Source organism: Bos mutus, chromosome X, assembly GCF_027580195.1.
Source record: "Bos mutus isolate GX-2022 chromosome X, NWIPB_WYAK_1.1, whole genome shotgun sequence".
In the NCBI taxonomy this organism is placed as follows: Eukaryota; Metazoa; Chordata; class Mammalia; order Artiodactyla; family Bovidae; genus Bos; species Bos mutus.
Window position 1 is genome coordinate 17,479,851 of NC_091646.1, and position 288,358 is coordinate 17,768,208.

General features: G+C 40.3%; 1 protein-coding gene and 2 pseudogenes across 6 annotated transcripts; all 3 read right to left on the reverse strand.

Annotated features, from left to right (window-relative positions):
- Window positions 1-11,100: 11,100 nt before the first annotated feature.
- On the reverse strand, window positions 11,101-180,178 carry ATP11C (ATPase phospholipid transporting 11C). 6 transcript variants are annotated; one of them, XM_070365486.1, is made up of 31 exons: window positions 180,043-180,178; window positions 179,555-179,653; window positions 105,403-105,522; window positions 99,097-99,186; window positions 96,831-96,911; window positions 94,565-94,672; window positions 81,543-81,671; window positions 79,646-79,749; window positions 77,252-77,302; window positions 76,271-76,335; window positions 75,841-75,922; window positions 74,801-74,951; window positions 74,011-74,208; window positions 69,101-69,262; window positions 68,282-68,433; window positions 67,206-67,277; window positions 65,032-65,105; window positions 63,052-63,155; window positions 62,407-62,588; window positions 60,773-61,036; window positions 56,710-56,884; window positions 52,082-52,184; window positions 50,165-50,310; window positions 46,042-46,101; window positions 37,064-37,191; window positions 31,405-31,540; window positions 28,905-28,970; window positions 26,592-26,695; window positions 23,021-23,174; window positions 16,567-16,671; window positions 11,101-13,650 (listed from the first exon to the last, which is right to left on the reverse strand). In XM_070365486.1, the coding sequence occupies exons 2-30, from the start codon at window positions 179,579-179,581 to the stop codon at window positions 16,570-16,572; spliced, it is 3,390 nt and encodes a 1,129-aa protein (XP_070221587.1). In that variant the 5' UTR covers window positions 179,582-179,653; window positions 180,043-180,178; the 3' UTR covers window positions 11,101-13,650; window positions 16,567-16,569. The 6 variants fall into 6 exon arrangements, with proteins under 6 accessions (XP_070221587.1, XP_070221586.1, XP_070221590.1 ...); XM_070365485.1 differs by lacking the exon at window positions 180,043-180,178 and having other exon boundaries at window positions 179,555-179,740; XM_070365489.1 differs by lacking the exons at window positions 16,567-16,671; window positions 180,043-180,178 and adding an exon at window positions 22,836-22,902 and having other exon boundaries at window positions 179,555-179,740.
- Window positions 144,495-153,964, reverse strand: LOC138986426 (craniofacial development protein 2 pseudogene; annotated as a pseudogene).
- A 16,191-nt stretch (window positions 180,179-196,369) lies between the features above and the next one.
- Window positions 196,370-197,126, reverse strand: LOC138986468 (small ubiquitin-related modifier 2 pseudogene; annotated as a pseudogene).
- Window positions 197,127-288,358: the final 91,232 nt, after the last annotated feature.

Here is a 288,358-nt window from a genome sequence, read left to right on the forward strand (position 1 = left end):
AATGACATGATAGCAATCCTAAAAGATGTGAAAGGCTTTGTCAAAGACAGAGTCACCTGATTTTGTGTTGCTCCAGGAGGCAAAATTGGGTCCAGCAGGTGGAACATAAAAGCAAGAGAAAAGTTATCTAATGACTGTTGATTGTTGTTCATTGTTTTTGTTCAGTCGCTGAGTCATGTCCAACTCTCTGGATCCCACAGACTGCAGCACGCCAGGCCTCCCTGTCCATCACCAACTCCCAGACTTGACTCAGACTCATGTCCATTGAGTTGGTTATGCCATCCAACCATCTCATCTTCTGTTGTCCCCTTCTCCTCCTGCCTTCAATCTTTCCCAGCATCAGGGTCTTTTCAAATGAGTCAGCTCTTCGCATCAGGCCAAAGTATTGGAGTTGCAGCTTCAGCATCAGTCCTTCCAATGAACATTCAGGACTGATTTCCTTTAGGATGGACTGGTTGGATCTCCTTGCAGTCCAAGGGACTCTCAAGAGTCTTCTCCAACACCACAGTTCAAAAGTATCAATTCTTCAGTGCTCAGCTTTCTTTATAGTCCACTGTCACATCCATACATGACCACTGGAAAAACCATAGCCTTGACTAGACAGACCTTTGTTGGCAAAGTAATGTCTCTGCTTTTTAATATGCTGTCTAGGTTGGTCATAACGTTCCTTCCAAGGAGTAAGCGTCTTTTAACTTCATGGCTGCAGTCACCATCTGCAGTGATTTTGGAGCCCCCCAAAATAAAGTCTGACACTGTTTCCCCATCTATTTCCCATGAAGTGATGGGACCAGATGCCATTATCTTAGATTTCTGAATGTTGAGCTTTAAGCCAACTTTTTCACTCTCCTCTTTCACTTTCATCAAGAGGCTCTTTAGTTCTTCTTCACTTTCTGCCATAAGGGTGGTGTCATCTGCATATCTGAGGTTATTGATATTTCTCCCGGCAATCTTGATTCCAGCTTGTGCTTCATCCAACCCAGCGTTTTTCATGATGTACTCTGCATATAAGTTAAATAAGCAGGGTGACAATATACAGCCTTGACATACTCCTTTTCCTATTTGGAACCAGTCTGTTGTTCCACATCCAGTTCTAACTGTGGCTTCCTGACCTGCATACAGATTTCTCAAGGGGGTCAGGTGGTGTGGTATTCCCATCTTTTTCAGAATTTTCCACAGTTTCTTGTGATTCACACAGTCAAAGGCTTTGGCATAGTCAATAAAGCAGAAATAGATGTTTTTCTGGAACTCTCTTGCTTTTTTGATGATCCAGTGGATGTTGGCAATTTGATCTCTGGTTCCTCTGCTTTTTCTAAAACCAGCTTGAACATCTGGAAGTTCACAGTTCACGTACTGTTGAAGCCTGACTTGGAGAATTTTGAGCATTACTTTACTAGCGTGTGAGATGCGTGCAGTTGTGTGGTAGTTTGAGCATTCTTTGGCATTGCCTTTCTTTGGGATTGCAAGGAAAACTGACCTTTTCCAGTCCTGTGGCCACTGCTGAGTTTTCCAAAGTTTTCCATGCCACTGCTGGCATGCTGAGTGCAGCACTTTCACAGCATCAACTTCCAGGATTTAAAATAGCTCAACTAGAATTCCATCACCTCCACTAGCTTTGCTCATAGTGATGCTTCCTCAGGCCCACTTGACTTCACATTCCAGGATGTCTGGCTCTAGGTGAGTGATCACACCATCATTATTATCTGGGTCATGAAGATCTTTTTTGTACAGTTCTTCTGTGTATTCTTGCCACCTCCTCTTAATATCTTCTGTTATGTCCATACCATTTCTGTCCTTTATTGAGCCCATCTTTGCATGAAATGTTCCCTTGGTATCTCTAATTTTCTTGAAGAAAAATTCTTACTGGAGAAGGGAATGGCAGACCACTTCAGTATTCTTGCCTTGAGAACCCCATGAACAGTATGAAAAGGCAGGACACTAAAAGAGGAACTCCCCAGGTCGATAGGTGCCCAATATGCTACTGGAGATCAGTGGAGAAATAACTCCAGAAAGAATGACGGGATGGAGCCAAAGCAAAAACAACACCCAGTTGTAGAAGTGACTGGTGATGGAAGCAAGGTCCAATGCTGTAAAGAGCAATATTGCATATTAACCTGGAATGTTATATCCATGAATCAAGGCAAATTGGAAGTGGTCAAACAGGAGATGGCAAGAGTGAACATCGACATTTTAGGAATCAGTGAACTAAAATGGACTGGAATGGGTGAATTTAACTCAGATGACCATTTTATCTACTACTGTGGGCAAGAATCCCTTAGAAGAAATGAAGTAGCCATCATAGTCAACAAAAGAGTCCAGAATGAAGTACTTGGATGCAGTCTCAAAAACAACATAATGATCTTTGTTCGTTTCCAAGGCAAACCTTTCAATATCACAGTAATCCAAGTCTATGCCCCAACCAGTAATGCTGAAGATGAAGTTGAATGGTTCTATGAAGACCTACAAGACCTTTAAGAACTAATACCCCCAAAAGATGTCCTTTTCATTAAAGGGGACTGGAATGCAAAAGTAGGAAGCCAAGAAACACCTGGAGTAACAGGCAAATTTGGCCTTGGAGTACAGAATGAAGCAGGGCAAAGGCTAATAGAGTTTTGCCAAGAGAACGCACTGGTCATAGCAAACACCCTCTTCCAACAACACAAGAGAAGACTCTACACATGGACATCACCAGATGGTCAACACCGAAATCAGATTGATTATATTCTTTGCAGCCAAAGATGGAGAAGCTCTATACAAGCAGCAAAAACAAGACCGGGAGCTGACTGTGGCTCAGATCATGAACTCCTTATTGCCAAATTCAGACTTAAACTGAAGAAAGTTGGGAAAACCACTAGACCATTCAGGTATGACCTAAATCAAATCCCTTACGATTATACAGTGGAAGTGAGAAATAGATTTAAGGGACTATATCTGATAGACAGAGTGCTTGATGAACTATGGACGAAGGTTCGTGACATTGTACAGGAGACGGGGATCAAGACCATCCCCATGGAAAATAAATGCAAAAAGCAAACTGGCTGTCTGAGGAGGCCTTACAAGCAGCTGTGAAAAGAAGAGAAACAAAAAGCAAAGGAGAAAAGTAAAGATATACCCATTTGAATCATTTTTCATGCAATATTAATTATCTCAAACACACCAAAAATCAGAATGCTTCTGAGACATGCAAATAGTTATGCCAAAGTCTATGCATTTAAAACATCTATAAACATAATTCAGAAAAAAAAAGGGCCTTTTTCTCATCATTGCATCTGCAATGCCTGGTCTTCCTCTATGAAGAGAAGGGCCAGCGAGAGGGCTGATTGGTGGCCCCCTGGGAACCTGGGACAGCTGGGGTGGCTGGACTTGGAAGCATGGAAGTGAAAGCAGGAAAGAGTAGCAGCCTCCTGTGGAGCTTGTACAAAAAGGGAACACAAATGGGACAGCAAGTTCCAGCTCCTTAGAATTCCACAGAAGAGGGGCACCACTCAGAAACAGGTTGGAGAGGCCTGGAGGAAGGTCTTGAACCAAGGAGATTTTACATGATTCTGGAGGCCTTGGGATGGTGAGTGGGCCCTTGTCTGGAAAGCTCAGTAGAGTTTGAGATCCAGGCATGTCAAGTTCTGACCCACTTATTCATCTGCATTTCTAGTCAGTTACATGTTGTTGTCACTTAAAAAGGAATTGGTGGGAGACTTCTCTGTTGGTTCAGTGATTAAGAATCTGCCCGCCAAATAGGAGAAACGGGTTCCAGGCCTGCTCCAGGAAGATCCCACCTGCAGGAGGACAACTAAGCCCATGTGCCACAACTACTGAGCCTGTGCTCTAGAGCCTGGGAGCCACAACTGCTGAAGCCTGCATGCCTAGAGCCTGTGCTCTGCAACAAGAGAAGCCACTGCAAAGGAGAAGCCCACGCACTGCAATGAAGATAGCCCCTGCTCACTGCACCTAGAGAAAAGCCCACGCAGCAATGAAGACCCAGCTCAGCCAAAAATAAATAAGTAAATAAAATCTTAAAAATCGGTGGGGAAAGTTAAGAGGAAGAGAGCAGTTTTAGATCTATACACGTCACAAACTCCAATACTTTGGCCACCTGATGGAAAGAACTGACTCACTGGAAAAGACCCTGATGATGGGAAAGATTTAAGGAAAGAGGAGAAGGGGACAACAGAGGATGAGATGGTTGGATGGCATCACCGACTCAATGGACAGGAGCTTGAGCAAGCTCCAGGAGTTGGTGATGGACAGGGGAGCCTGGAGTGTTGCAGTCCATGGGGTAGCAAAGAGTCGGACATGACTGAGTGACTGAACTGACTGACACATTACAAAAATAGCTGTAGCTGACAGCATGGCACAAATACAGGAACCATCGTGCTTCCAGTACGGCACTGTGCTGGATCTCCATAACGATGACCCAGTGCCATCAATGGAAAGTAACGTGGTAGCTGGTGCCTTCTGTATATGGATGCAGAGAACAGTGCAGCACACTGGAAAGACTTCCACTAAAGAAAGTTTTGGTGCTTAAATAAGTAAACTGCAGCTATTTAGAAAATCTAACTATGTAGAAATTTGACAGTGCAGGATGAAGGAGAAAATGCTTAAAAATAATGTGAAAGGTAGTTGTTAAGGAAATATAGCAAACTCAAGGGGAAGTGCTCAGTAAATATATTTTAAAAGTCAATTCAATTAAATCTGTAACCCTGCCTAGTTCCCATCTTGCCAGGCTGCATAAATCAATGTGAGTGAATGAATGAAAACTGTCCTTCAGTGGGTCCCCCTCCTCAGGGCTGTTCTATGTTCTTGGAGCTAATGCTAAGGTTTTGGAGACAGACAAGGGTACCTATGTGGTTCTCACTCATCATCCACACTTACACTGCAGAGATCCATCATCTGATCTACATGATGTCTCCTACAGCCAGCAACTCACCTGGCTCTTGCCATGTGGAGGCTTGGAATTGTCTGCCAAGACTGGCTGGCTGGGATCCTGTCTGCCTAGAGGCACTTGGCTGTTGCTGCTTTGCAGGAAAGCATAGGTCTTGCCTGCCCTTTGCACTCCAAGACTCCTTTCCCACGTCTCCTCCTCAAGACACTCTATGGCCAAGACTCCCCTTTGTCCTCTCCTCTGCAAACCTTCTATATTCTTCTTAAAGATCTGCCTTTGGAACACAAAAGCCAAAACCTGTGCAGCTTTTGGTACTATATACTTCTTAAAGTTGTAAACTGGGGTTGGCTATCAGTTTGAATATGGATAAGGCAAAGGGGAAGATGCAAAGAACACTCCTACCCCATCTTGTCATCTCTCTCCCTTGGGAGTTCCAGCCGGTTGAGCAATAGGCTCAGGCATCAGTCAGTCAGGGATAAAACACACTGGTTCATTTGTTATGTATTTGTTAACCAGGATCTCTGGTCCCAGAATTGCTCTGGGCATTAAGAACACAGAAGTGCCTAAAGCAGACAAAATAGCCATCTATTATTTGCAAAGCTGCATTTTAAAACTTGGTTCAGCTTGCGGTGGAAATGACATCCCTGAATTGAATTGATCCATGTAGTCAAGAGACTTCACTGGCTGGAAAACTGAAGTCACCCTTCCAATATGGCTTCCTGTCCCCAGTGAGCTTATTGCACAGAAGATCCAGGAATGGAGAAAAGAACAGAGCAGACTCCAGGCTGGCAGCTATAAAAGAGAAAGGGCCAGAGCAGACTGAAATACACACACGTGTACACATGTGCACCACAAAATAACCCCTTCTGCAGGCTCACCAGTTAGCACTTAAGTGAGTGGAGAGGGGCAGAAACCTTGTTCTACATGCTTCAGAGAGTGAGTTCATATTTTATTTAGGCAGACACATAGAGGGAAAATTATTCCCTTTGTTGATTGCAGCTTTTTATTGAGACCCCTTGTGAATTTTTCTTGAATTTGGAATGTGATATAGGTGAATTTATCTAGATATGCTTACTCCTTCATTTAGCTTTAGTATTTATGCTACAGTGTCTTTATTATTACTAATTGAGAAGGCTGTATTATACAAAGGCCTTCTACTCCATTAATTATGTATCCATAAAATCATATGACTCACACAAAATGCTTTACAGAAGTGAGTTCAGATTAGAGGCATTTCTCCAACTTTCTGCTCTGCTGTTCTGTGATAATGGGGAGTGACCCCATCAAGCCGCTTCTCAAGGAACCTATGGCAGGCACCAGCTGGAGGCTGTGGGGCAGGCGGGAGAAGCCAAGGCATTTGTACCTCAGGCTGTGTCTCCAACGGTGGTTGATGCTTGTGTGGGCCCAGTTAGGGCCCACTGCTCCAGGTAGGTCTACCATCATTCCTGTTTCTGCCAAGTGGACCAGACCCCAGGATCCAGGATCTCCACCTTCTCCTTGTCCCCTCAGCCTGAGTGCTTCTGGCCTCCTGTTGTTGTTCAGTCACCAAGTTGTGTCCAACTCTTCACGACCCCATGGACTGTAGCACACCAGGCCTACTCTTTCTAATCTCTGGGCGGCTGCTTTACAAAGAGTCCCAATTGAGGACTTCCCTGATGGCCTAGTGGTTAAGACTTTGCCTTCCAAGTCAGGGGGTGCAGGTTTGATCCCTGGTCAGGGAGCTAAGATCCCACATGTCTCACGGTCAAAGCCATAAAAAAATCCAAAGAGCCCCAGTTGGATTTGCCCCTCTGCCATCACTTGTGTAATCAATTCCCTTTTTACGTTCCCTCCATTTTAAATACATGGAATGGTCTGATTTCTACTTTGAAGCTTGACTGAGGATTTTGGCTTGAAAACTATCTTCATTTACATCTTTCTCAGATCCTGAAAATGAACTCCATCAACTGAGTGGGAACAAAAGAGTGTTCCATGGAAAACTGATGTCTGATGATGAATTCCACGTTAGATGGTCTATGCAAAAAGGTTTCCTTGGTCTAGTGTTTGGAGTGGGTTGTCAAATGGGTTTAATATTAGAGTTCTTACAGAGTTGTAACTTAGGGCAGTCATACACAGAACTTCCCAAAGTTATTTAACCAGAGAGTGCTCTCTTTTAAGGATTTTCTAATAACATTACCCAGGACTCTAATGCTTCATACAACCCAGTTTGGGAAATAACAATTATTTTAGCCAGACTTTTTGCTAGGAGTGGGGTAGAATCATTTGAGATGGACAGTGCCTTCAATATTCCCACATTCTTTAAGTGATGTACATATTTTAGATACCAGGTGGCTAGCTTGATGTCTCATTATTAAATTGAAAGGGGTTACTTGCATTCTCTAATGGCAGAAAGCGAAGCGGAACTGAAGAGCCTTTTGATGAGGGTGAAAACAGGAAAGTGAAAAAGCTGGCTTAAAACTCAACATCCAAAAAACTAAGATCATGGCATCTGGCCCCTTCACTTCATGGCAAATAGATGAGGAAAAAGCAGAAACAGTGACACTTTATTTTCTTGGGCTCCAAAATCACTGTGGATGGTGACTGCAGCCATGAAATTAAAAAAGACGCTTGCTCCTTGGAAGAAAAGCTGTGACAAACCTAGACAGCATATTAAAAAGCAGAGGCATCACTTTGCTGACAAAGGTCCCTATAGTCAAAGCTATGGTTTTTTCAGTAATCATGTATAGATGTGAAAGTTGGACTGTAAGGAAGTTTGAGTGCTGAAGAATTGATGCTTTTGAACTGCGGTGCTGAAGCGAAGGCAATGGCACCCCACTCCAGTACTCTCGCCTGGAAAATCTCATGGACGGAGGAGCCTGGCAGGCTGCAGTCCATGGAGTTGTGAAGAGTCAGACACAGCTGAGCGACTTTACTTTCACTTTTCACTTTCATGCACTGGAGAAGGAAATGGCAACCCACTCCAGTGTTCTTGCCTGAAGAATCCCAGGGACGGCAGAGCCTGGTGGGCTGCCGTCTATGGGGTCACAGAGTCAGACACGACTGACGCGACTTAGCAGCAGCAGCTGAAGAAGACTCTTGAGAGTCCCTTGGATTGTAAGGATATCAAACCAGTTAATCCTAAAGGAAATCAGCCCTGAATATTCATTGGAAGGACTGATGTTGAAGCTCTAATACTCTGGCCACCTGAAGTGAAGAGCTGACTCACTGGAAAAGACCCTGATGCTGGGAAAGATTGAGGTCAGAAAGAGAAGGGGGCAACACAGGATGAGATGGTTGGATGGTATCACCTGACTCAATGGACCTGAGTTTGAGCACACTCTGGGAGATAGTGAAGGATACAAAGCCTGGCGTGCTGCTGTCCATGGGGTTGCAGAGAGTCAGACATGACTGAGGGACTTAACAACAATTTGTGTTCTCACTCAGATGAGGCGGGGGAAGCTGGGTTAGAAAGATCAAACTTGCCTCAAGAACCACCTGAAAAAGCAGTACTTGAGGGAAACCCAGTACAAAATCAATTTAGATGAAAGAGAAATCCTAGCCTGGGGTATTCTGAGGGCACTTGCCTCAACATTAAGGGCATTGGCATGACTCTTGTTCATGGTCTGATTTGGGTTAGACCATTGCATGCAGATGGGCCCACAGGAAAACTGACTTCAGGAATTTCCTCTTTAATTTTTGTAGACGCCAGCAGATATGCTTGAGAAGTGCTAGACAGACTGCAGGGTAGAGTAGCAGAAAACACATGGATCAGACCTAGGTTCAGTCCTGAGGGCCCAGGGACAAGATAATTAACTTATCTGAGCCTCAGTTTCTTTATCTGTAAGAATACAGAGTCTCATGATTAATCTCTACACAGAGCTGCTGTGAAGATTAAATGAAGTATGTTAAAAACATTCTGTAAAGTGCGATGCAGATATTTGTTAATAAATTATAGTCTTCTAGAGTCAGCTCAATGCCTTCTCCCATTAATATCTGTATGCTTCGTTATGTTCTAGCTTTATTTTTCAAATTATGATTTCGAAATAATCTGCAAAAACAGTGCAAAGAATTCTCATATACATACTCTCCACTCAGATCCCCCCAAATATATACAATCACAGCAAAATTTTAAAAATCAGGAAATTAACATTGATATAACCTATATATCACAAACTTCACCAATTACCCCACCAATGTCCCAATTTCTGGTCCAGGATCTGAGGATCACATGCTGCACTTGTTATCATCTTCCTTTCCTTTATCTGGGCATCCCTGGGTCTTGGTCTTTAATCATGTTAATAATGTTGATGATTACAAGCCAGTTAAAGTGTAGAATAGCCCTCAGTTTGGGTCTGATGCTGTCTCATAGCTGATATCAAAAAAGTGTTAATACCTATTTCATAGGGTTGTGGGGATTACTAAAGGAGTGAATATATGTAAAGTCAGTGGAACAGTGCCTGACACATAGTAAATGCTGCTTAAGTGTTAGCTTATATGATGAGCTAGGAATTTAGTGACTTTACTGGTAGGAAATCTGTCTTAACAAATTGATGAAGAGATCAAAGAAGCAGCAGGCATTTTAACTATGAACATCTGTTGCCTTTCCCTACCCAAAGAGCCAAGGCCAAAGACCCATGGCTAGCAGGAATTCTGCTCCACCAAGAGGGGCACTGATCAGCCAGTGGCCTGCCCATAGGATGAGGACTTTTTTGCTCTACACAGCAGTGCTTTTTCACAGTAGGTCCACATACTAGGAACTGAGGTCACATTTCCTTACCCATCCGTTGCTGGAAAAATGTGTCAAATAAAAAATGCTGTGAAATAATTAAGCCCCTCATTTTCCTGACAACTATTCCCAGAACTCAGGCTTTCAAGCTTCGTTAGTATGCACCCAGCACTTCAGTCGCGGACACATTCACTGAATAACCATAGTGATAACCTCAGCCCCTAACCTTTGCATTGCTTCTTACTGAAGGGGCCAAACTACTCAGTCCGTCACAATACTTACTTCACTGGCCAATCCTGGGCAGACTCCACAGTGAGGCAGTGCCTTACCAGGCTGGATGGGGGAAGGGAAGGAAACCTAAACAGACTAACTCCAAGAAGGTAGAAAGAATCTAAGACACATGTATGAAAATTTGGTAAATAACAACTATTGATTACAAGTGTCAAAGCATCAACAAAACCCCTTAATATAAAAATACCAATGCATTTCTCTGGCTAGTAAATGCCATTTTACAAAGCAATTATGATCTTTTACCTCATATGCTGATCTTTTACCTCATTTGCTCTCCCCTCACCCCCAAGACACCACTTTACAGGTGAGAGAAAAGAGGATCGAGGGAAATGGCTCTTAGTGGCAAAGCTGAAACTTGAACTTGTGTCTCACCTCCTCATAGAGCACATTTCCCACTTAACAACAACAAAAGAGGAAATGCATTTTCTCAACGTAGGTCAAAGACTAACAGGATTAAAAGATGATAAAAATACAGAGACGGAAGTGTACAAATGTAATGAAACCAGCTACCCAGGTGACTAGTTTCTTAGGAGTCAAGGAAAGCAGGGTTTTTCAAGGAAAAGGGACACTCACAAGGCAGTAGAGGCAGGCTGAGCAACAACAGAGGGAAGGAAGGGAGGGGGAGGGGTGCGAGGGAGAGAAAGATGTACACACACACACACACACACACTCTATTGTAAAATCCCTGCATCTTTGGCTACTTAAGAATCAAATGATTTCAGGAACTTCTCTGGTGGTCCAGTGCTAAGACTCCACACTCCCAATGCAGGGGTCCGGGTTCCATCCTGGGTCAGGGAGTCAGATCCTGCATGCCACAACTAAAGATCCAATGTGCTGCAACTAAGACCCAGTGCAGCCAAATAAATAAATCAATATTAAAAAAAGAAATGATTTCAATGGTATGCAGACGTGGACCATATATCGCACAACGTCCAACAAGTGGATACTGCCTAGCACACAGCAACCTAGCAATACATATTTGCTGATTTAGCTGGACTTTTCTGTATACAGCAACCAGATCCAGCCTTATTCAGAACTCCCAAATATCAGAACGTCCCAAAATTAGTTCTGCCCTCAAATGCCAGTTTGTATGCAGAAATGGTCAATCTTTTGTGAGCTGTACAGGCAAAGCAGAAATAAGAAACTTATTTCCTATCACCAAATTTCTTCCATATTACTTTTATGTTAAACAGACCTTTACAAAAAAGAGACTGAAAATGTCAATTATATCATACCAAAGTTTATTGATTACATCAAACAAAATTTCTTCAATGAAAAAGGCAAGTTGCATTCATAAAAGATGGCATTCACATTCATTATAGAAAGCAATGATGTAAAAAATTGCTGAAGTGAAAAATGTAATATTGCAGTCCAATTTTGAAAGCTGAAAAATGATTTTGTCAACACTTGCATAAAATCTGCATTTATATATACTGCATGTTATTAAAAAATTCTGTCACTAAATTATTATGAATTTTGCAAATTTAGGCTTACATTTTATACTGTTGCTGGTGTAAATGTGGTAGATATGGAATTTATGTTTTCAGTTTAGTACTAACATCCTCAAACAATGGACAACAGTTATGAAAACTATAAGGACAGTTTGTAGTTCAAAATTATTCAAATGATGGGTATATGATCCTATTATTACATTTTATCAGTTTCTCTGGCACAAAATAAGGTGGTTAGATTGTAGTGATAGGAATACTGGATGGCTTACTTCTGCTAACCTCACGCCAACCCTTTTTTTTAGCTCATTAATAAAATATCTATCTTTAAAAAAGTCAAGTCAGGTCCCTTTCAAGAATCTAGGCCATATCACACATCACTGTCATCGTGAATTTGAGCTGCAGTGTAATGTGTACCTTATAAGACAGACTTTACATCCCCCTTACTTATCTTTCTTCCAGGTTGCAAGGAATTTTACATGCCACCAGTTATACTTCTGCTACCTTAGATATTTTGATTATGTCAAACCTCCAATAGTCTGCATTAAACAAGGCTCTCTAGTTAAGGTGGGCTCTTTGTATTCACAGTCTCTATAATTCTTATGTAAAACAACAATAATAATACAGCAATAATTATAAACACAAGAACAACAACAAAACATCAAAAGCTTTCCTGGCTCTGATTTTTAGCTCTTTGGAATAGGTAGAGAATATACTGACTTGGTTTCCAGCAGACTACTTCAAATACTAGGCTACTAAAACACAGCACACTTAGGAAGGCATGATGACACCTAACAAATACTCAAAAATAATACTGATAGATGGTAACAAATGAAATAATGAAAAAGGGTCAGTAATGATGGAAGGGCTTCTGATAACTGAAATGTCCTTTCGAGAATTTAAGAAAAATTATACCTAAACATTAACACAAAATGTAAGTGGAAGAATCAAATATGTCATATGGACTTTATAAATACATTGGTATAGACTGAATCTAATACTTTTCCAAATCAGGGTACAATATAAACACTAATAATAGTACAGGCATGCCAGAAAGACAACCAAAAATGGAAACTGGAACAAAAATACCTTTTAAAAGACCATTTCAATCTAGGAGTCAAATGTAGTCATTTATATCCAAAAAAAAGTGTATGTTTAATTTTAACATTTAATAAAGACATATCACATTTATTTTTATGTTTTAAGTGAGCTCCTTAGGAGGCTATAACCTCCCCCTAGTCCAGTAAGTGGAGGATTTAACCAAGGTGCATCTTGTGGTTTAGAGTTAGACCATTACCCTAGCCGTGTTTGCTAAGAGAGACAATATTCATGTTCAGAGTCATGTTATGGACCCTTCCTCCTTCCCAAATTGCCAAGTTAAAAAAAAAAGTGCTGCATATGTGCACAGATGCAACCACTTTCAAACAGAAACTGTTAACAGTTTTAAATAAGCTATTCTTCCTTCTTCTCCACAAAAAAAATTATAAAGACTGATGTTTAGATGCCATTTTAATGTAACTGTAGTTTTGCCCATTTTACCTCTGATCCCAGTAAAGCTAATATTGGAAAAATCTGTTATATCTTTAACTATTTTGAGGGTCACTGAAGTGACTGGAAATGATTTCTTTTCAAATCTAGTATTCTTCCACCCATTAAGTGTAATTCAGAAGAACAAAAATAAATAATTTTTTTTGATTTTTGCAAAAATACCCAGGGTTAACATTCCACCTTTCAATGCACTTTTTGGCAAGGATAATCAGCATGTAGGTGAACAGAAAGGATTACCTACTATCTGATGCATTGATTTAGTTCTTTTATATTTTCAAGTATTCCTTTCATATGTGGAAAAAATTTAAGATCATCATTCAGTAGGAACAAGAAATGTGATCCAAACAGCATATTTCTTTTGCCAGGCAAAAAAGTAAGTTTAGCAAAATCTGTTCATTACCATTGCATGACTTCTACTTTATTCTATCATATTTAAATCCATTCACAGAGTTCATGGGTTAAAAAAGCACCCATTTGATAGTTATTCTATCTAAAGCCAGAAATTCTATATATTCTTGCTTTCAACTTTCATATAATTCATAACTTAGAGCTTTGGCCATAATGGCTACTTATAATAATTATAAATGCTTAAGAGAGTCATTTGGTATTTTACTGGACATTTATTCTGAACCTCAGACATAAGATAGTGGTTTAGTTAGTTGCATATCAAGTATCCTGAGATGATAACTTTTTGAAGTTGTTTCTTCATGCTTTCTCTTTTATCTGTAACCACTGTCAATATGCTTGTAGGACAATAACATAGGCAGTTCAAGATTCGGATTCTGAAAGATGTAAAATATACGGAGTTAAAACATTAATTTTAATAATAATGTGAAACCATCTGTTTAGCACTTAAAAAAATAAATCATGTAGTAAATTTTGTTATGAGAGTACACCAATTGTCTTTAAAAAGCTGCCAAGTTTTATTCACATGCTTGGGGAAGAAAGTGACACAATAGCCAGTTTTTAATCTTTTCTTCATCTGTCAGCTGAATAGATTCAGACTTGCTTTTTGCTTTTGGATTGCTCCAGGGTTCTCCTAAGAACTGTTACCACTAGGACAGCAGAGGCTTAGCTGACTAGGATCCCTTCTAGCTGTGAGCCCCACCCCCATGAAAACAGGGATGTTTTATTTAACTTTTTGTCTCTAGCACCCAGTCCAGTGTCTGGCACACAGCAAGTGCTCAGGACATGATGAATGAATGAACTGATCACTGGTTTTTGGTTGTTAATTAAGACAAACTCTAATATTCAGTTTTGAAAGATTGTTAAGAAAGCACTTTTACTTAAAGAAACATGTTTCCTCTCTATAATACCTAAGTTAATTTTTTTCGGATAGATCATGTATCTATGAGTCAATTGACTCTTCTGTTTTCCTTATTCTTTACCTTTTTAGAAAAGAAACCACAGAAAACACCCTAAGAAATCTAGATTCTTCATCCTCTAAACACTATCACATGCTATCATTAGGATGCAGCATGAGAATTGGTGCCTGTAAATCAGGTATGTGGAGAAGTACAAGTCCTATTGTCAAGGAGGTGAACCTAACCTTGATTCAACACTCAAAAATTCAAATTTTAAAAACTTGAGTAATGGGGGGCCCTTGCCATGCATGGACTAGAAGTCCTGTAGAATACCTTCCATTTCTTTTGATGTTTCATTTTCTTATACTGGGGGCTTCCCAGGTAGCGCTAGTGGTAAAGAACCTGTTTGCCAATACAGGAGATGTAAGAGATGCAGGTTCGATCCCTGGGCTGGGAAGATCCCCTGGAGAAGCGCATGGCAACCCACTCCAGTATACTTGCTTGGAGAATTCCACGGACAGAGGAGTCCGGTGGGTTATAGTCCATAGGGTCGCAAAGAGTCAGAAATGACTGAAGCAACTTGGCACACACACACATTCTCACATTAGTTCTTCAGGTAGCAGGGGCAAGTTGACGTTAACCAAAATAAGGCTGACATTCACATAAGAACTTATATAAGGAGTCAGGCAGTTTCCTTAACAAACAAGGGACAAACTCGGTGGCTAAACTAATTGCCAGATTTCTTTTCCTTGGAGAATAAATAATGTAATATGAAAATATATTCCTAGAAGAAATAATTACTTTAAAAATAAAACAATCGTTTTTGAAAAAAACAAAACAAAACAAAACCTTACTTAGCTTTAACACTGTAGGAGTTAAGGCCCTGGAGAGACCAAAAGCAGTAGCAATGTCTGCTACCCAGCCTAGTCTCCCAAACCACAGACCAAGCTAAGTAAAGCAATCCAGGGGGATAAAAAATTCACTAAAATACACCACACAACTTAGGACATGGCTATCTGGGACAAGATGGTCAAAGACTTTGAAGGCTACTGGGAAGCAGATTCATTACTGAGGGAAAATATTTTGGATGGCATCATCGACTCAATGGACATGAGTGTGAGTAAACTCCGGAGTTGGTGATGGACAGGAAGGCCTGGCATGCTGCAGTCCATGGCATTGCAAAGAGTCGGACATGACCGAGCGACTGAACTGAGTCACTCCAACTGGGTAAAAGGAGGTAGACTGAGACAAAATGAGTTGCCTCCCAAAATAACACTGCAGATACAGACTGTGATGAACTGTAGGAGATAGAAGAACCAATGGATTCAATCTTTTAGCTCAATTTTTATCCTGTGCTGAAGGGTAGGGAAGCTGATAGCTGATCAAAAAATGGGCCTATGAAGTGGCCTCACAATTGTTAGCATCAAAGTGAACTGATGTGCAATGTCATTCATGATGATCATTAATTTTTATGTGTGCATGAAAGATGCCCTGCCCTAAGCTGTGTGGAATTGTTTCTAAGCTGACAAATTTGTAAAACTCATTCATGAAGTACTTTAAACGTCCATGGATGGATAAAACACCTTGAAAGGCCTGGGGTGATAGAGGCCTCTGCAGTGGGAAACAGAATACACATAGAGGAATTCCTCCCATGGCATATCAATTCCTTCCAATTTTTTTTTTGGGGGAGGGAGGTAAATGAAATAACATGTTATATGATGAATTTACTCACTTTTGGAAAAAATAATTATGATGCATTCTAAATCATTAGGCTAGCATCCCCCTGAATGGCTAGGAAAGCTTTCACCTCCGAAAGTTGAAATACTTAGCTTGAATAAAACTTGACACTACAAAAAGTGATTAGAGTAGATTGGTTCATTACCATACACTTGGGGATCAGACATTTACAAAGACATAAATATATACCTGCAAACACAGACATAGCACATGGAGGTGCAGACACACTGAATTATTTCCACATAATTCCCAAAAGAACATGCAATACTAAAACTGACTTGATATTATACAGATGCAATTTTGGAATATTTATTTTTAATTTTCCAAATGATCTTTTAAAATCCAATTATATTTCCTGATCAGTGGTAACAAGCATTTTCATGTGATGCCATGAAAACATGCCCCTTACAAATTAAATATATTATATTACTCTTCAGCTCTGGAAAATGCATAAAATTTTATTTTGGGGCTTAGCAAATTTAAAATATGTATTTCCCCATATTCCAAGTAATGCATCTTTATATTTTTTCAAAGAATAGTATAAAGTTCACCACACCAACAGCAGAGAAAATTTAGAGAGTGATATTTTCATTTTTTCTTTATAATGCTGTTAATCTGTTTCTTTAAAGCCAGCCCACTTGTTGTAACACTAGGTACCTGTTAAAATATATTAGATTCATCTGAGAATGTTCGTAAAAGAAGAGGTCTGACTGAAGGTCTGGTGGATAATGAATCAGATGCCTTTTTACAGCTTAGATTGCTCTGTAATAGTCAGGTAAAGATACTTAAAGCATTTAAAGATTGGTAACCTACCTGGTGATAAAAATGTAGGAAGAAAAAAAATCATTTCCTATAAGACTACTCTTCTGGCCCAAAATACACATGATTATACTATAGCAAATGCATAACATTTAAATGAATACACTTAAAGACCTAAGAAAGTCTCCACCTCACATTGAATTGTTTTCATGGTAGAATACAGACATTAGTAGTACGTGGCAAACTTGAGTTTTTGAAATGACACTGGTAAGTTATGCGGTAGATGAAGGCAATATGGTTTGATTAGTAAACCTTACCATCCTTTTGGTGAACACCTCTGAGAGTTGTTCCGGTACTCTGAGTGTACTGAACAAAGAGAAATTTGTGCAAAACATTCCTATCTTAATGAACAGACTAGCTCTAACACGCTGTGGCTTCTACTGTGTACCAGGAACCAGTGGGACTACAGACCTACAGTCCAGGTTTTTGATTCTCCATTGTGACAATTGAGAAGGTGAACAAATGATTAAAGGAAAATGGCAAAATATTCTTAAGTATCAAATAGAAGATATAAAGATGAGTCATGAGAATTTTTCATAAAGAATCAGAAAATGGTGTCAAGCAAATGAGAATGCAAGCAAGTTGGTACATTAAGAAAGGAAGTCACCTTATTCACTCCAAGAGAAACTGTGATTGCTGGAAGTTTGAGAAAGCATGAAGATAGTAGATGTTCCTGAGGAAGGGAGGCGTTTCGTTACCTTGTTCACAATTGCACAAAAGGTGGAAAATTGCAGTAGAAAAAAGAGAAATGCAGAAACCAAAAAGAAAGAAAAAAGTAAATATTCTCTGAAATGTAAGACATTTAAAAGAAACCTTGAGAATTAGAAGTCGAAATGACGTTAGTTTTAAAGACGTTACTTTCTGAAGTAAAAGCAGAGTTAGAGTTAGGAAGTTTATTGTATGAGCAAACTGCTATTTCTCTGTATATCAATTTAAAAACTTTTGGTTCATGGGAATATTCACTACTTTGAATAAAATAATTTAAAAGTATGTTTCTCACTGAAATAAAGCTCATCTCTTATCATTAATTCACTAATTTACATTGTTTAAAATTCAATGATCAAAGAGCTATGCTCAGGATCCATCACCGACCTATCTTCAAGTAACTATCTCATCTTGTCCAATTGCACACATGTAATACGGACTGACTGTCCTTGGGCATTTCAGGTTAAAAACCTAATCAAAACTAAATAATGGAAAACTGTTGGTGAAACCACACTTTCGTACCATTTACCTATGAACCAAAGCTTAACTTCCTTTATTCTAACGTAATTTCATTGGTTTCCCCCCTTTTTTTCCTGTAGAGACTCTTTAAAAGCATTGCCTGAAAAGCTATGAATTTTTCCTTTAAAACACTAAGAAAAAGTGAAAATCAATGACTTAAAGTTTAGTTAGAAAACCTAAGAGGTTAGTTTTTCCCCCCTTACTCTGTGCCTGAAGCTGTAGGCTAATTTATAGACTTGGTATGGTATTGCTCTAGCAAAACAGATGAGTGGTAAACTACGGGGATGAGCTTAACAATTCTGCTAATCAAGATTACCCATATTATCTACTTAGCAACTAATAGAAATAGGCTTAACAAAAAGAAACCAGCTAAAGTAACACATATATCTAGCAGAGTCTAATAAACGTTTATACTTCCAAAGGAAAAATTCTGTTTATTCATATATGCTTTAACATAACTACATTTCTCCTGTTCATATTTTACCTTAATAAAGTTGGTGACATGTTGGTAACATGCAAATTACCAATTGATAAAAGCTAGAGAGATTAATATTTAGTTTCGGAGAAAAAATTTTTAATTGTTTGCCTTCTCTTTTGTAGGCAAAAACCTTGCAACAAGATTAACATGATACCAAACCTCCCACCCTGTGTTTAAAATACAAGCCCATCTATTTAAGAGTGTAACTTGAAACACATTTTGGTGCGCTCAGAACCTTGTATCCAACTGTCAGAGATAAAAGTTTTTCTATGAAGTAGAAATTTTAGGGATTTATAGGCTACTTTATAAAGGAAAACAGAAATATGAGAGTACAGAAGGCAGTAGAGAACATGAAAAGAGTAAAGCAATAAAAAATTGATACAGCTAGCAACTGGTTGGGGGCGGGTAGCGGGGGTAGAAGCTTGAGAGATAACAAACAACAGTATGAAATTTCCACATTCCTTTGCAGTCATCTAGGGAGCTTTGACACTGGCTTAATTAGCAGTCTGTCAAAGAGGCCAATGCATAAAGGTCCACCTCCACAGCCACGATGTTAGGATTCAACTTCATTTTTGTCTAATCTAGTTCACAGGGCTGTTACCTTTAGAGCTCATGGTTGTATGAGACACTGTAAGGATTTCAATAGTCATCATCAGTCACCATTGTTACTAAAGGAGAAACTGTATTCTCTAAAGTGCTTTCTCTGGGAATTTTGCTCAGATACCTGACATTCTTCCTTCTCCTGGCTGCCGCTCTGAAAGAGCTCCCTATGTAACTGAATGTTTGCTTTTGTTTGTGCAGACGTCACTTGCAAGGTATAGCCATGTTGCTGCATCCATTCTCATTACATTATAGTGTTTCCATGTCTACTAGGCAAAATCAAGCCTCCTTTTGATCATGGTGGTTTCCATGGGAAAACTTAACATAAAGATACATGGAAAATTCCTCCGCCTGAAATGGTAACTGGTATTCATTCACTAGTTGGCTAGAGGGTCCAGGTGTATTTCATTGATTAAGAGCCAGCCCAACAAAAGTGCTGAGAAGGGACATGGCTTTTCGAAGTACCTCAAATCGTAAACTTTACATTTCCTTTGAAGTGTTATCTGCTGTACCCACTGTTCAGTGCTCAATGATAATTTCATCATATACTTGTTGGCAGCTTAGAAGCTAAAGAAAAGCCCTATGATCCTTAATGATGGGATTTTAGCTCAAAAATTAACTATACTGCTGAAAATAAGGGTGTGAAAATGTATTTACTTCCTGAGTTAAATGACTGAGGGAATCTACTTTGGAAGATAGCAGAGTTCTTTTATACTGCTAGTATCAAGACAAAACTCAGCTGTGGTGGGGGCTGCCAGACTGGCCTTTTTACCGGAGGCTTCTGGAGTTAGTGACTTGGACCCTGAGATGGCTCAGCTGTGTTACAAGCCATATTATTGACTCTACTATTCTGTTTATACCTGCTTCCAGAAGTGTTCCAAATAAATCCCTTTATAACTCAACTTGAGTGAGAGCTCCCTGTGAGCTGGAATGATCAACCTAGCACAGCAGCTAGCTTATCCTGGACCCTCGGGCAAAGTGTTCTGAATTGAATGGAATTCAACAGAAGGCTGCTTCTACAACAGGTAAATGTAAATGGCTTAGCTTCCTTCTCAAATGCCATGGAGACATTTTCTCTATCCACTACGGAGTTTGAGTTTCGGAGTTTCGCTTCTTAAAGCAGCTGCCAAGATTCACAGGCAGAGAGCACAGGCAGTCTACTTGCCACAGGCATTTCTGGCTCTCCCTGCAAAGGATCTGACCCTTACTAGTTGAAGTCAGGGGGATCTTCTACTTTTAGCTAGGGACACACACTCTACCCCATTAGGGAGCCTCTCAGGAATGAGGTGGACCCAGTGTAAAAGAATCTTTTGCTGCTCTTTAAATGAGGCCAATGTCTTAGCAAGGGATACTGAATAAGTAGGAAGTCACCCAGAATGCCAGATTGTTGCTCACTTAAGTGTGAGTTGCTCAGTCGTGTCCAGCTCTTTGCAACCCCATGGACTGTAGCCCACCAGGTTCCTCTGTCCATAGAATTCTCCAGGCAAGAATACTGGCGTGGGTAGCCATTTCCTTCTCCAGGGGATCTTACCGATTCAAGGATTGAACCTGGGTCTTCCACAGAGCAGGCAGATTCTTTACCATCTGAGCCACCAGAGAAGCCTTTAAGATACTCTTTCTTTGAAGAAAGATTTTTGAAGTGGCCTCTGCTTCTTTGATGTGGCCAACTAGAGCCTTGTGTAAATAGATATGACTTATCAGAGTAGTCACGGCTGCCATGTTTCAGTTGCCCTTTATGCATTGATATGCACTACTTTGCTCTTGCATTTTCTCACAAGGGGGAAAAAAAGGCAGTGCTGCTGAGTGCCCACAATGTTCTGTCTTATCTGCAAGTTTCAAAATCCCATAGGGTCTGAAAAACCATTTAGCCTTTCAGACTTTGGATGTTAAAGAGAGATGTTCATCAGTAGGTGGTTCAACACATGTTCACTGGTTCAATGATGACAGGAATAAATGAATGAATGAATGAAGGTGATTATGGAAATTCTGGTTGTTCTAGCACATCAGCATGCCAAGCTACAGCACAGACACTAGAATTCCTCCTATCATGGACATAATTCATGGCAAACAAAGTTCATGCTGAACCCTGGAAATACTCTATACTGCTAAGTAAAAAGGGCTGCAGGCCCAGAACTCCATGCTTTCTTGCAACAGAAGTCTGGAATCTGTGCATGGAAAGAAAATGTTCTAAGTCTTTATCTGTGACTGCCTTGTATCATCCCTCCATTTAATGGCCATTTATGTAAGTCACATCCAGCCAGTGTCATTTTTTTTAAAGGGCCTATGGAAGAGGATAAAATATTGTTTGAAGGTTTTGATTTCTGAGATTTTTTGTCTCATCTTTAGAGGATGAAGCTTTGTCAATTTATAAGCTGGCTGTGAGCCATTGCTTAGCATGAGCTCCATTACCCCAAATAAGAAAAACATCAAGGAGCTCCTCAGAGTGTATTTCCAAATAAAGAGATCCTTTGTAGACAAATCTCTATTATGACAAGGCACCAAAATATTTATTACCATGACATTTTTAAAATTTGGTTTCATACAAATTGCCACTTGAGCCATTAGAGAAGTAACCTGTTATACCCCTGTCCAACTGGTATTTACAAATAAATGCCACTTTCCCATTCTAAGACTAAACACCAGGCTGGAGGGAGTCAGTAGCGGGTCTACTGGAAGGATTAGAGAGATTAAGGTGGTTTTAGCTAGGTTAATGTTACTGTGTCCACTTTCATCCATAAGGCATGCAGAAGCATGGAATTAAGGCCAGTTCTGACCACCTAACCATATAGTGATTGGCCAGTTTATACCACGAATCAATGTGGCTTGTGCCACTGATAATCTGATTGTTTTTCACTGGGGTTGATACTGACTTGGCTCATGAAGCTTCTCTTTTATACACCCAATCACTGAAGATTTTTCCCACTATAGACATTTTAGTTCCCTATTCTATATGATGCCAACCACTGGGATCTACCAATAGGAAAAAAAATAAAAATCAAGACGAACCAGGTTTCTGGCTAAACTGGCAAATTTAATCAAATAGATCAGGTAGATATACCTTAGACTACTTGAAAATACTGCCTTGGAGGGGCTATAAGATCTAATTGGTGTCAGTGTGATTGAAATAGGGTTTTGTTGGGCAAAATTAGCTAGTGTTGGCAGGAATACGACATATTTACTTAACTTGTAGGTCAAAATTTGCCAGAAGTTTCATTTTTCTAGGCTAATCTACTTTTTTCAGTTTAAAGGCTTTTTAAGAAAGGTTCAACAGATATCAGACAATGCAGGCCCAAGCAATTAGGCTGACAGAGGGTAATAACTTCTCATTGCTGCAAAAAATTTACCATATAAGCAGCAAAAATAAAAACACACTCATAAAACCATCTTAAATTTTCACAAGTGTGTTTGAAAGGGGAAGGATGTAGAAATCACATCCAGGGAATTCTCTTTGGTTTAAATATACTCTTGGACAGACAGGGCTAGAAGCAACACAGAGATTAAGCAGCACTATAATTAAAGGAAGGGGAAAGGTTTGAAAGAGGCAAATTGGGATTACCAACTGAAAAAAAAGTCTGAAACAACCACAGGGAAATTTCTAAGGTTAAAGCCGGAATGCTTTGTTTAAACAAAAGAAAAAAAAAAAAAAAAGCTGAAACGTTGGTGTGGAAATTCCCAGCGTGAAAATTCTAGGCTAAATAAAAAAAAAAAAATCATTTTTTCTGTTCAAAGTTCCATATGGAGCATATGAGATACTCCATATGGATCACTAAAGGTCACATAGAACACTATTAAGGAATCTACTTACCACCTGCATTGGATAACGAAGTTTTTTATTATACTTTTTATGCAGAAGAGGAAATTAAGTGATGAACCTGTAAGGAGGGGTTTAACATGCTGTAACTAAGCAATTCTCTAAATAAAGTTTTTAGTTCACGGCAGATATTGAAGCCCCTTACAAAAATCAGTTTATAATATAAAGTTAGTTCTTACCCTGGTACTTCTTCTTCTTACACTCCTTAATACAATCCTGAGCATCTCGGGGGAAAGGCTGACAAATATTAGAAGAATTATGGTCAACCATACGGATACAGATGACAGCATTTGAGCAAATACAAAATACATTCTCTGTTGTTTCAAGAATGGCCTAGAGTGGAAAGAGAATACATAATGGAAAAGCAAATCAGTTCCTGTCATATGAAACAGAAATGTTACTGAAACTAACTGTTGCATTTAAAAGGAATCCTCATTATATACATTAATAAAAATAATCTTTATAACGACCAAAAGTAGTAAACAGATTTCATTTACTAAATGTTTGGAAAGAAAAGGGATGATAATCAAAGGGGAAAATGCACTTGACTTGAAAGTAATCAAAGGGATAATAAAATGCACTTGACTTGAAAACAACTAAGTGATCTATTTTAAGGTTGCCAACTGGAAAGTATTTATTTGCATTAGAAAATGCTGGCACTTCTGACATATTCAAGAGAAATGATGATTAACTTTTATGTTAAACATTTTACTTCCTTGGCTGTTTTATTAATGTAAGAAAGGATTTGTGCTCTACATTTGGAAATTTAAAAGACATTTTTATTACCGCCACCCCACCTCCACAAAACCCCTATGTAAGCATAATAAGGACTGTAGTTTTTCTCTCTCAAATGTGAAAAATCTACCATTCTCATCTACAAATATATACGGAGTACCAGAGTGTGCAAAGTAGGTTGCCAGAAGACTATTGCTAATCACACATTAAGCCTTGGGGTCCAGAAATCCAGGAGGATGCGACATTCTGCCAGGTTTAGTCATCCACTGAACCATTAGGTGGCTACTGAGAGGTCCAGCCAGTTGCCCTTCCCTGTCTGAGATGAACCACTGAGAGACTCACTACGTTAGCATGAATGTCGTCTGAAGCTGAGGGGGAGGAAGTGCAAAGCAGCTGCTTGAGCTCAGGGCATGTACCAAATTATCCTTGGATTAGGAGCCTTAGGTATGTAACTGGCTGGTCCCATTTAGTAGATGACAAATAGTGCTCACTGAAGATAATGGAAAAGCAAATGAGTTCCTATTATATGAAACAGAAGTGTTACTGAAGCTGCCTGTTGCATTTAAAAGGAATCCTCATTATGCACATTAATAAAAATAATAAGATACAGTGGTTTCTCATTTAAACACTGATGTTTGTGCACTGTCATGCAACATAACATGATCACATCAAGCTCATGGCTCTACACAGATGAGGACTAGACTGTGGAATACATGTGGACCCACTACCCACTAGATTGTGGGGCTTCCTAGTAGCTCAGTTGGTAAAGAATTCACCTACGATGCAGGAGACCCCAGTTCGATTCCTGGGTCAGGGAAGATCTGCTGGAGAAGGGATAGGTTACCCACTCCAGTATTCTTGGGCTTCTCTGGTGGCTCAGTTGGTAAAGAATCCGCCTGCAATGTGGGAGACCTGGGATGGATCCCTGGGTTGGGAAGACCCCCTGGAGAAGGGAACGGCTACCCACTCCAGTATTCTGGCCTGGAGAATTCCATGGACTGTATAGTCCATGGGGTCACAAACAGTTGGACATGACTGAGTGACTTTCACAGGGCACTACATTGCGAGAATAGTAAGGTGGAGAAACTTAAGAGTTTTCTAGGGCTCCTACCATAGAGAAAAGATTTCCACAGCGCTCAAGTCCCACTCTAATGCAGAAGAGCACCCTGACAAACATTCCAGGCAGCTAAGACACAGTAAGGGTCCAGCAGACAATTCTGACTGCTAGTTACTGGGTATTCCTTTGCATAGTACTCATAATACTCTGTTTCTAAAAGCTCCACAGTTTTCTTTCTGATTTTGACAGCATCTATGGAGTCTTGCAAGGGAGCAGTAAAAAACAAAAGATATTATTTTTAGAAGGGTTTTGGAGCTCAGAAATCATTCTCACTGCCTATCCCTGAAGACAGGTGAGTCATCATGCCTCAGGGTTGAGCATGTCCGGAGACTAGCTGTAATCAGCATTCAGCTGAAGTTTTACAATTTCTAGTCACATTTTGCTGGTTGACTTATGATTAATATATATTTTATATTCACGGAGTAGCTCAACTCAGACAGGTCTACTTAAGGACAGCACTAGAGGCAAGAAAGTAAAACAAAGATTTATTCACATTTCATTTTTAGTCAGCATCTCTAATCAATAGAAACAAGTATGACAATATTTTAAAACGTGTCAACAATTTGTTTTAATCAATAAGGAACAGTCTGGAGAGAGTGAGAAACTGGTTCAGTTTGCTAGAAACATTTCATTCTTGAGGAAATTTTGCACAATTAGTTCAGATGCTGACTACACAGATTCCTAGACAGAATTATGGTCCTGTGGGCAGATCTTACTACTGTATATCACATTTGATTAATCAACTTTGAGGCATTTGTATATTATTAAAAAAAAATAGAGACTTCCTTTAGTGTCACTGCTTCAAATAAATGTGTCAAATAAATGCTGTAAGTATACTTTCTGGAGTTGCTACTTCTGCAAGTGATTCGGTGTTCCGTATTTTTATTACTTGAGGCTTTTATTTTAAAAAGCTTTCCAAAACAGTACGAGTTTCTTCTAATTAAGTCTCAAGGGACATAAACATGGTCCTCTGTGATAATGTGGAATGTTTTGTATGTACGATTTTGCTCAAACTAGTGAAAATATGTATGCCTAGAATTTCAACCAATGGCTTGCTTTAGCCCTGTTCTCTGCTGCTGGTTTCCTTTTCAGGGGAAATCACCAATGAATGAAAACAACTGTGATATTTAAAAATAAAATATAGGCCTTTGGCAGTAAGGAAAGGAGATGAAACTCTGATTTTAATTTCTAATGACTCTCCCAATCACAGCTTATGTGCACACACTGGACTCTCGTCTTCTTGAGGCAGGGGTATAGTCTATTCATTGCTGTATCCCATAGAGTGCCTCATGCAAAATGGATTCTGAATAAACATCTACTGAACCAAGATGAATGGAATGAACTTTAAATCTAAGCTGCAGAGTCCACCTTTACCTTCCCCAAAACAATGGGATGGTGATTTCAAGATATAACCACCCTCTGAGTATTCAGTGATATATATTCTGTACCTTGAGCACATCTGCAGTAGCAAGAATGAGAGTGATATACCATAAAGAGAGAACAGGGTCCACATGGATAAGGCTGTATCTACTGGCCACTACACTGTGCAGAAATTTCAGAGGATGAGTATTTCCACTGGAAATCATATGGGAGAGGCCATGCTAGAAATTAGTTTCACTTCACAGAGAGATGTTTACATACCTTCAAGCTGAAAGATTTACACAAGGGCTACCAGAAGGAAGGTCAAAAAGTCTTTTGAGTAATTTGTGCAGTCTATAAACTTACATTTAAAATCTCAACTAAAATTAGCAGCATTACTGGCTAGAAGTAACTTCCAGTCCATTAATATTGAAGACTTGCCATCTTATATAATCAAAACTTTAAAAGTATAATTAATGTTGGCACATATAATATATTCTTAATATTTACATATCACTCCCACATGTTTAGTTGCTTACCATATAATTCCTCCCCAGAAGAATGAGAAAAATACATAAAATGCTAAAGAACCCCAAATCACAAGGTGGTTGATCCATGTCCAGAAACGAGTATCCAAGGCGAGCTGAAAAGATACAACACAGGAAATTTCATGATGTGTACACACTACACCAGGCAGTGTCTAGTGGCATTCAATAACTCATACATGATACCTGTGGGAGGATCCAGCTTGGCCAGGCAACCAAAGCCAAACGGCACTAGAAGAACAGAACCAGACTTCCCAAAGAGCTCTGCCCCAAGATATTTAGATGCCAGAGTACAGGCATGGAGGTATGGACAAGGAAGTACCCACTGTAGATGCCTCACTACTGAAGGAAGGACAAGGAATGAAGTCATGGTAAGATCCTGGACACTGGAGCCCCCATGTCCTTAAGTGGTGGTGGTCAGGAAGCTGATGGCAAAAAGAGAAGCCCTAGCTGGTGGAGGCAGGTATACTGAGGATCAGGAGAAGAGGGAAAGAGTAGCTAGGAAGAAAAGACCAACTACACAAAGGAGTCATGAGACCTCAAACACAACATAAGGGAGGTTACTAAATGAAAAGGCAACTAGCTCTACATATCAGGCATCATGGAACCACAGATTGCGGGTCTATGTAACATGCCTTTCAATTGCAAACCCCACAGCTACTCCATTGAATCAATAACCTTTTCAGCTGCCTGAGATTTTAATCCTTTCATGTTTCCTCCAGGACTGATTGTTTCTTCTGACTGTGGCACCTGGGATTTTCACATGCAATCTAAAAATAAAACGTATGGTCCACTCTGCTTTCTTAAAATTTCTGGGCCACAATGCTTACTATACAGGGCATTTCATTCTTGAAGAGGAGGTGGTGTCCGTTTTGTTACTTGCTGTTTTGACACCCTGCTCCTTAGCTCTCTGTTAATAGTCACTCATTCATAAATAGGATATTGATAACATTGTGAATGCAGCCCAGTCTTGAATCCCCTCCACCCCACCCCCCACCAAGCTGCTAGGAAACATGTCACAGTAATACTCATGCAAAGAAGATGGACTGGATGGCTTTTCAGAGACAGATGAAAAATGTTGTAGTAAGGCCAACTTTAACTACAAAGGGTGCTTGAAGGCCCTGGGGCCATATACAAGGCCAGGGGTAAAAAAGGGTGGAGAGAATCCCCTTTTAAGTCATGATCCTATGAAATATAACAGTAAATAATAATAATTAGCATCTATTGTACCAATCTCGTTCTATGTGCCAGACACTACTTTAACTGCTTTATACATATTCACTAATTGACTTCTCATAAAAAATCCCAGGGGAGGTAGGTGGTCCTTTTATTTCTATTTCATAGAAGAGGAAATAGAAGTGCTGAGAAACAAGGTCACTTGCCCAAGGACACCCAGCTAGTAAGTGGCTAAACCGAGTTGAATTGTAACATTTTCTAGCAAGCCTAAAATATCACTGAAATAGTACATGAAGAATGCAAACATGTTAGTTCTATTCAGTACGACAAATGGATCACGTATAAAAATGCAGAGGGGAAATGGTTAGAGGCCCTTTGTCAATTATAGTTCTGAATCTAGTTCTGATCAATGGGCAGAATGAAATTCATTTAAAGGTACTCATTCTTGGACTCCATGTGAGGTGTTTATTACTGGAATGATCAAAATAATTCGATTATACCTTCAACTGTAACGGTGGCCCAACTCATGAGTCTTAAGGGCAGTATTCAGCATACAGCATTATTACACGGCTGCATGTTAATGACAACGATTTTGCCAAAACTGCTTTCCTTGAATGTTATCTGCCATATATTCTTATGCATTTCATCACTAATATGGGTAAATTTCAGTGATGAACACATTATATGAAATATCATCACTACCAAGCTCTTTGGCACACATATTTTGCTCACGGACACTTATTTTCAACTTAAGTATCCAAATTCCTTTAAGGACTGGCCTTCTTAAACAGATATATAACTTAAAAAAATATTCAAGTATTTAACATGGAAACACACTCACAGTCCATTTATATACCACTTCTCATAACATCTCAAAAACAGCAGGAACAAAGGAAGAGATTTCCAATATAAGTATCGTATATTAAAAAAAAAAGAGGATAGACAATATACTGGAAAAAAATGGATCACAAATAGTATACAAATGTCCAAATCTCTAATACCACACATAATTTTAATCAGCATTCAGACTTGAATAACAGCTCACAGTAAAAATTAAGATATATTAGTATAAGACCAGAAAGTATTAAAAAAAATATGGTGTTAAACATATTTGAATAATAAAAATCTAACCTTCAGAGTTACGGTGAATACCAAGATTGTAAAAATAATGGTTCCAAATGTCCAATTTCCATATACCTGAAAAATATTCAACAATTACATGTACCATGAATACACAAGCCTGCTTAAAACAATAAACAGCCAGTTTAATCTTGTGTGTAACTGACAAGGATTTTTGTATAAATTGTTTAGGGAAATACCTGCTCAAAAGATCAGGCCAATATGTTGGCTTTTACTGTAAGCCTAAATTTTCTTGAAGAGGTACACCACGTGTGTGGTTGGTAGGGTTTATTTCATGAATCCATGTAGCATAAAACAAAGAACAGACTAGCATGATACAGACAGGAAAAATTCTGTTCTACCAGTAATGTTCATAAGACAACTCATTTGGATGTCTCCTGTCTCTACAGAGTTTGATATGGGCTTTTCCTGTCATATTGCTCTGAAAGTTAAAAGTCACTAAGTCATGTCTGACTCTGTGACCCCATGGACTATACAGTCCATGGAATTCTCTAGGCCACAATACTGGAGTGGGTAGCCTTTCCCTTCTCCAGGGGATCTTCCCAACCCAGGGATCGAACCCTGGTCTCCAGCATTGCAGGTGGATTCTTTTCCAGCTGAGCCACGAGGGAAGACCAAGAATACTGGAGTCGGTAACCTATTGCTTCTCCAGCAGATCTTCCTGACCCAGGAATCGAACCAGGGTCTCCCGCATTGCAGGCGGATTATTTACCAACTGAGCTATCAGGGAAGCCCAATATAGCTCTAAAGATCTCAAACAAGGACTAATTTGCAGACAAATGAACTTACATTATAAAAATAGAGTATATGGTGATATGGTGACAGGGTAACTAGACTTATTGTGGTGATCAATCAGTACATACAAATATCAAATCATTATACTATACAACTGAGGCATATGTTACATGTCAGTTATATCTTAATAAAAAAACAAAATAATTTTGTGGCTATAAATATTACAGCTGTTAGCATGTGCACATCAAAGAAAAGCAGATACCATGTATAAATCCGAACGATGGCAATGAATGGCACATATGCTTACCAAATGCTGTCAAGATCTGAATGCATAACATTAAAACAGAAAATGAAATGTAAAAGGTTTTTAAAAAATAAAAACAAAAAATTAAGGTTAACAGCAAAAAAAAAAGGATTTGATCAAATCATACATGGTGTTATGTTTAACTTCTGATAGTAGTTCTTATCACAATTTTAGCAAACATACAATAACATCTAATTCATTTGGACTTAATGAACTCAAAATGAGAGATGAATTAAACATAGGGTGGGTTGAGGCTCCCCATGCACCACCAGTAGAGTTTGCTGAGCAAATGAACCATATCAACAGAATTGTGGAAGAGTATAGTCAGCTGTCTATAATTTATGTACCAAATAAACATAAAATAAAAAGATAAAGTTACAGAATCAAGTCATAAAGCTGAAGGGATCTGAGAAATCATACAATCTAATTTCTTCTGCTTACCACTGGGCAAAGGTGACTTCGAAAACTGAAGTGATTGGCCTGAGGGTACACACAGATTCACTAGGGAACTCTCCCTGGCAAATGCTATGTGTACCTACACTAAAGTACTAAATCTGTATTTCATCAACACTTACTCAGTGATTAAACTGATTTCTGTTAGTCCAAATTAGAGAGGTTTTAACTGTAGTACCTAATTTCAGTATATCATTCAAATTCACTGAGCCTATCACTTCTGTAGTAGATGGTGATTGCATGGTTCTAGACATAGTCATTGTACTCAGTAAAGTCTTTTTGAAACTTAGCTTTGCTTCACATGATTATAAACTATGAACGACCAGAAAAGAGGAAGCTGAGAAATAGCAAAGAACCTAGTGGAAGCGGCATGCAAGGTGGGTTCGATTTTCCACTGTGTGGCTGCCAAAGACCTCACCCCATCAGCAATTCTCTCCTAGAGCACAGCCAGGGCAAAGTCACCCCAATGCAGGTGCTGACCTATGGAGTCGCTTGCTGGGAAGACACTGGCAGGATCAGTGTAGCCTTTCTGGAAAACACTATGCACCCATGTGGAAAGGAAGGAGGAAGAGAAGGGAATTCCCTAATTATTGGGCAAATACTACAAACATATGGCAGCTACCTCCTTGCACTCTAAACACAGACTAAGAACTGAGTGGGGACAGACTTTGCTTTTAAAACAGCAAAACCCTGGCTCACATCAAAGTGTACAGGTTCAAAGTCTGAAGTCCCAAGAATTCTGTTCATCTAGTAAAAATTACAGCCAAGTTAAGCTTCCCGAGGTTTGCACATAAGCTTTCTAGTTAGGTGTGCAAGCAGGAAGTGATTTTTTACTTTGACATTTCAATTGTTCTAAGGATGCTGTGAGAACTAAATACCATACCTTTAAGAAATAATTTGCAAAATGATTACAGCTATAGTATGTGTATGATAGACCCAATGCCTATGGAAAAAAATTAAGCCATGCTTATAACAGCAAAACACGTAATTTTTTTTTACCTTTCCATTTTCATCTAAGGATGTAGTCTGAAAAAGAAAGTAAGTCCCAAAGAAAAACACGGTTCCTTCAAATGCAGCCAGAAATGTCCAGTATAGGAATGGGCCCAACTGTAGCATGGCGTTTCCAGATATTTTCCTATTGAGAAATGGGAAAAAACACAAGTTAATGAATCTCTGTAGGCTGTTTATTTAAAGATACAGTGAAACGCTGAAGGTGCGCATGGGGTTTGACCCTGTTTATAGAATGAAAGTTCCTCATGAGGGATTGGTAGGCTTTCATTAAAAGATCAAACAGAGACACAGGTTTGTCTTTGTGTAATCACCTACTGTCTGAGGTGTTGGAGTAAGTTGTTATAGTGCTTCTAAGTTACGATTCTGATCACTGACAATATTAATATCATCAATAATAATAATCAGCTCATTTATTGAGTACTTATTATTGCTTATAAAAATGGGTTAAGAGTTTTATATAGTCCATTTGTGTACACACAAAAACCACGAGATAGGTATTCTTATCACTACCATTTTCAAATAATGAGCCTCAAAAAGGTGTATCATAACGGTTTCCAAACTCTGATCCACACTGGAATCACAAGGGGATCTTTAAAGACATTGATGTTTGGCTCCCACTCTCATTCTGATTTAACTGGCATGAGGTATAACCTGGCTAACCAGGACAATTTTAAAACTTCCCAGGTAGGAGTTCCCTGGTGGTCCAGTGGCTAAAACTCTGTGCTCCCAATGCAGCGGACCCAGGTTCCATTCCTGGGCAGGGAACTAGATCCCACATGCTGCAACTAAACATACTATACACTGCAACTCAAGAGTTCTCTTGCCGCAACATAGATCTTCAATCCCACGTGCCACAACTAAGATTGAGCACAGTCAAATTTTAAAAAAAGTACAAATCCCCAAGTAATTCTAATGTGCAGTAAAGTTTGGGAACCACTACTACAGCTATATGACAGAGCTGACTTTAAATCACATGCTCTCAACCAAACAAGCTACCATGACTTTGTAACTATAATTATAAAAATACTTCTTTTAATCAAGATTTCTTCCTGGGAATTTAACCTTTCTTAGGTCTTGTGGTGCCCTTTATATTTTTAAAATGAGTCAAATAACATGTCTGAAGCTGTACAGCCAGGCTTTGATAAATGGCGGGTGGACAGATCCAAAGTTTAACATCCATCAAAAATAAGAGTGTTCTGGGTACAAGTCAGGATGTCGAAAAAGGCTACCGATTCTAATGGGACAGAGCTACAGAAAGAAGATAGGTCTGTGCATGGAATTTTTTAGCTTCTATTTCAAATTCCTCTTAACATGTATCAAAAAAATCACTCAAATAGAGTACCTGTTGCCAATATTATGAAGACTGTCATTGAGCTGTAATGAATAAGAAAGACCTTTGTAATATAAGTGCAACTGATCCCTGTTCTGTTGGTATGGAGTACTATGGGCTTTTCTGAAAAACAGCAATTAAGCAACTTTTACCTACTAAGATGTCCAAGTGCACACAGAAATCAGCAATGGAGCTGCTGCTGCTAACTCACTTCAGTCGTGTCCGACTCTGTGCGACCCTATAGATGGCAGCCTACCAGGCTCCTCTGTCCCTGGGATTCTCCAGGCAAGAATACTGGAGTGGGTTGCCATTTCCTTCTCCAATACATGCATGCATGCTAAGTTGCTTCAGTCATGTCTGATTCTGTGCAACCCTATGGACAGCAGCCCACCAGGCTCCTCTGTCCATGGGATTCTCCAGGCAAGAATACTGGAGTGGGTTGCCATTTCCTTCTCCACAGCAATGGCGGTGATGCATAAAGCTATACGCTGCTATTTGCCCTAGAAAGCTGCAGGAGGAAACAGGTAACTGCTTTCCAGAAATGAGCTCTACCCACAGGCAGTAAGTCACGTTCGCAAGGCAACTGGGAGCCACTGGGAAGGCAATTCTCTCAAAGAGCCTTGAAAGGAGCACCCAGCAAATGCCAGCCAATGAGGGTTTTGAGAGTCACTGAGTGAGGTTGAGGCAAGAAGTGGTTCCTCTCTTTCCAGCCAGTCACTGGATTTACATCACGCATTGTGGGAAGAAAGGAAGTAGCATCATGGTGTGTTGGGTTATAGCTGAGGTTTCCCAGCTGAACTCAGGTGAATGACGGACCTGCTGTAACTTAGAATGTGGTAGCTAACGTGAAGAGAACAGGAGGGAATGAAGATGAGGGGTGCTGACCAGAAGCACAGGCCTGAACATTTCCATATAATCGGAGGCAGCAGGTGTACCGAGACCTTTCTTTTGCCTTTTAAAGTGGTAGAAGACTATGCCTCTACCCTCGAAACAAGTACTACAGTTTACTTTTCAAATTTCTCTCAAAAAATATGAAAAGATCCAGTTATGTCACATTTCACATCAAAACTTTTGGTAAACGCCTGCATCACTAAGTCCATGAAGGTGACATCTATAATATGTTACATAAGGCTACACGTCACATTAAATGGTATAAATGTGGAGAAAGCCACATATGAAGACTGGAGCTTCCTGTTTACAAAGGAACACTCAGAGCAATGGAGCAATCTCCAACACAGTGACAGGCTGAGAGCAGCGTCTCGTCAGGGCAGGCAGGCAGGAAGCCGCTTTTTGGGCTATGTGATAGGTATGCCCTGGCTTTCATTTCTCCATCAGATGTGGCAACTATACCCTCTATGCAAAATTACTTAAAAATTCATGAGGAGGCTTCCCTGGTGGCTCAGTGGTAAAGAATCCACTGGCCAATGCAGTAGACATGGGTTCGATCCCTGATCCAGGAAGATCCAGGAGCAACTAAGCCCATGAGCCACAACTATTGAGCCTGCGCTCCCTAAGAGAAGCCACCTCAGTGAGAAGCCCATGCATACAACAACTAGAGAGTAGCCCCTGCTTGCCACAACTACTGAAAGTCCCGCATGCATCAACGAACATCTACCACAGCCATAAATACATAAATAAAAGAATAATTAAAAAATCATGAGCTACACCCATGTGTCGTTACTAAAACTTCATAGAAACCCTTACAAGAATTTGTACTCAATAGGTTGCTTCAAGTTTTCAACATTCTTAATGTGCAAAAGTGCTCAGCATAGCCCTGAAGTTATGTGGAGAAGGGTGTTATTAATAGCACAGTAAGATTATATAGCTCCCATTTACTGAAAATTTTGGCATGGCAACCCACTCCAGTATTCTTGCCTGAAGAATACTCATGGATATAGGAGCCTGGTGGGCTACAGTCCATGAGGTTGCAAAAAGTAGGACAGGACTGAGTGACTAAGCACATCGAAATTTACTATGTGCACTGCTGTGGGCTTCCCCAGTGGCTCAGTGGTAATACATCTGCCTGCAATGCAGTAGACTTGGGTTTGATCCCTGGGCCAGGAAGATCCCCTGGAGTAGGGCATGGCAATCCACTCCAGTATTCTTGCCTGGGAAATCCCATGGACACAGGTGCCTGGTGGATTAGAGTCCATGGGATCACAAAGAGTTGGACATGACTGAGAGACTGAGCATTCATGCGGGCACCCCTGTAAGTTTTTCCATGTAGTCACTCATTTAATCCTCCCCTAAACACTGTGACTAGATCTGTTGTTACTGAAGAGGAAACTAAGGCCCATCTCAGTCAAGTGACTTCGGCAAGGGCAGAGCTGAGATTAGGGCATAGGCAAGGCTACAGCTCTTGGTGGCATTGAACAAGAGGCATTCTGCTCCCTGCCACCCAAATCCCTCTTCCACCAGAGTCACTGCACTACTGGTCTTCACTTTAGTTGTTGTCTGAAGATAGAACACTGCTGCTCAAGATTTGAAAACCACCAGCCTGTGGAAAAGAGCCCAGGTCTGGTCATCAGGAGGAGGGAAATCAGATCTTGCCCTGGCCTCTCATTATAACCTCTATCCTTAGGCAAGTCATTTCTGGGCCTTGAGTCTTCATTTATTTAAACAAGAGGGTATGAGAGCTCATGCTCTGGAAGATTTCTTCCAAGGGTGCTATGATTCTTCTGTTGATCAAACTATACCCTTTGCAAGAAATACTAGAGCAGAACACATTAATGCCATGAGGAAGCAATCAGCAAATACCAGATTGGGGGAAACTCTACAAGGTAAATGATTAGGTTTTGTTAACAAATAAATTGTCAAAATAACCTACAGATTAAGAGAGTCTCAGAAGCCTATTAACCAACTGCAGTATATGGGCCTTATATACAGTTTCAAATAAGCATGCTATAAGACATGAGTCAACTGGAAAAATCCTGAGCATTGACTGGATATTTGACGATATAACGGACTTGTTAAATTTTTAGGTATGGTAGTGTACTGAAATAACTATTTTATGTAACGATTGATATTTGCTTTAAAATAAGTCCTTGATAGAGAAGACAAGGTTATTAATGAAGTAGGATTGGCCATGAATTGATATTCAAGCGGAGTGGTGAGGACAGGGAAGTTCACCATATAAATAATATTGTTGCTACTTCTGTGCATGTTTTAAATTTTTCATAATAAATATCTTTAAAATGAGAACAAATTTTATAACTCTGGTTAAGTCTGCTGCTGCTGCTAAGTCACTTCAGTCGTGTCCGACTCTGTGCGACCCCATGGACGGCAGCCCACCAGGCTCCTCCATCCCTGGGATTCTCCAGGCAAGAATACTGGAGTGGGGTGCCATTGCCTTCTCTGTGGTTAAGTCTAACAATTCCTAATTGTGACTTTTATGAGTCATACACCTTCACTTTGCACAAATTAACCTTACTCAACTCACTCTACTGCAGTTGCTACCCACTATTCAATAATGCTTATAATCTGCAGTAAATTAACATCTTTATCCTTAGCTGTAGGCTTCACTTACAAAAATCCAATTTAATCAAAGGTTAAGCAACTGGGGCTAGTGCCAAATACCCATCCAAGAGAAAAACAACTATTTCCAACTAACACAACATGAATATAAAGGCTTGATGAGTTAATTATTTTCTTCAACAATGCCATTTTAGAATGGGGGCTAACAAGGCAGGGAGGCTATGTTTCAGGGGCAGTTTACAAAAGAAAGCCTAACATAACATCGTCAGTTCAATCTATTATATCTTTGGATGGCCCTTTTTTGGGTGAGGGGGTTGTTCAGTTGCTAAGTCGTGTCTAACTCTGTGACTGCATGGACTGCAGCATGCTTCCCTGTCCTTCACTATCTCCCAGAGTTTGCCCAAACTTATGTCCATTGAGTCGGTGATGCCATCCAAACATCTCCTCCTCTGTCCTCGCCTTCTCCTCCTGCCCTCAATCTTTCCCAGCATCAGGGTCTTTTCCAATGAGTCAGCTCTTCACATCAGGTGGCAGGTGAGGAGACGGCAGGTAGTTAAAACTAGTCTGTCTTCATCTAAGACTCTAGAACTCTATGACAATGTAGGCAAAGTTTCAGGAACTACTGATTCTGAACTAAATAATTTCACCCATCCAAGTATAAGACATATACCCAGGACAAGTCATTTTCCAGCTGGATGGTTTAGTTTAAGTAGCTAAAAATTCAGAACAGAACCATGTAATCAAACCAGGAGGGAAGTTCTGTGTCTTTCTGACCTGCAGATAAAATGAAACCCACAACTTTGAATGTCTGAGGGGATTTTACCTTACATATGTTCAACTTACATGTACAATCGGGGATCTGAGGTCAATGTGTCAATATTGATGTGCTGTTCCAGTAGACTGTAGGCCAGGATGGGCAAGGATGTGAAGCAGATATTGTACATTGTAAGGTAAGCAGCATCATACAGTGGCTATAATGACAAACCACAAAAGAGAAATAAATGTACTGGAACAATCATCTGCCAGAGGATATTAAACTGTCTAGAAAAATCACAAGCTAAAACAAGACAGTTTCCTTTCATACTTCGTGTGACAGCACAAAAAGGTTTTGTAAATAAGGTCACTCTGATGAGTACAGAAAAGAAACTAACATATTGTAATACATCATATTAATATACTCTCCCTTTAAAAATAGGCTCTTATTCAGAATGTTTACATGCTATAAACTCTATTTCTAACAGATACTAAATAAGCACTTTTCAAAAAATTTTCAGTGAATGAAGACCAATTAAGTATAAGAGAGGAACTCCTTAGGAAAACTAAATATAAGCAGTGGACAGCCTGTGTCACAGTTTTTTGGATTAATATTTTACATGCTTTTAAATACCACTATGACCCTCTCCGGACTGTATTTATGATATCAAATGTGGCCATTTACTAAGGATTAAATAAATATATTCACAAAAATCAAAGCTAAATATATTCACATGGTCACGACTCTTTCTTGCCCTGAATTCCGTAGGCTCCAGACCAAACTTCCTGCTGGTTGTCCCATAGGACAACCTGCAATTCACAATGTCTAAAAGCAAACTCATTCCCTTTAAATCCACTTCCACCCATGTTCCCTACTTCAGTAAGTGGCCCCACAATGTTTGCAACCCTAGTATATACCTTGGTGCCTGGTAGTGCTTACTTGCTCAAGACATTTTTTTGAATTGAGTGATTCTCTTTCTACCTCATTAGCCATTCCTTCTCAGGCTCCTCTTCTTCCTGAGCCCTCTGTGTTGGCGTGTTCCAGCAGTCCATGTGTGGAACTTTATACTTGCTCTCTAGCTGATCTCATACAGTCCTGTGGTTTTAGTACAACCCATTCACTGAAAATTCCTGTATGTAGCCCAGACCTGTTCCATATGACCAACAGCCCACTCAATACCTCCTAAGTGTCTAGTATCTTTCAAACTTATGTCCAGGACTGAATTCCTGACTTGTCTCACCTGAAATCTGCTTCTCTTGAAGTCTTCCTCATCTCTGGAAAGGGCAACTAAATCTTTTTGATCAACCAGAACTGAAATCTTGTATTTATCCTTGACTCTTCTCTTTTTCACAATTCCTATCCAATCTATGAAGAAGTGTTTACTGGCTTCACTTTTAAATACATTCAGAACCACATTACTTCTTAGCCCCTCCACTCTGACCATCATGCAAGCCTTTAGTTGTTCTCCCTGCTTCTTCTCCCTTTGACCCGTAGCCTATTCTCAACAAAACTACCTGAGCAGCTATACTAGAAAATAAGTGAAATCAAATCACTGTTTTGTTCAAACTCTCCAGTGGATTCCTTTATCTCTAAAAGTAAAGAAGTTTCTACAATGGTGGGGCTGTAAAGTCCCCCTTGATCTGGCTTCTCTTTACCTGTCACCTTCTTAGTCAGACCAATCTTGATTTAACTTGCCACGTCCTCTCTCTTGAACACATTTATTCCACCCTGTTTTTCCCCTCTTATAGTACTAATCACCTTTTAATTTACATGATAAATCTATTATGTTTACTGTATCTCTCTTCACACTAGAATTTAAGCTCTGTGTGGGCAGGGATTTTTACTTGTTTTATTGATAGCTGTAGCTTATGAAAAAACAAAGCAGCCCCTGACACCCAAGAGTTGGCCTGGCACTCACAGCTAGGCACTGGCGCTCTGTAGAACACAAATGATTTCACAAAACAGCAACATCAAACAAGGCCACTATGATTGTGATGGATGGAGACAAAAACACTTGACCACTCCATAATCACTTCTGAACACAGACACAAAACATTGTCCAGATCACAATAATGACCAACATCTATGTTCTGGCTAATCCGGGTGACTACTACTTCTTGACCAATGACATGTTAGCTTCTTGGACAAGATTTACTAACATGGCCAGTCATAAAATTAATCCCATTTGCTAACAGCAGCCAGCAAGGCCCTACTATTTCTTAAACCCTTCCCCAAATCACCTAACTCAAGCCCAAATCTTACAAGACTTTTCTAACACTCTCTTTCTAAGAGGCTCCATTGTTTCTCATGGTGTACATTCTTTCTGTTGCATTGACTAATAAACCTACTTTGATGAACTGCAAGTGTTCGCCTGGCTTTGACAATCTTGAATTCCTAGAACAGAACTTGGCTTGTAGGAAGCATTCAACAAAAACTGGATGAATGAATGACTAGACATTGGAAGCTATAACGTATATGTATAGGACTGATCTGACATTATACATATTCCTTTATTGAAAAAATATTAAGGTGTTTATAATGAACCTTGTTTTGATGAAAATATTTACTGAGTTCAGTAATTTCTACACAGTGCTACATGTTGTAATATAACTATTACCTATGACCTGAATAGACAATATCCCATATTCACATGTATCTTTTACACATACAAAATGTTTCTGATTAATAAAATGCATTTAAATTTAAATGTGACACAAATTAACAGAATTATACATTTCTCAATCAACGTCTACTAAAGATACAATATCTATCATAGTGGATGTTGATTCAAAAAGATTGGTAATGACTTGAATAGAGCATCAGTTCATTCATTAGTTGACTTCAAAAACATTTGCTGGGGAAAAAATATTTACAGAGCGTTTACCAAGTGTGAAATACTGAGAACAGAGAAGATTCATGCCCTGTCTGCAAGGAGTTCGAATTCTAGAGGGGGAGGCAATCACTTCTTGGCCTTTCAGCTAAGATCAAGTGTAGAGGGGGAGGCAGCGTGGTGACTGTATACCAAGCTGGGAGAGCCTAGAGGAGGGGACCACACTTCTCGCCTGCAGCAGACACAAAGCAAGAGATAATGTATGCAACCTTTTCAATGAGCTTAAGAACATGTTCTACATATAAGATGGAGACAAAATGTGGTCCACTGGAGAAGGGAATGGTGAACCACTTCACTATTCTTGCCTTGAGAACCCCATGAACAGTATGAAAAGGCAAAAAGATAGGACACCAAAAGAGGAACTCCCCAGGTCGGTAGGTGCCCAATATGCTACTGGAGATCAGTGGAGAAGTAACTCCAGAAAGAATGGACGGACCGATTCCATGCTTCCTAAGGCCCACTTGACTTCACATTCCAGGATGTCTGGCTGGAGCCAAAGCAAAACCAGTACCCAGTTGTGGATGTGACTGGTGATAGAAGCAAGGTCTGATGCTGTAAAGAACAATATTGCATAGGGACCCAGAATGTTAGGTCCACAAATCAAGGCAGATTGGAAGTGGTCAAACAGGAGGTGGCAAGAGTGAACGTTGACATTTTAGGAATCAGCAAATGAAAACGGACTGGAATGGGTGAATTTAACTCAGATGACCATTATATCTACTACTGTGGGCAGGAATACCTTAGAAGAAATGGAGTAGCCATTATAGTCAACAAGAGTCCAAAATGCAGTACTTGGATGCAATCTCAAAAATGACAGAGTGATCTCTGTTCGTTTCCAAGGCAAACCATTCAATATCATGGTAATCCAAGTCTATGCCCCAACCAGTAATGCTGAAGAAGCTGAAGTTGAATGGTTCTATGAAGACTTACAAGACCTGTTAGAACTAACACCCCAAAAAGATGTCCTTTTCATTATAGGGGACTGGAATGCAAAAGTAGGGAGTAAGGAAACACCTGGAGTAACAGGTAAATTTGGCCTTGGAGTACAGAATGAAGCAGGGCAAAGACTAATAAAGTTTTGCCAAGAGAAGGCACTGGTCATACCAAACACCCTCTTCCAACAACACAAGAGAAGACTCTATATATGGACATCACCAGATGGCCAACACCAAAATCAGACTGATTATATTCTTTGCAGCCAAAGATGGAGAAGCTCTATACAGTCAGCGAAAACAAGGCAGGAGCTGACTGTGGCTCAGATCATAAACTCCTTATTGCCAAATTCAGACTTAAACTGAAGAAAGTTGGGAAAACCACTAGACCATTCAGGTATGACCTAAATCAAATCCCTTATGATTATACAGTGGAAGTGAGAAATAGATTTCAGGGATGAGATCTGATAGACAGAATACCTAATGAACTATAGATGGAGGTTCATGACATTGCACAGGAGATAGGGAGGAAGACCATTTTCAAGAAAAAGAAATGCAGAAAAGCAAAATGGCTGTCTGAAGAGGCCTTACAATCAGCTGTGAAAAGAAGAGAAGCCAAAAGCAAAGGAGAAAAGGAAGGATATACCCATTTGAAAGGAGAGTTCCAAAGACTAGCAAGGAAAGATACGAAAGCCTTCCTCAGTGATCAATGCAAAGAAATAGAGGAAAACAACAGAATGGGAAAGACTAGAGATCTCTTCAAGAAAATTAGAGATACAAGGGAACATTTCATGCAAAGATGGGCTCAATAAAGGACATAAATGATATGGACCTAACAGAAGCAGAAGATATCAAGAAGAGGAGCAAGAATACACAGAAGAACTGTACAAAGAAGAGCTTCAAGACCCAGATAATCACGATGGTGTGATCACTCACCTAGAGCCAGACATCCTGGAATGTGAAGTCAAGTGGGCCTTAGGAAGCATCACTACAAACAAAGCTAGTGGAGGTGATGGAATTCCAGTTGAGCTTTTTCAAATCCTAAAAGATGATGCTGTGAAAGTACTGTATTCAATATGCCTACAAATTTGGGAAACTCAACAGTAGCCATGGGTCTGGAAAAGGTCAGTTTTCATTGCAATTCCAAAGAAATACAATGTCAAAGAATGCTCAAACTACAGCACAATTGCACTCATCTCACACGCTAGCAAAATAATGCTCAAAATTCTCCAAGCCAGGCTTCAGCAATATGTGAACCATGAAATTCCAGACATTCAAGCTGGTTTTAGAAAAGGCAGAGGAACCAGAGATGAAACTGCCAACATCTGCTGGATCATCGAAAAAGCAAGAAAGTTCCAGAAAAACATCTATTTCTGCTTTATTGACTATGCCAAAGCCTTTGACTATGTGGATCACAATGAACTGTGGAAAATTCTGAAAGAGACAGGAATAGCAGACCACGTGACTTGCCTCTTGAGAAATCTGTATGCAGGTCAGGAAGCAACAGTTAGTACTGGACGTGTCACAACAGACTGGTTCCAAATAGGAAAAGGAGTATGTCAAGGCTGTATATGGTCACCCTGCTTTTTTAACTTATATGCAGAGTACATCATGAGAAATGCTGGGCTGGAGGAAGCACAAGCTGGAATCAAGATGGCCGGGAGAAATATCAATAACCTCAGATATGCAGATGACACCACCCTTATGGCAGAAAGTGAAGAAGAACTAAAGACCCTCTTGAAAGTCAAAGAGGAGAGTGAAAAAGTTGGCTTAAAACTCAACATTCAGAAAACTAAGATCATGGCATCTGGTCCCATCACTTCATGGGAAATAGATGGGGAAACAGTGGCAGACTTTAATTTTTGGGCTTCCAAAATCACTGCAGTTGGTGACTGCAGCCATGAAATTAAAAGACGCTTACTCCTTGGAAGGAACGTTATGACCAACCTAGACAGCATACTGAAAAGCAGAGACATTACTTTGGCAACAAAGGTCCATCTAGTCAAGGCTATGGTTTTCCCAGTAGTCATGTATGGATGTGAGAGCTGGACTGTAAAGAAAGCTGAGCGCCGAAGAATTGATGCTTTTGAACTGTGGTGTTGGAGAAGACTCTTGAGAGTCCCTTGGATTGCAAGGAGATCCAACCAGTCCATCCTAAAGGAGATCAGTCCTGGGTGTTCATTGGAAGGACTGATGTTTAAGCTGCAACTCCAATACTTTGGCTACCTGATGCGACAAACTGACTCATTTCAAAAGACCCTGATGCGACAAACTGACTCATTTCAAAAGACCCTGATGCTGGGACAGATTGAGGGCAGGCAGAGAAGGGGACGACAGAGGATGAGATGGTTGGATGGCATTACCAACTCAGTGCATTACCAACTCAATCGACACGAGTTTGGGTAAACTCCAGGAGTTGGTGATGGACAGGGTGGCCTGGCGTGCTGCAGTCCATGAGGTTGCAAAGAGTCAGACACGACTGAGCGACTAAACTGAACTGAACATAGAAGATGGAGATACTTTGCACACACAAAGATTTAAGTTCAGCAAAATATATTACTGAACTAAAAAATACCCCCCAAAGGTGTTAGATTTCTGTTAATTCTCAAGGGAGACGACTAGTCTGTTGGCACACTGCACTACATTCTCATTGAAAACCATCCATTCCATTTTTTGGCTTATGAGAAATTGAAAGAAAAAAAACAAACAAAAAAAAAACAGATTGACTGTTGTGCAATTTAGTCTTGAATTTTATTCAAACAAAAGAATCATCCATCTATTTTTGTTCCACTATGGTACTTTGAGTGTATATGAGAGATAATTATAATTTTTAGATGCATAATCAGAGGAGACAGAAAAGTCCTCAAAACAAACAACAGGTTTAGTTGACAATACGGTTGTTGTGAAACCTGTAATGAATGGTATCTTTTCATGAAGAAAAAAGACCAGTCTATTCCAGCTTTACTAAACAAAGAGTTGATTTTTGTTTAAATAATCTGCATCCTGGTGCTATTTCTACCTTCTCCATAGCTCATATCTAAGTTCCTGGGTTGCAGAGAACACCTGAAGTAGACCTAAACTGAAAAAGGCTGACTAACCTGTATGTATTCCAGAAGTGAAGTTGCTTAGTCGTGTCTGACTCTTTGCGACCCCATGGGCTGTAGCCTACCAGGCTCCTCCTCCATCCATAGAATTTTCCAGGCAAGAGTACTGGTGTGGGTTGCCATTTCCTTCTCCAGGAAGATATTCCCGACCCAGGGATTGAACCCAGGTCTCCCGCATTGCAGGTACACTTTACCGTCTGAGCCAGGTATTTGCAAATAACGGTCTATGCATTCAGCAGCAGCATAAGGCCACAGTGAAAATGAAAGCTACAAACATCACTACCTCAGATATGTTAGTCACTCGGTCATGTCTGACTCTTTGCGACCCCGTGGACTGTAGCCCACCAGGCTCCTCTGTCCATGGGATTTTCCAGACAAGAATACTGGAATGGGTTGCCATTCCCTTCTCCAGGGGATCTTCCTAACCCAGGGGTTGAACCCGAGTCTCCTGCATTGCAGGTGGATCCTTTACCGTCTGAGCCACCAAGAGACCTTCTTTTTATCTGCTACACTTTTTCTAAGATGTCTGCCTAGGTTCTTCCCTCATTTCCTCCAAATCTCTGCCCAAATGTCACCTCATTAGAGAAAACTTCCCAGATCAGGTTGTCTAAAAAAGCAGCTCTCTTCCACAGTCAATAAATCCCTTATTCACTTATTGTTTTTTTTTTTTTTTCCTTCAGAGGATGTATCAGTACCCAGCGTAATATGTTTGATTGCTGTCTGTCTCTCTGCCTATCACTCACTGTACTGCAAGCCCCATGGGGTAAGAGCTTTGATCACTGTTACATTCCCAATACTTAACAGCACACACAGTAGGCACTCAAGAAGTATTTGTTAAATGAATTCACATACCAGTTGAGCAACTGAGGAAGGCAAACATCAACTCCTATGAGAACCTAAGCAGACCCCTGACAGCCCAGGGTTTCAAAAACCCAGGGTTTCTTTCTTCATACAATTTTTGTTTGGTCAACATGGTTTTAAAAGCAAGCTTCCTTGTATCAGTTTGCTTCAAAATTTCAAAGTGTCTTTAAAACTTGCATTCATCATCCATGAAAGTGAGGAATTAAAAATATTTTGAGCAATACCAATCTGAATGTTCAAGGAAAGTGTAACTATCAGAATTTTAAAAACTGTTACCAATGCTGTTACTTTCTAATACAAGAAGGCTTATGGCACGTCCTACAGCCAGTAGATAACTAATTCATAAAGTGATCAGCTTAGCAGGCATTGTGGGGCTGATGACATGGAACTGATATAAGAGACAGCATACCATATAGCAAAGAGGCAAGTTTAAGAGAAAGACAGCAGTCACTTCCCATTGGAAAGAATACATTCTCTAAAAATACTGCCAAGAAATTAGGAAAAAAATCACTTCCTATCATGAGGAATGTGGCAGGCCTTGAAATATAGAAACTTAGTTTCTAATACCTGTGATGATGTTACCAGAAGCTCAGCTTGGTAAAAATCACTGAATTGATCATAGGTAAACTACAAAATTTCTGAGTCATTGAGCATTATAGCTCCCTTAGTTAGCTATACTTCCACTAGAAGCAATGCAAAATGTATTTCAGCTGTTAAAAGAAACCTACAAACGTGCCTGCTCATCCAACCACTTACATATCAAGTCAACATATAGCACATTCTGTATGCAAAAAATGTTCAGAAAACTACAGAGGGCTACAAGTATAGAATTCTTTAACTAATCCAAGGCTTTATCCAGAAATTACTGCTTCTTGGCTAGCTTAAACATCATTTTTTTTTCCCTAGAAAATCAACTTGAGAAAATGTAAAGATAAAAAATTTTATTTGATGAAATATAAATATAGTATAACATTTTAAAGTTATTGGAAAACATTATATACACTGACAAAAAGTTTTTTTTAAAAGGATCTCAATTCTAATAGGATGTACCAAATAACTTTCAAAAAGAAAATAACAATAAGACCATTACTGAAGCAAAGACATAAAATTTTGCTATTGGTCAAAAACCTGGCCAAGAAGATCAACTGTTGAACCAAGAGGAAAAAAAAATCCTTTTATTTTGGATATACCTCTTTAAGTCTCTACAATCCAGTACACAAAAAGTAATTTATTAACAGCAAGTATAAACTACATTACAACAAATACCTAGGGAAACCAACCTGCTGTGAGAATCCACAGAAGAACTGGTACAAAAACTGTGGCAAAATGAAACAAAGGTTCTGGAAAAAAAAAATGAAGAAAAGGTTTAATATGTTTCACTCCATCAACTTTTTGAAACTAAAACAGGAAACTGTACTCAGTAGTATAGGCAGTCCTAAATGCTTCTAATGTCACAGTGCAATAAACTTCTACTCCTGAGTTGTAAGGAAACAATTCAAAACAATAGATTACATTCATATTGGTATCAACGTCTGCTCTTCCCAGGCAGAAGATAACCTCACTTACTTTATGAGATCCTCTTGGTGTTCTAGAAAAGAAATGAGCTCATATAATATGAACACCTAATGGTACTGCACCTTAAATGCCAAGTGGGTTTGTAAAATCATCACAAAGTAGACTGACATAAAGCTCTAAGTGTATATTTTAAAGTCTGTTAATGCCAATAAATAGTCAGGAAATTATTACAGTATATATTGACACAAACAAGTATCAACTAATGGTTTATTGCCTTTGTTACTGCCTCATTAAACAACCAATTATTATTATCGATCATCTACTACAAGTGAAGATGACACTGTGTGATACAAAAAAACAAAACCTCTCATTTCTAAGCGAGTTATCACTTAACTGGGAGAATATGAAAAACAGATTTAAAAAATACAAGCTGAGAATGCATAAGGCAGTAAAAGCCACCAGGTGAGAGGATAAATACTAAAATTAAATTAACGTCTTCAGGCAAAACTACCGGCACTAATGTTTTCAAAAAGTGTGCTGTCCTTCAGTATAGGCTTTGACTGTATTTGAGCACTGCTGTCACTTGCTCACGTGTCTCTGGATTTCTCTTTGGGCAGCCCCTTCAATAGTCCATTTTTGAGCCACGTCAAAAAACCATCTCTTTCCTTCTGTCACACGTTCTCACTTAGCTAATTTCCCATTCTGGGAGACTTGAGGCTGTTTTTAAAAATCCAGTGGCTCCTCTGCCGCAGCTGAGGATATTTAGGTAAATACATTGCGGGCTGTGGAGGACATTTCTAAAGAAAACTGCTACACGTGTTTTGAATAAGTCCTACAGCACCAGAGTGTCAGAGCTCCCAAGGTCATCCTCTGGAAGGGCAACACTCATTTGCATGGATCAATTCTGGCAGAATGCAAAATACTGTCAGTCTACAGTACTTTATGTATATAAAAGAAGTGCTCTGAAGAAGAGACAGTGCTAGGTGTGGATTATGGGGGTGCTTTGTGGGAAGGGGAGGTCTGACTCTCCCATTAGAGTAACAGTTCCATGAAAATAAGGACTTTGCCTGTCTTATTCCATTATGAATTCTGAAGGGCCTGAAATAACGCTTGGCACATGGTAACACATTCAAGCATATTTGTTGATTGAATGAAAAAAGAAGTTAGACTGTGAACTAGGTGTTAAAGATGAATACGATATGGTGATAGCAGGAACCAAGGCAAGACCATATGTATTTTAAACATATCACGTAGCACAGGGTGGGGTGCCTTAAAAGCCAGACTAATTCTTAGACAAAGGAGAGTGAAGTTTCTGGAGGACAAGTTGAAAAGTGGCATTTTCTAAACATTAACCTGGATGAATTATGTAACTGAGTGGAGAAACAGAAAGGAGGAAGACCCGTCACTGCAGGGCAATAACAACTGGAAGATGCAAAGGCAAGATAAGAGGAAGGAAGGCATCTTAGCTCAGCCAGAGTGGGCAAACATATTAGAGATCATCTTGGGGTGAAAGGCAGCATAATAAAGGAATTATGCTAAGTCAGTAACTAAGGTGACAATGGGCACAGAGATTCTAATGAAGACAGAGGGTTTCTGCATAAATAACCCGCTAAATTGAGAACAGGGATATGTAACTTACTGATCACTGGTAAACATTAGCCATCTTAATACTTGTTTTGTTTTTCTTAACAGAGTGTTCCTTCCATCTGGTGGCAGTTGCTTGAATTGCAGGCCAAACTCTTACAGAGGCAAACAAGCTTCTGGAACAGGGTCAGAATGCCAGGCAGATATGTATGGCCAAAGCTTCATGGGCTCCCCTTCAAGGGGGAGGTAAGAGAGAATAACCATCCATCCCCACGTGAGGCTGTTAAGTTACTGAGTCCAAGGCCCCGTAGACTCTATATAAATAACATAACCACACCAAAATGGTGGAAAAGGAGGAAAAAAAAAGTAACTTTGGAAACAGTACTTTGACTACATACTCTAAGGCTAAAGAGCTAAAGACAGAAGTGCACACACACATATTTCTCAAGTTAGTCAGGCTTGTTTCTCACAGGAATATTTGAGTTAGCAATTCTGGAACTACTTTAAGTATAAACTTGAGGATTTAGCAAATAAATAAATAATGCAGATGAGAACCAGGTTTCTCACTGCTGAAGAAAGGAGTTCAGTTCAGTTCAGTTGCTCAGTCGTGTCCAACTCTGTGAAGAAAGGAGTTACTAATATGGAAAAGGGAAAGGTTAGATAGAATGAAACTTGTGGTGTTGGCTTTAATCAAAGGTATCCATACAAACTGAGTTCAAGTATTGAGTTTATATGGATACCAATGACAATGAGCACAATGAGCACCAGATCTACATTTCTAAATACCACTTGTTAAAAAAAAGGACCAGAGATCCTTGGAGAAAAGTCTGAATCCAGGACTCAGGAAGGAAAAAATACAAGAGGCGCCTAGAACATCATGTAGTACCAGAAAACAGACAAGACTTAAAAAAAGGTGATGGTCAGGCATGGGTATATCCAATGGGTATAACGTTTTAGTAAGTTCTAGAGATCTGCTATACTTAACAGGACTGTATTCTTCCACCTAATAATCTGTTAAGGAGATAGAGCTCTTATTACATGTCATCACAATAAAATAAAAAGTTAATGATGGGGACATGGTGAAAGGACATGGGCGCCAGGTCTGTGACAATCTGAGTAACAATGAATGATGGTAATGAATTTCAACACAAAATAAAGTATCTGGTTTAATGGGAGAATGCTTTTTTCAAACAAAATTACACAAGCAAAACTGAGGTGTCCTGAGACCCTCAAAACACCATCTGAATCAATGTATCAAAGTTGACATTATCATGAATGGGACATCCTGACAACACATCCTCCTGATATGATGCCCTCAGTAGGTTGCAATAATGCTTCTGTGGTAATTGTGCCCAAACTTGAATCTAATAACAGGCAAATATTAGACAAACCCAAATTGAGGGACATTCAACTAACTCAATGGCCAGCATTCTTCAAACATGTTAAGATCATAAAGACAAAAAAGACAGGAACTATCCCAGGTTAAAGAAGACTAAGGAGATCAGGATCCTTAAATGCAGGCATGAACCTGAAATGGACCACAAAACAAGTATCTGTGGGACCATTAGCAAAATTCCAATACAGTATATAGACTAGTTAATAATGTGCTAATTAATATCAATTTATTGATCTTGGTAACTATGCTCTGTGTTATCTAATGTGCTAACAGTTGGCAAAACTGAGCAGACAGTATACGAGATTTCACTAATTTTGCAACTTTTAAAAAGTATGAAATTATCTCAAAATGAAAACTGAAAAAACTTGAAAAAAATAAACAGAACAGAATATAGGATAGGAGATCAAGTTCTGGTACACGGTTAAAACAGGTAAACCTAACGTATATGTTGCATAAATTATATCTAAATTTATATATCATTTATATTACTATATATCATATAGTAATGTCAATAGGATAAGTCATTGTTTGGTGCAAGGGTGGAGAAGATTGGAAAAGCACAAGGGAACTTTCTGGGGTGATAGAGATGGTCAATATTTGATTCTGGTGGTAGTTACATGGATGTAAACATTTGTCAAAATCAAGCTATTAACATTTAATGGGTACACTGTACTGTATTTAAACTATACTTTAAGAAAGTTTACTTAAAATTTTTCATCTCAAATCTCTTTCATTAAAAGGAATTTCTGGCTTCTGATTCATTAAATAGACCGCCTCTGTTTTACTGACCACAAATTTCAGGGCTAAGACACTAAAAGAAATATGAAAAAAGAACAAAAAAACCCTACAACCAAGCTAAGTCAATGCTGTGTTAAACTCTCATAAATTACAAATATTTTATCACATACCTTATAGAAGAAATACTGGACAAGGTGTGCAATTCTCACATAATATAGATGTCCATGAGCCAACAGCAGTTTCTTTAAATGTTTAAATTTTGGGACCGCATAATCGCTATTCCTGGATGCTTGGCGACCTTCTTTGCCTTTAATACCTAAAATAAGACAATTTCTATAGGGTATTTTTATAGAGTAAGTAACCACCTCATCTGTTACTTCCATGTTTTTCTTGCTTACAAGTACAGTTCAATTGAATAGTTTAGCACTGTTTTCTTAAGCAAAAAGTGCTTTTATCGGTGAGATTTATCAATAAAAAGTAAAATTGTTTAATTGGCAATTACCTATTTATAACAAAACATAAAACAATTAATGAAATCATTATTTTAATCATGATAAGGCAAAAATTATACTGAGGAAAAAATTTAATCTGAAAAATATCTTGAAAGTACTTGGTAAGTGATTAATTATATATGGCACCAGACTAGGTGCTATACTAAAGCAACTCAGAAACCTGGGGTTTATGGTTTAAGAGTAAATTGAAGAGTTGTAATGAGATGGTTAAGTCCTCATACCAAATGATACTCTGAGCAGTGGTTAGTTAACACTTAGTCCTGTCCAAAATGTCCATAAAGCAGCTGCTGCCGCTGCTGCTGCTGCTGCTAAGTCGTTTCAGTCGTGTCCGACTCTGTGCGACCCCATAGACGGCAGCCCACCAGGCTCCCCCGTCCCTGGGATTCTCCAGGCAAGAACACTGGAATGGGTTGCCATTTCCTTCTCCAAAGCAGCTGGTTCACACCAAAGATCCTTGAAATTTGCTCTTGTCCAAAATGCCCATGAGCATACTTAGTCCACACCAAATAGTTCTGGACAGCACCAAATTTCAAGGGGGCTTCTCAGGCGGCTCTGTGGTGAAGAATCCACCTGCCAATACAGGAGATGCGGGTTCAATCCCTGGAGGGAAGGGGAGTTCGCCTGGAGGAGGGCATGGCAACCCACTCCAGTATTCTTGCCTGGAGAATCTCATGGACAAAGTAGCGGGGCAGGCTACGGTCCATAGTGTCACAAAAGAGTCAGACACGACTTAGCGACTAAACAACAGAATTTCAAGGACCTTCTGGCATGGATAAAATGCACTATGGACATCTTAGACAAGATCAAATGTCCTGCAAGGCTGAGTAGCAGCCCATGCTCAAGCTTGAGCCCATGAGCTCAAGTGGCTTCAGGCCATTTCTAGTCAATAGCCCATGAGTCGAACTAGAGTTCCACAGTAAATAGGGTTACTTCCAAATGGAAAGAATTTGGGAATCCAAACTGCTTTACAATAATCTCCAAAATACTAATAATGCTATTATTTCTCCCCCTCCAAAAAAATTCTGGGGTGTTAGGATTGCTGCCTCCCAGAAACTTAACAGGGGGCAAAATGGTGAAGTCATAGAGAAGCTGCTGTTGCATGCCAACATGTAAATTCACCACTACAGCCCACACAACCACGCATAGATATTGGCATGAGGAAAATCAGCCAGCCAGTTATCATTTCTGAGTTCCAAGCAGTTAAGGACCACAAAAGATACAGTGCAGCAACATAAGCAGGCGATCTGGCCAGTGGTGAAAAATCAATAAAATTTCCTGCATGCTGGCAAAAATGAGAGCTAAATGATCAATCACACAGCCAGGAGGTTTCAGAAATTTGGTTTACTTGGCTAATAAAATAATATCCTCCAGCCTGGTATTGCTACATTCCCACCAGGGGTAGGACTTATGCATGGGCATATTCCATGGTCAGATGAGAACCTTCATTTAATTAACAATGATCATTCCCGAATTCAAATTCAAGATGAACAACCAAAACAATCTCTAGAATAAGACCACTCTACCTAAAAGCAATACTGATACCTTACAGCTGCCATCTCATTAGATGTTTCTTACCTATGCCCACATGGGATTCCAAGATCATGCTAACATCATTGGCACCATCACCTATCGACAGTGTGATTGGGCTGCCTTTTAAATTCTTCACCATTCTTACAATCTAAACGTTAAATACAAGAGAGGTATAGAAAAGGTCAAAGCAGAATGTGAGCTTGTACTCTATGGGGGTATTTGCCTCTTTCACACTTGTAAATGGAAGCTATGCAAACAGAAAGGTGGTCTGTGCATATAATAGTGTCGAATTCTCAGGGAAGAACAACACAGCTTTTCAAAACGTAACACCAAGTGCCCACTTGTTTCTGGTTTTGCTAATGGATGAACTGTCTAATCCATGCCTTCTACCCACATTAGAGAGCAGAATGCATCCCCTCTTGTCACTGCTTCACATATCCTTTCAGATCAGGTAGTGAAGGAGAGAGTGGAGACCAGAGAGCTGATTTAGGGTAATATGCATGGGGCAACCAGGACAAAAGTGGGCAGTGAGAGGATAATGGCTTTGGTCACCCCTGCCTCTCTCCTCCCTGCTGACACTCCAACCACCCCTGGGTACACCCCAACCCTTATTTCCATCTAGCTGCCAACTAAACTTTACCAAATCTTTGAGTGCTCAATATGATTTGATCCCTCATACAGGTAGCTGCATTTTAAAAGGGGGCACCCTAAAGGTGATGGATGACCTTTGCAGAAAGATGCCTGAGATGTGTATAATGCATCATCATTCCCTGAGTGTCTTTTAAAGACACTGTGCCACATGTTGATGGCACAGTGCAGCTCAATGCTGTGTTCACGGTAGGTACTGAATAAAGGAAACCTTCTCCTGGCAGAGTTACTGTGGGAAGAATATTGGGTAAGTGGCTGTCCTCCTACCAATGACTGCTTTATGTGTCAACCCTCAAAACCCCTTGGAATCTAGCAGCTTTTAAACAGCTTATGTAAATCAGTAGTTGAATAATGTCTTGCAAAAATTTTGTACTCTCAAAGGCTTTCACCAGGTAACATAAATAAAATCCATTCCCACATAGATTAAAAATAATTTATATGAGGCAAAACCACCCTGCAGTCTTTTCTTTAAACAAAATTCAGTCAGGTTTTAGTTAAATTGCATACCAAAAAAACCTGACGCCCAATCCATTTGACACAAAAATGATGTTACTAGGAAATGCCAGGTTTTCCCCAATCCTTCACTTCAACTTGGCTCATGTATGGCAAAACCAATACAATATTGTAAAGTAATTAGCCTCCAATTAAAATAAATAAATTTAAATTAAAAAAAATAAAAACTTTATGAGTGCCAGAAATAATCAGTGAGTCAAAGACAAAAGTAAATTTGTTTTTAATAGGCTACATTACTGGTTTAACTAATTGCACTTATTATACTGTATGCAGTAATGACCTAAAAGAAGAAAAATGCAGTCAGAAAAGGTCTAGGGAAGGCAATAAAATTATCAAGGGTGACAGCTTCGGCATGCAAATACAGATTAAAAAGATGAAAGCCAGTCGTTGCAGAAAGATAAAAGGATATATTGCTATGGAGCATAAGCCCATGAAAGATCTAGATAGATAAACATCAAATTTTTTTTTCACAAGTTCCAGGTCACTGAGATTAAGAACTCTTCAATCTCTAGATAGCCTCACAAAAAAGAAATCAATTTACCAAAAAGTATTTATTGATCTGCTATAACTATATGCAACACAATGTGCAAAAGTGAAATGCAAATACTCAAAAAGGATATGTGGCTGGGTCACACACTTCAGGAAGCATATAATGGGGAATGGATACAATAATATCAGAGAACCAGATTAACAATAAAAGGTAATAATACTCAATATTTATGCAAGAGAATATATGACAACTTCTAAGTTGTCCACATAAGGCCTATGATGTCAGAGAAGGGAGAGGACACTACAGGCCAGAGTGATGAGAAATGATTTTATAGAAGGAAGCATGGGTTGATCTAAACCATAAAGGACTGGTAAGATGTGCATGGATGGGGAAAAGGGTTTGGAGGAGTATTCCACGGAAAGGGAAGAGCATAATCTAAGGCATACTGACAGTTAAGTCCAATATATGCTCAGAAAATGGGTCTGATTTGACCAGACCAATTGAGTTTCATAAAGGGGACATGGACAGGTAGATAATATAATATGGGGCCATATTATAAAAGTGGTAACAGGGTGCAGGAGAAAGGAGAAATGAGAAGAAAAGGCTAGACTGCAGGCTAAGAGAGAAGTTAGTCGACATGGAGTTCAATGAGCTGTTAAAGTCCTGGACATGGAAGGTAATGGAAAGAGATGGAAAAGACAATGTACTAGGAAATGGGCAGAATTTCATGACTGAAAGCACACGGAAGGGTAAAGCAGAGGAGACGTTAACATACAGATCTAGAAGTAGAGTGAGCTCAGTAACACTTGTAAAAAAAGACAACGAAAATGACAACTGGACTCTAGAGAAGGTTGAATTGAGGTGATAATGACACACCCAAGAAAACATATTCAGTAAGCAACTGGAGAAATCAAGTGGAACTCCAAAGACTGGGACTGGAGAAGTGATTTGAAAAACACCTATGAGTAGGTGATAGTAGATGGTAGGTGATATTCTGGAAGAGGTGATGATAGTGAGAGAAATAAAAGAGACTAAGGACTGAATGATGGAGGAGGGCGGTGCTCCATGTTCTGGGTGGGAGAAGCAGCATGGTGTTAGGAATTCAGGTACTGGCCTGGGCAGTGGAGCAGTCAAAACCCAGGTGACCAATCTGAGCAGCAGACAATGAATGTAGGGGGAAAATAAATGTAGGGGAAAGAGGTATTGCCTTTGATTAGAGGGACAGATTTCTATGGATATTGTTCTGATAGGATCTGCTTCCCCAGCTGGGGCTAACAGAGGCTGTGAAGTTTGAAGAAAAGAAGAGCATATGATTGCAGTAGAAACTGAAAGTGAGAAGGTAGGGAGAGAGGATTCCCTCAATTAGGATGGGCTGGGTGCATGCACATGCCTGTGCATGGTAGGGGATGGAGTCTGTAAAGGAGAAGCCAAAGACACAGCGCCAGCCCCTGGGTCTAGAGCAAGCAGTTGAGGGATGGGAAGAAGCAAGACCAACACATATAAAAGAATACAGTGTACACAGAAGTGAAAAGTTGTGTACCTAACACTCTAAGGTTCCAGAGATGCAGTGAGTACAAGGAGGCAAGGTGAAGCAGATCAATGCAAGCTGGAGGAGCTGGAAAAGACAGCACATGGTGGGTGGCCTCTGCACTGGGTTTTGTTAAGAATACAATTTTTGTTAGGTCAAGAGGAATTCAGAGACAATTCCAGATGAGGAAATGATATGAGGGAAGTCCTGGAAGTTGGCGTGAGAATGGCACATGGGAAGGGACACAAAAGGGGAACAGCCAATAGGAGTGGAGGATTCACGCTGGATATGGGAGTGATGGTGGACTCAAAGTGTGTACAGACACATGGAAAGGGTCAACAGGGGTGGCTGCCACACTGAGTCATCTGCCCTTCATCCTAAGGGACTAGGAAACTAATGAAAGGTTCTGAGCGAGAATATATGATGGGAGACGGACAGTTTTAACAAGATTAATTTGGGAGTATGGGGAAAGATATGGAAGGGGGAAGGGAGAAAGCAAGGGGATTAGTAAGATTAAATGAAACACTCTGTGTATAAAGTCCTAAGGGCTTGCTTGCACTAGGATGAAGATAAAAGGTTTAAGAAGATGGCACCAAAATGAGAGCTATGACAAAAGGTAGGAACAACAGGACATGGTGATTATATGGAGTGAGTGAGAAGCAAAGGGTCAAAGGCAGTTTGGAGACTTGGGGAGCAAAAGAATAATGTCACTGGTGACAGGAATAATAAAGAAAAAGGATAACCCAAACTGGCTTGAAGGAGAAAATTATAAATATCTGTCTTGGATACTAGAATTTAATGTTACAGAGGGAGTCCACATAGAGCTGTCTAGCAGGCAGCTAGAAATATGTGACTTAACAAAAAGGACAAGTTAGTCAGAGTCATAGAAAAGGATGTGCTTATCCAAAGATAGGATGTAAGTGAAAAGCAAATGAAAGACACAGCCCCAGAAAAACCTGATAATCAGGGAGAAGACCGAGGATGAAACAAAAAACACCATGTTGCCAAGATGCAAAAAAAAGAGGACCGTGGACTATCACAGAAACCAAGTGAGGAGAGTTTAAATGGGGACATAATTGCAGTGTCGACTGCAATGGAGAAAGGACGAGAAAATGGAAGACAGTGCAATGGATTCAGCATGGAGTTTGCTGCTCTCCTCCAAGAGATCCTACAGACTAAGATGGGAAGAAAGTATGCATGGAGCAAAATGGAACAGTGGAGCCAGGAGTAGTGGGATGAAGGCAGCAGGCACCAAGCACTCATTAGAGAAGTTTGGAAGGTGAGCAACTGGACAGCCAGCTTGAGGGGACAACAAGGTGAAGCACAGGTTTAATTCAAATTGGTGGGAAGGCTCCTGAGTTGGACCACACAGAGGAAGAGGCCAGGGAAGATATAATAAGGTACTCAGGGCCCTTTGAAGAGAATTAAAAGTGATCATTTGTATGTATGTGTACAGAAGTACCCAGAATGGAACATCAACTAATATCCAGTTACCTGAGCTTTCTGTAACGGGGCCATCCGACAGCAGAGCACTGCTGTGCACTTCATGCAGATCTGTAGGAAAATGCTTTTGTAATTGTTAGAACCAGAGTCTTGACTAGAGTTTAATATAAGAGACAGAGTGGAGCCATCAATGATTAATCCGTATTCCTGATGTTCTGTCCACGCTCTGAAAAAGAAAAATAATGCAAATATATTTGAATCTACTATACATTGCTTTTTAGGAACTTGAAAAAACCACAAAAAGCAGACTTATCATCAATCTGGTTCCTGGACCTGTGAATTCTGAAGAAGCAACCATTTCTATTAATGGCACAATAGAGACTTTCTATCACATCTTTGAGGCTCAAGTTGCCCAGATAGCTGTCACTAAGTTCTAAATATAAAACTAATGAAAATCTAGTAGCCAGTCCCCATATAAGAAACTCAAGATGAATTTTGGAAATTACAGTTCAATCTGTAAAACTTTGATATGAAGACAAATCATTAGTCAATCTGAAAACTGAATGATGCAGGGAAAAGACAAAATGGCTTTGGGGTATACAAATCACAGAAGATATTCTTAACATTTTTGCCTGACTGACAAAACCTATCAATAAATCTAGCTTCTCAAATATGACAGACTACCAAAAAGACAAAGTGTTCATTAAAGAATTCCATACAATGATTTATGTTCTTTAAGTAAGTATCATATTATACTAGATTAGTGATTTTCAACCATAGCTTTCCCATTAGAGTCACTTAGGCAGCTTTTAAAAAAGCCCATGTTCAAGGTTTATCCACAAATTAAATCTGAGTGTCTTAGACAGAGCTTGGTTAGACTGGGTTGGCCAAAAAGTTCACCTGGGTTTTTCCAGAATAGGTTCATTCTAACATGGAAAAACCCGAATGGACATTTTGGCCAACCCAATATATAGGTGTGTTTTAAAAGGCTCCATAGGTTATTTGCATGCATAGCCAGGACTGAGCAGTATCAGTTGCCAGGAAAGACAAATATAATGGGTGCCAACTATTTAAGAAAACCATATGGAGGGAAATCTTACAACTGAAAAAATGCTACCAATTAACATTTCATTTTTTTGCAATTATGAAAAAACCAGCAATTAATCAATTTCTGCTCAGGCAATCTTGGGTGCCATTTGAGAATCGCTGCAGAAGTGTTAAACACAGCAGGGTCTCATCATTACAGATTCATTCGTCTAATGTTATGCTTCTCAAAGTTTACTGTTTAAAGAGCTGCTGTTTTACAGACTATAAGTAGTGAGAGCTTAATATGCCTCATCATTCCTTCCTTCCATATTTTGTTTCACACTATTATGAGCATGTTATATTCACTAATTAAAGAGATATCAATCATGCATTCCTTTGCTCCCCTACTCACAGAGCTGACAATGTACAGAAAACAGTGGCTCAATAATCAATCAAGCAATATCTGTAAACATCAACTCTAACTAAGCCATACAGAAAAACAGAAAGAATTATTAACTAAGCTTTTTCTGGAGACTAGAAAATCTCCTTGGGGTGAAAGAGGCACACATGAGAGAAGATGCCCCACTAAACATGATAAATGGTTAACATCTGAAAAGAATAGATACATACAAAACTGAATCACTTTGCTATACACCTGGAACTAACACAATACTGTTAATCAATTGTACTCCAATATAAAATAAAATAATTTTTAAAAAGGTTAATATAAGCCCCAAGCTTGGGGCTGGTGCACTGGGATGACCCAGAGGGATGGTATGGGGAGGGAGGTGGGAGGGGGGTTCAGGATGGGGAACACGTGTACACCCGTGGCAGATGCATGTTGATGTATGGCAAAACCAATATTCTAAAGTAAAAAAATAAATAAATAAATAAATAAAAAGACACATATAATGTGTTATGACTGTAAAAAAAAAAAAAAAAAAAAGGTTAATATCCAGTGATTGGGAGAATAAATACACACCAGGAAAGAACAATGGGTTCTTTATGAGGTATGACATCTGAAATGGAACTTGAAAGGACAGAGAGGTGAAGAAAGAGAGAATGTATGTGTGGTGTGTGTGTTAAGTTGCTTTAGTTGTGTCCGACTCTTTGCGACTCCATGGACCGTAGCCCACCAGGCTCCTCTGTCCATGGGATTTCCCAAGGCAAGAATACTGGAGTGGGTTGCCATTTCTCCAGTATGTGTGGTACACTAGGAAAATAAGTTGAAAAGGTCACCTGGGGTCTTTGATATGACCTAATTCTGTGGGTAATGGAGATCCACTAAAGGTTTCTGAGCAGGGTTATGATATGGGCAGTGCTTTACACCTAAGGACCAGTCATTGGGCAGAGGGGCTTAAGTGCTTTGAGGCACAAATTACTAGGAATCTGATAAAGCCCCAGTGGAGAGAACAAGAACATGGGTAGGGCTTGGGGGCGGATTTACAGTGGAAGAGACAGAAGGAGCAGAAGTTGGTGAAAGGGATTCTGTGTCTCATGATTGTGTAACTTGGGGAAAGACTTTACCCAACTGCAGATGAATGAGGAAGAGGAAATGTTTTGAGATGGCAAGTACAATTTTCCATAAGCCCTGGCTTTTACACAAGTGCCCAAGAGCTGCTGAATGGTGCTGTAGATTTAACTGTGTCTCTCATCAAGTCCCATGTTGAACCCTAACCCTCAGGGTGAGGGTATTTGGAAATGAGGCCTTTGTGAGATAGATAGGTCTAGATGAAGTCATGAGGGTGGGGCCCTCATGATGGGATCAATATCCTTATAAGAAGGGGAAGAGACATCAGAGCTTCCTCTCTCTCAGCTAAGAAAGGATACAGCCCACTTTCTGCAAGCCAGGCAGGGGGAACCTCACCAGAACTCAGCCATGTTGGCACCGTGATCCCAGACTTCTGGCCTTCAGAAATGCAAGAAGTTTCTATTGTTTAAGCCCCCTGCTCTGTGGTATTTTGTTATGATGGCCTGAGCAGATTAAGATAAATGCACAAGTAAAACACATGTAATCTGGACTGCCTTTGTAAGTACCATTTGGCTAAAGGAAGGAAACATTTATCACAGACAATTAATAAAAACCTGTTTACTCTCATTCATGTCCAAGTTAACAGAAGAACAACAGCTGTTTTAAAATTGGCCATCGCCTCATGATTGTGGGTTGTTCATTTTTAAAGCCTGTGAAAACCCTAGAGATGAGGACAGAGATACAGCAGAGTTGTTAAAAGCATAGGCTCTGGAATTGGATAGACCTGTTCTACATCTTATTAACTGTGTTATCTCGAATAAGTCACTTCATCTCTCTGAGCCTCAGTTTCCCTATTTTTAACATGAAGAAAATTAGTTGTTACTGGGTTGTTGTGAAGATTAAATGAGAATAATTTAAAGTGCTTAATGCTGTTCCTGGAACAAAGAGTGTGTTTAAGAAATGTGAAATAGTATTACCTAGGGGGTCTTTGGATTTAGAAGAGGAAATCGATTTGCTTATGGCCAAGGTAAATTCCGGTAATTGGTTTAGACAAACCTAAGCCACGGTCAACGTATCTCTGGGTACTGAACTACTGTGGATCAGTGCCTTTCCTTGAGAACCCTAGGTTCTACAAGTTCTTCCTAAGCAGCTTGTTGAAAGCAGTCAAGTGGCTATGCTATCAAGTGTTTGGTCTCCTTTGAAGCATAAAAATTCACATAGAAAATGGCTCCAGGATCTCAACCTGCACAGAAACTGTTACAGAAACTGACTGTATTACATTCAATTTAAGAGACCATGAAAAGGGATATTTTTTTCTTAACATGGACCAGGCCAGGATATCAATGCTAAATACCCAGACCCTAAATATTTAGAAAATGAACCACTTTTCTAAAGCTCAAGAAGTGTAGGTTTTTTTAAAAACAGAAACAGGTGAAAAGTGCCAAATAATCTCAAATAGGCCATTAGCCAAGTCCTCAGGGAAGGTTCTAACTCACAGGGATAAACCACCTACAACCAACCAATGTTAAATTAGAGAAAACAGAGTCTTCTGCCTAAGTAGCTCTGGTTTACATCTGTACCAAGGTCTAAATATGACAAATTGATGGACTTTCTTACTTTTTAAGGCTTCTAGTACTTTTAGGAAATTCATGCAGCAGCTTCTTACGATATTCAGTCAACAACTCATGTAATCGATCCTCTTTCCTTTCGCTTTCTTCAATTGTCTTGGTGGTCAGTTCCAAGAGCTCGGTGTTGGTTTGGAACAGGCGGCAGGCATAGCAGGTGGATTTTGCAGTCTCCATCTTGTCGCCAGTAAGCACCCAGACTTTCAGACCTGCGGCATGCAGGGCTTCAATGGTCTCAGCGGCTTGATCTTGTAGCCTGGGAACACAAAGGAAACCTTGTTATCTTTGAAAATTCCTGACACAGATTCTGCAAGAAGGCTTGTTAAAGAGAATATTCTTATAATTCATAGCAATTTTGGAATCTTGACATATTTTAATAGTTACTTTTCTTATATATCCTCTACCCTTTCTAAGCATATTCTTGTTGGCATAATTTTACTTATTAAAGTACATTTCAGACAATGAGGTTTTGAAAGTTCATGACCTCACTTAAGGTTACTGGTATCTAATGACAGAAATAAGAATCATCACTCTTAGCTAAAATGTTCAGAATCTCACCAAATGGTCTTACTCATTGTCACTTTAGCATATTTCATTATGTTGTCTACAAATACTTAATGTGGTTCAAAACTGAAAAGGCCAGACACATCCTAATGAGATACTGAGAGAAGTCAGCAAATTCCCATCCCTGAGGACTTTGAAAGCCAAACATTCTAAAAGACAATTTAAGCATAATTTTCAAAGGGAAGGACAGAAGAAGGATACTTCGTATTCCTTCTGGCTAGAGAATAACAATGAAATTGTTGTTTAGTTGGCAAGTTGGTCTGACTCTTTGTGACCCCATGGACTGTAGCCAACCAGGCTCCTCTGTCCACGGGATTTCCCAGGCAAGAATACTTGAGCAGGCTGCCATTTCCTCCTCCAGGGGATCTTCCTGACCCAGGGATTGAACCTGCATCTCGTGCATTGGCAGGCCGATTCTTTACCACTGAGCCACCAGGGAAGCCCAAATTATACTGTATGAATTCTATTAGAACCTTCCAATATAGCTGAATCTATGTTTATAACTTTGTGTTTGGGTTAAGCCTGATAATTCACATTCATTACTTCTAGAAAACTCCCAAAATAGAATCTAAAACATATTTTTTCAAGCAGATCAATTTTGGAGCCCTATAATCATGTCTGGTAGAGCCAATTATTTTAAAAATGTGCTCTAGTCTGTGTAACCTGTGTAACCAGGTTACAATGAGTTCTCATGTTGCTTGCTCTACCTTGAATTTCCCTTCTGCTCATATGTCTGTCAAAATCATATCCATTCTACCAAACACCAACTAAATGATACCTCTAGCACAAAACTTCCTACACATAGTAAGACTACTTCATAAATATCTGTATAAATGAAGGGATGGCATAGGAAGTACTCAAAAGACCTTAGAGATGACAGATTCATATTCTTCTAAGTCACAAATACTTAACTCAAAAATTATTTCCACAAACAGTTCAAAATCTGGTGTACAGACAAAGCTAAATCAAAGATTTCAAAGCTTGGAATAAATAACCAATCTGGACAGATACTACTCTAAATGATTGGTCATTAAAATAACAAGAGTATCATTTTCTAGTTACTTGTCTTCCACTGCAGTGGCTCCAATTAAATGCATGTCTGTCTCAATCTCATCGAAAACCTTTTCCATTTTTTCTTCTCTGTCTTGTAAGGCCATTTTTGCCTCTATGAGCTGTCTGTTAACTCTTTCATAATCATCTGGAGCAATTTCTTTGAAGGCTATACAAAGTGTCCGATACCCCTCCTAGAAGCAAAGTAGGAGATCTCTAGTTATCCAAATAACAAAAACAAACAAAATACACTCTTTAAATACTCTTGCTTTATCATACCAAAAAAAAAAAAAAAGAAATTCTGACTAATTTTCTTTTCAGTTAAAAAAGGGAGAAAAAACAGATTGCATTAGGTTAACATTCAATTGGGTTCAGAATAACAAAATAATACCTCTTGGGTTTAAAAAAACACAAAAGCAGAACATAAAACAAAGATTCTTGAAAAGTCTTCAAAGGTTGCAAATTTTGAACAGAAACTTGCTCCAGGATGTTTTATATTAAAATAAGGAAAATAATATTACAAAATCCCCCAATACAAAAATAGACCATAAAAATAAGCTAAAATTCATTTAAATTGTCCTTTATATAGCAATCCACAGACATAGTCATCTCTAGCATTTCTCCTTCTCTCTATTGAGGGGCGGGGTGCAGGCTCACCATCGCATTATGTTCCACATGGACTTTAATTAAGTCGATTTCATGATTTTGTACCCTGGGGAAAACTGCTGAGTCGGCTCCTTTACAAAAGAGAAGTATATCTCCTAAAATAAAGAATCAAAGAGTACTTGACTTACTTAGAGTTAGATTGGTATTGGGATTTTCATAACAAGTAACTATTATGGTGGCTTCTCCCTCCCAGCAGCTGTGTATCCTGAGACTGCCTTGGAATGTTCACCCAACTGGAAGCAGACATCTTGACCTTCACTCTGTCAAGACAATATCCATCACCTCTGAGGACCAATAAGGAGACAACTAATATCCCAGAGTTTACAGTATGCACCTCTGTTAAAAGATATACCCTGTAAGTGAATCACTTGTGTCAAGGAGCTGCATCTGACTAAATTCACTATGAGGATGCTGTCAACCATGGTCTAAAAGCCACATGTAGCATTTACAGATGCCAAGGAGCAAACTCAAGCACCAACAAGAAAAAATCATTTTCAAAGCTTATACATGTTAGCTTTTAGCAGTAGCTTGCTGATTTTCACTGGAAACTGGAGAATTGCTCTGTAGAATGCTATTATAAATAGCATTTATACCAGTCTGTGTACCCAGGAACATAGACAGTTGACCTTTAAGAAAGAGATTCCAATCTTATAAGGCAAAGTGCTAAGTTCAAGAAGTTAAAAAATGGTAGCTCTGAGGTCAAGGCCCTTGGGAGACCACTTCCTCAGACATCTCACCATCTGCAATAGAATGCAGACATGCACAGGTACAGGTAAGAACAGAAGAATTCCACACATTAAGTGTATTTTTTTTTAATTTCTCTTACAGGGACCTCCCTGGTGATCAAGTGGTTTAGAATCTGTCTTCCAATGCAGGGGATGCAGGTTCAATCCCTGGTCTTGGAAGTAAGAGCCCACATGCTGTGGAGCAACTAAGCCCATACGCCACAATGAAGAGCCTGCGTGCTGCAACTAAGACCTGATGCAGCCAAATAAATAAATAAATATTAAAAGACACTCCTCTAGCATATCCATGGTGTGTTTAAAAGTCATAGAACAAATTCCACATTCACATATAATGAAACCAACGTTGTAACTTTGCAGTCACACCACAAAGTATGAATAAGGATGGACATATTCCCTCAAGGGTCTGTCTATATCTTCCCATTCTCATATTAAGAAATTTTCAACAGATTTAATCCTAAAAAGTTAATTAATAGGAAATAAATCAAGAATATTTTGAAAAACCACCTAGAGACATACATACAGAGACACACACAGACACACACTTACACAGAGGAATCCGAGCCAACAAATGAAGCAGCAATGCTATCCCATGGGTATTGCTGAATCTGAGCATAAGGCATCACAGCCACCACACCTTCTCCTAAGAACATGGGTGAACCCTGAAAGGATGGCACTGGTTCCCCTGCAAAGGGCAAGCTTCTTTATTGTGTGAAACAAAGAGCCCAGGGTGCTAGAGTAAATCATGTGTCCTTTCCCAGCAGTGGGGCCTTGGTCATCTCTGGCTTACCTGCTCCCAGAAAGTGTAAAGCACTGGGGAGTTAGGATGGTCAGGGAGGGAGAACCAGCAACTCTCTACACTCAAAAACTACTGCTAGTAATCGCAAACCATGCAGTTGTAGTGGGCTGCCACAGGTAGACACTGGTGGTGATTGGTCAGTACCCTGAACTGTAAAAAAAAAAAAGTCACCTTTTCTGTTCCTGTTTGGATATCCAAGACTGAGAAGTGGAGCTCACTTTTCAAGAAAATTCATATATTGTCATACTAGGGGTTCTGCCACTGATAATTTGACAAGCTGAACAGGTGCTTATGTAAATACATTCAGGGATATACAAGAGCTTTAAGTAATCAAACACTACTACATGAAATGTTTTTCTCTCTTGAAGTAGTTGATCAACAAATCTACAAATGGAAAGAAAGAAAAAGTCAAGTCTTAAATATGCATACCTGTTTGAGTCTTCACAATTACACTCATACGACGGCGGACAGCATCAAAGTTTAAGGTGTGAAGAAGTTCATACCTTTAATAGAAAAAAAAAAGTGAGAAAAGTGAAATACCAAGACCACACTGGGAAAAAAAGAAAAAAAACACAACAGAAACATTTTACATTAACAGAGATTTCCTCTTGGATTAAGGGTCGCTGCTTGTGTGCACAAGGGTTCTTTCCATTGTGTCTTTGGAATTTCTCTGCACTTGGAACATGCTGTCAGAGGATACCAGCGGTGGTTAAGGGGTTCCTATACCTTCTCATTATATGACTTAAAATAGTAAGGGGAGAGTGACTGCATAGGAATGAGGTACAAAGAGCTGTCCCACCAAGCCATATCTAGAGGCTACCTAGAAATAGTCCCATCCTACCACTTATTTTAATCATCTACGGAATGTCTACTATGTGTTGGGCACAGTGACAGATGCTGGAGAAGACAAATGAATCTTCTCTTAAGGGGCTCATCATATGATAAGGATGTGTGTGTGAGTTAGTTGCTCAGTTGTGTTCGACTCTTTGCGACCTTATGGACCGCAGCCCACCAGGCTCCTATGTCTGTGAATTCTCCAGGCACGAATACTGGAGTGAGTTGCCATGCCCTCCGCTAAGGGATATTCCTGACCTAAGGATCAGACCCACGTCTCTTGCATTGCAGGCAGACTCTTTACCATCTGAACTACCAGGAAAGCCCATGATAAGGGAGGCAGAGGTTAATAAAGTGACTACCTCCTAGTCTTCCAAATACTGAAGTAAAGGAACACACAGAGGAGATGTAGGAGCACAGAAGGAAGGCCTCCTGGAGGAGGTTTTGCCTGAGCTGTGTCTTGCAGCAGTGACATGATGGAGAAAGGATATCATGGCACTCTGAGTATAGAGAAGAGCATGTGCAAAGGCAGAGCAACATGAGAGCACATGGCCCATGGCGGGACTGACAGTAGTCCACATAAGGCTGAGATCTAGTTGATAGGGGTGCAGCAAGAGAGGCAGGCAGGGGTTAGGACCTGACAACACTGTGGGCCATTGCAGATACTTGGGATTTCATCCTAAGGGCAATAGTAATCCATTGAAGGGTATAAACAGTGGAATGACATGATCAGCTCTGTGTTGCACTGGCTAAGCTATGCAGTAGATGAAGAAGAAAAATAAGAGTTATTTGAGAAAATGTGCAGAAATAGTTTCTTGAAAATAAATAACTTATATACAACTATCTGATTTAAAAGTATTTACTACCAAGCTTGTCTTTGATGGGAGTGAGCAGGTCACTGGTTTGGGGATATAGGATATGTGTGTAAGACATCTACTTGTAGCATAATGTCTCATTTGCTATTGGCCAGATGGGGGTACTGTTGTGAACCAGCTAGAATCTGGACTTTGACAATAATTCGGCTCCTTCCTGGCAGTCAGGCCAAAGAGTCTTCCTCTGGCTCTTGAACATTCCTTTCCAAAGAGGCATATTCCCTAGCAAATTTACATGCGTTACAGGTTTCTGAGATGGGTCTCAGGAGATGCTAGGAGTCCGAATGAAAGTCAGATAATTATATTTCAAGTTCTTATAAAGGATATAAAATTAATCAGAGGGCCTAATTAAAACCTGTTATTAAGGCAAGGTAGATTTGTTTGTTGGGATCTCTGTAGCAAAAAGAGAAAAAAAGGAAATGTGGAGCTTACTACTGCATCAGAGTACTTGCCCTGGGGCTCACACTCAAGTATCTAGAACAAGAGAAAGTTTCTGACACCAAAGCTATTATGACTGGCAGGGCGTGTAATCCCAGAATGATTCGTCAGGTTCTAGACAGCAGAAGGTTTCATACATGTTCACTGATTTTTCTTGCAGCATGTGCTGGAGACCTGAAATGGCATCTAAAATTCAGAAAAGTCCAGGCAGATGCTCATTCAGGCTACTGGATCGATGTGTGAACAAAACTGAAATCATTTACACCTCAAACGCTAATTTCTGCCACTCTACGAAAAATGTCTTCTACTCCAGCTACATTTATATAAAACTCTTACCTGGGAGAGCAGAGTCTTATATTTATAGATGCAATCACTTCCCTTTCCTGCCCTTCCTAAATCCATCTAAAGCTGACTGTGGAGTTAAGAAGTAAGAATCATCAAACATACGGCACTACTTACTCTTCTATTTCTTTTCTTTGGTTCTCTACTCTCATATAGCCATTCTGAACACCTACAAATGTGAATCCATACCTGTGAAACAAAATAAAAAAGACCGCTGTGTATTTTTAAAGAATGATGAATTTCCCTTTGCACTGGGGTTATTCATACTTGTTTATTGTTTTCTTCTTTTTCATAAAACCCCAATCTATAGCTGTACTTCCTTTTACTTGCTGAGATATAACACAGACCAAGTCAATGCCCAGTCACAAATCATAACCAAAAAAAGAGGCAATTTGTAATTTCAATTCTGTAGCTAACACATGGGGTGACCTTTTATCCACTTAATCATCTTGGGCCTCACGGATAAAGCAGGACTTTCAATAACCAAATGATATCAAAATTGCTGGGAGTACTTCAGAAATAACATGTGTTATATGAAAAGTGACCATTGTTAGAAGATTTCCAAAATATAATGTGAACATTTGGACTTCTGGCTGGAATGCACAAATAGTGATAAAAGTTACAACTATGCATTGCTATTTTCTTTTTGGTCTTAATTGGTTAGGTTTGGGAATTTTTTCCAACTTTCCGATAAAGTAGCTTGGCTTCTTATTAAAGAATAAGGATACCTATAAGACAAGGTTATTGAAACAAATAAGAGAAAAAACAAAATAATGCCTGTCCTCCTGTGATTTAACTGTCTTTGGAGAAATAAAAGAAATGTTTGATTTTTTTTTTACTCTTTGAAAATGCTAATGTATTTTTCTACAACTTATTTTGGGGTTTTAAAATAGCATTACTTACTGAGGTATAACTAATGGAGAACTGCAAATATTTAATATGTGCAACTGGATGACTTTGGAAACATGCGTATGTCTGTGACATCATCATCACAATCAAGGGAAGAGATATTCTGAAATTTCTCAGTTTCTTTGTATCTTTTTGCTTTTTTGTTGTTTGGGGTAATAAGAACATTTAACATATGAGATCTACTCTTTTAACAAACTTTGAAGTGAGAATACCATATTGTTAACTACAGGGAGAACATTATTATTATCCTGAAATTATTCATCCAGCATAACATATATGCTTACTTTTTAGCTCCTTTGACCAAAGCTATTTCATCTGGTGAAGATGACATATAGGTTAATTCAGATGACTCTGTAACTCCATCAACAGTATCATTTGGTTTAACTTCTACAGTGTGACATAAACACAAAGCACGCAGAAAGAGCTCTTCTCGATTCTGTTGAACAGTGACAGAAAAATGACTATATTATTTTTACTGTGATCACTTGGTAAGTAGTTAATGAACAGAGAAAAGTTATTAATGTGAGAGCATGTTATAACCACCAGCAAATTGAATAGCAGATATTTATGAATTCCTAATACTCAAATGAGCTATATATTCTCCTAATCCCTGCCAACATGCCTGGTCCCCAGCTAACATACCTTAGGGGCTCTATCAACTCATTCTTACTGCAGTGCCACCTAATCCCAAAGCAGTGACATCTCCATGGCCTAAAAGAATGCATTCAGTTCTAATTCACAATCTGGCAATAGCTCAGGTGCATGGAGACTCTGGTTCATTTAATGCCTAGACACTCCTGGGGCTTGAATGATTTCAGTAGACATCATTCTTTGAGTAGCTCATATTTTTAAAGACAAAGCACCAAATACGATCACACAGTGAAAGATTTACCCAAATGCCATTTCTCACAATGTTCTCTTTTTATAAATTCTACTTGTTTACAAATTCCAGAAGTGTCCATAAAATAAGAAAGGTGAAGTTGCAACAGCAAACAAATGGCTATTCAAAAGTCTATGTCACGTGCCCAAATCCTTCATTTCTGTTAACATATGACTATCTAAATTGATTTCTCAAGGCAAAATGGTAATGCAAATAATGCCACCTTATCAGCTCTGTCCAAATATGGTAAGGGTCCATCAGTTTGAGAGAGTCCATCAGTCTCCTGAGCTACACCTTTATACTTATGCCCATCTATGCAGCATTCAATGAATTCCATGCTATTTTCAGTAAGTGTTCCAGTCTTATCAGTAAATACATAATCCACCTAAAAACAAGAATACAAACATATGCATTCTTACTTTCTTCAATGTGATTAACTTTTAGTTAGCATGGCTATTTTCATATGCACAGAAATCACCTTTTCCAAAGACTTGTCAAATGTCAGACAATGAAAGAAGCAGTATTATCAAATTAATGAGAAATGAATATGTATCTTTTAAGATTCTGAAATAGTATCACATGTCTAAGGTTCTTGTTGTTCATTCACTAAGTCGTGCCTGACTCTTTGGTAGACCTACTCAAATACAGGAGATTAGTAGGAAGGAAAACTGTGGCTATTTTGTCCAAACTAAGACTCCTTCAATTTAACACCTACATGTTTTGATATAAAGAAGTTAACATAACAAAAGTCAATAAAGAAGTTAACATAACAAAAGTCAATTTTCCAAGCAGGAAACATTTTATGGACCACTTATTTCTCTATCTCTCTGACACACACAGAAAATATATTTGATAGGAACTAAATTAATTCGGCCCTGGAGAAGGAAATGGCAACCCACTCCAGTATTCTTGTCTGGGAAATCCCAAAGACAGAGGAGCCTGGTGGGCTATATATAGTCCATGGAGTCGCAAAGAGTGGGACACGACTTAGCAACTGAGCATGCACGCAAGCAAATGGGATGTAACAAAAGTTTTCCTTGAAAAGTAAAATTTTCTATAAATATACTGGATTGAAGTGAAATGCATTGTGTCTTATATGTATGTAACAGTTACAGAATATAGACAGACGGGAAATAATAATAACAGTTACTTAATTAGGAGACACAATAAGTCAATAAATGATCAAAAACATAAATGAAATTTCTTCCTCAATACTATGTATATTTTAAGATACTCCTCAAAAAAGTCTACAAATTAAAAAAAAAAAAAGGAGCAGAGTTTATAATGATAGGTTAAAGTATAAGCATACTTTCATAAATAATGGAAAAAATAGGCTATGAAATAAATTTTCCATGTAAAATAAGCCTTTTTGAGCATTTCCATTTTATCTCAGTTTTTATCTCTTCTATTTATAACATCTGGCTTTTGGAAACCCACAATTTTATCCTCCTTTTTGGCAATTTATGCTTAAATAGTTAAAATTACGGGCTGACAGGAACAAGCATAAGTACAAGATTAAGGTTTTTATTATGTAAGGGAGAAAGAGATGAACTGCGGCAGTAGCTGCTTTCTAATTATTTTTCAAAGCTTTTCACGGTAGCAGCACTGGCACAAATATAGCATTCCAATCTTCTCTTTTTTCTGTTAGCCAGCCAAGTTTGAATTCTCCCTTTAAATTAATCCAAGTGCTATTATTCCTGTATCATCTAGATTTTTCTAGTTAAAGTGAAATTCTTTGGGGCTTTTTGTGTGATCAAAATTATTAACCTTCATTTTCTTCCAAAAGGTTCTCCTGGGTTGGTGCAGCTCCTACAGCTGAGTGAGCATTAACCCATTTTGAAATCTTTTATAGATTACAAAGGTAATAACTTTAACTTTAAAAACATAAAGTGCAATTGTTTGCCTATATATAACAGTTTGTACAGTATGGATCTGTCTACAATGAATCTCAAGGGTATAGGCCAACAAAGTATACCATGATAGAGGGATTATCAAACTGTAGTCTGCAGCACACTCAGTTGGAGGGTGCTTGTTAACTCAGATCACTGGGCTCTATCCCCAGAGTTCCTGACTCAGTAGCTCTTGGGGTGGGACAAGATAATGTGCACTTCTAATCAGTTCCCAGGTGATGCTGATGCTGCTGTTCCTGAGCTCATGCTCTGAGAACCAATGATCTAATATATGCACTATACTAAGGACAAGAGGAGGAGAAGATTGGCTATTATTAAAGAGTATCCTCATAGGAGAGACAGGGCTGACGAGTGAGAGGCTACTGCCTGCCTCTGATTCTCATCAGCCTCTTCCTCTTTAGTGGTAGGTTTGAGCCGGTTGCAGACCTACTCTATCAGCAAGCAAGCTCAAAGTCATCAATTTATGGACAGAAAGCCTAAAGTGAGATAGCTGTTTAAGAATAGAGAGGGCCCTAAGATAAAGGCTGAACACATGAAATCATCTAGTTTACAGGTCAAAATATTTTTTATGGTTTAAACTTAGTGAAGACCTTCTACTGGAGTCATGGTTCCACCACCCAGTAACTTTGTGACCTTGGAAAAACTCCCATCTCTCTGAACATTAAATATTAGCCTTAAATAATCAAAGCTGCTGCACAAAGCTGTAAAGATTACTAAATATGCTTGCAAGCTCTAAGTTGTTACATAGATGTTGACTGTCATTGCTGCTGACCTGATCAAAATCACAGTACTGGACTCTTTCCATCATTTCATAGTTCCTATAATTTTTCTGATTATCATCGCATTGCTACAGTTAGGGTACAATAAGTGAATTTCTCCAACTATATGGTGAACAACTCGAGGTTTTCTTGTTTACTTTGTAACAGTAGCTCCCAGTACCAAGTACATATCTTAGATAACACAGAACTTTAGTGCACAACCACTAGATTGAATTACTGGAATCAGAGTATATACTCTGGCATACTGCTGGGCATAGCTGAGAGACTGAGAGGGGATATGAAGGCACAGGCTATCCCCACAATTTTTTAAAGGTTAAAACCATTTGGTTGTCTAAAGGACAGATGTCTAATCATAAAAGACCCCATTCTATTCCAATTGAACTGAGCAGTCTACTTCTTTTTGCTTTTCAAGTCAAAGACAAACAGTGTTCTAAACATATCTTCCTATTTTCTTTTAACACCAATGTGGGTCACTTTGAAAGAGATTAAGCAAGTGTTTGCAATGGTACTGATGGAAATTGACACTGCTCTTAAGTAAAATAAAAGTCCTATAGATTTTAAACTATGACTCATCAAGGAGGAAACCGGTTACACTTGATTTTGTGTGTACTGGTCCACTAAATGCAAAACGAAATCATTTGAAGACTTCCTTGCATTTTCATTTAGGTTGTTTCTACACATACAAGCTGATGTAAGTTGGTATGATGGTAAGTTGTTTTTATACTGTACAAATATAAGTGGTGGTCTGGTTATTACCTTAGTTGGTTAAATGATGATCATAACCAAAAAAGCAGGTTTTAGTGGGGGAAAGAAGTGGTGGCTAAAATGAAAACTGGTTTGTTTTCACTGATCATATTTATTATTAATAGATCATTATCCAAAGCTCTATTTTACTTTCTGAAGTATGAATAAGTCTAGATGATAGGAACAAAACCACATCCTTGTAGATAAGATGGAATCTGATGAGGTGGAGGTCTGGCCTGGATATCCTGCCTATCTCTCATGAGAATTAGGTGCCACATGTGGAAAGATGGCTGTTCTATTTGCAGCAGCTGGGGACTAGCCATGTTCACCCTTGGGTAGGTTAATCCATGCAGTCAGGCACTGAATCTAGAAGAGGCAGATCAGCTGTCAGGGAAAAGTTCACCAGAGGTGGCCTATAACTCATTTTTTTTTCCCATGCAAAAGAGTTGCAGAGTGATGCCTTTTGCTGGGACTAGAGCAGTTCTACCAGGCTCAGTCCCTGGATGAAAAGTTCTGGTTTACAAAGGCTAAGGTCAGCTGTGGTCACTGAAGTGACCTATAAAAGAAACTTCTGGGAACAATATATAAGGGAAAGGCATTTGCCTGTTCATGGCTTATTCTATCCTCTGTGACTCAGTGTCTCTGTGGGAGGCAGATGCCACCCTCTGGGATCCTGGAGTCCTAGAGTCAGATCTCAACACAACGGTATCTGGAGAATCGTTTCAGCCTTGTGACTAGTTGTCAAAAGGATACTCTAGTTTAGGCAAAGGTTGTGTAAAGAACAGAAATACAGAGTGGGGGTAGTGGGAGACTGAACTCAGGAGCAGAGTTTTGAGGTATACGTGCAAATCAGCACCATTTAAAACAACTGTGAGGCCCTGTTTCAGCCACACAGTTCCATTAACTGATTCTGCATCTCCTAGTCCCAGAAATGACATTTCCACAGCCTTGACATTCTAAATATAAAGAGAAGAAAATGCAAGCCAAAACACTCCCCTCGGCTTGTGAAAATCATTACGTGACATAGTAAATTCAGATAAACGCAAAAACTAGTCAGAAAAGAACCCAAGAAGTCACCACTTGAAGAATTACAGCTAGGCTTCAGCCTAGCATTTGAAAACAACCTGGGTTAGCAAGAAGTTCAAAGCCTGAACTATACTGGTACATGAAGCAAAAAGCATTTAGTGGAGTACATGCCCTCACATCTTCCCTTCATTTAAATTCTTGCACAGAATAAACAACTCTGCTTTCTAGGTCTATATTCCATCTGATCAGAAATGTCCAAGAAAATGTCCATAGGACAACTCTGGTCAATTTGGTTTATGGAACAAAATGTATTTATAAAATAGCTTTATTTACACTATCCCACATTCTATCCCTAAATGATTATAGATGGTGATGAAGACTACTTGTTTCTTGTTTCAAAGCAATAACCCATAATCAACACCACCAACAGGTTGAGCTTTAAAGAGAATTTCTGTAACATTCAAATTTAATACATAAATCGGGTCTTTCTCAAAAATGCCAGCAAAAACTGACACTATAGTTAAGATAACATCACTTGCCTTCATTACATGCCTGCATAAAGAAATTTTTATTGAGTTACATTTCCAAATGTGAAATGGTCGCAAACACTGGTGATCCAGACTACAATAAAAGCAATTTTCACTATGTTACCTTAAGTAAAAATGAGTTCTTACCTGACCAAGTTCTTCATTAAGGTCTGATGTGTTTACCAGGGCTCCTTCATTAATTTCTTCATCATAGAAGTCGTTATCCCATGAAATGAAGAAGGAGCCCAAGAATTTTTGCATTTCTACTGTGACATACATGGAGACAGGAATGATAAAGTTGAACAGAACCATAAATGACAGGAAGTCAGTGAACATTTTTAAAACCTAAAAAAAAAGGGAATAGTTCATGATAATTAAATACACAGTTCCATCAAGCAAGTGTAATATACACTTTCTATCTTTTAATTTCAATGCTGAAAGCACTGCTCTTGCTATAAAAAAGAAACTTCCCAATGACACTATATCATTGGTCAACATTATCATCATAGCATGTGAAAACATGTAAAACATCCTGAATTTTGTCACTTTTGTTTAGTGAATGTACCTTGACTTAACACTTCTTAAACTTCCTTAAGGTCTCTGTTTCTCCCACCCTCAGATATGAATGTAGGATCAAAGTTTTCATGTAGGCATCCATTATGTTTCTATCATGATATATCACAAGCTCATAACATATTAACATGCCAGACCTTTTGGCCCAGTTGCCTAAAACTCTTAACCTAAGAGTTAAAAACAAGGATATACGCCTAGGGTTAAGAAAAAAATACTAGAATGTCTTAAAGTTAATGGCTTGGGGCTACCATACAACCAAGAGAAATCCCTAATACCAAGGTATCATTATCTAAGCAGTATTTCAATTAAGGGTGCCCCTGTCACAATGTACGAGGGTTACAATTTTCAGCATAAAACAAATTACCTTCCAAGTTTCCCGTTCTTTCTGGGTCTTTTGGTTATACCAAGGTTCATCATTATGTGGGGTACTTTGCCAAACATACTTTAGAGTAGTGCATATTGCAGCTTTGGTCAGTAAGATAAATAAATACACAATCAGGAAAGCATTAATGGATCTGAAAAATAAGATATTATGAATTTAAAAACCATTGAAATACTGAAGATATCAACTAGGTATAGACTAAATTGTTCAGTTTTCTAAAGCTTCTCCTATGTACAACGTGTAACCATAGTGCAGGCCTGTATGGGTGAACCTCAGTCGTCACTGCTAAAGCATTACTCTTGACTGGTAAAATGGAAAAGTCAGTCCTAACCGTAATCCAAAGGGAAATGGCTGATTAGCTCAACACACCTTTAGTAAGGATCCTATAAAGTGACAGAACACACACACCATTACCTACTCAACCCTTATAAAAGGAGTAGATTGTTTCCAAACCTGAATCCTAAAGGTTTGGAATAGAGGGTAGAGAAGCAAATGTGAAATAGTCAAGCTTAGTGTGGATTCTTTTAATGCAAAAGTAGAGCTATGAAGAAGGTGTTGCTGATATGCTGCATGTCCATGGCAACAGGAGAGTAAGGTTGTGCAAATGGCTTTGAAGGTGTGTCAAGTACCACACAATTATTTGCAAGGAGACCATTATCTGTGTTGTGCCATATAGCAACTAGAGGACCCCAAACCATTAACTGTCAGCAAAAGAGAATAAATTTTACCTAAACTCTGCCCGTGAATAGCTAAGTGAGCTTAGGTAAATCACTTATCATCTCTAAGACTATTTCTCTATCTGTAAAGTGTTCAGACTAACAGGAATTACTCCAAGTTGCTTAAAGGATTAAACCAAATCAGCCATACAAAACAATGAGCACAGTTTCTAGAACAAAAGAAGTGCTTAAAATGGTAATGCTATCACAATTTATGTTGTTTTTTCATACTGTTGATACTTGGAAATATTGAGAAGTAACAATTTCAGTTCAATAACAAGTAAAGAAATTGTAAGGCACACTAACTTTTCAACAGCAGAACGTTTCTGAGATTTCCCTTGGTAGTTCAATGCCATTTTGGTTTCCATTCCAGTGTAAACAGCAACTCCTAAGGAATAACAATACGATGAAAATGAGGTTACAAATGAGACTGTCAACCCAACTCCCCACCCAGCTGGATCTACCAACTTTTTCAATCTATAAAAATAGTAATTCTAAACTCTCTTCTATTTACCAGTTAATAATCATTTACAGTATATTTTTATAGTATAATTTTAATCAACATAGTTTGTCATATTTCAAGTTAGTTTACCATCTTATAAATTCCCAACACCTAAAAAGAGACTTAGACTAAATGGAATTAAATGCCATGTTCAATTTTTTTACTGCACTATTTATGAACATTTAGGTATTAAAAGGCCTATTTCTAGTAAGTATATCTTAAAAAAACGTTCACCATATATCTTCTTGGTATTTTTTAGTGTAGCTCCTTTCAACAAGAGATTTTCAGGTCCCAAAGACCTAAACAAAAAATGAACACAACTTATTCAAAGAGTCCAACTAATAGCACCATCAACTTTGGGGACATAGTTTGCTCTTGCACACATCTATTTTCAAAAGATTCAGGATGCATCTGTCTACTTATATGCTTACTAACACAAGATGAGTTGAAAAATCCTCCCCTCTGAAGTTACTTAGGGTATAGCAGATAGAAGCACACAGTACAGGAGATGCCAGCAACACAAAAAGGTAAAGACATGCACAGAGGTAAAAGGACTATGAGTCATGAAAAGCCAAGATAACAGCAGACAGCAAGAAACAGAAAGAAAAAGTGACTGTAAAAGACTGGAAAAGCAAAAGTAAAGGAAGGAGACATGGTGCTGTATTTATAGAGCGCAAACCCGCCTTTGAGGGGGGATCACTGAGCTCCTGGTGTTTAACTTCCTTCTGAGCACTGGCTATAAAGGCCAAGTGGAAAAGTTAAAATAACTGACTGGGTGATCGAAGAGGGGAAAAAACATCCCTTTTTATATGAATTGTTTCATTATCAACTATTAAGCCTTTCATTTTACATAAGTCCAGCTAATTCTTCCAGCATTTTGTCTACCATCTAGTCCCTAAATTATTCTCCCTTAAAACACTGCTTTCCAGATATACTTCCAATATGGTCAGGCACTTCACAACCAAGGACAATCAACAGAGTACATAAAACATATTTGGGAATAATGGTCAAAGAAGTCTGGAGTTCTACAATTTTAGAAACCCTCATCATCACTTCCAACACCACCCTCTCCCAGGACATCAGTGGCTAGTTACTCCAGATTTATTCACTTTCCCCCATCCCTTTCTATAAAAGAAAGTATTTAGCTATTTTAATGGGCTTAAAAGAGAAACATCCCTCCCCTAAAAGGACAGATTAAAGGAATTATAAACTAACCTGGCAACAGCTTCAATACTATTACTATAGATATTGATTCGGCCAACAAACCTGCAAAAAGAATATAATAGCACATATGTCTTCTATATCTAGATAAAATCTATTTACCCCAAATATGGGAATGAATCAAAATACAAATAATGCAAAAAAAGATAAGACAATAAACTACAAAAGCCTATTGTCTGAATTTTAAAAGAAAAAGCTAAGTTGAACCAATATGGTATATAACATTTTCATCTCATTTTTAAAATATTACAGATTATAAGAATGTAAACAAAGATTCTAAGTTGATTTTCAAGATCTACTTGGCACCACGCATGCACACAATACCCCTCTCATCTATACTTCATATAAATAATTGGCTTCTATTTTACATTTATGTGAAGAAAGGGTTCTGGTGCTAAACCATCTTTCAAAACCATAAGTTCAGTAATTCTTTCACTTGAGCATGCATCAGAATTACTGAAGGGCTTCTTAAACCATAGATTTCTAGGCCCCATCCCCAGGCTTTTGGTTTAGGTAAGAATTTGAATCTGCATTTCCCACAAGTTTCTGGTGATGTGGATGCTGTTGGCCTGAGATCATCCTTTGAGAAACAGCCATTAGGGAACACTTGATTGATTACCATCTTGGAAATTTCCAAGCTGTGTCTTGCAGCTGATCTGAATACTGAGCTTGATCTGATCAAGTGATCAGATATATGGCTATGCACATGGTAATCTACATTTCTGAAAAATATGGTAAAAAGTTATAAATCCTTAGTAAGAATGTTATGAGTATTTTACTATGTACATTATGATTTTTTTTTCAGAAAAACTGAATTATTATGAAATATACAAAATATGAACATCTGCATTCATTCAACATGTATTAACTGCACCATACTATGCCTCCTAATAAGCAAGAAAAATGTGTTCCTTGCACCAAATAACATAATCAGGCAATTACAATGTAGGTGATGATTACTAGGGTGGTGGAGGTATTAGGCTGGCCAAAAAATTTGTTTGGGTTTTTCTGTACGATGTTGCAGAAAAACTCCCAATGAACTTTTTGGCCAATCCAATAGAAGGTATTCTGAAGTCACATACCAAGGGTACTCAATCTATTAGAGACATTAGGAATAACCTTCCCTCACTAAAAATCTCCTTCATATTTAAGGTAACTGAAAAATTTAGGAGTTACCCTATAAATATGTAAGGATCTATATTACTCTCTAACTCACAAAATCAGTCACTCCCCTTTCTGTGATTCCATGCTTCCTGAAGGCAGCAAACAGCTATTCTGCTCTGTGATCCTAAGTTCCTACTATCAAGATGGATACAGAAGAAGGGAAAAAATAAGGAATGATACGAAGGAGGGAGGGTATAATTCTTATAGAAGTATGAGAACTTTCTTTTTCCACTACTGGGCATTGTTGTAAGCCACATCCCACTATTTGGTCCCCTTTTACGATCAACAGCATTCATTAACAAGATGAGTACCATGGGAGATGGATGCCATCTGTAATGGCAGAAGAGAATATAATTAATTGGCTCACTTGCCCATAAACCCATTATTCTACCCTCATTAATACCATGCTCTAATCAACCAAACTAATCAGCAGTCTTAAAAATCAAATGCCTTCCTTGGTGATCCAGTGACTAAAACTCTATGCTCCCAATGCAGGGGACCTGGGTTCAATCCTGGGTTGGAGAACTAGATCCCACATGCCGCAACGGAGACTTGGCACAGCCAAATGTGTTGTGCTGTGCTACGCTAGTCACTCGGTCATGTCCGACTCTTTAGCCAAATAAATAAACAGTACAAAAAAAAATCAAATACCAAATTTTTGACAACCCACAATGACTGTTAATCAGCAACTCTACTCCAGAAAGCCTAGGCATAGCAAAACAGAGGAAATCACACCATTTCACTGCTCCCTCAACTTAGCCGTTCATTTGGACAAGAAACAGCCTATATACAATACTTAGTTCATCATGATCCTCATAAAAAAGGATAGAGTGCCTACTAATTGCATGGTCCCACATTTCCTTCTCTCTTTACTGTTGGATGACACGTAAAGTGTTTTATTTTTGTTTTAATTAACTCTGTCTAGTGCACAAGTTTGACAGCTCAGGCTTATGGGATTATATAATCTTAAAATGTGATGGACGGCCATGTCTACAAATAAAAATAATAAAAGAAAAACCACAAGTGAGATGCCTGAGCCCACAATAATTTATCTTAGGCTGGTAGTGAACAAGGCTGATTTGATTCATTTGTCTGCCAGAAGGAAGGAACAGCTCATAAAAACACAAATGAAAGGAGGCTGGTAAGTGGTGGGTATTTCAATACTGATGGCAAAGAGAAGCAAAGCCATCAGACAGCAGTAAAATGAAACCAGGTAATTCTTACTTGTAGAGGTCAGGTTGAGGCTGTTCACATTCAATTGCTGCTCTGAGGTTATCAATGGATTCGACTGTACGCAGTTCAATGGTATCACGTACCGCATAATGTGTCTAGATGAAAGCAGAAGAAAAAACAAAAACAGCCCCCCAAAAAAAGAAAAAAATTATAATCATACACCCACCTGATTTCAGGAACACTATGTTTTTAGTAAGAGGCTTTGGCAGAATAATACGAATACATCTCCAACTAGATAAACTTTATGGTATTATTCTTAAAATATATTACAATAATTAAAAGTGAACTCTGCTGTGAAGGGATTTCAAAGATAATGAGAAAACTAAAAGCTTTTCTTGATACTGACAGCAGAGAAAATTCCATTTGCACCATGCATATAATTAACTGAAAACCCCATGAAAAATTTAAAACACTTTTTTTCCCCTCCTATTTATAGAACTGAGACCTATTATTTTGCTCACCATAGTATATGGTGAAGTTAACATACAAATAAGAATTGAATCACTCTTTTGGTCATAAGAATACTAACATTTTGCTAACAGAAAGAAAAAAAATCATCAATAGTTCCCATTACACAAACAGCAAAATTAATGATCTTGAAAATGCTTCAAGTAGCTACAATTCATGTGAGGAGCAGAGACATGATGTATCTTGCTTTAGTCAGACAGTTAGAATATTCTACTAGGGTATATTATGTATTTACTTGATTGACCCAGAACTCAGGGCAGGCTCCAATGAATCCTTTTATAAATCATCAAAGAAGGGCTGACACAGACTCAAAGACTACACTACTTACGCTGAAGGAAAGCTGTTGCATGATCTTTGGAGAATATTATGGAATTGCCTGAGCTATATTTTAAACTATCTCCTGACGCTGAAAACCTATGTACTTTTAGCTAATTTGATCAGATTAACTTAAGTGGAAAATGAAACCACTTGAAAGTTAAGTTTTCTTCTTCTACACAACTTTGTCCCTTATTAGGAAATCTTGAGGTAGATTTCTCAATTTTCACCTTGACATTCCCTTAAATATAACTTTGTTTTCGAATAGTTGAAATGGGACTAGTTCATCACCATGCCCCTGAAGTGATAACAAAATTAGTTATCTAACAGGCATTTAAGTTCCTTTACCACACACTGAATCCTGGTCCTTGAGTTCAGATAGCATAAACAAGTGGAGGAAAGCCCTCAAGAAGATACACGGAGGTGAGCACATGAGTGCTCTTCCTTAAAGGCAGCAGCACATAGAGGATAAATCTTCATGCCCTGTGGAACTCTGGATGATAGACAAGAACTGATTGTGCCAGAAAGTACCAGGGAAGTCAGTTATCCTCCAGTTTGAACAAATTTACTCTCACACATTTTTAATTCTTCCTAGTTGCAATAAAGCAACTAGTTTGCCAAACTATACCCTAAGGTATTTTTTAAAAGTAATCAAGCCAATAGCTTAGATTTTCAAAATGCCAGGAATAAACATTTTAAAAAAGAGGATATTCATCACTTTAAAAAAAAAAAACAGATCAAACTTAGAGTACCTTAGATGAAGGTGAGAGTACCTTCAGATGTAGTTATTTTCATAGCTATGTAGTTTCAGCCTAAAGAGCACTTTCATTTTAAAAGCCTAAATACAATGTGGAATGGGTTAATGTCAATATGAAATGTAAAAAGTGCTATAAAAATGTGGTGGCTTTTATCTAGGGTGTGGACTTCTCACCCAACACCACCCTTTCCCCCAAAGCTGAGTATTTGCTTAGAAGTTTCAAAGACAGTTATATAAACACTGTCTTCAAATACAAAATTTCCACAAATAGGAAAAAATAAGGTAAAAGATTAGGGGCAGTGGGACGGAATATTGCATGATTACCCATCCTTAGCTGAGAATGTTTACCTTGCAATTCGATTCCCCATCAAGACTGGCTGTGGTAACATAACAGGTTCCATCAACTGTGCAGGATGACAGAAGAATAAGATCACAGGGAAAGGTTTCATCTGCCTGTACTTCTACTATATCACCGACCTAGTACAGAGAGAAAAATAAGTATCAATGTTCTTAATTCCAAACAAAGCATTTATTATACCTCCAACTAAAGTCAAAACAGTAGCAAAAGACCTCTCCCCATCTAAGGCTTAGAATGTCTCAGCATCCTATACCACGTGAAAGGTGACGAAACAATAGTACTCAACATTCAGAGTCCTCTTTAAGGTCACAAGGACTTATGATGCTTTCAGATTACCTGAGTATTGAACTTTAATCTCTGATACGTGATTTCATTACCCAGAGACTCTTTTGCTCTCTGATATGTTTGGCATTGGTGTTTGATAAGAGAATGACCATTATCATTTCATGACTGAATCAAGAAAATCTATACATTTTCATTTGAGTACTTCAAGAACACTGGGCAGCTGCACTCCCACTCTGCATCAAGATAAATATTTCTAAATGCTTTGCCTTCCATGTGGTAATAGCTATTAGTGTCGGGTGACAGTTCTCTCTTTAGTGCTCAGAAAATCTCACTTAATTAGAGAGGCATTAGGTCATTTTCCAACAATTCATCTGCTATCAGTTAGTGCCCAAAGCTCAAGTAGAAAAAAAACCTGAGAGAAGAAACCATGAATGATTTCTAGTACATAATTTAATAATGTACGAAATCAATCATAATGATTAAAACACAGATCTTTACAACTTGATTTTATATCCCAGCTCTGCCACTTAACTATATGACCTTGGGTTAAGTGTCTTTGATGATTACAACTACCTCACAGGATTGGTTTTGAGTATGAAATGAGGATACAAGTAAAGTGGTTCGCAAAGTACCCGGCACAAAGTTACCAACTGATAGTTGTTTATTAAATTATTACTAATATTCTGCAACTACTTTACTTTGAACTTACGAATAGTCATAAAATTTTTTAGAAGGATGTAAGAAATTATCCAGCCCAGTCCATTCCAACATTTTCCATGCCATGGCACACATAGAAAATGATAAATTAACACTTTTTTTTAACAGCACTCCCAGATAAAGGGAGGAGGCTGCTAGTGAAAGACAACAACCCACTTTAGGGAGTCAATATCTAGCTTACCAGTTTGGACACACTGGTTATAAAACATGGAACTAATAAATGACACACCTGCCTTCCAATTGCTACATAATTTGGCAGATAAAGATGAGGGTTTCAAGATCTATTCAGAAACGATTTTATTTTCTTTGCCAATTTTAATCAGTAGCCACGAACAACAGCATCAATAATGAAACTAATTTGTAAATAATATTTTATTCTCTTGGATCTTTCCTTCTTCACATCCGTAAATACTTATGTTGCTTAAGCACAATCTATGCTTAAATACACAGAAGCAAAAAAACAAACAAAATCCTAAAGCATCTCAGAAGAAGGAAACACTCATCTAAAGGATGGAAGATGATTCCCAGGCACTGATAAATATAAACCACAATTTCTTCTATAACACTGACAATCAACTCAGATAGGAAAAGGTCTCTGCACCTGGAGTGCAAGTTAAGGCTGGTAAGATGGACTGGGGCCAGACCACCAAAGGTCTGACAGGTCAGGTTCAGGTGTTGAGGCCTCACCCTGAAGCCAAGGGGGGACCGAGAAAGGACTTTTAAAGAAAGGGAACAACATGGTTCAGTTAGACAATCAACTCTAGGGTTGTTTCCACTTAACTTGTACAAAGTCAACAAGAGAACCTCACCATCCATTATGACAAACATTAGAAAAAGTCAGATAATCAAGAGAATTGTAAGTTTTTTGGGTTCATCAAAGAGTTGAGGTTGCAAGGCAACCAAGTTAACTGAATTTCAAAGGGCAAAAAGTCCCTCTGAGGAGAGGCGGGAGAAACTGACTCTTTCACAATTAACAAAGCACAGGAGGAAGAGATGGCTGTCATAAAAGTGCACAGGAAGAAAATAACTAGATTTTCAACCAATTGTAAAAGGCTTGGGAGGGGCCAATGTGACAGTTTCAAATCTCTGCAAGCCTCAGAGAAAAGAGGAGACCATAAGCACACATCAGTTCTTCTCTCTGGGCATCCACTGGGTGCTCACGAGAAAGGTACAGGCATACAGGTTTGACTGAGTGCTGTGGAGAAACAGGCAAAATATGCTCTAACTGTGGACCCTTTCCTCATAGGGTGCAAAAGCCATCTGTGCCTAAGAGCAAGGCAAGAAACCCTCCCTGGCAGGGTCTCAGGGACATGTAACTCCTGCTAGTGGAGAGGTAGAAGAAAGCCAACTGCTGCTGGGGATAGACAGGAAACACCCTCATATTGAGGACCTGGTACTAATAAAAGGCAAAGTTCAGCTGCCAAGGGACATTGGGATGGAGATCAGGAAAGAGTGCTGAAAGTTCTACCCTGAGGCAAAGGTGCATAAAGGCTGCCTAATAATGAGAGAGTAGGAGAATCAAGAAACCACTTGGATCCCATCAGGAACCCTGCAAAGAATAACAAGAAAGATTAATTTACCATTGGGGGAGGAGAAAGGGCACACAGAGAGGCATCCACTGTGTCTCAGGAATGCAGGACCTGCTGAAAGCAGATAGTGGAACAGGAACACTGAGAAAACCCCTGTGGCAGCCCAGCCGTGCAGGAATTTAGAGTCCACGGAGGTACTGAAAGCATCAACATCTACAGCAAACTCCAAAGCCAGCCAACTCCTGACCAGACTGACTCAATCCCCAACACTGATGGACTGGCTGACAGAAGAGGTATGACCACTGCAGACCAGAAATACAGGTTACCTGCCTCGATCTCTAGCATTCTTTTCCATGCACTGTCCATTAAAAACATGAAATGCACAAAACCCAGAGAAAAATGACCTATCATCAGATTTTAGAATTAAGAAACAGGGATAGAAAATTAGCTATGAGTAAAATACTGATATATTTACTGGAGGGAGTTTCTGGTTGTCCAGTGGTTAAGACTGCATTCCCAGTGCAAGGGGGCATGGGTTCAACCACTGGTTGAGGTACTGAGATCCCTCATGCCTTGACCCCTCCCCAGCAAAAAAGTAAGTATTTACTGGAAAACACAGATAACATATATGTGCAGATGAAGAATTTGGGCCAGCAAGATGGGAACTTAAAAAAAAAAAAAGCAAATAGAAAAGTGAGAAATGACAAGCATGGCATGAGAGATAAAGATGTCCTTCAATGGGCTTATCAGCAGACTGGATATGACAAAAGAAATCATCAGTAAAACTGAAGAAACTCTTCCAATATTTCTAATGCCAAAACCCATACCCTTTCCCTTACAAATGACTATGCTTTTCCACTGGAATTCCTCAAGGCCTGCTGCTCTTCTCTATGTTTTACATCAGTTCAGTTCAGTTGCTCAGTCGTGTCTCACTCTTTGCGACCCCATGGACTGCAGCATGCCAGGCTTCCTTGTCCATCACCAACTCCTGGAGTTTACTCAAACTCATGTCCATTGAGTCAGTGATGCCATTCAACCATTTCATCCTCTGTCGTCCCCTTCTCCTCCTGCCTTCAATCTTTCCCAGCATCAGGGTCTTTTCAAATGAGTCAGTTCTTCGCATCAGGTGGCCAAAATATTGGAGTTTCAGCTTCAACATCAGTCCTTCCAATGAACACCCAGGACTGATTTCCTTTAGGATGGACTGGTTGGATTTCCTTGCAGTCCAAGGGACTCTCAAGAGTCTTCTCCAACACCACAGTTCAAAAGCATCAATTCTCTGGTGTTCAGCTTTCTTTATAGTCCAACTCTCACATCCATACATGACTACTGGAAAAACCATAGCTTTGACTAAATGGACCTTTGTTGGCAAAGTAATGTCTCTGCTTTTTAATATGCTATCTAGGTTGGTCATAACTTTCCTTTCAAGGGGCAAGCGTCTTTTAATTTCATGGCTGCAGTCACCATCTGCAGTGATTTTGGAGCCCAGAAACATAAAGTCTGACACTGTTTCCACTGTTTCCCCATCTATTTGCCATGAAGTGATGGGACCAGATGTCATGATCTTAGTTTTCTGAATGTTGAGTTTTAAGCCAACTTTCTCACTCTCCTTTCTTTTATCAAGGGGCTCTTTAGTTCTTGTTTGCTTTCTGCCGTAAGGGTGGTGCCATCTGCCTATCTGAGGTTATTGATATTTCCCCTGGCAATCTTGATTCCAACTTGTGCTTCATCATGTTTTACATGATTCCACCCAAATTTCTATTTCCACCTAAAACATCTCCTCTGAGCTCCAGGCTTGACAATTCCATCTGGCTATCTAATAAGAATCTCAAAATGAACATGGCCCAAACCTATTCTTCTCCCAGTCCTTTCCAACTTATTTAATAGCACCAGCATTTTGTTTAATAGCACTACCTAATACAAGTAGTTGCTCAGGGCAAAATCAAGGAGGCTATCTTTATTCTTTTTTGCTCTTTTTCTCACTCTCTCCATGGAATACATCAGTAAGTCCAGATTTTATCTACAATAAATATCCTGAATAGATCCATTTATCTTGATCACGCAATAGGAGGGACAAAGTTGTGCTTATGAGCATGGACGCCACATCCAGACTTCCTTCAATTCAAATCCCAGCTTTCCCACTTATAAGTTATGGACAAGTTTCTTAACCTCCCTATGCCTCAGTTTCATCATCAGTAAAGAGGGGATAACAAAAGTACCTATTTCATAGGACTGTTGTAAAGTAAGGATTAATGAATTAACAGAATGTAGAAGGGAGTGCCTGGCATATTTATGTTACATACAAATGTTAACAAATATTTCTATTTTTATTGTTATTGTCTTTTCTACTATCACCCTATATAACCTTACATTTTGCTTATACTACAGCAGTAACCACCTAACAGGTTTCCCTCATTCTACTTTTGCTCATGCCTCTACTTTGCTTGGGCTTTCCAGGTGGCACTATGGTAAAGAATCAGCTTACCAATGTAAGAGACATGGGTTTGATCCCTGGGTCAGGAAGATCCCCTGGAAGAGGACATGGCAACCCACTCTAGTATTCATGCCTGGAGAATTCCGTGGATAGAGGAACATGGATGGCTACAGTCCTTAGTGTTGCAAAAGAGTCGGACACGACTTAGCAACTGGGCACACTAACTACTTTTCTTAATCTTCAAAGTTGCCTTTTTTAAGAGTAAGATCAAGTCACTCTCTAGCTTTGAAACCCTTTAAAAAATACCCAGTGCACTGAGGATACAGAACAAGTCACTCTCCTGTTCAACATGAGTATCCACACTCCCCAGCCAAGCAATCACTCGAACACTTTTAGTTTATAGGCATCTCTTTATAACACAAATACTCCAGAAAGGGCTCAATCAAGCAGCATTTCACACAACAGCATCAACTAATGTAACTGAGATTATACCCGGCTGAGGTCAGCCAAAGATAAGTAGCCTAGTGAGAAAAGGTGGAAGATGGGGGTCCTTCTAAGGCAGTGGGGGTGACAGCAAAAACAGAAAGAGGAAATGAGAGAAAAGGAGAGAAAAGTGGGAGACTTTATTTACTTTGCAATTTTATTTCATAACATGGAAGCAACAGATTTAATAATATGAATCATTTATGCTGCCTTTGGTTCTTATGTGAACAAAAAGCTGAGTTTCTACTAATGGTTTGGAAACTTCAGATCCTAACCACTCCAGTTCATCACAAGGCCCTCCCTTCTGGGATGCGGAAAATAGAAAAAAGAGTGGGAGAAATACAGTCTATGTCAAACTTGGGTAACTCTCCCAGTCTGTGGCCTTCCTCCCATCATTACTATAAGAAGGTGTAAGATGGTTTACTTATTGCTGGGGATATGGAGAACTTAAGCTTGAAATTCTGGGTATTAAGTAAATAATTCAGCGGTGATAATAATTGATAAAACAATAGAGAGGACAGTATCATTTTGTATGAACTCATACCACAGCCCTGAACAATTCTGTTTCACACATCTTCTTCCCTTGCTCTGAAGAATTTGATTTCCATTAACTTTCATATTGTAATTCATATTCATATAGAAACATTCTTTTAACAATAACACAACACTGACAAACAATTTTGGAAGATTAACACAATTGGAAGATTAACATAATTGACAAACCCTTAGCTACAATCAAAAAAAAAAAGACTCAAACATCTGAAAAAAGAGGAAACCACAACTGATGCCAGAGAAATAAAAATTTTACGATTATACAAGACTACTACAACTACATGCCAATTGATAAGTGCCTAGAAACATACAACCTACCAAAGCTGGATCACTGAGAAATAAAGAAATCTGAGCAGATCCAAAACCAGTGAGAAGACTGAAGTAGGAATCAAAAATCTCACCCAAAAGATAAGCCCAGGATTAGATGACTTCACTGAAGAATGCTACCCAGCATTTGAAGAAGAAATAACAATCCTTCCTAATCCTTCTAAAGAATCAAAGAGGTAGGAACACCTTCAAACTTATTCTGAGCCCAGCATTATCCTGATATTATCACCAGAAAAAGACACTGCAAGAAAATGACGTACCAATTTTCTCAACAAATAATGATACATTAAAATACTAACAAATTAAAAATCAGTAACATTAAAATGATCATGCTCCATGACCAAATGAAATTTATTATTGGGATCCAAGAATATATATGAAAATCAATCAATATAATGCAGCATATAAACAATGTGTTGCATGATCATCTCAGTTAATGCAAAAAAGACATTTAGCAAAATTCAACACTCTTTCATGATAAAAATATTTAATAAAATAGGAAGAGAAGTAAATGATCACAACCTAATGAAAGTCTAAAGCTACTATCACACTAAATAGGCAAAGACTAAAACCTTTATCTCTAAGATCAGAAACAAAGCAAGGATGTCCACTCCAGAACTATTATCAATCATTGTACTAGAAGTTCTGGATAGAACAGTTAGACAAGAAACAAAAAAGGTATACAAATTGGGAAAGAAGTAACATTATCCTAATTTGCAGATGACATGATTTTATACGCAAAAAAGCCTCTAAAAATTCCACCAAAAATGTTAGAACAAATTAATTCAGCAAAGTTGCAGGAACTAAAATCAACACTCAAAAATCAGATGCATGCCTATACATTAACAATGACCAGTCCAAAAAGGAAATCAAGAAAACACTATCCTTTACAATAGCATCAAAAATGATAAAACACTTAGGAACAAACTTAAAGAAGTTAAAGAGTTGTACACTGACAGTTACAAAAGCACTGCTAAAAGAAATCAAAGAATACAAAGCAAATGGAAACATATTTCAAGTTCACAGATTGAAACACTTAATACTGTTAAAATGTGTATACCATCCAAAGTGATCTACACACTCAGTGGACTTCCTATCAAAATACCAATGGCATTTGTTTCAGAAATAGGAGAAAAAAAAAAAAAAACAAACTCTGACATTCATATGAAATCTCAAGGGACCATGAGATCTTGGAAAGATCTCCAAAAATGATCTTGAAAAGGAGAAACGAACTTGGAGGTCTTGCATTCCCAAATTTCTCCAAACACACTAGAAAGCAACAGTAATTAAGACTGGCATAAAGGCAGATACATAAGACAATGAATTGAAAGCTAGAAATAAACTCTTGCACATAAGGTCAAATGACTTTCTACAAGTGTACCAAGACTATTCAATAGGGAATGAGAGTTTCTTCAACAAACAGCTTTGGGAAAACTGGGCATCTACTTATAAAAGTATTGATAGAGTTGGATTCTCACCTTAGATCATATACAAAAATTAACAAGAAAAGAATGAAAGATCTAAATGTCAGACTTGATCCTACCAGACTCCTAGAAGAACATGGAGAAAAAGCTTCAGGACATCAGACTTGGCAATGATTTCTTGGATATGACACCAAAAGCACAGGATAAAAACCAAAATTAGAAAATGAGAATACATGATCAAAGAAAACAATCAATAGTGAAAAGGCAACCTACAGAATAAGAGAAAATATTTGCCAATCATATAGCTGACGAGGAGTTAATATCCAGAAAATAATCAATAGTGAAAAGGCAACCTACAGAATAGGAGAAAATATGTGCCAATCATATAGCTGATGAGGAGTTAATATCCAGAATATATAAAGAACTATCATGACTCAATAACAAATACCCCAATTAAAAATTGGGTCAATGACTTGCTTCCCTGGTGGCTCAGACGGTAAAGGATCTGCCCACAATGCAGGAGACCTGGGTTCAGTCCCTGGGTAAGGAAGATTCCCTGGAGAAGCAAATGACAAACCACTCCAGTATTCTTGCCTAGAAAATCCCATGGACAGAGGAGTCTGGTGGGCTATAGTCCAGGGGGACACAAAGAGTCAGACACGACTGAGCGATTAACACTTAACACAAGGACTTGAACAGACATTTCTCCAAAGAAAATACACAACAGTCAATAGGCACATGAAATGATGCTCAACATCACCAATCATTAGGAAAATGCAAATGCAAACCACAATGAGATATCACTTTGTATCAGTCAGGATGCCCACTATCAAAAGAACAGAAAGTCCTCAAGAGGACCGGGAGAAGTTGAAAGCCTTGTGTATTCGGCACTAAAGTAAAATGGTACATCCATTATGGAAAACAGTATGGAAGTTTCTCCACAAATTAAAAACAGAATTACAATACAATCTAGAAATTCTACTTCTGGGTATATACCTAACATAATTCAAAGCAATAACTTGAGCTATTTGTACACCTGTGTTCACTGCAGCATTATTCACATAGCCAAAAGGTGGAAGCAAGCCAAACGTCCATCAACTGATGAATTAATAAAGTGTGGTATATACATACAATGGAGTATTATGTAGCTTTAAAAAATGGGAAATCCTGTCATGTGAAGATATTATACTAAGTGAAATAAACCAGTCACAAAAGGACAGATACTATACATTTCCTATCACAGGAAGTATCTCTCTAAGGTAGTCCAAGTAACAGCAACAGAAAATACAAAAGTGTTTACCAAGGGCTACAGGCAGGGTGAATAATTGTTTAGTGGATATAGAGTTTCAGTGTTATAAAATGAAAAGGCTCTAGAGATCTGTTGTACAACAATGTGAATACTTAATACCACTGAACTGTATACTTAAAAAATAGTTAAGATGGTAAATTTAGTGTTAAAGTTCCACCATTCTATAGATAAGCAGATTGCACTCATTTCACATGCTATCAAGGTAATGCTCAAAAACTTTCATATGCTAGGCTTTAGTATTACATGAACTGAGAACTTCCAGACGTACAAGCTAGATTTAGAAAAGGCAGGGGAACCAGAGATCACATTGCCAACATCTGCTGGATCACAGAAAAAGCAAGGGAATTCCAGAAAAGTATCTACTTTTGCTTCATTGACTATGCTGAAGGCTTTGATTGTGTGGATCACAACAACCCATGGAAAATTCTTCAAGAGATGGGAATACCAGACCACCTTACCTGTCTCCTGAGAAATCTGTATGCAGGTCAAGAAGGAACAGTTAGAACCAGACATGATGGAACAATGGACTGGTTCAAAATTGGAAAAGGAGTACATCAAGGCTGTATATTGTCACCCTGCTTAGTTAACTTATATGCAGAGTACATCATGTGAAATGCTGAGCTGGATGAAGCACAAGCTGGAATCAACACTGCCTGGAGAAATATCAACAACCTCAGATATGCAGATGATACCACTCTGATGGCAGAAAGTGAAGATAACTGAAGAGCCGCTTGATGAAGGTGAAAGAGGAGAGTGAAAAAGCTGGTCTAAAACTCAACATTCAAAACATGAAGATCATGACATCCAGTCCCATCACTTCATGGCAAACAGATGGGAAAACAATGGAAAAAGTGGAACAATGGAAATATTTTCTTGGGCTCCAAAATCACTGCGGACGGTGATTGCAGCCACAAAATTAAAAGATGCTTGCTCCTTGGAAGAAAAGCTATAACAAACCTAAACAGCATATTAAAAAGCAGAGACGTAACTTTGCTGACAAAAGTCTGTAGAGTCAAAGCTAAGGTTTTTCCAGTAGTCATGTATGGATGTGAGAGCAGGACCATCAAGAAGGCTGAGTGCCAAAGAACTGATGCTTTCAAACTGTGGTGCTGGAGAAGACTGTTTAGAGTCCCTTGGACAGCAATAAGATCAAACCAGTCCATCCTAAAGGAAATCAGTGCTGAATATTCATTGGAGGGACTAATGCTAAAGCTGAAGTTCCAATACTTTGGCCACCTGATGTGAAGAGCTGACTCACTAGAAAAGACCCAGATGCTGGGACAGATTGAGGGCAGGAGGAGAAGGGGACGACAGAGGATGAGATGGTTGGATGGCATCACCAACTCAATGGACATGAGTCTGAGCAAACTCGAGGAGACAGTGAAAGACAGGGAAGCCTAGTGTGCTGCAGTTCATGAGGTCACAAAGAGTTGGGCACAACTTAGTGAATGAACAACAACATAGATAAGTATTAATAAAAACACAGGCATTAGAGCCTTAATATTCTTTAATTGTGAAGGACTATCATTTATTTTTCTAATTGTGTTCTTATTTTTTATCCCAATATCACAATAAAGTAAAAATAAGTAATACCTTAAGACTAGGATACGATATTTGTAAAAGACATATCTGATAAAGGACTGTTACCAATTTTCACAATATGAAAATGAGCAATCTGATTAAAAAACTGGGGAAAAGACCTAATAGACACCCCACCAAAGAAGATATTCAAATGCAAGTAAGCATATGGAATTATGCTCATTAGGGAATTGCAAATTAAGACCAAAATGAGATATCACTGTACAGTCTTTAGAATGGGCAAAATCTAGAATACTGACACAAATGCTGGCCGGGATATGGAGCAACAGAACTCTCATTTACTGCTTATGGGAAATGCAAAATGGGTAGCTATGTTGGAGATAGTCTGGAAGTTTCTTATAAAACTAAACACGTTCTTACCATTGATCCAGATAACACTCTGGTTTTTACCAAAATGAACTGAAATCTTATATTCACACATAGAGCTGCATATAGATGTTTATAATAGTTTTATTTCTAATGGCCAAAACATGGAAGCAAGCATGATGTCCTTCAGTAAGTGAGTGACTATTAAATAAACTGGTACATCTAGACAATGGAATATTATTTAGTGCTAAAAAGAAATGAGCTATCAAACCATGAAAAGATGGAGAAAACTCAAATGCATGTTACTAAGTGGAAAAAGCGAACTTGAAAAAGCTATATACGGTATGATTTTAACCACATGACACTAAGAAAAATGCAAAACTATGGAGACAGTAAAAGGAAGAGTGGTGACCAGGGGTTGGAGGGAGGGATGAACAGGCTAAGCACAGAGGATATTTAGGGCAGTTGATTCTGTATAATACTGTAATGGTGGAGACATGTCCTTATACATTTGTTCAGACTCACTGAACATACATGATCAAGAGTGAAAACTAACTAACCTAAACTGTGGACTATCACTGTGATAGTGATATGATATGTCATTGGAGGTTCACTGATTGTAACAAATATGCCACTCTGGTGGGGGGTACTGATTGTGAGGAAGGTTGTACCTGTGTAGGGAAAAGGACTGTATGTGAACTCCATAATTTCTGTTCAGTTTTGCTGCTCTAAAGTTTACATTAATTAAAATAAAATTTGCTAGGTATAAAAACTATGATTTGGACAAGTCAAAAATTTTATCAACAGGAATCTTATTGTATAGTAACAGTCAATGGCTAATTTGAATAAAAAATGAAACTGTTTGAGATATTAAAAAAAAACAATACCTTACAACTATCATATATGGTGGTGGAATATAAAATGGCATATGGCTGCTGTGGAAAACAGTTTGCTGCTGCTGCTGCTGCTAAGTCGCTTCAGTCGTGTCCGACTCTGTGCGATCCCAGAGATGGCAGCCCACCAGGCTCCCCCATCGCTGGGATTCTCCAGGCAAGAACACTGGAGTGGGTTGCCATTTCCTTCTCCAGTACATAAAAGTGAAAAGTGAAAGTGAAGTTGCTGAGTCGTGTCCGACTCCTAGCGACCCCATGGACTGCAGCCTACCAGGCTCCTCCGTCCATGGGATTTTCCAGGTAAGAGTACTGGAGTGGGTTGCCACTGCCTTCTCCAACAGTTTGGTGATTCATAAAAACTAGAATCACCACATGACCTAGCAATTCCCCTCCTAGGTATGTACCCAAAAGAATGGGAAAGAGGTGTCTGAAACAAAAACTTGTACATGAATATTCATATCACCAACAATCCTAATAGCTCAAGCGAAGTCGCCCAGTCATGTCCAATTCTTCGAGATCCCATGGACTGTAGCCCGCCAGGCTCCTCTGTTCATGGAATTTTCCAGGCAAGAGTCCTGGAGTGGGTTGTCATTTCCTTCTCCAGGGGATCTTCCCTACCTAGGAATCGAAGCTGGGTCTCTTGCATTGCAGGCAGACACATTACCATCTGAGCCACCTGGGAAGCCCCCTAATAGCTCAAAGGTAGAAAGAAAACAAATGTCCATCAACTGATGATTGGATAAACAAAATGTGGTGGCTATATTATGCAGTATTATTTAATCAAAAGGAATGAAGTAATGATACATGCCACAACATGAATGAACTTCAAGAAGATAGCAACAAGCAAGAGAATGCAGACATAAAGGCCACATAGTATGTGATTCCATTTATGTGAAATACTTACAATAGGTAAACCCACTGAGACAGAAAGAAGATGAGTGGTTGCCAGGGCCTGGGTGAGGGAAGAATGGAGGATGACTACTTCATGGCTATGGGGGTTTACCTTTTGGGGCAGTGAGAATGTTCTGGAACTAGACAGTGGTGATGGTTGCACAGCACTGAGAACGTATGAAATGCCACTGAAGTGTACATTTTAAAATGATGTGTTCTCACTATAATTAAAAAAAAAAAGAATGTACTACAAAACTTAATACCTTGATTTTTTCACTCTCTTTTTTCACTCGCTTTGCATTTTCAATAATGTAAACAGTGCTCTTATTGACTTCATTGTCGGCCCTGTGCCTCAGCCAATCCTCATATCCCTAGAAGAATAAAAATAAGGACATAGTCAAACTCACATAATGAAGTAAAGTTGTTAATAAATTTCTACAACCCCTTCTCTGAGTCACAGCAGATACTTATACTTATAATATTACTTTCAATGCAGAATAAAGAGACAACACTGTAAATTTTTGCAGCAAAAATGAAAATATGCTTTCAAAATATTCCTTAGGTAAAAAGCTTTATTGCATTAAAAGGTTCCTCCATTCTAGAGATAAGTATTAATAAAAATACAGGTAATAGAGACTTAATATTCTTCAGTGGTGAAGGACTATGATTTATTTTTCTAGACTATGATTTATTTTTCTAATTCTGCTCTTAGTCAAGTTAATGTTAATGTTCTCTACTTTTTAATTTGAGAGACATTTTTCCAGGTTTTATTCTCTTATAGACCAAATTACTTAAACACATTCTTCCATATTAGACTGTTGGGAGTGATCATCTCTGAGGAAATGTAATTCCTTCCCAGAGACACAGAATAGAAAGACCAAGTAGGATTATTTTGGAACAGTATCTATGATAAGTTTTAAAGATCAACAGTTAAATTTCTCCACTGACTTGGTGACAAAAGAAAATATAAATTGGTGTTCACTTTTTAGAATTAAAAGTAATGAGTTCATTTTCCTTTGGGCTTTCTTTGGTCTAGAGTAATTTAAGCCAAAAGAAGTAAGAATGGAGGAACTCCATTTGTTTGAGCACCATCTCCTTTTTTTACATCATTTTGCTTTTTTTTCCTTTAATAGTGTCTGTGGAGAAGGCAATGGCAACCCACTCCAGTACTCTTGCCTGGAAAATCCCATGGACAGAGGAGCCTGGTAGGCTGCAGTCCATGGGTTAGCTAGGAGTTGGACACGACTCAGCGACTTCACTTTCACTTTTCACTTTTATGCACTGGAGAAGGAAATGGCAACCCACTCCAGTGTTCTTGCCTGGAGAATCCCAGGGACGGGGGAGCCTGGTGGGCTGCCATCTCTGGGGTCGCACAGAGTCGGACACGACTGAAGCAACTTAGCAGCAGCAGCAGCAGGATCTGTACCTTTTCAAATATAACTGTTTGAAAAGTCTCTTGATCACCTTCCCCTTTTTCTCTCAGGTGCTATATTGATTCCTATCCTGTCCTTCTTTAGGGCAATGCTTAGACTATCACTTCATATGGGAACTTTCAGTGATGTCAGTGAGGAAACAAAGGCCCCAGCGTGAACTAGTATTGGGAGTAAAATGAATCAGTAAGAGCTTTTTGAAAACCAAACAGGCTATTCTTAGAACCAGCAATTCTATGATGTTAAAGAAAGTAATCTTAACATCCTCAGGGAAATAACATCCCCAAAGTCTTTATTTAGCAACCAAACACTTGATACAATATCCTTTCAGTTCTGGGTAGACAAGATAGAAGACCAGATAACCCCAAGAAGAAAGGGAACCATGTTCTCAATATTGTTAAGCAAACCTTTATTTTGGACATTCTTTGGGACACTTTCTAAAGGACTTTGATAAGTACTGTCTAAAAGTCTCCTTGTAACCTGTCAGCTTCTGGTACAGGAAAAACATTGTTAACTACTCCTTAACCACATTTCCTGTTTCCGTTTTTCAATTTCATTGGGATTTGTCAAAACACCTCTTCAGCAGCATCAGGAAAGACAACAGAATTAAAGTATTTATACTCTTGAGTTCAGAGAAGGAAATGGCAACCCATTCCAGTACTCTTGCCTGGAGAATCCCAGGGACAGAGGAGCCTGGCTGGCTACAGTCCATGGGGTCAAAAGAGTTGGACGTGACTGAAGTGACTTAGCGCACGTGCGCACACACACACGCACACACACACACACACACACTCTTGAGTTCTCTGCTATAGGTGCAATTTAAAAAGTCCACAAGAATGGGAATTTTTCAGACAGATACAACACATTAAAAAATGCAATGCACATTACAAATTTACCTCCCACTCCCTGAGTGAGGTGTACCTTCTACCTACTCTCCTTTTAGGGTTACATTCCTCCCTCCAAAAAATAGTAATAAAGGAGCAAAGAAATTAAAGATGTGTCTTATAACCATTTTAATGGGTTTTCAATAAGAACAAAATATAAACTCTCATGTCAGACAGGACTGAAATGCAAGCATAATTGTAAATTAGAAATTTACCTGCTTGATGGCTGTAACAGTTATAACGAAGAAAAGTGGAAGTCCACTGGTAATTGGGCTAGTTGGTGTGTCTACTGTTACCTAAGTAAAGAAAGTAAATTGAGAGTAAAATGAAAAGCCACCATTAATATGCAGTACTTACATGCTACAAACATTTCAGACAAAAATGTAAACAAAACATATCCCAGTAGCAGCATGAATGCTAACTTTCCTTAAAACAAAAGCAATCCACCTAGCCGTTAGTTTAAGAAAATAGTTCTAAATTTAGGCTTAGTTTTCATGCCAGCTTGGACTAACCCCTAGACTGAAATATATCCATTCAATGGTACTCTGTTGAGTACCATTCTGTCAGCCTTTGTGCTATTATCAGCCAGGGTCTAGAGATGCTGCTTTATTTTAAACAAGATGGAGAAAAGTTCCTGCCCTCATAAGAGCTGGCAACTTACAGTGAAAACCAGACATTAAAACAAGTTAGATTTGAAGAGTATATAGAAGTTAACTAGATGGAAGGGAGGGCATCCTAGGCGCAGTGAGGCACATATTGAAAGTCTCTATGGGAGGAGGGCATGTGAGAAAATAAAGGAAGCCAGCAGCAAAAGAGCACGTGGTGTGAGAAGAGGCTGGAGGGGAAACGGGGCCAGACCTAGCAGGGCTCTCCAGATAAAGTTCATTCTTTATCTCACAAACAGTGGGAAATAATTGAAGCTTTTAGGCAAGGAGAGGTCACGTGAACAGAACCACATTCCAAAAGGTCATTCTCATTGCTTTGTGGAAAATGGAATGGAAGGGAACAAAAGTGGAGGGAGGGAGTCCATTTAGGAGGCTAGTACACTTATCCAGGTAAGAGATGATGGCTTGGACAAAGGTGGTAGCAGCAAATAAAAAAAGAAGTTCCAGAGACATTTAGGAAGCAACACTGGTAAGGAATTTCTTGTAAGTGGTGGTTAAAAATGTCTCCCAAGTATCTGATTAACATGGCTAGGTGGATGTTGTCATTCATTGAAATAGGAAATCCTGAAAGAGAACTAAATTTGAGGCAAAGAGGATCATGGGGTCACTCTCCTTTTACATAGCTCTGTGCCTTCTTGCACACACTGAGATATCAGTCTGGATTCCTCACCACATAAGCTCTCTAATCTTTCAAGTCTTAAAGTCACCTATTCTTTGAAGTCTTCTCAAGCTTCTCTTGGGTAGGAAGAAAAATCATAACTTCCACTGTGTCCGCACAGAATTTTGCTCATACTAGTTTTATGACATTTACCACATTAAATTGAGTGAATACATGATTGTCTTTTTTGGCTATAACGTAAAATTCCTTTTGGGTAGAAAAGGCAATCTTGATCTTCACTGTACCTGCTAAAATCTTTGTTATCTGGACCACTGCCTGGCACACAGGTGCTTGCTGAACTGAACTGAAGTGTGCTGCATGCCAAGTGGAATGATTGTGTGCATAATCTTCTACACAGTTTATTTATTCTATGCTGTTCTATAAGACATCTCACCATTGATCTAGAGGAGCTCCGCCTCAAATGTCCCATCATTCATGACTGAAATTGGTTCTTCCCCATATCACAACCCAGACTGGTTTTAACTTGCAGGGCTAAATTGAATTATAGTACTATTTACTCAAAGTGGATAAACAGAAGCACTTAAGATCAGCAAGGCATTTGAGCAATTTTATTGGGATGTTTTTGCTTTGCTTTAAAACAATGAAATGAGAAAAAAAATACCTTTAATGTAGTAAAATTTTCAAAGGGTAATTCTGGCAAGGGAAAGATTTTAATAGCTTATAGACTGAAAGATGGAAAATGAAATTTAAAATGTCTAAAATTTAAAACACAAAACATTAGTAGGAACACTGAGAAGCAAACCAATGTACAAGGATTTCATCCTTAAAGTAAATAAATGAGGAAAATCAAAACTGGTAATCAAGAAGATAAGTGATAAATTTTCAATTAAACTGAAACAGGTGCTTAACAAAGTGAAACTATTAACTTGAACTATTTTCAATTTTCATACATACCACTATATATAAAAGTACACAATGCATGTTTGTCTAAGATGAACAAAGATATGAAATCCATGAAAGTTTAAAAAAAGTAACAAAGTCTCAAATATAAAATTGAGTACAGCTTAAAATATATTAGTACTTTAAAAAGTGTTATTATAATAAGCCATGAACAACTTTTTAATCACAGGGCATTTCAAGGTTAGAAATGGACTGAAAATCTGCTTGAAGAAATGAAGTTTCTAATGGAGCTCTTACCTGTATAAGAAAAATTATAAGAAAATAAAAATTTGCAATTCTTCTAAACTGTTCAAACAGATTCTTTGGGAGGAAATTCCAAAGTGTATACTATATGGGAGGGAAAAAAAAAGATTATTAGAAAGGAAACTTGAAAAAGATTCCAGATTATCACAATACTTTGAAAGCATGTTAAAACCCAAACCTCACAGACAAATAAGTGTGTGCTTAGACGTATAGCATAAAACACTCTGCAAGAGTCAGGTTTTCACTTGGAGCATTCTAACTGGGCCATCTGTCCTTCAGCTTTGCTTTCCCTGGCCCAATCTATATTAGGTTCCCTGTTATCTGCTCTCATATCACCCTATACTTCACTGGGATCACGCGTTTCAGTGAATAATTATATGTGTGCATATTTTAATTAAAGTCTCTCCCTCAAGAGGCACTGAGATCTAAAAGGGAAGACTATTCATCTAGTCTTTTTATTATTTTTCTCCAACTCCTAGCACAGTGCCTAACATAAAGTAGACACTCAATAAATTAGTTGGATGAATGAATGAACTAATTAAATTAATTTTTCTGGCTGTGCTAAGCTTTGGAAAGTTTATCATCATCACAGATAAAATTCTGTCCCTATCACTGTTTCCCACCTCCATGACAGCCTTGGTATACATATAACCTTAGATCATAGACAGCTTACATTTTAATCAACAACATACCAACCTTGTACTTTGATAACAGGTAGTGGGTAAAGGTTTCAATGCTAAATTGTACACAGGCAGGAGGAGAAAACTCTTGGGCCAGCTGTCAAATCACAAAGACTTTCTCACTGGTACGTTAAGCTCAAGGACCAGGGCATTTTAAAATCATCCAAAGTTGGATTTTCTAGATGTCTTAATAAAGACCAGAAACCAGAAAGAAAAAAATGTTTCTTAACCTAAAGATCTAAGTTTATACTTGCACGGTCTCCATTTGTGAGAAAATATTTATTAGGTAAGGTGACCGAAAAAGCCAAAGTTGCAGAGCATGATACAATAGATGGGGCTTTACTACTAACCTCCCTTTAAAAGGTGTATAGGCCCAAGGTTCAGGGAAACCCAAGAATAGAAAGATGAATGGAGGCAAATATATTCAGTGAAGCAACTGCATTACAACCAACAGCCCACCTAGAAGGTTCTTCTCCCAGGGTTCATAGAAGTGCCTCAGGGAAGCCCATTCAACTTGTGTGTGGATGTGTATCACTTAGGAGAAGAGAGTCCACAGTTTTCAGATTCCCAAGGCAGCTTGTGACCAAAAAGAAAAGGGATCAAAACCACAGGTCCAGTCACTCTGAAGCTGCCCTAGTTCAGATGAGCACTTAACTCCCGATGACTGAAGGTCAGTTTTCTAAAACAACAAACTAAACTCCAACAGGCTAACAGCTGAGCTTCTGGCTTGTTGACCTTCTGTTCCTTAAGTAAAGGGTTTTAAATTAAACAAACAAACATTGGGACTGTGAGAGTCCTCTGTGGGGTGTGAACATGTCGAAGGGAACATTTTTGTTGTTGTTTCTAGGCCCCCACTGTGTCCCTCTGTTTTAACTTCCTAAATGAACTGCTTCCTTGAGGAACTCTGGTCAGTCTCTTGATAGGCAACTATTACTACATGCCCTCTTCTTTCCTATATCAGATCATGAACTACTAAGAGGTCAGAGAACATATAAACATAAGCTCCCTTCCCTTCCATGCCTAGAACAGTGTTCAGCATGTAGAAGGTATACAAGAAATGTTGAACTAAACTTGTGTTTTGGCCATTTCCTCCACTGCTCTAACTAAAAAGTAAATTAAGCTTCTTGTCTCTGTTATAATACAAATGCAATATAGCATACATTATTTCAATGCAGACTAAGAGAAGCCTACTTTTAAATAGTGTTCTAATTAAAACTGAAATGAAATGAAAGCTGCATATACCAAGTTATTCAAATTGACTTGTTTACCTAAAATGTGAACTCTCAGACTTAGTTGCCACAAACCAAAAATAATGTTAACTCACAGGAAGAAAATGTTTAGAGCATTTGTTTCATACATGATGTTGAAAATGGACATTTTTTGGGTCAAAAGTCAGTTCTTGCTCAGAGAAGTCAGTAAGTGGATCTTCTATACTATCTTAACATGCAAGCCTAAACTAAAAAAGCAACCCTGACATCTAGAACACGTTTTAAAAGTTTCTTGGTGGCTCAGACGGTAAAGCGTCTGCACGCAATGAGGGAGGCCTGGGTTTAATCCCTGGGTCAGGAAGATCCCCTGGAGAAGGAAATGGCAACCCACTCCAGTGCCCTCGCCTGGAAAATCCCACAGGCAGAGGAGCCTGGTAGGCTACAGTCCATGGGGTCTCAAAGAGTCGGACAAGACTGAGAGACTTCACTTTTATTTTCTTCAAAAGTTTCTTCAGAAAAATGCCAACTTCCCAAGTATGTGCAATGCATTTTCATTTTCCCTAGAGTGAATTAAACAACTGGTACACAACTGTGGCCTTTGACTGAAACAACTGTGGGTCCCCACCCTCACACACCTATCATCTAATTTAATTTGAAATCAAAACCTTGTAACTTTGATAAATAACTTTCCTAATTTAAAGTAGAGAGTATGAAGGGAATCTCAGTTTTGAGAGTCTATTAAACTGAAAATTTTAAACAAAAGGAAACTTTAGAACACTACTTGTTTTTACCCAAAGTCCAAAATTTTCCAATTTAGCCTTTAAAATGCTGATGGGAAAGCTAAAGCTCCAAATAACTTGTTCTAATATTTCTGTGTATCATGAGAAAAGGGATACCAGCTAAAATGAAGTAGTTAATTATGTAAAGTGGCAAAATCAACAACCAGTTGTGAAGGAGCACTGACTTTTCTTACTACTGGCATTTGAATGCGATGTAACAAAAATAACTGTACTTGAAGATTAGTTGTAAATAAGCAAAGCTCTAGGTTGAATAACTGTTCACTTTGCTAAATGACTGTACCATGTGATTATCAACTCTCCTTGATGTAGGCAGTAAATCCAATTTTGAGCATCACAGCAGCCTTCTTTCATTTTCATTACCAATGTTAAGCAGAACTTTCTGCTTTTTCAAAGTATCACTCTTTCTACCATAAATTCAGAATGGCAAAAGGAGTTACCAAGACAGTACTACATTAGGATTTAGTAACTTTAGCTTAAAAGGCACCTTCAGGGAGTTTGATAAAATGCAAAGACATGTCTAAGAAATTCTACTGATGCTTTTGATTTTTAAAATGAGAGAAAATGCTAGTGTAATTTTAGTCTTGAAACTTTAATACATTCTTTCACATAGGAGAAGTTAAGTTTAACCTTGGGCATAGCTTCAAAGACTTAGGAGGAGCTCCCTGATTCTTATCCCACTGAAGGGCCTTCAAGATGAGGCTCAGAAGTTTTAAATGAAAAAAAAAAAAAAAAAAAAAGTAGAATAGAGAAAAATGATGGAACCTAAGATCTTAAAGATCTAGTTTCTTTTGCTGCAGAAGGGGATTTCCAAGTTTTGTACCAGTTACAAAATTCTAGTGATTTCCAAAGGTCCCTGCTCAGTGCACTAAAATAGGAAGGCCAAAGAGAACAAGTTTTTCTAAACAAAGTATTTGTGCATCCCAAAAGAAGAAAAGGATGCTAATTTTATGTTAATAAAACTTAAATTTTTATCAAAGTGTTATTTTCAGTGTTCCTGTATTAACAGGACTTATTCCCAGTGATATTACATTACTGATGGCATCTGTAAACAAACAAAAGGCAGCCAACTGAGAAAGTTATTTTTATTATCGAATGGTTTAGAAAGGAAATCAACACTTGCTACAAATGTTGTACATTTCTTCAATTAAAAGTGTTGTACATTTCTTCAATTAAAAGATTCTGGTGCAAATACCATCATCAGCCAAAGGGCAATGTGAGGAAGAGAAAGTCAAATTATGGAACATTTTTCTCTCCAAACTGGACCTGAAGGCTTCTTTTTAGCATATTTGAAACACAGGAGACTGAGGAAATCAGTACTACTGCTCAGGACTGCAGTAATAATAATAATCACAAAAATATAAATAACAATAGCAGTTACCATCTACTGAATTGTTATTGCATGCCAAGCACAGTGCTTCAATGGTTTCTGTGAATTACTTTATCCGCATCACAATCCTGTGAGATAAGTAGTTAATAGCCCCATTTTACTGATAAGAAAATGGGGACATAGGAAGGTTATATAACTTTAACTTCAAACACAGATCTCCTGTTTATAAGGGTGAAGCTCTTTACCAATACACTATATGCTGTTCCCTTATAACTATTTATTGTACTAAAATTTCATTCTTTTTGTGAAGTCAGTATACTGTCCATTCCTTTTTTTCTGCTCTATAGCTATTATGAAAAACAGATCAGTTAATAAGCAGTTAACTAGACAAACTGTAAAAATAAAATATCTACAAAGAAAAAGACGTGTTAGTCTATCAATGTAGACGCATTCACTACTGTGGTTTCTAAAACACATACATACATACTGTATATGCAAGTATGTTTAGAACCAGTTTGTATTTGCCCATGAATTCCTTATTATTTAAAAAACATCCTATTGCATTGTTTTGACTACTGGCAAAACTAAAGTTAAAATATGAAAAATATTCTATGAAACACAAAAACAGTTGAGAATTAACTGAGTTTTATATGTCCCTTTAATATGCAAAAATACATGGTATATTACAACAAGTAGATTTTCACTAGCTCAGTGAAAAGTCGCTTGACTATCAGTGTGTCACTTTATCATTTTCCACATTAAGCAGTATGGGAAAAAATAATTCCCTAAAAGTAAAGGAGAGAAAACTGAGGGAGGAGCCCGAATAGCACACTGATATGAAAACAGCTCTTTATTCAGAGCCACTATATCTTATAAAGCAGTTCTGTTCCTGGCTTATCACTAACTTTGCTTCATGACCATGACTAACTTAAGTTCTCTGGGTTTGCTTTCTCCATCTGTAAAGTCGGAGTTGAACAAGAGGATCTCTTAGGATGTTTCAGTTCTATATTAAGTCCATGATTCTGAGCCAAAGGACTACTACTGACTGTTTTCTTGAATACTAAGGGTGAGTCACAATTTTCGGTGAAAGAACTATTCACTATCTTGGGCACAGGTACAGAAACTTCTAGCTGACAATAAATTTCTGCCACAAGGTTAAAGATTAACAGGAAACAGACATTTAAACTCAGAGTGTTCTATAGTCCAATGGATCTGCTCATTAGGTAACACAGTTTTCAATCATTCTGTCCATATTTTACATGCTACTCTCCCAGCTAAGTACAATCTATCTGCATTATATCACTACCCAAACAGAAATCACATGTTTGAAAATTAAAATGTTACATTTGCAAAGGAAGGGTATAACTTTGTGTTTCAGATCCTCGGTGTCTGTCAACATGCAATGAACCAATATTCACCAACATTTGAGGTCTACCTTATCATGCTGCATGAAGAAGCGAGGAAAATTATCAAGATCTGTACCATACTAGAAGACACAGCAGTCTCTAGATGGTGCCAGCAATCTAGCACCTAGCACCTAACCTCCTCAGTCAAGGGGAAAGATTAGCAAACTAATACTTGTAGATTGATGACTACTGGGTACTGAGTTATAAATAATGCTTTCTTGTATGGAACATAAGCTCCATTTCACTAATGAGGACATTCAGACTGAGAGATTAATTTGCCCAAAGTCACACAGCTAGTAAATGATCAGACCAGGATTTAAACAGGTCTTCAGGCCACTTCTTTTAGCATTACACAATGCTAAATAAAGTAAGATGATTATTCAAATGGTAACACAGTCATGGTGATTGAACCCTTAACTGTTCAAGCAGTGCACAGAACAGAATGTACCCTTTAGGACCCAGGAGTGTACTTGAGAAGCTCTGCAATGGAACAGAAAGAGATACAAATGTCACTCTAAGATAACACCCTCTGGAAGAATGTAAATTATTTACAACCCAGTCCATCCACACAAGGGCAATTCAGGAAGCTTTGGGCAAGTAAATAATTCCACTTTAAGCACACTTTAAGGCTTAAAGTCATACATATAATCAACAGGCATGGTGAATCATAATGGAGAGCAAGGAAACACTCTTTCAGCTATAATGAGACAAAGTGATGCTTTTAAAGAAACTTTTGGTGGAGTAACTACTACAGTTGGTCTATGATTGGTACAAACGCACATTCAGGAATGCATATATAAATGTCTCAGCTTACAGCATAAATAAAAATAAGTATTATTTGGCTTACTATATGAACATCTATTGAGTTAAACAACTTACCTTAGATGAGATTATTCTATTATCACAAAATTTTTGTGCAATGTATGCTTCAGTTTCTGAAACTGGATGATTGCCAACAAATACTGTGCGCGTACCAACTCGCTTCTCTTCTCCAGCACACTGACCAAAAGAAAGAGGAAAACAGATCAGTTTTTCATCACATTTCTCCATGCTTCTACCGAACACAGAATTCTTATCTAAGTGTCTAAGCATCTTTGGCTATTGTCTAGAGAGAGAATAGTAGGGAGAGTAGAAACCTTGTTAGGAAATTCAAACTCCACTGTTAGTAAAAGTTTTGTTTAGGCCAACTGCTCTGAGGCCAGCATTGCAATTCTAAATGTTTAAATTGAAGTATCCTACAGAAAGAGTATTTTTCCTGCCAAGCATTTTCTTTCATCTACAGGATCTAACCATCACTGTCACAGCAAACACTAATTTAGAAAAGGTCAGATTGGGAATATTTAATTTATTACACAAGAAGCGTTGAAGACAACCTTGTAAATTTCATTATCAGACAGCAGAAAGCAGAATGCAAAATTCTTATAAACTGAAAATAATTGCTTCACAGGAATATAGAATGGCTACCTCTATTAATGGAGTGATCAACTATTTCTAGAAAGAAAAGTTGCAATTCTTCGGCTTTTCAAGGAAAGATATTCTTTTGTGATCTCTCAGAACTTATTGCCAAAAAGTCCCATTTCACACAATATAACTCTAATGCCCATTCTGTATTTTTAAAAAGTAGATTCACTGAATCTAGAAGCTACAAGATTCAGGTCCATTTTTACCTCACAGTTTTATTTCATTGAGGCTTCACTCTGTTTTCTCATCTTAAATCAGGATAATATACTTCCTTATATAAATCTAGAATAGTTCTCTTTTTTAAGTTTTTTAATTAATCTATTTAATTGGAGGATAACTACTTTACAATATCGTGATGGGTTTTGCCATACATCAACCAACGTGAATCAGCCACAGGTGCACATATGTCCCCCCATCCTGAACCCTCCTCCTACCTCCCTCCCCACCCTATCCCTCTGGGTTGTCCCAGAGTACTGGGTTTGGGTGCCCTGCTTCATGTATTGAATTTGTACCGGTCATCTATTTTACATATAGTAACGTACGTGTTTCAATGCTATTCTCTCAAATCATCCCACCCTCGCCTTCTCCCAGAGTCTGCAGGTCTGTACTTTATATCTGTGTCTGTTTTGCTGCCCTGCATATAGGATCGTCATTACCATGTTTCTAAATGGAATAGTCTCTTGTGATGGCACTGTTTTAACATGTTTGAGACAACCATTTATTTAAGTCAAAGGAAGTATGATAGAAACCAATATCCACTTCTTTATTTCCTTATTTTTTTAAAAAAGAAGCATTAATTCCACAACCTAAAATGTTTTAAAGTATATAGCCACAAAGATTTATGTTCAGTGATCTATTTAAAGGTCAAAGATATAACTCTCTACCCCTGAAATAATCATTTTAAGCAAGACTACTTAGAGGTTGCAAAGTTCTCCAAATGTCTATGTTTTGGTGTATTCCAGTCTGAATTTCTGTACCTCAAACAGATAGAGGGAAAATAATTTTTCTGATTGAAAAAAAAATTACCCTAAAATATGGTAAGACCTCTTGCTTCACCATTTTCATTTGAAGTTTATTAAGTAATTATCTAGTGGGGTCTGGCCTCCAAAATCGATAGGGAATCACTGGAAAAGTAACTGAGATAAATTGAAGTAGGAGAGATTTAGGCTGTATATAAATGATAACTACTGGAAGTACACCCTGGTATGGGCAGTATTCTTGCCTGGAGAATCCCAGGGACGGGGGAGCCTGGTGGGCTGCCGTCTATGGCGTCACACAGAGTCGGACACGACTGAAGCGACTTAGCAGCTTAGCAGCAGCATGGGCTAAAAGGGAGCTTGTGGGAATTCAATCTACGGCAATCTGGAAAAAGTCACAAAGTCATCAATGCTCTACAACTGCTATTCACCCGCCTGCCCCAAGACAGGGCATTAGAACAACTGACTGTACAAGGTCCTTCGCATGCTAAGGGTCAGTGATTAACACGTAAATTTTCAAACAGCTCCTGGAAACCAGTAAACAATATCTTTACCTGAATGGTAACTATATACATTTTGATTTAGGGACTGACTTTATTTGCAACTGTAATATACAGGGTCTGAACACAGAAGAGCACTACATTTCCCATAATATCCATTTTGCAAAAAGTAAATTCACCTTTTTAAAGGTATAGTTTACTCTGTTCCCCTCCCCTAGCTTTCTGTTGCAAGTTACAGTCCCACTGTAGTCTCTACAACAGACCAGAAATTGTCAAGTCCATACACACAATACAATTTAAATTCTTTCATTTAATAGTCACATGGCTATCTAGTTTTTCACACAAGAAGTGGCTATAGAGCAAGAACCACCTTTCATGCCAGTTCTCAGATCATTCAACAAATGAAAAGGGGGAAGAGGAAAGAGGTAGACCAGTGAAGCGGGATGTTTCCTGCACTGCCACTACGGATTGTTTTCCTCAGTTAACAGTAGCCACAGATTAACCTAAAACCAAACTGAAGTAGCACTATCCCAATTCTGAATTGTCTTCGACTTTCTTCTGTGGCAGATAACTTTCCAAAGTACAACAGGAAGGTACAAGCATAAAGCAATTTTTCAGGCACGTGATCTTTTTATGAATTTTATGAATGCTATGCAAATAGCATTTATAGTTTTACTAAGAGCTTCCCTCATACTTCACCTCTGATTTCTTTCAAGTGACCTCTATCTCCATTAAATAGGAGAAAATGGATTGAAATTGCTGTGCAGGTTTGGGGAGGGAGAGAGGGGGTGGGAGATCCAGACAATGACCATTGTTAGATGAGGAAATAGGAGCCTGAGAAAAGTTGTAGAATGTATGCTCCTGAGGATTTTTCAAAAAAGGGCAAAGTCTCCTCAGGTCTGGCAGGTTGGAGTTTGGAGCTGCCTGAGGACTGGGTCTGGGGTGGGGTGAAATAGATGACTTTTCCATGTTTGTCAACCTAAAAATCTGATGAACCCGCAATTTCTGGTAGAATTTGTTTCAACTCTGTAATGTTGCTTGGTTCACATAAAAATGGCAAAACTGACTATATGTGTAAATTCATTGTAATTTTCCACTTCTGCCAATGTAGTGTTAAAGCAGTGGTTTTAGCTCCTGTAATTTTGAATAATGTAGGTGCCTTAGCCAAGGGAGAGAAACTCTAAATAGGAATTATAAAAAAAAATCCTGTTTGGATGGCACACAATGTAGTCTAGAGTGGGAGTGTATGATTCCTGCCACTTCGTAATGAATTTTAATTCATTAGGAGTCCATCCTGTGTTGAAGTGCTTCCCATGCAAATGTCCTTAGGAATGGCATTTATTAAAATTGAAATGAGTTGGCACCAATTCTATTTTAATGACATATCATACACACTACAATTAAAAGAGTGGAAAATATTTAAAAGTATATTTATAGTGTATGAATTAACACAGAAGTTAATTTAATTTTCTTATTCATGCTAAAAATCACCCTTTTGTACTCCTGAATTATAAACTAAATCCTGTTTTTAAAAAAAACAAAAAACAAAAAAAACTCCAATAATTTATTCAAGACATAGTCTCTCAATAAACATCAGAGTAGGGCTTTCCTGATGGTCCAGTGGTTGAGAAACTGCCTGCCAATGCAGGGCACACAGGTTTGATTCCTGGTCCATGAAGATCCCACATTCTGCAGAGCAACTAGGCCCATGCACCATAACTACTGAGCCCACACATCTCAACTACTTAACTCTAACCCTAGAGCCTGTGCTCTGCAACAAGAGAAGCCACTGCAATGAGAAGCCCACGCACTGCAACTAGAGAGGAGCCTCCCCTCACCACAACTAGAGAAAAGTCCATGCAGAGCAAAAAATAAAATAGATAAATAAATCTTAAAAAACAACAACAACAAAAACTGAGAGTAAAAAGGTACTGTTATTCAACTAGTACAATCTTAAAATCCTATGCCTTTGCTAGTCATAAACAAAAAAAAGCTGCTGGAAGTATAATTTGTTTCTTGATTGTCTCTAGACCAGTGACTCAATAAGAACTGAGGGAAAACAGAGAACTCAAGACTGTCATCATGAAAGCTAGCACAGTTTCTAAAACACAGCTCACCTCTCCATCCATTCCACATATTGGCAGACTTGAATTTATCCCTTAATCATAGATCAGTGGTTCTTAAGTCTGGCCACACATTGGCTTTAAACATAATACCAATGGCTGGGTTTTTTAATTTAATTTTTCTAGAAGCTCCCCAAGTGACAGTTCTAATTTGCAGTCAGGACTGAGAATTACTGCTACAGAACCTCACTCTTTGAATTAATGACTGACCTTCATCAACATCCTACAAGTTTTTAGTACACCAGGCATAATGCTATACTTCTAAAGCAATCAAAATAATTTAAATAATTAGCTTTTCAAAAGACAAAAAATGCAAATAACCATCAAGTAGTAACCCTTCCAAACATTTTAAGCTGCTCACAAAATGAGATTCTTCGTCAATACTCATCTACTACCCATCGATCATTCAGATCACTGATAATGAAAATTACAGGCCCTGAAAACATGCAAAGCTACTCGGGTTATCAGCAAATAATCAATAATGTAATCTCCAACAATCACAGCACTACTTTTATTGATCATCAAACTGCTCTCTGTGAGTTACTAAAGCAAGAGGACAGCTTTCCTTATCGGTGGGTTCCACGTCTGTGGATTCCAGCAACATCAGACTGAAAATATTTCATGAGTGGGGGAAGATCCAGAAATTCCAAAAAGCAAAACTTGAATTTGTCACGCACCTAAAAACTATTTACATAGCATTTACATTGTACTAGGTATTGTAAATAATCTAGAGATGATTTAAATTATATGGGAGACATATGTAGCTTACATGCAAATACTATGCCATTTTACAGGACTCAAGCATCTGAGGGTCCTGAAATCAATCCCCTGCAGACATTGAAGGACTACTATATTTACTCTAAACTGAACAAAAAATCCTTATTAATAATCTGAACACTTGGCAATAATTTTAAACTATTCTCCACATTCCACCCCCAAAGCTATTTTTTTTCTCTGAAGCTCTAGTGTTTTTGAACAGTATAATCAGTCTTTAAAAGGCCAAATTCATGAAAGACAGAGCATTTCATAAAAATTTCAGCATTTCTATACTAAAGTTGGAAAAGTGAAAGTGAAAGTCGCTCAGTAGTGTCTGACTCTTTGTGACCCCATGGACTGAATAGTTCATGGAATTCTCCAGGACAGAATACTGGATGTGGGTGGCCTTTCCCTTCTCCAAGGGATCTTCCCAACCCAGGAGTCAAACCCAAGTCTCCCAGACTGCAGACCGATTCTTTACCAGCTGAGCCACAAGGGAAGTCAAGAATACTGGAGTGGGTAGCCTATCCCTTCTCCAGGGGATCTTCCCAATCCGGGAATTGAACAGGGGTCTCCTGCATTGCAGGCGGATTTTTTTTTTACCAGCTGAGCTATGAGGGAAGCCCACTAAGGGCAGAAGTTCTGCATAAGGTTAGAAGCACTCCAGTGCCAGGCAACATTTCCGGCGTATTAAGCTTCCTGGTTAAGATTTCTACAGTGGTCATATTGCTAAGGCTTCTAAGCCCATCCCATTATAACAAGCCAAGAATAGCCTTCATGCCTAATTTACAGTCATAACTCTAAAACGAGTCTTAAAAATTGCACTTTTCTGATTTTGCTTTTCCTGCATCTTCTTAAGTGATGAAGCTGTCTCTCCTTTGTTAGAGGAAGTGAAGCAAGATTGAGCCAGAGCATTTTGTCTTCTTGCCTTTAAAGCTTAATTATGGTTATATTAATCAATACTCTCAAACACCTGAGCAAAACACAAGTGAATATCCAAAGTACATCCCTAGGTGTGCAGGTAATCTCTAGGCAGGCATTACCCAATGGCAGCACATTTAATCGAATAGAAACTCCTATAGGAAAATGATATTAAGCGCCACAAAAACACTTCAATCAGCAAGTACAAAGCTTAGGAAAAAGCAGTGACCGTGAGGACTTGGGTTTGGAAGCTCAGGGTAAAGCTTTCATTATCTAAATGTGATCCACTGAGCAGTTTAATTTCACCGGGAACAATTAATTCTAAGTGTTCCCTCTGTGATCCTCTTCCCCACCATGCCTCACCCCAAGGACCTCAGTGCTACAGAAATGGGGCTCTGAAGAAGAAATGCAGCAAGTTTCTCACAGGGTAGCTATTAGAGTCGACAGATTGAAAGTGCTATAAGCCTTTAGTGATTCAGGAGTCTAACAGGAATTTTTTAAAAAATAATTCAGAGATTCTTCCATTTATAGAAGGTAACCTGAGACAAAATTCAAGCTGGGGCTCAGGAACTCCACTTTTTTTGGTAACAGCATCTCTCCTAAGGCAAACTTAACTCGAGATGAACTGGACACATCTACAAGGCCTCAGAAGTGACTTTTCATTTTCACTACACATATCTACACACCACCATGCATTCCCAATACTTAACCAGATGTTACTAATCAACAGGGAGGTACACAACTTCTAAGGATTGGAGAAACAGTAAGGCTGACAGACATGCCAGCCACACATTTACCATCACCCTCAGGAAATGGGTAAAAATACACAGGCAAATAGAAAGCAAGTCTAAAGAAGGCCCCAGGACCTCAAAGCCCAACCAGGCTGAAAGGGAACAGAATAAAATATAGATCACAAACCTCAGAGGCAGGAGAGGAAGGTGGGACCCTCTGCATACCGACACCCAGAAATTTGCTAACACAATGGCAGGTAAGTCACAGAGAGAACACTGCAAATTATCACACTACTTGTACCAACCCCTGTGATTTTTGTAAAGTTTCCCAGAATTTGGGAAGATGGCCAATTGGGGCTGGCAAGTTTGTGTACATCTGAAGGAGGTACTAGAAGACTTGGTTTGTTCCTTTAAGACTTTGAAGGGGTGCTCTGGTGGCCTGGCCTCTATTATCAGGTCATTTGACATCTTTTTTGTTACTTTTATCTGAAGTCTTGATTTGCCTTTGTAACTTTTGATTTTAAAGCATCATTACTTTAAAATATTAGTATTTTACACTACACAGCATTTTCTCCTCATCTTGTAAGTTCTTTTCTAACCCATGCCTGGTTAGACCAATGTAACCAATGGACCAATGTAAGAAGTGAGGCTAAAAATCAAACTTCTAAGGAAAATTCAACTGAACTTTTAGTTCTAAGCAGGTATATAGTATAAAAGGAAGAGATATAACCTAGGTATTCACGGTGATACAAGAAGTCCCCCAACTGTAAGAGAGTATTGGTCATAGTGTACACTGAAGTGTCAAAAAATGCATACCAAAATAAATATAATACTCAAGCAGATGGTTTTTGTAGCAAAATCCCTTAGAGCTGGAAGATTTTCTACTTTGCATTTAATTTTTTTCCCTTTGGCCCTGCAGCATACAGGATCTTAGTTCCCCACCCAGGGATGAAACCTGTGTCCCCTGCAGTGGAAGCGTGGAGTCTTAACCACTGGGCCACCAGGGAATTCCTTTCCCCACTTTTTAAACATCTCGTAGGAAAATTTTATCTCAGAAGCAAACAGTAATATGTAACAACGGCAAGGGAAAGACCCACTGGCTATTAGGGTGAAAAATACAAGAGACAAATTCTCAGCCAAAAGTCTTTCTAGGTCACCAGAGAAGAATTCTTATCACAGCATAAGAAGAGATAAACTTTGGCTAGAACAAAAAACATATTGCAAAAGAGGTGTCTGATGTCCTGAACAGAGTTTTATCTCCCATTTTAGTAACAGATTGTTATTATAAAAGTGATAATAAGTTTCCTAGAAAGGTCTAGCAGTTCAAATATATGCTGGAGCATGTCCACTGAAACCAATGAGTACATTCCTCTCCCCAACCCTGGGGCATTGTTAAATATCACACACAAAGCAAACTAGCTAGAAAAAAATGTCCAAGTTATAATTAGTTTAAATATCACATCCAGGCTATAGCTTTAAAAAAAAAAATCTCCAACAAAAGAGGTAGGTAAAAAACAAGTTTCCATTGTGGAGCATCACCGAGTTGAATAACCAAAGAAAACAAAGTGGGAGGGGCCTTATACAAGGTCACCACTTCTTCAGTGACCATTTTCTACCCTTCCATTCAAGGACATCGTGGCCCACTTCTTGGCTCAAATTACAATATCCTAAAGAAAAATCTGTTCTTGAAAAAGGCATCCTCCCTAGAGGTGAAGGCTTTTACAGGAGAAGCAGTAAAGTGTGATACCTGGGAAAAACCGAGCTTTAATTTAACAGTTAAAAAAAAAAGGTAATGAAACTTAAATGACTGCCTATAGTAGCATTAACAAAACACCCAGAGATCACTTTAAAGGACTTGAAAGGCTATCCAGGTGAAAAAAGGATGGTGCTTGCTGATATTATCCAATTATGTGAATATTAAAGCTCTAGGAACTGCTAGCACAGAACCAGGCAACGGTCTCACACAATTCAAGTATATGTATTTGATTTAAAGCAAGGAAGTTTCTGGCTCTACAGAAGAGGCATACCCAATTCTGATGCTACTCTTATTCAAGAAGGCAGGTTGAGTTACGGTCTATCGACTGAGAGCAAGCTCCTGGTGTTGAAAACACCATTTATGAAGAGGACCAGAGTGGGCCAGGGAGGCTGACAAATGTTGTATCTAGAAGCATGGGAGGGCCACTCAAAAAGTCCCCTGAGGCTGCTGTCCACAACACAGACCATTAGTCCTTTGAAACAGATCATCTGACACCATGGGAGTACAATTAAGAATTTATTTTTCTGTTTGTTGGCAAAGCACATGGTCATTTGGGAACTATACTAGAATTATTTGGCTCCCTAGGTGGCTCAGTGGTAAAGAATCCACTTGCCAATGCAGGAGATGTAGGTTCGACCCTTGGGTTGGGAAGATTCCCCTGAAGGAAATGGCAAAGCCGCTCGAGTACTCTTGCCTGGAGAATCCCAGGGACAGAGGAGCCTGGAGGGCTACAGTTCATGGCGCCACCAAGAGTCTGATGCAACTGAGCACGCACCCCACCCATGTACACACATACCCAGACACTGGAACACACACACTGGAATTATTTACATTGTCTCTAAATTTCACTTCTCTTCCAAGGTTTTGGATTAGTAACTGGTGTACAGTATAAACACTGGGTGCTGCTATAAACATAACAGGTGATCTATTTGTAATTATTCTTAAAACATGCTGAAAAGAGACATTAAAAATCAGCAATATGTTTGAAGTATAATGTATAACCTTCAGAGTACTGAAGCACAGAAAGAAGAACATATACAATATCTATTAGTTATTGTGTGTAGTAACATTGATTTGGTTTGCAAAATTTTAATATTTGGCCTTTTGGTACTGCCAAGTAGGAATGCCACACAAGGATGGATTACCAAGAACATCAGAAAACTCCATTCAATGTTTCACAAACTGCATTACATGGAATAAGTTAAGAATGAGGTTCCTTCCAGAAGGTGGAAAGTTACTCCTGTAACCCCTCCTCCTGGCTGTTCACAACAAATATTTACACAATAAACGCTTTAAAAAGTCTTATAGTAAAGAAGCCTCTATCTTTGTGTCAGTCAGCACTTCCCATAGAACTCTGCCACCATCCCCCAAGGAAGATCCAATGACACTGGATTCTGTAAAACATGGTTTGGGCAATGCTACTCTACTGTATTTGTTACCTCATCACGATCAGCTATACTGGCAAAGTATCCAAAGGTATAAGGCGAGATAATTGCTGAATTTGTGACAATTTCACCCGTGATCCCAGGTGTGTGCTTTTGCTTCTAAGGCTTAATTATGAGAAGCAAGAAACCAAGAGATCTTAGTTTTAATTGCCTTCTACCACAGACTGATGTGTTTGTGTCTCAGGGGAAGTCCTAGAATAGGTTTCTTTAGTGGTAACTTGGGGAGAGCTTGACTAAATAATCTGATCTGAAAGGCTGCAGGGGAATTGGAAGTCAAACCTTTCTAGCAATAAAATTTGAAATGTGGTTTTGGTTGCTGTATTATTCACCACTTGTTTCAGCCTGGACCAAAAATCCAAAAACAAACAAACAAAAAAACCAACTGTTGAAGGGAGTGGGAGAGATGACCTGTTAGAGGATAAAGAATAATATATAAGCCAATATACATGAGAAGATAATGTATATAAGCCAATATACATGAGATAATGTATTCAGGATGAAATTTATTTGTAGGCTTCAAAGTAGACAAGAAAGGAGAAATAAAAGAAACATTATGAAAAATTACAAACATCAGGGCAAAGCTTCAGGGTGCTAATTTCAGTACACTAGAAGGTACATTGGCTCTTTGGGGCTCTAAGGATACTCATTTAAAGCACCACAGTGCCAATTTATTTAATGGTAACATTTAGATGTGAAAAAATGAATGCCTTCTCAAATGTACCTGTTACCCAAGAGAATCACTTTCCTCTGATAAAATGGAATGAAATTTATGTCCTGGCACCCAAGGTACAAACCACTTCATGTTAAAACAGGTTAGGATTAACTGCGATAAGTGCAATCTAAAAAAATAATGAACCACTTAGAATTACAAGTTTTACTTGTACAAAAGGATTTTGCTATAAAATGAAACACATGCACACAGATTTAAAACCACTTGAAAGAATTTTTATTAAACCAGACACATTCTAAATGTATGACTTCCTAAAAACAAACACTACTCACACCAAAGGTCACACACACCTCTAAACCAGTTTTTTTTCCTTGATTTTTTACCAGATAGGACAAATAATAGTTTGAAATTCTATTCAAATGTATGATTGAAAATAGCAATGGGATATTTCCAAAATACACATAGGGGGTATCTAGAACAATTATAAGAATTTACAGCCAACATTAAAAGTACCTGGCAAGCTTTGAACAGGAAAAATGCTTTGAGCTAAATCATGAAACAGCACAGCAGTCACAGCATTAAGCGACTGAGTGAGTGGAACACAAGCAGATTAGTCATGACCAGTACTGGATAATTAAATGTTCGCAAAGACTCCATTCTCCTGATTGTGATGAATTTCACTCTAATTCACGTTTTCATTAAAAGCATGTGTGTATGCAAATATGTTAATATATTTGAGCTCATTCTTACTCTGTGAACTCAGATATGATATAAAACTTTCTAAATGTTGACAATCAGAAAATAATTACAGCATTAGTTAAGGGCAGAAAAATGGCAGAACCTGAAAGAATGGAGGCGGCCCTCAAAGGCTGGCAATTAAAGTGTATTTGCAAAAAAATGCAAATATTAACTAAGCATTATTAATGAGAGCCAATTTATGGTGGACTGATGACTATGAATGGGTAGGAATAATCTGAGTATTCCAACATATTATGCTTACAGCCCTATTCTGTTTTGAGCCATGAGCTACAGTTCTGTCCCAGACTAAAAGCAAGCAGGTACATCTACTCTCTGGGAAGAAGAGCTAAGCTTAAAATAAATGAGCAACAAAGGAAAATGAAAAGTAAAAGGGGACAAGTACAAATGTGTCAGGCCAAAAGAAAATTAGCTGTGATGAGAGCATTCTGCTATAAGAGAGCATGCGGCTTCCTCATCATTCTCAGTATGCAAAGTCGCTTCAGTTATGTCTGACCTTTTGAGACCCCATGGACTGTAACTCACCAGGCTCCTCTGTCCATGGGATTCTCCAGGCAAGAATACTGGAGTGGGTTGTCATATCCTTCTCCAGGGGATCTTCCGGACCCAGGGATCAAATCTGCATTCCATGCGTTTCCTGCATTGACAGGCAGATTCTTTACCACTGTGCCACCTGGGAAGCTCCCATACTGCTCTTGATCTTAAGACATCTCCAAAGAAGAGCTTTTAAGCAACGCGTATATTTAAAAGGAAGACATTTGTTTAAATGTCAGATTAGTCCTTTAGACTTCATCTTCTATCTTAAAAACAGAGGTAAGAGGAAAAGATGGGATTCTCCTAATACTTGCAAACCTTTCTTAGAAGGCAATGTACCAGAGTAACACTGGAAATAGATTTTATGGATTTAGAATCCAATTCAGTCCAGTGTACCTTTGAGCCTCACTACAATTTTTCATAATGTTGAGTAACAAAATGATGAAGTATCAAAGAATGAGATATTCACTGCAAATAAGGGGCAGTTCATTCATGCATTTAAAAGATAAAGTGCTTCTTGAATGGCTAGAGTTTAAAACAGATATGGAAAATAAAGAGTGTTGAGAATGTAAAGAAAATGGAATCTCCATAGTGGTAGGAATGTAAAATACCTCAGCATTGGTGGAAAACATTTTGATGGTTTATCAGAAAACTAAGCAAGTAATTACCATATGAGTCAGCAATTTTATTCCTACTTATACATCCAAAAGAACTGGAAGCTGGGGTTCAAACAAAAACTTGTGTATTAATATTCAGAGCAGCATTATTAACATAGCCAAAAGGAGGAAACAACCCAAATGTCCACAAAATGGAATACTGTGGAATATTATTCAGCCATAAAAAAGTGAAGTACTAATACATGCTACAACATGGGAAAACCTATAACAAAACATTCTGTTAAATGAGAAGCTAGATACAAAAGGTCACATACTATAGAATTTCATTTATATTAAATATTCAGAATAGGTAAATCTATTAAACAGAAAGGGGATGATGGTTCCCAGGAGCTGGGGAGGAAGTGGAGACAGGGAGTAACTACTTAATGGGTATAGAGCTTCCCTTGGAGTGATGAAAGTGTCATGGACCACGACAGAGTTGATAGTTTCACAACATGTGAATGTACTGAATTCCACTGATTGATTCACTTTAACATGGTTAATTTTATGCAATGTAAAGTTCATCTCAAAAAAAAAGTTAACACACTTGCCTTAAAACAGGTCACAAGGCTTGATATGGTTGATGCATGCATTCAACTAGTATTTATTAAGTCCTTACTGTGTGCAAGACACTGGAGATAGGGTGATAAGTAAACAGAAACAGTCCTTGCCTTCGTGGAGCTGAGAGTGTAGTAGGAGACAAGACACTGATCAAATATGTATCAAATCAGCTAAGTGCCAAGAATGACAACTGCAGACTATTCTGAGAGCTGACCCAGCCATGACCACACAACAACCACATACAACACAAACCTGATCATATTGTTTCTCTAATCCTTGCTTTAATAAGTCTCCCACTGACATTAAAACTGAAAACTAAAATCCTTCTTCTGACCTGCAAGGTCTTGCACAGAATCAGGTCTCTCCTCCCTGTTCACTCTGGTCTTCTTTCCAACCCTTGTGAGCTCCACGCACCTTCTTGCCCCAGGGCTTCTACTCTATAGCTTCCCTCCACTAGAATACTCCTCCCTCTCCAGTTTATCTTCTGGTAACCATCTTTCAGATCTCTCAACTGTCACTTCCTCACTAAAGCCTTCCCTGATAGCAACTCAAATAAAGAGAGACCAATGACCTGTTCTCCAAAATCCGTGTCTGCTACATGCTAGGTAGCTTCAGTCATATCTGACTCTGTGTGACCCCACAGACGGCAGCCCACCAGGGTCCTCCAGCCACAGGATTCTCCAGGCAAGAATACTGGAGTGGGTTGCCATTTCCTTCGGGAATTTACAATAAGCAAAGCAAAAAGAAAATCTCAATTCAACTTTTCAAAAAGTTATTAACTCCAAGATTCCCCCAAACTCTACTCAAACATTCTTGTCAACAGTTATCCAAAGAAATCTTTTATGAATTGCTTGACTTTGCATAAAGTGCATTTTTGAAACTTCTGCTTAGTTTCAGTAAAAACAAGACAGTTACTGTGACAATAAGAACTTTGTATAGTCCACTGACACTAACTCGTTAAACATAATTTAATGCAACTGGCTATTGTGATGCCTTAACTGATTTACATATACTTCAGACCATTTTATCCTGAGCAGCATTCAGATTAATCATTTCCAGTTGATTAAATAGTTGATTATAAATGGTGGTTATGGTCATTTCTATTAAATAAAAAAGTCAAGCATCAGTCCAGGAATATAATCCTCAATATACTATTTTGTTTCTGTGAAGAAAATCAAATTAGATTTACATTACTTTGACTTCCATGAACACAACCTGCCACAGTGTACAAGGACAAGTTGACAAGGTTTTCAGGAAAAGCTATCACCCAGCTGGTGTGCAATATGCAAAGAGGCTAGGACCAGGGCAAACACAATTCAAATCATCCAGTCACACACTGTTATCTTTTAAGTCTATCTCATTTAATAATCATAAGCTGGGACAAGGTATTTTTGTAGCATGGATTTCTCTGCAAGCAGAGAGGAGCAATTTCAATGACCTATAGAAAGTTCCACACAAAAAAGACTGTGCTAGGGAATTCCCTGGGGGTCCAGTGGTTAGGACTCAGTGCTTTCACTGCTGTGGCTGGGGTTTCAATCCCTGGTTGGGGAACTAAGATCCTGCAAGCCATGCAGTGCAACCAAAAAACACTCTGCTAAAGCTGTCAAAGGACATTTAAACAATATAACATTATCCCTGTGCTTTTTGGAAATGAAAATAAGTTGCATTTTTGAAATAACATCTTAATGATTAACAGACATTATTTGTATACACATTTGACATAACAATTAGTAATGATGCTTGCACACAAATGAGTAAAACAACAGCATGCAATCAGCACTACTATTTCTTGGATCATAACTTCCAGTCTTAAAGAGCACTATTGGGAAATCAACACAAAATGGAAATACCCAACTCCATGCAGTTTTCACCCATATTGCTAAATGTTTAAAAGTCCAAAATGCCAGTTCAAGACTTATGACTAATCCCTACTAAGATCATGTAGTTGCTTGGGCACAGTTATTCTAGATAGAGTTTCAGACTAGTGCACGTCCAAGCCTTGGGTGATTCTGGCCTCCTTCTAATCCAGAATATGATCCAAATCATTTAAAAATCTACTGGGTATGTCACATGTGGCATGCTCCAAAGCTAGAATCTGGATATAATGACAAGAAAACTTACTTTCTTTTCAGTTTTATGCTGTGCTTGATTTCAAGGCTTCTCTATCGTAACCTGACCTAGTCTACCCATTCTAACTGCATTTTCCACTAGCAGTCCCCTGCCAGAAGGCTCTGCTCTCAGCAAACTGGTCTCCCTCCTCATTTTCTAAGTATCCCAGTTTATTTCTAACTGCTGTTCTCCTGGACTGGAATTACCTACATAAATCTCCTTGAAAAGTTAACTGAAGGTTCAACTAGTGATCTACAAGATCCTATAACATAAGAAGAGCTGTAGATACATAAAATTTACAGACCTTTACAAATTAATTTACTTTCCCCTCAAGGTGATTCGGAGAAGGCAATGGCACCCCACTCCAGTACTCTTGCCTGGAAAATCCCATGGATGGAGGAGCCTGGTAGGCTGTAGTCCGTGGGGTCGCTAAGAGTCAGACACGACTGAGAGACTTCACTTTCACTTTTCACTTTTATGCACTGGAGAAGGAAATGGCAATCCACTCCAGTGTTCTTGCCTGGAGAATCCCAGGGACGGCAGAGCCTGGCGGGCTGCTGTCTATGGGGTCGCACAGAGTAGGACATGACTGAAGCGACTTAGCAGCAGCAGCAGAGCATGTACACACTCAAGCAAGTGTATGTCATAAGAAGATGAAGAATTCTCTAGATGGATGGATGGAGTGGCAGAAGGTATACGGACAAACAGATATGGCACTCACTTGATTAAACCAGCATGGCTCCAAAATCAGAGTATTGTCTACAGCCATTTGAGATCACCAAGGATCATTAAGTGATGACCTGAGATGAGAATAATTTGATCAAGGCTAGTAGCTCACAGTTTAACTGTCTTGTAAATATCTTCTAATGGGTATATTTTTAATACTCAATCAAGAGGCATTCTGCCATTTGCTATTCTAATGGCCTTCTTTCAGAGAGCCTGGCAATTACCAGGTTGTTTCAAAGGGGTCACACAAGATATAGTGAGGAAGAGAAGTGTACCGGCTCAGTACGTCGGTTCTGGAGCCAGATGTCTGGGTTTAAATCCTGGTTCTGCCACTTACTACACCTAAGAGATCTTGGCCGATTTCCTTAATGGTACTGTGTCTGTTTCCCTATGTGTATAAATGAGGATGATATCAATGACTTAGAAGGCAGTTGTGAGACATTGCCTTGATACAGTGAGTGCTGAAAAAATGTCAGTTGCTTGTATACAGCACAGTGAAATAGCTAATTTCTTTGCTGCCATTATCTAGTTGCTTCCAACCCAGATTTTTTAAAAATGTGTAAAAAAACGCAACCTTAATGCAAATAATTGAAATACATCTGTAGGGTTATTACCCTGAAACACAGTGCCACAAATAAAGTCTATGTGAACATTTTCTTGACTAGAATAAAAACAGAAAGACACAATCTTGTGAAACTGAAAAGGAGAGAAAGGAAGCACGCCTGCAAAACCCTAATGATCATGAGCATTTCTTTAAATGAACTACTGTTCAGATTTCCTACTAACTACTGATCAGGGCTTCCCTGGTGGCTCAGTTGGTAAAGAATCTACCTGCAATACGGGAGACCTGGGTTTGATCCCTGGGTTGGGAAGATCCCTTGGAGGAGGGCATGGCAACCCACTCCAGTTTCTTTCCTGGAGAATCCCCATGGACAGAGGAGCCTGGAGGGCTGCAGTCCATGGGGTCACAAACAGTCAGACATGACTGAGTGACTATGCACACAGCACTGACTAGATACTATCTAATCAGTACATGAGCATAAGACAGAATAGTTCACTGTGACTTTACTCAGGACTTCAACATATTTCATTCAAAATAACTTGCAAAAAAGAATCTAAAGTCAACTTCAGATGGGTTCTCAAAGGTTACAGCACCCTAACTTGATTAAACGAGCCTGACTCAACTTCAGGGTTGGAATTTGGGGAGTCTCAGCAAGTGGAGGCTCTGGGTTAGGCACTAGGTGGGAGGCAGAAATAGCTACCACGTGAAACCACATGGATGCAACTATGAGAAGGCACTGGCTCAGCTCTGCCACATGTGCAATGCTGAAGAGGCCAGAACCCAGAGGGAGGGGTAAGCATACACAAAGGCAGGCAGAACCCTAACTAAAGGGGACAAGCGGCTCTGGACAGAGAGAAGGTAGCAGGTTTAGATCTGGAGATAGAGGGTCTCTACCTTATCAATCATGCTTATGCTTGCCAAATATTGTCCCATTTGTTTTTCATATGATCGAAATGATTTGTTTTAGGAATAATTGAAGTTTAAGAAAGAAACTCCCTCAGCAAAAGTTGACCACTATAGAGTTTGCTAAGACTGTTCTCTGACAATCTCCTCATGTAAATTTCATTATGAATCTTTCGATTTTAATGTGATTCTCCAGAAGAAAGTTTGCCTACACATTTATACTTAAAGGTTTATAGGAAAGGGCCACACATTTGATTGACCTTAAGAAATAGTAACTCTTGCAAAAACACAGATAACCTCTAGCTATTAACTGGTATATAACAAACTGGAGTAAGATTTGCTAAGGGTTTCCATTTTACTAATGTCCATTCATGGCCTCCCAGGTGGCTTAGTGTTACAGAATCTGCCTGCCAATGCAGGAGGCATGGATCAATCCCTGGGTCGGGAAGATTCCCTGAAGGAGGGCATGGCTACCCACTCCGGTATTCTTGCCTGGGGAACCCCATGGACAAAGGAGCCTGGCGGCCTACAGTCCATGGGGTCACAAAGAGTCAGACATGACTGAGCAACTGAACAACAACAAATTTGCTTCCAATATACTAAACACTTGATTTCCTTCTTAAATAATCCACTCACCCAACTCCAGACCCCTACAAAAAAAAAAAAAATCCTAACAGCTAAATTGTAAGATTTTGTGGTGTCAGTGGCTATAAATCTCAGTAATAATCACCTCTGGACTGGGCTTAGTAGACTGGAGTCTGATTATCAAGATTAAAGAGCTAACCAAAACTGGCTTTGTAAATGTTTAAGTAAGGTTGGGTTGAGCAACTGTCTGTGGTATAATGCAATCCACCATATCACTTCTAAGATTTACTTTTTGCCACCTTTTTTCATTATAAATAAATAGATATATTTATTTAGGTGAATAAACACCTAACCACCCAGTTACTATTGTGAAAGTAGAAATTGGGTTCTGATGGTGACCATAAAATACAATGAAGAAATTCCTTCATTCACGCCTGGGAATAAACATTTAAAAATTTTTAAAGAGTACTATGTGAGCTGACTCACATGTTAAGAAACTTTAATGTGACAATCATTTCTCAATGTATGCATGCATGCATGTGTGTGTACTCAGTCGTGTCTAACTCTTTGCGACCCCATGGACTGTAGCCTGCCAGGCTCTTCTATGCATGGAATTTTCCAGGGAAGAATACTGGAACTGGTTGCCATCTCCTTCTCCATTCTCAATGCATACATATATCAAATCATTATGCTGTACACTTTAAACTTACACAATGTTGTATGTTAATTATACCTTGATATTGTTGAAAAAGCCCCAAAATAGAAAAAAAAAACAGATAAGTATATTGTAACTAAGGATTTAGGCTGCACTTCTAAAACAACATGCTCATTGTTATAGCTTCTATTTTGCACAATGTTGAGTCACATTAGTTAAAATAAACTTTGTAGTTTGGCGTGGGAAGCACATAACCTACAACTCTAGTCAGGTTCAGACCCAGACAGCATTTGAAGAGGGAAAGAATTGGTGGGAGCAATTTCCAGGTATATCTGTGACACCCTGAACTACTCTTTTTCAGCAGATTTAAAAAAAAAGGGGGGGGGAAGGGGGCCCCAAATCTAATCACTTCCACCCATGACTCTCATCCAACTTCCTTACTTTATCCTGATCCTCATACTGCTCTATGCTTCTTTCACCACCCCACATTCACGATACCAGTTCCCCTTCCCTCTCTTGATCCTAACTCAATGGTTAAACTCTGCCCTGCAAAATCTGCCATCCTCATTAACCAAACTCTCTACATCCTTAACATCAAAAAATGTTCCCTACAAATACTTGCCTTCCCTAAGCCTTGAAAGTGAAAGTCGCTCAGTCATGTCCGACTCTTTGCGACCCCATGGACTATACAGTACATGGAATTCTCCAGGCCAGAATACTGGACTGGGTAGCTGTTCCCTTCTCCAGGGGATCTTCCCAACCCAGGGATTGAACCCAGGTCTCCCTCAATGCAGGCGGATTCTTTACCAGCTGAACCACAAGGGAAGCCCTAAGCCTTAGCTCTTTTCTGATGATTCTTCCCCAGAGAGGTGAGGGGTCGGTCTCCTCTTGCCTCTCCACTGCTTGTGCAGTCCATGAATCCAATCTCCCGAAAAGCGTGTCCTCCTTTTGGGGTCAAACGATCTAGAGATACAAGCTTTTACCCCCTCCTCCTCATGGACAGCATGTCTCCTGGACATTTCCCCTTACTCATTTGTGTCACTGGAGGCCTTTCCATCCCATCTCCTACCATCATTCTGTGAAATTTTAATGTCTGTGTGACAACTAACTCCATAGTCCTGTTTCATAATTTTTGGACATCGTTATCTCAAGTGACCATTACTAACCTTCATCATTTCTACCAAATAGCTCTCTGGTCACTTATTGACATCAACAGCAGACTTTGAAATTTAGCTTTAAGTCCCATGCCCTATGTTTCCTCTTACCATTGCACTTAGAAATACCATCATCCATACAGACAACTCATCCAGAAACCTACCTACACTGTCAAGTCTCAGAACTCTTTTGCTCTAAGGATCTTCACCTTTGCTCTACTTTAGCCAACTGCTCTAGGCTGACAGACTGGGATTTATTAATATCACCTACTGCTTCATCTCTGACATCTCGAAGGAAAAAAGCACGCTCTTAGTCTTTTAGCTCTTTCACTTCCACCATAGCTCTTTAAAACCTCTGGTCTCTTGATCCCACCTTCAGTTTCTCAAATTCCTTACCTTCATTCTTTCTATAAAGTGTTCACTCGTAGAACCTATTTCTCACCAGCTCCGTCAACTTCTTCCCCACTAGGCTTTCCACAATAGACCTACATTAAGTCCTAATTCCGGGACCAGTCTCAGAGATCACTGTCTTTATTCCTGCATGAACAAAGCTAAGAACAGTTTTGTTAAAAATCACACTAATGTGAAGTTCATGGCATTACAAAATCTTCAGTGCCACTCCATGAACGTCCTACTTGTTCTCATTGATTGTACTCTCCACTTATCCTAAGTGTCTATTTGAAAGCTTCATGACTCTCAAGTCCCATACCACACTCCTCTATGTGGGTGACCTTGCTCCTACATCTGCTGGGCACTTCTTCATACTTCCCTGTTGTGTGTGAGCATCAGGTCTTACCCTCCAGTTTTAGAAGAGGGGTTTCTTTTCTTGTTCTTGACTGATAAAGAGCTTTCACCTATGCTCCTGATCTCTATCTGCCCATCTTTTTGCACCAATAATTACTCCATCTCCCTTATACTATGAACCATTTTATTTCCACTCTCTATCTCCCCTTGGTTTTTTAGCTTTAATGTTTAAGTCCTTATTTTCTTAAACACACATACTTTTCTTGACAGTGGATCCTCTTCCAGCCTTATCTCTCTCCTTCCCAGTATAAAATAAAGCCCAGTATAAAGTAAAGTTCTTTTAGGGCAAGGACTTGGGTTTTTGTTGTTGTTGTTGTTTTGTTCCCTGGTACACCACTAACCTAGAGCAGGGAATGGCACATAGTAAAAGCTCAATAATTAGTTGCTGAAAAATGAGTCACCACCTCAGAAGAATACAGTCAGTATGTCTCCTTCCTCACCTCCTCTTTACCCTTCCAGCCCTTTCTTTGTAGGCTGGTTCCTGCCCCTACTCCCACAGGTCTAACCTGCCAGATCAAATGGACAGTTTCTAACTTAACCTCTTTCTAGCACTAACACTAAGAACCATCTTCTTTGCTTCCATGACATCACACCTCCTCTTATGTCTCTGGATACTCCTTTTGAGCTTCCTTTGCCAAATCTGCTCGTCCTATTTCCCTGTATTCAGCCCTCAGCTCTCTGTCCTTCATCACTACTCATGGCATGCTCTCCCTGGGTAACCTAATCCATAGGCATGGCTTTAATTACCATCTATATGATGACACCCGAAAAGTATACATCTCTAGCCCCAGACTTCTCTTCTGAGCTCTCCACATGTTAACACTGAGGGCTCGGGTTCCAAAGAACAATATTAAGTTCTTTACATGTATTTATCCATTTTCTGCTCACAACCAGCTCATTAGAAAGGTGCTGTTATTACCGCCTTGCACAGATGAGGAGGCCGAGGCACAGAAAGGAGAGCAACTTACTCAAGGCCACACAGCCAGCTAGTAAGCAGTAGAGCTTCTTAACGGTGATACAAGCACCTTTCTTTTTCTTAAATAACAACTTTATTTCTATATAATCTACATGCCATGGATTTCACTCATTTAACAACAGCTTTTATTATGTTCATGGTGCTGTGCAAACACCACCACAATCTAGTTTTAGAACATTTTTATCACCCAAAAAAGAAATGTGGTACCCACTAGTAGTTATTGATATGAGCAGTTTTAAACTTTAATTTTAGGAACTGAAACCTTCTGAGAAGTAAATTTTTAAAAGAAGCAATTATAATGTGTGAAGTCAGTTAAGACAAACTGGTTTCTTTAAGTGTACATATATTATTTTTTACAACACAAAAGATTCTTTTTTGTGTGTTTAAAAAAGGAGTTTTCTACCAGGACTGGATTTACCCATATGGTACAAGAAATTCAAACAAGAAAGAGCTAAATATTCCTACAACCAGACAAATATTACAGGCTTACTGTGTTATCAGAAGGAAGACACAGTAAATTCTCACAGGAAGAACAGTAAAAAGGAGAATATCTTTAGGAGACTGTATAAGGAATGACCTCTTTTTACCTACACAACTTACATTTAATAACCATGTGTCTAATTACATGAAAAATGAAACCAATTGAATGAAGCCAGAAGAATACATAAATGGAAATTATCAACAGCATCTATGGTACAAATGAAAAGAAATTGCTTAACAGAAAATTTAAAAGGCGTTTTAAAACAGAAAAGTTCATTAGACTTTTAATGACTATAATTAGAGAAGGTATTTCCATGCTGCTCCAGGTGGAGTGACACAGCCAGAGTTAAACTGCACCACTGAAGCCAGCTTTCCTTGTGCAATAACTGCAAAGCACTACTGAGTTATTTTCGATCTAATTTGCCATTTGAAGACTTGGGATAGACCAGGAAAGAAAAATTCCATCAATTTATATGCTATACGTGATACGAGGGAAGAATCACCAGTGAAGAAAAGCATCAGTAGCCAATTTTAAGAAACAGAAGTCTTTCAAATGGCTTGCTACAAGCTCTTCCCTCTCATACATACTGTACCTAAATTGAGGTTTGAAATGTGTTACTTCAAAACATGTCAAAGGCAGATCTCATAGCTCCTAATAACCCTGAAACCATCACTGGTGTGAAAAGCTCTTTATTTCCATCTGGGATAAAGGTATGAACTCATTTCTTGGGGCTGCGAAGACTCTCTGTTCAATTCATACATCATCAATCAAGCACCTACTATGCCCCAGACTCTATCTTCAGTGCTGGCAAGCAGACGTAATCCTTTGCTTCACAGTTAAGTGTAGGTGGGGGGGGGTGGTGGTGTGTGGGGGAGGCAAAATATGAGACTATGATAGTAGAACAGCCTGGATTAATCAGATTGTTCTGTTTTTAGACCAAGTATTCCAAACTTTTATTCTAAACAACATGGTGAGTTCAGCTGCAAAAACCATGTGGGTCATGGCAGGGAGAAAGAGAACAGTTTCAAAGGAAGTTGAAGGGGGCAAGGGTAGGTCTGAGAAGCATAAAAGTATTCTTTCACTTACTAACTAATTCATTCCACAAATATTTTGCAAGGACTGATGATGAAGCTGAAGTTCCAGTACTTTGGCCACCTGATATGAGGAGCCGCCTCACTGGAAAAGACTGATGTTGGGAAAGATTGAGGGCAGGGGAAGGAGGCGACAGAGGATCAGATGGTTGGATGGCATCATGGACTCACTGGACATGAGTCTGTACAAACTCCAAGAGATAGTGAAGGACAGGGAAGCCTGGTATGCTGCAGTCCACGGGGTTGCAGAGTTGGACACAACTGAGCGACTGAACAACAACAACCTACTATGTCAGGCTCAGAAGCTAAAAAGAATCTGCCCAATCTCCAAAAGAGGTTTTGGTTTAGTGAGCACAGTAAATGAACACTGACATTGCATGCTGACAACTGAGATGAGAATCAATATCATTGTTGCTGTTGTTAATGGTTAATAACTATTTAGAATTTACCACATGCCAGGTACCTTTCACGGAGAAGGCAATGGCACCCCACTCCAGTACTCTTGCCTGGAAAATCCCATGGACGGAGGAGCCTGGTAGGCTGCAGTCCATGGGGTCGGAGTCGGACACGACTGAGTGGCTTCACTTTCACTTTTCACTTTCATGCACTGGAGAAGGAATGGCAACCCACTCCAGTGTTCTTGCCTGGAGAATCCCAGGGATGGGGAAGCCTGGTAGGCTGCTGTCTATGGGGTCGCACAGAGTAGGACACGACTGAAGTAACTTAGCAGCAGCAGGCATCTTTCAAAGCATTTCATATGTATTAAGTCATTTACTTCTGAAAACAACCTGATAAAGTAAGCAGTTATTAGTTTTCCCATTTTACAGAAGAGGAAATTGAAGCACAAGATTATATGACTTAGTTTAGGTCAGGTGGACTTCCCTGGGGGCTCAGACGGTAAAGCGTCTGCCTATAATGTGGGAGACCTGGGTCCAATCCCTGGGTCAGGAAGATCTCCTGGAGAAGGAAATGGCAACCCACTCCACTATTCTAGCCTGGAAAATCCCACAGATGGAGGAGCCTGGTAGGCTACAGTCCATGGGGTCGCAAAGAGTCACACGTGATTGAGCGACTTCACTTTCACTCAGGCTTCCCTTGTAGCTCAGTCGGTAAAGAGTCTGCCTGCAATGCAGGAGACTTGGGTTCGATCCCTGGATCAGGAAGATCCTCTGGAGAAGGAAATGGCGACCCACTCCAGTATTATTGCCTGAGAATCCCATGGTCAGAGGAGCAGGCTACAGTCCATGGGGTCGCAAAGAGTTGGACACAACTGAGCAACTAAGAGCACAAACAGATGAGTGACTTTCACTTCACTTCACCACTTCAGGTGGCTAAAAAGGAACAGAGCCAAGATCTGCATACTGACTGACCTTCAAGCTTGAATCCTTAATCCCAATACCATACTATCTTAAATAAAGGTAAAGATCAAGATTACGTAATCCTGGATAATAATCCTCACAACAGAGCTATGAAGTAGGTTTCATCATCCCCACTTTAGAGAGGAGGAAACTGAAGGACAGAGAGGAGAACTAAATCACTTGAAGTCCTCCAGCTAAGCAGCAGAGCCAGAATACAAATACACATCAGCCATAAATCTTTTTATAGATCAGAAACGTGAGCTCTAATCTAACTTTACACTGGGAAAGTAAACCACTATGTATACACTTCTTCCAGAGTAGCAGTATCATACTGAAATATACTCCAGTTCTTAAAATGCCTTAGGCACAGAGTACCTTGGGGAGCAACTTCGGCAGCATCCATGTCTGAATTAAACAGTTACCACAGAAAATAATAATTCTTGAGGACTAGCAATTCGTACTGCACTTTGATTTGTTTTGATAAGAGCAGAACCGCCCAGGAAGAGAAGACAAATAGGACATAGGACTGACATTACAGTTTTGTTGGTAGTAGAGTTGGGTCTGATACAATTACACACTGTGCCACACAGAGAATTGTTCAGGGAGAAATTTTGTTACTTGTGAACTTTAATTCCAAACTGATTTTATCTATTAAGTCTACCACATAGGAAAATGCATTTGTTTGCATCATTCCTGAGAAGCATATAAAATAGCACTCATCAGAGCCACACAGCAGCCTGAGTCACATGCAAATACTAAGATGCTCTATTTAAATGTAAACAACTTACATTACATACAAATACTGCTTCTGAGTTAGAAGAGAAACTAGAAAAATTTTATTAATGGAAAATGCAACATTTCCAAAAAGTCTGAAGCCTTAAGAAAAAAACATTCCTCAAAGTGTTTTTTAAGAAAAAATATTAGCAAAAAAAGTATTTTAGAATAACTGAAGCATATGTAATTGTGTTAAGGATTCTTTACCTATCTAAAATAATTTCCAATTTATAATACATAAAAATGAATCACAGTGTATGTCTAATATAAATATTAAACTATAGTTTTACAACTATTAAATTTACTCTGCTCTTCGAATACAGGACTTCTTACCTACGAATCATACTACAAGTTTATTAACTTTAAGAAATCCAAGGTTGTTTTAACACTATGCCAATTTGTGAAAAGTAGTCAAAACTTCCCTAAAGAACAAATTATCAACATTTGAGATGAACAATAATGGTACGATTTCTTATCCAAGTGTGTGACTGACACAGATAGTGGGGGCGGGGGTCAAGAAGACCTTGGATCAAAACCCCAGCCCTGCTGTTTACTAGCAAGGTATGTCGTATTTGGCAATTAAACTACTATGTGCCTCAGTGGAGACATACTATATTCCTATAAAGATTAAACAAAATAACATATATATAGTGCCTAACATAGTTGGAACTCAGTAAGTGTTAATTTCCATCACCACCACCCACGCCTCTATTTTCTGAAAAGAGTAAGGAACAAATATTAAATACTACTTTTGCCAGATGGAGCTTAGTACACATAGTTTCACTTTCCAAGATACAAAAATGAGTGGTTTTCTGCCTTTCTGCATCAGATTTTGGGAAAGTGACTAAGATGCCAACCCTATGTAGATGTCAGTCTTCATAAGCCTAGACCAATTTCCTTCCTGGCTGCAAAAGATGGAGGGCTCTGAAACTCATAAAAATGAAACAAGGAGGTAAAAAGGATGTCAATAGAGACAGATCTACTAGATCAAGCCCAGCCTTAAATTATATGATAGTAACAATATTCCTCAAAAAGTGAAATCTGCATGGGCTTACTGCTCTAATAAAGGTTGAAGTCCCAAAGTTCCCATTTTTGTCTAAAATGTTTATGGTTTTCCTTTAGATATTCACATATCTAATTTAAACAAGCTGTTGTAATATTTATTAAAAATCGAAAACACTAATATAAAGATAGAATAATACTGTTGAAAAATCTGTTTTAATTCCATTTACACGTTTATTTCACAAAGATTTGATTCTTTCAAGCAATAACACACTAAGTTATGGAAATGCAGACACTGAGCACCTTTTCATGTGCTTATTGGCCAGATGTATATATTCTTTGGAGAAATGCCTATTAATATCCTTTGCCCAAAATATTGAAAAGATACTCAATATTGCTAATTACTGGAGAATGCAAATCAAACTACAATGAGGTATTACCTCCACACCCACCAGGGTTCACTGGTGGCTCAGTGGTAAAGAACCTGCCTGCCAATGCAGGAGACACTGGTTCGATCCCTGGTCCAGGAGGATCTTACATGCCTCAGGGCAACTAAGCCCATGCTCCACAACTATTGGGCCTGTGTTCTACAGCCCAGGAGCCACAACTACTAAAGCCTGTGCACCCAAGAGCCTGTGCTCCACAACAAGAGAAACCACTGCAATGAGAAGCCCTCACACCACAACTAGAAAGTAGCCTCAGCTTACTGCAACTAGAGAAAAAAGGCTGTGCAACCAAAAACAAAATAAATAAATAAAATTATTAAAAAGAAATACTTGTGTGATCTGAGACAGGCTGGGACCTGGGACCTTTTAGTGCACTGCTGCAATGCTTGCACCTGTACATACTGCTCCTCAAGCAAAACACACAGAAACTATATGGGACTAAAAGTAACTGCATGCATGCACACCTGGGGCAAATTCTGCACCTCAAAGATACACAGAGACAAAAAAAAAAAAACAACCCACAACCGACTGTCACTTTTGAAGAGCCTGGAGCAAAAACAGGGTACTGAGCGTGCTCCCTGTACACAACACCACCTAAGTCACCCCTCTGGTCTGACCCCTGGACACACCCCTACCCTCACCCCATATAAGGGCACAAGCTAGCCCTCTTTCAGGGACAGGGCAAGCAACAGGGAACCTGTTGTTTGTTGTGGCTCCCCGCTGCTGCAGCAGGGCCCCAATAAAGTTTTGCCTGAATTTCTTGTCTGGCCTCTGATCAATTTCTATTGATTAGGGAAGGCCAAGAACTCTGGTCTGTAACAATTTTACAAACAAGAGTAAATAAAATATAGACAGATGTTTATTAACAGCATTGTTTAAAAGACTAAAAAAAAATTTAAAATTAAATAATCCAAATATCCATCAGGAAGGGACTGTTTAAACTAACTGTGAAATATCCAAACAATGGACTATTGTGCAACAGTCAAAATATAGGAGTAGCTCAGTATATACCAATATGAAATTATCTCTAACATACATCAAGTAAAAAAACAAATTAAAGAATATGATATATTGTATGATTCCAATTGTATATATAAAGATATATGTGCATGAGCATAAATGTATGAGCATATGTGTGTGTGCACAAGTGTACATATGCTTCAATAGACATAAAAACAATTTGAACACCCAGAGAAAAATTTAACAGTGGTTACCTCTGGGGAATAGGGTTGTAAATGAAGCAGGGATATAAACTTTTTTATATGTTCTGTAGCTTAAAAAAAGTTTTAACCAAATATAAAACTTCTCAATTAAAAAAATCTTGATAACTGTCAAATTTTTTTCAGTCATACCTAGCCTAGTTATATATAAAATATAATTGAGAGAATCTGAATTAAAATAAATCACTCCTATTGATATTAGGACTAGACAGATATGGATTTGAATTTTAAGTTTTTATAAAGCTCACTTCAGTCCCTGTTTGGCTGACACAAATTGAGTATTTTAAGACAACTCAAACAATCAAAATACAGGAGTGTTATCTTAATACAGCAAAAAAAAAAAAAAAACTTACTTCAATCACAGTTAATGTTCACAGCATCTGAAAGATTCCACATCAAGCTTGATCATATGATCAAATATATGATTTGTGTCAATTCTGAAGAAAATGTGACACCCTGAAAAAACTTTAAAGATTGACTGTATAGATTCACACTTTCAACAACCATTTATTGAGCACCTACTATGTATTAAGCAATCTGTTAGGAACCAGATACTATGATAAATACTACTAATGGAAACATGTATAAAATACTCCAAGGAATTCCCTGGCAGTCCAGTGGTTAGGACTCCATACTTTCACTGCCCAGGGCATGGGTTTGATCCCTGGTCAGGGAACTAAGATCTCACAAGCCCCCCAAGTCCCCCTACCAAAAAAAATCTCTAATGGGCACAGAGCTGGGAGAGATTCATTCTGTCCAGGTTGTCAGGGAAGAGAGCTCTAGGACAGCTTCACTGAAGAAGCCACACTTGAGCAGGTCTATATCAGCAGGACTTCATCAGAGAACGGGAACAGAGGCAACTCCAGAGAGAGCGGAAAGCAGGAGCAAATGCCTGGAAGTATCTAGCAAACCCTAGAGGCGTCCGAGCCTGTGAATAACCCAGTATGGCCAGAAACCGGGTACTGCGGCGAGGAGGAGTGGTTAGCGAAAGGAGACTAGAAAGGAAGGCCTGAGGACACCTGTGAAGGAATCTCAGCGCCCTTACCTAGGCTGCAGCATAGAGGTAACTGGATAGGCAAGAGTAACAATTTTAAAAAGCACGCTTTTGATTAAGAACTGTAAGAAAATAATTACTTGAAAAGTCATGATAACGGTTATTTTGGAAGGAGGGAAGGCTTATGATCTACCTGGATGGAGATTTTAAACATGCTTGCCCTGTAGTATCGTGTGTGTGCTCAGCTGTGTCTGACTCTCTGCAACCCCATGGACTGTAACCCACCACATTCCTCTGTCCATGGGATTCTCCAGGTAAGAAATACTGAGAGTGGGTTGCCATTTCCCTCTCCAGGGCATCTTCCTGACCCAGGGATCAAACCCATGTCTCTTGTGTCTCTTGCACCGGCAGGCAGTTTCTTTACCTCTAGTGCCACCTGGGAGGCCCAGCTTTCTATTTGTTCTATTAATTTTTGAGGATGATACTGAAACTCCAACTAAAAATCTTAATTTAACTACTTAAAAAAATACCTGTAATATATAGTGGAACTATATGTAACTTTGCTCTGTATTTTCCAAGTTTCCTGTAAATGTGTTATCACACTTTCATAATTCAAAAAAAAAAAAAAGAGATGTGTATAAACATACATAAAGGAGAAGCTCTTTAGTGAAATCAATAACTCAGCAGTCAAAGACAGAAGTAAATGGCTAATATACCAAGTGAACTATTCCACTAAAAGGGAAGAAAAGATCTGTAAGGCAATGGCTGTTGGGTCAAAGAGCTTCCCAACCTGATGAACAAAAGTCAAAGGAGGGGACTGTACCATGCAGCCCCGTTACATTCATGTGTCTGGGGCATATTAGGTATACGTAACCTACAGAAGAATTATAATAGAAATTTGAAGGTGAGAGAGATGGGCCAATGAGAAAGAGAAGAAAGGTATTCCCTATTAGGTCAGAGCACAGTGGAGGAGTAAGCGATTTTACTTATGTAAAAGCCAAAATGAACTGTTCTTACTTGAGAAGAGTTGGATACCAGCAACTGTGTGAGAGAGATTAATTACAGAATGGGCCAGAAAAGCCCATGACCCTAGAGAATAGGCCCTCACCAACTTTTAAAATATGCACCTAGAAATATTAAGATTTTTACCCTTACACCCTAGCTTCTTTAACTATGAAAAAGTGAAAGTGAGTCACTCAGTCATGTCCGACTCTTTGTGACCCCATGGACTGTAGCCCACCAGGCTCCTCTGTCCATTGGGATTCTCCAGGCAAGAATACTGAAGTGGGTTGCCATTTCCTTCTCCAGGGGATCTTCTGGACCCAGGGATCGAACCCAGGTCTCCCACATTGCAGGCAGACTCTTTACCGACTAAGCCACCAGGGAAATTACTCTTCAACTATATAATAATAATAAAACCTAGCTACCATTTATTGAACAAATACTCTATGCCAGGCACAGTCCAAGCCCTCAGCATATCTACTTGGTGGAACCCTCACAGTGAGCTCAGGATGTAGGTGCCAACATTATCCTTTTCTTACAAATAAAGAAACGTGCATCCTTTCAAGTGGCACCTATGGAGAAACAAGACATGAGGGAGAATACAGAGGACAGAACTGGGCCTGGGCAAAAAGGAGTGCCTGCCTCATACGTAGTCCGACCCAAGTCACCAGGGCAAAACATTACATACGGATTAGGAGCTAAACCTCCCGTTGCTAATAGTGATTTTTGAAACCTTATCCTTGGCATGTCTACCTCCTCTGGCAACATGTAGCAGAGGCAGGCGGTTGGTAGTGACACTGAGATTTGGGATCCTGGCCAGCTCCCTGTTTCCTTTCATCAGAAATATGGCCAACATCTGGCAGCTTCAGCAAATGTCAAAATGAATGAGTCTCCACTAATTCATATGTTACAAACTGGATTGTCAAAATTGGTCCAATTCCATTATGGAATTACAGTTCAGCTGCACTAAACACTAAATACCTATGAGCCATTAGGTGGGCCTTTTAAATCTCTTTGCTCTATGGAAATTTCTATTCTGGTAGCAGTTGTAAGAGATTTGATCTTTATCATACTCTTCCTGGCAGCAGTAAAATTCCATTTCCATCAACGCCGTTTCCTCTCAGGAAAGAAATCTCTCAGGAAATACTCAAAACATTGTTTTTAACAAAGTTCTCAAATATGAATCATTTTCAACTGCCAGGAAAAAAAACCTGCCCCCACTGTTTTGCATCATAATATGCTTTCCCTAAAATGACAGTTTTGGGGCAAGACATACTTATTTGACTTGGCTCAAACAGTTCACTCTGCCTTAACTATCTTCTCCCTTATTTCTGCTTGTCCAAGTCCTACCAACTCATTCATTGCTTCAAAAGATTATTCCCTGAACACCTACTAGTTTTTCAGATGGCAGGGGTTCAAGTAAGTGTATCAAAAATTAACAAGGCAGAGATTTGGGAATGATCACTGTAGACAGTGGGCCCATCATCTGACATGCTGAGAATTTCTTTCAAGGAAAAGTTTCCTAGAAGAGAAAACATTTAAAGTTGGTCCTTTAAATACAGGCAGGAGGAATTCAACACAAGAGGAAAGGCACTTACAGAGGCTAAGAGGAATGCCTCCAATGACAGGGTGCACAATTGAGCTGCTACCTCAGAAATTCATCCTAATGTTTGTGCCAAAGGCCCACTTCCAATGGGTTGCACCTGACCAATGACTGAGCACAGCAGGGGCAGGACTGTACTGACCTTTGGACTTTGGGACTCCCCAAAGGCTTTTCTGAACCTCCCTTCAACTGTACAGCAGTCTAGACAGCTTTCACCCAAGCTACTCGGTCTCCTCTTCACTAGGGGTCAGACTTGCATCATGGACTGGCATCATGGGCACGCCCACCTTTCCCATCCCTCATCCTGTCACATCTCTCACACAGGCGGTTGGTTATAAAATCCTTGTCTGTTTCATCCTAAATTTCTCCTTCTAAGAGGACTCAGACTAACACAGCATTCTAGACAGAGGGCTCAGCATGAGTAACCAAGAGGCATGAAAAATCAAGGTGTGCTCCGAGCACCTAAAAATATTAAGATTTTACCCTCACACCCTTGCTTCTTCTATTGTATAATAATAATAAAATACGCTATGCCAGGCACAGTCTAAGCCCTCAGAATGCATTCTGGTTGAATCCTCACAGCAAGCCCAGGATGGAGGTGCTGATATTGATCCCCCTATTACAAATGAAGAAACCTGTGTCCCTTCAAGTGACACCTGTGGAGAAACAAGACACGAGTGAGAATGCAGAGGACAGAACTGGGCCTGGGCACAAAGTTCGCCTGCCTCATTCATAGTCCAACCAAGGTCACCAGGGTATTGAGATTTGCAATCCTGGCCAGAGGAGTGGGTATGGAGGAAGAAGCTGGAAAAATAAAAGAAGGCCTTTTCTGTCCTGCTTGGACTTGGGCCTCTGAGAAACAGGGAACCATCAGAAAATTTTATGGGAAGGACATGTGCTTTCAAAAGACTCTCTTGCTGGCAGAACGAATGGACTGGAGGAAACAAAATGGAATCACGTCTATGTTCCCATCTTGTTTTGTTGGCTTGTCAGGTCTAAAGAGTAGAATACTATTCTTTGGTTTGTTTCGCCTTAATCTTTATGTCCCTATAATGATTAGAAAAGTATTTAACACAAAGTCAAACTCAAGAGGCTGCACCAAATCTACCAGCCTGGCCACACCTCACTGTGCTGTGCTTAGTCACTCAGTTGTGTCCAACTCTCTGCGACCCTATGAACTGTACCCCACCAGGCTGCTCTGTCCATGGGATTCTCCAGGCAAGAATACTGAAGTGGGTTGCCATGCCCTCTTCCAGGGGATCTTCCCAACCTAGGGATTGAACCCAGGTTTCCCACATTGCAGGCAAATTCTTTATGGTCTGAGCCACCAGGAAGGCCTCTTACCTCACTACCCAACATTTTAATTAAAACCGTCCCAAAAGTTTAATGACCAGCCTTTGAACATTCCTCCTTGGACGCTGGAAGTCTCTAACCAGTCTAGAAAGGTAAAGTTACACATATGAAATGCAGAAGGTCTTCTCCAAACTATCTCCATGAAGCTACTTGTTTCATGAACTCTCTCTGAAGCTGTCATCAGTCACATTTGTTGATACTAATTGTGGGGGCAAAGGTAGTCATTAAACATTTAGTTTTCAAACAGTTTACTAGGTCAATAAAGTTTAGAGAGCCAGATCAGGCTTAAGGGCCAGAGGTCTTATGCAAAGAACACTGGAAAAAATTCAAAATTGGGTTCTGGGTACTGGCGCAATATCCAAAGGTGATCTTTGGGAAAACATATCCCTTAGGTCAATTTTTTCATCATAAAGTAAAAATAAGACCTACTGTACTTAAGGTGTAAATTAAATTAGAAGTTGTGGTTAAGATGCAGGTGCTTTGACAATATGTAATATGTAAAACACTATGTATCATATAAATATGTAATATGACAATACAGTAAAATGTAAAACACTTCATTTTCACTTAAAATGTGTTAAGAGGATAGATCTCAAGAGTTCTTAACACATACATACAAATAAACATAAGGCAGGAGACTTTCTTGGAGATGATGGATATGTATATTATCCTGATTGCGGTGATAATTTCAAGGGTATATGGATATGTTTAAATCCATCAAATTGTATAAATTAAAAATGGGCAGTAGCACTCTGTATAACAATCACACCTCAATAAAGTTGTTTTTTTAAAAAAGAGGACTACTGACTGCCAATCCTGATTTGCAATAACACCAAGGGATGGTATGATATTATCCCCCAAATTCTCAAAATACAGTTGATTTTCCTTTCCTTTTGTCTGTCAAACAGCATTTTCAGTTGGAAGTGTACGGCTAGGAAATCAAAGAATAATGAGAATCAATTCCCAAAAGGCTATGGATTGGTGATACTAGAGCCAAAAACCCTCCTTAGGTGTGGGCAGTAGAAAGCTCACTGGATGACAGCCTGATGTCCTTTCTCAAGTGTCAGCCTTTTTCTCACTGCTACCTCCTGACCTGACTGACGAAATACAGAAGAAGCTGTTGGGCTCTACTTATGATAACCAAAATAACTTTACCAAAAAAAGGAATCATTACCTCCAAACAGCCTGAAGTGGTTTTTGTCAGAGAAGAGAGTTTTGATGACTCAGAAACTTGTCAGATCTGCATGAGCGAAGGGACTCAAGCTGGCTAACATTGGTTGGCTGCTCATGTAAAATCAAAGTGGTCTCTCCAGTACTCGGGGCCGAGACAACCACTTCCAGATCACATGTACAGACACACATGCACGCAATCATTTCCAAAGCCCAAAGCATTCAGCAGGAGGTTTTAATCAAACTTGCAAACTGATTTAGTAAAGTGAGTATTGTTTTGACTTGGGATGTGGGTAAAAAGTAGAGGAAACCAAGTCCATTCTTTAAAAAAAAAAAAAAGACTTGTTCTAGGCTATTTTGGCAAAAGAATTAAACTACATAAATCACTTTCCAAAACCAAATTATTTCCAGTTATAAGGTGCGTTTAATGGTAGGAAATCAGTAATGAGGATAGTAATGGACACCATCATATTGAGCACATTCTATGTGCATGGCACTTTATTCTTCTTAACAACCCAAGTTAACAGTCTACAATTCAAATAATAATAATTTTAAAAAAGAGTCTCAGAGATATAAATGTGCCACAAATCAAATAAATGACAGAGATATGATGCAAACCAAGATATCTAAAAATGTCCAGGTTTTTAGATGGCAATGAAAGGTGGTGGAACATTTCTCCCTTTCCTAATCTCAATCAGTCTCTCCTCCACCACCCTCCCTGCAGTCTTCCACCCAGTACCTGGTTCCCTGCCCTGACTGTCCGCTGCCACATGCAGGCACTCATTTCCAGGGAGAGGTATTAAAATGTGTTGGGCTTATCATGGGTTTTTACAAAACAAACCTGTTCTGAGTGTGCCATCGACCAGCTCCAAGACTTTAGTGGTACGAACTGCTTGTTGGACCTCAATCTCCAATTAAGATTAAATTAACATACACATTGCCTAGTATTAATACATAGACACTCATTATATTTGTTGCCTTTCCCCTCACTCCCTTTTGATAGCAGAAAGATCAAATAAAGATGAAGAACAGCACTCTACATGCATTGTATCATAGGTAAAGTTAGCAAGGATGGAAGTGGTCCTAGTAACCTATGTAACACTCATATGTTCAGGAATTGCCAACAACTATGCAGCATCTAGCCATGATTTTTATCCATGAAGTATAAGAGAATAATATACTATAGTCATTTGGGATTTGGTCTACACATGTGAGGTTCATAATTCTTAACTTAATGCCATTCACAATATCAACAGTTCAAGGAAGAAAATCCATGTTTATTTATATAGATGCAGAAAAAACTGTGATATCTGACAGCCATTCACAATTTAAAGAAAAACACACTTAAGTAGAAATAGAAGGGAACTTTCTCAGTCTGAAAAAGAACATCTATGAAAAAACCTACAGCTTATACTTTATGGTGAAAGACTGAATGATTTCCCCCTAAGATCAGGAACAAGGCAAGGAACCCATTCTTACTATTCCCATTCAACATCCTACTAGATAGAAGTCCTAGTGCAGTAAGGTACAGAAAATAAAGATACACAAAATTGGAGAGGAGAAATAAAACTGTCTTTATTCACAGAAAACACAATTATCTAAGTAGAAAATCCAAAATAATCCATAAAAAAATTAGATCTTAAAAAAAAAAAATTAGATCTAGTAAGTGACTTTACCAAGGATGGAAAACATTAAGACCACTACACAAACATGAACTGTATTTTTAGATACATTAATGAACAAATGGGAGGCTAAAATTTGGATAAGCACCATTTGCAACAGAACCAATAAATACACAATACTCAGGAACCAATCTAACAAAGTATTATAAGATTTATATGTTGAAAATTACAAAAAACAATGATGAGAGAAATCAAAGACATAAGTAACTGGAGAGACAGTGTGTTCATGGATTAGAGGACTCAACATCATCAATACTGCAATTCTCTTCCAAATCAATTTATAGATTCCATTCATCCCTAATTCAGCATTGAAGTAAATGCTCAATAAAATCTAAGCCAACTTCTTCTTGAGAAATTTACAAGATAATTCTAAAATTTATATGGGAAAACAATCTAGGATAACCAAGACAAGTCTGAAAAAGAAACAGCTGAAGGATTCAAAACAACTGATTTTGAGACTTACTATAAAGGTACACTATTCAAGACAGTGTGATATTGGTAAAAAGATAAACACATAGATCAATGGAATAGAAACTGATCCATGTATATATATAGGCATACCCTGGAGAATACTGTGGGTTTGGTTCCAGACCAGTGCAAAAAACAAAATATTGTAATTAAGTGAGTCACACAAATTTCTTGGTTTCCCAGTTCATATATAAGAGTTAAATTTACATTATACTGTAGTCTATTAAGTGTACAATAGCATTATGTCTAAAAAAATTAAAATGTACATTCCTTGAAAAATAAAAAATAAAAATAAAAGATACTTTATTTTTATTGCAAAAATACTAACCATCAACTTGGTCTTCAGCAAATTGTAATCTTTTGCTGGTGGAGGGTTTAAAATATGATGAAAATTAACAAAATGTGGTACAGAGACATGAAGGGAGCAAATGCTGCTGGAAAAAAATGGAGCTGACAGATTTGCCTGATACAGGATTGCCACAAAACTTCAACTTGTAAAAAATGCAGTATCTGCAAAGTGCAATAAAGCAACGTACAAAAAAACGAGGTATCTTATATATGGTCAACTGATTTTTGATGAAGATGTCAATTTAATTCAACAGACAAATGACAGTCTTTTTGTCTTTCAACTAATGATGGTGGAACAATGGGACATATCAAGATTTTTAAAAAAGAACCTCAACCCAAACTTCACGGTATACATACAACTTGAAATGGATCATAGACTGAAACATAAAACCGAACGCTACAAAACGTTTAGAATAAAATAGAAGTAAATCTTCATGATCCTAGGTCTGGTAACTATTTCTTATATAGGACAGAAGTAGCATGAACCATAAAAGAAAAGACTGATCAACTGAAGTTCATAAAAACTTAAATATTTTGCTCTTTAAATAGTAAGAAAATTTGAAAGAAATAAAAATAAAAAGATAAGCCACAGACTGAAATTTTTTAAAAATGGCACAGTCACTTTGAAAAAGAGAGTTTTGAAAAACACAGCATAAGATCCAGCCATCCCACTCTTTGGTATTTACCTAAAAGAAATAAAAATATATATCTACACAAAAGCTAAACTACAAATGTTTACAGCCACTTTATTCATAATCACTGCAAATTTCAAACTATCCAAATGGCCATCAACTGGTGAAAGGATAAACAGATTGTTGTACATTCATAAAGAATGTAATAGAAGGCAGAAAACTACTGATAAATTCAATGACATGGATGACTCTCAAAAGCATTATACTAAGCAAAATAAGCCAGACTCGAAAGGCTACATATTTTAATTTCACTTAAATGAGGTTCTGGAAATGACAAAACAACAGTGACAGAAATCAGAGCAGTGGTTGCCAAGGTTGGCAATATAGATAGGAGACTGACTACAAAGAAACATGAGGGAACACTTTGGGTAACAGAAAAGTCTATTATCTTGATTTCAGTGGTGGCCATGAGCTACATAATTTTGTCAAACTTCATAGACTTGTATATGCCTGAAAGTGAAAGTCGCTCAGTTGTGTCCAGCTCTTTGCGACCCCATGGACTATAGCCTGGCAGGCTCTTCTGTCCATGGAATTTTCCAGGCCAGAATATTGGAGTGGGTAGCCGTTCCCTTCTCCAGGGGAGCTTCCCAACCCAGGGATCGAACCCAGTTCTCCTGCATTGCAGGCAGATTTTTTGCCATCTGAGCCACCAGGGAAGCCCTGTACATGCCTAAAAAGGGTGAATCTTACTTTATGTAAGTTATATCACAATAAACCTAAAATAAAAAGGTATACTATCTCAGAAATGGCTGACTATTTCAGGCAGAGATCTACATCTAATAGAACTAAAAGTGCTGGGTTTTGACTAAAAGTTTAAGATCCACAATTAAAGAAGAGGAAGATAAGGAGGACAAAGTTCATGACAGTTTTGTGTGTCTTTCACTGCTCACTGATATAATTATGTACAAAGGGGGTTCTAGTAGGAAGGTGCTAAATGTGTAATTTAGGAACAAAATACTCCATTTGCTACTTATTTGAAACACATCAACTTAAAATGATAAATGGCCATTAACTGTCCTCACCAATTGCTTGAGTTTGTAGATGACTCTTTAAAGGATTGCTTAACAAGACAGGAACTTGTTCAAGTACTAATTCTCCTCAGTTTACAAATGTTCTGATTTATCAAACAGGAATGAAGCCAATTTCATTTTGTACAATTTCTTTCTCTTGATTAGAGTTGTGAAGAGACACAGCTTATCTTGGCAGCAGAGGCTGCCAGGTGGGAGAAGGTGAAGAGTTGTCCATCATTCCCCCCACCCCTGAAGGGTCTTTCTCCCTGTTGGGTAGGCTGTTTGGTGATAGGTCTCTGGGTTGGGAAGACCCCATGGAGGAGGACACAGCAAGCCACTCTGGTATTCGTGACTGCAGAATTCCATGGACAGAGAAGCCTGGCAGGTTACAGTCCATGGGGTTGCAAAGAGTCAGACACAACTGAGTGACTAAGCACTTGGTGATAGCTGCAGGCAGGTGTTTGGTTGTGGCTAAGCCAGCGAGCGTGGTCATAGGTTGGCAGGGAGCTACAGTCAAAACTGTGGTAGGAGTCTTTTTAAGTAGCACCTGCAGTGCTCCAAGGGAGACCTAAAGTAGAATACAGACACCACAGAAAACTTGTACTCATTTCTTTACTTATCCATTCACCAAACAAGTATTTATTGACTGCCCATTCTGGGCCAGTCTTTGCTAAGGCTAAAGACAGAGATAACTGCCTGGTCTAGTTTACAATCTTTGGGCGGCAGGGGTGGAGTACATATGGTGTAATAGCAGCCAAAAGGTCAAAGTACAACTTAATGGAAAAGGGTAGAGTTGAGATTTATTCCTCCCTGTGTACCATTTTCCATCAGGCTTTTACAGTGCCCTGGAGTTTATGGTGAAGATAGACTGGCAGTCATTCTAAGTAGCAGGAACAACATATACGAGAGAAGTACAAGCATGATGTAGCCAGGAAACTGCTCGAAATTTGGGAGCACTAAGCGCCTGATGAAAAATGGTGCGTATGAGACTGGAGAGGTAGGCATGAACCAGAAGGCTTTACAAGTTGTGCCCAAGAATCAGATGTCTGTTCCTGGGTGAAGACAATGAGGGTGGGGGCCTATTAACAAGGAAGTAACAAACCAAGGTGTGCATTTAGAAAGATGGTCTCAAGGGCAAGTCAAAGATAGACAGAGGCAGAAAGGAGATTCCTCTCTTCACTGAGCAACTGAAAAAGTGGTGGACCAGAAAGCTGATGTTAACTGGAGCAACAGAAAGAACCTCTCCAGAACCAACCTTCAGTCTTGCAGAAGAAATGACCCCTCCCCCACACCCACTACAGGTCTCTAGTTAGCAATCATGATTGTTTATTTCTCTATTCCCTCTAGAGTAGCAGCTCCCTGAGGACAGGAATGGTGACAAACAAGACACACACACACCTGCAACGCCTGGCTAAAAGTAAACCTTCAGTAACTGTGTTGACTGAATAAATAAATGAATGAGTTGATAGTTTTGGGCCCAAGAAACCAGTTGAGAGCCATCAAAAAAATAACTGATGAGTTATTTTACCATCACACGGAAAGCTGAACTAGATGTCTCTGAAAGTCTCTTCCAACAGAAAGATTTTATGATTTGAGGCCTCTTCCTGCGAAGGTAACAAGTGGCTGAAATGGGGATACATGAGATTTGTTCTAAAGAAAGACAAAAGAAGTGATCCAATAAAAATGGCAAAGAGTGGGTTTATGATATCAGGGGAAAAAACAACTGAGGCAGCTAAAAGCTGATCAATTTTTCAAAGAGAATGGAAAAAGCTGTTGTCACAATTAAGCTTCTAAAGGCAGGCAGTATGGTAGATCAGGCTCCATTGTCCTTCCATACTGGAGGGAAGGTGCTTGGAGATGGACTCAGAAGCAAGCTCTAGGAGGAAATGCAAGCAGGCAAGAGAGTGTGATTGGAAAAGGAGAGTGGGCAGCATCAAGCAGAGGTCCAGATAGGTAGGTGATCAGTTAGTGAGCATCAGGATACTCAGCAAGGAGAAAGCAGACAATATGATAACAGGTAAATCTGGTAAAAAGCAATTGGGACAGTGAGCATCTTCATCAACAATGGGCAGCAGAGCCCCAAACATCAGCATGGACCTAGGCAGAGTTCAAGTCCCTGAGAGGCGTGGCTAAAAGAAAGCATGTTTCTACCCTTAGAGCAACTAAGGTACCAACCACTGTACCCAGACAAGGACTTCACCAAGGGGCCCAGGTTCTGCACGAAAGTACTGAATACAAGGCCAATCTTAATCACAAGGAACTAGGCAAGAGCAGCCTTACAAAAACATAAGCACACACAGTCAGAATGGCACGAGCAGACATGCTGATCTGCTGAGGTTTCCAAATTTTCTCCAACTCAGGACAGCCTGGGGCCCAAAGCCTCATTCGGGGCTGACCTGCCCCAACTCTGTCCTCTGGAGAGAAGTGAAGACGGGGAAGTCAACAGGCCCTCATAGCCCTCCTGACAACAGACAGCCTAAGGCAAGGCCATGAGCAGAGGAGACTGGCATTGAAAGAGAAATAGCAAGTCTGTAACAGAGGAAGGACCAAGGACAAGGACTATGGAATTCAGTGTACAGTGGTCTCTGTTCACCCATCACCATCTTCTCTACCTACCACTTCCCTAGTCCAGAATATAGATCTTAAAAAGCTCTACGGCTCATATGTATTACCTAGAAATCTATTTTTCCTAATGCACTGCCTCATATCATACCATGGAATTGGGCGGACAGCCCATATTGCTACTCTTGTTTCCCATTCTGAACAACAAACTTATAAGGGGGTATAAGCAATGCTCTGGCCTATCCACTCCCACTATATGGATGAAAATCTGAGGGCCACCAAGGGGAGACACAGAAAAAAATTACCCCAAAAACTACACAGGTAGTGGCAGAGCCAGCGATAACACCCAGATGTGTCTGCTCCTTTCGTGTTTGCAGTGTCATCAATTCTGGTAGAGATGTCTGTTATTAGGAAGCAAAGTTGAGTTAAACGCATTCATTCCTAATTTTTAACCCTTCCCACTGAGCTCACACACAGCCCAACAGAAAATCTCTTTCCATTTGCACAGATACACATTGGTTGATACATGACAGAATGGAAATCCACTAGAGGTCATACAATTTAGATTATCCAACTCCAAAGCAACACAAAGCCTCAAGCAACACCATCTGATTCTGAGGTCTTGCTGCTGTGGAGAATTAATCAAATTCATCCTAGAGGCTCATCGGCTGCATGCTCATTCCTTGATATCAAAACTCCCTAAAAAAATTCAACACAAGATTCTCTGGTGACTTCTCTTCCTAGTACTTTCTGATCAGAATCCATTACAGTGACTAGCATTTGAGGAATGTAAATAAGTAGGAGGGTGCTTGATCCCTAATATCTATATAATCCTATGTACTTAAACAAAAGCTGGGAAGATAGATAGAAAGGGTCTCATTTCCACTGTTACTTCTGAATACGAAATGAGTGAAAAGAGAAGGTAACAAAGTCTAATTTAAACTGGTAAATCATGAATAATTAAGATGTCATAATATTTGAAGAGTGTGGTTTAAATTATTTAACAATATTCATCAGTGGTCAAACAGAATTTTGTTGAAAAACTCAGTATATTTAGAAAAGCTAAACAAATATACACCATACACCAACAACTTGACCTTAATCAACTTTTGTTACCTACAAAGTACTGGCTATGCCTTAAATAAGGTTCATTTCTCCAATCCATAGAGTGGGACTTGGGGGGAAAAAACCCTAAAATTTACCTAAAACCATGTTTTCTTTAACTCAAAGTAACATCTGTTATGGAGAAGGCAATGGCACCCCACTCCAGTACTCTTGCCTGGAAAATCCCATGGATGGAGGAGCCTGGTGGGCTGCAGTCCATGGGGTCGCTAAGAGTCGGACACGACTGAGCGACTTCACTTTCACTTTTCACTTTCATGCATTGGAGAAGGAAATGGCAACCCACTCTAGTGTTCTTGCCTAGAGAATCCCAGGGACGGGGAACCTGGTGGGCTGCTGTCTGTGGGGTTGCAGAGTTGGACACAACTGAAGCAACTTAGCAGCAGCAGCAGCATCTGTTGAATGAATAAATGAAACAAAACATATTCCCCTCCAGAATCACAGAGGTAGAAAAACCAGGAAAAATCTCTTTTAAAAAAAACTTCACAGCGAAGAAACCTGACAAATGCTACCCCAGCCAAGTGATCAATTAACATCATCAGTGAAAAGTCATGTTGACACTACGCATGGCAGATAAGATGTGATGAGGACAGCCCTTCACTTTTCCAGTCTTCTTCCACAAAAGCCATAATCTGCACCTCATCTTGAGAAAAACATCAGACCAATCTTATTTGAGGGATCTTCTACAAAATCCCTGGGTGGTATTCCTCAAGACAGTCAATGTCATCAAAACCAAAAAAGGGGTGAGAAACTGTCACAGCCAAGAGGAGTCCAAGGAGACAGGATGACTAATTATGGTATGGTATCCTAGGTGGGGTCCTAGAACAGAAAAAAGAACATTAGGGAAAAAGCAAAGACACGTGAATATGTGAAGACACGTGAATAAAGTATGGAGTTCAGTTAGTAATAATGTAACAGTATTGGTTCATTAATTGTGACAAATGCATCATTACTAATATAAGATAATAAGGGTGAACTCTCTGTACCATCTTTGCAAATTTCCTATAAATCTGAAACTATGCTAAAATGAAAAGTTTACTTAAAAAAAATTTAAAACAAATTCTAAAACTAAGTGGGATTCTTCCATACTTATTTGTACAGATACAAATATACATATGAGATATTAGTAACATTAACAAATTAAGAGTCTAAACCTAAATATTCTTTAACTCTCTTGGGGCATGTCTCTCAAGTGGACGGAGTCCCCTTAGACCTTATTAGTCAAAACTTGGGTTAATAAATGTACGCAGGTAAAAATGCCCCAATTTTTCCCATCTGCCTTGCAACAGATGTTTTATCTTCAGTTATTTGAAATATACCTAATTATAATGAGGCATGTGGCTTGCTATTTTGTCTATTGAAGAGTCAATCTAGAAGCCAAAACCACTAATAATATACTCAAGGCTAATTTCAGCAAAAAGTTTATTGTTTAGTTTCTATGTGCCTTTCACTCTGGAACAATCTTTCTGAGAAGTGTTTTAAGTGTATTTTAGGAGCCAAGGACATGAATTAGGGATGTGGTGAGGAAAAGAATAAGTGGGGCTGCTGGAGACAATGTTCCTATGGAGCTAACCCTGGTCATCAGTCTCTGAGCAAGACTGTCATTTGCTTTAATTCCTTCTCCCTCATCCTTCACTCCCTTCAAATCTGGTGATTTCTAGGAATGAACCTTCTTTATGATATATGCTGTATATTATTTGGTTTGAAGAAGCCTTGAGTTTGTGAAGTAAAGCAGTGCTCTTTTTCAAAGCTCTCAGTTCTTAAAATATCAGAACTTGCAAAAAGCACATGCAGGATTGTCATTGTCCCTTCAGATCAAAAGCTCAGTCACTGCGATGAGATATTAAAAAAGGAGTTAGGAAGATAAGCAAATCTTTTGGGCTGCATCTATTCTGGCAGAAGCACAGTGGAGAGGTACCAACATATTAAAAACCATTTTAGCAAGTGAGTTCTTGCCAAGCAAAAGAAAATCCTGGGCCACTCTATCTATCCAAATGTTTTCATAGAGGTTTTAGCTAGCAGGCAATTAAATTCTAAGAACAGCTACAGGCAAACAGATGCTTGGAGGCTAAGAAATAAGAGTACATGTGGGCAACAGCTGGACACAGGAGTATTTGCAAAACCACCTAACTTCCCCTAACTTCCACAGAACGAATATTCACTGAAATAGCCACTTTACTTTCAAATCCCTTCATCAGCTGAAACACATTTCACAATTATAAGCATTTGAAACATGTAAATCACATATACCTGTCTACTGATTAAAGTAAAACTTAAGACACCAAAAAAACAATGGTGAAGGCACCACTCAGTGACAAAGATGTTACTTGTTTCAGAAAAACAAGCTCTTGAGACTTCCCTAGTAGTCCAGTGATTAAGACTCTGTGCTCCCAATGCACGGGGCAGAGGTTCGATCCCTGGTCAGAGAAATAAAATCCCACATTCCTTGTGTGGTACGGCCACAATAAATAAAAGTAAAGCACTCCAACACTAGAATCATGAGCATTATCAGTTCTACAATCATTTCCTGGAATTGCAAGGCGAACTCTTTGTGACCCCATGGACTGTAGCCTATCAGGCTCCTCCATCCATGGGATTTTCCAGACAAGAGTGCTGGAGTGGATTGCCATTTCCTTCTCCAGGGGATTTTCCCAACCCAGGAATCGAACCCGGGTCTCCCGGATTGCAGGCAGACGCTTTACCGTCTGAGCCACCAGGGAAGCCCAGATAAAAGTTAGATTCAGGCTGGTGAAGGCTGAAAAATACTATGTAATTTCTAAAGTCCAGGTTTGGGCTGATTGATCAGGCAGACCTTGTTTACATTTCAGTTGATGTCTTGAGACAACAGTTGATAAAATGGGGGCTGGCGTAGGATGACAGCTGAAAAGTGGTTTATTAACACCTGCTATTGATTAGAAACAATGTACCTAATTTCAAAAGTAGGTTTAAGTTGCACTTCATATTTTACATAGCCACAATCAACCTTCAGTCAGTATCTTTATAGAACCCTGGTTCTCAAACATTATTCAGCATCAGCATCACCCGGAGGGCCTGTTAAACCAGACCGTCAGGCCCCACCCTCAGAGTATCTGATACAGTAGGTCTGAATCAGAACCTGAGCCTCGTATTTCTAACAGCTTCCAGGTGCATTGATGCTTATCTTTTGTAAACATTTCAACAACTTTAAAAAGCCTAGGATTCAGACCTTCCTGGTGGTCTGGTGGTTACGAATCTGCCTTGCAATGTAGGGGAAAAAGGTTCCACCCCTGGTCGGGGAACTAAAGATCCCACATGCCATGGGGCAACTAACCCGGCAAAGTCTGGAGCCCATGTGCTACAACTAAAGAGTCCTTTCATCACAACAAAAGATCCTGCATAACCCAAAGAAGATCCTGTGTGTCACAACTAAGACCCAAAGCTTACAAAGAAATATTAACAACAAAACCCAAAAAACACCTAGGATCAATGTAAACACCAAAATAAAACCTAAAACAAAATTTACATGATTTGGGAATATTTTGCCATTTTTCTTCAGCAATAAATAATTCTTAAGCATTTATTCCTATGCCCAGGACTATACCAGACACTGGCTCTGGGTTCCGCTCACTTCACTCGCTCAGTCATGTCCGACTCTTTTCGACCCCATGAATCGCAGCACACCAGGCCTCCCTGTCCATCACCAACTCCCGGACTTCACTCAAACTCATGTCCACCGAGTCGGTGATGCCATCCATCCATCTCATCCTCTGTCGTCCGCTTCTCCTCCTGCCCCCAATCCCTCCCAGCATCAGAGTCTTTTCCAAGGAGTCAACTCTTCGCATGAGGTGGTCAAAGTACTGGAGTTTCAGCTTCAGCATCAGTCCTTCCAATGAACACCCAGGACTGATCTCCTTTAGAATGGACTGACTGCATCTCCTTGCAGTCCAAGGGACTCTCAAGAGTCTTCTCCAACACCACAGTTCAAAAGCATCAATTCTTCGGCACTCAGCTTCCTTCAAAGTCCAACTCTCACATCCATACATGCTGCTGCTGCTGCTGCTGCTAAGTCGCTTCAGTCGTGTCCAACTCTGTGCGATCCCATAGACGGCAGCCCACCAGGCTCCCCCGTCCCTGGGATTCTCCAGGCAAGAACACTGGAGGGGGTTGCCATTTCCTTTTCCAATGCATGAAAGTGAAACTGAAGTCCCTCAGTCGTGTCCGACTCCTAGCGATCCCATGGACTGCAGCGGACCAGGCTCCTCCATCCATGGGATTTTCCAGGCAAGAGTACTGGAGTGGGGTGCCATTGCCTTCTCCGCATCCATATATGACCAGTGGAAAAACCATAGCCTTGACCAGACGGACCTTTGCTGGCAAAGTAATATCTCTGCTTTTCAAAATGCTATCTAGGTTAGTCATAACTTTCCTTGCAAGGAGTAAGAATCTTTTAATTTCATGGCTGCAATCACCATCTGCAGTGACTTTGGAGTCCCCAAAAATAAAGTCTGACACTGTTTCCCCATCTATTTGCCACGAAGTGATGGGACCAGATGCCATGATCATCATTTTCTGAATGTTGAGCTTTAAGCCAAATTTTTCACTCTCCTATTTCACATTCATCAAGAGGCTTTTTAGTTCCTCTTCATTTTCTGCCATTAGGGTGGTGTCATCTGCATATGTGAGGTTATTGATATTTCTCCCGGCAATCTTGATTCCAGCTTGTGCTTCTTCCAGCCCAGCGTATCTCATGATGTACTCTGCATATAAGTTAAATAAGCAGGGTGACCATATACAGCCTTGACGTACTCCTTTTCCTATTTGGAACCAGTCTGTGGTTCCATGTGCAGTTCAAACTGTTGCTTCCTGACCTGCATATAGGCTTCTCAAGACGCAGGTCAGGTGGTCTGGTATTCCCATCTCTTTCAGAATTTTTCACAGTTTATTGTGATCCACACAGTCAGAGGTTTTGGCATAGTCAATAAAGCAGAAATAGATGTTTTTCTGGAACTTTCTTGCTTTTTTGATGATCCAGCAGATGTTGGCAATTTGATCTCTGGTTCCTCTGCCTTTTCTAAAACCAGCTTGAACATCTGGAAGTTCATGGTTCATGCATTGCTAGAGCCTGGCTTGGAGAATTTTGAGCACTACTTTACTAGTGTGTGAGATGAATGCAATTGTGTGGTAGTTTGAGCATTCTTTGGCATTGCCTTTCTTTGGAATTGGAATGAAAACTGACCTTTTCCAGTCCTGTGGCCACTGCTGAGTTTTCCAAATTTGCTGGCATATTGAGTGCAGCACTTTCACAGCATCATCTTTCAGGATTTGAAATAGCTCAACTAGAATTCCATCACCTCCACTAGCTTTGTTCGTAGTGATGCTTTCTAAGGCCCACTTGACTTCACATTCCAGGATGTCTGGCTCTAGGTGAGTGATCACACCATTGTGATTATCTTGGTCATGAAGCTCTTTTTTGTATAGTTCTTCTGTGTATTCTTGCCACTAGTTCTTAATATCTTCTGCTTCTGTTGGGTCCATAACATTTCTGTCCTTTATCGAGCCCATCCTTGCATGAAATGTTCCCTTGGTATCTCTAATTTTCTTGAGATCTCTAGTCTTTCCCATTCTGTTGTTTTCCTCTGTTTCTTTGCATTGATCGCTGAGGAACGCTTTGTTATCTCTTCTTGCTATTCTTTGGAACTCTGCATTCAGATGCTTATATTTTTCCTTTTCTCCTTTGCTTTTCACTTCTCTTCTTTTCACAGCTATTTGTAAGGCCTCCTCAGACAGCCATTTTGCTTTTTTGCATTTCTTTTCCATGGGGGTGGTCTTGATCCCTGTCTCCTGTACAGTGTCATGAACCTCCATCCACAGTTCATCAGGTACTCTATCAGATCGAGTCCCTTAAATCTATTCCTCACTTCCACTGTATAATCATAAGGGATTTGATTTAAGTCATACCTGAATGGTCTAGTGGTTTTCCCACTTTCTTCAATTTAAGTCTGAATTTGGCAATAAGGAGTTCATGATCTGAGCCACAGTTAGCTCCTAGTCTTGTTTTTGCTGACTGTATAGAGCTTCTCCATCTTTGGCTGCAAAGAATATAATCAATCTGATTTCCGTGTTGACCATCTGGTGACGTGCATGTGTAGAGTCTTCTCTTGTGTGGCTGGAAGAGGGTGTTTGCTATGACCAGTGCATTCTCTTGGCAAAACTCTATTAGCCTCTGCCCTGCTTCATTCCGTATTCCAAGGCCAAATTTGCCTGTTATTCCAGGTGTTTCTTGACTTCCTACTTTTGCATTCCAGTCCCCTATAATGCAAAGGACATCTTTTTTGGGTGTTAGTTCTAAAAGGTCTTGTAGGTCTTCACAGAACCGTTTAACTTCAGTTTCTTCAGCATTACTGGTTGGGACACAGGCTTGGATTACCGTGATATTGAATGGTTTGCCTTGGAAACGAACAGAGATCATTCTGTCATTTTTAAGATTGCATCCAAGTACTGCATTTCGGACCCTTTGTTGACCGTGATGGCTACCATTTCTTCTAAGGGATTCCTGCCCACAGTAGTAGATATAATGGTCATCTGAGTTAAATTCACCCATTCCAGTCCATTTTAGTTCACTGATTCCTAGACTGTCGACATTCACTTTTGCCATCTCCTGTTTGACCACTTCCAATTTGCCTTGATTCATGGACCTGACATTCCAGGTTCCTATGCAATATTGCTCTTTACAGCATTGGACCCTGCTTCTATCACCGGTCGCATCCACAACTGGGTGTTGCTTTTGCTTTGGCTCCATCCCTTCATTCTTTCTGGAGTTATTTCTCCACCAATCTCCAGTAGCATATTGGGCACCTACCAACCCAGGAGTTCCCCTTTCAGTATCCTATCATTTTGCCTTTTCATACTGTTCATGGGGTTCTCAAAGCAAGAATACTGAAGTGGTTTGCCATTCCCTTCTCCAGTGGACCACATTCTGTCATACCTCTCCACCAGGACCTGTCCATCTTGGGTGGCCCCACACGGCATGGCTTAGTTTCATTGAGTTAGACAAGGCTGTGGTCCGTGTGATCAGATTGGCTAGTTTTCTGTGATTATGGTCAGTGTGTCTGCCGTCTGATGCCCTCTCACAACACCTACCATTTTACTTGGGTTTCTCTTACCTTGGACGTGGGGTACGTCTTCACAGCTGCTCCAGCAAAGCACAGCCGCTGCTCCTTACCTTGGACGAGGGGTATCTCCTCACAGCCACCCCTCCTGACCTTGAACATGGAGTAGCTCCTCTCGGCCCTCCTGAGCCTACAGGATTTACCTATATCAGAGGGAATTATGGGACTTCCCAGGTGGCTCAGTGGTAAAGAATCTGTCTGCCCAGCCAGCGACACAGGTTCAATTCCTGGGTCAGGAAGATCTCCTAGTGAAGGAAATGGCAACCCACACCAGTATTCTTCTTGCCTGGAGAATCCCATGAACAGAGGAGCCTGGCAGTCTACAGTCCATGTGGTTGCAAAGAGGCTCTGGGTACAGAGCAATAAATAAGTAAAACCATACATGCCCTTTTAAATCTTGTTCTACGAAGGAACAGGATTCAAAATTCTGTGGAAAATTTTTAAAGAGATGGGAATCCCAGACCACCGTACCTGACTCCTGAGAAACCTGTCAAGAGGCAACAGTTAGAACTAGACATGGAACAATGGACTGGTTCAAAATTGGGAAAGGAGTATGTCAAGGCTGTATATTGTCACCCTGTTTATTTAACTTCTACGTAGAGTACATCATGCAAAATCCCAGGCTGGATTAAGCACAAGCTGGATTGTGCTTGTGCACAATCAAGATTGCTGGGAGAAATATCAATAATCTCAGATATGCAGATGACACCACTCTTACAGCAGAAAGTGAAAAGGAACTAAAGAGTCTCATGATGAAAGTGAAAGTGGACAGTGAAAAGCTGGCTTAAAAATCAACATTCAGAAAAATAAGATCATGGCATCTGGTCCCATCACTTCATGGCAAATAGACGGGGAAACAATGGAAACAGTGACAGACTTTATTTTCTTGGGCTCCAAAATCACTGTAGATGGTGACTGCAGCCATGAAATTTAAAGATGCTTGCTCCTTGGAAGAAAAGCTATGACCAACCTAGACAGCATATTAAAAAGCAGAGACATTACTTTGCCAGCAAAGGTCCATCTAGTCAGTTTTTCCAGTAGTCATGTATGGATGTGAGAGTTGTTCTATAAAGAAAGCTGAGCGCCAAAGAATTGATGCTTTTGAACTGTGGTGTTGGAGAAGACTCTTGAGAGTACCTTGGACTCCAAGGAGATCACACCAGTCCATCCTAAAGGAGATCAGTCCTGAATATTCATTGGAAGGACTGATGTTGAAACTCCAATACTTTGGCCACCTGATGTGAAGAGCCGACTCATTAGAAAAGACCCTGATGCTGGGAAGCATTGAGGGCAGGAGGAGAAGGGGACGATAGAGGATGAGATGGTTGGATGGCATCACCAACTCAGTGGACATGAGTTTGAGCAAGTTGCAGGAGATGGTGATGGACAGGGAAGCCTGGCGTGCCATAGTCCTAGGGGTCGCAAACAGTTGAACACAACTAAGTGACTAAACAACAACCACAAAGCCAGGAGGCAGCTAACAACTAGATCCAAGATTCATAATGAATTACAATTTCAGGAAGACCTAAGTAAGAGAAGTACAAGGTGCTATGAGACCCTGTTGAGATGAGTAGTCTGATTCTGCAGGGGTCAGTGAAGGCTTCCTTAAGGATGCCTTGAGTTTAGTAATGAAGAAACAGAAATGGGGCCGTTAGGGGAGGATTCCACAGTGTGGGAGCAGTGTGCAGGAGGAGGGCAGGGCCCCAAGGGAAGGCCAGTGTGACTGCAATGTACAAGGCGAGGGGCAAAGGTCAGGGATGTTATCAAACAGGTAGGCAGAGCCTGGTGCGCACAAGCAGCAGCTGAAATCTTGCTCTGTGAGGGGAGCCACTAGGGATTCAGGGCATGAAACTGACTTAAACTAACGTTATGTTTTTAAAAAGTCAGCTGAGCTGCTCTGCAGAGATGGATTAAGCATGGCAAGAGGGGATCCTCGAAATATTCAGGGGGCATAATCTTGGGAATTTGGTGAGGAACTAGGTAAGCTGAAGTGAGGGAGAGGAGGAAAGATTCAAGAGTAACTTCCAACACTATAAAAAGCTGTGATTAGTAGTGCTTTTCCAGTCTAACTGGAGTTTTTCTCTGTCGTGTAAGATGACAGGCAAAAAAAATGTATTTTATCTGTGCCTAGAAAAGGACTGGACTCACAAAAACACTTAAAACAGTAGGAGAATACATCAAATGCTTCCCTTTTCCAAGAAGAGAAAATTCCTTTTGAGAGCATTACATATTTAGCTCAAAGTTAACCTTACTTTGGAGACCTTTCATGACCGTGGAAGCAAAGACTGTCAGGGTCACCATCTCATTCTGTGGTCTGTGAACTACAAAGGCATTTTATTTTTACCTTTCTTGTGGCATTTATCACTTTCTGCCTTGTATGCTCATTATGCATCTGTTTATCTTATCTCCTTTCCTAAACTGTAAATTCTCTAATGAAAGATAATGATTATTAACACGGAAATAAGCCCAGGACAACCTATGGGAGTATTGGAGATGGAAAGGGCATTAGAGAAACAAACAGGCAGAAAATTCTTTTGTCTCATTAACCCAATGAGTTGTCATTAAAAAAAAAAAATGATGTAGAAGGAGGAAAAGGTGCCTATTATGTATTTTACATTGACATATAACCTAAAGCAGCACTCAAATATAATTAAAGAAAATAACCAAGTATTGGCAACTATCGATTTCTGTAATTGGAAAGGCAACTAAGGAAGATTTTGGATGAGTAAGTGTGAACACGAAAATACTTCCATTCTTTCTAACCACATCCTTAAAACTGCATTGAGAGGGGTTGACTGAAATTAGCCAGAGTTCTACAGCAGACTCAAATCATCAAAACTTCCTACACTTAGGGGGAAAAAAACAATCACCCTCCCCAACCAATCCCACTCTGAACTGAGCACTACAGAGGGTTTCTTGGTCCCTTCTTTTTCAGGGAGCTAAGCCTACCATCAAAGATCTAAGAAAAAAAATTATCTCAGACAGATGCCTCAGTCCAGGTCCTAGCGTGATAATTCATCAACTCATTGTTTAAGGCTTTCTTCTATTGCTTGTTCTCAGTGAAAGTTTAGTATTTATAATGACGCCTTTTCCACTAACCTAAATACTTTCAGATAAGGTCCAAGATTCAGGCGTGTAAAAGCCTACCCTGCATATGGCAACCTCAGAACAATTCAGAATATTTCTTGCTCACAGACTTCAGAGCTTTAAGCAAATGACACCTTTCCAATGAGGGCTTCCTTTGTTGCTCTATTAAAAAATTGCAACCTCTACCACCTGATTTTTGCCAACTAAGGTTCGTCTAGTCAAGGCTATGGTTTTTCCTTTGGTCATGTATGGATGTGAGAGTTGGACTATGAAGAAGGCTGAGCGCCGAAGAATTGATGCTTTTGAACTGTGGTGTTGGAAAAGACTCTTGAGAGTCCCTTGGACTGCAAGGAGATCCAACCAGTCCATTCTGAAGATCAGCCCTGGTATTTCTTTGGAAGGAATGATGCTAAAGCTGAAACTCCAGTACTTTGGCCACCTCATGCAAAGAGTTGACTCATTGGAAAAGACTCTGATGCTGGGAGGGATTGGGGGCAAGAAGAGAAGGGGACGACAGAAGATGAGATGGCTGGATGGCATCACTGACTCGATGGACGTGAGTCTCAGTGGACTCCGGGAGTTGGTGATGGACAAGGAGGCCTGGCGTGCTGCGATTCATGGATTCTCGAAGAGTCGGACACGACTGAGCAAATGATCTGACCTGACCACCTGATACTTCCTACCTTTTACCACTCATCTCTAGCATACAAGATATTACACTTATCTTGTATATTATGTCTCCCTGTTTACTGGTTTTCCCCCTAAATCTGCTCTTCCTTTCTTCCTGAGCACCTGGCTTTCCAGCTGTAAACTACATTTTCCTATCTCCCAAAGGCATGTGTTTAACAGTGATGTGTGTAATTTCCTAGTCATTTTCCTAAAGAAGCTTGCCCTGGATCCCTCTTTCCCTCTGGCTGGCTAGAACTCAAAAACCAAATGCTGAGGAAGGCAGAACTGCCCCACTACCCTGGGACCCTAGATGTGCATACATGCTCAGTTGTGTCCGACTCTTTTGTGACCCCATGGACTGTAGCCCAACAGGTTCCTCTGTCCATGGGATTCTCCAGGCAAGAATACTGGAGTGGGTAGACATTTCCTTCTCTCATGCAATAGAAGCTGCCTCTGTCCTGGGTTATTATTAATGCATGCCAGAGACACGAAGGGGCTTCCCTGATGGCTCAGATGGTAAGGAATCTGCCTGCAATGCAGGAGACCCAGTTTCAATCCCTGGGTCCCAGAAGATCCCCTGGAGAAGAAATGGCTACCCACTCCAGTATTCTTGCCTGGAGAATTCCGTGGACAGAGAAGCCTGATGGGCCAGAGTCCATGGGATCACAAAAGAATCAGATGTGACTGAGCAACTAACTTAACTTTCACACTTTTCAGAGAGACGAAGATCTAGCTTTTTCTGGCCATTGTATTTTGGAACTCTCAGCTTCCTCTTTACCCTAACAATACCATCCCCCATTAAAATCAAAGATCCACGAGTGCCGAAATTTTTGTCTGTTTGCTCACCACTGCATCCTTAGCAAGTAGAATAGTGCCTGACACATGGTAGGGTATTTAGTATTTGTGAACTGATTAAATAGACAACTTCATTACCATCACTTCCACATCTTCAAACCACCTTCATGGCTTCAAGAAGTTCAGATTACAAGATCCAAATTGCTCCTAAGAAGTTCCTATAGCCCATTAATTGCCTCCGTCCCCCTCCTCCACTGAGTATGCCCTTCAGCCCCATTTAGCCTCCTCTGCAGTTTCCCAATGTGCCTGGCTCTTGCCCAACTCAGGGCCTTTAAACAACTGGTTTCAGTAACTACTCACAATCTCCACTGCAGAAGTAGACCCTCATTCCTTCAGTTATCTGCTTACATGCCATTTCCTCAGACAGAACTTGCCAGCTACCCTATCAAAAACAGATCCTATTTCTGCTATCTCTGTTTCTAATTCATTTCACTCATAACTCATGAAGTGAATAATTAGAATATTTGCTGCCTTATTTTTTAAATTGAAAATTAGATTCTAAGTTCCATAAGGACACAAAGCACTTTTTATTTACTACTCAATCCTGTTTGCTTAGCATAGTGCCTGGCTGGTCATAACAAGGCAATAAAGGGGTGAATAAATGAACTCCACTAAAAATGCTGAGTGTTCATTTTTAAATATTTTGAAGTAGACAGGAGTTTAAACCATACACAGCTCTCCCATAAATATAGTCTTCAAATGCCCTTAACTACCAGCATGACAATACTGTAAGTTTCAACTTATGGGGATATAAACTAATGTATATTCTGGTGCTTTTAATTGTTTTTTCTGTTTTTATGTAATTTTGTTTTTAATGCTTTTACTTGTTTTCCTAGAAGGATTAGCATTACTCCTTTACACTACTACTTTGTAGTTGGTAACGACCACATGGAATTTGAATGCTCCTATTGGTATGATGGACCAAAAGCAGCTTTTACTAGGATGTCTCAAATGCAGGTTCATACGGGCATATACAATTCAAAATAAAGGATGATTATGTTTTGAGGGCATGCCAACTGGCCTCCCAGGACCTCAGACCCAAAGATCAAAGATTCTTTCATCTCTCAGGTCAAGGTTTCAGTTCATCAACTTGCTTCTGGATTATGTAACCTGGAGGTGGCCCTCTAGAACCGTGTGGGCACCAGCCAAATTGTGTACGGCAGAACACTCTAGAGGTATTCAGTAATTCAGACTTTAAAAAGTGTTGTTTCCTCTCATGTCTTTCTGTGGTGGTGGATATACAAACATACACATGGGATAAAACTGCATAGAACTAAATACACAATACACACAAATGAGTACAAGTATAACTGGAGAAATCTGAATGAGATCAGTGGATGCTATCAACGTCAATATCCTGGTTGTGACATTATACTACGGTTTTGCAAGACGTTACCATTAAGATAAACTGGGTCAAGAGTACATGGGATCTCTATTATTTTTTACAATTGCATTATCTCAAATTTCAATTAAAAAGTGGTGCTTCGACACAGAAACTTTAGGATTCTGCAGGATTCAACTGGTTATTTTCTGAAGAAACCAGGAAGGAAGAGGCTGGGGAAATGAGAAAAAGAGAAGTAGGAGTGAATATGAAACCTCATAATGGAAGAGATTACTGAAAGAACACGGCAATCTCTGAAAATATACACACATATCCTTTCTACTTCAGCTCACAATGTTAAAGAATAAAAGACTGTTACAAAACAGCTAGATCAACTCCTGCATTTTAAAGTTCTGAAAAATGAGGCTCAAAAAATAATTTTCCAAATTTCAAAACTTTTAAAAGGAATAAAAAGGAGACTAGTTTTCCAACTTTGGAATAGGGAAGGAATGCTTAAACAAGACACAAAGCAGTAACCACAAAGTAGCAAAATCCTGACTACATTAAAGCTAAGAATTTCTTTATCAAAAGACATATATATATACACATATATATGGCTACAAACTAAGATATCTGCAAAAAATGTAATCAACAAAGGATTAATCTGATTATGAAAAGGACTCATAATTATAAATCAGTATATGATCAATAACCTAAAAGAAAACAGTTAAAAGACATGAACAAGTATTTCAGAGGGGAAACATAAAGGGCCCAGAAACATATGCAAAGATGCTTAACCTCATTAGTAATCAGAGAACTGACAAATGTAAGACATCAACCAATATCAAAGGCAAAAATATGAAGCAATGGGAACTCATACATTGCTAGTGGTAATTCATATGGTAAAACTACTTCAGAGAACAATTTCACCTCCTCTTGTAAAGTTGCATGTTTCTAGAGTTATTACATGTATTTGTCTTCCTATAGATGTGGCTGAGCATGTGTTTATATATGTGTATCCTACATACATTGGGAGGAACCTCTTTCATAAATATACACTAAAAGACATATTTTTCTGGTCATACAGAAAAAAAAACTGCAAAATAACCTATAAGTTCATCAACAGAAGAATGGATCAATTCTAGTAGATTCCCAAAGTAAAATATTATTATATTATTGAGCAGTGACAATGAACCAACTACAGCTACATGAAAACTTATGAAGAATCTTAGCAATTTAATATTGAGTATAAAAAAAAAAAAAAACAATAACAGTATACTATCTCTATAAGCTCAAGAAATACTGATGATCCAAGAGCCCTCACAGTTCACAGAGGAGGAAACTGAGGACACAGGTTACAAAGCTGAGGCTGGAATTTCTTTTTGTGAACTCCCAGTCACTGAATAATCCTGGACAAGCCATCTGCCCTCTATTTCTTCACCTGTAAAATGAAGAGGCTGGACAATTAAAAGGTCTCTAAGATCCTTTACCAGTTCTAGGACTTCAGTGAACCTTATAGACCATGTAGCAATCCAAGTCCTTCACTTTACAGATGAGATGGTAAGGCTAGAAGACTATGGGCAGTTATAGTAAAGTCTTCTACTCCTGGGCTGTACACACTTTAGATTTGTTCATTCATCTTCACATGATCCTAGGACATAACTGTGATGGTTAATTTTATGTGTCAACTTGACTGCACCACATACTGCCAAATATTTGGTCAAACATTATAGGGGGTTTGTCTGTGAAGGTATTCCTGGATGAGATTAATATCTGAATTGGCAAAGAGAGTAAAGCAGATTGTCCTCCATAACATGAGTGGACCTCATTCAACCAGTTGAAGGCCTAAATAAAACGGAAGGACCAACCAACCCTCCTCTGAGTAAGAGGCAGCTCCTCCTGCCTAACGGCCTTTAAGCTGGGACACTGGTTTAACTGGCCTTGGGACCTGAAGTGAAGCACTGATTCTCCAGAGTATCAAGCCTGCTAGCCTTTGGACTGAAACTTATGCCATCAGCTCTCCAGGTTTTCAGGCCTTTGGACTTGGACTAGAACTACACCACTGGCTCTCCTGGGTCCCCAGCTTGCTGACTCCAGCTCTTAAGACTTGTCAGCCTCCAAAATCACGGAAGCCAATTCTTTGTAAGTTTCTTTTTATGTGTACATATGTCTGTATAAATATATACATGAAGAAACTTACATAGTTACACAGAAATAATACTAAAGTAGTAAATATATAAGTATTTACACACACACACCCCTTATTAGTCATTTTTCTGGAGAATCCTTACTAATACAATAAACAAATGTGTATAATGAACTAAAGTTTGCAAAGCACTTAAAACAGTGTCAGGAATTTACTACTCTGGTTTTAGCTGTTATAATGGTAAGAAGGCAAAGACAAAAAAAAAAAGAAGGCAAAGACAATTCAGAACTAAAACAACTCCATAAACCTGCGGAGTTATCAGTGGGATCAGAGATCAGTAATTCAAGGCACTGAATTTGAAATAGTTATTTTTGTACATAGCCTAACAGAACACAAATGCTTACGTTGAAGGCAAAAAGATAAAAAACTCATTTCAAATTCTGATCCATATAAAATAAAAAGATTATTTCCATTCTCATGTATTAACGGCTTAAATGAGACTCTTAACATTATCATTTCTAACTGTCTGGTACTCACAAAACTGCAATAAATTCACTAAAGATAGTAACATTAAAAGTATTTACTCTTCAATATAACTATTTTTGAAATTTAAAAAACAAATATTTGTGAAACAGCTAGATTAAAAAATTATCAAGAAGACTTACAAAATGAAAGAAATACTTTAATCAATAAATATGATATTTCTTATTTATAGTGAAGTGGGTACTTTTTTGTATTTATTATTATTATGACCGTAGCATGGGACTTGTTGGATCTCAGTTCCCTGACCAGGGATCAAATCCAGGCCCTGGCAGTGAAAGTGCTGAGTCCTAACCACTGGACCAGAAGGGGGATTCTCGAAGTCAGTATGTTTGAAGTATAGTAGCAAACTTCAACTTTTGTGAACTTTAAGTTGGCTTAAAATTCAACATTCAGAAAACTAAGATCATGGCATCTGGTCCCATCACTTCATGGCAAACAGATGGGGAAACAAGGGAAACAGTAGGAGACTTTATTTTGGGGGGCTCCAAAATCACTGCAGATGGTAACTGCAAGCCATGAAATTAAAAGACACTTGTTCCTTGGAAGAAAGCTATGACCAACCCAGACAGCATATTAAACAGCAGAGACATTACTTTGCCAACAAGGTCCGTCTAGTCAAAGCTATGGTTTTTCCAGTAGTCATGTATGGATGTGAGAGTTGGACTATAAAGAAAGCTGAGGACCAAAGAATTGATGCTTTTGAACTGTGGTGTTAGACAAAACCCTTGAGAGTCCCTTGGATTGCAAGGAGATCACACCAGTCCATCCTAAAGGAGATCAGTCCTGAATCTTTATTGGAAAGACTGATGCTGAAGCTGAAACTCCAATAGTTCGGCCACCTGATGCAAAGAACTGACTCCTTGGAAAAGACCCTGATGCTGGAAAAGACTGAAGGCAGGAGAAGAAGGGGACGACAGAGGATGAGATGGTTGGATGGCATCACCAACTCTATGGACATGAGTTTGAGCAAGCTCCAGGAGTTTAGGTAAAGGACAGGGAAGCCTGGCATGCTGTAGTCCATGGAGTCACAAAGAGTAGGATGCAAGTGAGATGAACTGAGCAAACTTCAACAAAGTGAATGTTGAAAATGTGTATACAACAGTGATGCTCATAAAGTTTTTCATTAAGTACATCAGAGAACATTAAATACATTATAGTGAAAAACAGATACTCTTGTATATGTTTAAAACACAGCATTCTAGAGGAAATGAAGTCATTTCTAAAATATGAGTAATGCTTCTTTTTTAACTGAACACAACACTGATGTCTAAAGACTGGACAATTTTACCTCTCAGACAAGCTTTCAAATTCTATGATTATAAATGGGAAATAAGGTTAAAAATACAGACAGTAATCAAATTTCATTTATTCATTCAATTTTTATTGAGCATATTACTACATGTCAGGCACTGAAACATTAGCGATATAGCAATAAGCAAAAATGGTCACTGGAGATGGAAATGGCAACCCACTCCAGTATTCTTGCCCAGAGAATCCCATGGACGGATGAACTGGGTAGGCTACGATTTAGCAACTAAACCACCACCACCACCAAAAATGGTCACAATTCTTACTTTCATGAAACTTACTAGACAGAGGGAAGCTTGATACTATATAGGTTAGCAAACAAATATAATATGCAAATGTAAAGTCAACTGTGATAAAGAGTATAGAAGAAATGTTCATAGTACTATGAGAACCTGGGAACCTGCCATAGCCTGTGGGAAGAATTAGGTACAGCGTCCCTGGGGATGTGAGATTAAGACAAGCCCTGAGACATGAGTAAAAGTTCAGGAACTGACTAAAAGAGAGAGGTTTATCAGACGAGGGAAATAGTATATACTAACGTACTTTGACAGACAGAAGGTAAAAAGTGAGGATGACTTTTTGCAATAATAGAAAAATTTATCCTAAAATCCACATAGCCTTTTCAACAAATGGCACTGGGAAAACTGGATATCCACATGCATAAGAATGAAGTTGGACCTTTAGCTTACACCAAATACAAAAGTCAATTCAAAATGGATTAAAGATCTAAATGTAAGCCCTAAAACAAACAAACAAACAAAAAATCCTAGAAGAAAACATAGGGGAGAAGCTTCATGACTTTGGATTTGGCAATGATTTCTTGGAGATGACACTAAAAAAGCATAGGCAACAAATGCAAAAACAGACAAACGGGACTTCATCAAATTAAAAAACTTCTATGCATCAAAGGAAACAATCAAAAATATAAAAAGAGAAACAAACTATTGAGTGGAAGAAAATATACAGAAAGCATATATCTGGTAAAGGGTTAAGATCTAAGATATAAAGAACTCCTACAACTGGACAACAAAAAAGTACCTGATAAAAAATATGCAAACCACATGAATAGACATTTCTCCAAAGATGATATACAAATGGCCAAAAGTATGAAAAGATGCTCAATGTCACTAATCATCAGAGAAATGCAAACCTAAACCATATAAACACCCATCGGGATGGCTTCTTCCAAACATCACCCTCTCCAAAGGGGGGGGGGGAAGTGTTGGTGAGGATGTGGAGAAACTGGCAGCCTTCTGCAATGGTGATGGGTATGTAAAATGGTGCAGCTACTATGGAAAACAGTACAGATGTACCTCAAAAATTAAACACAAAACCACCATATGATTCAACAATCCTACTTATGCATATATACCCAAAAGAATGAGATCTTGAAATCAGGATCTCAAAGTGATTATCTGCACACTTTTGTGAATAGCAGCAATATTCACAATTGTCAAGAAATGGAAGCAACCCAAATGTCCATCAATAGATGGTTGGATAAACAAAATGCAATACATAAACAGAGTATCATTCAGCCTTAAAAAGGAAGAAAATCATGTCACATGCTACCGCATGGATGAATCTTGAGGCTATTATGCTAAGTGAAATAAAGAAGAAAACTATGTAGGACTCCATTTATATGAGGTCACAATAAGAAAAATATGGCAAAAAAAAAGAAAAGAAAAATATGGTAGGACTTCATTTATATGAGATATCTAAAATAGTCAAATTCCTAAAAACAGAAAGTACAGTGGTAGTTACTAGGGGCTGGGGGGAGTAAGGAATGGGAAATGAGGTGTTGCTGTTTAATGGGTAGAGAGTTTCAGCTGTGTAAGATGAAAAAGTTCAGGAGATCTGTTGAACAACAATGTGAATATACTCAACACTACTGAACTATGAAAAAATAAAGTGAAAGTGAAAGTCACTCAGTCGTGTCAGACTCTTTGTGGCCCCATGGAGTCCATGGAATTTTCCAGGCCAAAATACTGGAGTGGGTAGCCTTTCCCTTCTCCAGGAGATCTTCCCAACCCAGGGATTGAACCCAGGTCTCCCACACTGCAGGCAGATTCTTTACCAGCTGAGCCACAAGGGAAGCCCAACTGAACTATATACTTTAAAAAGTTTAGGATAAATTTTATCTATGTCTTTTAACAGAATTTTTTAAAGTAATAAATACAGAAGAGCTGTGGAAACGTTTGGCAGTTCCTCAAAATGTTAAACATAGAATTAAATATTTAATCCAGCAATTCCAAATCTAGGTACACAGCCAACAGAAATGAAAATATGTCCACACAAAAACATATACAAAAATGTCCAAGGCAGAATTATTATTCATAATAGCAAAAAAATATAAACAATCCAAATGCCCATTAGCTAACAAATGGATAAACAAAATGTGGTATATCTATTTAGTGGAATATTATTCAGTCATAAAAAGGAATAAACTACTGATACATGCTACAATACAAATAAACCTTGAGAACATGCTAAGTGAAATAGGTCAGTCACCTGATACTGGTCAGGTCTTTATCTAGAGAGTACTGGAAAGTCACTGAAGGCTTTCAAATACACATCTGTGAAAGATCCCTTTGATGCTGTGTGGAAGGTGGATTGGAAGAGTGCAGTAGTAGATGAGATCATCTACTGCAATGGTCCAGATAAGTGATAGTGGTAGCTTGGACTTGGATGGTGGTAGGGATGGCAAAGTAGAGAAGTGGATGGATTTGAGAACTCTTTCTGAATTAGAACCTATTGGATTTGCTGAGAACAGATGTAGGAAATAAAGGGAAAGGCGTTATTAAGGATGACTGCTAGGGTTCTCGGAGAAGGCAATGGCACCCCACTCCAGTACTCTTGCCTGGAAAATCCCATGGATGGAGGAGCCTGGTAGGCTGCAGTCCATGGGGTCGCTAAGAGTCAGACACGACTGAGCAACTTCAATTTCACTTTTCACTTTCATGCATTGGAGAAGGAAATGGCAACCTACTCCAGTGTTCTTGCCTGAAGAATCCCAGGGACGGGGGAGCCTAGTGGGCTTCTGTCTGTGGGGTCGCACAGAGTCAGACATGACTGAAGCGACGTGGCAGCAGCAGCAGCAGCAGCTAGGGTTCTAGCTTGAGCTACGAACGGGTGTTCAAAGGAAGCTTTGATTCATATGGATGTTTTCAGAAAAGAAGCCAAAAGTAAATTGTGCACTACATTATAGATCCCTTAATCTATATTACTGCAAGCTACATTAATTATGAAGCTTCAAGAACATCCCCACTGCTTACACAACAGGTGTAACTTACATAATCTGCTCTACCCAGCTGTTATTTATTTGTGACAGCTCCCTCCTGGCTTCTGCTCCCCGTTGAGCTGCAGGATTACTGCATCTTCCCGTATGATTTCCTAATTTATTCTTTGCCCCAAATCATAACACAATTATTTTCTTTTTTGATAACAGATTAAAAAAAAAAAGATTGAAACTAAGAATAACCAGAGATATCACTGAGGTTTTCCATGATCACAGAACTCAAAAATCCTGAAGTAAAGTACTACTTATAAACATTTCCATAAAATTCATTCATTAGCCCAAGAATTTAGACTTCCTTTTGGCAGCCTTTCCTATATAATTATCCTTGACCAAACAGTCTTCACTATGCCTGCTCTTTGGACCTGTGTTACCCAAAAGGATTTTTAAAATTGGCTGCCTATAAGCTAACAGCTAAGCATCACAGAATGGGATGAAGTAATGATGCTAATGAATGTTGGCTGGGACTATGGGTAAATGGATGGAACATGGAGGAGTTGGGGCAGTGACAAAAGTCAGAAAAACTGAAAATCCACGAATTCAGTGACGCTCCAGAGAGGAAACCAGCAAGTGTTGACGCTAAACTGGCAGAAACATCAATACTTCCTGGCTCCCCCACTGGGTGCATCAATTTATCACCGGCAGGCTGCTCTTCTGCTGCAAGCGACAGTGAATACATTCAATGATCTGCAAAGCAATGACCTATCGTCCAGAAGCACGATGTGTACAGCAATGAGAACAAGGTGATGATTGCTGGGAGTTTCAGACAGACTCAGTTCTGCTGCTTGATTAGCTTAATGACCAAGGGTCAGTCATTTCCCTTCTCTGAAAAATACCAGTATTTCCTAATAGTGAAAAAGTTAACCGAGCAGGTCTGACTGCTATTCTTAAAAGTGTCTGCTTACAAGGTTGGTATAGACACAGCTGGTGTCTGGGGATTTGGACGTGGGGAAGGTTCCCACCATCCTAAGTGGTAAGAATAGCTCGCTGTGCCTCAACTGTTGGCACAACGTTATGGTTTATGCTAAATACCTGTTTTCCTTCTGGGAGTCTGAAATTCTGCATGTACCAGGCAGAGGAGGTGTGTCTATGTGACCAGCTCCCAATAAACACCCTGGGCACTGAGTCTCTGAGAAGCTCCCTTTGGAGAAAACACATTGCTGGGAGGAATTAAGCACAACCTGTGTGACTCCACTGGGAGAGGACTGTTGGGAGCTATGCCTGGGTTCCTGCAGACATGGCCTCTTGAGTCTTTTCCCTTTGCTGACTTTGCTTTGGAGCCTTTCTCTATAATAAATCAGAGCTGTGAGGACAACTATATGCTGAGTCTTCTGAGTTTGGCCAGTAAGCCATCGAACCCGGGCATGGTTCTGGGGACCTCTGGCACAATTGGTATGTGCTGAATAGCCTATCAAACTTCAACCATCATGCCAAGTAGGTGTGATGTTCATCCTATAGGTGAAGAAAGGAGACTTCAGAAACAGGAACAGAGTGTACACAGAAAATAAACACTTCAGTGTTTATTGAGTATGTGTGTGAAAGTCACTCAGTCGTGTCTGACTCTTTGCAACCCCATGGACTATACAGTCCATGGAATTCTCCAGGCCAGAATACTGGAGTGGGTAGCCGTTCCCTTCTCCAGGTTATTGAATATGGATGTTCTCCAATTTTTTGTGAACTGAGGAACTACCTGGAGTGCCTGCTAAAAATGCAGTTTCCTGGCACCTATCACCTGAGACTTGGATTCAGTAGGTTTGAGGCTCAAGAATGTCTATTTCTAATAAGCTTCCCAGATGATTCTTCTGCAGGTAGTCTAAGGACCACACTTTGGGGAACAGTTTGATGTACAGGACCTACAGTGCCCAATTCCCAAGCTAGGATGTAAATGGCAAAACCAGGACTTGCACTAACCTTTTTAAACAAGGTTAAGGCTCTTTTCTCAACAAAACTGCTTCCCTCAAACTCCACAATTCCTCTGGTTGCTCTGCCTTCTCACTGCAGGTATCCACCCAGCACCAAATACCAAGTGAAATCCGGAATCCAAATAACGCTCTTGAGAGAGTGAATTCTGCAGCTTTGGTTTTCAAAAAGATTTGATGTGCTGGTGGCAACAGAAAATATAAGCTTATGCATGGGATTTAACAAAAAGAACATGAATTTGTTTATAATTTTAGAAGTTGAGAACAGGATATGGGTTATAGTTTTCTGTGACTGGCCAACAAAGGGGAAGGCACTAAACATAATCTTTTTCGCTGATCGAGAAACTAGCATCAAGTAAATGCTAAAGCTTTTCCTTTTCAAGTGGGTAGGAAAGTATAATTTTTTTTCTCATTTAGAATAAATATAGTGTAGTATTTTGTAACTGAAAGGATGTTATTTTTAGTGCCATGCACTCATTGGTAGCCCAGTCTGAAACACATAAGCTTCTCAGTAGCTGGTCATTTTTCAACGTCTATTACTGACTCAAGACTATGCTATCAATTCAGAAAGTATTTATTGAGCATCTACTGTTTACTTGATGCTGTGCTAAAGGCATAATCATTATCAAGAAAACTGCTGATTTTTTCAATATCTACATGAAAAAGAGACTAGAAAAATATAGCCACACTACTTTATGACAACATATAATGGAGGAGTCTAAAAAAAAATACACGGTATCTGCTTGAACAAGGTAATCTTCACCAATCCTCCCATATTTTATTAAATAAATACAGGGCAAAAAATTGATGACAATCTGTACTTCACAAATACATATTAACCTCCCAAATCTGGATATCCACAGTCCAATATTATCTATAAACCTCAAATAATCAGTAAGTCAGCCAAACCAGCAATCCCTCCACACGCTGCAGTAAGTGTGGGGCTGCCTGCCAATGTACTGGCACAGGGCACCCCACGCCCATATCTGCAGTGCTGAGTACTCATTCATCACTAAACTGCAGTAGTGTTAACATATGCTGCAGTTGTGCTAATGTTTGTTTTACAGTCACCACTGACCTACCCTTATCCCAGGCCAGGAAAGTTAGCGTTGCTGCTGTTGCTGCTGCTAAGTCGCTTCAGTCGTGTCCGACTCTGTGCGACCCCATAGACGGCAGCCCACCAGGCTCCCCCATCCCTGGGATTCTCCAGGCAAGAACACTGGAGTGGGTTGCCATTTCCTTCTCCAATGCATGAAAGTGAAAAGTGAAAGTGAAGTCGTTCAGTTGTGTCCGACTCTTAGCGACCCCATGAACTGCGGCCTACCAGGCTCCTCCGTCCATGGAATTTTCCAGGCGAGAGTACTGGAGTGGGTTGCCATTGCCTTCTCTGAGGTTAGTGTTAAGTGAATGTAAACAAACTTGAAAATAGCACCTACTTCACTTATGGAAGCCTAGAACCTCACTCTGCCCAACCAGAAAATTCCTTCCAATCTGAAGAATTCCAGATGCAAAAGATTATTCCATATAAAGCACTACAGATGTACAGGGAACTCCACCACCTTGAGGGGGGAAGAAAAGTGTTTTTCATTTGTGTCCCATGCTTCCACCTCTTTGGGAGAACTTATACCAGGTTAAACAAGCAGTCAACCTTAATGATTTTTTCCCATCACTCAACAAACCAGTATTTGAATTCACTCATGAGCTAGTTCTCTGCACATCATCCAGAGGCGGGGATGTTAGTTATGGTTCTCTAGGGGCCACTAGTAGCTCAGATGGTAAAGAATCCGCCTGCAATGCAGGAGACCCTGGCTGGATTCCTGGGTTGGGAAGATCCCCTGGAGGAGGGCATGGCAACCCACTCCAGTATTCTTGCCTGGAGAATCCCCATGGAAAGAAGAGCCTGGGCTACAGTCTATGGGGTCACAAAGAGTCGGACATGACTGAGTGACTAAGCACAGCACAGGGGCCACTGGCTACACTTTACCTTTCAGAACCCACTGCACAGTCACTGGTCAACCGGCAGCCTACATGAGGAAACAAGCTCACCTGGATAGTTGTATCAATATGAAATTGGCCAGCTTTACCTGCTCAAATCTCACTTCTGCTAAAAGCTCGTTAAGAGCACTGGAAACTACCTGATTTATAGGCACTCAGTATCACCCACTAAAGGGTTGAATTATGCACAATAATCATAAACAGAAGGAGCAAACAGTAAACCCTTATAGGTGTTCAGAAGACATTCTGAGTTTTATGTTGCTGAATCAGTAAAACCCAGATCAGGATTTTAAAAAAAGACAAAACTTGTTTTCAGGTTATTTAATATTTACTTCAAGTAGTAGTGATTCATTTCTAAATAGGTGTCCCACTTTACAGAGAATCAGACTAACATCTATTTGCAAAAGAGCCCTTTGTGATGTCTAGGTCATATTGAAGGTGTCAAATGCGACAAATTCCTTTTCATCTGAAATCCAAACAACCAGAAAATAATCGAAATTGTTCACTCTATTTCTGGTAGAAAGACAAACAAGTAAGTATATAATAGTAACTTATTCACAAAAAAGCAAGTTGCATGGTTTGTCACAAATGTGTTACAGAGCAGTCACCATGTCCTCTAAATCCACAGCCGTGTACGTAATGACCGTCAACGCTCATGAAGACAGGGAGTTTGTCTTGCTCACCAATGTGTCCCAGGGCCTACTATAGTGCCCAGTACATAACAGATGTTCAGTGAATATTTGTTGAATGAAATAATGCTCTTCAAGATCATAAAATGGTGTAATCATCTAAGAGATTATACTATGGTCAGTATAGATGTATTTATTCTAATAGTTTAAAAATTGGTAATCAGTGCACACCAATGTTTAGGTTCTGATCATAGTTCCAATATGGAGGGGTGTCCCCACACCAACAAGCAATTCTCAGACATCACCTGAGTGTCCCATAATTCAACTTATAGGCAAGAGTACTGGAGTGGGTTGCCATTGCCTTCTCCAATTTCTGACTAGAGGTAGCATCAGATACCCCAGGTTAGGCACTCAGTCCCACAGGACTCCCCCAACCAGCCACTTCATACACCAGCAGCAGGTCCAGGTTATCAGCTGTGTTTCTGACCAACTGACTACAAACTGGGCTTCCCAACAACCTCCACCTTGGGTTTCAGACACCAGCCTCCATCCAGGTTGTTAGCAGTACTTTTGACTGACTGACTATAAATCAGAAGTTCCACTAGAGTGGCTTACAGAACTCAGAGAATCACTTTACTTCCTAGATCACTGGTTTATTATACAAGGATCAGCCAAATGGAGGAGATGCATAGGGCAAGGAATGGGGAAAGGGCACAGAGCTTCTGTGCTCTCTCTAGGAGCACAGCGTGCTCTTCGCAAATCTCCAACCTGGAAGCTCTCCAAACCCTGTTTTTTGGGGGGGTTTATATAGGCTTCATTAATAGGCATGACTGACTAACCCCATTGGTCACTGGTGACTCAATCACCAGGCCCTCTCCAATCCCCAGAAATCAGGGGAGTGGAACTGAACCCTCTAATCAAAGGGTTGGTTTCCCTGGTGACCAGCCGCCAACCAGAGATGCTTTCCCAATTCACGTTATTAACATTATAAAACATACCTTTATTGTTCTCAAAGTCGGAAATGCCAAGGGTCTTAGGAGCTCTGGGCCAGAAACAGGCAAAGACCAAATACACATATATATTTGTTATTATAAATCACAGTACCACACCCAATTAACTGGAACTCCTCATTTTTAACCATTTTTCATAAGAATTTCATAAATACCACTATGAGCAGAAGCTATTATTTATGTGAAACATAAAAATTTTTCATTCAAATATTTATCAAACACCTACTATGCACCAGGCACTGTGCCAACTGTCCCTGACCCCAGCAGCCTTCAACGTCTAGGGCAGCCTTTTTCAACTGGAATCCCTCATCTACAGTTGCATGCACAGGAGATAAGTATAACATAAAACAGATTCTCTAGGGCATTAGGAATGGATTCTCTCCCAGTGGAGAAAGACTAATGTAAAGTGCCACAGAAATTAAAAGGAAATGACAGGGGCTTACCTGGTGTCCAGTGGTTAAGACTGCGGTTCTACCATAGGAGATGCGGATTTGATCCCTGGTGGGGGAAGTTCTTTATGCCGGGAAAAGGGACCCCCGCCCTCAAAGAAATTACAATACGATAATAAAAGTTTGCTTTTAATAGGGGCAAATTCACCTGTTAAACCCAGCCATGGGGACTTCCTGGGTAGTCCTCTGGCTGGGACTTTAAGCTCCCAAAGCAGGGAGCCCGGGTTTGATCCCTAGTCTGGGAACTGGATCCCAGGTGCCACAACTGATGCCCAGTGCAGCCAAAATAAATAATTAATTTTTTAAAAAATCCAGCCATGTATGAACTACCTGGTAGGGGCAAAGATGAACAGGCTATTTGTAATGTTGGAGTAAATGCAAAAATACTGCACTACATACATTCAGATAACTTGCTAAACATAATAAAACTGTTAAATATTTTCCATGCACAGCAATGTCAGGCTGAGGATTTTAGTAAAGTGAAACAAGAAAAAAAAAGTATAATTACTCTGATAATATTAATTCAAAGAGAAAACAAAAAACCTTGCTCCAAAAAGACCCCCAAATTACCTGAATTTTATTCACTGTCTCCATATACTGCTTCACTAAATTGGTCTTGCCTTGGACTTGAGGCAGCAGACAGATGGGCCCCAAGCTGAGCAGCTGGAGTTTGTCCCCTGTGGACAGATACTCCAAGACAAAGATAACAGCCAGAGCAGAGGAGCTGCCCAGATAAGAGATAGACCACACATTCCTCATTCTCGAGGTCAAGGAGGCCTTCCCGACTACACAGGCACAGAAAGCCTCCTCGGATGTCAAAAGGGAGGGGATGCACCCCACAGTAGGCAATGTCAACCTACCCAGAGGCCTCTTCACTAGACTCCATCTTGGCTAAGAGAAGTGGGTGCACACATGGGAAGATACTGAGAAAAACCAAACTGCAGACTCAGAGCCAGGCAGAGCAAGATTATGAGGCAAAGGAAACCTGGAAGAAATACCCCATGTAAGTGATTCAAACTAACACAAGGGCACAGCTCTCTCTCTGAGCCCACCTATGTATGTCTATCCACACGTACACTTTTTCCTCCTAATAAACACTTTACTTATTTCACTACTTTCTGTCTCTTTGTGGCAATTCATTTCTACAAAGCCAAAGGGCCAGGGTCTTGTCACAGGCCACTGGCCCTGGTGGTCTAGTGGCCAGGATTCAGTGCTCTCATTGCTGCCACCTGCCTTCAATCTCTGGCCCCAAACGGAAATCCTTCTTCAAGCCACTGCAGGCAAAGGCCACCAGAGATCAGACTCAAAGAAATACATTAGCTACCTATTTCATTATTCTGAATATTTTTTTATCTTATTTTGAATTTTCCTTAAAATACCTTATGCAGTCAACTTCTTTCCAGTCCTGGGTGTCTTCGACAGATACAACATTTTCTATATGATGATATTACTATATGCTGCATTCTTTATGGAGCCAAAACAGTTTGAGAGCTACTAGAATCAAAGAGATAAGTTTTTTCCCAGTATTTCAACTCGAAACTTAAGCTTTTATATGTCAATGATCTAGAAATTCACACCTAGTTAATATCATTCTCTGACAGGCTAGTTAAATAGCATCCACCTGGCCAAGTCCCCTGAACTACTTTATCAAGTAATGTCTTGTTTGTTAGCATGAAATAAGTGAATAAGCCAAATGGGGGGAATTCTTGTTGTTTAGATTCTCATTAAACCTTTCAACTCATGTGAAAATGCTAGTGTAATCACTATGAAACTCACGAAGAGTAAAAGATAGAATGAAAGTCCCTGATGCTTAAGTCTCAATTAGTCCAAACTTCCAATTAAACATTCTTTTAAAGGAAAGTAAATTGTACAGAAAAAACTACCATTGTTTATTTTATTTATGGAGACTGGAGATGTTGACTGGGAATAGGCTATATCGTTTTTATTATACTCTCAGACATCCCAACTCTTAAATCTTTTAAGACATCCCCTACATACCTAAATCCGAAAATCCTACACCAAATCCACCAATTTCTTTCTACCACAAAATTGTCAGGAGAAAAGTCATAATTCATCAAAAAGGAAATACAACTTTTTAATGGCAAAGACATCAAGGCTGTGTCTTTAGAAAATGCAATGAATCACTATTTCTTTTAGCTCAAGCTAAAGAACTTTCCCTTATGGCAGAAAGTGAAGAGGAACTAAAAAGCCTCTTGATGAAAGTGAAAGAGGAGGGTGAAAAAGTTGGCTTAAAGCTCAACATTCAGAAAACGAAGATCATGGCATCTGGTCCCATCACTTCATGGGAAATAGATGGGGAAACAGTGGAAACAGTGTCAGACTTTATTTTGGGGGGCTCCAAAATCACTGCAGATGGTGACTGCACCCATGAAATTAAAAGACACTTACACCTTGGAAGGAAAGTTATGACCAACCTAGATAGCATATTAAAAAGCAGAGACATTACTTTGTCAACAAACGTCCATCTAGTCAAGTGGTCATGTATGGATGTGAGAGTTGGACTGTGAAGAAAGCTGAGCGCTGGAGAATTGATGCTTTTGAATTGTGGTGTTGGAGAAGACTCTTGAGAGTCCCATGGGCTGCAAGGAGATCCAACCAGTCCATTCTAAAGGAGATCAGTCCTGGGTGTTCTTTGGAAGGAATGATGCTAAAGCTGAAACTCCAGTACTTTGGCCACCTCATGTGAAGAGTTGACTCATTGGAAAAGACTCTGATGCTGGGAGGGATTGGGGGCAGGAGGAAAAGGGGACGACAGAGGATGAGATGGCTGGATGGCATCATGGTCTCAATGGACGTGAGTCTGAGTTGGTGATGGACAGGGAGGCCTGGCGTGCTGAAATTCATGGGGTCACAAAGAGTCAGACACAACTGAGCGACTGACCTGAACTGAAAGAACTTTCTCTTTCAAAACTGGAGAACCTGGGCCTGGAGAAATAAATGGCATTTTTAAAATGATTCGGCATATACTGCTGCTGCTGCTGCTGCTGCTGCTGCTAAGTCACTTCAGTCGTGTCCGACTCTGTGCAACCCCATAGACGGCAGCCCACCAGGCTCCCCTGTCCCTGGGATTCTCCAGGCAAGAATACTGGAGTGGGTTGCCATTTCCTTCTCCAATGCATGAAAGTGAAAAGTGAAAGTGAAGTCGCTCAGTCGTGTCCGACTCTTAGCGACCCCATGGACTACAGCCTACCAGGCTCCTCCATCCATGGGATTTTCCAGGCAAGAGTACTGGAGTGGGTTGCCACTGCCTTCTCTACTGAGCTGTAAAAGATGATAGTACTTCCCATGTTAGGTTTAAAATCTAAGTGAAAGTTGCTCAGTCGTGTCTGACTCTTTGCAACCCCACGGACTATACAGTCCATGGAATTCTCAGGCCAGAATACTGGGTAGCCTTTCCCTTCTCCAGGGAATCTTCCCAACCCAGGGATCGAACTCAGGTCTCCTGCACTGCAGGCCAATTCTTTACCAGCTGACCCACAAGGGAAGCCCCTAAAATGTAAAGCCCTGTCCTAACATGTAGTAGCTAGTTTTCAGTGACCAAGAACTACAATCAACATCACTGGAATTTATATCACATTCAAAGTCAAATTCAGATGTACACAGGTACACAAGAAAAACACTTAATTTTGAAAGGAATTCATAGCCCCATCTCCAAAATATAAAAGCACACAACTTAGACTACATCTATATTGCTGTGCAAGACAAAGACAAACCTAAATCTTTAGTTGTATCCTTCTAGTGATGTAAATGGGAGTGCCACTCAGTCTCTACCAAGAAAAAGATGAGGACAGCATTTTGCTTACTGACTAGGGGAGCTAAAAACCGCCCCCCACCAATTATTTCTGAAGTCATTCTTTAGCAGTATTTGATAGTATATTTCACATTCCGTCCAAGGGTTTGCAAATTAATTCCTTGCCCTAGGCCTAGGGCTCAGATACAACTCCTGAGAAGCTTTCAGTTCACTGCACTGGTAGAAATTCTGGAGAGTTAACCAGAGTCATGGTTGCTCAGGAAAATGTGAGCAGTCGAGTATTCCAGCCGAAACAATGAGGTCAAAGCTCCTTTCAGTGTAAGTATATTCTCTGCAGAGATCTTGGACGGGGATGCAAAGTACTAGCCTCAAAACCTGCAGGCTGGCACCTCAACAACTGCTGCAAATTCTACTGCATGCCCTGCCTTCCCCAGCCAGCACTGCTTCCTTACTAGACTCAAACAACACAGACCACTCTGAGCAAAAGAAAGATGAAGGGGGCTTTTAGACTGATATTTTTAGACTGGTTGTTTGGTTTCAAATGTTCAAATCCTTAAAAAAGGGGGGGGGGATGTCATCATCTCAATGTTGAGCTACCGAATATATTACAAACCACAGTCCAGTTGTTTTCCAGTATAAGAATGCCATGTGAAAAGATTATCCTCTTTCCAAATATTACAATTAGTCCTCTTTGTCACCTTTCCTTTTCTAACACCCCCAAACAACACTCAGGATCACAAGAATCTACATGAAATAGAACTATGAAGCACAATGCTTTTTACCTTCTCAGGCTAAATGTGAGAAACCAATTTTAGTCACTTGCTTTAGCAAAGCATACAGTACAAGCCAATTCCTACGGATTTCAAAATCCTGATAGGCACAACCTCTATTGCTGTGCCACAGGTAAACCTGCTCCAATTTCATAAGACATGCCTCTGGTGAGGTAAACCTTTAGAAAAACATTAACAGCACTCTTGTGATAATAATAGCCTAGAAGGGGACATACAATTACTTCGTTTAGCCAGGGTACATTTGTGAAAGTTTCAAATGCAGAAAAAATAACGAGAGCAAATTCATCCGATGCGTGAAAAATACTAGCAATGCTTCGATTACGAATAATTGCAGGAAAACAGCCAAACCGACAAGTTCTTTAACAGAGCACTCAACCATTTCTCCTAAGGCCAGAAAAAACATTTATTGACGAATCCTTCCTTTCACATTACTGGCAGAAATAAAATCCTATTCCCGCCACCTCATCTTGCAATTAAGGAAGTTGCTACTAATAGCAGCATAGAAGTAGATGGTCCCGGTTTCACTCCATTCTTCACGTACCATCTAGGAGTGAACAGGTTACTCAAGAAAGTCAGTAATCGGTTTTCCGGGTGCCAAACTCCCTCGGCAATAAAATTCCCTTTTCTGGGGATCGGGGAGGCGGGGGTCGACGTGGACTGAGGAGTCCAGCCGCAGCTCGCCTCCTCCCCCGGGTCAGGGTCTGGGGCGTTCGGGGCTCGGCGAGGCTTCAGCCCCGGCGCTCGCCTGGCAGCGACGGTGCAGCCTCCTCGCGTCTCCACCTCGACTCAGCCCACCCCGACGACCGCCCTCGCTTTTATTAAACCCTCAAGGTGAGAGGTTCAGGCTGGGTCTCCAAAGTTTGCCCGGCCTCGGGTGAGCAGCCGGCCAAGCCCCGGGCCAGGCTGAGGCCGGCCCCAGCCGCCCACCCCTCAGCCCCCAGGGCTTTTTTGGACCACGGTGACAGGTCTAGGTTTACCTCCATGTGCTCCTGGCATAGGAAACAAAAGAAAGCAACCTCCCTGATAATAAAACGCCATCTTCGAGTAACTGGCACACCGAGGGACCCCTGGGTCGGAAACCCCCGGGGGTCCCCCACCATCCAGCTCGGAGGGCGCCCCCCACCCCCAGTCCGAGGCAGTTTGTAAGGAACAGCCCAGGGAAGCTCCGGATAAATGGGCCGGGGTCGGGGTGGGGTGGCGGGGTGCTCCGAGAGCCTTATCTGACTCCCCACCCCGACCGCCCCGGGCAGCGTCATTTCAGTGAAAATGTAAGAGCGGGCGCCGCTGGTGTCTCCCAGAGACGCACTCTTCCCCTCAGGAAACTGTTCTGAAGGACCGGGCGAAGGGGCTGGCGAGCAAGCGAACCGACACGCGGGGAGCCGCAGCGAGTGTACTTACAAAACGATTTAAGCTCCGGCGGAACATCGCGTCGAAGGCTGCCGGTCGCCGTGCTGGACTCTACTGGGCTGTCTGAGAAGGCGCCGTCCACACACGACACTGCGGCGTGGGCCGGCGGCGCGAAACGGTCGGCGAGGCTCGCGGCCCCGCCAACCGCCGGCCCTCCGAACTCCCCCCGCCCCCCTCGGCCCCCGCCCCACCTCACTCACCCCCCCGCCCCGCCCCGCGCCGGGGGCGGTGGCCCCGCCTCTCCCGCAGCAGCCCGTGGAGATAGCGAGCCGAACGCGCGGGGGACGGATGGCGGAGGAGCGCTAGGCTCCTCCCGCGGGAGGGGGACGCCCAGAGCTCTCCACCAGCGCCGGGCTCGGAACCCCGCCGTCTGCACTCTTCCCTGCCGCGGAGCCACCGCCCGCTTTTCCGCGGTCAGCCCGCGTGCGCCCGCCCCGCTCGCGGCCACGGGGACCCTCCCGAGGCGCCCCGCGCCTCACCTCGCCTCAGCCCGACACTACTTCCCTGGCTCGTGCGGAAGCCGCAGCCTACCCTGCCCCGGCCCTAATTCGTCCGCCGCTCCGCTTCGCTCACAGCCCCTCCTCGGTCCGCGGCAGCCGCGCCGGCCGTCCCGCACTCGGGCCGGGGAGCCACGGTGCAGCCTGCCGGCCCGCCCCGAACCCGCCAGGCAACCGGGCTCCCCGCTCCCGGCGGGGCGGAGCCGGGCTTTGCGTGAGGAGCCGGGACCGGCGGGGCGCTGTGGAGACCCCAGCGCGGGCGGGGCGCGGGCTGGGGGACTAATTATAAGAGCCCCCCTCCTCGTGTGCCGAGGCGCGGATCTCCCCACTACCCTCGCTTCACTCAGCTACCTACGCGCCTTTCCCTCCTCAGGTTTTTTCTTGTCCTGTCTCCCCACCTAAACCATCTCACTTCCACTTTCTCTCTGAGGTTGTAAAGTCAGGCTTTGTGTCGCCGCTGCTGCGCAGCGGGGCGGGATTTCCCTGCCACCCCCAAGCCCCCCTTCCCGCCTATACCCCAAGCCCCTCCCTCTAGCCCCGCCCATTCGCTTCTCGCAGAGCATCCTGGGAGTTGTAGTCCCTCCATGCCTCCGATTCCGCCTAGTACCGTAGGCTGGGAGCTCCCCCATTCGCCCGCTCTGGGTTTGCCCAGAGGGTTGAAGGAGGAAGTGGCTGAGACCTCAGGGCTGAACCGCGGTTCTCGGCTCGGGTTGGAAGTGGAGGCCACTAGCGCTCTTTAGATTCCCCGCGGTGGGAAATGTGAAAAGGATCGGTGAGGCAAAGCCACGAATGCCCGGAACCTTCCCTGGGACGCGAAAAATTGTGCACCAGGAAACGCTCTACCCCCTCGGCTCCTAGTTTAGAATTGGAGTTTGCGAAACTTTAAACATTACGTAGGAAAGCCGAAGCTAAAATTGCCTTGAGACTGGCCATCCCAACGCCCACGTCGCTCGGTTTGCACCGCCCTTTAACGGCGTGCCCCGAGGCTGCTGGAGCAGAATGTAGATTCCTCTGCAAAAGTAAAGAAGAAATTAGTCGAAGGAGATCAGAGGCATTAATAGGAGCCTCCGCCGCGGCACCGTCTCCTGCCAGCGAAGCGCTGGGGACAGGGCCAGCTGCACCGCGGGCCTCCCCTGGGGGTCGTGAAGGGCCTTTAATGCTGGGCACGGGCACTTCTCCTTTCCCCTCTGGGGTTTAGATCCATTTCAACAGATCTTTCCTGGGCATTTTCTTTGTACTCGGCTGTGTTAGGGGCTGGATACAGCGAATTCTGAAAAGACCTCCCCAGCGTGGGGCGGGGGAGGGGTGCCCCACTGTGGTAAGGGGCTACTCACCTGCAAAAACAGCAGGTTAGAAAGTCCTGACTGCTAGATGAGAGGCTTCAAGTGCTGAGAGCACCGGTGCACCTCAAAAGGGGGTCTGGGAAGCTTTCTCGAAAGCACTGGAGGTTAAACTGGACCTTGCTATGTGAGAAGGCTTTAGAAGGAGCGCCGTGGGCAAAGTCCAGGGTGGAGGGAGGGGTCAGCGGGGACGTGCCAGATGATCTAAGAAAAACAACACACACTCTGGGCAGATGCCCAGGATGTGTGCGCAGGCATGGCTCCGAGAGAACTCGAAAACCCATTCAGTTCAGTTCAGTCACTCAGTCGTGTCTGACTCTTTGGGACCCCATGAATCACAGCTCACCAGGCCTCCCTGTCCATCACCAACTCCCGGAGTTCACTCAAACTCACGTCCATAGAGTTGGTGATGCCATCCAGCCATCTCATCCTCTGTTGTCCCCTTCTCCTCCTGCCCCAATCCCTCCTAGCATCAGGGTCTTTTCCAATGAGTCAACTCTTCACATGAGGTGGCCAAAGTATCAGAGTTTCAGCTTTAGCATCAGTCCTTCCAATGAACACCCAGGACTGATCTTCTTGAGAATGGACTGGTTGGATCTCCTTGCAGTCCAAGGGACTCTCCAGAGTCTTCTCCAGCACCACAGTTCAAAAGAATGAATTCTCCAGCACTCAGCTTTCTTCACAGTCCAACTTTCACAATCCATACATGACCACTGGAAAAACCATAGCCTTGACTAGATGGACGTTTATTGGCAAAGTAATGTCTCTGCTTTTTAATATGCTATCTAGGTTGGTCATAACCTTCCTTCCAAGGAGTAACCCTCTTTTAATTTCATGGGTGCAGTCACCACCTGCAGTGATTTTGGAGCCCAGAAACGTAAAGTCTGACACTGTTTCCACTGTTTCCCCATCTATTTCCCATGAAGTGATGGGACCAGATGCCATGATCTTCGTTTTCTGAATGTTGAGCTTTAAGCCAACTTTTTCACCCTCCTCTTTCACTTTCATCAAGAGGCTTTTTAGTTCGTCTTCACTTTCTGCCATAAGGGTGGTGTCATCTGCATATCTGAGGTTATTGATATTTCTCCCGGCAATCTTGATTCCAGCTTGTGCTTCTTCTAGCTCAGAGTTTCTCATGATGTACTCTGAATATAAGTTAAGTAAGCAGGGTGACAATATACAGCCTTGATGTACTCCTTTTCCTATTTGGAACCAGTCTGTTGTTCATGTCCAATTCTAACTGTTGCTTTCTGACCTGCATACAGGTTTCTCAAGAGGCAGGTCAGGTGGTCTGGTATTCCCATCTCTTTCAGAATATTCCACAGTTTATTGTGATCCACACAGTCAATAAAGCAGAAATAGATGTTTTTTTGCAACTCTCTTGCTTTTTCCATGATCCAGTGGATGTTGGCAATTTGATCTCTGCTTTCTCTGCCTTTTCTAAAACCAGCTTGAACATCAGGAAGTTCATGGTTCACGTATTGCTGAAGCCTGGCTTGGAGAATTTTGAGCATTACTTTACTAGCGTGTGAGATGAGTGCAATTGTGTGGTAGTTTGGGCATTCTTTGGCATTGCCTTTCTTTGGGATTGGAATGAAAACTGACTTTTTCCAGTCCTGTGGCCACTGCTGAGTTTTCCAAGTTTGCTGGCATACTGAGTGCAGCACTTTCACAGCATCATCTTTCAGGATATGAAATAGCTCAACTGGAATTCCATCACCTCCACTAGCTTTGTTCATAGTGATGCTTTCTAAGGCCCACTTGACTTTACATTCCAGGATGTCTGGTTGTAGGTCAGTGATCGCTTTCTAAGGCCCACTTGACTTTACATTCCAGGATGTCTGGCTGTAGGTCAGTGATCACACCATCGTGATTATCTTGGTCATGAAGCTCTTTTTTGTACAGTTCTTCTGTGTATTCTTGGCACCTCTTCTTAATATCTTCTGCTTCTGTTAGGTCCATACCATTTCTGTCCTTTATCGAGCCCATATTTGCATGAAATGTTCCCTTGGTATCTCTAATTTTCTTGAAGAGATCTCTAGTCTTTCCCATTCTGTTGTTTTCCTCTATTTCTTTGCATTGATCACTAAGGAAGGCTTTCTTATCTCTCCTTGCTATTCTTTGGAACTCTGCACTCAGATGCTTATATCTTTCCTTTTCTCCTTTGCTTTTCGCTTCTCTTCTTTTCACAGCTATTTGTAAAGCCTCCCCAGACAGCCATTTTGCTTTTTGCATTTCTTTTCCATGGGGCTGGTCTTGATCCCTGTCTCCTGTACAATGTCATCAACCTCTATACATAGTTCATCAGGCACTCTATCAGATCTAGTCCCTTAAATCTATTTCTCACTTCCACTGTATAATCATAAGGGATTTGGTTTAGGTCATACCTGAATGGTCTACTGGTTTTGCCTACTTTCTTCAATTTAAGTCTGAATTTGGCACTCAGGAGTTCATGATCTGAGCCACAGTCAGCTCCCGGTCTTGTTTTTGTTGACTGTATAGAGCTTCTCCATCTTTGGCTGCAAAGAATATAATCAATCTGATTTTGATGTTGACCATCTGGTGATGTCCATGTGTAGAATCTTCTCTTGTGTGGTTGGAAGAGAGTGTTTGTTATGACCAGTGCATTCTCTTGGTAAAACTCTGTTAGCCTTTGTCCTGCTTCATTCCGTACTCCAAGGCCAAATTTGCCTGTTACTCCAGGTGTTTCTTGACTTCCTACTTTTGCATTCCCCATTAGGATCTTCAGAAACACCTGGGAAGTCTGCACTTGATAGTGTGAGCCACTAGTAGCCCGTCCTCATTGCCTTAAGTGCAGGGCACATAAGGTAGGTTCCCAAACTGTCCTGGTTGCCTAGAAGTAAAACCGTCCATTTCCACTTCTTTCTCTATTGTGGTTCCTTGCATTTACTTACCCTTGAGGCCATGTCTAATGATTTTTAAGATTTATGTTAGATGTCTATTAATCTGCTGTTGTTTAGTCCCTCAGTCCCCGCCAGGCTCCTCTGTCCATGGGATTTTCTGGACAAGAATACCGGAGTAGGTTGTCATTTCCTTCTCCAGGAGATCTTCCCAACCCAGGGATCTAACCTGTGTCTCCTGCATTGGCAGGGTTATTCTTTAACACTAAACCACCTGGGAAGCCCAATCAGATATTAGGATATTTTGTTATATTGGCAAAATGGATCTTAGATTTTGGTCTCTAATATTTCAAAGGTGTATTTTCAAATAGAAAAGGTTTTGCTGACTACTTTTGTTGAGGAGAATGACTAACGTAATTTAATACACTTATTGTTTGTTGAATACCTACTATGTGGCAGGCACTGTTCTAGATATTGACTGGAATTTGTGGGTTGAAGAGGTTGTTGTCAATTGTTCTAGGCAAAGTGTAGAATCCTTATCAATAAGAGACATTGTTATCAGTGAAATAGGTAATAGAAAATGAATTTAGACATTTGGATATGCAAGTGCTTACTAGTAAATAATAAGTAATATCTTTCCATATGCAATTTGTGAAATAAATTTTAAAAATGTACTTAGCTTATAGATTCAAACAGACCAACTTAAAAAACTTTAGAGAACTGGATATTGGTTTTCGGTGTTCTCTCACACATCATTGTGTGAGTATTTTCTCATATACCATTGCCATTTTGTCCAGCTTAAAAACAAACCTTTTAGGATCTCCCAAGATATAGAAATATTGTTGGTCAAATTTTCATTTGTTACTGTAATTCCACCGTCTCTCCCTCATCTTCCTAGTTTGTTGCATCACAACACCTATATTCATGGGTCCAGACTAATTTGCTTGACTATAAAAATGCAATCCCACAAAAATCAAATATGCTCAGCAAAACCTGCAGTTTATGCAAGGTAGTTTCTTTCCGTATCCAAGTGCAACCTGAATAAGAGTTACTCTCACACACATTCAGATTACTTTGTGAGTTTTTGGGTTTTTTTTAGACAAGAAGAAATTATTTTTGTTCTTTTCAGTGCCTCTTCACAGCTTCCAAAGAAGACCCAGGTGTTGTAGGAAGCTGTTGTCAATGGCTATGAAAAGCAGACCATCAGCCAGCATTTTCATTCGGCCAGTTCCATAAACAGAACTGCAAAAACTAACTTCCGGCTGTCTGAACTGTCAGACCCCATGGTATATAACACCAACTCTCATGGTGCCTCAGCTGACTGCAGCTGAAGCCCCAGGCTCCTTGTAGGCAGGAGTTCAGAGGAAGCAGTCTCCTGTCCTTTTTACCATCTCAACTTGACTAGAGCTAGTGCATGCCGTCCCAGAAACGGAAGGGAAACTGTTCTTCCTTGACCGTTTCAATTCTGCTGCCCTATTTCTGTGCAAGCCCCTCGGTCGCTTCAACCCCTCAGAAATCTCACCATGGCAAGTGGGTAGACCATCCAGTGGGGACCGGAGGCTGTCCAGGCTTGGGAAGGAGGGAGGCAAACTGCTTCTGGGATCAATTGGTTGGTCAGCAATTCGGGGATTCAGCAGGAGGGTGAGGAGGAGCGGGAGGAGGAGTCCCCTCCTCCATCTAATACTAAAAAAAAAAAAAAAGAAAAAAAAAATTGAAGCTGTTATATGAGCATGCCTATCACTGCCATCAGCAAGTTAAAGAAATTCCAAGGTTTCTGCTGAGCTTTTGAAAGTACCTCACAAGACTACCTTTTGCCCATCTGAAATTTTGTTCTCCCTTACAAAGCTGCCCTTAACGTTTCCTTGAAACCAGTTTTACCCGTATCTTTCTAACTCTTGGCCCTCCCCAGTCCATTCCCCACCCTGCAATCATAGAAATCTTTAGAAGGCAAATCAGATAAAATCATTCCCCTGCTTATGACTTTTCAGTAGCTTCTCATTGGTTTCAGGATAAGGCTCAGATCTTGCCTGGACCTCAGCTTCAAGGCTCTGAATTCTCTAACCCCTGTTTTCCTTTCTAGCTCCTGGTGAGCCTTCTTTCCCCATGATGCACCAAGCTCCATCCTCTCCACTGGCTGCCTTTTATTCCTTGAGTTCCCAAAGTTCCTTTTCCCCTGAGAGCCTTTGCACTTGCAACCATCTCCGCAGGAATGCTTTCATAGCCTTTGCAATTTGTCTTTCAGATTTCAGCTTAAATGTCACTTTGTCAGATGAGATCAGGGTTCCCTGTTATAGTGCTCCAAATAGCCCATATTAATTACATTGAGGATACTGTACTGACAAATGAGGTTAGTAATCATGGAGAACAGAAGTCCAAGGGGATTGTGGATGATCTAATATTGTGTTGCTTTTAAGAAAGGGGAAGTAGATGTATTCTAGTAATCATGATATCAAAGGCACACACAGTTCTAGAACCGACTGTTAAAAGGATAGGGTATTTTATTTTAGTGGAGGGGAAAAGGCAATCACAAGTAGCTACAGTGAATTCACTGGGATATAGTTTGGCCTTCAAGATTCTGAGAAAACTCTTTTGTAGGATGAAGGGAAAGTAAATTGGAAAGGATGGTGTTGTAAGAGGTCTAAATATTTATCTTCCATAATAAGATGGCAATAAGTATTTATCTAAAAATGGAAAGATCAAGAACCATCAGTATAAGGACATTATTTAGAAATATGAAAGTAAATGTTAGAGAAAACAGTTAAGATTATTGAAAGTGGTTGCTTTCCTAGTACAGATCAGAAGTTAGGCAAGATGGAGTAGGGGTCTGCTCTTTTGCTTAAGAAGTCTTATTAATCTATTCAAGTTTTTAACTATGAATATGTATTACTTTAAAAAATAAAATTAACAAGAAGAGTAAACAGCATTTTGAATGGGCAGAAAGAAAGGAGAGCATTCAAGCCAAGAGAAACAGCAAAGATATGAAGCAGTAAGTAAACCTCTCTAGGGGAGCAGTGAAAGATAATTCAATAACTATCATTTATTGAACCCTTGCTGTGTGCCAGGCGCTGTGCAAAACACGTTGTACACATTACCTCATTTATTCTCATTAACCCCATAATGTACCCTTACTATCCTCATTTTATAGATAAAAAAATTGAGAGGTTAGGGAACATGCCCAAAGTCAGAGCTTGACAATTGCAGAGCAAAGAGTCAAACAGGTCTCCTCATGTGACTCCTCATCCATACCCTCAATCACGACATTTTGAAAGCATAATTGACAAGGTTTCATCACTGATGTAATTTATGGAACAAAGGAGGGAGGTGAATCCAAAATGACTCTAAAGAATTCAGGCTCAGTGAGTGGAAGAATGATGTTTATTCATTTGTTCATTTCAACAAATATTTACTGACTGTTGATTACATCCAAGCAGTGTGAAGGACCTATAGTAATGTACCTGAAAAGTGTGATCCCTGCTCTTACAGGGCTCATCATCAGGCTCATCATCAGTCACACATTGGAAAATCATTCAGAGGGAACATCAGTAGAGAAAATTATGAGTCATTTTAACTGTGTTGAAGTAACAATAGAATGCTCTAATACAAATATCTAGTATGCATTTAAAACGTGGTTTTAGAGGTTGGAGTAAGATGCTTTAAACCTCAAAAGTTTACCCCTGGTCAAGGGAAATCAGAACTGAGGAGAGCTATTTCATTTAATGCTTCAGAAATCCTGCATGAGCTTTAAGAATGCAGTTTCAGTCGTGGTTGGGCTGGAAGCCAGATGGCAGGAGTTTATAGATGTAACCCATTCATTTACAAAGCTCAATGGTAGAAGAAGAAAAAAAAATATTATATTGAATACAATTGTTAGGAGGACCATCAGGATTAAGCACTACCCCCGCCCCAAACTAAAGGAGACATAAACATGTTTAAAAACAGAGAGGGGAACAGACTTTGTGGACACAAGGTGGAAAGGAGAAGGTGGGACGAATTAAGAGAGTATCGTTGAAACATACACATTACTATATTTAAAATTAGATAGCTGTACGATGCAAAGAGCTCAAATCTGGTGCTCTGTGACAACCTAGAGAGGTAGGATGGGGTGGGTGGTGGGAGGGAGGCTCCAGAGAAAGGGGACTACGTACACCTATAGCTGATTCATGTTGATGTATGGCAGAAACCAAAACAATATTGTAAAGCAATTTAGTTCAGTTGCTCAGTTGTGTCGGATTCTTTGTGACCCCATGGACTACAGCATGCCAGGCATCCCTGTCCATCACCAACTCCTGGAGTTTGCTCAAACTCATGTCCATTGAGTCAGTGATGCCATCCAACCATCTTTGTTGTTCCCTTCTCTTCCCACCTTCAATCTTTCCCAGCATCAGGGTCTTTTCCAGTGAGTCAGCTCTTCACATCAGGCGGCCAAAGTATTGGAGTTTCAGCTTAAGCATCAGTCCTTCCAATGAATATTCAGGACTGATTTCCTTTAGGATGGACTGGTTGGATCTCCTTGCACTCCAAGGGACTCTCAAGAGTCTTCTCCAACACCACAATTCAAAAGCATCAATTCTTTGGTGCTCAGCTTTCTTCACAGTCCAACTCTCACATCCAAACATGACTGGAAAAACCATAGCTTTGACTAAATGGACCTTTGTTGGCAAAGTAATGTCTCTGCTTTTGAATATGCTGTCTAGGTTGGTCATAACTTTTCTCCCGAGGAGCAAGTGTCTTTTAATTTCATGGGTGCAGTCACCATCTGCAGTGATTTTGGAGCCACCCAAAATAAAGTCTGTCAATGTTTCCATTTCTTCCGCATCTATTTGCCATGAAGTGATGGGACCAGATGCCATGATTTTAGTTTTCTGAATATTGAGTTTTAAGTCAACTTTTTCACCCTCTTCTTTCACTTTTATCAAGAGGCTCTTTAGTTCTTGTTTGCTCTCTGCCATAGGGGTGGTAGCATCTGCATATCTGAGGTTATTGATATTTCTCACAGCAATCTTGATTCCAGCTTGTGCTTCATCCAGCCCAGGGTTTGTCATGATGTACTCTTCATATAAGTTAAATAAGCAGTGACAATATACAGCCTTGACGTACTCCTTTCCCAATTTGGAACCAGTCTGTTATTCTATGTCCAGTTCTAACTGTTACTTCTTGATCTGCATACAGATTTCTCAGAAGGCAGTCAGGTGGTCTGGTAGTCCCATCTCTTTGAGAATTTTCAATTTGTTGTGATTCACACAGTCAAGGGCTTTGGCATAGTCAATAAAGCAGAAATATATGTTTTTCTGAAACTCTCTAGGTTTTTCAATGATCCAAAGGATGTTGGCAATTTGATCTCTGCTTCTTCTGCCTTTCCTAAATCCAGCTTGAACATCTGGAAGTTCTTAGTTGAAACCTCATTTGGAGAATTTTGATCATTACTTTGCTAGCATGTGAGATGAGTGCAATTGTGCAGTAATTTGAACATTCTTTGGCATTGCCTTTCTTTGGGATTGCAATGAAAACTGACCTTTTCCAGTCCTGCAGCCACTGCTGAGTGTCAGGAGCCATGTTAGGCATTACTGAGAAAATGGAGGCACGGTCCCAACCCCCTCTCCTCATCTCACAGGCACGGCCCTGGGATGAAGAAGTTAGGCCTTGTGACTCTGACTTCTTCTTTCCTTTCTTCAGTTGAGTTGACTGGAAAGAATGTTAAGGTGCTTATTCTTCTTGAGAGAAACATGAGAAAGCACAAAGCCTTTTGCAGTTGTGCCCAGCAAATAATCTGTTCAAGGATCTTTACAAAGAATGTTCCAGGATGAGCAGCTTGAGGCCATGGGAAGGATTATTATCTGAGACCTGTTTGTGAGGGGAATGTTTATGGCAAAAGAAGTTTGCTGAGTTTAGGGTTTAGGATTAATTAAGAATAGCTAGAAGCCTTTTTAGGAGATAATGATCTTAAGATGCTAAGGGCAAACAGGATTTAGAAAGATAAGAAATAAACTGAGGAATGTAGCATGAATTACAATGTAATCACAAGTTAAGTACAGTAAATCTGGGTGGGGGAAACTAAAAAACGTCAAACCTGTGACCTAATGCTTTTGTCAAAGTATAAAACACAACCTGAAGCTTGAAATAAACTTATAGCCCCATACTTTGAGTCAAAGGCTACATCAAGATGTAGTCCTGTACTATGAGTCAGAGGCTACATCATCGTCCGCCGACAAACTTGAAATAAAGAGGCAGTCCAAGAAAACTGAGAGGCTGTCATCATCGCCGACACCATCCATCTCTTCAGGTTGAATACCTGGCTGCTGGAGCTGGACTCTGGAAGCTGAGTTTTCCAAATTTGCTGGCATATTGAGTCCAGCACTTTCACAGCATCATATTTTAGGATTTGAAAAACCTCAACTGGAATTGCATCACCTCCACTAGCTTTGTTCATGATGATGTTCCCTTAGGCCCACTTGACTTCACACTTCAGGATGTCTGGCTCTAGATGAGTAATCATACCATCATGATTATCTGGGTCGTGAAGATATTTTCTGTATAGTTCTTCTGTGTATTCTTGCCACCTCTTCTTAATGTCTTCTGCTTCTGTTAGGTCCATACCATTTCTGTCCTTTATTGAGACCATCTTTGCATGAAATGTTCCCCTGGTATCTCTAATTTTCTTGAAGAGATCTCTAGTCTTTTCCATTCTATTGTTTTCTTCGTTCAGGTATGACCTAAATCAAATTCCTTATGATTATACAGTGAAAGTGAGGAATAAATTTAAGGGACTAGATCTGATAGATAGAGTGCCTGATGAACTATGGACGGAGGTTCGTGACATTGTACAGAAGACAGGGATCAAGACCAGCCCCATGGAAAAGAAATGCAAAAAAGCAAAATGGCTGTCTGGGGAGGCCTCACAAATAGATGTGAAAAGAAGAGAAGCAAAAAGCAAAGGAGAAAAGAAAAGATATAAGCATCTGAATGCAGAGTTCCAAAGAATAGCAAGGAGAGATAAGAAAGCGTTCCTCAGCGATCAATGCAAAGAAATAGAGGAAAACAACAGAATGGGAAAGACTAGAGATCTCTTCAAGAAAATTAGAGATACCAAGGGAACATTTCATGCAAATATGGGCTCGATAAAGGACAGAAATGGTATGGACCTAACAGAAGCAGAAGCTATTAAGAAGAGGTGGCAAGAATACACAGAAGAACTGTACAAAAAAGAGCTTCATGACCAAGATAATCACGATGGTGTGATCACTGACCTACAGCCAGACATCCTGGAATGTAAAGTCAAGTGGGCCTTAGAAAGCATCACTACGAACAAAGCTAGTGGAGGTGATGGAATTCCAGTTGAGCTATTTCATATCCTGAAAGATGATGCTGTGAAAGTGCTGGACTCAATATGCCAGCAAACTTGGAAAACTCAGCAGCAGCCACAGGACTGGAAAAGGTCAGTTTTCATTCCAATCCCAAAGAAAGGCAATGCCAAAGAATGCTCAAACTACCGCACAATTGCACTCATCTCACACACTAGTAAAGTAATGCTGAAAATTCTCCAAGCCAGGCTTCAGCAATATATGAACCATGAACTTCTAGATGTTCAAGCTGGTTTTAGAAAAGGCAGAGGAACCAGAGATCAAATTGTCAACATCTGCTAGATCATTGAAAAAGCAAAAGAGTTCCAGAAAAACATCTATTTCTGCTTTATTGACTATGCCAAAGCCTTTGACTGTGTGGATCACAATAAACTGGAAAATTCTGAAAGAGATGGGACTACCAGACCACCTGACCTGCCTCTTGAGAAACCTATATGCAGGTCAGGAAGCAACAGTTAGAACTGGGCATGAACACCAGACTGGTTCCAAATAGGAAAAGGAGTTCGTCAAGGCTGTATATTATCACCCTGTTTATTTAACTTATATGCAGAGTACCTCATGAGAAACGCTGGGCTGGAAGAAGCACAAGCTGGAATCAAGATTGCCAGGAGAAATACCAATAACCTCAGATATGCAGATGACACCACCCTTATAGCAGAAAGTGAAGAGAAACTAAAAGGCCTCTTGATGAAAGTGAAAGAGGAGAGTGGAAAAATTGGCTTAAAGCTCAACATTCAGAAAACGAAGATCATGGCATCTGGTCCCATCACTTCATGGGAAATAGATGGGGAAACAGTGGAAACAGTGTCAGACTTTATTTTTGGGGGCTCCAAAATCACTGTAGATGGTGATTGCAGCCATGAAATTAAAAGAGGGTTACTCCTTGGAAGGAAGGTTATGACCAACCTAGATAGCATATTGAAAAGCAGAGACATTACTTTGCCAACAAAGATCCGTCTAGTCAAGGCTATGGTTTTTCCAGTGTTCATGTATGGATTGTGAAAGTTGGACTGTGAAGAAAGCTGAGTGCTGAAGAATTGATGCTTTTGAACTGTGGTGTTGGAGAAGACTCTTGACAGTCCCTTGGACTACAAAGAGATCCAACCAGTCCATTCTAAAGGAGATCAGTCCTAGGGGTTCTTTGGAAAGACTGATGCTAAAGCTGAAACCCCAATATTTTGGCTACCTGATGCGAAGAGTTGAGTCATTGGAAAAGACTCTGATGCTAGGAGGGATTGGGGGCAGGAGGAGAAGAGGATGACAGAAGATGAGATGGCTTGATGGCATCACCAACTTGATGGACATGAATCAGATCTAATCCTTTCAGCCTATTTCTCACTTCCACTGTATAATCAAAAGGGATTTAATTTAGGTCATACCTGAATGGCTTAGTGGTTTTCCCTACTTTCTTCAATTTAAGTCTGAATTTGGGAATAAGGAGTTCATGACCTGAGCCACAGTCAACTTGTTTGTGCTCGCTGTAAAGAGCTTCTCCATCTTTGCCATGAAGAATATAATCAATCTGATTTCAGTATTGACCATCTCGTGATGTCCATGTGTAGAGTCTTCTTTTGTGTTGTTGGAAGAGGGTGTTTGCTATGACCAGTGCATTCTCTTGGCAAAACTCTATTAGCCTTTGCCCTACTTCATTCTATACTCCAACGCCAAATTTGCCTGTTACTCCAGGTATTTCTTGACTTCCTACTTTTGCATTCTCTTCCCCTATAATGACATCTTTTTGGGGTGTTAGTTCTAGAAGGTCTTGTAGGTCTTCATAGAAGCATTCAACTTCAGCTTCTTCAGCACTACTAGTCAGTGCATAGATTTGGATCACCATGATATTGAATGATTTGCCTTGGAAACGAAGAGAAGTCATTCTGTCGTTTTTGAAATTGCATCCAAATACTGCATTTCAGAATGAAGCGACTTAGCAGCAGCAGCAACAGAACGCTCATATATCTCTTTTTGATCTTAAATCATTTGGTCATAGGTAACTTACCATGAGAAGATGATGGTGGCCTACCACAAGGCTGGCCATGCGGTGGTGGGCTGGTTCCTGGAACATGCAGACCCCCTGCTCAAGGTGTCCATCGTCCCCCGGGGCAAGGGGCTCGGCTATGCCCAGTGCCTGCCCAGGGAGCAGTACCTGTACACACAGGAGCAGCTCTTTGACTGCATGTGTGCCATGCTGGGCGGCCGTGTGGCTGAGCAGCTGTTCTTCGGACGGGTCACCACGGGGGCCCAGGACGACCTGAGGAAGGTCACCCAGAGCGCCTATGCCCAGATTGTGCAGTTCAGGATGAGCGAGAAGCTGGGCCAGGTGTCCTTCAATCTCCCGCGGCCAGGCGAGGCGCTGGTGGAGAAACCGTTCAGCGAGGCCACAGCCCAGCTCCTAGACGAGGAGGTGCGGCGGTTCATCGGATCCACGCATGCGCGCACCCTGGACCTGCTCATGCGCTGCCGCGAGCAGGTGGACAAGGTGGGCAGGAGGCTGCTGGAGAAGGAGGTGCTGGAGGGGCCCGACATGGTGGAGTTGCTCGGGCCGCGGCCATTTGCCGAGAAGATCACCTACGAGGAGCTCGTGGAGGGCACGGGCGGCCTGGAGGAGGACACGGTCCTTCCCGAAGGTTTGCAGGGCTGGCATGGGGAGCCCGCTGCAGGAGAGCCCAGCCTGGCACCTCTGCCTGGAGAGCAGCCTCTGGGACCCCCAGGAAGCAAATTAAAGCACATGTAACCCAAAGCAATGGCACCCCACTCCAGTACTCCTGCCTGGAAAATTCCACGGACAGAGGAGCCTGGTGGGCTGCAGTCCATGGGGTTGCTAAGAGTTGGACACGACTGAGCCACTTCACTTTTACTTTTCACTTTCATGCATTGGAGAAGGAAATGGCAAGCCACTTCAGTGTTCTTGCCTGGAGAATCCCAGGGACGGGGGAGCCTGGTGTGCTGCCGTCTATGGAGTCGCATAGAGTCAGACACGACTAAAGTGACTTAGCAGCTTAGCAGCAGCAACTTACCATAAGGCCACAGGTATGGATTGAGGAGGGGCCGCAGTGTGGCAGGAAGAGGTGACAAGGGAGTCTAGGCCACCTGCTCGTGAAACTAGCATGTCTTCAGAGCCTGCTCAGGCTCTATCCCACACGGACACCTTCCAGAAGATGAGGGAATACTTCTGGGCACCCCAGACTTTATTGCCAGGGGGATGAGATAACAGTGTTTGTTATGGGCAGCCTGTGTCTTTATTTTCACTTGGCCAGCCATTCTGCTGCTGCTGCTGCTGCTGCTAAGTCACGTCAGTCATGTCGGAATCTGTACGACCCCATAGACAGCAGCCCACCAGGCTCCCCCGTCCCTGGGATTCCCCAGACAAGAACACTGGAGTGGGTTGCCAGTTCCTTTTCCAATGCATGAAAGTGAAAAGTGAAAGTGAAGTCACTCAGTCGTGTCTGACTCTATGAGACCCCATGGACTGCAGCCTACCAGGCTCCTCTGTCCATGGAATTTTCCAGGCAAGAGTACTGGAGTGGGGTGCCATTACCTTCTCTGGGCCAGCCATTCAGTCTCCACTAGAACTATCAGCAAGCCAGGAGATTCTTGAAAGCCCTCCCAGCAAAACAGGAGATTAGTTGAGTGAGCAAAGCAGACATCCCACCAGGTGTCTGCTAGACACCCCCCCTCCCTCTTTTCAGCACTGCCTTACTGCCTTTTCCTAGCCTCTGTTTCAAGAGCCCAGTGTTCTTCCAAAGTCCCCCTTTATGAGTAGAGGAATGAGATCTGATAAATCTCTTTAATTTGAGAATTTGGGGACTTAAAATATGTTGAGATAGTCCAAAAGAACCGCAGGCAATGAGCAACGCTGAGCCAAAGTAATGAGTCTCTGATGGTGGGATTGAAGTGTGAATAAGGAAGCTACCTGGGTGTGTAGGGAAGGTTCACTCACCTTTTGCCCTTCAAATCACACCTTGTGACCACCAACTTCTTTGTTGTGGTACATGGCCTTCCCATTGCCATGGCTTCTCTTGTTGCACAGCACGGGCTCTAGAGCATGGACTCAGTAGTTGGGGCTTGTGGGCTTAGTTTCCCCACAGCACTTGGGACCTTCCTGGACTAGGGATTGAAACCATGTCCCCTGCATTGGCAGGCGAATTCTTTACCACTGAGTCACCAGGGAAGTCCCATACCTTCTCTTTTACAGTTGTGGGGAAGGCCAAGTTTCCTTTCTGCCCTAATCTTCCTACCTTTCAATATCTAACACCTCCTCCTTCCTCCACCCTCCCTTCCTCCACCCTCCATTCCTCCACCCTCCCTGAGGCTCTTACCACACCTCTGATTTATGAGACTCTTCCTAATCAATCCTGGGTAACAGAGAACACCCAACAGTGAAGAGAAAACCAAACCCATCACATAAATACTGTACTTACTTGTTTTGTTAGCACTCAGAGTGAAGCTTGCTTCCTTCTCTGTGCTATCTCTGTATCTCTGTGTACAGAATGCCCAGAATCACCCAGGCAACCAGATAGAATGGAACTTTAAAGAAACAATCATCTTTTTTTTTTTTTTTTTTCATTTTAAACAAGAAGTTTATTTAAACAACAAGATGCTTGACTTGAAGGGAAAACTATCTAGGATTCATTTCTTTTAGAGTAATTTATCCCTACTTAAAGACAGATTGCCCTACATGTAACAGCTACGTACAAAAAAGTTATAAAATTGTCCTTGGTTTTACAATGATAAATGAAAAACATTAAAATTCTCCAATCGAACAAGGTATGCAAGAATTTTTATGTTGTTCTTTTTTTTGTTAAACAGTGAGAGCAAAATAACTTACTGGAATATAAAGATAGAGAGCTGATGAGCATGCCACTAATGGAGAAAAGGGGGTATTTTCACAGAATCAGTATTTTTCCCCATCCCATCTCCATTTGATGTCGATCAAAACATACCATTGGCCATTTAGTTAAAAAAAAATGCAATATGCTTGTGCACATACACCAGTTACTTTATGTACAATAAAGGAATGGGGAAGGGGAAAATGAAAGAATAGAGAAACTATACTGTAGTAGTCAGGATGCGGTGGAACCAAATTGCGGTTTTCTAATTGAGAATGTCTTCTTGGTCTGGAGCAACAGAATTCTGGAGTAAAGTAGCAGGTTCCCTTTTTAGTAGACACCTCCTGTCTGCTGCTGGAATACATCAATTGTATCTTCATCTTCCATCTCCAACTGTGCAGGTGTGTCTGTTTCATTGATTGGCTGCCCGTCAAATCGGAATCTGATCTGCCTCATTGACAAACCCTGTCGTTCACAATAGGCTTTCATTAGTTTACTAAGTGGTGTATGCCTCTTAATCTTAAACTGCACCACAGAACCATCCTGCCCCGCCACCTTCAAATTAATATGATCGTTGTTCTCAGTCTTGACTCCTTGCTTGGGCTTTTCGTCCTCCATGGCGAGCGCCGGAGTCTCCTCAGCTGCTGCTTCACAAAAGAGGTACCAGGTCCGCACGGAATGAGCCAGAAACAATCATCTTTTCATACCTCACTAGAAATTAATTAGCTTGTCTCCTGCAGACCAGTACTAATATTATCAGAGGTGATGTCTCAACTCCTGCTCAGTTCTAGGCTGTAATTAATAATCAGGCTATTTCTCTGTCATTCCGTGACTGCTGGGCAATCTCCTTTCACTAATGGCTTCTTTATGTTACCACAGGGCAGACAAGCTTCCAGTGACCCTCAGGCTTCCACAGGAAGTTTTAGCCAGATCTAATCACTATGGGTCTCCAGCAGACACACTCTCCTCCCCATCCCAACATTGTTATCACCCAAATGAAACTGTTAAAGGAATAGAAACGTCACAAAAGTGTACAGTTTATGAACCAATTGTGTACACTTCAGCAGGGAACAGTTTTTCTTACTGAATACTTACAAGATTGTTACCTGCCTTATCTCCTTTGGGCTGCGTCCCCCAGTTATGTGTCAGTTTACCAGAAAGCTGGTGTTCCCTGAAGCACAGAACTCTCAACCATTGCCTCAATTCACTTCACTTTAGCAATGGTGCTTCCTGGATGGTGTACATATTTGTAATACATATAAAGTTCCTGATATCATCAATTTTGTATTTAATAAAGGGATGTGAGACCACTGCACTTTTTGACAATCGGTATAATATTAGTTGTTAATATTATTTCATGGGAAAAGTCAGTATCTTCTTTGGATTAAATCACAGCTGCCTCAGGAATATATGGGAATATTCCTAATCAGTTTTTGTTCTTGGCCCAGATCATAAACAATATTCACGATCTCAAGTGTACAGAGAACTTATTTATAGCCTTGACATATTTTTCCATGAACTGTTTAAATACCAACAGAGTCTCAATGTACCTGGCCAGGAAAATAATTGATTTATGTTCATGTCTATTGGTGACCTTCCATAGAAAGAAATTAAGAATCATTTGAGTATAAAGAGGGCTCAAAAAAAAACCTTGTGTGCACCAGGACCCAGAGACCCCACAAGAGACTGAGCCAGACCTGCCTTTGAGTGTTTGAGTATCTTCTGCAAAGGCACGGGTCAGCAGTGGCCTGCCATGGGGACAGGAGCTCTGGCTGCAGCAGACCTGGGAGGCAGGGTGTGTGGCATAAAACCTCTTGGAGGTCACCATTAGCCCCAGCATAGAGCCACCAAGCAGACGACCTACACACTGGAGAATAATTTTATCAAAGAAGTTCTCACACTGTTGCAAAAGTTCTAGGGCCACAAAACAGATTCCCCACCCTGGGGATCTGGCAAAGGGACTGAGAACCCCCAAAGAATTTGACTTTGAAGGCCAGTTGGATTTGATTACAGAACTTCCACAGGACGGAAGAAATAGACTCTTGGAGGGCACAAACAAAACCTTATGTTCACCAGGACCCAGGAGAAAGGAGCAGTGACCCCACAAGAGACTGAGCCATACTTGCCTGTGAGTGTCCAGGAATCTCCATCGGGCCTGCTGTGGGGTCATGGGCACTGAATAAAACAGTCCTGGGAGCTGTGTGAAGGAGGTTGCCATTACTGCCATTACCCTTACCATAGTTTAGCCTCAGGCCAAACCACAGGGAGGGAACACGGCCCCACCCATTAACAGAAAATTGGGTTAAAGATTTACTGAGCATGTCCTCACCCATCAGAACAAGACCCAGATTCCCCATAGCCAGTTCCTCCCACCAAGAAGCTTTCACAAGCCTCTTGTCTTTAACCATCAGAGGGCAGCAGACTGAAAACCATAATCAAAGAAAACTAACCAAATTGATGACATGAACCACAGCCTTGTCTAACTCAATGAAATTATGAGACATGCCATGTAGGGCCACCCAAGGAAGATGGGTCATGGTGGAGAGTTCTGACAAAATGTGGTCTACTGGAGAAGGGAATAGCAAACCATTTCAGTATTCTTACCTTGAGAATCCCATGAACAGCATGAAAAGGGAAAAATATATGACACTGAAAGATGAACTCCCCAGGTCAGTAAGTGTCCAATATGCTACTGGAGAAGAGCAGAGAAATTGCTCCAGAAGGAATGAAGAGATGGGGCCAAAGCGGAAACAATGCCCAGTTGTGGATGTGTCTGGTGGTGAAAGTAAAGTCTGATGCTGTAAAGAACAATATTGCATAGGAACTTGAAATGTTAGGTCCATGAATCAAGGTAAATTGGAAGTGGTCAAACAGGAGATGGCAGAGTGAACATTGACATTTTAGGAATCAGTGAACGAAAATGGACCAGAATCAGTTCAGTTCAGTTCAGTTCAGTCACTCAGCCGTGTCTGACTCTTTGCAACCCCATGAATTATGGAGGCAGCACGCCAGGCCTCCCTGTCCATCACCAACTCCTGGAGTGCACTCAGACTCACATCCATCGAGTCAGTGATGCCATCCAGCCATCTCATCCTCTTTCATCCTCTTCTCCTCCTGCCCCCAATCCCTCCCAGTATCAGGGTCTTTTCCAGTGAGTCAACTCTTCGCATGAGGTGGCCAAAGGATTGAAGTTTCAGCTTTAGCATCATTCCTTCCAAAGAAATCCCAGGGCTGATCTCCTTCAGAATAGACTGGTTGGATCTCCTTGCAGTCCAAGGGACTCTCAAGAGTCTTCTCCAACACCACAGTTCAAAAGCATCAATTCTTTGGCGCTCAGCCTTCTTCACAGTCCAAGTCTCACATCCATACATGACCACTGGAAAAACCATAGCCTTGACTAGATCAACCTTTGTTGGCAAAGTAATGTCTCTGATTTTCAATATGCTATCTAGGTTGGCCATAACTTCTCTTCCAAGGAGTAAGCGTCTTTTAATTTCATGGCTGCAGTCACCATCTGCAGTGACTTTGGAGCCCAAAAAACCAAAGTCTGACACTGTTTCCACTGTTTCCCCATCTATTTCCCATGAAGTGATGGGACCAGATGCCATGATCTTAGTTTTCTGAATGTTGAGCTTTAAGTCAACTTTTTCCCTCTCCACTTTCACTTTCATCAAGAGGCTTTTTAGTTTCTCTTCACTTTCTGCCATAAGGGTGGTTTCATCTGCATATCTGAGGTTACTGATATTTCCCCTGGCAATCATGATTCCAGCTTGTGTTTCTTCCAGTCCAGCGTTTCTCATGATGTACTCTGCATATAAGTTAAATAAGCAGAGTGACAATATACAGCCTTGACGTATTCCTTTTCCTATTTGGAACCAGTCTGTTGTTCCATGTCCAGTTCTAACTGTTGCTTCCTGACCTGCATACAGATTTCTCAAGAGGCAGGTCAGGTGGTCTGGTATTCCCATCTCTTTCAGAATTTCCCACAGTTTATTGTGATCCACACAGTCAAAAGCTTTGGCATAGTCAATAAAACAGAAATAGATGTTTTTTTCTGGAACTCTCTTGCTTTTTCCAGGGTCCATCAGATGTTGGCTGGTTCCTCTGCCTTTTCTAAAACCAGCTTGAACATCAGGAAGTTCACGGTTAACGTATTGCTGAAGCCTGGCTTGGAGAATTTTGAGCATTAGATAGCCATTATATCTACTACTGTGGGCAAGAATCCCTTTGAAGAAATGGGTCCCTTTTGAACGAAATCCCTTTGAACAAAAGAGTCTGAAATGCAGTACTTGGGTGTGATCTCAAAAACGACAGAATGATCTCTGTTTGTTTCCAAGGCAAACCATTCAATACCACAGTAATCCAAGTCTATGTCCCAACCAGTAATGCCAAAGAAGCTTAAGTTGAACAGTTCTATGAAGACCTACAACACCTTCTAGAAATAACACCCAAAAAAGATATCCTTTTCATCATAGGGGACTGGAATGCAAAAGTAAGTAAGTCAAGAGATACCTGGAGTAACAGACAAATTTGGCCTTGGAGTACAGAATGAGGCAGGGCAAAGGCTAATAGAGTTTTGCCAAGAGAACACACTGGTCATAGCAAACACACTCTTCCACATCACAAGAGATGTCCATGTCTTTGCATGGACATCCCAGATGGTCAATACCGAAATCAGATTGATTATATTCTTTGTAGCCAAAGATGGAGAAGCTCTATACAGTCAGGACAAACAAGACTGGGAACTGACTGTGGCTCAGATAATGAACTTTTTATTGCCAAATTCAGACTTAAACTGAAGAAAGTGGGGAAAACCACTAGACCATCTTTGCATGAAATGTTCCCTTGGTATCTCTAATTTTCTTGAAGAGATCTCTAGTCTTTCCCATTCTGTTGTTTTCCTCTATTTCTTTGCACTGATCGCTGAGGAAGGCTTTCTTATCTCTTCTTGCTATTCTTTGGAACTCTGCACTCAGATGCTTATATCTTTCCTTTTCTCCTTTTCTTTTTGCTTCTCTTCTTTTCACAGCTATTTGTAAGGCCTCCTCAGACAGCCATTTTGCTTTTTTACATTTCTTTTCCATGGGGATGGTCTTGATTCCTGTCTCCTGTACAATGTCAAGAACCTCAGTCCATAGTTCATCAGACACTCTATCTATCAGATCTAGTCCCTTAAGTCTATTCCTCACTTTCACTGTATAATCATAAGGGATTTGATTTAGGTCATACCTGAATGATCTAGTGGTTTTCCCTAGTTTCTTCAATTTAAGTCTGAATTTGGCACTCAGGAGTTCATGATCTGAGCCACAGTCAGCTCCTGGTCTTGTTTTTGTTGACTGTATAGAGCTTCCATCTTTCAGGTATGACTTAAATCAAATCCCTTATGATTATACAGTGAAAGTGAGAAATAGATTCAAGGGATTAGATCTGATAGAGTACCTCAAGAACTATGGACGGAGGTTCATAATATTGTACAGGAGGCTGTGATCAAAACCAATCACAAGAAAAAGATATGCAAAAAGGCAAAATGGTTGTCTGAGGAGGCCTTAGAAATAGCTGTGAAAAGAAGAGAAGCAAACAGCAAAGGAGAAAAGGAAAGATATACCTATTTGAATGCAGATTTCCAAAGAATAGCAAGGAGAGATAAGAAAGCCTTCCTCAGTGGTCAATGCAAAGAAAGAGGAAAATAATAGAATGGGAAAGACTAGAGATCTCTTCAAGAAAATTAGAGATACCAAGGGAACTTTTTATGCAAGGATGGTCAAAATAAAGGACATAAATGGTATGGACCATACAGAAGCAGAGGACATTAAGAGGTGGCAAGAATACACAGAAGAACTGTAGAAAAAAGATCTTCACGGCCCAGATAACCATGATGGTGCGATCACTCACCTAGACCCAGACATCCTGAAGTGCGAAGTCAAGTGGGCCTTAGGAGGCATCACTATGAACAAAGCTAGTGGAGGTGGTGCAATTCCAGTTGAGCTTTTTCAAATCCTGATACTGTGAAAGTGCTGCACTCAATATGCCAGCAAATTTGGAAATCTCAGCAGTGGCCACGGGACTGGAAAAGGTCAGTTTTGATTCTGATTACAAAGAAAGGCCATGCCAAACAATGTTCACACTACTGCACAATTGCACTCATCTCACATGCTAGCAAAGTAATGATCAACATTCTCCAAAAGAGGTTTCAACAGTACGTGAACTGAGAACTTCCAGATGTTCAAGCTGGATTTGTGAAAGGCAGAGGAACCAGGGACCAAATTGCCAACATCCATTGGATCATTGAAAAAGCAAGAGAGTTCCAGAAAAACATCTACTTCTGCTTCATTGACTATGCCAAAGCCTTGACTGTGTGGATCACAACAATCTATGGAAAATTCTTCAAGAGCTGGGAATACCAGAGCACCTTACCTGCCTCCTGAGAAATCTGTATGCAGGTCAAGAAGTAACAGTTAGAACCAGACATGGAACAATGGACTGGTATGTCAAGGCTGTATATTGTCACCATGCTTATTTAACTGCTATGAAGAGTACATCATGTGAAATGCTGGCCTGGATAAAGCACAAGCCGGAATTAAAATTGCTGGGAGAAATACCAGTAATCTCTGATATGCAAATGACACCACCCTTATGGCAGAAAGCAAAGAACTAAAGAGCCTCTTGATGAAAGTGAAAGAGGAGAGTGTAAAAGCTAGCTTAAGACTCAACATTCAGAAAACTAAGATCATGGAATCAGGTCCCATCACTTCATGGCAAATAGATGGGGAAACAGTAAAAACATTGACAGACTCTATTTTCTTGGACTCAAAAACCACTGCAGATGGGGACTGCAACCATGAAGTTAAAAGATGCTTGCTCATTGGAAGAAAACCTATGACCAACCTAGACAGCATATTGAAAAGCAGAGACATTACTTTACAGTCAAAGGTCTGTCTAGTCAAAGCTATGAGTTTTCCAGTCATCATGTATGGATGTCAGAGTTGGACCATAAAGAAGGCTGAGCAATGAAGAATTGATGCTTTTGAACTGTGGTGTTGGAGAAGACTCGAGAGTCCCTTGGAGTGCAAGCAGATCAAACCAGTCTATCACAAAGGAAATCAACCCTGAATATTCAGTGGAAGGACTGATGCTGAAACTGAAGCTCCAATACTTTGGCCATGTGATGTGAAGAACTGACTCATTGGAAAAGACCCTGATGATGGGAAAGATTGAAGGTGGGAGGAGAAGGGGCCAACTGAGGATGAGATGGTTGGATGGCATCACTGACTCGATGGATTGAGTTTGAAGAGACTCCAGGAGTTGGTGATGGACAGGGAGGCCTGGTGTGCTGTAGTCCATGGGTTTGCAAAGAGTTGGACAGGCCTGAGCAACTGTACTGACTGAAATATAAAGAAGAGATAGGAAAAGCCAAAAGTTTAGCAGACTGCTGTGATGAGAGGTGATCAAAATGTATATATTTTGTGTACCTCATATTTCCATAATGTAGTTCCACAATGATCTTTGCTATCTTTTAGAAGAAGACCTATGCTTATCTCAATTTCTTCCTCAACTATTGGGATGGCAAACATATGACATATATATTGCCACTCCCCACTCCCACTTTCACAGCAGGCAGTGGTAGTCCATCTTGGCATCTTTGTCACTGAATTTGGAGTAATTGCATAACCTTTTGCAGTCCAGCTCTATACACAGCTGTGTAAATAGATGACATGGGTCACCTGAGATGAAAGCCATTTGTCTTTCTTTTTTTCTCCTTGAGGGGTGATATTGTTTCTTAGTCAAGGATCAGTGGTGTTAATGAGTAGAAACTCTTTCATGCTAGCTTTAGAAGGGGAAATTTATTATAAGACTATGACAACCAATATTACAGCTATCTGGTCTATGAAATACAGTGATTGAATTTGGAATCGGCAAGCAGAAACTAAGGTTGCTTTTCTTTTTCTCGGTGATCACATAGTGTCTCTCTTCTATGCTTCTCTCTATTTCCTTTGACTCTCATTTCAACTTTCTACCTAACTGCCTTCCCAGTCTGACTCTTCCTGTTATATTTTTTTAACTTTTGAAAAAACTTATTTATTTGGCTGTGCCAGGTCTTAGTTGCAGCATGTAGGATCTAGCTCCCTGATCAGGGATCGAACCTGGGCCGCCTGCATCACCACTGCGAAGTCTTAGCCACTGGACCACCAGGAAAGTCCTTCTTCCTGTTATTTAATTCAAGCATCTACATAGTTCTCTCACTAGAGTCTCTGTGTCTTCTACTAAAAATTTTCAAGAGACAAACTCTGACAGCCAATTAATTTGTGTTTCTAGGATGTCAGTTGTCTACTTTTGGTTCAATCAGGTTTAAGAGAGAGGACTCTTATTGTGTGAAGTACTGTCCTTCCCAGAGCCATGAACATGCCAAGTGAAAGCTGAAAAAGTTGGTCTTTGGTGGGCAAACTGACTATCTAATAATCTGTTTACTATATTCTCCTTTTTGTCTTCCTTGAGTGCAGTTGCCAGATGAAATACAGGAGTGGCGTGTACTCAGTTGCTCAGTCATGTCCAACTCTTACCACCTTATGGACTGTAGCCAGCTAGGCTCCTCTGTCCATGGAATTTTCCATGCAAGAATACTGGAGTGAGTTGCCCCTTCCTTATCCAGGGAATCTTCCTGACCCAGAGATTGAACCTGTCTTGGCAGGTGGATTCTTTACCCCCTGAGTCATCGGCGAAGCAAAATACAGGAGGCTCAATTATAGTTGAATTTCAGATCAACTGTGAATATTCTTTGACATATGTATGCCCCCCAAGTTATTCATTGTTAATGAGAAATTCAAACCCGAATGGACATCCTGTGTTTTAGTTGCTAAATTTAGCAACCTTGTCCCTGAGTCCTCTCTTGGACTCACCTCTTGGGCTGATGCAGCAAAATGTTTTCTAATAAATCATTGGGTGTTATCCATAGAGGGTGAGTAAAAATCCAAAAACTGAAATATACTCTTGACTAGCAGAGATTCAGTATGGCCATAGTAATAGTCCACATTTAGAATATTGCATGGTTTACTATTATTGGCTCTATTTTTGAAGACTTGGTTTTTCCTTCTAGATTGATTTTAGGACAGATTTTTTGGTGGAGTGGGTGGATTGTCTCTTCCAAAGAATAGAAGCTGTTGAGGGGCAGAGTCTGACTCGTGGTAATTTGATGTCACTCAGTGGAATGTTTGGAGCACTATGAGTATATCACGAATGCCCCAATTTCAAAAAATATATTGCCTGGAAGAGTTTCTTTTAAAGAAGTTGAAGAGACTATCATCTCTACTTTCTTGAGTTGGATTTGTTTAGGGTTTGGGGAACTACCCATTCCTCTTCAATAATCAAATCAAAACCAAAGTACTAATTACAAGGGACTGATTTATTCATGAATTGTTGGCCAATACCCAATAACCCAACATACAGTGCTTTTAAGAGGTAGATTGTGGATGCAGCTTAGACTTGTGACTTAAGAAGGAGACTTCTGACTTTCCACTCAAATTATAATCCTGAGACCAACCTACATATTCATGTGCAGAAGGAAAGACAAGAGAGGAGAGGGAAAGAGAGAGAGATGACTAGAGTTTTAAATCAGGATTCAGTCCACTTACCCAATCAGAAAAATGGATGTGAACCCCAGGACTGCATCACATGCCAAGGTGGTAAAAAGAGCATTGTTCTTGTTCAATTGCTCAGTCGTGTCCAGCTCTTTGCAAACCCTTGGACTGCAGCACGCCAGGCTTCCCTATCCTTCACCATCTCTTAGTGCTTGCTCAAACTCATGTCCATTAAGTCAGTGATGCCATCCAACCATCTCATCCTCTGTCATCCCCTTCTCCTCTTGCCTTCAATCTTTCCCAGCATTAGGGTCTTTTCAAATGAGTCCGTTCTTTGCATCAGGTGGCCAAAGTATTGGAGCTTCAGCTCCAGCATCAGCCCTTCCAGTGAATACTCACTGTTGATTTCTTTTAGGATTGACTGGTTTGATATCCTTTCAGTCCAAGGGATTCTCAAGAGTCTTCTCCAACACCACAGTTCAAAAACATCAGTTCTTTCACGCTCAGCTTTCTTTATGGTCCAACTCTCACATCCATACATGACTACTGGATAAACCATAGCTTTGACTAGACAGACCTTTGCTGGCATAGCATAAACAAAGAGAGAATAGCAAACACAATCACCTTTCAAAATAATGACCTTACACACTCATGATGTGTGGCCTGTTTAACTCTGTACAATCAGATTAGTCACTCCTTTTCCTGTGGGGATGGGGTATGAAAGGACACTTCCTCCCTAACACTCCCCTATTATTTTTTCCATTATTTGATCTTAGTTATTTTTAATGCTACAGCAGACTTCACCAAGTATATTAGTTCTGAGGGCTGCCATGATAAAGTACTGCAAGCTGGTTGGCTGGAACATCAGTTGTTTACTTTTTTTAATTCTTGGTGGCATCACGTGGGATCTTAGGTCCCCAGCCAGGGATCTAACCTGCATCTGAACCACTGGTCCAGCAGGGAAATCACTGAGACATCACAGATTTATTCTCTCACAGTTCCAGAGGCTAGATGTCTGAGATGGGGGTGTCAGTAGGGCCATGCCCTCCTCTGAAGGCACTAAGGATGGATACTTCCCAGCCCTCTCTCCTCAATTCTGATAGCTCCCTAGCCCGGGTGGCACAGCTCTCACCTTCACAAGGCATTCTCTCTGTTTTCTTGTCTGGGTCCAACTTTACACTTTTTATAACAGCACCAGTAATATTGGATCAGGGGCCCACTCTAGTATGATGGGTCCTCATCTGACGCCTGCAGTGACCCTGTTTCCAAGTGTTACATTCTGGGGATTAGGAATTTGGGGGAGGGGCATAGTTCAACACCTAATGCCAAGGTTTTCCAGTGCTTGTAATCCACGCATCCCTTACAGTGTCTCCAGAATTTGTTTCTTCTCTTATTATGAGTACTTCTTACAAAAGTGTTTCAGTGTGGATGTTTGTGTGGCAGACCTTCTGAGGCCTTATATGCCTGAATAAAACTTAATCTATATTATTTGTGCTACAGCAGAAGTGTACAACAAAATATGAGCTTTAGAGAGAGAAACTAAACCACAAAATCTGGCATATATAGAGGACCCATGGGATGTTATGGTCACAAAAAATATTTTTTTCCCTCCAGTCCAACATCTAGTACCTAGTTAATGAACAGGGGAGGGGTTTTTTGGGAAGCTGCCTACAACATAAAAGTGGTTGAAAGCTCTAGAACACCATAAATCTGTATCAGACTTGCATGATTTCTTGCATATAACAGTAATTTAAAAAGAAAAGTAGCTTGAATTAGTGTTTAGTAGCCAAGACTGGTTTTCTGACAATCCATGAGTCTAGTAATGGTATATGGCTCTTGAAATAGCTTACCCCACACCATTTTAATTTTTTACATGACTTGCAGTATGTTCTTTTTTTTCCTGTAAGTAACCTCAAGAGATCAGCATAGAAAACTTTATTTTTTCTGCTGGGGCTCTAACTGCCCAGAGAAAGACAAGACTGGGAGCCTGGGTGGCCTGGGACCTCTGGTGGTGGCAGCTACAGAAATCTGATGATGCAGATCACCAAGCAGTTGTGAGACAATTTCAAAAACTGGCTGATACCCTAAAAATGCACTTTACTTTGGAGGCTTCACTGGAGTCCATGTCATGTTATCGTGCTACCTTAGAAGATGAGGTACAAGGTTGAAAGAAGAAATTATGTCAACTCACAAGTCAGATTGATGATCTTACAGCAGAGCTGGAAATGCATCTTCAAAATGTCTGCACCTGAATGCAAAAATTAAGTTCTTCGACAGGAATTATTATCTATGAAAATACAAGCAGAATCTCAAGGAAACTTAGAGCAGTTAGAGAGAAGAATAATACTTCAATAAGAAGTCAGATGGAACCAGAATTAAAGACTTGAAATCTGAATTCTCCAGGTGAAAATATTTCAAGAAGATTCTAATACAGGAGAGTTGGAAAATATAAGCCACTCTACCTAGTAAGAGCTAGAATTTAGAAAGTCATTGGCAAACAAACTAGACAAGACTAATGAGAGGCTAGCAGAGATCAGCAGCAAACTTGTGGTGGAGAAACAGCAGAACAGACCTTGAATCAGCACTCCTTACCACGAGGCCAGTCCTGGAGCCCATTTGTGTTCGAAATATCAATAGTAGTTTAGTGTTCAATAGAAATATTACTCCAAGAGCAAATGTAGTGTTTTCTATCTCAATTCTATGCCCTTCAAATAACAGCATGGAGACTTACTTGACCAAGATGCAGTGGGAGCTGCAAAAGAATATTACTAGAGAACTAGAAAAACCTGCTGATGAATTTGAATCTGGTTCCTAAAGACTGTCTCCTCTAGGACCTACAGATGAGTCAAATCTATTTCAGGACCTACTTTTGAAAATATCACAAGAATATGTGCAGATTTTGAAGAAAAAATATATGATCTGAAAGATAAATAGTAAATGTTTCCCTACTGCACTGTTTTCATGACATTTTAGTTGTTTCCCATTAAACATGATGAGAAAATCTTTAAAAAAAAAAAGAAGCCTTTATTTTTGTCAATTTCACTTTGTCTTCACTGTTTGTTCAGTGAAACCAAAGTTTATAAAAAAACTTGTTTACACAACAGTGATATAGTCCTTTTTTGAACAAATATCAAGAGTTGACTACCTTCATACCTTCATTGTTACTAATTTATAATATCTTCCATTAGTCCTTTGGTACTTAAGAATTTTATTTCATTTTTTATTTATATTTTTTATTATATAAACATTTTGTTTATACAAACATGTGGAAATTTAAGGTAAGTACTTCAATCACTTTTTTTTTTAATTGAAGTATACTTGATTTACAACTTTGTATTAGTTTCAGGTATACAGCAAGTTCACTGATATATTTAATATATATATTTTCAGATTCTTTCCCATTATTGGTTCTTATAAGATATTGGATATAATTCCCTGTGCTCTACTGTAACCCTTATAATATCTATTTTATGTATAGTAGTTTGTTTAGCTAATCTCAAACTCCTAATTCCTCCCCTTTTCCTTTCCCCTTTGGTAACCATAAATTTTTTTGAATATCTGTGAGTCTGTGTCTGTTTGTAAATAAGTTCATCTGTATCAGTTTTTAGATTCTCCATATAGGTGACATCATACAATATTGTCTTCTTCTTTCTTAGTTCACTTAGTATGATAACCTGTAGGTCCATCCATGTTGTTCAGATAGCATTATTTCATTTATTTTTATGCCAGATTAATATTCCATTTAATATATATATAGCACTTCTTCTTAAGCCAGTCATCTGTTGATAGGCACTTGGATTGTTTCCATATCTTAGCTATTGTAAATAGGTCTGCTATGAACATTTGGTGTCAGTCACGTTCTATTGATCTGATGCACAGCCACACAATTGGACATTTTTACTTATTTATTTGACTATGCCTGGTCTCAGTTGTGGCATGTGGGATCTTTGTTGCATGTGCAGGATCTTCAGTTGTGGCATGTGAACTCTTAGTTGCCACGTGTGGGGTCCAGTTCCCCAACCAGGATCAAACCCAAGGTCCCTGCATTGTGAGTGCAGAGTCTTAGCCACTGGACAACCAGGGAGTCCCACAATTGGGACATTGATTTTTTTATTTTGCAAACTGGCAGAGAAGGTATAGATATGATAGATAGAGTCCATTCAGTCTTTTCAGGACTAATTATTCTAGCCATTCATTAGCATAAGGAGAAGGCAATGGCACCCCACTCCAGTGTTCTTGCCTGGAGAATCCCAGGGACAGAGGAGCCTAATGGGCTGCCGTCTATGGGGTTGCAAAGAGTTGGACACGACTGAAGTGACTTTGCAGCAGCAGCAGCAGCACCATTAGCATAAGCCTTTCTTTGTTCTTTTGCTCTTTGTGATTACCTGCCTTTTCGTAAAAAAAAAAAATTAAATTGTAGTATAGTTGTTTTGCAATGTGTTAATTACTGTTGCATGAAAGTGATTCAGTTTTACATATATATATGTATATATATATATGCATTCTTTTTTAATACATTCTTTTCCTTTATGGTTTACCATAGGTTGGAAAGATAAACCCATTTGAATGCAGAGTTCCAAAGAATAGCAAGGAGAGATAAGAAATTTTTTCAGTGATCAATGCAAAGAAATAGAGGAAAACAATAGAATGGGAAAGACTAGAGATCTCTTCAAGAAAATTAGAGATACTCATTTCTAAAAGATGGGCTCAATAAAGGACAGAAATGGTAGAGACCTAACAGAAGCAGAAGATATTAAGAAGAGGTGGCAAAATGACAGAAGAACTGTACAAAAAGATCTTCATGACCAAGATAATCACGATTCCATCACTCACCTGGAGCCAGACATCCTGGAATGTATCAAGGGGGCTTCTGCATCACTATGAACAAAGCTGGTGGAGGTGATTTCCAGTTGAGCTCTTTCAAATCCTGAAAGATGATGCTGTGAAAGTGCTGGACTAATATGCCAGCAAATTTGGAAAACTCAGCAGTTGCCACATGACTGGAAAAGGTCAGTTTTCATTCCAATCCCAAAGAAAGGCAATGCCAAAGAATGCTCAAACTACCACATAATTAAACTCATCTCATACGCTAGTAACTAATGCTCAAAATTCTCCAAGCCAGGCTTCAGCAATACGTGAACCGTGAACTTCCAGATGTTCAAGCTGGTTTTAGGAAAGGCAGAGGAACCAGAGATCAAATTGCCAACATCCGCTGGATCATCGAAAAACCAAGAGAGTTCCAGAAAAAACATCTCTTTCTGCTTTATTGACTATGCCAAAGCCTTTGACTGTGTGGATCACAATAAACTGTGGAAAATTCTGAAAGAGATGGGAATACCAGACCACTTGACCTGCCTCTTGAGAAATTTGTATGCAGGTCAGGAAGCAACAGTTAGAACTGGACATGGAACAACAGACTGGCTCCAAATAGGAAAAGCAGTACGTCAAGGCTGTATATTGTCACCCTGCTTATTGAACTTATATGCAGAGTTCAGTTCAATTCAGTTCAGTCGCTCAGTCATGTCCAACTCTTTGCGACCCCATGAATCACAGCACGCCAGGCCTCCCTGTCCATCACCAACTCCTGGAGTTCACTCATACTCATTTCCATCGAGTTAGTGATGCCATCCAGCCATCTCATCCTCTGTCATCCCCTTCTCTTCCTGCCCCAATCCCTCCCAGCATCAGAGTCTTTTCCAGTGAGTCAACTCTTTGCATGAGGTGGCCAAAGTACAGGAGTTTCAGCTTTAGCATCATATGCAGAGTACATCATGAGAAACGCTAGGCTGGAGGAAGCACAAGCTGGAATCAAGATTGCTGGGAGAAATATCAATAACCTCAGATATGTAGATGACATCACCCTTATGGCAGAAAGTGAAGAAGAACTAAAAAGCCTCTTGATGAAAGTGAAAGAGCAGAGTGGAAAAGTTGGCTTAAATCTCAACATTCAGAAAACTAAGATTATGGCATCTGGTCCCGACACCTCATGGCAAATAGATGGGGAAACAGTGGAAACAGTGTCAGACTTCATGTTTCTGGGCTCCAAAAATCACTGCAGATGGTGATTGCAGCCATGAAATTAAAAGACGCTTGCTCCTTGGAAGGAAAGTTATGACCAACCTAGACAGCATATTAAAAAGCAGAGACATTACTTTGCCAACAAAGGTCCGTCTAGTCAAGGCTATGGTTTTTCCAGTGGTCATGTGTGGATGTGAGAGTTGGACTATAAAGAAAGCTGAGCGCCAAAGAATTGATGCTTTTGAACTGTAGTGTTGGAGAAGACTCTTAAGAATCCCTTGGACTGCAAGGAGATCCAACCAGTACATCCTAAAGGTGATCAGTCCTGGGTGTTCATTGGTAGGGCTCATGCTGAAGCTGAAACTCAAGTACTTGGGCCACCTGATGTGAAGAGCGACTCATTTGAAAAGACCCCGATGCTGGGAAAGATTGAGGGCAGGAGGAGAAGGAGATGACAGAGGATGAAATGGTTGGATGGCATCACCGACTCAATGGACATGAGTTTGGGTTGACTCTGGGAGTTGGTGATGGACAGGGAGGCCTGGTGCTGCAGTTCATGGGGTTGCAAAGAGTCAGACAAGCCTGAGTGACTGAAGTGAACTGAATTGGATATAGTTTTCTGTGCTATATATTTGAGACCTTGTTATTTATCCATTCTATATATGAAAGCTTGCATCTGCTAACCCCCACCCCTCAATCCCTTCTTGCTTGGCTACCACCAATCTGTTCTCCATATCCATCAGTCTGTTTCATAGATAGGCTTGTTTGTTTCATATTTTAGACTCTACATATAAGTGATATCATATGGTATTTGCCTTTCTCTTTCTTATTATTTTCACTTAGTGTGATAATCTCTAGTTGCATCCATGTTGCTGAAAATGACATTATTTCCTTCTTTTTATGACTGAGTAGTATTCCATCATTATTCCATCTTTATCCATTCCTCTGTTGATGGACATTTAGATTTATTTCCATATCTCAGATATTGTGAATAATGCTGCTTTGACATAGGGATAGATGTATCTTTTGGAATTTTAATTTTGTCCAGATATATGCCCAAGAGTGAGATTGCTGGATCATATGGTAATTCTATTTTTAGTTTTCTGAGTTTCCTTACTGTTTTCCGCAGTGGCTGTGCCAGCTTACATTCCCAGCCTTTTGGTAATTTTAATATGGATTAAAAAGTAGTTCATTTTGCTAGGAAAATTGGTGACTAAGGGAATAGTTTGATGATAGAAGGTATCTACGAGATTTTTTTTATTATCAGCAAATTTCTTCTGTTTAGAGAAAAATGACTATATGGTTCCTATATCTTATTTTTTAATGTAAAATATTTATATATGACAGATTTATGGCAATTTATTTCTTCATCTCCTTCAGCTGTCTTTTCAATGTGTTATTTTGATTCAGGCACATCAGGGAATAATTCTAAGTAGAACTATTCTCAAGTAACACTACCTCAAAGTTGTTAAAGAGTACTGGAGTGGGGTGCCATTGCCTTCTCCGAAGCTATTATTAGCCCTTGCTTATTTTAAAGATGGCCCTTACTATATATTATATAAATAATTGCAAAACTAATTAATCATGATTAACTCTTGTTTTGTAAGGTTGCAACAGCAGAGGAATAATTGAGGGTTGTAAATAGGTTGCCTTTAAGGAGATATTTGACTGAAGCTCTCAGAAAGCTTTCTTCCTACTTCTAGTTCCCTTCCTTTGTTGCTTCTAATTCTTAGGAATTTCACGATGTGGCAGGGACTGGAGGATTTTGAGAGTCGATAAAACTGGAGACTTTTAAATATCCCTCATCTGGTGTAGCACTTCTCTGTTGCCACTTAAAGATCTGCCAACCAGGCACATGCCACCGCAAGCTAGCATCCTCAACCCTGTTAGCCCGGTAAAACGTGGTCTTTTAGCTGAATGAGCATTCCTTCAGCTCTTCACAGCCCCCTCTCCCCACAGGAGGTAGAAGAGAGGATTTCTAAGTATCCTTTCAGCTACATGTTTATATAATTTCTTTTTAAAATTTATGTATTTATTTTAATTGGAGAATAATTACTTTACAATATTGTGATGGTTTTTGTCATATATCAACATGAATTGGCCATAGGTATACTTGTGTCCCTTCCCTCCTGAACCCCCTCCCAACTCCCACCCCACTCCATCCCTCCAGGTTGTCACAGAGCACCTGCTTTGGGTGCCCTGGCCCTGCCTTATACCTCAAACTCACACTGGCTATCTATTTTACATATGGTAACATATATGTTTCAATGCTGTTCTCTCAAATTATCCCACCCTCTCTTTCTCCCACTGAGTCCAAAAGTCTGTCCTTTACATCTGTGTCTCCTTTGCTGCCCTGCATGTAGGATCATCAGTACCATCTTTCTAGATTCCACATGTATGTGTTACTATACAGTATTTGTCTTTCTCTTTCTGACTTACTTCCTCCTGTTCATAATAAAAAAGTCTCAAACCACATCCATCAAGAACTGAACTCAAATCCTCTGTCGTCCCCCTTTCCTAGCTGCCCCCATTCCATTCAGAGTCTTTTATAGTCAATTTTTGCAAATTTTTTAAATTTTAAAAGTTTAATTTTTAAAAATTTAATTGAAGTAAACTGTTGATTTACAATTCTTGTGTCCAAGGGACTCAAGAGTCTTCTCCAACACCGTTCATAAGAATTTCAATTCTTCAGTGTATAGTCCAATACATCCATGGAAACCGTTTGAAAAATGTCTTTTTAGACAGACCTTTTTTGGCAATGTTTTGTCTCTGCACTTAAATTGAATCTAGGTTGGTTCAACTTTCCTTCAAGGAGATCTAATTTCATTGTCAATCACTAAATTTGGAAATCAAAATAGTCTGAATATTTTCCTTCTATTTCCCATGAAGGACCAGATGCCATAATCCTAGTTTTCTGAATGCTCCTTTAAGAACTTTTTCACTCTCCACCTGACTGCAAAGAGGCTTTTTAGTTCTCTTCACTTAAAAGATTTGTCTGATTCTAGGAAAGATTGTAAATAAGCTCTAGGTTCATCCACCTTTAAAACTGAATGAAATGTATGGGATGGAATCATATTCCACTGTTTATATAATTTCTTAATTTTTTAAATTTTAAAATTGTTTAATTTTCAAAAATGGTGGACAGGCAAGATTTACAATGTGCCTGGAATGCTGCATGTCCAAGGGGTCACAAAGTGTTTGAAAGGATCTTTTAACACTTTTTTCAAGAACTGATTTGAAAGCACTTTACTGAATAAAAGGAGCAAAATATAATTAATTTCAGTTCCATTGTTATTGTTGTGTTAGTCACTCAGACGCGTCCGACTTTCTGTGACCCCAGAGCTTCCCTGGTAGCTCAGATGGTAAAGAATCTGCCTGCAGTGCTGGAGACCTGAGTTGGATCCCTGGGTCTGGAAGATCCCCTAGAGAAAGGAATGACTGCCTACTCCAGTATTCTTGCCTGGAGAATTCCGTCGATAGAGAAGCAAGGTGGGCTACAGTCCACGGAGCCAGAAAGAGTTGGACATGACTGAAGAACTAACGATTTTAGTTCCATAGACAGGAACAAGGTATGAGTTTTGGAGATGAAGGTAAGGAATGTGGATGAAAGGGAAACACAGCGCTGATGGTCTTAGAGGGAAGAACCACGTTTGAAACTGGCTTCACAGCGACCCCTGGTGGCCGGAAATGTAAGGAAGCCAAGGACTGACTGACATACAGCCCTGACACTTGCTGAACCGGGAAATAATAAAATGGGAGCCAGACAGAAGAAAGGTATCATGACAGGTAAGACAATGCTGCAAGAAGGCTAGGAAATAGAGATTCAGAGCCCTCTTACTTAAACCAGGACATTGCCAAGAAGTGCCAAAAACTATCCTTTGAAGTGAGACGAGTTATTTTAGGTATTAACTTGTATAAGCTTTTACTGCTAAATTTTTTTTTTTTTTGCAAAATTTCTTCTCTAACTCAGGGTACATTTTTTTTTTTTATATTTTATATTGGTTTTATATGTGATGCACCATACTAATGCACCTAGAATTTTGCACGTTGAATGAGCTTCAAATATTCTGCAGACTCTGCTCTGTAATTAAGTGTGGTTTAAAAAGCAACATACATACTCATGCTGATAACTTGTTCTTAAGGTGTCATTATCATTGGTTGTCACTGGCAGCTAGTCATTTTTATTAGATATTATTATTCCCACCTTTAAAGTATTACAACTCTTTAGCTTAAGAATGGTAAAGAGAGCTTAGATTATTTGGCTTTGCCTACCAAGACTTTGGTTGAATTTAAACTGAAAAATATACAGTTTTGACGTTGGCTATTTTCCAGGCTACAGATAGCTCAGATAAACTCCAAAATCATCTTGCAATATGAAGCCAGATTACCCAATCAAATTTTAATTTTGATTTTAAAAAGTTTAGACTGAGATGCTGTCAAATGTTGGTCACCATCATCTGAACAAAGAAGCCATTAAAAGCATGAGATAGCATGGAGGAAATTGTGTTTATAGACTGGATAATTTATATTTTTAGAGATATAAATGGGATTAATTTTTATATGAGATAATAGTATTGTGTTTAGTTCTGAGCAAGTTTACCCAGGGCATTCAACTCTTTGTCACCCCATGGAGTATTGTGTTTATGTATTTTTAAAATTTATTATTTTTTGAGATATAAATGGGAGGGCAATGGATAGTAGTTTAAATGAAACAACATTGGCCATGTAATGATAATTGTTGAATCTGAGCAATGTTTATATGGGTGTTCATTCATACTCCTACTTTTTTGTTTGAACTGTTTTTCATACTAAACCATAAAAATTTGATCAGAACTTTTGCTTCTATTTGTGAATTTTAAAAAGACCAGGGTACTACCTGGTAGAACAGAGGCTAACCCAGATCTTGACAGTTTATCTTTACAAAGAATGTAGATTGATTAAAAGTCAGTAGGGAAATTGCAACCAGTCTGGGTGATCTGTGAATAAACAGATGCCCTTCAAATGCATTTTCAGTACAGCATAATAAAAATTTTATATATCATTTCTGTCCATCTGTGAATTTTGCATGAAATGACCTTGATAGACCTGATTTTCTTAAAGAGACTACCATTGGAGGTTTTCCTCTAGGCAGAGGTTCACTGGGAGGCTTTCTTAGGTCTGAATGAATTCAAATGACATATTTTTCTATTCTTCTGGCCTTTGGCTTAGGAGGATGGTCCAGCTTGATTAAAACCTCAGACAACCATCTTGCCTTTTGCATTTCTACCAGTGGATGGGTTTGATCTGAGAATAAACAGTGTTATAACCTCCATCCAACTGGAGGCACTTTGAAGGCAATCCCTCGAGCATAATGTATAATCATAGAGGATTTGATTTAGGGCATACCTGAATGGTCTTGTGGGTTTCTCTCTGTTCAGTTCAGTTCAGTCACTCAGTTGTGTCTGACTCTTTGTGACCCCATGGACTGCAGCACACCAGGCCTCCCTGTCCATCACCAACTCCCAGAGTTTCCTCAAACTCATGTCCATTGAGTCGGTGATGCCATCCAACCATCTCATCCTCTGTCGTCCCCTTCTCCTCCTGCCTTCAATCTTTCCCAGCATCAGGGTCTTTTCAAATGAGTCAGTTCTCTGAATCAAGTGGCCAAAATATTGGAGTTTCAGCTTCAGCATGAGCCCTTCCAATGAATATTCAGGACTGATCTCCTTTAGGATGGACTGGTTGGATCTTCTTGCTGTCCAAGGGACTCTCAAGAGTCTTCTCCAAAACCACAGTTCAAAAACATCAATTCTTTGGTGCTCAGCTTTCTTTAAAGTCCAACTCTCATATCCATACATGAATAGTGGAAAAACCATAGTCTTGACCATATGGATGTTTATTGGCAAAGTAATGTCTCTGCTTTTTAATATGCTGTCTAGGTTGGTCATAACTTTTCTTTCAAGGGGCAAGCATCTTTTAATTTCATGGCTGCAAACACCATCTGCAGTGATTTTGGAATCCCCCCAAAATGAAGTCTGTCAATGTTTCCATTGCTTCCTCATCTATTTGCCATGAAGTGATGGAACCAGATGCCATAATATTAGTTTTCTGAATGTTGAGTTTTAAGTCAACATTTTCACTCTCCTCTTTCACTTTCATCAAGAGGTTCTTTAGTTCTTGTTTGCTTTCTGCCATAAGGGGGGTGTCATCTGCGTATCTGAGGTTATTGATATTTCTCACAGCAATTTTGATTCCAGCTTGTGCTTCATCCAGCCCAGCATTTCTCATGGTGTACACTGAATTTAAGTTAAATAAGCAGGGTGACACTATACAGCTTTGACGTACTCCATTCCCGATTTGGAACCAACCAACATGCTGCTCCATGTCCAGTTCTTACTCTTCCTTCCTGACCTGCATACAGATTTCACATGAGGCAGGTCAGGTGGTCTGGTATTCCCATCACTTGAAGTATTTTCCACAGTTTGTTGTGATCCACACAGTCAAAGGTTTGGCCTAGTCAGTAAAACAGAAGTAGATGTTATTCTGGAACTCTCTTGCTTTTTCAATGATTCAACGGATGTTGACAATTTAACCTCTGGTTCCTATGCCTTTTCTAAATCCAACATCAACATCTGGAAGTTCATGGTTCATGTACTGTTGAAGCCTGGCACGGAGAATTTTGAACATTACTGTACTAGCATGTGAGATGAGTTCATTTGTGTGGTAGTTTGAGCATTATTTGGCATTGCCTTTCTTTGGGATTGCAATGAAAACTGACCTTTTCCAGTCCTCTGGCCACTGCTGAGTTTTCCAAATTTGCTGGCATATTGAGTACAGCATTTTCACAGCATCATCTTTTAGGATTATAGCTCAACTGGAATTCCATCACCTCCACTAGCTTTGTTTGTAGTGATGTTTCCTAAGGCCCACTTAACTTCACATTCCAGGATGTCTGGCTCTAGATGAGTGATCACACCATCGTGATTATCTGGGTCCTGAAAATCTTTTTGTATAGTTCTTCTGTGTATTCTTGCCCCCTCTTCTTAATGTCTTCTGCTTCTGTTAGGTCCATACTATTTAGTCCTTTATTGAGCCCAGCTTTGCATGAAATGTTCCCTTGGTGTCTAAGTTTCTTGAAGAGATCTCTAGTCTTTCCCATTCTATTGTTTTCCTCACTTTCTTTGCATTGATCCCAGAGGAAGCCTTTCTTATCTTTCCTTGCTAATCTTTGGAAATTTCTGCATTCAAATGGGTATATCTTTCCTTTTCTCCTTTGCCTTTGGCTTCTCTTCTTTTTACAGGTATTTGTAAGGCCTCCTCAGACAACCATTTTTCCTTTTTGCATTTATTTTTCTTGGGGATGGTCTTGATCCCTGTCTCCTGTACAATGTCATGAACCTCTGTGCATAGTTCTTCAGAAAATCTGTCTATCAGATCTAATCCCTTGAATCTATTTCTCACTTCCACTGTCTAATCCTAAGGGATTTGATTTAGGTCATATCTGAAAGGTCTAGTGGTTTTCTGAACTTTCTTCAGTTTCAGTCTGAATTTGGCAATAAGGAGTTCATGATCTGGAGAAAGCAATGACAAGCCACTCCAGTGTTGTTGCCTGGAGAATCTCAGGGATGGGGGAGCCTGGTGGGCTGCTGTCTATGGGGTTTCACAGAGTCGGACACGACTGAATTGACTTAGCAGCAGCAGCAGCAGCAGTTCATGATCGGAGCCACAGTCAGCTTCCAGTCTTGTTTTTGCTGACTGTATAGAGCTTCTGCATCTTTGGCTGCAAAGAATATAATTAATCTGATTTGGGTATTGACCCTCTGGTGATGTCCATGTGTAGAGTCTTCTCTTGTGTTGTTGGAAGAGGGTGTTTTCTATGACCAGTGCATTCTCTTGGCAAAACTCTATTAGCCTTTGCCTTGCTTCATTCTGTACTCCAAGGCCAAATTTGCCTGTTACTCCAGGTATTTCTTAATTTCCTGATTTTGCATTCCAGTCCCCTGTAATGAAAAATACATCTTTTGGGGGTTTGTTTTTTGGTGGTTTTCTCTACTTTTTTGGGTGTTTTTCTCTACTTTCTACAATTTAAGTGTGAATTTTGCAATAAGGAGTTCATGATCTGAGCCACAGTCAGCTCCTGGTGTTGTTTTTGCTGACTATATAGAGCTTCTACATCTTTGGCTGCAAATAATATGATCAATTAGATTTCACTACTGACCGTCTGGTGATGTCCACATGTAGAGTCATCTCTTGTGATGTGGCAGAGGGTTTTTGTTATAACCAGTGCATTCTCTTGGCAAGGCTCTATTAGCCTTTGCCCTGCTTCATTTTGTACTCCAAGGCCAAACTTGCCTGTTACTCCAGGTATCTCTTGACTTCCTACTTTTGCATTCCAGTCCCCTATAATGAAAAGAACATCTTTTTTGAGTGTTAGTTCTAGAAAGTCTTGTAGGTCTTCATGGAACCATTGAACTTAAACTTCTTTAGCATTACTGGTTGAGGCATAGACTTCGATTACTGTGATATTGAATGGTTTGCCTTGGAAACAAAGAGAGATCATTCTGTCGTTTTTGAGATTGCACCCAAGTACTGCATTTTGGACTCTTCCATTGACTATGTCTACTCCATGTCTTCTTTTTTTTTTTTTTTTTTCCAGTGTTATTTATTTATTTATTTTTTTACTTTACAATATTGTATTGGTTTTGCCATACATTGACACGAATCCACCATGGGTGTACATGTGTTCCCCATCCTGAACACCCCTCCCACCTCCCTCCCCATCCCATCCCTTTGGGTCATCCCAGTGCACCAGCCCCGAGCACCCTGTATCATGCATTGAACCTGGACTGGTGATTCGTTTCACATGTGATAATATATGTGTTTCAATGCCATTCTCCCATATCATCCTGCCCTAGCCCTCTCCCACAGAGTCCAAAAGACTATCTTATACATCTGTGTCTCTTTTGCTGTCTTGCATATAGGGTTATTGTTACCATCTTTCTAAATTCGATATATATGCATTTGTATACTGTATTAGTGTTTTTCTTTCTGGCTTACTTCACTCTGTATAATAGGCTCCAGTTTCATCCACCTCATTATAACTGGTTCAAATGCCTTATTTTTAATGGCTGAATAATATTCCATTGTGTATATGTACCACTGCTTTCTTATCCATTCATCTGCTGATGGACATCTATGTTGCTTCCATGTCCTGGCTATTATAAACAGTGCTGCGATGAGCATTGGGGTACATGTATCTCTTTCAATTCTGGTTTCCTCGGTGTGTATGCCCAGCAGTGGGATTGCTGGGTCATATGGCAGTTCTATTTCCAGGTTTTTAAGGAATCTCCACACTGTTCTCTATAGTTACTATACTAGTTTGCATTCCCACCAAAAGTGTAAGAAGGTTCCCTTTTCTTCACACCCTCTCCAGCATTTACTGCTTGTAGATTTTTGGATCGCAGCCATTCTGACTGGCATGAAATGGTACCTCATTGTGGTTTTGATTTGCATTTCTCTGATAATGAGTGATGTTGAGCATCTTTTCATGTGTTTGTTAGCCATCTGTATGTCTTCTTTGGAGAAATGTCTGTTTAGTTCTTTGGCCCACTTTTTGATTGGGTCGTTTATTTTTCTGGAATTGAGCTGCAGGAGTTGCTTGTATATTTTTGAGATTAATTCTTTGTCAGTTGCTTCATTTGCTATTATTTTCTCCCATTCTGAAGGCTGTCTTTTCACCTTGCTTATAGTTCCCTTTGTTGTGCGGAAGCTTTTAATATTAATTAGGTCCCATTTGTTTATTTTTGCTTTTATTTCCAATATTCTGGGAGGTGGATCCTAGAGGATCCTGCTGTGATTTATGTCGGAGAGTGTTTGGCCTATGTTTTCATCTAGGAGTTTTATAGTTTCTGGTCTTACCTTTAGATCTTTAATCTATTTTGAGTTTATTTTTGTGTATGGTGTTAGAAAGTGTTCTAGTTTTATTCTTTTACAAGTGGTTGACCGGTTTTCCCAGCACCACTTGTTAAAGATTGCCTTTTCTCCAATGTATATTCTTGCCTCCTTTGTCAAAGATAAAGTGTCCATAGGTGCGTGAGTTTATCTCTGGGCTTTCTATTTTGTTTCATTGATCTATATTTCTGTCTTTGTGCCATTACCATACTGTCTTGATGACTGTGGCTTTGTAGTAGAGACTGAAGTCAGGCAGGTTGATTCCTCCAGTTCCATTCTTCTTCTCAAGATGGCTTTGGCTATTTGAGGTTTTTTGCATTTCCATACAAATTGTGAAATTATTGGTTCTAGTTCTCTGAAAAATACCGTTGGTAGCTTGATAAGGATTGCATTGAATCTGTAGATTGCTTTGGGTAGTATACTCATTTTCACAATATTGATTCTTCCAATCCATGAACATGGTATATTTCTCCATCTATTAGTGTCCTCCTTGATTTCTTTCACCAGTGTTTTATAGTTTTATATATATATATATATATATATATATATATATATATTATATATTGTTTCTTTAGGTAGATATGTTCCTAAGTATTTCATTCTTTTTGTTGCAACGGTGAATGGAATTGTTTCCTTAATTTCTCTTTCTGTTTTGTCATTGTTAGTGTATAGGAATGCAAGGGATTTCTGTGTGTTGATTTTATATCCTGCAACTTTACTGTATTCATTGATTAGCTCTAGCAATTTTCTGGTGGAGTCTTTAGGGGTTTCTATGTAGAGGATCATTATATCTGCAAACAGTGAGAGTTTTACTTCTTCTTTTCCAATTTGGATTCCTTTTATTTCTTTCTCTGCTCTGATTGCTGTGGCCAAAACTTCCAAAACTCTGTTGAATAGTAGTGGTGAGAGTGGGCACCCTTGTCTTGTTCCTGACTTTAGGGGAAATGCTTTCAGTTTTTCACCATTGAGGATATTGTTTGCTGTAGGTTTGTCATATATAGCTTTTATTATGTTGAGGTATGTTCCTTCTATTCTTGCTTTCTGGAGGGTTTTTTTTTTTTTTTTAATCATAAAAGGATGTTGAATTTTGTCAAAGGCTTTCTCTGCATCTATTGAGATAATCATATGGCTTTTATTTTTTAATTTGTTACTGTGGTGTATTACATTGATTGATTTGTGGATATTGAAGAATCCTTGTATCCCTGGGATAAAGCCCACCTGGTCATGATGTATGATCTTTTAAATATGTTGTTGGATTCTGTTTGCTAGGATTTTGTTAAGGATTTTTGCATCTATGTTCACCAGTGATATTGGCCTATAGTTTTCTTTTTTTGTGGCATCTTTGTCAGGTTTTGGTATTAGGGTGATGGTGGCCTCATAGAATGAGTTTGGAAGTTTACCTTCCTCTGCAATTTTCTGGAAGAGTTTGAATAGGATAGGCGTTGGCTCTTCTCTAAATTTTTGGTAGAATTCAGCTGTGAAGCTGTCTGGTCCTGGGCTTTTGTTTGCTGGAAGATTTCTGATTACAGTTTCACTTTCCGTGCTTGTGATGGGTCTGTTAGGATTTTCTATTTCTTCCTGGTTCAGTTTTGGAAAGTTGTACTTTTCTAAGAATTTGTCCATTTTTCCAAGTTGTTCATTTTATTTGCATATAGTTACTGATAATAGTCTTTTATGGTCCTTTGCATTTCTGTGTTGTCTGTTGTGATCTCTCCATTTTCATTTCTAATTATGTTAATTTTTCTCCCTTTGTTTCTTGATGAGTCTGGCTAATGGTTTGTCAATTTTATTTATCTTCTCAAAGAACCAGCTTTTGGTTTTGTTGATTTTTGCTATGGTCTCTTTTGTTTCTTTTGCATTTATTTCTGTCCTAATTTTTAAGATTTCTTTCCTTCTACTAACCCTGGGGTTCTTCATTTCTTCATTTTCTAGTTGCTTTAGGTGTAGAGTTAGGTTATTTATTTGATTTTTTTCTTGTTTCTTGAGGTAAGCCTATATTGCTATGAACTTCTTCCCCTTAGCACTGCTTTTACAGTGTCCCACAGGTTTTGGGTTGTGTTTTCATTTTCATTCATTTCTATGCGTATTTTGATTTTTTTGATTTCTTCTGTGATTTGTTGGTTATTCAGCAGCATGTTGTTCAGCCTCCATATGTTGGAATTTTTAATAGTTTTTCTCTTGTAATTGACATCTAATCTTACTGCATTGTGGTCAGAAAATATGCTTGGAGTGATTTCAGTTTTTTTGAATTTGCCAAGACTAGATTTATGGCCCAGGATGTGATGTATCCTGGAGAAGGTTCCGTGTGTGCTTGAGAAAAGGTGAAATTCATTGTTTTGGGGTGAAAAGTCTTATAGATATCAATTAGATCTAACTTGTCTATTGTATCATTTAAAGTTTGTGTTTCCTTGTTAATTTTCTGTTTAGTTGATCTATCCATAGATGTGAGTGGAGTATTAAAGTATCCCACTATTTTTGTGTTATTGTTAATTTCCCCTTTCATACTTGTTATCATTTGTCTTATATATTGTGGTGCTCCTATTTTGGGTGCATTTATATTTATAATTGTAATATCTTCTTCTTGGATTGATCCTTTGATCATTATGTAGTCTCTTTCTTTGTCTCTTTTCACAGCCTTTGTTTTAAAGTCTATTTCATCTGATAAGAGTATTGCTACTCCTGCTTTCTTTTGGTCTCTGTTTGCATGGCATATCTCTTTCCAGCCCTTCACTTTCAGTCTGTATGGGTCCCTTGTTTCGAGGTGAGTCTCTTGTAGACAACATATATAGGGGTCTTGCTTTTGTATCCATTCACCCAGTGTTTGTCTTTTGGTTGGGGCATTCAACCCATTTACATTTAAGGTAATTATTGGTAAGTATGATCCCATTGCCATTTACTTTATTGTTTTGGGTTCGAGTTTATACACCATTTCTGTGTTTCCTGTCTAGAGAAGATCCTTTAGCATTTGTTGGAGAGCTGGTTTGGTGGTGCTGAATTCTCTCAGCTTTTGCTTGTCTGTAAAGCTTTTGATTTCTCCTTCATATTTGAATGAGATCCTTGCTGGGTACAGTAATCTGGGCTGTAGGTTATTTTTTTTCATCACTTTAAGTATGTCCTGCCATTGCCTTCTGGCCTGAAGTGTTTCTATTGAAAGATCAGCTGTTATCCTTACGGGAATCCACTTGTGTGTTATTTATTGTTTTTCCCTTGCTGCTTTTAATATTTGTTCTTTGTGTTTGATCTTTGTTAATTTGATTAATATGTGTCTTGGAGTGTCTTGCCTTGCATTTATCCTGTTTGGAACTCTCTGGCTTTCTTGGACTTGGGCGATTATTTTCTTCCCCATTTTAGGGAAGTTTTCAACTATTATCTCTTCAAGTATTTTCTCATGGTCTTTCTTTTTGTCTTCTTCTTCTGGGACTCCTATGATTCGAATGTTGGGGCGTTTAACATTGTCCTGGAGGTCTCTGAGGTTGTCCTCATTTATTTAATTATTTTTTCTTTTTTCATCTCTGTTACATTTATTTCTACCATTCTATCTTCTACCTCACTTATCCTATCTTCTGCCTCTGTTATTCTACTGTTGGTTCCCTCCAGAGTGTTTTTGATCTCATTTATTGCATTATTCATCATATATTGACTGTTTTTTATTTCTTCTAGGTCCTTGTTAAACCTTTCTTGCATCTCCTTGATCCTTGTCTCCAGGCTATTTATCTGTAACTCCAATTTGTTTTCAAGGTTTTGGATCATTTTCACTATCAATATTCGGAATTCTTTATCAGGTAGATTCCCTCTCTCTTCCTTTTCTGTTTGGTTTGGTGGGCATTTATCCTGTTCCTTTGCCTGCTGTGTATTTCTCTGCCTTTTCATCTTGCTTATATTGCTGTGTTTGGGGTGGCCTTTCTGTATTCTGGGAGTTTGTGGTTCCTCTTTATTGTGGACGTTCCTCACTGGGTGGGGTTGAACTGGTGGCTTGTCAAGGTTTCCTGATTAGGGAAGCTTGTGTCGGTGTTCTGGTGGGTGGAGCTGGATTTCTTCTCTCTGGAGTGCAATGAAGTGTCCAGCAATGAATTTCGAGATGTCAATGAGCTTGGTGTGACTTTGGGCAGCCTGTATATTGAAGCTCAGGGCTATGTTCCTGTGTTGCTGGAGAATTTGCATGGTGTGTCTTGCTCTGGAACTTGTTACCCCTTGGGTGGTGCTTGGTTTCAGCATAGGTATGGAAGCATTTGATGAGCTCCTATCCATTAATGTTCCCTAGATTCAGGAGTTCTTTGGTATTCTCAGGATTTGGACTTAAACCTCCTGCCTCTGGTTTTCAGTCTTATTCTTACAGTAGCCTCAAAACTTCTGCATCTATACAAAACCAATGGTAAGACATCTAGGTTAATGATGAAAAGTTTCTCCACAATGAGGGACACCCGGAGAGGTACACAGAGTTACATGGAGAAGAGAAGAGGGAGGAGGGATATAGAGGTGACTAAGAGGAGAAGAGGGGGAATCAAAAGGGGAGAGAGCAAGCTAGCCAGTACTATGTGCTCTCCACAGTCTGGATCCCTCAGAGATGTTCACAGAGTTACACAGAGAAGAGAAGAGGGAGGAAGGAGACAGAGGTGGCTAGGAGGATAAAAGGGGGAATCAAAAGGAGAGAGAAAGATCCAGCCAGTAATCAGTTCCCTAAGTGTTCTCCACAGCCTGGAACACACAAACAGATTCACAGAGTTGGGTAGAGAAGGAAAGGGGGAGAGGGGAGATAGAGGTGACCTGGTGGAGAGAAAGTAGTGTTAAAAGGGAGAGAGAGCAATCAGGCCAGTGATCTCACTCTCAAGTAAAAATGGGTACTGAAGATTGGGTTCTTAAGGGTACAAAGTTGATAACAAATACCAAAAAGCAAAAATTAAAAATCTAGAGTAGTGGTTAGATTCTCAAAAATACAATATTGAAAAAAAAAGTCACAAAATTATAAAATATATATATATATATATGATGTTTGCTTTAAAAATAGGGGCTTTTTGGCAAGATAATAGTGGGTTATAAAAATGAAAATTAAAGGAGTAATAGGGATCTTAAAAATAATTTTTTTTAAAATTTAAAAAGTGGTAACAGTAAAAATATATTTAGGACTTTCTCTGGAGCTGTTGCGGACAGTGTGGGGTCAGTTCATTTTCAGATAGTTCCTTGGTCCAGCTTGTACTTCTCAAGGTCTATAGGCCCCTTCCTGTGTAGTTGGTGGCTAACTGCAGGGTTTTAATCTATTGCACCTGTCACTCCCAAAGTGGTTCCCTCTGTTTATTTTAGCTTCTTCTGTTTGCTGATCTCTTCAGTGTCTAATTTCTGCCATGATACAAGGGGAGCGGTGGTGGTCACTTTTTTTAGGCTCACTTGTTCAGTTGTGCTGTGGGGATGGAGGAACATAGCAAACAAATATCACTGGCATGTGCTCACAGTGATTCAGCCACCCTGGGCTTGGCCCCGCTCATGGCATGTGTGCTTTCCCAGTCTACACTGCTCAGGCTCTAGGTTGCTCCGCCGGGGACTGTCTGATGCTGGCCCTGGGTTGTATGCACTCCCCAGGTCTAAGCTGCTCAAGTTCAGGTTCTCAGGTACTCCACAAAGGTGCAGACTTATTTGGACATGCGTTTTTTGCCCGTCCCAGGTCTGAGCAGCTCAGATGATAAGGTGCTTGGCAAACACAGTTGCCCCCAGTTGAAGGCTGTGACTTATCGCCCTACCTGTCCCAGCTACTCGGTTTTCTGGATGTACAATGGGTGTGTCTTCTCAGGTGTTCCGTGTGTCTCTTCTGGGGAGCTGATCTCTGGCTATGACCCTCCTGGCAGATGTCAACTGTCCAGAATCCCAAGAAGTCTTTGTTAGCAACAAAGCCTGCTTGCAGTTTGGTATAGGATGCCTCTCTGGGGCCACGATTGCCCCCTTTCAGCTCTGGCTGCCCTCGCCTGCCTGTCTCTGGCGGGGTATGGGCCGGTCTGCAGCTGGCTAGCTCTGTTCAGTCCTTTGTTCTGTGAGCAGGCCTGGCAGTGTCTTAGGTTAGGGCTTTTCGCGGGATAGCTATCCCACAGTGTGGGTTGCTATCTCAAGCTAGTTCCCTCAGATTGCCATTGGGGCATTCAGGCCCAGTCCTTACCCTAAGCAATGCAGCCTGCGCCTCCCTGTCCAGTCCCGCTTGCTAGTGGGGGATGCCAGCGTCTGGGCTGCTGCTCCACTGGAAGTTGCTGTTAGGCACGTAATCTGTGGGGTTTAATTATTTATTTATTTTTCCTCCCGGTTATTTTACCCTCTGAGATTCCAAGGCTTGCCACAGACCTGCTGGAGAGAGTATTTCCTGATATTTGGAAACTTCTCTCTTTTTTAAGACTCCCTTCCCCAGACGGATTCCGTCCCTCCCTCTTTCGTCTCTCTTTTTATCTTTTATATTTTGTCCTACCTCCCTTCAAAGACAATGGACTGCCTTTCTGGGTGCCTGATGTTCTCTGGCAGCATTCAGAAGTTGTTTTGTGGAATTTGCTCAGCGTTCAAATGTTCTTTCAATGAATTTGTGGGGGAGAAAGTGGTCTCCCTGTCCTATTCCTCTGCCATTTTAGGACTGCCCCTACTCCATTTCTTTTAAGGGATTCTTGCCCACAGTAGTAGATATTATGGTCATCTGAATTAAAATTGCCTATTCCATTCCATTTAAGTTCACTGATTCTTAAAATGTCAATGTTCACTCTGCCATCTCCTGTTTGACCACTTCAAATTTACCTTGATTCATGGACCTAACATTCCAGGTTCCTGTGCAATATTCTTTACAGCATTGTACTTTACTTCCATCCCCAGTTACATCCAAAACTGGGTGTTGTTTTTGCTTTGGCTCTGTCTCTTCATTCTTTCTGGAGTTATTTCTCCACTGTTCTCCAGTAGCATATTGGACACCTACTTACCGGGGGAATTCATCTTTCAGTGTCATATCTTTTTGCCTTTCCATACTGTTCATGGGGTTCTCAAGGCAAGAATACTGGGCAGAAGAAAGGACAGAAATTGTATGCACCTAAAAAGAGCAGAACATATTAAGAAGATGTGGCAGGAATACACAGAAGAACTATACAAAAAGGATCTTCATAATCCAGATAGTGTGTGGTGTGATCACTTGCCTAGAGCCAGACATCTTCGAATGCGAAGTCGAGTGGGCTTTAGGAAGTATCACTACGAACAAAGCTAGTGGATGTGACAGATTCCAGTTGAGCTATTTCAAATCCTATGAGATGATGCTGTTAAAGTGATTCACTCAACAAGCCAGAAAATTTGGAAAACTCAGCAGTGGCCACAGGACGGGAAAAGGTCAGTTTTCATTCCAATCCCACAGAAGGGCAATGCCAAAGAATGTTCAAACTACCACACAATTGAACTCATCTCATACGCTAGTAAAGTAATGCTCAAAATTCTCCAAGCCAGGCTTCAATAGTATGTGAACTGTGAACTTCCAGAAATTGATGCTGGATTTAGAAAAGGCATAGGAACCAGAGATCAAATTTCCAACATCTGTTGGATCACTGAAAAAGCAAGAGTGTTCCAGAAAAACATCTAATTCTCCCTTATTGACTATGCCAAAGCCTTTGACTGTGTGGATCACAACAAACTGTGGAAAATTCTTCAAGAGCTGGGAATACCAGACCACCTTACCTGACTCCTGAGAAATCTGTATGCAGGTCAAGAAGCAACATTTAGAACCAGAGAGGGAACAATGTACTGGTTCCAAATTGGGAAAGAATTAAGTCAAGGCTGTATATTGTCACCCTGCTTATTTAACTTATATGCAGAGTACATCATGAGAAACACAGGGCTGGAAGAAGCACAAGCTGGAATCAAGATTTCTGGGAGAAATATGTAGATGATATGTAGATGACACCACCCTGATGCCAGAAAGTGAAGAAGAACTAAAGAGCCTCTTGATGAAAGTGAAAGAGGAGAGTGGAAAAGTTGGCTTAAAGCTCAACATTCAGAAAACGAAGATCATGGCATTGGGTCTATCACTTCATGGCAAATAGATGGGGAAACAATGGAAACAGTGACAAACTTTATTTTTTGGGCTCCAAAATCACTGCAGATGGTGACTGCAGCCAAGAAATTAAAAGACATTTGCTCCTTGGAAGAAAACTTATGATCCACTTAGACAACATATTAAAAAGCAGAGACATTACTTTGCAGATAAAGATCCATCTAGTCAAAGGTATTGTTTTTCCAGTAGTCGTGTATGGATGTCAGAGTTGGACTATAAAGAAAGCTGAGCACCAAAGAGTTGATGCTTTTGAACTGTGGTATTGGAGAAGACTCTTGAGAGTTCCTTGGACTGCAAGGATATCCATCCAGTCTATCTTAAAGGAAATCAGACCTGAATATTCATTGGTAGAATTGATGCTGAAGTGAAACGCCAATACATTGGCCACCTGATGCGAAGAACTGACCCATTTGAAAAGACCCTGATGCTGGGAAAGATGGAAGGCAGGAGGAGAAGTGGACAACAGAAGATGAGATCTTGGAAGGCATAACCAACTCAATGGACATGAGTTTGAATAAGGTCTGGGAGTTGGTGATGGACGTGGAAGCCTGGCGTGCTGCAGTCCATGGTGTTGCAAAGAGTTGGACATGAATGAGTGATTGATCTAAAGCCATCATAGATTCATTTCTTGATTCAATCAATTACTAGATATGATCTTACTATATGTTACAGAGCATCAGTTAACTCATATAATACTCCATATAATAGGGGACTGTTGGGGATTAAATAAAATATGTGAAATGTGAGGAAAGTGTTAACACAGCAGGTCTGGTTGTTTGGTCCTTGTATGTCAAGGGAACTGGAAACTGTGATTTGACTATTGACCAACCCTGGGGGAATGTTCTAATGTTAACTGGTTCATGATAATGTTTTGTTCACCTGATTGCTTTGTACAAACATCAACATCGATGTGCGTCTGGTGTCATTGTTGGGATCCTGAGTTTCACTTGCCATGGCTGGTCATGGAGCATGACATTACTATGGGATCCATTCTCAAAAAGCCTCAGATGCTGAGGCTTCCCTGGGCAGAGCCATGTTGTACACATGCCTCTAGTTTATTATTAGAGGAGAAAGAATGTCCTAGATGGCCCCAGAGGGGCAAGTACTCAAAAGCGCATGTCCAACCTCTCTGATTCACCCGAAAAGACGTCTTTTTCCTGTTGCTCTAGGTTTGTATATTTTTGCTCTAATAAACCTCAGCCATGACTATAATCTGCTTTTGAGTCTTGTGAGTCCTTTTGCTAAATCACCCAAATTGAGGGGAGGACATAAAGGGTCTAGTATAGGACATAAAAATATCCAGGACATAAAGGGACTAGCACAATGTCTGGCAAGTAGTACACATTCAATATATGCTAGCTATGGAATTTAACTGATCCTGCTGGATGTGACAGGGGACTGACCTCACTGTACTAGAGTATAGGCTGGGACTCCAGGATTTTGTCTGTTTTTCTGAACCATGCTCTTGGAAGTGGGCAGGGATAACCTCTCATCAGTGGGGAAGTTAGAAAACCTAAATCCAAGGTTTTCCCCTGGCCTCCCAGCCCTGCTGATTCCAAGTGGGAAGGTACCATGTGAGGAAAATGGGTAGATATCCAACCTCTATCTGGGCCATTCTGAGAATGCACAACAGGGCAAACTCTTTTTTATCATTTTTAAGGGTAACCAAAAGAATCAAAAACCTTGAGAGTGGGGCTGGAGCCTGGACCCTTACTTTGGTAGCAGTCATCAGAGGCAGTGGTATTAGAAATGAGTATTGGGACTTCCCTGGTGGTTCAGTGGCTAAAACTCCACACTCCCAAGGCAGGGGATCTGGGTTCTATCCCTGGTCAGAGAATCACATGCTGCAGCCAAGGGTTTGCATGCCACAGCTAAGAACTGGCATGGTCAAATAAATATTTTTTTAAAAAGGAAATGATTATCAGGAATTTCCCCAACGCAGCCAGAACCAAGCACACAGAGCTATTTCCGGCATGCACTAGGCACCACAGAAAAACAGTCTTAAACTGTGAGGACACTATGTCAAAGTTAAAAAAAAATAGTTGGATTGAGACTTCAGTTCAGTTCAGTTCAGCTCAGTCACTCAGTTGTGTCCGACTCTTTGTGACACTATGGACTGCAGCACGCCAGGCCTCCCTGTTCATCACCAACTCCCAGAGTTTACTCAAACTCATCTCCATCTAGTCAGTGATGCCATTCAACCATCTCATCCCCTGTTGTCCCCTTCTCCTCCCGCCTTCAATCTTTCCCAACATCAGGGTCTTTTCAAATGAGTCAGTTCTTTGCATCAGTGGTGAAAGTATTGAAGATTCAGCTTCAGCATTAGTCCTTCCAATGAATATCCAGGACTGATTTCCTTTAGGATGGACTAGTTGGATCTCCTTGCAGTCCAAGGGACTCTCAAGAGTCTTCTCTAACACCACAGTTCAAAGGCATCAGTTCTCCCAGTGGATGGATCACCCTGGGTTTGCCACATCCTAAGGTGGTGTGTACTTCCTGGGTCCACACTGCTCAGGCTTCGTGGTGCTCTGAAAGTGTACTGTCCCAAGTGGGCCCTGCATTTTGTCCAAACCCAGTTCTAAGACACTCAGGTTTTAGGGTACTCCACAAGGGCACAGACTCAGATGGGCTGTGTGTTTTGTGCCCTTCCCAGGTGCAAGCCGCTCAGCCTACCGGGTGCTTGGCAACCTCACTGTCCCAGGTGGGCCATGCATCTTATGCACCTCCTTGGTCCTGGCTGCTCGGTTTCCTGGGTGTGCCGTGAGGGCGCAGTCCCAGGTGTGCTGTGTGTCTCCTCTGGGGAGCTGATCAGAGGGTGTGACACTCCTGGTAGATGTGAACATTCCAGGATCTCAGGGAGGCATGGTTAACAATTGGCAGCTTGCTCACAGTTTGGTGGATGATGCGGTCTCTGGAGCCAAGATTGCAGCAACCCCTTTCCTTCTGGCTCTGGCTATCTCACAGCTGCCTCTCTACTTCCCAGGAGGAAGGACCCTAACCGGCAGCCAGCTTGCTCTCCTTTGGTATTTGCTAGGTCACAATCTAGAGAAGGCAATGGCGCCTCACTCCAGTACTCTTGCCTGGAGAATCCCATAGGCAGAGGAGCCTGGTGGGCTGCAGTCCATGGGGTTGCTAAGAGTCGGACACGACTGAGCGACTTCACTTTCACTTTTCACTTTCATGCATTGGAGAAGGAAATGGCAACCCACTCCAGTGTTCTTGCCTGGAGAATCCCAGGGACGGGGGAGCCTGGTGGGCTGCTGTCTGTGGGGTCGCACAGAGTCGGACAGTACTGAAGCGACTTAGCAGCAGCAGAAGCAGCAGGGCACAATCCATTGTTGTGTGTTCACGCCAGGGGTCACCATGCAATGTTAGAGTTTATGGGGGGAAAGGCCCTTTTCTTCCTTTTTTGTCTCTCTGGCAATCCTAGGGTTTGGGTTGCTCTGTCACATTAGCTCCATCAGATTGTTCTCAGGGCATGCAAGCCTGGTCCTTACCCTAAGGACCAACTGACAAAGCACCCCGTGCCTTCCTGCCCAACCCACACTCACTGGTCAAGGATGTGCGTGTCTGTGCCACTTTGCCACTGGTAGTTGCGGTTAGGCACGTGTCCTATGGGTTTTTTTTTTTTTCCCCTTCCGGTTTGTTGCCCTCTAAGCTACCATCTGGGCTTCCCTGGTAGCTCAGGTGGTAAAGCATCTGCCTGCAATGCAGGAGACTCGGGTTTGATCCCTGGGTCAGGAAGATCCCCTGGAGAAGGAAATGGCAACCCACTCCAGTATTCTTGCCTAGAGATTCTCATGGATGGGGGAGCCTGGTGGGCTACAGTCCATGGGGTTGCAAAGAGTCCATGAAGTCGCTACGACTGAGCGACTTCACTTTAAGCTTCCCAAAGTTCCCCACAGACACATCTGTGAGAGGGTTTCCTATTGTGTGGGAAGTTCTCCTCCTTCACGACTCCTCCCCAGGATGGGACTCTGTTCCTATATCTTTTGTCTCTGTTTCCCTCTTTTATATTTTGTCCTACCTCGTTTGGAAGAGATTGGGCTGTTAAATATTTTCAAGTATTATTTTAAAAATCAAAATGAATGCAAAAAAAAAATCCATGTTGTACAAAATATGAAATATTTTAAATAAAGACAGGATCTGACCCTGTGCTAGCCCCTGCCAATCCCAACTCTGTGTCTTAAATCTGCAGGGCCATCCTTATCTTGTCCATTTTCAAAAGCAGAGGGGCAGGTTCCAAAGACTCAGCCACTGCTTCTAAACAGGCCTGTGAACCCAAGAGCTCTAGAAATGTCTCTAGCCTTCTGCCCCAGGACTCTGCTCCTGGGCTTGTGTTTGATGATCCTCTGTGAAAATGCCTTTTCCTGCTTTCTCTCCCCTTAGATCTCTCTAAACTTTTCTGATTTCCCCCTTTTATCCAATTGTCTTCCTCCCAGAGTCTGGCCAACACGGTCCCCACTGGATAGTACCCAAACTTGTCCTAGCTCCCTCTTGGCTAAATTAGAATCCTTTTCCAGGTGAGAGGGAGGAAGAAGAACCTTTCCTGGGTTTCCACCTCATGGCTTTCTACTGCCCTCCTCTGGGCCTCAGTTACCACTGCAGTTCCACTGCAGGCCTTCATTTCATTTTTCCAACTAGATTTTTTTTTCTAATTAAAAACATAGCATATGCACCTTATAAAAGTTTCAAATCACACAGAAGTATTTCACCTTTTCTTTATCCCTTCAGTTCTATGGACCCCTTGAAAATTGCTTTAAATATTTGTTACCCATAGCCTGCTAAGATACCTTAATTTTTTATTGCATTTTAAAATTCTGTGAGGAATATTTGAATCTATTCTCATTATGAAAAATCAAAAATATAGAAATATGCAGAATAGGAACTTCTCTGCTGGTCCAGTGGTTAAGACTTCTCCTGCCAATGGAGGGGTGCGCGTTGTATCCCTGGCTGGGGAACTAAGATCCTAAATGCTGTGGGGTCAAAAAACAAACAAACAAACAAACACAGAACACAACATAAAAGAGAAGCAGAATGTATGCAATCAATTCAATAAAGACTTTGAAAATGGTCCACATCAAAAAATCTTAAAGAACTATACAGAATAAAAAGTTACAGTCTTGGCCCATGGGGGAAGGGCCTCTGCACCAAAGGGGCCCAGTCAGCCGGTGGTAGACTCCCAGTGAAGGCACCTGGAAGAGTAGGCCGTGAATCCGCAGGCTCGGGTGGAAGCCCGGCCCGTCCCCAGACCTCCCTGGGGACTGGACTCTGACCAAAAGGGCCTAGGGTGTGTGGTGAGGCCAGAGGCAGCCTAGGGCCTTGTGCTGTATGCTCAGTTTTGTTTTTTTTTTTTCCTCCTGGAGCTCGATCCTGGCCTGGGAGTGCCTCTGGCTTCACATTCTGCACCCTTGGCACGTTGGTTTTGTAATGCTGGTGAGGTCTGTGTGGCCCCAATGTGGAGGTGACACTGGGTTTGTTTTTCCACCCAAAAATGAAAGCCTCTGGAGGGGTATACATTCTCTACCAGATCATGAGGTTGGCACACTTTTGGGCCTCTACTCCCTTGGTAACAGCAACTTCTTGCCGTGAATAGATGACTTTCTACTCCTTGTGAAGACTTTGTTAAGAAGCAGGAATAGCTTGAGGATTCTCTAAACAGACAGTGGTCTAGAAAACAGAAATATCTAGAAAACGAATAGTGTATATTTTCAACCAGGTACATTTTTACATTTCTGTTGAGGGCTGTGTCTGCTACTGCATCTGATGGTATCTTAAGAGGGCTTCCACTCCAGAACCTAGATTCACTTCTTTCCCTATGTCCTCACAACACTATGGTTTTGAAAAGCTATCCTTAAACTGCATTTGCTGGTGTTGGCTCAAGTCTAGACCTACGAATATATGGCTCATTTCAGACTTAACAGTTGATAGAACTATCAAGTGAAATTCACTTTTATGATCAGAATGATTCCAAAATATTTGTTCTTTTGACACATTACACCTTAGTTCTGCTATGGCTCTTTATAGTCTTTTGGTTTGAGACTTGGAAAACCTCAAAAAAAAAAAAAAGGAAAATTCCTTATCATGATCCAATATCTGCTTATTGAGCACTTGTCCTGTGCAAAGTAACATGCTAGCTCCTGAAAAAAAGGTCACAGCCTTTTCCTTGATGACCCCATTCTTTTCCCATTCTAGAGGTGATGACACAAATGGTTCATGGGCATCACTCAAATATTTTTCTACATATTTACATAACTACCAAGTACATGATAGACACAGCCACATAATGAACATAAGTGGGATAATTCCGTGAGTATAGTTTTTCTGAGTTTTAGAAAGTTACACAACTACATGTACACTCCTATTCATAGCAGCATCATTCACAAGAACCAAAAGGTGGAAACAACTCACACGCCCATCAACAGATGAATAGATAAACAAACTCTAGTATGTGCATACAGTGAAATATTATTCACCCTTTAAAGGATTTAAATTCTGAGACATGCTAGAGCATGAATGGACCTTGAATATAATTACACTAGGAAAGAATCCAGTCACAAAAGACCAAATAATGTATGATTAGAAGGCGATGGCACCCCACTCTAGTACTCTTGCCTGGAAAATCCCGTGGACGGAGGAGCCTGGTAGGCTGCAGTCCATGGGGTCACAAAAGAGTCAGACATGACTGAGCAACTTCACTTTCACTTTCATGCATTGGAGAAGGAAATGGCAACCCACTCCAGGGTTCTTGCCTGGAGAATCCCAGGGACAGGGGAGCCTGGTGGGCTGCCATCTATGGGGTCGCACAGAGTTGGATACGACTGAAGCAACTTAGCAGCAGCAGCACACCTACATGAGCTACCCTAAAATAGTCAAATTGATAAAGATAGAAAGTAGAATGATGGTTACCAGGGACTGGGCAGAAGGGAGAATGCAAAGTTATTGTTTGGTAGATACCAAGTTACAGTTTGGGATGCTAGAAAAATTCTGGAGATGGATGGTGGTGATGGTTTTTAGTGTATTTAATGCCAGTGTGAATGTATTTAATACTACTGAATTATACACTCAAAAGGGTTAAAATGGTAAATTTTAGGTTATGTATATTTTACCATAATTTAAAAACTGGGGAAAAAATCACACAACTAGTACCTGAATGATTTCCTTGTAAGAAAGTCAAACATAAACATTTGCAGTGTAAAAAATGACGAACCCCACTGACAACTTCCCCCCTCCATCCCATTCTGGTCTCCTGAGGTAAATGCTTGCAGACGGTCTGGTGTGTGCTCTGAGTCTTATCTGTGAACTGAGATATATTACAGAGTAAAGTTCTGGGGCCAGACTGGGTTAAAATCCTGGCTCTACCATTGGCTAACTTAGTGACCCTTGGGCAAGTTAGTGTTTCTGTGCTTTAGGTTCTTCACTTGTAAAAGAAGAATGGTAATTGAAGCTTCTGAATGAGGGTCCCAGTGATGATTATATTAGATAATGCACTTAGCACAGTACGTAGCACTTAAGTGGTCAAGAAATGTTAGCTTGCTATTGAATGTAGTGCATTCATCTTTAGAGATTGAGGAAAGTAAGCCAGCAGATAATACCATAAAAGCAGAAAGCAAGGACTGGATGAAATTTGAGGAGGGGGGCCAAAAAGGGCAGCAGAAGAACCCAAGAAAGGAAATGAATGGCTGCCAATCAAATCTAGCATCTACCAATGGAACAAAATGTAGAGGAGATACAAGGAAACACAGAGAGAGGCACAGTAATAAAGGAGACTATCATATACTACTCTCAGTAAAAGACAAATCAAATGGACACAAAATTATTAAGGAGATAGAAGATGTAAATGAAATAATTGATAGAGTCCATCTTATGGATATACATAGAACTTTGCACTTCCTCTTATTTTCTCACAAGCATGATGAGTTGTTTTATCTGCTTGGAGTGGGAAATCGATTATTTTGGAAAACCACTTCTCCCCACCCCAGCCTGGTTCTGGAAAGGGGTAGCAGTGATAGAATCCCTCCTAACTGGCAACAAGGACGGGCATGTGGCTCAGGCTAGACCAGTAATCATTTCCTATCTTTGGCCATAGTGGTTGGTTTACAGTTGGCCATGTGACTCAGGACAGGTGAACCAGAGGTCTTCAAGTTTTTTCAAACAATTTGGGCTAAGAAGTTCCTTTAGCACCACTGGTGGTAAACCTGATATGGGAAACCTGAATTCACCATATGGTAAGTTCAAGGTTATGAATTCAGAGTTGCCTGTGCCATGGGACTGTTGGTAGGACTAAGCTAACTAGAAAGAATAAAACTGACATAAAGAGAAACAGAGATGCAAAACAGAGAGAGTTTTCCAAGGAGAGTCATAATTCTGATTGTTCCCAAGGCCATCTGCATCGCTGCCATTTGGTGGGTTGATTATATGCATCTGTATATTCTTGAGCCTTGAACAACACAGGCTTGAACTGCATGTGCCTACTTATAGGTGGATTTTTTTCCCCAATATTTTTTTCCCCATGATGTGGAGCTGCGGATGTGGTGGGTCAACAGTGAAGTTTTCAACTGCAGGGAGAATTTGGAAAACTCAACAGAGGCCACAGGACTGGAAAACGTCAGTTTTCATTGCAATCCAAAAGAAAGTCGATGCCAAAGAATGCTGAAACTGCTGCACAATTGCAGTCATCTCATATGCTAGCAAAGTAATGCTCAAAATTTTCCATGCCATGGTTCAACAATACATGAACTGTGAACTTCCAGATGTTTAAGCTGGATTTAGAAAAGGCAGAGGAATCAGAGATCAAATTGCCAATGTCTGTTGGATCATGAAAAAGTGAGAGAGTTCCAGAAAAACATCTACTTTTCCTTTGTTGACTAGGCCAAGCCTTTGACTGTGTGGATCACAACACACTGTGGAAAATTCTTAAAGAGATGGGAATACCAGACCACTTGACCTGTCTCCTGAGAAATCTGTGTGCAGGTCAAGAAGCAACAGTTAGAACTGGACATGAAATGATAGACTGTATCCAAATCAGGAAAGGAGTATGTCTGGGCTCTATATTGTCATGCTGCTTATTTAACTTATATTCAGAATACCTCATGAGAAATGCTGGACTGGATGAAGCACAAGCTGGAACCAAGATTGCCTGAATTCATGATATGGTAAATTCAAGGATATGAATTCAGAGTTGCCTGTGCCGTGGAACTGTTGGTAGGACTAAGCTAACTAGAAAGAATCAAACTGACATAAAGAGAAACAGAGATGTGAGACAGAGAGAGCTTTCCGAGGAGAGTCACAATTCTGGTTGTTCCTGAGGTCATCTGCATTGCTGCCTTTTGGGTGGGTTGATTATATACATCCATATATACTTGAGCTTTGAACAACACAGGCTTGAACTGCATGTGCCTACTTATATGTGGATTTCTTTTTCCCAATAAATCCCAGGATGTGGAGCTGTGGATATAGAGGTCAACAGTGAAGTTTTCAACTGCAGGGAGAATAGAGAATTCCTGCCCCTAACTACATGTTCAAACATGAACTGTATTCCTTCTCTTGCTGATTGGAATTGGGGCTTATGTCATTTCAGCCACAAGAGTTGTAGTTAATATGAACTGGTGTGGTATGTGTAAACAATAGGATAATACCACAGGATGTTCCTGGGCCATTAATAAAGGAAAGTGGGGCAAAGGGAAGCCGAACATGCTAGTTCATAGGACAGCAGCCCCCAGCCACACCTCTGTGGCACAGGGCCTGCTGCTAAGGTGTGATGAGGCCAAGGCCAACGTTGACCAAAATTTCAAATCGCCCCCTTCCCACATTTGGCAGTGCACCATCATTGCAGGCTTGAGGACTTCCAGTGAGAAGGATGTTCTCAACTTCCCCTCCCAATTCCTCTGTGCTTACCCACAAGACTTCCCTGCCAGTGCGGTGCATTTATCTTCTCACCTGCACATGCTCACAGCATGTGTGCACATGTGCCCTCAAATGCCTTCACGAACACACACGTCAGTATCCATGGGAACTCAGGTGAGATTTCATAAAAGAAAGCATCTGTAGGACAAAAAATTTTGTCTTGTTGACCTTTAAATCGTTGGTGTTTAAATCTCATATGCCTGTTGTGCTCGAGTTATTGCCACATAAATGGCAAGAAGCCATTTTGATCTCAGCTGCCTGTCCAGTCTCATTTTATTCAGTGTCCAACATTAATGAACTGGCAGTTGATTACTTTCTAGGTCTTGAGCATCCACCAAAGGAGATCCTGACAGATGAGTATCCACTTCACCATTCTTAGCCTGTTCTGCCCTCCTGTGGGCAAGGGACACAAATGCTTTGGGATTTAAGCCCCAAGTTCCATTTGAAAAGAGTTCTAATGGCCAGAGATCTGTTTCCCTCCAGGGGTGAGGGAGAAGTGGGAAGGACACCTAGAGAAAACATGAGTTTTAAACCAAGTAAGACTGACTCCTTTTGCTGAATCATTACAACCAGTTTAGACTGGAGGATTTGCTCCTCTGAATGCAGCATCCCTCAGAGGATCTAGCATTTATTAGCACTGCCAGGTACCAGGCAAGGAATTCCTACAGCAGTTCTCCTGGTGCCCATTGTATTATTATCTTCATCTTACAGATGGTCTATTGAGGCTGGGAATGGCTAAGTAGTGTGCCCACTTCCCCAAAGCCAGGAAGTGGCAGGAGGTTTTGAAAATAAACTGGAAATGTAAATGGGAAATATAAAATATAACATATCATTAGGACATTGCATGGAAATAATCCAGGATGTATCTATCTGGCTGTATGTTGTGGTTCAGCCATTAAGTCACGTCTGATACTCTGTGACCCCAAGGACTGCAGCACGCCAGGCTTCCATGGCCTTCACTAACTCTTAGATTTTGCTCAAACTCATGGCCACTGAGTCAGTGATGCCATCCATCCATCTCATCCTCTGTTGCCCCTCTTCACCTCATGCCCTCAGTCTTTCCCAGCTTCAGGTCTTTATTATGAGTCGGCTCTTCATATCAGGTAGCCAAAGTATTGGAGCTTCAGCATGAGTCCTTCCAATGAATATTCAGGGTTGATTTCCTTTAGGATTGACTGGTTTGATCTCCTTGCCATCCAAGGGACTCTCAAGAGTCTTCTCCAGCACCACAATTCAAATGCATTGATTCTTCTGCACTCAGCCAAGAAATAACATGAATCCTCACAAACCTATTAACCTGAGAACACCATCAGTGCCATTAAATTTCCCAGTGTATCCTTATAGTCCTGCCTCACTGCCCTTAGATACTGACTTTTTTCTTTCTTTCGTTTGGCTGCACTGCCTGACCAGGGATTGAAACTGCACCCTCCACAGTGAAAGCACAAAATCCTAACCACTGGACTTCCAAGGAATTCCTGATCCTGACTTTTAGAACATTACTTTGGTTTTCAATGATGCTTTGTCCCAGAAGTACGTGTCATTAGTTTTGCTTAATTTTAAGTTTATAAAAATGGGAAAATATTTTACATTTCTTCTGTAGTTTGCTTTACTCAACTCATAATTGCTTGTGACTTCCATCCACGTTCCTGTGCATACTTTCAGTTCTTTTCCCCTCTAATGTATAGGACTCTATTATATGACTATACCAGAATGGTCTCATTCCCTTCTCCTGGTAATGGACACTTTACTTGTTTCTAGCTTTCCACTATTATATCCAGTGCTGCTGTAAATCCATGTACCTGCCTCTTGATGCCTAGGTTTGGGAGTTTGTCTTGAGAACATACCTTGAAGAGAGTGGCTGCATTATAGGGGATGCAGATGTTCAACTTTTGCATGATAATCTAATATTCTTCCCCAATATATTTGGATCAACTTATAGTCCCACCAGAGTATGTGAGAGTTGCCATTTGTGCAAATTCTTGCTATCATTTGAATTTTCCATAACTTTACATTTTGGCCAAATTAGTGAGTGTAAAATAAAGTGGTATGTCACTGTGATTACTAGGAGTTTGTCAAATTTGTTTCCAGATTCAATGGCCTTAAGCTGAGTTACTGAATGGGGCAAAGGGATAGTATTCCAGATGGATGAACCACTTTAAAAAGTTTCTTTGTCCATTTGGGCCACTATAACAAAATACCACAGACCGGGTAATTTATAAACAACAAAAAAAATCTCTTCCTTACAATTCTGGATGCTGAAGTCCAAAATTGGAGTGCCAGCTTGATTATGTAAGTGCCCTCTTCCATGTCACAGACTTCTCCTTGTATCTCCACAGGATGGAATGGACTAGGGCTCCCGGGGGCTTTCTTCTTATAAGGGCACTAATACCATTCATGAGAGATCCACCCTTATGACCTGATCATCTCCTAAAGGTCCCATCGTCCATCATATTGGATATTAGGATTTCAACATATGGATTTTGAGGGGACGCAAACATTCAGATCATAGCAGAAAGCATTCTGAGTCAGGTCAGAAGTTAGTACATTTAAAGAAGAGAAAAAAATCACCACAGGTGTAATGCAATGAGTTCACTGCTGCCCAGTTAGCTAGCCTCTCAGTACCTCATATCTTACCTGACTTGACCTGTGAAATCTGCCAGATTCCACCTGCCAGTCCTTATCTCTGACCAGCTCTCAATGTTTGTATCATATAATATGGTGAAGTTGTGTTTTAAGTTTAACCAAGTTGATTCACACTGGGTCTTATGCTTCTTATCTTATCAGATAGGTTTAACATTTGAATGAACTTCCAGAAGATTATTTCAAAATATCTTTCTTATCACCCCTTCACTGGTTTCTTGTCAATTCCTCTTTGAATATCAGACTTTAAAATTGATTTTTGAAGCACACGTGGACTCTCATATGGAGTCCTGAAAGATGGGTGAGAATGAGTTTTCAGGAATTTGTTTTAGAGGTTTCTTTGGCCAGAAAGTGTATAGACCCTGCTAACTCGGTAGCTGCGAATTATGGTTATGTTTATTCTTTGGAAAATATAACTGCTGGTTGACTGAGTGTGATTCTATGTGATATTTCACCCCTCCCGTCTTCTTGGGCTTTTCTTTCACCCTTGGATGTGAGGTATCGTTTTTTGTTGTGACCCAACATTCTCCTATCTATGGTTGTTCAGCAGTGAGTTGCAGTTTTGGAGTTCTCACGAGAAGATGAGTGCTCATCCTTCTACTCAGCCATCTTATTTTCTTTTGTATAGTTCTTCTGTGTATTCTCACCACCTCTTCTTAATATCCCCTGCTTAAGTTAGGTCCATACCGTTTCTGTCCTTCATTGTGCTCACCTGTGCATGAAATGTTCAAGTGGTATTGCTAATTTTCTTAAAGAGATCTCTGGTCTTTCCCATTCTATTGTTTTCCTCTATTTCTTTGCATTGATCACTTAGGAAGGCTTTCTTATCTCTCCTTGGTATTCTTTGGAACTCTGCACTCAGATGGGTATATCTTTCCTTTCCTCCTTTGCTTTTCTGATTCTGATGATTGCCCTCAATGAACCGCATCAACTGGTATTTGTGCCCTTGTACAGTCCCTGCCTCATGAGCTTCTGGCTGGCATGAACCAATAGGATGCTATGTAAGGGATACTGTGTCAGTTCCAGACCCAGTCTTTGTTTTTTTTTTTTTTTTTAAATATTCAGCCTTTATTTTTTCCCAACTATATTGCTATGTTATTGATATATAACACTTTGTAAGTTTAAGGTGTACAATGTGATGGTTTAATATATGCATATATTGTGAAATGATTACCACAAAATAAGGCTAGTTAACACAGCTATCACCTCACATAGCTACCTTTTTTGTGTGGTGAGGACTTTCCAGATTTAATCTTTAGCAAGTTTCAAGTATTCTATGCAGTATTGTTAACTATAGTCATCATGCTACACATTAGATAGGCAAGAAATCGTTCATCTTATAACTGGAAGTCTGTACCCTTTGACCACCTTTACTCATTTCTTCCTCCTGGCTTCTGCAAAAACCACTAATCTACCCTCTGTTTCTATGAGTTTGGGTTTTTCTTTTCTTTCAGATTCCATGTATAAATGAGATAATAGAATATTTGTCTCTCTCCGTGTGACTTCATTAAGCATAATGTCCTCCAAGTTCATTCATATTATCACAAATGGCAGGATTTCCTTGTTTTTATTGCTTAATAATATTCCAACTTGTGTGTATATGCACACATGAGTACACTCACACACATACACACACACTACAGTTTCTTTACCATTCACCTGTCAATGGACACTTAAATTATCTCCATGTCTTGGTCATTGTGAATATTGTTGCAGTGAATATGGAGGTACAGCCATCTCTTCAAGATAGTAATTTCATTTCCTTCAGATATATACAGAAAAGTGGGATGGATGGATTATATGGTAGTTCTAGTATTAATTTTTTGAGAAACCTCAACACTATTTTCCAAAGGGGTTGTACTAATTTACATTTCCATCATCAGTGTACAAAGATTCCATTTTCTCCACATCTCTGTTAGCATTTGTTATGACTTGTCTTTTTATAGTAGACAGACTTTCTAACAGATTTGAGAGGATATCTTATCATGGTTTTGACTTGCATTTCCCTGATTATTAGTGATGTTGAGCACCTTTTCATGTATCGGTTGGCCATTTGTATATATTCTTTGGAAAAATGGCTATTCAGATTCTTTGCCCATTTTAAATCTGATAATTTGTTTTTTCTGTTAAGTTTTATGAGTTCCTTATGTATTTTGGATATTAACCCTTTATCAGATAGATGGTTTGCAAATATTTTTTCCCATTCTGTAGCTTGTCTTTTCATTTTGTTCATTATTTCTTTTGTTGGGCAGTGGCTTTTATTTTTGATGTAGTCCTACATGGTACATTTTGCTTTTGTTGCAAGCAAAAGGTAAAATGACCTAGTATTTATGAAGGCTGAAGGAAACATTCATTTTGGGGATTTCTTAGCCATGTAGTAAAAAGTCTAATGAGGGAGTGGCCAAGATGGTGGAGTAGGAAGACCCTTAGCTCACCTCCTTCCATGAAATTTATACTACTTACAGAGCAACCATTGAAGAGTAAGACCTGCAGACTAACAGAAAGTTCTACAATGAAATTTACAAAGAAGGAACCACAAAGAGTTGGGTAGGAGGGCCAGATATATGGTATAGTTAAGACCAATAACTCCCTGAGCAGGAAACCCACAAAGGGGAGAATAATTACAACTGCAGAGGTTCTCCCAAAGAAGGAAGGCGTCCAAGCTCTACATCAGGCTCCCTAGCCTGGGGGTTCTGAGCCAGGAAGACAAGCCTCTAAAACATTTGGCTTTGAAGACCAGAGGGCTTAGTTTCAGGAGAGCCAGAGGCCTAGGGGAAATAGAGACTCCTCCCTTAAAGGGTGCACAGAAAAGCTCACATGTTCCAGGACCCAGGAAAGAAGGAATAATTTGGGATGAGCTTGGGTCAGATCTACCTGTTGACCTTGGAAAAGCCTCCCAGTGAGGCAGGAGGTAACTGGAGCTCACCCAAGGGTCACAGACACTCTGGCAGCCAATTTTGGGAGCTTGTTCTACCATAAAGACACTGGTACTGGCAAATATCATTCTGGAATCGTTCTAACCTATTTGCACTGGGACCTACCAGCCTGTTGGCACCAGTACTCAGACAACTCAGGACAAGCAGCTGCCAGGTGGTGACACAGCCTTACCCCCCAACAGGCGGCCTGCCTTAAGACCCTTGAACCTCTAGCCACACCAGGACTAGGCCCCCTACACCAGGGAGCCTTGGAACCTCCCACACACCTTCAGGGCCCTGCAGCCAGCCTTTGATATCCTGCCCTGCCTAGGAACATTGTTACCTGGAGCATTCCATGGAGCGAGGAGCCATGGGGTTGCAACAAGGACTGAACACACACACACCCCTGCTTATGAGCAGTTCAGTTCAGTCACTCAGTCGTGTCTGACTCTTTGTGACCTCATGAATCACAGCACGCCAGGCCTCCCTATCCATCACCAACTCCCGGAGTTCACTCAAACTCATGTCCATCGAGTCGGTGATGCCATCCAGCCATCTCATCCTCTGTCATCCCCTTCTCCTTCTGCCCCCAATCCCTCCCAGCATCAGAGTCTTTTCCAATGTGTCTTGCATGAGGTGGCCAAAGTATTGGAGTTTCAGGCTCAGCATCAGTCCTTGACTGATCTCCTTTAGGATGGACTGGTTGGATCTCTTTGCAGTCCAAGGGACTCTCAAGAGTCTTCTCCAGCACCCCAGTTCAAAAGCATCAATTCTTCAGTGCTCAGCTTTCTTCACAGTCCAACTCTCACATCCATACATGACGACTGGAAAAACCATAGCCTTGACTAGACAGACCTTTGTTGGCAAAGTAATATCTCTGCTTTTGAACATGCTATCTAGGTTGACCATAACTTTCCTTCCAAGGAGTAAGCGTCTTTTAATTTCATGGCTGCAGTCACCATCTGCAGTTATTTTGGAGCCCCCAAAAATAAAGTCTGACACTGTTTCCACTGTTTCCCCATCTATGGCCTATGAGCAGGCCAGCACCAACTCCAAAACTCCACAGTCTAGAGCCAGAGACCACAGAATACTATGTATAGAAGAGTCTAAAGACACCACCCAAAAATCCACCTGACTTCATCAATACATTAGGATACAAAGTCAATAGGCAGCAATCTGGTGTGTTTCTACATACTAACAGTGAACTATGAGAAAGGGAAATTTACCAGTGCAGGAAAATGAGTAAAATATTTAAGAGTAAATGTAACCAAGGAGGTAAAAGACCTGTGCTGACTAAAAAAACATGTACAACTTGAGAGTTGTGAGTTAAGTTTTATTTGGGGCAAAATTAGGACTGCAGCCCAAGAGGCAGCATCTCAGAGAGCTCTGAGAGACTGCTCCAAAGCAGCAGTGGGGGAAAGACAATATATAATGTTTTGGTGAAGGGGGAGTTCAATACCACGAAGCACTCATTTTACAAAAGGTTTTTTGTTAGTCATGAGGATCTGATGTCACCATGAAGGGATTTAGTGCTTCTGTAGATATTGAGTGCTTCTGTAGGAATGCAAAAAAAAAGCAAAATGGCTATCTGGGGAGGCCTTACAAATAGCTGTGAAAAAAAGAGAAGCGAAAAGCAAAGGAGAAAAGGAAAGATATAAGCATCTGATTGCAGAGTTACAAAGAATAGCAAGAAGAGATAAGAAAGCCTTCCTCAGCAATCAATGCAAAGAAATAGAGGAAAAACAACAGAATGGAAAAGACTAGAGATCTCTTCAAGAAAATTAGAGATACCAAGGGGACATTTCATGCAAAGATGGGCTTGATAAAGGACAGAAATGGTATGGGCCTAACAGAAGCAGAAGATATTAAGAAGAGGTGCCAAGAATACACAGAAGAACTGTACAAAAATGATCTTCATGACCCAGATAATCACAATGGTGTGATCATTCATCTAGAGCCAGGCATCCTAGAATGTGAAGTCAAGCAGGCCTTAGAAAGCATCACTACAAACAAAGCTAGTGGAGGTGTTGGAATTCCAGTTGAGCTTTTTCAAATCCTGAAAGATGATGCTGTGAAAGTGCTGCACTCAATATGCCAGCAAATTTGGAAAACTCCGCAGTGCCCACAGGACTGGAAAGTCAGTTTTCATTCCAATCCCAAAGAAAGGCAATGCCAAAGAATGCTCAAACTACTGCCCAGTTGCACTCATCTCACACACTAGTAAAGTAATGCTGAAAATTCTCCAAGCCAGGCTTCAGCAATACCGTGAACCGTGAATTTCTTGATGTTCAAGCTGGTTTTAGAAAAGGCAGAGGAACCAGAGATCAAATTGCAAACATCCGCTGGATCATCGAAAAAGCAAGAGAGTTCCAGAAAAACATCTATTTCTGCTTTATTGACTATGCCAAAACCTCTGACTGTGTGGATCACAATAAACTGTGGAAAATTCTGAAAGTGATGGGAATACCAGACCACCTGACCTGCCTCTTGAGAAATTTGTATGCAGGTCAGGAAGCAACAGTTAGAACTAGACATGGAACAACAGACTGGTTCCAAATAGGAAAAGGAGTACGTCAAGGCTGTATATTGTCACCCTGCTTATTTAACTTATATGCAGAATACATCATGAGAAACGCTGGGCTGGAAGAAGCACAAGCTGGAATCAAGATTGCCAGGAGAAATATCAATAACCTCAGATATGCAGATGACACCACCCTTATGGCAGAAAGTGAGGAGGAACTAAAAAGCCTCTTGATGAAAGTGAAAGTGGAGAGGGAAAAAGTTGGCTTAAGGCTCAACATTCAGAAAACGAAGAGCATGGCATCCGGTCCCATCACTTCATGGGAAATAGATGGGGAAACAGTGGAAACAGTGTCAGACTTTATTTTGGGGGGCTCGAAAATCACTGCAGATGGTGACTGCAGCCATGAAATTAAAAGACGCTTACTCCTTGGAAGGAAAGTTATGGCCAACCTAGATAGCATATTGAAAAGCAGAGACATCAATTTGCCAACAAAGGTCCGTCTAGTCAAGGCTATGGTCTTTCCTGTGGTCATGTATGGATGTGAGAATTGGACTATGAAGAAGGCTAAACACTGAAGAATTGATGCTTTTGAACTGTGGTGCTGGAGAAGACTCTTGAGAGTCCCTTGGACTGCAAGGAGATCCAACCAGTCCATTCTAAAGGAGATGAGCCTTGGGATTTCTTTGAAAGTAATGATGCTAAAGCTGAAACTCCAGTACTTTGGCCACCTCATGCGAAGAGTTGACTCATTGGAAAAGACTCTGATGCTGGGAGGGATTTGGGGCAGGAGGAGAAGGGGACGACAGAGGATGAGATGGCTGGATGGCATCACTGACTCGATGGATGTGAGTCTCAGTGAACTCTGGGAGTTGGTGATGGATAGGGAGGCCTGGCATGCTGCAGTTCATGGGGTTGCGAAGAGTCAGACATGACTGAGCGACTGAACTGAACGGAACTGAACTGAACTGTAGATATGAGGAGATGCAAAGACTGAGAGCATAAAATCTCTTCCTAAAAACATCCAACTATCTACAGACCTGTCCCATCAGATTCCCTGGAGCACAGAGTGCCTCACTCCACCCTGAACTCTCTCAGGGATTGTTGAAAGTCAATAGCTATAAAGGCATATGGCAAAGGCCTTTGTTGTTCAGTCCTTGGCAATGCTCTTGGTAAGTGCTAATTTGTAGTTCACACGGCCCCCTTGTGGTCATAAATCTGACCATACTCTGGGGGGCATTTCATGACCATTTTGTCCTGCATTGCTGGGAAGGCTTGTTCCCAGTTTTGAAGAAGGTTTTTTTTTTTTTCCAAGAAACTCAATGTGCTATTACTGGACTAGGTCTTAACAGTCAAATATCTCCAGACACCTGTGTTCTAGTTATGGTCCAGGAGAGTATTCCGTCTTGTTGCATCTTTTCATACCTCAGTACAGTTCAGTTCAGTCACTCAGTCATGTCCAAATCTTTGTAATCCCATGAATTGCAGCACAACAGGCCTCCCTGTCCATCACCAATTCCCGGAGTTCAGCCAAATTCATCGAGTTTCGGTGCATCGAGTCGGTGATACCATCCAGCTATATCATCCTCCATCGTCCCCTTCTCCTTCTGCCCCCAATCCCTCCCAGCATCAGGGTCTTTTCCATTGAGTCAACTCTTCGCATGAGGTGGCAAAAGTATTGCAGTTTCAGTTTCAGCATAAGCCCTTCCAATGAACACTCAGGACTGATCTCCTTCAGAATGGACTGGTTGGATCTCCTTGCAGTCCAAGGGACTCTCAAGAGTCTTCTCCAGCACCACAGTTCAAAAGCATCAATTCTTCAGCACTCAGCTTTCTTCACAGTCCAACTCTCACATCCATACATGACTGGAAAAACCATAGCTTTGACTAAATGGACCTTTGTTGGCAAAGTAATATCTCTGCTTTTTAATATGCTATCTAGGTTGGTCATAACTTTCCTTCCAAGGAGTAAGCATCTTTTAATTTCATGGCTGCAATCACCATCTGCAGTGATTTTCGAGCCCCCCAAAATAAAGTCTGACACTGTTTCCACTGTTTCCCCATCTATTTCCCATGAAGTGATGGGACCGGATGCCATGATCTTAGTTTTCTGAATGTTGAGCTTCAAGCCAACTTTTTCACTCTCCACTTTCACTTTCATCAAGAGGTTTTTTAGTTCCTCTTCACTTTCTGCCATAAGGGTGGTGTCATCTGCATATCTGAGGTTATTGATATTTCTCCTGGCAATCTTGATTCCAGCTTGTGCTTCTTCCAGCCCAGCGTTTCTCATGATGTACTCTGCATATAAGTTAAATAAGCAGGGTGACAATATACAGCCTTGATGTACTCCTTTTCCTATTTGGAACCAGTCTGTTGTTCCATGTCCAGTTCTAACTATTGCTTCCTGACCTGCATACAAATTTCTCAAGAGGCAGGTCAGGTGGTCTGGTATTCCCATCACTTTCAGAATTTTCCACAGTTTTTTGTGATCCACACAGTCAAATGCTTTGGCATAGTCAATAAAGCAGAAATAGATGATTTCCTGGAACTCTCTTGCTTTTTCTATGATCCAGCAGATGTTGGCAATTTGATCTCTGGTTCCTCTGCCTTTTCTAAAACCAGCTTGAACATCTGGACGTTCACGGTTCATGTAATGCTGAAGCCTGGCTTGGAGAATTTTGAGGATTACTTTACTAGCATGTGAGATGAGTGCAGTTGTGCGGTAGTTTGAGCATTCTTTGCCATTGCAATGAAAACTGACGTTTTCCAGTTGCAGAAGTGCGACAGCTGCAACGGACCATGCAGAAGAACGCACGGCTGAGAGGAGCTACCCCACACCCAAGGTCAGGGGTGGCTACCGAGAGGAGTATGCCCAAGTCCAAGGAGTGGTGGCTGCGTGGGCACAGGAGGTCTGAGAGGAGCTACTCCACATTCAAGGTCAGGAGAGGTGACCTCGTGCAGGTAAGGAGCAGTGGCTGCGGTTTGCTGGAGCAGCCGTGAAGACATACCCCACTTCCAAGGTAAGAGAAATGTAAGTAAGATGGTAGGTGTTGGGAGAGGGCATCAGAGGGCAGACACACTGAAACCATAATCACAGAAAACTAGCCAATCTGATCACACGGACCACAGCCTTGTCTAACTTAATGAAACTAAGCCATGCTCTGTGGGACCCCCCAAGACAGATGGGTCATGGTGGAGAGTTCTGACAGAATGTGGTCCACTGGAGGAGGGAATGGGAAACCACTTCAGTATTCTTGCCTTGAGAACTCCATGAACAGTATGAAAAGGCAAAATGATAGGATACTGAAAGGGGAATTCCCCGGGTCAGTAGTTGCCCAATATGCTACTGGAGATCAGTGGAGAAATAACTCCAGAAAGAATGAAGGGATGGAGCCAAAGAAAAGCAATACCCAATTGTGGATGTGACTGTTGATAGAAGCAAGGTCCAATGCTGTAAAGAGCAATATTGCATAGGAACCTGGAATGTCAGGTCCATGAATCAAGGCAAATTGGAAGTGGTCAAACAGGAGATAGCAAGAGTGAACGTTGACATTCTAGGAATCAGCGAACTAAAATGGACTGGAATGGGTGAATTTAACTCAGATGACCATTATATCTACTACTGTGGGCAGAAATCCCTTAGAAGAAATGGAGTAGCCATCATGGTCAACAAGAGTCTGAAATGCAGTACTTGGATGCAATCTCAAAAACGACAGAATGATCTCTGTTCATTTCCAAGGCAAACCATTCAGTATCACAGTGATCCAAGCCTATGCCCCAACCAGTAAGGCTGAAGAAGCTGAAGTTGAACGGTTCTATGAAGACCTACAAGACCTTTAAGAACTAATATCCCCAAAAGATGTCCTTTTCATTATAGGGAACTGGAATGAAAAAGTAGGAAGTCAAGAAACACCTGGAGTAACAGGCAAATTTGGCCTTGGAATACAGAATGAAGCAGGGTAAAGGCTAATAGAGTTTTGCCAAGAGAACACACTGGTCATACCCTCTTCCAACAACACAAGAGAAGACTCTACACATGGACATTCACCAGATGGTCAACACCGAAATCAGACTGATTATATTCTTTGCAGCCAAAGATGGAGAAGCGCTATACAGTCAACAAAAACAAGACCAGAAGCTGACTATGGTTCAGATCATGAACTCCTTATTGCCAAATTCAGACTTAAATTGAAGAAAGTGAGGAAAACCAGTAGACGATTCAGGTATGACCTAAATCAAATCCTTTATGATTATACAGTGAAAGTGAGAAATAGATTTAAGGGACTAGATCTGATAGACTACCTGTTAAACTGTGGATGGAGGTTTGTGATGTTGTACAGGAGACAGGAATCAAGAACATCCCCATGGAAAAGAAATGCAAAAAATCAAAATGGCTGTCTGAGGAGGCCTTACAAATAGCTGTGAAAAGAAGAGAAGCAAAAAGCAAGGGAGAAAAGGAAAGATATAAACATCTGAGTGCAGAGTTCCAAAGAATAGCAAGGAGAGATAAGAAAGCGTTCCTCAGTGATCAATGCAAAGAAATAGAGGAAAACATCAGAACGGGAAAGACTAGAGATCTCTTCAAGAAAATTAGAGATACCAAGGGAACATTTCATGCAAATATGGGCTCGATAAAGGACAGAAATTGTATGGACCTAACAGAAGCAGAAGATATTAAGAAGAGGTGCCAAGAATACATAGAAGAACTGTACAAAAAAACGCTTCATGACCCAGATAATCACGATGGTGTGATCACTGACCTACAGCCAGACATCCTGGAATGTGAAGTCAAGTGGGCCTTAGAAAGCATCACTACAAACAAAGCTAGTGGAGGTGATGGAATTCCAGTTGAGCTCTTTCAAATCCTGAAAGATGATGCTGTGAACGTGCTGCACTCAATATGCCAGCAAAATTTTCATACCTAGAGTTACACTACTACAAACATTGATCATATATAGAGCTATACATTTGATCAACTGCTTCGAATCTAGTCTTCATTTTCGTTGGCGTCTTAGTCATACACTTGGTAATACAAAAAATAATAATCGTGTGAAATAAGTGAAATACAAATGATATAGTTAATAACATTAGTGGAATTAAAAGTAAATTCAATAGGTAACAGCCCATTTACTATCATTTAAAGCTTATGAAAATTGTTAAGGCTTCAGTTCAGTTCAGTCGCTCAGTCATGTCCGACTCTTTGCGACCCCATGAATCGCAGCATGCCAGGCCTGCCTGTCCATCTCCAACTCCTGAAGTTAACACAAACTCACGTCTATTGAGTCTGTGATGCCATTCAGCCATCGCATCCTCTGTTGCCCCCTTCTCCTCCTGCCCCCAATCATTCCCAGCATTAGGGTTTTTTTTCAAATGAGTCAACTCTTCGCATCAGGTGGCCAAAATATTGGAGTTTCAGCCTCAGTATCAGTCCTTCCAATGAACACCCAGGACTGGTATCCTTTAGAATGGACTGGTTGGATCTCCTTGTAGTCCAAGGGACTTGCAAGAGTCTTCTCCAGCACCACAGTTCAAAAGCATCAATTCTTCAGTGCTCAGCTTTCTTCACAGTCCAACTCTCACATCCATACATGACCACTGGAAAAACCATAGCCTTGACTAGATGGACCTTTCTTGGCAAAGTAATGTCTCTGCTTTTTAATACGCTATCTAGTTTGGTCATAACTTTCTTTCCAAGGAGTAAGCGTCTTTTAATTTCATGGCTGCAGTCACCATCTACAGTGATTTTGGAGCCCCCCAAAATAAAGTCTGACACTGTGTCCACTGTTTCCCCATCTATTTCCTGTGAAGTGATGGGACCCGATGCCATGGTCTTAGTTTTCTGAATGTTGAGCTTTAAGCCAACTTATCCACTCTCCTCTTTCACTTTCATCAAGAAGCTTTTTAGTTCCTCTTCACTTTCTGCCATCATGGTGGTGTCATCTGCATGTCTAAGGTTATTGATATTTCTCCTGGCAATCTTGATTCCAGCTTGTGTTCTTCCAGCCCAGCGTTTCTCATGATGTATTCTGCATATAAGTTAAATAAGCAGAGTGACAATATACAGCCTTGACATACTCCTTTTCCTATTTGGAACTGGTCTGTTTTTCCATGTCCAGTTCTAACTGTTGCTTCCTGACCTGCATACAGGTTTCTCAAGAGGCAGGTCAGGTGGTGTGGTGTTCCCATGTCTTTCAGAATTTTCCACAGTTTATTGTGATCCACACAGTCAAAGGCTCTGGCATAGTCAATAAAGCAGAAATAAATGTTTTTCTGGAACTCTCTTACTTTTTCGATGATCCATCAGATGTTGGCAATTTGATCTCTTGTTCCTCTGCCTTATCTGTTAAGGCTTAGGTATGGTCAATTACATTCTCTAACCCCATTGAAGGCACACATACACACAAGCTGCTAAATGGTCATACTAGTAGAATACAGATCTTTGACCCATTGAGATCATACCAGTGCTAGATTGGTTAGGGTTACCTCTAAGTTGTTAACATGTATGACCTTAAATTAATGGGAATCCCAGGCTACACCTTCGTATCCAACCCTGTAGATGTGAAAGCCATAAATTAGTGCCACAAATCCACTGAGTTCCATACCAACCGCTCTCTCTAAAGGTAATAATAGACATAATTCATAAAGCACCGAGCCTTAATTACCAGGTTGATCATTTCTGGTAAGATTTAACCCTTACCAACATAGAGGAGCTTTTAGACTTAAATGACCATAGCCTGCTGTTAACCATGTAGATCCACCCCATAACTGTGGGATTTTTTCCTTTTCATAGATGAGAGGTTAATTTTTTTATTGAGACTTAGCTCATCACTCCAATTGAGTTTAAGTAGTCATGTATGGATGTGAGAGTTGGACTGTGAAGAAAGCTGAGCGCTGAAGAATTGATGCTTTTGAATTGTGGTGTTGGAGAAGACTCTTGAGAGTCCCATGGACTGCAAGGAGATCCAACAGCCCTGGATGTTCTTTGGAAGGACTGATGCTAAAGTTGAAACTCCAGTACTTTCGCCACATCATGCAAAGAGTTGACTCATTGGAAAAGACTCTGATGCTGGGAGGGACTGTGGGCAGGAGGAACAGGGGACGACAGAGGATGAGATGGCTGGATGGCATCACTGACTCGATGCACGTGAGTTTGAGTGAACTCCGGGAGTTGGTGATGGGCAGGGAGGCCTGGCATGCTGCAATTCATGGGGTCTCAAAGAGTCGGACACGACTGAGCGACTGTACCAAACTGAACTGAAGAGAAAACTTAATCTATGGCCAGGATCATAGCAGGTATTATTAATTGGCCAGGTGAGAGAATCCCATCTAGTAATATCATGAAGATAGAACAGGACTGAACACTCATCTAAAATAAATTTCCTAGTGGGTATCCCTAGAGAACAGAAATTCACCAAGGTAATCCAGAAGTACTAGACACAGGAAATTGGCCACAAGTGAACAATTGGATTGCATTTTAAACTGGCATAGAATCGTGTCCATGATAGAAAAAATTTGATTAATAGGCATAGGTCTAAGGAATCAAGAAAACATTATAAATGATCATAAAAGTCAGATCAGCATCTTGGGCAAGCTGTCTGCTTCTGATGTCATCTTCTTCTCGTCCTAGTGTAGCATAGTTTCCTCTGTTTGAGCATTAGGTGTTTGTAGCATTTGTAGCTATGTTTCAAACTATGCATTTGTAGCATAGTTTCCTCTGTTTTAAGGTGAGTTTGAGGTCAGCAGGCCTCTCTATAGACAAGTCCAGCATAGGGGCCTTTTGGAAGTGGGAGTTAATCCAAGAGTCAATTTCCCTTCAATTTCACTGGGCATGAGCTAGTTAAGGGTTCCTGATAGAAAGGTCCTTCCATCAAGGTTGGAAACAGTTCCTTGAATTATGTCTTCTTCCAGTCTTGACTGCAGGTCATGTGTGAGGCATCTGATCTTCATCCAAAGATAGATTACTAAGATAAGCTTCAGAAACAACCCTAGAGTGTCCTTTAATAATGCAATTAAATTTTACATTAATATACCCTAAGAACGAAGAACTATTCAGGAAATGAGTCTTAGTAGATACAGACCTCCATCAACAAACTGGGATTTCACTTTCATTGAAACATCTTTTTCTACCTAAAATCACTGTCATTTTTACCAAATATAACCAAATTAAGACCTGTTTGTAATATAGATCTGGTTGCAATAAACTTGGCCTGATGATTTATATAACCACAATTGATCATAGAACTTTTGCTTTGTTGAGAGTATAAAAGTCTCAGACTGAAATTTTAAAATAAAACCTTTCAGGGCTAGGAAAGTAATGCCAAAGGTTTATCACAGATTTTGCCTAACAGATCTAAGTGAATTCCTCCCTTCTCAAGGTCTCAGATTCCTTCAAGTTCCTTCAGATTTCTGTACCTGTTAGTGAGATATCCTTCCTAACTTGTATGATAAAGTTACTGGAAACTAAGAGTTTCCAATCTCTGGAGTGTTCAGATAGAGAGAAAAGATAAATTGGTTCAATTTGTTTATAAAATACAATTTTATGAAAGTACCATTATAATTAGTCTGAGGGGAAGGTTTTTCTTACACCTGGAAAACACAGATTTAACCCAGTAATTTTTCAGATAAAAACCATAAAATTTATAAGCATATTCACCAGTTCATTAGGTCCTTTTGTTAACCTTTGTGAAGTCATCAGGTTTTTCATTAGAATCTTTACCCAGTTCAGAAACTGGTATTTATCCCAAAGTCCTTTTTATAAATCTTGAAGAGGAAGTATTTTTTGGAAACTTGGTTAGTGCTATGACAATATTTTGAGATAGTAACTAGAATTATGCCTGATAACATTTTACCCAAACATATCAAAATTTTAGGAACTCCATACAGTTTTTCTAGGATATCTATATTAGTAACATTTACCATACAATATAACCGGAGACTTATTACTTACTTAACAATATTCCCCATGTAATTCTGTATACAAAATGAACCTAATTAGTGTAGTATCTCTCTTTGGAATGTTTCAGGGGCCCTCTGAAGCATCCCGAAGTTAGCTAGAAATCTTCATTAGAATGATTTAGGAAGCTTTGTCAACAAATATCAAAAAGGTTTAGAACACTCAGTCAGATAGGGCTATAGGTCATTTGTGAAACAATAGCTGTTCACCTAGCCAAAGTCACAATAAAGAATTTCAGAACAGATCATTTAACAGATAAAGAAATTTAAATCTATTATCAAACACAGACAACTTGAATTTAGCTTTCCTCTCTGTTAAGAGGACACCTTGTATCTGAAGACAGAGAAAAGCTAAATTCAAGTTTTTGCACCAGCTTACTTTACTTAAAAGGTAAACTTAATTAACTTTATTTTAAACTTAGTCCTAACCATATACAAAACTCTTTCCTCATGGTTCACTTTTCACAAACCTTATCACTTTCTGTACCCATTACTGTGTTCTTCCATCCTAAAAAGCCACCTGTAAGTCAGGCTTGCTTCCTTTTCCCTTCACAAAATTTAATTCGATTCCTCATACATTCTTTACTGAAAACACACTTCCTACTTCCTTTAACCAACCAAGAACTGACTTTTATATTAGCATTTTATAGATTGGTGAGCATAAATACCAGTAATAATTTCTAAAACCTTTGTTTTCTTAGAACATTTTAGGATGGCACCAAACATCATTTCTTTTTAATCCCAAATCTCTTTAGTTTCTCTGTAAGAGGTAATTAGTGTTTAGTAGTAAATGTTTCAAAATCTTTTTATTTATTTTATTTGGAAATTACTTAGCTATTCAACAGACTTCCAACACTTAGTTTAGCAGAACCCTTAGAAGTTCAAGTTACCCCAATCTGGATAGACTATTTTAGACAGACATTGCTACTGCTGCTGCTGCTAAGTCGCTTCTGTCGTGTCCGACTCTGTGCGACCCCATAGACGGCAGCCCACCAGGCCCGGTTGTCCCTGGGATTCTCCAGGCAAGAACACTGGAGTGGGTTGCCATTTCCTCCTCCAATGCATGAAAGTGAAAAGTGAAAGTGAAGTCGCTCAGTCGTGTCCGACTCCCAGCGACCCCATGGACTGCAGCCTACCAGGCTCCTCCGTCCATGGGATTTTCCAGGCAAGAGTACTGGAGTGGGGTGCCATTGCCTTCTCCTAGACAGACATTATTAAAGCATAATTATTCTTAATAAAGTTTGTCTAAGGCCATATCTCATTTAGATTTTTTAGAAGCTTCTTCACTTAGCAAGGTAATTTCCTTGCTGACAAACTTATAACAGATATAATAATATTTAACTTATGTTAAACCTAGGTACAATGAAAATATTCTGCAAATGTTAAGTATTCTTAGAGATGTCTACATTATTTAGATCAACAAATAAACATTAATATCAGGTATTTGACACTGAATATTTCCCATTTCATATGAATCTGAAATTCAATTAGGTTAATTTCTCTTGTATTTAGAATTATTTGATTTGTACGTGCTTACTTTTTTTTAAGGCCAATTAGATTAGAGCTCATTTACAAACTAATCTCAGCAATCAGCAATATTATAAAAAAAACAAAACAAAACAAAACCAAAGACACACACTGAGACATACATACATCCAAATAGACAGAAGAGATCCTATAGCTTTGCTGTCCAAACTTCAGTTCAGTTCAGTTCAGTTGCTCAGTTGTGTCCGACTCTTTGCAAACACATGAATCACAGCACACCAGGGCTCCCTGTCCATCACCAACTCCCGGAGTTCACTCAAACTCATGTGCATCGAGTCGGTGATGCCATCCAGCCATCTCATCCTCTGTTGTCCCCTTCTCCTCCTGCCCCAAATCCCTCCCAGCATCAGAGTCTTTTCCAATGAGTCAACTCTTCGCATGAGGTGGCCAAAGTGCTGGAGTTTCAGCTTTAGAATCAATCCTTCCAAAGAACACCCAGGACTGATCTCCTTTAGAATGGACTGGTTGGATCTCCTTGCGGTCCAAGGGACTCTCAAGAGTCTTCTCCAACACCACAGTTCAAAAGCATCAATTCTTCAGTGTTCAGCCTTCTTCATAGTCCAATTCTCACATCCATACATGACCACTGGAAAAACTATAGCCTTGACTAGACGGACCTTTCTTGGCAAAGTAATATCTCTGCTTTTCAATACTCTATCTAGGTTGGCCATAACTTTCCTTCCAAGGAGTAAGCGACTTTTAATTTCATGGCTGCAATCACCATCTGCAGTGATTTTGGAGACCCCCAAAATAAAGTCAGCCACTGTTTCCACTGTTTCCCCATCTATTTGCCATGAAGTGATGGGACCAGATGCCATGATCTTAGTTTTCTGAATGTTGAGCTTTAAGCCAACTTTTTCACTCTCCTCTTTCACTTTCATTAAGAGGCTCTTTAGTTCTTCTTCACTTTCTGCCATAAGGGTGGTGTCATCTGCATGTCTGAGGTTATTGATATTTCTCCCGACAGTCTTGATTCCAGCTTGTGCTTCTTCCAGCCCAGCGTTTCTCATGATGTACTCCACATAAAATTTAAATAAGCAGAGTGACAATATACAGCCTTGACATACTCCTTTTCCTATTTGGAACTGGTCTGTTGTTTCATGGCCTGTTCTAACTGTTGCTTCCTGACCTGCATATCGGTTTCTCAAGAGGCAGGTCAGGTGGTGTGATGTTCCCATGTCTTTCAGAATTTTCCACAGTTTATTGTGATCCACATAGTCAAAGGCTTTGGCATAGTCAATAAAGCAGAAATAGATGTTTTTCTGGAACTCTCTTGCTTTTTCCATGATCCAGTGGATATTGGCAATTTGATCTCTGGTTCCTCTGCCTTTTTTAAAACCAGCTTGAACATCTGGATGTTCATGGTTCACATACTGCTGAAGACTGGCTTGGAGAGTTTTGAGCATTACTTTACTAGCTTGTGAGATGAGTGCAATTGTGCGGTAGTTTGAGCATTCTTTGGCATTGCCTTTCTTTGGGATTGGAATGAAAACTGAATTTTTCCAGTCCTGTGGCCACTGCTGAGTTTTCCAAATTTGCTGGCATATAGAGTGTAGCACTTTCACAACATCATCTTTCAGGATTTGGAATAGCTCAACTGGAATTCCATCACCTCCACCAGCTTTGTTCGTAGTGATGCTTTCTAAGGCCCACTTGACTTCACATTCCAGGATGTCTGGCTCTAGGTCAGTGATCACACCATTGTGATTATCTGGGTTGTGAAGATCTTTTTTGTACAGTTCTTCTGTGTATTCTTGCCCCCTCTTCTTAATGTCTTCTGCTTCTGTTAGGTTCATACCATTTCTGTCCTTTATCGAGCCCATCTTTGCATGAAATGTTCCCTTAGTATCTCTAGTTTTCTTGCAGAGATCTCTAGTCTTTCCCATTCTGATGTTTTCCTCTATTTCTTTGCATTGATTGCTGAGGAAGGTTTTCTTATTTCTCCTTGCTATTCCTTGGAACTCTGCATTCAGATGCTTATATCTTTCCTTTTCTCCTTTGCTTTTTGCTTCTCTTCTTTTTACAGCTATTTGTAAGGCCTCCCCAGAGAGTCATTTTGCTTTTCTGCATTTCTTTTCCAAGGGGATGCTCTTGATCCCTGTCTCCTGTACAATGTCACGTACCTCCATCCATAGTTCATCAGGCACTCTATCAGATTTAGTCCCTTAAATCTATTTCTCACTTCCACTGTATAATCATAAGGGATTTGATTTAGGTCATACCTGAATGGTCTAGTGGTTTTCCCTACTTTCTTCAATTTAAGTCTGAATTTGGCAATAAAGTGTTCATGATCTGAGCCAGAGTCAGCTCCCGGTCTTGTTTTTGCTGACTGTATAGAGCTTGTCCATCTTTGATTTCAAAGAATATAATCAATCTGATTTTGGTGTTGACCATCTGGTGATGTCCATGTGTAGAGTCTTCTCTTGTGTTGTTGGAAGAGAGTGTTTGCTATGACCAGTGTGTTCCCTTGGCAAAACTCTATTAGCCTTTGCCCTGCTTCATTCTGTACTCCAAGGCCAAATTTGCCTGTTACCTCAGGTGTTTCTTGACTTCCTACTTTTTCATTCCAGTCCCCTATAATGAAAAGGACATCTTTGTTGGGTGTTAGTTCTTAAAGGTCTTGTAGGTCTTCATAGAACCGTTAACTTCAGCTTCTTCAGCATTACTGGTTGGTGTATAGACTTGTATTACTGTAATATTGAATAAAAAATGGTTGGAGTAAAATTTTAAAAGGCTTTGTTCCCCTTTTTGTTCCTTTTGCATTCAGGAATTAGATATCATCTAGATAAGTGATCCAGAGAGCTTTGGTCAAAAGATATCAGTTCAGTTCAGTCCCTCAGTCGTGTCTGACTCTTTATGACCCCATGAACTGCAGCATGCCAGGACTCCCTGTCCATCACCAACTCCTGGAGTTACCCAAACTCATGTCCATTGAGTCAGTGATGCAATCCAACCGTCTCATCCTCTGTCATCCCCTTCTCCTCCTGCCCTCAATCTTTCCCAGCATCAGGGTCTTTTCTAATGAGTCAGCTCTTTGCATCAGGTGGCCAAAGTATTGGAGCTTCAGCTTCAACATCAGTCCTTCCAATGAACACCCAGGACTGATCTCCTTTAGAGTGTACTGGTTGGATCTCCTAGCAATCCAAGGGACTCTCAAGAGTCTTCTCCAACACCACAGTTCAAAAGCATCAGTTCTTCACCACTCAGCTTTCTTTAAAGTCCAGCTTTCACATCCATACATGACTACTGGAAAAACCAGAGCTTTGACTAGACAGACCTTTGTTGACAAAGTAATGTCTCTGCTTTTTAATATGCTGTCTAGGTTGGTCATAACTTTTCTTCCAAAGAGTAAGTATTTTAATTGCATGGCTGCAGTCAGCATGTGCAGTGATTTTGGAGCCCCTCAAAATAAAGTCAGCCACTGTTTCCATTGTTTCCCCATCTATTTGCCATGAAGTGATGGGACCAGATGCCATGATCTTAGTTTTCTGAATGTTGAGCTTTAAGCCAACTTTTTCACTCTCCTCTTTCACTTTCATTAAGAGGCTCTTTAGTTCTTCTTCACTTTCTGCCATAAGGGTGGTGTCATCTGCATGTCTGAGGTTATTGATATTTCTCCCGGCAATCTTGATTCCAGCTTGTGTTTCTTCCAGTCCAGCGTTTCTCATGATGTACTCTACATATAAGCTAAATAAGCAGGGTAAGAATATACAGTGAAAACATACAATATACCTCCTAAATGTATAGGAGAAGTTATTTCCTCAGGGCAAGAATTCTTAAAGAGATAATTTTTTCTTCATGCTTCCTCTGGAGTGTAAAGAATATTGTGACCACATTGTCAAAAATTGTACCTTTTATTTTGTGACCATAGTTTTACAGCCAAAATTTAGACCAACTAGACCAAATTAGTACTCAACTTGGCACTGAAAACAAGGGCAGATTGGTCCCAGCAGGGATTGTCCCTCTGGGGAAGTAGGGGCCTTAGTTTGATCAGCCCCAGGCTGTTGATTACAGGAGGAAGTCCTGGACATTAGGGAACTTCAGTTCATTTTTCTATCCTATGTCAATAAAGATATAATATATTTAGGCCACTTTTCTTGTCATTGGATCATAGCTGTAGATTGACCAGTCATTTAAAAAATTTTCCCAAGGGGTTTCCAGGTTGGGTATGGAACCTTAGAGTAAGCAATACACATATTAGCTTGAACAGTTTGTACCAGATGTCTGTGCACTCAAACCAAACCAACAGATGAAACCAAACCAGAACTTTACCAGCCAGGAGTCACATTCCAAATGAAACAAAAGGCAAAGAGATGCTCAGAAATCAAAAGCCAAGTGGCAAGAGTGCCCCTAAAAGGTGGTAAAGTGATGCCAGAAATCAAAAACCAAATGCCATAAATGTCAAACGTGACTCCCCAGTTCCACTAGACCTGTGACCTGGCAAAGTCAGTGCTAGCAGCCTTTTTAGTTCTGATAGATTCAAGCAATTTCTTGTTGATTTTCTGTGAAGAAGTTACTCTATCATTTCCTGTTTCAGAAGCTTCTAGAAACCAGTCAAAGTAAGCATGCCAACCTTTTCAAATTGTGCATGCAAAAAAATATATCAATTTTGGAATATCAAAAGAACCCCAATTTGGCCATTTTAAGTTGAGATCTCCTTCAGTATAATTTCTCCAATTAACTTGTAATTGCAAGTATGAGCTCCTTATGTATTGTACATGAATCTGGCTGCAGTGTTAGTCATACGCTGGTCTTTCTGATACCCCTTTGTTTCTGTTTTTGAGAGATTCTGTTTCCCATTTTAAGCTGAATTTGTCAGGGAGAAAACTCACTAGTGAACTTGTGTAGTGGGCCCATGTGCTTCTTGTGAGCTTAACTTCTCCAGGAGTCACCCCAGACTCGTTTCAGCTTGTCTTATGTGTCTCGGATTCTGCCTCCAGCAATCTAAGACCACCATGGCTGCTCAGGTCGCTGAATGGCCAGTTCTCATGTGTGACCCCCGGATGAGCAAGTGTTTTAATTAATGTGTGGGTTTCCCTATGGGACCACTGCATGGTATGAGGAGTAGGCCTGAACCACTCCCATAAATTTCTCAGTCACCTGAGAAAACCAAAACGGCCAGGAGGAGTCTTGTCTTTTTTCTTCAGAGCAAAGCTCTCATGTATTTTCCTCACTTTTATCCTGACAAATTCTATAAAGGCAGTCAAATTGAGGGAAAGTGTCAGATCAGCCTCTTACTTAACCACTCAGCCAAGACCATACAGTCCCCTACAATGGAGTGACCTCAGCATCTTTCAGTCAAGACCTGGGTATTCCTCGATTTTTTTCTAATCAATCCCCCTACCCAGTACCTTTCCACTGGGTGGGCAATTCTCCTGGCATCTTTCATCTGGCCCCTCACCCAGTATCTTTTGACTGGGTGAGAATTCCTCAGTATCTTTCTACCGAGCCCCACTCACTGTCTAGACCATGAGTGGCTATGCCCCAGATGTTTCACCTGGGTCCACTCCACCCCAGTATCTTTCCTACTGGGTAACCTGCTCCACCACCAAATAAAACTCAGAATCTCAACCAACATGGGAGATTCAAGAACAAGGAGAGACTTACCCAAATTCATCTGCACTCCCTGAGGATCCAGATGGGTGCAAGGGGCCATAGCTGGTACCACAGCTCTGGTTCCTTGTGGAGTCCAGTCAAAGAAGGGAAGTCCACTCGGGGTTGCTTCACCGGTCGTCATAACTATCGACTAAAAGAAGGTGTACAAGTTGAGAGTTGCGAGTTAAGTTTTATTTGGGGCAAAATGAGGACTGCAGCCTGGGGAGGCTGTACATCTATTTTTTGGTTTACACCTGTACTTGGGAAACTAGAGTAACAGGCAAGTTGGGCTTTAGAGTACAAAATGAAGCAGGGTAAAAGCTAACAGAGTTATGCCAAGAGAATGCACTGGTCATAGCAAACACTCTCTTCCAACATCATAAGACTCTACACATGGACATCAGCAGATGGTCAATACCAAAATCAGATTGATTATATTCTTTGCAGCCAAATATCGAGAAGCTCTATACAGTGAGGAGAATCAAGACCAGGAGCTGACTGTGTCTCAGATCATGAAGTCCTTATTCCAAAATTCAGACTTAAGTTGAAGAAAGTGGGGAAAACCACTAGACCATTCAGGTATGACCTAAATCAAATCCCTTTCGATTATACAGTGGAAGTGACAAATAGATTCAAGGGATCAGATCTGATAGACAGAGTGCCTGAAGAACTATGGATGGAGGTTCATAACATTGTACAGGAGGCTGTGATCAAAACCATCTGCAAGGATAAGAAATGCAAAAAGGCAAAATGGTTGTCTGAGGAGGCCTTAGAAATAGCTGAGAAAAGAAGAGAAGTATCAGGCTAAGGAGAAAAGGAAAGGATATATCCCTCTGAATGCAGAGTTGCAAAGAAGAGCAAGGAGAGATAATAAAGCCTTTCTAAGTGATCAATGTAAAGAAAGAGAGGAAAACAATAGAATGGGAAAGGTTAGAGATCTCTTCAAGAAAATCAGAGATACCAAGGAACATTTCATGCAAAGATGGGTACAATAAAGGACAGAAATTATATGGACTTACAGAAGCTGAAGATATTAAGAAGAGGCGGCAAGAATACACAAAAGAACTATATAAGAGTATTGACTATGCCAAAGGCTTTGACTGTGTGGATCACAATAAACTGTGGAAAATTCTGAAAGAGATGGGAATACCAGACTACCTGACCTACCTCTTGAGAAACCTGTATGCAGGTCAGGAAGCAACAGTTAGAACTGGACATGGAAGGAAAAGGAGTACATCAAGGCTGTATATTGTCACCCTGCTTATTTAACTTCTATGCAGAGTACATCATGTGAAATGCTGGGCTGGATGAAGCACAAGCCCAAATCAAGATTGCTGGCAGAAATATCAGTTACCTCAGATATGCAGATGACACCACACTTATGGCAAAAAGCAAAGAGGAACTAAGAGCCTCTTGATGAAAGTGAAAGAGGAGAGTGAAAAAGCTGGCTTAAACTAAACATTCAAAAAACGAAGATCATGGCATCTGGTCCCATCAGTTCAGTTCAGTTCATTTCAGTCGCTCAGTTGTGTCCAACTCTATACAACCCCATGGACTGCAGTGCGCCATCTTCCCTGTCCATCACCAACTCCCAGAGCTTTCTCACACTCATGTCCATTGAATCAGTGATGCTATTCAACCATCTCACCCTCAGTCATTCCCTTCTCCTGCCTTCAATCTTTGCCAGCATCAGGGTCTTTTCCGGTCCCATCACTTCATGGCAAATAGAGGGGGAAACAATGGAAACAGTGACAGATTGTATTTTCTTGCACTCCAAAATCACTGCAAAGATGACTGCAGTCATGAAATTCAAAACTCTCACTCCTTGGAAGAAAAGCTATGACCAACCTAGACAGCATATTAAAAAGCAGAGACATTGCCGAGAATGGTCAGTCTGGTCAAAGCTAAGGTTTCTCCAGTAGTCATGTATTGATGTGAGAGTCGGACCATAAAGAAAGTTGAGTGCTGAAGAATTGATGCTTTTCATCTGTGGTGTTGGAGAAGACTCTTGAGAGTCCCTTGGACTGCAAGGAGATCAAACCAGTCAATCCTAAAGGAAATCAACCCTGAATATTTATTAGAAGGGCTGATAATGAAGCTGAAGCTCCAACACTTTTGGCCACCTGATGAGAAGAACTGACTCACTGGTAAAGCCCCTGATGATGGGAAAGATTGAAGGCGGGAGGAGAAGGGGACGACAGAGGATGAGATGGTTGGGTGGCATCACCAACGTGATGGACATGAGTTTGAGTAGGTTCCAGGAGTTGGTGACAGACAAGGAAGCCTGGTGTGCTGCAGTCCATGGGGTCATATAGAGTCAGACATGACTGGGCTACTTAACTGAACTGAAGTGAATTTGGAAAACTATAGGACATTGATTGAAGAAACTGATGATGACACAAACAGATGGAATGATATACTGTGCTCATGGAGTTAAAGAATTACTATCATTAAAATGACCACACTTCCTGGGCAATCTACAGATTCAATGCTATCCCTATCAAAGTACCAATGGCATTTTTCACAAATCTAGAACAAATATTTGTTCATCTACCTTTGTAAACAAAATGACCTCATGCTGACCTATATACATCCAGGACCCAAAGCTATAAAATAAAAAATAGGGAATTCCCTGGTGGTCCAGAATCCAGTGGTTAACCCTCATTTCTTTCACTTCCGTGGGACAGGATTTGCTCCCTGTTTGGGGAATTAAGATCCCACAAATTGTGTGGTGTGGCCATGAGAAACCCCCACAAAATACAAGAAAAAATAGATATAACAGTTTTAAAATGTTTTAAGTATAAAAAAATATAGAAATACATTTACATTTAAAAATGTTAAAACATTAAAATAAAAAATGCTTTGGCAGTGGTGCTGATCATCATTCAAATCTTGGCTGTGGAGTCAGATGGCCCTCACATCAAATTCCTGCTTAAATGTAAACGTAGGTAGGTCATTTCAGCATTTTGTGACCTTAGATTGTTAATCTGTCAAATGACAAAAACAGTACAATTTAGTAATTAATACAGTGTCCTTTATTTGAGAGAAAACAATCCATGAGTTAGGGGTGCACAGTGCCTCACAAGCAGTGGAACACTCTTACAGAGGGCTTTTAGCAAGAATGGGTATTACAGAGCATTAAGAGAGGCAATGTAGAAATAAGGCATGATTGGCTAAGAGGTCAAGGATTTCCTGATAAGGCTAGTAGGTCTATTTTCTAGGGTAAGATAAGCTAGCAAAAGTTGAATTGGGTGGTTGTGATTAATGTATTTTAGGTTTCCTAGACAGTAAGGTGTTTCCTAGACAGTAAGGTGTTTCCTGTGAGTGTGGGCTGACATGGGTTTCAATTTGCTTGTGGGCCACTCCGGCTGCCTCCATTTTGTGAGTCCCAATATGCAAATTTCCTTTATCAGTGGGAAATGATGCCTGTCTCTTCTTTCAGATTTGTTATGAAGCCAAAATAGCCATAAATTTCCTGATTACTTTAAAGCTATAGGAATAAATGATATTAACAAAAAGAAACCATAAGAATTTATTTTTATTAGATCATCAGCACTTAGCCAAACTATGATCTTGAAGGCTGCACGTTAGTCAACCTGCCGTCTTTCTGAATCCCGGTTTACATCTGCAAGAATGTTGACTAATTGTGGCCCATCCGTGACAATCAGGTTATGGTTTGAGGAGTCATCATTCACTTGCATTAACTGTTACTGACCTGTCTCTCTCCCACAATCTTTGATCTGTATCCTTGCCAGTGTCTCTCAGACATTGCCTGTCATTTTGGGATCTGCTTCATGATCAGTTCTAGGCCATTGCCCTCAAGTGTTTTCATATATCTGGTTACTCATCTGTCTCTAGCTGAGACAATATTTTTAGAAATCTGTCAATCTTCAAGTAACTTCTTGATTGCACTCTTGTTCTAAGTCAAAGCAAGTTCCCCAACTAGATTCACAAAGCTCCTTCTGGACTTTGGCATGCCATAAATAAGAACTGGCATGGTCAAATAAATACTTTTTTAAAAAGGAAATGACTATCAGGAATTTCCACAATGCAGCCAGAACCAAGTACACAGAGCCATTTCCGCCACACACTGGGCACCACAGAAAGACAGTCTTAAATTCTGAGGACACTATGTCAAAATTAAAAAAAAAAAAAGTTGGACTGAGACTTCAGTTGAGGGCTAATCCAAGGGAAAGAGGAGCCCAGGGTACCCATCTTGCAATACCTTTCTATATTTGTGTGTGTTTGATTATGGTTCCCATCCAACTGTGTGCCTGTGTCCAACTCTTTTTGACTCCATGGACTATAGCACTTTAGGCTCCTCTGTCCATGGAATTTCCCAAGCAAGTATACTGGAGTGAGTTGCTATTTCCTCCTCCAAAGGATCTTCCTGACCCAGGGATTGAACTCAGGTATCCGGCATTGGCAGGCGGATTCTTTACCACTGCACCAGCTGGGAAGCCCATCCAAGTGACCAGATCTACACTGTTGTTGTTGTTGTTCAGTCACTAAGTCTTGTCCAACTCTTTGCAACCACATGGACTGCAGCACGCCAGGCTTCCCTGTCCCTCACCATCTCCTGGAGTTTTCCCAAGCAGATCTAAGATACCTCCAAAACAGATTTCTATATCTAAAATGCAATAATAATTACAAAAAAATCAGTTGTTATGTCACACATTTATTTACTATTTTTCAAGTAAATTGCCTTGAGATGGATAGATCTAATCTCAGTAGTGATGGAGTTTTCTTCTACCAGGTTCTTAAATATGGTGAGAATATAATAGTTGTTAGAAGTTTGCTTCTTCTACATAGGTGGTCCTTTTTTTTTTTTTTCCATGAGGCCTTAAATTATTTTGGGAGGTTTTATAGATGGTTTCCTTGCATTTTATATTGCACATAATAGTCGCCTCCTTGTCACTTTCATCATCACTGTTACATGTGAAATGGCTATCATTCATGTTGCCATACAGTGCATTATCCTTGGGCTCTGTCTTGTGAAATGACTTGTAAGAGTGCTTCAGTTCATGTGAAAAATCTGGAACTAGAACATGCTTCATATTCCTTTCTGAAATATGAGTGATGAATGGCTCAGAAGAAGCACTGCAAACAAGGCATATTTCCTTGTAGCACTGACAAAAATTCACTGGTTGAGGCCTAGATAATATTTCTGCACTACCTTCACTAGCTGGGCTTTTTGGTTTACGATGTCTCCGAAGTTTGGTCAGTTTCACTACATTTGATTGCTCAGGGACACTTTGACTCTTTGCATAGGGTGGAGAAGTTTTGGTTGGCTTGACCAGACATTGTAGACTTGATGGCCAAGTTGGCGTGATGGCCTTCTTTGGATAGGATGGACTGACCTGACTTGACCTGATATGCTTATGGGCATGAGCCCCCCTATGTGCCTTTTTTGGACTGCGTGTTCTATGCAATTTTTTCTGGGGGAGTGATCCTAACTCTCTTTTGTGAGTTGATGACTTGGATGGGTTTTTTTGACTTGAGGGCCTGACTAACTTTTTTGCTCTTAAAGGTACAGAGGCTTTTTGTCGACTTGAGGGCCGAGATGAATTATCTATACTAGACAGCACAGATTGTTTTTCTGGATTGCCTGGACCAGCAGTCAGTGACTTGGAGTCAGTGAATGATATTTTAGATGATGTGGATGATGCCTCGGTGATGCCTTCTTTCTTGACCCTGAAAATACAGAAGATTTGGAGTATGACAATTTAAATCAGGAGAGTATTCCTGCTATCACTGGAAAACATGGACTATTGTGTCAGTTTAGACTTCTGGTTTTTTTTTGGCTCTAGCAGGAAAATTGAACACAGTAAGAATTGGAGTGTGGTGAAAACCATGACTCAGGTTACAGATTTGAACTTGTGTTGAATGCTTTTTCTTTTTCTTAATTTTGCTGTTTCAACCACAATAGATAACCATATAGTCATGTATGGAATGCCACAAACTTGTTTCAAATCTACTGTTGAGAAGGAGAGAAAGAATTTTATCTATTCCAGAAATTAAACTTTTTCTAAAAAAACCACAAGTTGATATGCAACTGAGGCACAAATGTCACAACTTGTCACATAAAAAAGTCTTAGACTACATTGATTGTTTTCCTATCATATTTGCACCATTAAATTTTGTAACCATGCTTATTTATCCTCACAAGATTACTCTAAAACCAAAGGAATAGAACAGTGGTATATTTGGTCACCAGTTCTTGGATTGGGAAATTTTTAGGGACCCAGTATGTCAGAGCCAGCCTGATCCTCCTATATGAAAGGCAGGGACTAGGGTCACTTAACACCATTAATCAATTTTCATGTTATTACATCTTAAAATGATAGATTATTCAAAATGTGTTACCATCTTTGGAATGCAGAGACCCAACTCCTTCTCTCTCCCCTGAGAAGATTTTAATTCTGTCTTATTTAGATAGCCATTCCCTCTTTTTCTAGACTCAATTTAGAATGAATTCAACTGAACCATGAATAGGAGATAGTTTTGGCTAAAGTTGATAATGTACTTGAGATCATTTAAGAGCTTCATTTAAGTGAACATATCCAACCCACAAGATGTTGGTAGCTCTTTTGAAGTCTAAAGTTAATGTTAAGTAACCACAACAACAGTGAACCAGTCTACGTGTATGTGCATGCATGTGTGCAGGCACAGGCATGCATGCACACATCCCCCCCCCCCCCAACTCCTGCCCCTTGTATTTTTAATTCATAGGTGTAAGACTTATGTGGCTGCTTTGGGAGTTATAGTGAAGAACCCAGTGTGCACCCCTCACCCCACCCCTTTTATTTTTAATTCAGAGGTGTAAGACTTACATTGTTGCTCTATGGGATTCCTCACCCACACAGATATACTGAATAAAGAAATAACACCTGATAACAAAGCCGATGATGAGTATAACAGTTAGGACAATGAGTAGATATTGTCTTATTCCCTGCATTCTGCCTTGCTTGGATTCAGCATGTGTAGATACTGTGAAAGAAAATGTATCATCAGAACATGTGCTACGTAACCAAGTTTGCTTCCATTTTGATGGGGTTTTGTTACTATAGGTAAAAGTCAAATCTCATCATTTATTTCTTTAAACATGATGTGTCCACTGTCATTTTCCTCCCTCTGTCACGTCCCCAGCCAGCCACAGTCTAGAAGCCAAATCTTGGAGCTATGTCTGGCTAATCAGTATAATTACCTAGGTTACCCTGCATTGTGGCTTGTTCAACTCATGGCCTAGGTTTTTGAGTGTGTGAATTCACTTGAGTGTTGATGTGTGTGTGAATGTGTATGTTGGGAAAGAGGATGGTACAAGAAAAAAAGTTCTTGAAACGTAGTATGTGTTAGGTACCATGCTAGATTCACTCACATAGAATTTTCTAGATTGGCTTGTGGGAGTGGGGGCAGGGGTTGGTGGATTAGGTGGGGAAGGGGAATGAAAGGGGACAATATGGCTGTACTCTTTATGTTTCTATGCTGTTTGGAAGTTTTACACGAAAGTAAAACTCTCAGATGTTGTCCTAGAAATTCTTGAAGACCTACTCATAGTAACCTAGAAGAAACAGCAGATTTCTTAAACACAGCTAGATTGTCTAATTAAGTACTTGAATATATTTAAAATAATAGATCATAATTTCTCACTTTTAAGGTTAGGGACATACCTGCAGAAGCAGAGCCATTGCTTTCATTTCTGTATAAACAACTATTTGTCCAAATTGATAAAAGGAGGACATAAATTAAGAGATTCATGTCCAGGACCTTGTTGATAGGTTTCATTTGCCAAGGAAAATACTGAATTTAATATGGCTCAGCTTGTTTTAGGGGCTATGACTTCATAATCATTCTATGTCATATCCTGACAGCATAATCTCACCATGGAGAGGCATGAGCTCCTGTATACAAATATTATAAAAAGACTTTTAATCACTTATTTCTCCATTACATCAAATATTCTGTCAAATTTGAATCAAAAAGTTTGAGACATTATTAAGCACAGAAGGCAGAGAAAATGGGTTAGCTCTAGATACTGAAGAACTACTTTTCTTTATTAAATGTTAAGCAGGTACTTTACAGCCCTATAGTAGTTACTGTGTGTGATAGAGGTTAAACACACAAGGAGCTACGTCACATCCAAGGAGCGGCAGCTGCGTGGACGCAGGAGGGTGAGGAGGAGCTACTCCACCTTCAAGGTCAAGAGGGGCAGCCGTGAGGAGACAACCCTCGTCCAAGGTAAGGAGCAGCGGCTGCGCTTTGCTGGAGCAGCTGTGAAGACATACTCCACGTCCAAGGTAAGAGAAACCCAAGGAAGATGGTAGGTGTTGGGAGAGAGCATCATAGGGCAGACACACTGAAACCATAATCACAGAAAACTAGCCAATCTGATCACATTGACCACAGCCTTGTCTAACTCAATGAAACTAAGCCATGCTGCGTGGGGCCACCCAGGATGGGAGGGTCATGGTGGAGAGGTCTGACAGAATGTGGTCCACTGGAGAAGGGAATGGCAAACCACTTCAGTATTCTTGCCTTGAGAACCCCATGAACAGTATGAAAATGCAAAATGATAAGATACTGAAAGGGGAACTCCCTGGGTCGGTAGGTACCCAATATGCTACTGGAGATCAGTGGAGAAATAACTCCAGAAAGAATGAAAGGATGGAGCCAAAGCAAAAAGAATACCCAGCTGTGAATGTGACTGGTGATAGAAGCAAGGTCCGATGTTATAAAGAGCAATATTGCATAGGAACCTGGAATGTCAGGTCCATGAGTCAAGGCAAATCAGAAGTGGTCAAACAGGACATGGCAAGAGTGAATGTAAACATTCTAGGAATCAGTGAACTAAAATGGACTGGAATGGGTGAATTTAACTCAGATGACCATTATATCTACTACTGTGGGCAGAAATCCCTTAGAAGAAATGGAATAGCCATCATGGTCAACAACAGAGTCCGAAATGCACTACTTGGATGCAATCTCAAAAACCACAGAATGATCTCTGTTCGTTTCCAAGGCAAACCATTCAATATCATGGTAATCCAAGTCTATGCCCCAACCAGTAACGCTGAAGAAGCTGAAGTTGAACGGTTCTATGAAGACCTACAACACCTTTTAGAACTAACACCCCCAAAAGATGTCCTTTTCATTATAGGGGACTGGAATGAAAAAGTAGGAAGTCAAGAAACACCTGGGGTAACAGGCAAATTTGGCCTTGGAGTACGGAATGGAGCAGGGCAAAGGCTAATAGAGTTTTGCCAAGGGAACGCACTGGTCATAGCAAACACCATCTTCCAACAACACAAGAGAAGACTCTACACATGGACATCACCAGATGGTCAACACCGAAATCAGATTGATTATATTCTTTGCAGCCAAAGATGGAGAAGCTCTATACAGTCAGCAAAAACAAGACTGGGAGCTGACTGTGGCTCAGACCATGAACTCCTTATTGCCAAATTCAGACTTAAGTTGAAGAAAGTAGGGAAAACCACTAGACCATTCAGGTATGACTTAAATCAAATCCCTTATGATTATACAGTGGAAGTGAGAAATAGATTTAAGGGACTAGATCTGATAGACAGAGTGCCTGATGAACTATGGTTGGAGGTTTGTGACATTGTACAGGAGACAGGGATCAAGACCATCCCCGTGGAAAAGAAATGCAAAAAAGCAAAATGGCTGTCTGGGGAAGCCTTACAAATAGCTGTGAAAAGAACAGAAGTGAAAAGCAAAGGAGAAAAGGAAAGATATAGTCATCTGAATGCAGAGTTCCAAAGAATAGCAAGGAGAGATAAGAAAGCCTTTCTCAGCGATCAGTGCAAAGCAATAGAAAAAAAGAACAGAATGGGAAAGACTAGAGATCTCTTAAAGAAAATTAGAGATACCAAGGGAACATTTCATGCAAGGATGGGCTTGATAAAGGACAGAAATGGAATGGGCCTAACAGAGGCAGAAGATATTAAGAAGAGATGGCAAGAATACACAGAAGAACTGTACAAAAAAGATCTTCACGACCCAGATAATCACGATGGTGTGATCACTCACCTAGAGCCAGACATCCTGGAATGTGAAGTCAAGTGGGCCTTAGAAAGCATCACTACGAACAAAGCTGGTGGAGGTGATGGAATTCCAGTTGAGCTCTTTCAAATCCTGAAAGATGATGCTGTGAAAGTGCATCTTTTCATGTGTTTGTTAGCCATCTGTATGTCTTCTTCGCAGAAATGTCTGTTTAGTTCTTTGGCCCATTTTTTGATTGGGTCATTTATTTTTCTGGAATTGAGCTGCAGGAGTTGCTTGTATATTTTTGAGATTAATTCTTTGTCAGTTGCTTCATTTGCTTTTGTTTTCTCCTATTCTGAAGGCTGTCTTTTCACCTTGCTTAGAGTTTCAGTTGTTATGCAGAAGCTTTTAATTTTAATTAGGTCCCATTTGTTTATTTTTGCTTTTATTTCCAATATTCTGGGAGGTGGGTCATAGAGGATCCTGCTGTGATTTATGTTGGAGAGTGTTTTGCCTATGTTCTCCTCTAGGAGTTTTATAGTTTCTGGTCTTACTTTTAGATAGTTAATCCATTTTGAGTTTATTCTTGTGTATGGTGTTAGAAAGTGTTCTAGTTTTATTCTTTTACAAGTGGTTGACCAGTTTTCCCAGCAGCACTTGTTAAAGAGACTGTCTTTTCTCCATTGTATATACTTGCCTCCTTTGTCAAAGATAAGGTGTCCATAGGTGCATGGATTTATCTCTGGGCTTTCTATTTTGTTCCATTGATCTATATTTCTGTCTTTGTGCCAGTACCATACTGTCTTGATGACTGTGGCTTTGTAGTAGAGCCTGAAGTCAGGCAGGTTGATTCCTCCAGTTCCATTCTTCTTTCTCAAGATAGCTTTGGCTATTCGAGGTTTTTGTATTTCCATACAAATTGTGAAATTATTTGTTCTAGCTCTGTGAAGAATACCGTTGGTAGCTTGATAGGGATTGCATTGAATCTATAGATTGCTTTGGGTAGTACACTCATTTTCACTATATTGATTCTTCTGATCCATGAACATGGTATATTTCTCCATCTATTAGTGTCCTCTTTGATTTCTTTCACCAGTGTTTTATAGTTTTCTATATATAGGTCTTTAGTTTCTTTAGGTAGATATATTCCTAAGTATTTTTTTCTTTTCATTGCAATGGTGAATGGGCTTGTTTCCTTAATTTCTCTTTCTGTTTTCTCATTGTTAGTGTATAGGAATGCAAGGGATTTCTGTGTGCTAATTTTGTATCCTGCAACTTTACTATATTCATCGATTAACTCTAGTAATTTTCTGGCGGAGTCTTTAGGGTTTTCTATGTAGAGGATCTTGTCATCTGCAAACAGCGAGAGTTTTACTTCTTCTTTTCCAATTTGGATTCCTTTTATTTCTTTTTCTGCTCTGATGGCTGTGGCCAAATCTTCCAGAACTATGTTGAATAGTAGTGGTGAAATTGGGTACCTTTGTCTTGTTCCTGACTTTAGGGGAAATGCTTTCAATTTTTCACCATTGAGGATAATGTTTGCTGTGCGTTTGTCATATATAGCTTTTTATTATATTGAGGTATGTTCCTTCTATTCCTACTTTCTGGAGGGTTTTTTTTTTTTATCATAAATGGATGTTGAATTTTGTCAAAGGCTTTCTCTGCATCTATTGAGATAATCATATGGCTTTTATTTTTCAATTTGCTAATGTGGTGTATTACATTGATTGATTTGTGGATATTGAAGAATCCTTGCATCCCTGGGAAAAAGCCCACTTGGTCATAGTGTTTGATCTTTTAAATGTGTTGTTGGATACTGATTGCTAGAATTTTGTTAAGGATTTTTGCATCTATGTTCATAAGTGATATTGGCCTATAGTTTTCTTTTTTTGTGGCATCTTTGTCAGGTTTTGGTATTAGGGTGATGATGGCCTCAAAGAATGAGTTTGGAAGTTTACCTTCCTCTGCAATTTTCTGGAAGAGTTTGAATAGGATGGGCGTTAGCTCTTCTCTAAATTTTTGGTCGAATTCAGCTGTGAAGCCGTCTGGACCTGGGCTTTTTTTGCTGGAAGATTTTTGATTACAGTTTCAACTTCCATGCTTCTGATGGGTCTGTTAAGATTTTCTATTTCTTCCTGGTTCAGTTTTGGAAAGTTGTACTTTTCTAAGAATTTGTCCATTTCTTCCAAGTTGTCCATTTTATTGGCATATAATTGCTGATGGTGGTCTCTTATGATCCTTTGTATTTGTGTGTTGTCTGTTGTGTCTCTCCTTTTTCATGTCTAATTTTATTGATTTGATTTTTCTCCCTTTGTTTCTTGATGAGTCTGGCTAGTGGTTTGTCAATTTTATTTATCCTTTCAAAGAACCAGCTTTTGGCTTTGTTGATTTTTGCTATGGTCTCTTTTGTTTCTTTTGCATTTATTTCTGCCCTAATTTTTAAGATTTCTTTCCTTCTACTGACCCTGGGGTTCTTCATTTCTTCCTTTTCTAGTTGCTTTAGGTGTAGATTTAGGTTATTTACTTGACTTTTTTCTTGTTTCTTGAGGTATGCCTGTATTGCTATGAACTTTCGCCTTAGCACTGCTTTTATAGTGTCTCACAGGTTTTGGGTTGTTGTGTTTTCATTTTCATTCATTTCTATGCATATTTTGATTTCTTCTGTGGTTTGTTGGTTATTCAGAAGTGTGTTGTTCAGCCTCCATATGTTGGAATTTTTAATAGTTTTCCTCCTATAATTGACATCTAATCTTACTCCATTATGGTCAGAAAAGATGCTTGCAATGATTTCAATTTTTTTAAAATTTACCAAGGCTAGATTTATGGCCCAGGATGTGATCTATCCTGGAGAAGGTTCCATGTGCCCTTGAGAAAAAGGTGAAATTCATTGTTTTGGGGTGAAACGTCCTATAGATAAGAATTAGGTCTAACTGGTCTACTGTATCATTTAAAGTTTGTGTTTCTTTGTTGATTTTCTGTTTAGTTGATCTATCCATAGGTGTGAATGGGGGTATTAAATTCTCTGACTATTATTGTGTTATTGTTAATTTCCCTTTCATACTTGTTAGCATTTGTCTTATATATTGCGGTGTTCCTATGTTGGGTGCACATGTAATTGTTATATCTTCTTCTTGGATTGATCCTTTGATCATTATGTGGTGTCCTTCTTTGTCTCTTTTCACAGCCTGTGTTTTAAAGTCTATTTCATCTGATATGAGTATTGCTGCTCTTGCTTTCTTTTGGTCTCTATTTGCATGGAATATCTTTTCCAGCCCTTCACTTTCAGTCTGTATGTGTCCCTTGTTTTGAGGTTGGTCTCTTGTAGACAACATATATGCTGCTGCTAAGTTGCTTCAGTCGTGTCTGACTCTGTGCAACCCCATAGACGGCAGCCCTCCAGGCTCCCCCGTCCCTGGGATTCTCCAGGCAAGAACACTGGAGTGGGTTGCCATTTCCTTCTCCAACGCATGAAAGTGAAAAGTGAAAGTGAAGTCGCTCAGTCGTGTCCGACTCCCAGCGACCCCATGGACTGCAGCCTACCAGGCTCCTCCGTCCATGGGATTTTCCAGGCAAGAGTACTGGAGTGGGGTGCCATTGCCTTCTCTGAGACAACATATATAGGGGTCTTGTTTTTGTATCCATACAGCCAGTCTTTGTCTTTTGGTTGGGGCATTCAACCCATTTACGTTTAAGGTAATTATTGATAAGTATCATCCCGTTGCCATTTACTTTATTGTTTTGGGTTCGAGTTTATACACCCTTTTTGTGTTTCCTGTCTAGAGAATATCCTTTAGCATTTGTTGGAGAGCTGGTTTGATGGTGCTGAATTCTCTCAGCTTTTGCTTGTCTGTAAAGCTTTTGATTTCTCCTTCATATTTGAATGAGATCCTTGCTGGGTACAGTAATCTGGGCTGTAGGTTATTTTCCTTCATCACTTTAAGTATGTCTTGCCATTCTGGCCTGATGAGTTTCTATTGAAAGATCAGCTGTTATCCTTATGGGAATCCCCTTGTGTGTTATTTTTCCCTTGCTGCTTTTAATATTTGTTCTTTGTGTTTGATCTTTGTTAATTTGATTAATATGTGTCTTGGGGTGTTTCGCCTTGGGTTTATCCTCTTTGGGACTCTCTGGGTTTCTTGGACTTGGGTGATTATTTCCTTCTACATTTTAGGGAAGTTTTCAACTATTATCTCCTCAAGTATTTTCTCATGGTCTTTCTTTCTGTCTTCTTCTTCGATTCCTATGATTCGAATGTTGGAGCATTTAATATTGTCCCAGAGGTCTCTGAGGTAGTCCTCATTTATTTTAATTCATTTTTCTTTTTCCTCTCTGATTCAATTATTTCTACTGTTTTATCTTCTACTTCACTAATCCTGTCTTCTGCCATCTTTTATAGTATTATTTGTTGCCTTCAGAGTGTTTTTGATCTCACTTATTGCATTATTCATTATATATTGACTCTTGTTTATTTCTTCTAGGTCCTTGTTAAACCTTTCTTGCATCTTCTCAATCCTTGTCTCCAGGCTATTTATCTATGATTCCATTTTTATTTTAAGGTTTTGGATCATTTTCACTATCATTATTTGGAATTCTTTATCAGGTAGATTCCCTATCTCTTCCTCTTTTGTTTGGTTTGGTGGGCATTTATCCTGTTCCTTTACCTGCTGGGTATTCCTCTGTCTCTTCATCTTGTTTATATTGCTGCATTTGGGGTTGCCTTTCTGTATTCTGGCAGTTTGTGGAATTCTCTTTATTGTGGAGTTTCCTCACTTTGGATGGGGTTGTATTGGTGGCTTGTCAAGGTTTCTTGGTTAGGGAAACTTGTGTAGCTGTTCTGGTGTGTGGAGCTGGATTTTTTCTCTCTGGAGTGCAATGAAGTGTCTAGTAATGAGTTATGAGATGTTAGTGGTTTTGGAGTAACTTTGGGCAGCCTGTATATTGAAGCTCAGGGCTGTGTTCCTGTGTTGCTGGAGAATTTGCATGGTATGTCTTGCTCCGGAACTTGGTGGCCCTTGGGTGGTGCTTGGTTTCAGTGTAGTTATGGAGGCATTTGATGAGCCCCTATTGATTAATGTTCCTTGGAGTCAGGAGTTCTCTGATGTTCTCAGGTTTTGGACTTAAGCCTCCTGCTTCTGGTTTTCAGTCTTATTTTTACAGTAGTCTCAAGACTTCTTCTATACAGCACCTTTGATAAAACATCTAGGTTAAAGATGACAAGTTTCTCCACAGTGAGGGACACCCAGAGAGGTTCACAGAGTTACATGGAGAAGAGAAGAGGGAGGAGGGAGTTAGAGGTGACCCGAATGAGATGAGGTGGAATCAAATGAGGAGAGAGCAAGCTAGCCAGTAATCACTTCCTTATGTGCGTTCCACAGTCTGGATTGCTCAGAGATGTTCATGGAGTTATACAGAGAAGAGAAGAGTGAGGAAGGAGACGGAGGTGGCCAGGAGGATAAAAATGGGGAATGAAAAGGAGAGAGACAGATCCTGCTAGTAATCAGTTCCCTAAGTGTTCTCCACCATCTGGAACACAAAGAGATTCACAGAGTTGGGTAGAGAAGAGAAGAGGGAGGGAGGAGACAGAGGCGACCTGGTGGAGAAAAAGGAGAATCCGAAGGAGGAGAGAGCAGTCAAGCCAGTAATCTTGCTCCCAATGAAAATGGGTACTGAAGATTGGGTTCTTAAAGGTACAAAATTGATAACAAATACCAAAAAGCAAAGATTAAAAATCTAGAGTAGAGGTTGGATTTTCAAAAATACAATATTAAAGAAAAGAAGAAGAAGAAAAGAAAGAAAAAGTCACAAAAATTATCAAAAAATTAAAAATATATATATGAAGTTTGCTTTAAAAAATAGAGTCTTTTCACAAGTAATTGTAGGTTGTAAAAATGAAAATTAAAGGAGTAATAGAGGACTTAAAATTTTTAAAAAGTTTAAAAAGAAAAGGAAAAAAAAGAATGATCATAAAAATAGAAAAAGTATATCTAAGACTTTCTCTGCTGTTGTTGTGGGCAGTGTGGGGTTAGTTCATTTTTGGATAGTTCCTTGGTCCGGCTTATATTTCTCAAGATCTATAGGCCCCTTCCTACGTAGTGGGTACTAACTACAGGGTTTTAATCTATTGCACTTGTCACTTCCAAGGTGGTTCCCTCTGTTTTAGCTTCTTCTGTTTGCTGGTCTCTTCAGTGTCTGATTTCTGTCCTGACACAAGGGGGGCGGTGGTGGACACTTTTTTTAGGCTTACTTGTTCAGTCGCACTGTGGGGAGGGAGGGATGCTGCAAACAAATAACACTGGCATGTGCTTGCAGTGTCTCAGACCCATTGGGCCTGCTCTCACTCACAGCGAGTGTGACCTCCCTGCCCACACAGCTCAGGCTCTAGGTTGCTCTTCCAGGATCCGTCCAAGGCCGGCCCTGGGCTGCATGCACCTCCCAGGTCTAAGCCGCTCAGGTTCAGGCACTCGGGTATTCCTCAGAGGCGTGGACTCCGTTGGGCCTGCGTTTTGTGCCCTTCCCAGGTCCGAGCAGCTCAGGTGATGAGGTGTTTGGCGAGCACGGTCGCTGTGACTTATCACCTCTCCCGTCCCTGCTGCTCAGTGTTCTGGGTGTACAACCGACGCACCTTCTCAGGCGGATGATGACTGTCTAGAACCCACTTAGTTAGCAAAAAAGCCTGCTTGCAGTTTGGTAGATAATGTCTCTCTGGGGCTGCGATTGTCCCCTTCCGGCTCTGGCTGCCTGTCACTAGAGGGGGATGGTCTGCAGCCGGCTAATTCTGTTCAGTCCTTTGTTCTGTGCGCAGTCCTGTCTGTGTCTTAGGGCTTTTCACATGGTACCTATCCCACAGTGTGGTTTGCTAGCCCAAGTTAGTTCGCTCTGATTACCCTCAGGACATTCAGGCCTGATCCTTACTCTAAGCAATGCAGCCTGCGCCTCCCTGCCCAGCCCCTGCTTGCTAGTGGTGGATGCAGGCATCTGCGCTGCTTCTCCGCTGAGGGAGTTACTGTTGGGCTCGTAATCTGTGGGTTTTAATTGTTTATTTATTTTTCCTCCCTGTTATGTTGCCCTCTGTGGTTCCAAGGCTCACCACAGACTCGGCAGTGAGAGTGTTTCCTGGTGTTTGGAAACCTCTCTCTTTTTAAGACTCCCTTCCTGGAACGGAGCTCTGTCCCTACCTCTTTTGTCTCTTTTTTGTCTTTTATATTTTTTCCTACCTCTTTTTGAAGACAATGGGCTACTTTTCTGGGTGCCTGATGTCCTCTGGCGGCATTCAGAAGTTGTTTTGTGGAATTTACTCAGCATTTAAATGTTCTTTTGACGAATTTGTGGGGGAGAAAGTGGTCTCCCCGTCCTATTCCTCTGCCATCTTAGGACCGCCTCCTATTAAGATCTTCTATTTCTTCCTGGTTCAGTTTTGCAAGGTTATACTTCTCTAAGAATTTGTCCATTTCTTCCAAGTTGTCCATTTTATTGGCATATAATTGCTCATAGTAGTCTCTTATGATCTTTTGCATTTCTGTGTTGTCTGTTGTGATTTGTCCATTTTCATTTCTAAGTTTTATTGATTCAATTCTTCTCCCTTTTTTTCTTGATGAGTCTGGCTAACGGTTTGTCATTTTATCTATCTTCTCAGAAAACCAGCTTTTAGTTTTGTTCATCTTTGTTATAGTCTCCTTCATTTCTTTTTCACTTCTGCTCTGATTTTTATGATTTCTTTCCTTCTACTAACTTTGGGGTCCTTCTGTTCTTCTTTTTCTAGTTTCTCTAAGTGTAAAGTTATGTTGTTTATTTGATATTTCTCTTGTTTCTTGAGGTAGGCTTGTATGGCTATGAACCTCCCTCTTAGCACTTCTTTTACCTAATCCCATAGTTTGTGGGTTGTTGTGTTTTCATTATCATTTGTTTCTATGCATTTTAAAATTTCTTCTGTGATCTGTTGTTTATTCAGTAGTGTGCTATTTATCCTCCATGTTTGTGTTTTTTTTTAAAGATTCTCCCCCCGCCCCACCCCATAGTTGACATCTAATCTTCCTGCATTGTGATCAGAAAAGATGCTTGAAATGGTTTTAATTTTTAAAACTTTACCAAGGCTAGATTTATGGTCGAGGATGTGTTCTATCCTGGAGGATGTTCCATGTACACATGAGAAAAAGGTGAAATCCATTGTTTTTGGGTGAAATGCCCTGTAGATATCAATTAAGTCTACCTGGTCCATTGTATCATTTAAAGCTTGTGTTTCCTTGGTAGTTTTCTGTTTGGTTGATGTATCCATAGGTGTGTGGGCTATTAAAGTCCCTCACTATTATTGTGTTACTGTTAATTTCCCCTTTCATAGTTGTTAGCATTAGCCTTACGTATTAAGGTGCTCCTATGTTGAGTGCATATATATTTATAATTGTTATATCATCTTGGATTGATCCTTTGATCATTATGTAGTGTCTTTCTTTGTCTCTTATCACAGTCTTCATTTCAAGGTCTATTTTATCTGTTATGAGTATTGCTACTCCTGCTTTCTTTTGGTCTCCATTTGCATGAAATATATTTTCCAGCTCTTCATTTTCAGTCTGTATGTGTCCCTAGGTTTGAGTTGGGTCTCTTGTAGATAGCATATATAGGGGTCTTGTTTTTGTATCCATTTGGCCAGGCTTTGTCTTTTGGTTGGAGCATTTAACCCATTTACATTTAAGGTAATTATTGATAAATATGATCCCATTACCATTTATGATGTTGTTTGGGGTTTGATTTTATAAACCTTTTCGTGTGTTTCCTGTCTAGAGAAGATCCTTTAGCACTTGTTGAAGAGCTGGTTTGGTGGTGCTGAATTCTCTCAGCTTTTGCTGTTCTGTCAAGCTTTTGATTTCTCCTCCATATCTGAATGAGATCCTTGCTGGGTAAAGTAATATTAGTTGTATGTTTTTCTCTTTCATCACTTTAAGTATGTCCTGCCATTCTCTTCTGGCCTGAACAGTTTCTAATGAAAGATCAGGTGTTATCCTTATGGGGATCCCCTTGTGTGTTGTTTGTTGCTTTTTCCTTGCTGCTTTTAATATTTGCTCTTTGTGTTTCATTTTTTTTTTTTTTTACTTTGATATGTGTCTTGTGGTGTTTTGCCTTGGGTATATGCAGAGTACATCATGAGAAACACTGAGCTGGAAGAAGCACAAGCTGGAATCAAGATTGCTGGGAGAAATATCAATAACCTTAGATATGCAGATGACACCACCCTTATGGCAGAAAGTGAAGAACTAAAGAGCTTCTTGATGAAAGTGAAAGACGAGAGTGAAAAAGTTGGCTTAAAGCTCAACATTCAGAAAACTAAGATCATGGCATCTGGTCCCATCACTTCATGCCAAATAGATGGGGAGACAGTGGAAATAGTGGCTGACTTTATTTTTCTGGGCTCCAAAATCACTGCAGATGGTGACTGCAGCCATGAAATTAGAAGACACTTACTCCTTGGAAGGAAAGTTATGACCAACCTAGACAACATATTAAAAATCAGAGACATTACTTTGTTAACAAAGGTCCATCTAGTCAAGGCTATGGTTTTTCCAGTGGTCATGTATGGATGTGAGAGTTGGACTACAAAGAAAGCTGAGCACTGGAGAATGATGCTTTTGAACTGTGGTGTTGGAGAAGACTCTTGATATTCCCTTGGACTGCTAGGAGATACAACCAGTCCATCCTAAAGGAGATCAGTTCTTAGTGTTCATTGGAAGGACTGATGTTGAAGCTGAAGCTCCAATACTTTTGCCACCAGATGCGAAGAGCTGACTCATTTGAAAAGACCCTGATGCTGGGAAAGATTGAGGGCATGAGGAGAAGGGGGCGACAGAGGATGAGATGCTTGGATGGCATCACAGACTCAGTGAACATGGATTTGGGTGGACTCCGAGAGTTGGTGATGGACAGGGAGGCCTGGCATGCTGCTGTTCGTGGGGTTTCAAAGAGTTGGATACAACTGAGCAACTGAACTGAACTATCCTGTTTTGGACTCTCTGGGTTTCTTGGACTTGGGTGGCTATTTCCTTCCCCATTTAAAAGAAGTTTTTGACTAATATCTCATGCTCTTTCTTTCTGTCTTCTTCTTTTTGGACACCTATGCTTCGAATGTTGGGGCATTTAACGTTGTCCCAGAAGTCTCTGAGTTTGTCCTCATTTCTTTTAATTCTTTATTCTTTTTTTCTCTCTGCTTCATTTATTTCTACCATTCTATCTTCCGTCTCACTTATCCTCTCTTCTACCTTAGTTATTCTAGTGTTGCTTCCCTCCAGAGTGCTTTTAATCTCAGTTATTGCATTGTTCATTACTGACTGACTCTTTGTTTCTTCTAGACCCTTGTTGAACATTTCTTGCATCTTCTCAATCCTGTCTCTAGTCTATTTATCTGTAAGTCAGTTTTGTTTTCAAGATTTTGGATCATCTTTACTGTCATTATTCTGAATTATTTTATAAGTAGACTTCCTATCTCCTCCTCTTTCGTTTGGCTTGGTGGGTTTTTATCATGTTCCTTCCCCTGCTGAATGTCTGTCTGGCTTTTCATTTTGTTTAGCTTGCTGTGTTTGGGGAGCCTTTTCTGCAGGCTGGAAGTTCATGATTCCTTTTACTTGTGGAGTCTGCTTCCTGTGGGTGGGGTTGGACCAGTGGTTTGTCAAGGTTTCCTGGTTGGGGGAGCTTTGTGTCTGTGTTCTGGTGGGTGGAGCTGGATCTCTTTCCTCTGGAGTACATTGAAGTGTTCAGTAGTGAGTTTTGGGGTGTCTGTGAGTTTGGCATGGCTTTGGACATCCTGTCTTTTAATGTTCAGTGGTGTGTTCCTGTTTTGCTGGAGAATTAGCATGGTGTGTCTTTTGCTGGTACTTGTTGGCTCTTGGGTGGAGCTTGTTTCAGAGTAGGTATGGAAGCTTTGGGGTGAGCTCTTCTCTATTAATGCTCCCTGGAGTCAGGAGTACTCTGATGTTCTAAAATTCTGGAGTTAAGCCTCCTGCCTCTGGGTTTTGGTCCTCCTCTTGCAGTAGCCTCAAGACTTCTCCATCCATACTGCACAGAAGAGAAATCCTTAGGTTAATGCAACTCTCCACATCCAGGCACACCCAAAGAGATTCAGAGTTATATAAAGAAGACAACAGGGATGAAATAGATAGAGGTGACCCAGAGAAGAAAAGGAAGAGTCAAAAGGGAAAAAGAACAATCAAGCTCAGTTCAGTGCAGTGCAGTCACTAATTCATATCTGACTCTTTGTGATGCCATGGACTGCAGCACACCAGGCTTCCCTGTCCATCACCAACTTCTGGAGCTTTCTCAATCTCATGTCCATCAAGTCGGTGATGCGATACCAGCATCTCATCCTCTGTTGTCCCCTTCTCCTCCTGCCTTCAATCTTTCCCAGCAGCAGGGCCTTTTCCAATGAGTCAGTGCTTCGGATCAGGTGGCCAAAGTATTGGAGTTTTCAGCTTCAGCATCAGTCCTTCCAATGAATATTCAGGGCTGATTTCCCTTAGGATTGACTGGTTGGGTATCCTTGCAGTCCAAGGGACTCTCAAGAGTCTTCTCCAAATCCAAAGGTCAAAAGCATCGATTCTTCAGCACTCAGCTTTCTTTATAGTCCAACTCTCTCACCCATACATGACTAATGGAAAAACCATAGCTTTGAGTAGATGAACCTTTGTTGGCCAAGTAATGTCTCTGCTTTTTAATATGCTGTCTAGGTTGGTCAGAGCTTTTCTTCCAAGGAGGAAGTGTCCTTTAATTTCATGGCTGCAGTCACCATCTGCAGTGATTTTGGAGCACAAAAAATAAAGTCTGTCACTGTCTCCATTGTTTCTCTATTTGCCATGAAGTGATGGGAGCAGATGTCATGATCTTAGTTTTTTGAATGTTGAGTTTTAAGCCAACTCAACATTATTCAGAGTAATCAAGCCACTATCCAATCCCTAAGTGCTCTCCACAGCCCAGAACACCCAAAGAGATTCATAGAGTTATATAGAATATAGAAGAGGGAGGAAGGAGATAGGGGTGACCCAGAGGAGAAAAAGGAGAGACAAAAGAGGGTAGAGCAATGAAGCCAGTAATCAAATCCCGAAATGAAAATGGATACTGAAGGTTCGATTCTTAAAGGTACAAAATTGATAACAAATATCAAAAAGCAAAGATTAAAAACCTAGAATAGATGTTAGACTCTCAAAAATACAACATAAAAAATTCAAAACAGAATTGATGACAAAAATTTAAAAAATATTCATGGAATTTTTTAAAATAGGGTTTTTGGAAAAAATAATCAGTTCAGTTCAGTTCAGCCATTCAGTCGTGTCTGAATCATTGTGACCTCATGGACTGCAGGAATGGTAGGCTATAAAAATGAAAGTTAAAGGAGTAATAAAGAACTGTATGTTTCTTTAAAAATTAAAAAGTGATAATAGTAAAAATATATCTAGGAATTTCTCTGGAGCTGTTGTGGGCAGTGTGTGGTCAGTTCAGTGTCAGGTAGTCCATTTTTCTGGCTTGCGCTTGTTCTCAAGGCCTATAGTTTCCCCTCAAATGCAAGGTTTCAGCATTAACTTCAGGGTTTTAATTGGTTGCACCTGTGACTTTCAGGGTGTTTCCCCCTCTCCTTTGTTTATTTTGGCAAGTCTGTTTGCAAGACTCTTCAGTGTCTTATTTCCACCCTACAATGAGGGGATGAAGGTGACCACTTACGTAGGCTCACTTGTTCAGTTGTGCTGTGGGAAGGGAGGGACATGCACTGGCATGTGTTGGGGGTGCTCACAGTGGATGGATCACACTGGGTTTGCCACAGCCCAAGGGGGCAAGTACTTCCTGGGTCCACACTGCTCAGGCTCCAGGGTGGTCTGCAAGGGTACTGTCCCAAGTGCACCCTGTTTTTATGCAATTCCCAGGTCTAAGTCGCTCAGGTTTTCAGACACTCCGCAAGGGCACAGATCCAGATGGGTTGTGTGTTTTGTGCCCTTTCCAGGTGCAAGCCACTCAGCCAACTGGGTGCTTGGTGAGCACACTGTCCCAGGTAGCTCATGCATTTTATGCACCTATCTGGTCCTGGCTGTTTGGTATCCTGGGTGTGTCATGAGGGCACAGTCACAGGAGTCCGATGTATCTCCTATGGGGAGCTATATAAGGCTTGACACTCTTGGTACATGTGAAGCTTCCAGGATCTCAGGAAGATGTGGTTAGCAACTGGCAGAAGCTCACATATCATAAAACAGAAGCAGTATAAATCCCATGGACGGCAGAGCCTGGTAGGCTGCAGTCCATGGGGTCGCTAGAGTCAGACACTACTGAGCGACTTCACTTTCAGTTTTCACTTTCATGCATTGGAGAAGGAAATGGCAACCCGCTCCAGTGTTCTTGCCTAGAGAATCCCAGGGACGGGGGAGCCTGGTGGGCTGCCGTCTATGGGGTCGCACAGAGTTGGACACGACTGAAGCAACGTAGCAGCAACAGTAGCAGCAGCATGTATGTAATAAATTCAATAAAGTCTTTAAAAATGGCCCACATCAAAAAATTTTAAAGAACTATACAGAATAAAAAGTTACAGTCTCGGCCGGTGGGGGAAGGGCCTCTGCACCAAAGGGGCCCAGTCAGCCGGTGGCAGACTCCCAGTGAAGGCACCTGGAAGAGTAGGCCGTGAATCCACAGGCTCGGGTGGAAGCCCGGCCCGTCCCCAGACCTCCCTGGAACTGGACTCTGACCGAAAGGGCCTAGCATGCGTGGTGAGGCCAGAAGCAGCCTAGGGCCTCGTGCTGTATGCTCAGTTTTGTTTTTTTCCTCCTGGAGCTTGATCCTGGCCTGGGAGTGCTTCTGGCTTCACATTCTGTACCCTTGGAACTTTGGTTTAGTAATGCTGGCAAGGTCTGAGCAGCCCCAATGTGGAGGTGACACTGGGTTTGTTTTTCCACCTGAAAATGAAAGCCTCTGTAGGGGTATACATTCTCTACCAGATTATGAGGTTTGCACACTTCGGAGAGTCTACTCCCTTGGTAACAGCAACTTCTTGCCGTGAATAGATGACTTTCTACTCCTTGTGAAGACTTTGTTAAGAAGTAGGAATAGCTTGAGGATTCTCTAAACAGACAGTGGTCTAGAAAACAGAAATATCTAGAAAACGAATAGTGTATATTTTCAACCAGGTACATTTTTACATTTCTGTTGAGGGCCATGTCTCCTACTGCATCTGATGGTATCTTAAGAGGCCTTCCACTCCAGAACCTAGATTCACTTCTTTCCCTATGTCCTCACAACACTAT

What these genes read in the sequence shown, in the direction of transcription:
- ATP11C (XM_070365486.1), bottom strand. Translation starts at nt 179,581, where the DNA reads ATGTTCCGCCGGAGCTTAAATCGTTTT. An exon ending in TTATAATTTTTCTTATACAG is followed by an intron (nt 96,912 to 99,096) that starts GTAAGAGCTCCA and finishes TTCTTTACTTAG; the next exon opens with GTAACAGTAGACACACCAAC. An exon ending in ATGTGGAACATAATGCGATG is followed by an intron (nt 62,589 to 63,051) that starts GTGAGCCTGCAC and finishes CTTTGCTTCTAG; the next exon opens with GAGGGGTATCGGACACTTTG.